The 208,110-nt window shown below is 31.8% G+C and overlaps 6 protein-coding genes and 2 long non-coding RNA genes across 20 annotated transcripts; 5 read left to right on the plus strand and 3 right to left on the minus strand.

Annotated features, from left to right (window-relative positions):
• The first annotated feature begins 37,936 nt into the window (after window positions 1-37,936).
• Window positions 37,937-50,037, plus strand: chn (zinc finger transcriptional factor charlatan). 2 transcript variants are annotated; one of them, XM_088190383.1, is made up of 4 exons: window positions 37,937-38,075; window positions 47,226-48,574; window positions 48,697-48,789; window positions 49,034-50,037. In XM_088190383.1, the coding sequence occupies exons 2-4, from the start codon at window positions 47,259-47,261 to the stop codon at window positions 50,034-50,036; spliced, it is 2,412 nt and encodes an 803-aa protein (XP_088046509.1). In that variant the 5' UTR covers window positions 37,937-38,075; window positions 47,226-47,258; the 3' UTR covers window position 50,037. The 2 variants fall into 2 exon arrangements, with proteins under 2 accessions (XP_088046509.1, XP_088046510.1); XM_088190384.1 differs by having other exon boundaries at window positions 37,966-38,075; window positions 49,017-50,037.
• Window positions 50,038-52,628: 2,591 nt separating this feature from the next.
• LOC148233059 (uncharacterized) lies at window positions 52,629-56,073 on the plus strand. The gene is made up of 3 exons (XM_088190548.1): window positions 52,629-53,936; window positions 55,434-55,649; window positions 55,735-56,073. Exons 1-3 carry the CDS (start codon window positions 52,776-52,778, stop codon window positions 56,005-56,007), a joined length of 1,650 nt encoding a protein of 549 aa, XP_088046674.1. The 5' UTR covers window positions 52,629-52,775; the 3' UTR covers window positions 56,008-56,073.
• Window positions 56,074-58,554: 2,481 nt separating this feature from the next.
• LOC148233060 (uncharacterized) lies at window positions 58,555-60,553 on the minus strand. 2 transcript variants are annotated; one of them, XR_015810460.1, is made up of 4 exons: window positions 59,569-60,553; window positions 59,265-59,365; window positions 59,020-59,160; window positions 58,555-58,938 (listed from the first exon to the last, which is right to left on the minus strand). It is a non-coding gene; the product is annotated as an uncharacterized LOC148233060 (long non-coding RNA). The 2 variants fall into 2 exon arrangements; XR_015810459.1 differs by having other exon boundaries at window positions 58,555-59,160.
• Window positions 60,554-63,832: 3,279 nt separating this feature from the next.
• LOC148233061 (uncharacterized) lies at window positions 63,833-68,494 on the plus strand. The gene is made up of 3 exons (XM_088190204.1): window positions 63,833-63,882; window positions 64,398-64,448; window positions 66,862-68,494. Exons 2-3 carry the CDS (start codon window positions 64,423-64,425, stop codon window positions 68,375-68,377), a joined length of 1,542 nt encoding a protein of 513 aa, XP_088046330.1. The 5' UTR covers window positions 63,833-63,882; window positions 64,398-64,422; the 3' UTR covers window positions 68,378-68,494.
• Window positions 68,495-71,346: 2,852 nt separating this feature from the next.
• LOC148233062 (ribosome biogenesis protein BOP1 homolog) lies at window positions 71,347-75,340 on the plus strand. Its single transcript, XM_088190205.1, has 16 exons — window positions 71,347-71,486; window positions 71,723-71,815; window positions 71,894-71,956; window positions 72,025-72,424; window positions 72,493-72,655; window positions 72,724-72,865; window positions 72,933-73,115; window positions 73,185-73,334; window positions 73,415-73,582; window positions 73,647-73,821; window positions 73,883-74,101; window positions 74,169-74,272; window positions 74,456-74,629; window positions 74,705-74,850; window positions 74,918-75,067; window positions 75,134-75,340. Exons 1-16 carry the CDS (start codon window positions 71,391-71,393, stop codon window positions 75,285-75,287), a joined length of 2,580 nt encoding a protein of 859 aa, XP_088046331.1. The 5' UTR covers window positions 71,347-71,390; the 3' UTR covers window positions 75,288-75,340.
• An 8,070-nt stretch (window positions 75,341-83,410) lies between these two features.
• On the plus strand, window positions 83,411-159,597 carry LOC148233063 (SLIT-ROBO Rho GTPase-activating protein 1-like). Of its 8 annotated transcripts, none has more exons than XM_088190207.1 (20): window positions 117,359-117,438; window positions 118,007-118,147; window positions 146,115-146,298; window positions 146,587-146,752; window positions 146,820-147,194; window positions 147,263-147,371; window positions 147,441-147,724; window positions 147,788-148,012; window positions 148,087-148,229; window positions 148,296-148,432; window positions 148,831-149,043; window positions 149,115-149,220; window positions 149,289-149,385; window positions 149,454-149,569; window positions 149,633-149,709; window positions 149,785-149,929; window positions 150,037-150,202; window positions 152,628-152,809; window positions 152,882-153,085; window positions 156,613-159,597. In XM_088190207.1, exons 2-20 carry the CDS (start codon window positions 118,072-118,074, stop codon window positions 156,860-156,862), a joined length of 3,255 nt encoding a protein of 1,084 aa, XP_088046333.1. In that variant the 5' UTR covers window positions 117,359-117,438; window positions 118,007-118,071; the 3' UTR covers window positions 156,863-159,597. The 8 variants fall into 8 exon arrangements, with proteins under 8 accessions (XP_088046332.1, XP_088046335.1, XP_088046339.1 ...); XM_088190210.1 differs by having other exon boundaries at window positions 149,121-149,220; XM_088190208.1 differs by having other exon boundaries at window positions 117,404-117,501.
• LOC148233064 (uncharacterized) lies at window positions 153,718-155,551 on the minus strand. The gene is made up of 2 exons (XR_015810464.1): window positions 155,423-155,551; window positions 153,718-155,371 (listed from the first exon to the last, which is right to left on the minus strand). It is a non-coding gene; the product is annotated as an uncharacterized LOC148233064 (long non-coding RNA).
• A 1,534-nt stretch (window positions 159,598-161,131) lies between the features above and the next one.
• Window positions 161,132-202,393, minus strand: LOC148233065 (uncharacterized). Of its 4 annotated transcripts, none has more exons than XM_088190053.1 (6): window positions 202,067-202,393; window positions 184,276-184,432; window positions 179,834-180,021; window positions 172,118-172,219; window positions 161,880-161,964; window positions 161,132-161,810 (listed from the first exon to the last, which is right to left on the minus strand). In XM_088190053.1, the coding sequence occupies exons 1-6, from the start codon at window positions 202,137-202,139 to the stop codon at window positions 161,750-161,752; spliced, it is 666 nt and encodes a 221-aa protein (XP_088046179.1). In that variant the 5' UTR covers window positions 202,140-202,393; the 3' UTR covers window positions 161,132-161,749. The 4 variants fall into 4 exon arrangements, with proteins under 4 accessions (XP_088046179.1, XP_088046176.1, XP_088046178.1 ...); XM_088190050.1 differs by having other exon boundaries at window positions 161,132-161,794; window positions 202,067-202,384; XM_088190052.1 differs by having other exon boundaries at window positions 161,132-161,794; window positions 179,846-180,021; window positions 202,067-202,381.
• Window positions 202,394-208,110: the final 5,717 nt, after the last annotated feature.

The raw sequence follows: 208,110 nt of genomic DNA on the forward strand, positions 1-208,110 counted from the left end.
AAAGCACATCTATCTAATTATAAACTTTGAATTAAGCCCACGTCGATCTATAATTAGGCCCACGGCGTATTTCGGTACACATTATTATAAATAGACTGTCAAGACATTCGCTTCGAGCTAGATAGTCCGGCGTGAGCTTACTAGCATTTATATTGAGTTAGTTAATCCTCTGCGAGCATCCCCGGCGGCCATTTTGATAAACGGTCCAAGCCCGACCTCTCATTAGAGAGGAACTAGGGTCCTTCGTTTGCTTCGCGTGTCACTCACTCCGATCCCATTAATCTTGACTCATTCTGAAGTTAAGCACTCCGGAAGGAAATGCTCTTCGTGCCTGAGATATTAAGTCGTGGAAAATTAAGACCGATTTTCAACTTAAGCTTTTCAAGGGTACAGTTGCCTTTAATTGTTGTATGAAAGCTTGTATTTGTTATTTAATTTTTTCGTTTTTCATTTTTAATTAATATAATAAGCGTCATTTTGTTCAGAAAAACTAATACTACTAAATCATTACATTTTCATTAAATATTATTAAATTAGATATTAGTTTTGAAAAGTGCAGTTATCTTGGTACTTTAATATTTGTATATTTGCTTGCACACTGCGATTAAAATAATCTACATTTTTAATTCGCATGCATTACTTTTTTACCAGAAAATATAATTCTAAATAATTTGTGCTACATAACCTATAGCAATGAAATAAGCAATGCGTAGCGCATTTTCTTGGATATCAAGGTGAATCTTCAAACTGATTTATTCTTCAAGTTTAACAAGCTTACTTGCCAAATAAATTCCATATTAGTATTCTTGCAATATCTTGCTAAAACTTATTTATTCGGCTTTAAAAATAACAACACTAAGAGTGTAACTATGTCTAACTTACTTAAAATAAATGATTTTTTCCAATAAATTACTGTACTAAGACAAACTTATATAGTTATTAATATAAATCAAAAGCTTAAGCAATCATTTATATTGATATGTAATACAAAGAGAAATATTAGATTAACCAAGACATATATCATGCACAATATTTATATTTAAGGTCAATGATCATATTCTTTGTTTTTATTTATTTAACCCTTTTTATGATTACTGTCTAAATATCAAAGTATTACATAATAATACATTTGAAAAAAGTTATTTACCACTGAAACAAATATCATACAACGTATGAAAAGTATATTGAATTCTTACTTCAATGCTGAAGTCAAAGTATGAATACGACTATTTATTTTAATTTTAACGATAACTTGTTATCGAATAAATATTCTTCTAATATAAACTAATGATATATTTGACAAAAATATTTAATGCAACGGTTACTTTTTAACACTAAAAAATGTTTACATGTTCCATCTAGCCGGCGAATAAATCTATGAATTCCTAATTTTATGTTCACTGGAAATTATTTTTACCGTTGGAACAAGGTTTTGTTTGCTTTTCGTAATTTCTAGATTCAGGTATAAAACCTATACTGTCAAACAATATTTTAGGTGTTAATCGAAATTCCTATTCCCTTTTCAATACACCGCTGTCACTACCAATTCTGTATGAAGCTGTGAATTAAGAATTAACCACTGTGTATTTGTTTTCGAAATTGCAGCAAATGTAAAACATTAGCAAAAAAAAATTATAATAATTTTTGAGTATTTTTAAAAGATACATTATTCAGTACAAATATTTGAAACACATTTTGACTTTAATATCATAATGTTACTAAAAGTTGTTTTTTACAAAACCATTAAATTCGTTATTATGCCTGGAGGTGCAAAATAAAAGTTTCATTACATTAACTTTTCTTTTTGTAAGAAAACACAACTGTCAATAAAAAAAATAATAAAATATAATCAAAATTATAAGTTTAAGTTTATATAAAGTATTTATATATATGGTAAATCCAATTTAACCTTCTTGATGCCGCAATCTGATATATCGGCTTTTTCTATTCTGGCGAGAATTATCAGATCCTACGTTATAAAGGAAAAAGGAATGAAATATATATATTTGAATAGGTCTGCAGTGTAAGCAGGCCTGCCGAGAGGGGGAAGGAGAGAAGGGACAAATTCCCGGGACCCGTTCCCGTAGAGAAATAATACATATATTATATGCAGGCCTGCTGAGAGAGGGAGGGATGGAATAAACTCCCGGAGTCTATTCTCCTTGAGGAGCTGGAATCTTATAAAAAATCATAGCAAGAATATATTTATAAAAAAAGTAAAAATCGACCTCAAATATTGAATCTGAACTAAACTACAGTTGTTTGAGATGTAAGATATAAGTTCCTTTCGCCTTTTTTATACATATTAAATAAGAAATAAAAAGAGCGGAACATTGCCTTCAAAAGCACCCACTTTCTAAATAGTACTTTCACAATAAACATTATTATTCAAAGGGACAGATTGACGTGGCTCCGTTTGTGTTAAAATTTGTTTGCAAATTATTATTGACTCTATTGCTTTTTGAACGATTAAAAAATATAAAATACACTTATAATTTAAATGTAATCAACTTAACACAAAAATTATTTTAAAATATATAATCATGCACCAAAAAAAGTTGTACTATTGGAATTTCAGATAAATATTAACTTTATTAAAAATACATTGTACTTTTTTTGAAATAACACACGTTTTAAAAAGGTTTGTAACTTTTCAAACCGCAAAATCAATATTTTAATTCTCAATACTTATTTTAACTTTACATGCAAATTATAATTATTAAAAACTTAAAAACAACATTATTTATGAACAATGGGAAATATAGGGATAACTAATAAATTATATAATCAATATTGTTTTCATATTTTAAATCTCAAAAAAGAATATAAAAATAATGTAAAATCACACATTAAAATTGGGAATTGAAAATAATAATAAAGTTTATTACAAAGATAAGCACATGCATTCATTTTGAAGATATATTATTTGGAAAAGTCATTTTAATATATTTATTAAAACTCAAATTATAATAATATATAAAAGTATACTAAACTATATAATTTTAATATAATCTATAAAAAACATATTTATTAGTTTTTGAGCATAGCATGTTGCTTATCTAAATTAGTTTTGACCAAAGTTTGAAAGAGTTACACATTAAATGCATAGTTAGCCACTCCTGTCCTAATTTGTAGTAGCCGATTCAACCATCCTATAGAGTAACTTTTATATTTGACGAATGTTGTCATCTGCATATAAATTAGAGGGCAAAACACTTAATATATACATAAACAAACAAGATATATTAAGATGTTCTAATTGAATACATTGTAAAATACCAAATGATTTGATCGTTTGCCACAGTGTCATCGGTATGCTTTTAATTAACGATGTACCCACGATAGTAAATACGCCCTATATAGATAATTATCAAAGCTCGTAATGCTACAGGTTCCATCCCGTGCAAACCCACAACCGTGTTTAGCTACCCAAGTTTTGTACAAGGTCCTATAGGTACGAGTGTCTTATGAAAGACACGAAGCTGCTTTACGATGTCCTCGGCCTATGTTTTGGGGTTTCCAGGAAACCTTAATTAGGCAGAATGGACACATTATCGTGACGCGCTTTCCCCATATCTGGCTGGAGCCAAACTATGACGCCAGTGTAACACAGTTTTTCATTCAATGAAAGAACAGTGGTGACGACATTAGTGAGGCAGAAGGATATGGTGCGTTAAATCATGCTGTGTCCCTTTCGACACTATCGCGGTTAGTATACGAGTGCCTTATAGTGATTAGAGTTTATTAAGTGGTTGTGGTGATGGCGTCGATAATTACGTCACGTCAAAATCGATAGTAGATAATGGCAATAATGCTTCGTTTCAGCAGCGGCTGCTGTTAGCGAAGTTTATTTGCAATTCAAACACCTTTAAAATTTCAATTACAAGGTTAAGTTTATGCAATAAAAGATAATACAGATAATAAAATAAAATATGTATGCGCAATAATAATAAATATAATCATTTATGATATAATCACGCTGTAAAAAGGGCACGATGTTGGTTAGAAAAGGCTCGCTTCACAAATTTTTACCTGAAAACTGCATATGTAACGGAAGGATAAATTAATTTGTATTTATTTGCCACCCTAATATTAGTGGGAAAATTCGTATATGTTGTTTACTTTCTAAAATACACAATATTGTTCACAAAGCACGCTTCTTATCCATGAATTGTAAAATCCTAATCCTAAAAAGATTTTGCGCAGCTGTTTACTTTTTGTATAATTGCTATGCCGGCAAGTGTTGTTTAACAAATACATTAAATAGAGTAAAATTGTATATGGGTGTATTTTTCTTTTTTGAATTCATACAAAGAAAAAAGGTAAAATCAGAAATGACATTTTAAAAGAAGTCTTTTGGAAGAACGAGGAATTATTTTATTTAAAGTTATATTACTTATATATAAACACAGGTAATTTATTTGTTTTAATTTTCCGAAATACCGGTAAAATACTATTTAGCACATTAGATATAATAACCAGATAAAAAGAAACCACTCTGCTTGGGAATCGGTAGATTGCAAAAATGTTAGGGGGGTTTCCACTTTCGAGTTACGCAGTAAAATGTATCTGTTAACGTTTTGAGTCTCGTTTTTTCAATAATCCAAGAAGGCTTTTTTCTAAATATAAAATCTTAAGTAGCAACTGCGATTATTGCTAATTTTCTATGATTCGGGGATAAATACGGAAGCCCGAAATTCTATAGTATGTCGAATCATTCTGGTCCTTGGATTATTCGAGTCAATCATAACAAATAATGTGTGTTATTTTCAAAATAATGTATCTACTAATATGTTTTAATAAATAATAAATTTATATTTGATATTTACATGCTTAACTATTGGTAAATAATTATTGAATGAATAAAAACAGTAAAGATATTTTACATGTATAAAGATATCTACAAGAATGTATTATTATAATCACATACTATATATAATATTATTTTATTTATTAAAATTTCTCGAGAAAATCGAGAAGTGAGTGATCATTTCTCGAGATATGATAAACATCTAGAAACCACCATTGTAATTCATTATATAGTAAATCATAATCTTAATGTATAGCTGAATTGTTACATATGAGACAGATTATGGCACATTGCGAATAAGAATAAGAAATTACGATAAGCAAATTTAGTATAGAAAAAAAACACATTGGCAAAATATTTTGTATAAAGAAAATACTGAGGCTAAGCCTAAAATAAGTATTTGATGACGTCACCTCTAGTTAAAGCATATTAAATAGATTACTGACAAAATACTAAAAGTTAACAAGTCTCCAAACACGGTTTTTTGCTTGTTTTTCCTTCGCCATTCAAACGACACCCCCCAAATCTCTAGACGCTTTTTAGCGAGCGTCGCTATTAAATTTTCCGTTTTGAGTGTGTCTTCCAGGAAAACCACCCCGGAGTTTACTCAGAGCTCAGTGTAAATATATGCAATGAAAGGGATGAGACTGATGAGTTACCATTGCGGTGTGTGTTGTGTAAATGGGGCAAACTATAGACGACGTACCTACTTCATGATGTGAATCAACGTCGGAGGGTACACAGACCCCGTAGCGCGATTCACCTGCTCCTTTACAAACATAACTCGGTTTACGAGGGACCACTGTAAAAAATATATCTTTCAAAAAGTCCGCAATGCAGATCTTGTCATACGTGGGTGAACCTGTTGCAAACGAAGGCTCGAATGTACGTAGGATATTTTTAGAAAATTATACCCTGGCATGATATACATATGTACATTAAGTTATTGCTTTTAGTTCAAATATTGTATTATCAATAAAATTTCTCAAGTACAAAATCGCTAATACATATTATTTTTAATGTATTAAAGTAGAAGGTGATACAACCCAATTATCAAAGTGGTATTCTTTCAATATCGGAATAACGAATACTAGTATTTCAACAAATTTTAATAATAAAGGATTTTATTAAACTGTTTTAATTAAACATTTTCATTCTTGAACCAGCAATATAAAAAATGTGACCCTTCACAGAAGGAGAGACGTGGCAGGGACGCGGTGAGAGACGCACCAGACATTGCATCAGCAGATCGTGAAGATGCTGAACGAGAACACATCATCTTTGTCATAAAATACAAAGGGTGACTAGAATATCTATAAGTTTTTCAATTCACATTACAAGCTCCAGCATTGTCGATTTCTCACTTATATATGAGAGTTAAAATTAAAGTACTTAATAAATCTTTTAAAGAATAATTCTTTAAAAATTATAGGGAACAATGTAATGTATTTTGATTATAAGTTTATATGAATCATAATTATGTAAACTAAGGTTTTATTTTTTTAATAATATTATATTAGACGCGTATTTTCGACTGTGATGATTGTTCAAAAATATAATTATATATTAAATTAATCATCACAGATTAAATTATCCTAGATTTTTCCAATCTCATGGATGAATAATTAAAAAATAAAATCTAAGTTGTCGTGCATAGTGATTTAAAGTTGTAATAACATTTTATAAATCATATAATATGATATATGTCATTAATTTATAGACTGGTTTAATAAGTATAAAGTCTTACTTATGAATTGTAGGCATTGATTGTGTTTACCGCGTTGTAACACATTGGAAGATTTACAATAAAAAAATAAATAAAAACATACATACTATATGCTTCCTACATATACATATACTACCAATCTGTCTGTGATAGTATATGATGTATTTCAAGTAATATACGCTAAATAATGTACATATATAGAATGTTATTATTTAATATAAAGTAAATCTGATTCATAATAATACATTCAATATCTTTATGAATGCACTTCCATCCAAACCTTCCAGATTTGTATTTTATTTCTGGATCACATCCGCCGTTATTGTGCAAAGTTGACCCAAAAAAGGCGAACTCGCTTACTATTATAGATCCGTAATACAATTTAACTTTGATGTAGTGTGGTGGTATAAAGACCTTCGTTGATGTGATACTTTATTCCTTTGATAGCTTTGCTATTATACTTTCAGACACTTTAAAATATATATATATATAGACTACACTGAGAATCCATTAGTATGATTATATTCTAAATCTACTGTTGTATTGCGATAATATAGTTTCATTTTAGTATTTAAAAACTATTTATAACAAAGTTGGGAACAAACCTTCGGGTTATAAGACTAGTACTTTTCGGATTACGTTATTCCGGTCCTTAAATCGCAATTCACATTCACACGCTAGTGTGAGAAGGTTATTTATCGATGCAAATAACCATAAAAATCCATTATATTGCCTTTTAATCAATTTTCCATGTCCATATTGTCCAGATTATGTCAATATTGATTTACTACTACTTCCATCTTCTCTCATCATTGGCAAATATTTAAGCCGAATAAAGAGTCTATTTATTTCTTGTAAATATTTCATTACAATATGATAGACGTTATCTTAATGCGTTACAACGGGGATATAATCAACAACTACGATGTAATTAAGTGACACCTATTGTATTAATTATAAACTATTATTACAGGTTAAAATCACTAAAATGCACGACCTAACTTTATTTTATTTTAATAGTTCATTCACGAGATAAATAAAATCTAGAAAAACATTATTTATAATGATTGATCAAAATTATAATTGCATAATAATTACTAATTCTGATCTTCCTGATACAATTGAAATTGATAAACTGTAGGGCCCACATGATTTTCAAACTATGATCTTCCAGGTATTAGTAACCGACTTATACCACTGGTCTATCGTGCTGAGTTATTAGTAGAAGTATGCTATTTTTCAAGAACTTGATAAAATACACTATTATACACCGGTATAATGGCATTCCTACTTTTGAATGAAATTAATTGAACTTACGGGAGATTAAAGAGTAAATTTAAAATAATATGTTATTAACCATTATTATATTTAGTTTTATTAACTTTTTGATATCCTTTGTTAATATAATTTATCGCCCACAGACAACAAATGCGGTATGCATAAACACATGTAGAATGCTTATTATTTAGAACGGGATGGAAATTCTGCGCGCATTGGGTGCTGAAAAATAGAGTAGACTTAATAATTTATGACGCTAGAATTGAGAAACTAATTTTTAGGCTCTTTAATTTTTTGATGTTGAACTGTACCCAATGCGTTACAACGGGGTGAATCTGTACCAACTGGATAAGTCAATCATACGTAATGCATATCTACCAGTAAGTTGCAATAATGATCAGACTGTAAGTCTATTTAATTAATTGTAAATTAATATTTTATTATAATTAATAGTAAATATATGTCATTTTGCACCCGGGGCGTATTTTTAATATATTTTTAACATTTGCCTATACTTAGCGGATTACGCGATTCCTCATTCTTACACTCACCCTTCGATTTACGTGAATCGTCATAGAGCGAATCGATGAAATGGTATTAACGTGTACTTTTTAACTCTTATTTAAATTTTAAAGTAAACGAGCAAAGTCTTCAGCGACACGCGTGCACCCTAAAAAGCAACTAAAGACACACTGCATGGGCAGTGGAAGAGGCTCCAGATGTAGGTTAAGTGTAAGAAGTGGGAGTTAGTCATTATTAACCTATGCATTTACATGATGTACATCGTCGCACAATTGTGATTTGGAGTATTTAAAAAAAAATTAGCTACGTAAAATGAGTACCGCACAAATCGAGGAATAATAAATAAGGAAATGTTTTAAAGGTATATATTTACTTTTGCGCGATATCGTTGCGTTAATAAAGACGTCAGCTACATGTTCAAATTTGTTTTAACTCGATAATTGATTCAGTGCTGTACTACTTCTATTTGTGTGTACGGTCGTGTTTTTGCATATCGTTACGTTTACAATGTACAAAATATCAAACATGAGTTTGCTTTCAAAACTTTCAATGGAAAACCTAGCTCCGAAAGGCTAACTTCGCGAAATGGAAAATGTAAAGGTATGAGAGCAGTTGAAAAAATACAATTTATAGACATTAATAGAAAATATACACAAAGCTGTGGTTAAAAATACAATTAGTTGAAAAATTGTCAGGAATAGCCGAAGAGCCAATTTTTTTGAATAAAGTAACAGGTCAATCTGAAGTCATTAAGACGACTGTCAAATAAGCTTTCCACAATATAAAGATGACTTAAAACGACTTCAAAAATGGATTCAACGAATACATAGGGATATTTCATATAAATAGATGCCTCACCACGAAAACGCATTTTTGATAATTTAAAAACACACTTCTACAGACTATCTACAGACTTTAAGCTATTTCTATATTTAAAATCCAAGCTGAAGATATATTATTACGAAACTGTGAAAATCATTGTAATCGACATTTGTGACATTTCAAGGCTCGTACTGAATAGGAGAGAACTAGTAAATTCATGCAAGATTTTATACTTTTAAGTCTAACATCATTATACGGGGCTCGTAAAAAGCTAGTAAAAATATTTTTACTTTCCGAATATTCCTTAGTGAATTAAAAAATCACCATAAACTTATAAATAATTTATACATATACCGAGTTAAAAACTTAACATTGTAATTAACAATACAATCGCTCAAGGAAAACTTTAACACGCATTCGACCCTCTTTGACATTTCAATCCCGAATTGAAAACGAATATTAAATTCCGTCCAGAACAAACACCGCAGCAAAAACACAAACAAAACTTTACACGTATTTATACGCGCAGGCTGCGCTAATTCGTTGGCCAATATTTGCCCAAGCGTTATGACTTCTGGTAATTCCAGCATTTAACTATCGTCTCGTGATTCTGTCAGACAAGGGGGTGCGATAATCTCCGGCGGTGGGGCGGGTGTCGAAAAGTCGTCTTCAAATCCCCGGCGCTAATCTCCCCTTTTGGGCGGAAGGCCTTAATAAACCGGCGCAAATTGTAGCCCAAAAAGGATTATTCGCAGTCGTGACCTAGACTGACGCTTTCGAGTCAATTTTGACCTCGTTAATTTGACGATAAAGACAATTTGAGATAAGTTTTGTGAACGAAACAACCACAAGGACCCTGTTACGGATTTCAGAGTGCTGGAATTCAAATTAAGGATCGGTATGGGCTTTTAACGTAATTTGTGCAGCGATTGGGATAATAAAAAATGCTTGAAATACTCATTTTAAAAAGCTGACCTCACACACGTCGCTCATGTTTTCGTCATTGCCGGCGATTTTTAGGTTACTGATTGACACGTAAAATAATAATTTCTACATTTTTGCTACAAATATTAAATTTAATATTTTTATGGAAAACTATACGTTACTCACAAGCATGCCATTATTATATTAATTCAATATCTACTATGTCTCATCGTATATCATTTAAGTGTAATAAAAAAATAATCCTCTAGTATTTTGAGTATTAAATGTTTTTCAAAAATAAAATCGATGATACATAAACAACCGTATAAATGCAAACTAAAAATACATCTGAAATCAGCGTGTAGTTTTACATTTAAACCAAATTATCACAGTCGTGCCAAATAGTACAACGGGTATCAAAGAAGATAGATCAGTTGTGTAAATTGATGTCTAGCACATGAAAGACCTGGATTCGAATTCCAGATAAACATTCATTTAGATCATGTCTGGGGGATCAAAATTAGTGAATATTCAAATTAATATATAATTAGGATCAATCATCACAAATTAGGTTTCTCTAGCTTTTTCCAGTCCCAATGCTAATTATCGTGGTGAATAATTAAAATCAAGCTACTTCATCTATGTGTTACAGTGAATATGTATACCAGGAAATTTATATTTCTACTGGCGTTTCAGAGAAATCAAATTTGAATACATTTTCTCCAGTAGATATATATTTATATAAGAGAAAATATAATTTAACTAATTAGCGCTAGTGAAATAATATGCTGCTCTAATCTGTTATTATCCAATACACCATTATTATATTCGTTTAAGTTTGGTTTGAGTTTAAACAGCAAATGGACGTTTCGTAACTGTCAAATTGAATTTTAACGACTGTTAGGTGACACTCCACCTGTTAAGGGCAAAAGGTTTCGAACGTACGTATAACAATATACTTACAGTGATATTGCTCAGTAAAAAATTAAATCGATTACTTGATACATTTTCATTGGCCTAGTTAGTGAAATTATTTTTCTGCTAGTGAAAATATTATTTCACTTTAAAATACATATTCAGTGTAACATATATATACACATATATATGGCAGCATACACTATCTAATAAAGAGCTTAATAAAAAGAAACGTGAATATCTAGTAATTGCGTATATATAAAGAATAAAAGAAGTAGTAAGATCTACCTTACTAACATACCTAATGAAAAATACTACAAAAAATAATAATTGAAGAACAATCATCAATTAATCGATCCATATAAAATATACGGATAAAAACATTTGACAGTAAAAAATATTATTAAAATCAATCTATCATTTCCAAAAATATTTTTTATCGTTACAAATCACTTATTGTATCGTATCATCAGACATAAAAAGTTTTTCATTATCGGATATTGCCTTTCCCCTTTCCTCTCACTGAAAATTGGCTTTCGGCGAACGACAAAGTGGTCCATCAATATTCCATACATCGGACACACAAAATAGGTTAAACAGTTTAAAATAGGAAGCGGTAAAATGGTTTCAAAATGGATGATCCCCAAACAGCAGGTAGATAAATTCTCTAAAAGATAAAGATCAGCAATTTGCGGTATTACTTTTTTGCAACATAGCTAGTAGCAATTTAGATAATATTGCAAATCTAATAATAATCAATAGAGAAATATCTGGGGGATAATTTGGTGCAACAATAACAATATATGAAACAAATTCAATAGAAAAATCGACATCCATTTATACCTGATAATATTTCTTGGAACTGTGAAAACTAAAAATAAAATATTATATTGTTAGCTATTATATAAAGCAAGGGAAGATTTTTGCTCAGCATACGGAAACAAAGTTAAATATATTCACCCCGTTCCATATTTCCTCAATCTATCGAAAAAGTGCTTTTTCTCCGTGAAAATCCTTGCGTGGCGAAACTCTTTAATCGTATTTATTGGACCGTGAATTTACTAGGCTCTCGAGTTTGCCCGAACATCAAAAAAGCATTTAGTGTACAAAAATCGCGCCGATACAATAGACGGTTCGATTTTTGATTAGTTCATCTCGAGAAGGCTGCATTTTATCCCGGCATTTTTTCTTCAATATTCTAATCAAATCGTAATTTGCTTACAGTGATTTGGGTTCCCTTCAAAACGTCAGAGGCGATCTCTTTGATGTGCTACGTCAAAGAGATATTACACATTTTTTCGCTGACGCGTGTACATGTTTACATATACAGAATGACCCAAAGAAAAAATATTTTTTTAATAGACATATCTTATGAAATGTTAAAAATAAAAGCACTATTAATTTTAATTACTAATATATATTTTATAATTGTAGGTTGTATGAATTTAAGATCACAACGACATAGCAATGGGCACTGTACATACGATTGAAAAATAGATTAAGATATCACAGAAAAGTAATCAAACGCTATCCTTTGACAGCAAATAATGAATTTACCTCCTTAAATTTTATGTATATAGCTTAAAAGGTTAAAAATAATTTAAAATAGTTATGAACTTTATAAATATTGTATTATTTTATAAATTTTAAGCTATATTGAGTGAGAATAATATTACTATATTTAATAAAATCAGACTAAAAAATCTTTAGTGAGACCAAAACAAATATTTTTAATTTATATATTTATTTATTTGATTATAAGTGAGTATTAACCACCAGACTGAAAGTGTGGGAATTGGTGACATCTATATTATTAATTATAAATTACTATGCGCTATAAAATTTATAATCAATAGATGGTTTTTTTAATAATAGCGCATTTTTATGAATAAAAATTTGAGTGCCGCTGCCTAGGTTCGAACCCGCAACCTCAGAGTTACTAGTCTGATACGTTGCGAACTAGGCTAATCTGTTCTTATAAAATATATCGTCCTTATAAAATATAAAATAATTATTATTTAACTCCCGATTTTTTTTTTATAATATTAATTGCAATTTTTCATAATAAATCTCATATGATATAATATTATATACTGCACTAAAAATATTATAATATATATATATACATATAAAACATCCAAATTTCACATTTACTCTCAGGAAATCTAGCATAGAGTGCAACTCAGAACTATTACACATATTTATTCACTCTTATTCAGTATATATTTATAATAAATAAGTCGCGAAAGACTCGCTAAAAAAAGATTATTAATTGCTTTATCATAAATTTTCTGTTGCAACTAAACATCCTGGTTTCTTTATGTTTTTTTTATTTATCGAGAAATGAGAATTTCGATTTTCACTTCAAGAATTTATCGAGAATTTTGATTAATAAAAAATAAATGTAATATATAGTATGTGAATATAATCATTCAGTATATTACTGTAAATATCTTTATATTATTGATGAACAGAGAATTGGACGATCGTTGAAGAGAACAAACTTCAATAGGATAATGATTTTTTTATAATAGACGCGAATAATCTAAGGATCAGAAAGGATTGATCTACTTCGATAGATTACAAAGCGTCGACTTCCGAAGGAATAAAAAAAGAACAAAATAAATATAAAAAAACCTCTTTGGATTATTAAAAAAACGAGAATTAAGTTCTCCGACAGGGAAATTAAATAGCGTAGCTCTGTGGAAAGCCGCAATATATTTTTTTAATCTGCCGATTCCTACCGCGTTATTTTTAATCTACATTAAAAACTACATTAATTATTATTAATTTAGTTTTTAGATTGCCAAAGCAAAGATAAAGTCGGTTACAGTATTTGAAGTCAATTTTTTTTACATTAAAATATTTCCGACCTCTATTAAAATCTTCAAAAAGAGAATAAGTATTTTCAAGCATCTGGCACGAGCCCACCCTTGCTTATGCACAAAATATATATTATATATATATATATATATATATATATATATATATATATATATATATATATATATATATATATATATATATATATATATATATATATATATATATATTGATCAAGGACCAGAGCGGCAGTTACAGATAATCCGTGATCATGGCTGGAAAATCGCAGCCGAAATATAGAATATAAAAGTAAGTGAAAATCGCGATGAATCCCGAGATTTCAAAAATAATTATATTCGCGAAACTTTTTTTTCAAAATTTATAATTGTTTTTTTTTTAATTATTAAAAAAAATATTATACTTTTTTTTATTTACGTGCGACACATTAAAAAAATCAAGTCGCAAAGTAATAAAATTTGCAGTGCGTTTGTTTGTTTGACTCGAAAGTAATCAGAAAAGCAAGCATTTTATACGCGAGCAAAATATAAATAAAACTGCTACCGAGAAACCCCACATAATACATTTACAGAATTCTGAACAATACCCATTCATTGACACATACGTTAACAATATAACATTATAACCAGCACAAAAGACCAGTGGTATAAGTCAGTAAATAATACTTGAAAGACATGGGTTCGAATTTCATATGAACCCTTCTGTATTTAAATTTTCATCGTGTCTGAGGGATCAGAATTAGTGATTATTGTAATTATAATACCTTACATTTATCACAGATTAGGATGAATAATGTGATAAATAATTAAAATAATATCGAGCTAGTTCATCAATCATAAATACAAGTAATACAAGAATTGATACTATTGTATTAACAATTGCGTCAAATATATATTTGTTGTACTAAAATGCGGGATCCATATCGTATTGTAAGTTTAAAATTCGAATATTTTTTCATAACTTAACATAAATTCTATATTTATACTTGTATATACATATATTGTTGATTAGTTAGGTCAGCTGTTTATTACTTATTTTATATATTAATTATTGCCATTTATTAGGATAGCTTTCTATTGATATTACAACAAGCAGAAAACCTACACAGTTATTCGCATACCAATCACATTCATAAAATATATTGTTTCACTGTTGATTTATAGCTTTCGATTAAAATCATTTATTAATAAAAATGCGTGTGGGTGGAATTAAAAGGTGACTATGCGTCCTATGATCGTCACGGCAAGCGCTAACGGCAAAAAATAACGAGCTCGCTTTGCCGCACAATTTCATTTCTTTAAGCCCCCGCCTTTGTGCGGCTGATAAAAGGCCGTCATTTTAACAGTGACACTTTTGAATACTGCGATAATTTAAGACGCCCAGAAAATATTATGTAAGGAGTCGCTGGGAGCATTTAACGCCATGATCAATTGGCCCACACGCTGCGAGACCGCTGAGATAAAAGCGAGGAGAAAATTTTCCAAGAAAATATATACATATACATATGCACTATATAAACATATAAAAAACGCTGCGAAATCGCATTTTGCGGGCATATTTGTCTTATTTAGTTTATCCCGGACGTGACAAAATGCATCCATCGGGAATTATGATTAAGAAAAAGCAAAGTGGTATTTTAGCACATTTCTGAAGACGAGGAATATACAGAAACTAAAGATATAAAAGTCCAGATAGTATTTTAAAGAATTTTAGTTTAGATTGGCCATTTATTTTATACGGTTATGGTTTCATTGAAAATTACAAGTATATGCCTCTTTTTCTGCCAATATTGATCCACTGTCACTAACGTAATGATGTATTCTAACTTTGTTTCGAAATCATTGGACTCTGGTATAAAACAAATTTGGAAAAGGTGTTTGATAATGTCAATCACGATTTACTTGTAAAAAGATGATCCAATTTCTGATTTTTTGAAGGGCAAACAAAGTTATTCTCAAATTATTTGACCGGTAGATATCAGTTCGTCAAGTATGAAAACTCATTTTCAGAACAAAATAAAACCTTTACTGCAGTACCGCAAGGATAAAATCTGCGTCCATTGCTATTTTTGTTGCTCATTAATGACAGAGACGGCAATGAATTGCTATTTTTTTATTATATGCGGATGACTTAAAAATGTTCAAGAGAGTACAATCGATTTCAGATTCCCTAGATCTTAATTCTTCGTGGAAATTGACTTTTGATAACTTATTGTCTTACAACAACTTCATGAAATGTCACACAACTTTATTCTCATGGTCCTAGATGCCGATGGAATACACTTACCATCTAGGAGGATATATTCTGGACAGGATCTTAGTGTGACGTTTGAGAAGCACTAAAAACGCGGCCTGCATATTTCAGACCGAAAAAGATACTCAGTTTTATCATTAAAAATGCGCGATACATTAAGAATACTTTAGTATTGCACATTCTTTATGAATAAGTTGGCTATGTATAGTTACTCCTTTTGCATTTTAAAAATTTGATTTCATTTTTTCAAACTTTATATTTACATTTGAAATACAATATTATAAAAGGATTGTATGTCAGTAAATTTCAAATCGAAATAGAAATGAACATGGAAACAACGTTTATTTTCACATTTAGACTGAAAACCAGCGACGTAGAATTATTTTGCCTGCTTTTAAAACCATGTCACGTCGGAAAACCGCTTCCTTGAAATAATTCCAAATAGAAATCGCTAAGAGCAAGGTCAGGGCTATACGAGGGATACATGTGATTTTTTCTACTAAAATGTTTAATAAACATTTTAGTTACGTTATATAAAAGATTATTATTTCCCCCCAGCATATTGGTAGATCGTAATGATTTTTATAGAAAGAAGTAGATCGCAACTATAAAAAAATTGGGCTGCTATATAGCTTATGTTTCCTTAATACAATAATTTGATCTAAACTGACTATTCCTCGTAATTAAAATGGAATTTAAATTTACCCCAAATAAGTAAACACTAGTTTAGTTAATAATTAAATTTCGCTAGCATACAATAAATAATAAAATTATTATTACATCTATTATATACGTGGAGAGGAATCGTCTATAGTATAAAATGTCGACCCAAGCAAAACCGATGCAAATATTCAATAAAACTGGGCTAATTGATGGTTTGCTAAATTGCGGATGTTCAAGCGAATGGGCTTAATAGACACACTGTTATAATATAAACAGGCTGTGATTCAGTCGATGTTTCAGTAAAAATTTGTTTTTAAAGAAAATGTAGAAGAAATTTTAATGCACTCAATATATGAGCCTTTTTTATATAATAATAAAATGCGTTAATTGTACTTTTAGTCAAATATATTTTTTTTTTTTATATTTTATTATCACAAAGTCAATGATGCACAATATCATCATAAATTAACAAAAAAAAATAAACTAAAATGTTATCGCAGGAATGTTTTTGTTGAAAGTGCATTAATGTTGTCAAGAATTCTTCAATCAGCTTAATATAACATAATCGTTTTTGACCATAAATTTATGTTGTCGGGTAATACAACAAAAGAGAACAGAACTAAGAAATATGGAGCATTTATTTACTACTCAAGACCATTATAATGTAATAAAGAATTTCCGGAAAAAAATACCTTATTTTTGAATGAAATGAAGGGAAAATATTTTGTCTTAACCAAATCTCTAGAAGAGGCAATATCAAATAGGGAGAAAAAGATATGCTGGATGAGGTTTAAAATAGATAAATTTAAAATTGCTATTGTTTATATTTTTATAAATTTTAATTATTGAAAGTGGTATAAGTCCATTTATAGCTAAAAAAACGTTCATTTTTATTAATTGTTATTGTATAAGAAAATTTAGCAAGTTTATAGTTTCAAAAACATTTTCCAAATTCTGCCAATATTTTTAAATTGATTCAAACCCTTAAATATCTCAATGTATGATTAAATGGACCTATATCATTTTCAAAAATAACTGCTAATATATATAATTACATTTTATCCACACCAATATTATATAAATATGCAATAGCGCGAGCAAGAGATTGCTCAATTGTCAGAAGTAAGTTTTTTTGGGGAGTAGCCTATTATGAATCTTATCGTTGAAAAGCATACGCAATTATATTTTTTGTTGAACTGTAGTACTTAAGTTTTACCATAGAAACCGAGATTCAAAATCCTTGATGCAAACAATTGTTTAGCACGAGTTTCAACCGAGCTCAAATGTCTAATCGTATTTAATTTCAAAAAAATCAGCAAAACCATTACCGTCATAAAATTCTAACTAATTTGCCTCATTCAATGTTTTCTAAAATATGCAATAACTGAAAAAGGAACACTTGAACCTGAACACAATAAATCTACGTTTTCACGTTGAAAACAAACGTTAATGACCCGCTTAGCTAAACCATTAAAAAATAAACGAAATTGAATAACGACCACAAAAACGACTGCGAAACACATTCGTTATCCAGTTTTGTTTTATTTCTTCTTTTACAACCAAAACCCATTTACTATATTTTTTGCGCTGACCCACACACACACACATGAACGATAGAAAATATATCTCTGACAAATTTTCTACGCAATCCCATTGTTACGTTGCAATAATATAGATCAAAGCGAGAACGATTCAATCAAATTGACCCTTTGATGATAGAAAAAAAATAGAGAAACGTCGAAGCCTTAGAATTATTTTCAAGGAAGAGTTTTTATATATGTTATCATTTTGATAAAAGTTGAGTTGCGTTCAGCACGAACGGAAGTAGTCGCGGTTTCTGACATCAAATTAGCAAACATATAATACGTTACAATACACATGTATGTATAGGTTAACCATGTGGTGTTTTAATGTATTTAATGTAGATGTTGATGTACGTAAACACAAAGAAAATACTTTGTCTGGCGCGAAGTGGTCACGCCCCTACGTACAGTTACATGTAACTATTGGAAAATCTACGTCTTTATTGCCTGGCTTATATTTTATTTTATTTTAAAAATAAAAATATACGATATTTATATTGAACAAAAATTAAATAATAAATAATCTTGCAAATATATTTTTTAATATTTTTAATAATAATTCAGCTCTAAACAAATAAACTATTACATAGAATCAGTACCAGGTTATTTTATTTATGATAAACAAATTTAAATATTTCATGTATGCGTAACGTCGTAGATGTCAAACAGCAGATACGACAATAAAGAATTGGGTCAATTCATTATTAGTTTGGCACGAAACCAAACAAGACTTATTTTTTGAAAATTGGATTTAATTTACCTCAAAATATTTAAGGTAATATATACATATAAGCTGTTTACTAAAGGAGCGCTAGTGACTTTTTTTGAGATGTCTTTACCAAACCGCTTTAATAAATTTTATAAAAATATTTTCAATTAAACGTTTGTAAATAAAGAAGATGATAAACATGAATATACGTTATTTTTTTATGTAACGGTTTCTTTGCTAATCTCTATAATATATAAAGGCAGAAAATGCAGAGTGGTTAAGAAGTCAAATAAATTATAAGATGTTTAATTTTGAATTTTTAATAATATTTTTATTCCTACATAAAATTAATAATAATGTTTAATAAAAAAATTAATTCCATTAATTTAAGACCTAATCCATATTAATATAAATTGAAATATGATAAAATATTGTCTTTAATTACTTTTAACAGATACGCTTATTTTCTATCTAGGTTAATCATTATATATTTAAAATATATAAAATGTGTATATATTTAGAAAAAAAATACTGTAGTAACGCAAAAAAATTACAAATTCGAATTTTCAAATATATTTTAAAAAAAAAACATAAATTATCAGGTTACTTTTTCTGAATTTTTTTAAAAAGTACGTCTAATGTTTCTCTTTGGAAATTATCCAAATATCTAAAAAAAAATAGATTATTATGACAAACGGTATTTTTAGTTTTTAAAAAGATATAATCGTACTTTGCTTTACTCGATTAATCAAAATGTGTCTCTTCAACTACGAAATTAAAATTTCAAGAATAATTAAAAGTCCACTAGAAAATGACTTTCTATAAATTACTTGGTGCCAAAGACGTATTTTTTATTCGAGTATTAAAATGTTTATTAAAACTGGGAAATTTCCAGTTCTATTATTCAAATACTATTCGAATATCTACTGAAATTTTCGAGTATCATATACACTTATCCCTAGTTTTCACGGTATTTGTTTTACGCTGATAAAAAGAAAAAATTGTAAATACTTGAAATCAAATATATTTTTTTCACACGTGTCGCGCAGCGGTATACAAACGCATGGGTTAATGACTTACTCCCACTTATTGCACTTGACCTACATCTGGAACCTCTCCCACTGCCCATGCAATGTCATGAGTTTTACTGAAGATTTTACTAGCTTACTGAATAAGTTGAATAAACGTTTAAAAGTAGAAGTGAATAGTATTCGATCGTTTTATTACAAATTTCGTTCTAATTTACGAATTTACCATATAAATCGAGGGATGAGTGTAGTAGAAAAACGTCGTAAAAAAGTATCTGAATATTTAGATTTGAACGTCCCAAAAAAACATTTTATTCATGATCTACCATTGCGTTAAAAAAGGCTTAATAATCATTTTTAAGTATAATTACAATCAGGCCGCCACAAGACAAAGTTTTAGATAATTATTATTAGTTTCAGATAAAAAAGTATTTGTGTTTAACACATAAATATTCATTATAAGTGTTGAACACATAATTATTCAATTAACATTTTAATATCTATTCTTTTACTGTGATGTACATCAAGTGCACAAAAAAATGTATTATGTAAATAACTCCATAATTGTGCTGAATACAATTTGTATATATTATATAGTTATTTTCGATACACTCATGTCTTAAATTAGATAATTACAACATATAAGTAATTATCAAAAATAATAAAAATAAATATTCTGTCAATAAAATTTGATATCAATTCATGAAACCAGTGAAACATATTTTTGCTTTGCACATGAATGATGTATAAGTGATTTTTAAATTTTTCTAATTTAATATTTGCTACGATTAATGTATGCATTCTTACAAATATATTTTCACGTTTTTAACATCGTGTCAACTTTGACTATTAGATTATTATAATAGTCTTGTATCTTTAATTTTATATAGCTATTTTTTACATGTAAACTACCGGTACATCACCGGAACGCGCATAATTTTTTGAACGATAAGAAAAAGGTCAATAAATTATTTTGTATTTTTTAATTTTAAAATAATTAAAATACTTAAAAGCAAAGTGACAATATTTAGTTATTTTACCCAAAAGAGAAGTCAATTTACAAAGTCTATCGATAAAATAATTTCTATGTCATACTCTTAGTTTGGGCTGGGTATAATGTTATAAACTGAAATATGATATAAACACAGATAAATAAAAACTTATTTAAAAAATGATACTTTAGTTAGATTTACTTTAGATAAATTTTGATTGAAATAATAATGTAAATCAAACTAAACTAGATATATACAACCTTTAATGTTAAAAAAACATCATAAATAATTTAAATTTATAACCTTACATGCACATAAAAAAATATATTTTAATTTACCTGTATTTTTATATTTATTATTTATAAAGTTTTTTTTCTGTGTAATTTTTAATGTATCAACAGGTACGATGTGATAAATATTTTAGCTCGGTTTTTTATTCTCTTAAAATGTTTTTTCTTTAAATAGCCCTACATAAATCTTTTTTTTTTAAAAAACTTTAAAAAAGATAATTGAAAATAATGACAAGGTGATTTAAATACCATAGTAAAATTTCATATTTATTTATATAAATATTATTTTAATTTTTCATTTAAAAAACGTTTATCTATTGTAAATATTCGGTTGCAATATGACAAATATTTAAAGCTGCTTCATTCACTTCAAATATGGCAAATCATGCAAGATACACTGAAAGTTAAATTTGGAAAAAAATAATATTAGCAATATTTATTATACATGTATTGTATTGTATCATGACATGCGTTTGTGTAATGCATTACAACGGGGAAAACTCAGTCAACAACTACTAAGTAAATAATGAGACACCAAACTGAAATCAAAGTCTGTAAGTAAGTGACATTTATTTTAATTGTTATAAACTATTATTACAGCAAACAAATAATATACGTCAATATGCACGACCTAGATCGACTATATTTTATTTTAAATATCCATCATAATATTATCCGTGAGGATAGAAAAATCCAGGAAAATGTGCTAGTTACAATATATCTGTTCTTTCGTAAATGCTTTATTCTTTGTGTATGTATACAAGAATAATTCAAAAGCATGATAAAATTTCTATATTATTTCATTAGCACTAGAAACTACGTCATCATTTAAATTTTTTTATAAAATAAATTAGATATTTCAGATGATATGTGATAAATGTGCATGGACTTTTATAATTGGTATAAGGGTTTATCCAAGGGTCTATCCAAGGCCTAGTGATCAATCAAAATTAAAACTCAATTTTATTTTTAATTCCCTTTCAAATCTATATTATAAATAACAATGACAATATTTAAATATAAATATTTAAATAAAAATGAACGTTAATAACATTCATTTTTATTTTTTATTTCAGTTTTCAAATTAAGTCAACATTATTATAATTTTTAATTGAAAATGCAAATATAAATTTATACAATAAACACTGCACGTGTCCAGTAATAATAATATTAACAATAATAGTAGTACAATATTCATAGCAATGATGAAGAAGAAAATGAAACAATCATCACTACCATTGCGATAGCGCTTGACAGTTTTGGCCGTAACGCGGCAAAGATCGTCCATCACCTCGTTATAATTAAAAGAAATAAATAAGCGCAAGCCTTTAGAACACACACGATCAGGTGACAATGAGGCTCCTGCGTTACCTGAGCGCACGTGTCGGGGCGTAGTCCTTCGCGCAGGGCCCGGCGCGGGGGCGTGTGCGTGCTACGCGTGCGGCCCCCTCGGCGGCCCGGGGCGCACTGTGGTGCCGGCGGCCATTGAGTGGCGGCGCGCCGGCCGCGGCCCGTGCCGCATTTCCGCGCTTTTCCGATGCCGATCGATACCCGGCCGCCGACGCCGAACGGAGAGAGCTTCCGCCGGAAGCCGGACCCCCACTCTCTCACGCGCGCTCATTTCTTCGCGGCCGCTCGCGAGGCATGGTCGTTTTTCCGCAAATAAGATATGACGCATGTGTGAACTCTTATTTTCTGTTTGTCGACAGGTTTTAGTGCACCTGCAACACGGATTTTGTCAATCTCGTTCTACAGTCAATAACCTGTATGCTTCTTAAAAATAAAATTCAGGTATAAATATACAAACACGATAGACCAGCGGTTTATGTCGGTGAATAATACCTGAAAGACCTGGGTTCGAATCTAGTTATTATTATATGATAATAATTCTTTTCGCTCATTAAGAATTACGCCTTCCTATATTTTACTAATCTCACAGATGAAAATCATTAAAAGTAAATTAAGTTTGGTCGTTCATAGTAACATCAATTGAATTTAAACTGTAATTGTAGTTTATAATTAATAAAATAGCTCACTGATTTACAAACTTTAATTTCAATCTGGTGTCTCACTACGTACATAGTAGTTGTTGATTGTGTTTACCCCGTTGTAATGCATTGCACAAACGCATGTCATGATACAACGGATACAATATAATAAATATTGCTAATATTATTTTTTTTCCAAATTTAACTTTCAGTGTATCTTGCATGATTTGCCATATTTGAGGTGAATGAAGCAGCTTTAAATATTTGTTTTGCTGTTTTAATTATTTGTAAATAAATGACTTCATGTTTCATTATTTTCTGCAGATTCACTTTATACATGTGTCACATATTGTCTCTATATTTTTACCTTACCAATATAATTTAGGTACCAATGAATGTGTGGATTGGATATAACCTACCAATTTTTAACCGTTACATTTGGATTATGTCATCAGTTGTCCGCAATGGATTTTTATCCAATTCCTTCTGTAGTCCCTAGAACGGAACTTCTAAAACACAGCTTACACTGACTTAAGCTATTGTTTTTCTCTACATAATTATATAACAAAATACGCAAAATATAATATTTAAATAAATTTTATACACTTATCATAACTTACTATATAACTGATAATATACTAGGTAGTGATTGTACAGGAATGAATAATTGCGCACGCGCAATTACAATTCCGTTCGATGGCATCAGATTATTTTTTCTTAATTCCACGGATAAATATCGAGGTGATTAAATTAAGCCAAGCTAGGTCGCTATGCCATTACTGCGATACAGTAATAAAAAATGCAAATTATTTAATGATGATGAAACTACATTTGCATAATAAAGATTAATCGCATTGTCGCTGTAAAATGATAATAATGGCCCAATAATTGCTATGTTTTAATAAAAGCCAAATTCAATATCCCATTTTTTTCTAAACTACAGCCGTGAATATATACAATATATATTATATATACAATATAAAACTAAACATAAAGATTAAAATTCTGAAGATGATACTACAAAAGTTCAGAAATAATTAGTCATTGCTTCCATCAACCGTTTGCACATAAGTGTCGTAAAGTACCATACTGTGTCATTTTCACGATTACGTTTGCCATCAGATTATTCTTACGATCTTAGTGGAAACTTTTTGACTAGAGAAACTGCAAATGGAAGTTCTCTCTATACGTAAAAGACATCTGCAATAAATCTTGCATTTTGCCGATCTATCAGTTATTTGTATCCTCTCTGTCCCTTTAGTTTGCCGCATTCTTAAATCAGGATCTGTAATTTGGAATCCCCAAATAAACTCACAATCAAAATGTTAAAAAAAGCTTATTGAGATTAGAGGATATTTGATTATAATCCGTTCTTGAGATATGAGAGTATTTGGATATTATCCGTTTTTTAGATAAGAGGTCCATAACGACTTTTATAATCACTATCGCGTCCTCTTTTGATGCCCGTTAGAGCCAAGATATCCGCACTAGCCGACTCGCCTATGACTTTCGCCATCCCGCTCTATAAGCTAGCATTGTAGATTGCTCTATTTAGATTCGTATTCTATAATTTTAATATTTTATGCTTTTTTGTTTTTAAATGTGTATTACTTTCTGTATGTATTATTTTTAATCTTACTTGTATTATATTATATATTTTTTGTGTATTGTAATTATTGTATTATTACAAGACACAAAAATATAATGATAATACTTATTATTATTGTGTTTTCCCCATCGTGGCGTATTAGGGTAGCTCCAGTAATAACGATGGTTCTAATTTAATTTAAATAAATAAATAGATAAATTATATTTTATTATGAAGAATATTTTTTTCAATCCCAAGTATACGCGTCGTTCAATATCGTAAACTTTATTAAAAGCAGACCTTTACAAAGTTTATATTTTCTTATCTTGTGCAACAAAATTGGATCTGAATATGACAACTTACTTTTGCTCACCGAAGTGAGATGGTTATCGCGTGGCAAAATGTTACGTCGTTTCTTTGAACTTAAGGATAAAATCCAGTTATATTTTATGAAACATAACGAAGCGCTCGTTGAACATTTCAACAATAAAAATTAGATGTTAATTGTCTGCTATCTTATTTTCGCTAAATTTATTGACCTCAATTTGAGTCTGCGAAGAAAATGGAATAACATTTTTATGTCAGAGGATAAAATTTCTAGTTTTATGCAAAAGTTTATTTTATGATAGAAAATGTATGAAGACGGATTCATATAAAATATTTCAATGCCTCTAGAATTTTATCGATGAATCTAATTTCTATGAAATAAAACTTAAAATATCATAGTCATTCATCTAATATCACTTCATAAACGTTGCTCTATGTGGTTTCAATATTCCTAAGTCCAAATTATAACTAGATACGTAATCCACCTAATTATGATATCAGGAAATTAAATTTAAGAATAATTGATGTAGAAATTTGATTGGCAATTAATTTCACAAAAGGAAAATAACAAAATAACTATAAAATTCCAAAGTAACATAGCGAAAATCAATTCAGAAAAATGTGATATGCAAACCTGTGCATTTACGACGTCCTATACGTTGACTCAAAATTATGCATATTCGCATACACATGAACATAAAGTCACACGTGTGATTCGTAAAATATACAAATCAGTGGTGAATAATCAGGCAATTAGTAAACCTACTGGAGATTGTGTAAAAAGGGAACGATGTATCTTTTTATCGAAAGTAATTAACCATTGTGGAAGCACAAATAACGAAAGAATGTGAATGCGCATGCGAATCGGACATCTATAAAACTTTGCAAAAAGAACCGGAACAAAAGACACAGTCGGTATCAAAATACAAAGCCGAAGAGTCAGTGACAATTTTGAATGTATTATTTTTGATTAACTGATTAGTAGAAAAAATAATGTAAACTTATTAAAAATAAATTCATATATTAAATTCTAAATCAATTATTATGTACCATTTTTTCAACCTATATTATTATTTCTAGTTTTTTAGAATTTTTACTAGATTTACCCCCGCGTTCATCTTAAAATGACATAGTGGTCTTTCAGAGCAATTAAGAAAATATATTATATAATGAACCATTACCAAATGATTATTTGTATATAAATAAAAAATCTACTAATAATATTATAATGAATTTTCATACGTTAAACCCGTATATGGTTATTATTAAGATATGATAAAAAAATCATAGCACTGCCAATATAAAATGGTATGTGTGCAATATACTAGCACGGTAACCATTTAAAAAGCATCAGATAGCAAAAACTAACCAACACGAATCCAATTAACTATGAATGTAAAAGAAATACAACATAAGAGCTGACCTAAATTACATTTTATTACTCTATTACTACTCTATATTGATTATCGTGTACCAATATGTACAAATATATATATATATATATATATATATATATATATATATATATATATATATATATATATATATATATATATATATATATATATATATATATATATATATATATATATTAGGTAATCCCGGAATTAATGTCGTTTTTTTAATAGGCAACTTTGGCTTAGTATTTTTGGGTCCGATGAGCAGTGAAGACGTGCGTTGTAATTTTTTTCTTCTCTGTGATCCTTTGCCTTTCTTTTAAACAAAAAAAAACTTTTCTACCCCATTTACAAACAATGGCAGAGACGTGTCCTTCGGAAACACATTTAAGAAACTGTATGCTGTTTTCGTTTCATTAAAAAAAAACTGCGACAGAAGCAACAGAATGCATTTATGACATTTACGATGATATACTGGACAAAAGAAAGTGCCAAAGTGGGTTCAAAAAATTTCCAACGGGCAATCTCGATTTGAAGGACGAGCTTCGAAGTGGACGGCCCAGTCTAGTGGATAGTCCAGCTCTAAAGGCGGAAATCGAAGCAAATCCGATTATGACCATTGATGAATTATCGAAGAAAGTCGGCACATCACGGTCGAACACCCATCGTTATCTTGAGAAACTGCGAAAAGTTAAAAAATAAGGTATCTCGGTTCCTCACGCGCTCTCCGACGCAACAAAGCTCAACGCCTCAACACATGCAAAATACTGCAAGAAAAGCAACATTTTACCCCGTTTCTCCATGACTTTATCACCAGAGACGAAAAATGGGTTCTTTATCATGATATAAAAAAATAGAAACAATGGTTAAATCGAGGTCAAACCCCAATTCCAACACCAAAACCAGGACTACATCCTCGGAAAGCATTATTGTGTGTGTGGTGGGATTCGAAAGGTGTAATTTATTATGATGTTTTAAAACAAGGGCAAACTGGTACTGCAGCCCTCTATTGTGAACAGATGGACAAATTAAATACGACGTTACAAAAAATTAGACCTGCTCTTGTAAATAAAAGTAATGTCATTCTTCAACATGATAACGCCCAGCCGTATGTTGCCGATATTACCCGTAAAAAAATCCAGGACCTTAGATGGGATGTTTTATTGCATCCACCCTATTCTCTGGACTTGGTACCGAGCAACTTTCACTTATTTCGCTTTTTAGAAACGCAATTAGGGAACAAAAAATTCGACAATTCGACAAAAACTGAAATCGGGTCTTTCGGAGTTCTTCGAATCTAAACCAAAAGCCTTTTATGAATAAGGAATTTTAGATCTAGTAACAAGATGGCAAAGAGTCGTAGATAACACTAGAAATTACTTTGTATTAAAAAAATATTAAATAATTGAAAAAAAAAATAAGTTTGAGTTTTAATAAAAAACGACATTAATTCCGGGATTACCTAATATATATATATATGAAATCCTATAAAATAGAAATAATGGTATTATTATTTTTCTAAACACTTTGTTAAAGATAAAAATACCTTGAATCTTGTCATTTGAAATGAGATGCTTATAATAAAGTTTAAAATTTTACTCGAGAAAATTTCGGTAACTTTCCACTATGTAAATGTCAGTCAAATATATAATATTTATGTTACAGTGTAAAACTAATATCGTTTTATTCATTATTTTTGCTAAAACTTATATATGGAAAAAGTTTAATAATATAGATTATAATATGTTACTTTACTTACTATAGATTATATTATGTTTCGTTACTTTACCATGTGCTCTCTATGTTTTAAAACCTTTTTCGAAAGGTATTCGGCGAAATCGAGAAAGGAATCGAAAAGAGCGGAAAATGCTACATCTCATTGGATTTCTAATCTTGAAAAAAAACTTTCACTAATAAAAAAGGAAATCTCTTTTGGAAGGCGACTTTTTTAATTAACTAAAGTTCCTCATAGAAATATATATAAAGCGATCGGTAGGCAGCTTAAAGTAATCATATTGAAAGGGCGTTTTTATTTTGATTGAGCTTTTAAAAATGGGATATTATTGTATTCTATAAAAGTAAGGGTGGTAATAATTAATTTTATGGAATGTTTTCATACCTAATTGCTTTTAATAGGCTCCGTGTTATTATATATATTTTTATTGTTAAGAAACAAACAATTTCGTTGCCTTTTATCATAAAAATATAGGGGGTAAAATATTTCTTAAATATACTGTGAAAACATTTATATTTTTGTATAAATGTGACTATTTTTATTTATAGTGGGCATTCTGCATATATTTTGACAACTGAGTCGTTTAATTGCAGAAGTTGTCGTGTGCCATATTTAATATAATTTTAATATATAATCAAAAAAAAGCATTATTTATCGCCTAACAGGTTACCTCAATGCATCACGGTGGTTAAAAAAGAATACAGGTAGTATATAAGAAAACAAATATATAAAAGTCATAAAATATTCAAATTAAATGATTGAATAAGCTCATCGTTGCTAACAACAAATAAATCAATACATAATGCCAGCGTACTTAGGAGTCGGATGGCGACAGCCACAGACGAGTCGGTCAGTGCGGACGTCCTGGCTTTATCGGGCATCAGAAGAGGACGCGATCGTTTGTATTGAAGACATTCTGCGACCCAAAACTGTAATTTATCGAAAATAATACATACATCGAATCCTATTCCAACACTCCTAAAAGAAAGGCGCTGGGATACAACGTATAATAACAAAACAAATCACTTGCTTACTCGATGATTTCAAATCATAGATTCCGATTCAAGAATGTTCCAAACTGTCATAGAAGACACGAATTTTTCACATCAAAATCATGTATCTTGCTCTTAAAAATCTTTAATGACAGTTTCTCTAGCTAGTTATATGTATCACCATAGAGAATCTAAATCACTATGTCTGCAAAAACGAATACATGTAAACAATTTAAATTCATCAGCAACCAAAATTAAAATGAAATTTTCACCTACCGTATTTATGTCATTAAAGAATAACAATAAGAGCAGAGGGTCCACATTAGACCCTTAAAGAAACTCTAAAGGGGTGAAATATTATTTCGAAAATTGTACACCAGAGGTTACGAACTGCCTACGATCGCTCAAATAACTTTAAAATACCCGAGTTAAATCACCCGAACAACCAAGGTCCGACTATTTTTTTAATAATAACTTTATCGAAGGCCTTTTAAAAATCGGTATATACGAGGTGATGTCTACTTAAAATCTCGCATCGAGAGATTTTATCACTGATTTGGTGAAAGACCAAAGGTTAGTAACAGTGCGGTACAAAACCTTTTTCTAAACATTGGTAACTTTAATATATTTCCGAAATAATGTCTTAAAAATCAGAATAAAAATATTATTCAGAAAAGCATTTTGTAAGCTTTCAAAATTAAATCAGAAAGCAAATCAGACTTAGAAAAACGTCCCGTTTTCAACTTCTTATAAGCTATATAATAAATGAGAACTTAAGTTTTCCGATTATCAATATTGAAAAGCGATTACAAGAAGAAGGAAGTGACTGATCTGAAGGTGAAAAATTATATTTGTTTCGTAATAAAAATTGCTCTTTAAAAACCAAAGTTAAAATTTAACTGAATTGCAAAGTAACTTTTTTTTTCCTTTCTTGAGTTAGAAAAACATCATGTTTTTAAGATTGGTCAATAAGAAGCAAGTTACAATGATTTTTGTTATTCCTGCTACAGAAAAACTTTTAGTTTATGTTTATGAAGGCCTAATTGTAGTTGAGTTTATAATACAATACAATACAACAATCTGAATACATTCTAATAAATAAGAGAGCATACAGCTGCATTACAATAATTCGAAAATATGACTGATTTCTGAAATTTCGGCAATTACAAAGTATTTCTCAAGTATTCACTCTTATAATATTAGTATGCCGCTGCTTGTTAGTATGATTTGGCTATTATTTCCATGGCTGTTATAAATAACATAAAGATAAAAAAAAATATTTTGAAAAACAAGAAATAGCTCGTAATGGACTGCAACGTCAAATCGGAGGGGGAAGGGAAAGAGTAGAAATTATTTTTTTCAAAATTCTGTTTCCCCTGTTTCCTCGACTCTTACTCTTTTGTAATTACTCTATACTTACGATCTATTGTTGGACTGAATGATTTTGCGATAAAATGAAAATGAAAAATACAAATCAGTAGATTAGAAATAAAATATAAGGCCAAGAAAACCGGGAGGGGGAAAATATGATTGTCAGTGTGGCCATGTGTGAAAATGGAAATTTTCCGCGCCGCCAATCCGCCCCTGCACATTTGTGCAATACATTTCACCCGGAGCGTCGCATGCAACGGGTTAATTACGGGTAATTGGTTGCTATGCCAGGGTGCATTTACTTCACCGGACGATTACTGGCAAAAAACATAAAAATACACTCAGCTGAACAGTTCGTACAAAATTATTATTTCTGTAAAACAAAAAAAAAATTGAACAATTTTAATGCGTTGCGCGGTAAGTGCGTTGTTGCAAACTAACATTTGACACTTTGAACGCACGTGATTATTGACAGCTGTCGGATTTACAGTGCTGCCAACATAGGAAACTCGAATTTGATCATTTTATATATTAGTATATACAGAAAAGAGCACACCATCACCGTTGTTGTGCTAGCCGTTTAGGAATGCGAATATGTTTACAATCTGATGGCACGCTTTTGGAATATATCTGATCAGATTTGATCTTAGACAGGCGTGCGAATTTTTATTTGGAAGAAATGGAAACATCTTAGAATAGGTCTTGTAATAATTTGACGTTATGATAACACTACACAATATTTTAGCCACATTCATAAAATAAATTTCTGGTTTTCAGTTGCTTGTCTTCGTGAAAGAGTATATATATTTTGCATTGTACTTTCTTTTGAAACTTACACAGAAAGTAAATATATAAAATATTAAAAGGTTTGTACTATAATGAACCAGCTATAATAAGGGCAGTCAGGATTTCATAAAAAAATAAAAGAGCAAGCAATGAGAATCCACTGCATGATTCACCGATAAGCTCTTCCAGCTCCTCTAAAATCATTCCAATCGATTATCAAATATTATATTTACTAGATTTTCTTTATCTTTAGAATGAATAACTATGATTAAATTGAGCTAAGACGTGCCTAATTGATTGTAAGTTCTAATAAAAAGTACAGTTAGTAAAATAGATGTCACTGATTTACATACTTTGATTTCAGTCTGATGTCTCACTACTTACTTAGTAGTTGTTGATTGTGTTTACCTTCATCTTTAATACGATCCTCAGGGTTGAGACACCAACTAAGAAGAAAGTCCAGGTTTGTCCTGGACTAAATTATATAAATTCCAAGTATTGAAAATAATGTAATTTGATTGATCGTTTCGAAATTGCAATTTGCTTGAGTAAAATTAATCAAATCTGATTGCAAACCGAACAGAATAAATCTGGGGATTATCGAAACGGTTTTAAATTGAAACGCGGCCGAATAAAATCGATCACGTCTGGCCCAGCTCTATTTCATTATTAATGGCTCTGTGTCTACATATACCTAAACTGTATTAATTTGTATATACATATAGAGATATGTATACAATGTATGTATTTAGTCTGCAACTATTAAATACTATTGATTTTTTTTATAAGTCTTGCTTAGTATTCGAATTTTACCTACTACTATACAGAATTACATTTTAATTCTATTTGGTCAATAAAAATGCTATAACAAAGCTGTTAAGTTGGAAAGACCGTTAATATTATGCGACATTGTGTCACAAAATTCATAGTTGAATCCGCAAGCCTATTGATTAATTATGGCAAAGTTTGTGTTCTCCATAAGCTAGGTATTATACTAAGTAACAAGGGGTTGAAACAAAGTTTGGTGCTAATGCCGGCTTCTATGTGTTTTATCGGGTTTTCTCGATTCCTACAACATAACTTTTTGAAATGTTTTATTCAATTTACATTAAAAATAATATTACAATTTTCGTGATATTTTTTTTAACATTTTCCATATTGGTGATGCATTTAAAATATATTTGATAAATAATGTTAAGCTGCATATTTAATTAACTTTATACATTTCAAATATATTTGATAAATATAGTTGAGCCAAATGATAGTGCGACGAAATTGGCCACAATGTTACATACCATCAAATTAGGCATGCATAAATTTCATGGTAGACTCTTCTCAATTAAATAGTCACTATTTAGAAGAAAAATCAAATGAATAAAAAAAAATTGGAAACAAAAATTTCAATAAAATCATTTATCTGTTTAAATGTCGATAATAGTTTTACATTTGTGATATCAAAACCAGTTAGATTACCTATTTTTATGAACCAAAGAATAACTGAAGGATATTCTGACCCGAGTACCCGGGTACCGCACGTTTTTAAAATAACCGAATACCCTGTTATTTTAACGGGTCCCAGTTATTTTACTTTCAATATAAACTTTGCTTTCTTCATATGAAATAAATATCTCACACAAGATGCAAAATTCTCCGGCTATTCATCTATTTTACAAAACCATTTAGAGATTAAGTGGGTAGTGAGAGCAGTGTATCAAAAAAGGACAAGAAATCCCTATTTAACAGTCCGAAAGTATTGTTTCACAATGTAAGTTTTATGACACGTTTCGTTTCGGTATCCTCAAACATTTGTCGCTTAACAAAAAAATTTAAATCCATGTACAGTCCGTCTAAGATATGAACGCTCATCGTCACAGTATTGGTGAGAATGTATAATAGGGTGACCATGTGAAATTACAAGTGCAATTAATTATTACTTTTTTAATTTAACTTGTTGAGGAAAGTGTAAAATATCACTTTCTTACTTATTTTGTTTATTTATATACGTATTTAACTCAAAAACATGAGAACAGTTTTGGTATCACTCTCCAAGTTGAATATCTGTTCAATATAATATTTTTTAAAATACCAATAGAATATTACAGGAATTGTTTTATTGATTACAAAATACCACAACATGACAATAATGTATAATAAAAATATAACACATTATAATTTTTAATTCAATTTCCAACGTATGGTTACCCTACCCTTAAAACAGCCCTGATTTAGTATTGATAACGTTCTCCTATCGGTGTAAACAAATTCGCGGAAAACTGTGTATGTATGCATGCATGCGTACACGCACCCTTATTTCCAACACAACGATGATGAGCGCTAACTATACATATTTGCAAAAATTATACACGGCATACTCGGAGGACGGCCGTACACAAAAAATAATATCTTATATTGTTGCGAGATTTTTCAGAGAAAATGATACAAATCTTGGCATTTCATTTTAATAAATTATCGTAGTTCGCTTAACTCAGCTCAGCGAGAAATTCTAAATTTTTTTTTAAATGTCATAATATTTCATTTCAAGAAAATGAAGCAAGTTATAAAAAAATAATTTGAAATTTTTAATATAATTGAATATGTACCTCAAGATCATAATCCATAAATAATGTGGGCAATTTACATATCAATGCGTTCTAAGCTTTCCAAATTTCTTGATTTTTTTTTCATATATGTATATTCGTCTGGTACCTGAGAGGCAGCTTATCTTTATGGCGAAACTTCTGTAATCAGCGAGTCACTTGTACGATTAGAATTTACAATTGTCCAAGAAAGGTATATAAAACTCATTTTTAATAATTAAAATACTTTATCAATTAATAAAAAATATGTAAAAATTTAAAAAAATATGGCATTATTTTAAGTTTATATCATGGTTTATTATATAAATTTAAAATTTATCAATACATACTATTAAACAATTAAAATTTGGATTCAATCAGAAAATTATTGTATTTTATTTTATCGACATCGTTTAAAAACATTGCTCGCATAAGTATGTGGTTGAAAATAGACTTAATTTTATGACTGCTTGTTTAATATACATAATATTAAACGTAGAAAGTATACCCATAAATACCTTTTATCAAAAGTAGGATCGATTAGGATAAAATCGATTATTGTCGTTCATAAAACAATTATAATAATTCTGTTGGGACTATTTTTGTTCTCATCATTAATTTTATCGGCTTTCAAGTTTCCTTAACAATACAAAAATAATAAAATCTTCTGATACGTATACTCCCAAAAAAATTGGAAGGCTTGGAAGATCCTACTCTAGATCTTGTAAAATTTATATATGATTTATAGTATTTTATAAACATATCGACTAATCACCCTTATACTTACATTTGTGTCGTACATATGTTGTATCTATGTTCTCTATCTCAAGGGGTGAATTAAAGTACTGTTGTAACAATAGCTTTTTGCTCGCTATACTAGATATTTATATATGTAAAAAATATAAATGTAGATAAGGAAGGGAGAAAAATGCTTAATTTATATCTGTATTACTAATTCATTGAGATATATTTTTTTTAATTAAACGGTGAAAATTTGAGATGGTAGTAGTCTACAAGACATATTTTAAAACTGTATTATATGGTAGTTTAAGCCGTTTATGGTGTTATAGATGATATAGAAAGCTTGGAATGGTGAAGCATAGGCCTTGAAGAGATCGGAGACATTGTTTGGGACGGTTCAAGTGTCGGGGTGTGCGGCGTTGGATCGATCCCCCGCCGGGGACGGGAAGGCCGCGCGGGGGGCGGGGGTGGGGCCGCCGGGGGTGGCGGCGAGGGTGGCAGAAAAGGACAGAAACCAAAAGACAGAGACGAACGAAGCGCTACACCAAAGGCATAACTTTGCAGATGCGTTTTACTTTTTTTTCCTCGTGTGGTGAAGGGAGTCTGCGCAGTTTAGTCTTAAAACTGAAAGTGAAAACTTCTGGTTTTATACACTATAATCGTTGTTATGATCATAGTTTCGATTTAAAATTATTTTATACATGTTCTATTTTCCTTGAAGTTAATTAACGATAGTGCGATTAATTTATTAATTAGTAATTTTTAATTCAACGCGCTATAATTATATATACCTCTTTGAGATGTGAGGGCTTTTATTTTTTTTAACGTTTTGAATACATATTCATAGTTCCTAAATTATTTCAAATTACTAGTTATGGATTGTTCATCTGTGTAGATATATTGTATTTATCTATACATCTACTGTTTTTTAGGTAATATTATGTGTATTAAAAAAACACATATTTCTTCATATTTTTTATTTAGTAATGAAATGAACATGAATAAACGCGTGAAAATAAATAATTTATGCAACTTAATATTTTTCTGAAGATCAAATTTGCTTAAATTTTTGATGTTTTTAAAAATTGTCAAAATCGACGTTATAATGTTTTTAAAAATTTCCAAAATCGCCATTAGTATTATCTCTACAAAATGCCACTATTTTTGATGTCAAATTATTTTCTGTCAATACGTTCATTACATAATTGACAATAACATCTGATGTTTCGCCCCGTTGGTCTTAAAATTCTAAAAGTTTAACTTGTGTGCCTTCGTATGATAAGCTACCTAAAAGCGCGATGGTTTCATTAAAAACGGGACACAACTTGTCAAATCACAATGATCAGATGTTTTAAATATAAATATATCATAGCATAGAAGAAAGCTAAAGCAAAATTGCCATCAACTTCCTCGTAAGCTTTCTTTTAATCAGCCATCGACAATAATTCACTATCATCAGTAATGTAAGTCTATAAAATACATGGATACGAATCCCACATCCACATCCGGTAGTTCGGAATAAGTGATTATTATAACTATAATTTCGATAGATTTACGCAAATTTTTCTAACTTTTACTGTTTTCACGTATGAATATAAAATCATGCATGTATAATACGAGGTATATTTATTTATTTATCAATATTAACACTTTCAAAGTGCTCCCCAATAGATATAATTCACATATGTTAGTGTTTTACCCTGCATTATTTGTAATAATATTTGCTTCACACCGGATGAATATTTTATATGCTCGCAAAAAATCAAGATGGTGAGTTAAGGCGGGCAAAATCTAAAAATTTTGCTCGTTTTTTTAAGATAATTTTTAAGTTGCTAGGTTAATAATACCCTGCCCTAGTTAAGCTTCCCTCCAGCACACTACGCGGACTGATGCTAGGTCCGACCCCCTACCTAGGCTATCGCAAGTGACAGCTGCAGTCGGATACACCAACGCAAAGTATATATTTTTTATATTTTCCCCGTAAGATAAAATCAATTAATCAACAAATAAAATCGTCCTACTTTCTATTGACAACACAAAAGCGCTTAAACGTCTTAAGATTTTCCTGGATGCCATAAGCTCCAACGCAAAAGGCATCTTCGCGTTTACCGCTCAAAAGCAGACACTCTTACAAAACATGTTTAGAATTCTGTCTTTCATTACAACATGGATAGCTCGGGTCATCCCCCAGACAAAATCTGACCAACAAAAAGAAGAAAAGGGTCAAGACCAATAAGAAGGAAACAATAATGCGAACCTTGACATTCGATCGAACTTGACGTGCTTTTTTGGTCTTGGCTCGCCGTATAAATTGCATTGAGATATAATGATATACCAACAGTATTTGTTGAAAATTTAAAGCTTTTGAAACAAATTTGGCTTCGAATTAACTGTACAAAATAGTAACTTCATTAGCCATCTCCCTAATAATAATTCCGCAGTTGTTAAGCACAACTATAGTGGATTTGTCAGGCCGCACATTTCCCCTAACAACTTGGAAACATGTGTACCATTCTTTAAATGCTAAACAATGATATATCGTTATTCGTCATTATATAAAATACTAACATAGATCGCTGCTGACGTCATGATGCTCGAAAATGTGAAGTAATATGTCAACTTATTACCCCGTTAGTATCAAAATGGCATGAAACAGTTTTTGAATGAATTTAATCATAATAATGTATAGGAAAAGTTGATAAATATGTAAAAAAATATATTTAAAAACACCGTAGTATCCAAAGGGTTAAATCGTTCGTCTATAGTTTAACTTTAAGTATAGCATTTTCGACAAAAGCCTTCTACTTTTTCACTTACTCATTACGCTTTATTACATTTTTAACGGATTTTGTGACGGTATGCACGCATCCCATATTCAGAGATAGATTACCAACGTGATAAAAAAGATAAGTTCAACCGATTTTGTTTATAAGTTTTATATGTTTATTAACCAAAATAAAAGAATAAAGCAAAAAAAGTTATTTCCCACTGTGCATCGCACGCCGCACGCGCGTACAAACCCATCCCCGAAACAGGTGCCGGGGGTAGCGACGCGCGTGCAAGGTTGCGCCTGCCGCTCGGTGGGGTGGGGGCGCGTGGGGTGGTGGGGCGGGGGGCCGCTCTCACGCTAGTGCGGCGCGACCCGCCGAGTGGGTGGCACGTCTGACTCCAGGGCCGGACACCGGACCAGCGCCCGAGCCGCGAGCCCCTCAGCCGAGGTAAGCAGCCCCCCTCGCACACCAGCCCCCACCGCCCAGCGCGCCCACTGCGCGCGCCGCTCTGTTTCTCTCTCACTCGCTCTCACCCCTGACCCGACCGCCCCCACCGCTAACCGCTCACGCATAGTGGGATAGTGAAATCGCGCGGTCTTCTTTTGTTTTTTTAATTTGCATTTTTGATTCAAATTTGACAGGTACCGTTTTTTGTTTTCGTATACAATTTGATAAGCGATAATAAGCTTTGGGCACACATGGCGCAAGGTCGATTATCGCTTGAGTTGACTGACATTTGATTATTTTGATTGCGTTTATCGAACGGCCTTTTTTATTTAATTATTCAAAAAATCGAACGAATGCGATTTTTCAATATTTTTTTAATAATAATAACCGCGCGTTATAAATTTAGTAAATTCAAGGTTAATCCTTCAGGTACTTGCCCCAAGATTAAGGTTGATTTCTGCGTGCAAAAATTAATTTTTATTTTAATGTAAAATCGTTTATTTATAGAATATAATTCAACTCCTTATATTTTTCTCTATGAATTTTATTTTAAGAGTTACGAATTATTTTTATACCTAATATCTTAAAACAAAATGGCGAAGTAAATAGGCTAATGAACTTAGCCGAGATATTTACAGCGACAATTTTTTCAATATGTAAATCTATGACAGTTATCGTGGGTGGTTTGATATCTCCTGGTGATTTACAATATATTGCAATCTATCTAATATTATATTATAACAATAAATGTTTAAAAGGGGAAATATATTTGTGATCTAAATATATAATTTGGTATGTAATAGACTAATTCATGTGATCTTTCACCGCAATTCATTTGGTGGATAAAATGACATTTATTATAATAAAATTCTTAATTTTGATCTTGATGTTAGTATATTTTTGTCGTATAATATATGGCAAAATAAAACATTCCAAAGCAAAGTATAGTTTTGATACATATTATCCTTAAAATATACATATATATTATTTACTCACTACCTCTTTTCACTCGGAGCATTTTCCATAGTTGGTAACCTAATCAATTCTGCTGGAATAATAATTCAGTATTTTTAATGCCATCAACAAATAGGTAGACTTGATTATTTATGTGTTTACTAGTATCGTTCGCGTTGAAAAATCAACAAATAATGTATATGTATAACCCATGGATGTTATAATTTATTTTTAATAATAATATTGTATTTAATAAAAACAGACTTAAGCAATTATAACAAATGATAATAATATTGTTGTATTTTATACAATATGTTACTTTATTTATATGTAGATCTAGACTAATTTATTATTAACTAGAATATTTTATAAAATTTAAAATACCACACTTCATTATAAATTTCTTAAAAATACGTATTTTTTGCAAAATATGATTTAGTAAAAATAAATTCATTTCTCACCAAATTCTTCCACAGATTCATGAATACAAACACTTTTATCCGCCTTATATTTTTATTTTTTTATCAAATAAAAATATCTATTAATTATATATTTATTTTCTTATAACAACATTTTCTATGCTTACTTGAAAAACACACGAAAATGTCAAAAACTTTGCATGTTACTTAGGGTTTAGTTTGTTAAAACAAAATTTCAAAATGACAAATCGACAATTCCAGGTCTTCGGCCACACTTTACTTTACAGCAGCAATATTCTCGGCTGAATGATGTTGCACTGGCCTTACCATATTTCCAACGCTTCCAGTCTCGTCAAATTGTTTTACTTCATTGTGAATTGTTCGCTCAGTAGGACCATCTTCCAGTTAATTTTGTAGAACAATTGAACAATTTTAACGCGGTGAGTGGTGGTTAAGCGATCCATTTCGTAAATGTGTTGTTGCAAACTAACATTTGACACTTCGAACACGCGTGATTATTGACAGCTGTCTGATTTACAGTGCTGCCAGCATAGGAAACACAAATTGGATCAACCTGTACAACTGTTTTTAGACCTGAGTTCCGCACTAAGTTTTCAATTTAGATATAAATATAATATATTGTTCTAGACCTCAACATATAGTCTAGTTGCCACTTTATCTTCTAATTATATTGAACTACATATTGTAAGTAGTCCTTTGTATGCCAATATACTATATATTTTTGCACAAAAGTTCAAGATTTTTATTTTCTGTACTTGTATTTTAGTGTGCTTTATCATTTATATTTAGTATTGTCAAGGATTTTACTTACGTTGAGGAATTTGTTTCAATTTGGGGTTTTTCAGGTACTTGCATTTCTAAGAACCATTGTGTGCCTGTGTGAGTTCCGTGACGCTTTATAAACAAGCGACGAATTTCTTTATGTGTAGTGGTTTTTTTAATTATTAATATATTTGCTTTATTACACTATACTTACAAAAAACAATGTGTGAGGTCGATACCAATAAGATATCTACATTTTTCAAATGCCTCCCTTTGTTATCGCGTAGCATTTTATTGAACGATCGTGAGCACCGTATACACAGATAAGGCTCTTTATCTGCGCGGCAGGTATTTTTGGCGTTTCGAAATCCGTTATCTCTTCATCGGAGTGACTGCTTCAAAACTCCACTTCCCTTAATCATATTTTTTACTCAGGGGTATAGTAATATTATAAAACAGTAAGCTTAATATAGAATGTGTATTTTTTATATTTTAGAATGGACATTGTGTAACGTTAGAAAAATGAGAAATTATTATTAAAATATTAAGGGTTAAATTACCCATTTGATTATTAAGAAAACAACCTAAAAATTTCATATTTGAGGAATGCATTGTATTTATTCGTCACCAGCTCGACTTTTACTGTTGCTCTAAATATAAGCAATCATTCTTCTCTTGATCTTTATCCTGTAACTTTGTATCATTGTATCTTTGTATTTGTATTTATCCATACTATTATTTATATAACTAAAGAAAAACACATCCATTCTTGTAGTCACATTTAAGTCAGGCGAAACACAAGAACTGAAGGAAATGGTATAAATGCTTTGTTTGTTTATCGTTATTAAGAAAATAACATTGACCTATATACTCTATGATTGCAATTTAGTAATTGAAACACATATTCCTGTAACTGCTCTTAAAAAAAGAAGTCTGTGTGACACCCCCTGCGTTTTTCTAAAATCCTACCAAAAACGTGCAGGATGTTTATGGAAGTGCATCGTAGAGAAAAGGCATCTGCCGGCGTGGGTCGGTTGTGGACCCAAAACGCCGAGGGGGTTGAGGGGAATGGCGGCAGGTGGGCGGCAGAGACCCCACAGCGACCCTCGCCAGCCCACCATCCCTACCTGCTTTCGAAACACCCAAAAAATATCCGACCGGCTCCGAAGTGAAAAAAATGCACCGGGAATAGTGTGACGTGCGTCAGAAACACTCCTAGTGTATATTATAACGTCGAGAAAAAAACGAAACATACACGAAGACTGTACTAATATTTAGAAATAAAATTATTTCTTATTTTAATCTATAACAGATATAGCGAACATATGACGAAGAGTTAGATATTTAGTAACACGCGAAGTTCTAATTTTTAAATGATTTAATAATTAATTTATACTTAGTTCATTACATCTAATCCAAGATGGGGATTGCAATTTGTCGAACTCTAGAATGAATATGCATACGTCAACCCCGACTATGAAATCCTCACTTGCCTTAAATCTCTCCCCTGCTATGAATATTTTCAGTAGTACAAAAAAAATAAACTTAGGGGTATTCAGGTCTGATGAATATACGGCATATAAAATAATTGGAGGCCAAGAGATTAGATTTTTGCGATTATTTGTATTGACGAATGTCGTGGTGGAACAGGATTTTTGCGCTGTATTCTAGGTCATTTTTCATCAAATTATTGAAGCATCTAAATAAACTAAAGCCATGACTTTGCCTGCCTGAAATTCTCATTATTTAAATTGCTTTATGGTCCCCGTCTGTTAATGCCAAATCAGGGGTCAGAAATTTATACCAAAAATATGTTTTATACGCATCTCGACGAAACTTCTTACATGCCTAAATTTTCAGTTAAAATGGAATGTACACATTTGATCAACGTGTTTTGTACGAGGACCATATTCGATGGATGTTCTGCTTCTTCTATATTTAGCAGTCCATTTTACTATTGTGGCATATGCAGAGAAGGAATATTTGTACACACTACGCATATTTAAAAATAAGCTGGGTGGTTGTTGCCATTCAAAACAAAATATCATAAACACAGCCAAACATGTCTTATAAATTGTGTTCAAATTTTTGCAAGGCGTTAAACTCCTACGCCATATATACAATATATCTCATCTCGACGAACTTCTTAAAACTCCCTCGTAATCTCCATTTTAAGCCCAAGGTTCTAAAAGCCATAAACATGTGTATCTAAATATCGATAATATCAGAGATTATGCAAATGGTCTCAATATACTTAAGCTTTCAAAATCAAATTGAATTAGCATATAATTTATATACATTTCTGCAGATTCCAATACTCATGTTATACAAGTACAAATAAAACACCGGGTGTTTGCACCAAAACGTAATTCGAGCGCAAGGTGGGGCTTACCAACTGTAGTAATTACCGGCGGTCAGTCTCACTTCTTGGAGGTGGAGGAGACCAGGTGGGCGGCAGGTGATGCGTTCAAGTCTCCCTCCCGGTGGGTGAGCCACCTGTCACCCGTCTCAGTGTTATTATTCGCAACGTACACAAAAGTCGACGCGGAGAAGATACAACAAGTATTAAAAAAATAAGGCGGTGACGTAACAGGATCGGCAATTCAATGGACAATTCAAGAACACGTGCATTTGAGGGGTATGACGCAACAGCATTATCCCGTGCTTTGGTCATGGAGAATGCTGATTTTGCTCATAGATCCAATCAACATCTTCTCTTTCTGTACAATTATTCCACCAAAAATTTTTAAAAACTAGCTACGCCGAGAATGCAATTTATTGTATCCCAACGCTCCTAGGCACTAAGATACAAATACGGATATTACTCTTATAGAAATATTTGAGAAATATTATTTTAATTATCTCCAACAACAAGGAATACTGGAATTCCAACCAATGGAGCTATAATCGAGGACGCTACGTACTAGTATCGTATCGTACAGAACGCGAATCGACAATATATTGTTAAAGTGACACGCGCTCCGCAAAACGAAGCTGAGCATCCTAGATGCTTACATATATTACGACTTAAAATAGGTGAGAATCGAATGAAGTATATCTCTACTGGTAAAAATATATATATATCTACCGTTGAAAATATATTCCGATATGATTTCACTTCAATGACATATTTAAAAAAATATTTTCGGGAATGATTCGAGACTGTTTTTTTTTTAGATTTTCTTTGAAGAATAACCCGTGAATTTCTGATTTAAAATCAGGGACCTTATTTCATTTTTTTTTAATATTTCAATTTTATTAAGTTTCATAGTATTTATTTAAATGATTTGCATTTTTATGGCCCCTGCCCTAAATGACGTCCCTCCCTACACACATTACAACTCGAAAATTTTCCATTATTGGCTCTTATACCAAAATAGTAATTTTTACTACTATTACAATTTTGTTCAATAAAAAGCTCGAGCCCAACTTGGCCGCGCAACGAGAAATTCTTAAATATTTTATTTAAAAACATTTTAAATGTTAAGCTTTATTTCTTCAAAATATTTTTTAACAGCAGTTTATTTAATTTATTATCAATACGAATATTTATTTCTCCCCGAATTTTTTTCACTGAATTTACTTTCCTCCTGAAATTCCTGAAAATGTGGTATTTCTAGATACATATTTATTATTTTAACATATTTATGGGAGAAATACAAAATCAAAGATGAAATAAACAGGGGAAATGTCTCGTTTCGGGAACTGGTCCCGGAAATAGATGACGAATGGTCACTCTAGTTGTCTAGTTAAAAGCACATTCATTCTTAAATAATGTTAATTCATCACAATCTTCAGCATTTCATAAAACTGTTTCTATATTTCTATTTAATAGCTCAAGTTTTTTTCGAAACCAAAACTATTTTAAAACTCAACCAACTCCATTTACAAATCTTACAATCCGATCATTTACATAAAATACTACAAAATATTAATAAAATAATGTCTTGAAAGTGCATATTATGTAGATTGAAAAGTGGATAGTTACATTTTTAAACCATATGAAAGTACATATTACCTTTCTTGGACAGTAACATCCGATTTTATTCTTCTCGCTTACATTTGTATACGCAGTACTACTACATATGTACCTATATTTTTTTCTATAATGCACATGTGGTGTTCGCTTCGCATCTCCGCCACTTGTTAACGTCCCAAGAATTCAGTTTAGGGGTGTCCTGGCGTGGGTAGGCAAAGGCGACCCCTTTTTAGTGGGACCCTCCCCGCCAGCGCAGTCTTTTCTGTTTGGGTTCGGTTGGGGTATACAATTAATACTCTAGGGGGAGAATACAGACGGACATAAAATCGCATCGTATATTACGGCGGTGGCGGCGTCTTGGAGCCGAGAATACCTGTTTCCTGACCTTCTATGAACTAAATAAAAAATGTACGCACGCTAAACTCTTCTAAATATATTTATATCTTATGCTTTATGCTAGTTGGGGTTGTTATTGTCGCGTTGAGTTTAACATCCGAAACAAAGACTCGAATAGGGTTTGAGCGCAAGATGCTCGGAGGGGGGAGTCGAAGGGTGAGGGTGGTTTGAATCAATATGTCCACGTGGGCGGTGGTGCCATAAGGGTTCGCCATCCGCTTTATACTCTATTTTTACCATTTGTTGAACAGGGGAATAAAAACAATTGTAATGCGCAAGGTTATGTATTTAAGGAATTAATGTAAAATATATTCAGTAAAGAGTGATAATTATTGTCATTATCCTGATGTCCACATTATATTGCCATAATTTAATCCGTTCAAAATAAGATTTATATTGAGTGACCTCAGAATTAAAAACGATTAAACATCGCAGAGCAATTATCAATACTATAAATCTATTTTGAAAACGTATTAGTATGTCGTATGTTTTTCTCATAAAGACCGGTAATTATTACATATTTATATTATTATATGTCAATCTATATTTTATAAATTTAGTACTAGATATAGAAATCACAGTCAGTGGAGCGCCAATATTCATAAAAATAGTACCTTGCAAGTCAAGACATGTATGTATATAATAATATTATACGCACTCAATACGATCATTCTCATTCTATTTTATATTTTTAATAATTTTATTAAATTTATGAATTTATTTGTTATCAGGCGCGTACGGTGAGATTCATTCCCTTTCGCTCGCTCGCGTGTTAAGTGACGAGAGTAAGTGAGAGATAAGGGCGTGCGTTACATGCGTTCCGCACGCCCACTTCTTCTCACTCACTCTTGTCACGTAACACACAAGCGAACGAAAGAGAATGTACTATCTCACCTTACGCGCCTGATAGTTATTCTTTATTTATAAAAAAAGGGTTTCAGTTAAACGTATGCGTATAGTTAAAAAATACTTTCTTAAAAAACCTTTCATCTTTAACATTTTGAAAGTGTATATATGAGTGAATTAGATCAACTCTGAACTATCTTCTAAAGAATTACTACTATTCTCAAATATGTACTACAACTTTTTTAAAATACGTTTATACTTTGTCATTATCGGTAAAACAATGTGGTAGTTTAAAGTATATTACGAGCTTATTCGTTGAAATCCGACTACTGATTGAGATTTCTGAAAAGAGTACAGAATTTTTAATAATAATTTAGATTATATTTGTTTAGCACTAAATTTAGATCAGACAACTAATATTTTATTTCGTGTACCTTTTAAAAATGTAATAAAAATTCAAAGCATAATAATTCCAGATTCTAAAATTAGCTCCTGATACTTCCTTAAACTAAACCAATGAATATAAAATTTATTAGTTTTACTACTATTACTAAAAATAATGGATTTAAAATAATAATGAACATAAAAGTTTTAATTATAAAAAATACATAAAAAAAATATCCAAAATTAACAAAAAATATGTGTTATGTGGTCAACAAAGTACATTTATTAATAAAACATTTAGTAGAATAATTCACACAAAAGCATGTAAAAAATATAGTAGGACATCGTGATTATTAAATACTGGTGTAAAAGTTTAAGCCAAAGTTTTCCAGGGACGTTATTTAAGCTTTTTTCGGGGGGGGGGGGGACAAAATTTGGCTATTCTGTGGTAGTTTTTTTAATATTTTGCTTTAATTTAGATTTATAGTATTTCATTAAATGACATGCATTTTTCCTACCAAATTCAATGCCAAGGGAATGCCCCCCGCCCTCTAAATAAATATGATAGCTATCTTTACCGAAATTGCTACGGACTTCTGATATAAAATTATTGGTCAAAGTATATTCAATTTTGCTCAATGGGAGGGCGCAAAAACAACTTCTCAGAAGTTAAAAATCTACATCAAAAGCAATAAAACCGTTCCTCTCCGTTGAAGTGGAAACGCTCGGTTATTTAGCGTTAATATTAAGACTTTTTATAACAATATTACGACTTAAAATAATTGAGAATCAAATGAAGCATATCTAAACCGAATTTTGACCAATAGGAAAGCGCAAAAAACAATTATCCCTTCTCAGAAGTCAAAAATCCACGTCAAAAAAAAATTTGACCAAAATTCACTTTGAATTCACTGAAGTCAGAAGTCTGTAGTGATGTCGGTAAGGATAGCTATCATATTCTTTAAACATATAAACCAATAAATCCAAGGAATCGTTTTCGGAGTCGGAAATTAGCTAAAAAATTCTCTGATTTCGATACCCAAAAAACATCCGATATTTCCGATACCGATTAATCATCCCATCATTAATAACATTAATAACAATAATAAATTTACGATTCGAAAATTACCATTGTGAACCTATTATTCTACACTACTGGTAGTGTTCGTCTCCAGTATCACAATTCTAGATAATCTATCTAACTGCCTTATTGTTTTATAATTTTAGTGTTAAATGTTTTAGAGGGGCTTATAAATATGTATATTTATAAACACCTCTGAAACATGTCTTCCAACATATAGTTAAGTCCGTTGCATACTCACTACAAACTGTATTATTCAATTCAATGTACCTTTTGTTTCCTAATTTTCATGTTTTTTGTACTTACAGATTTCAACCAGATGGAGATTCGACGCAGCTGACATGGAGGTGGCACTACCAGGGCCTCTGGCCCTAGATTGTGAGGATATGTTTAAGGAGATAACGAAAAAGCTATACGGCGAAGAAGGCGCCCTAGAGTTCCCCGATAGAGTCGATCAGGACGAAGGCTCCATGTTAAAACCAGAAGATCACATCACGGCATTTGGCTTGGCCGCGCTAATGCAGAACGGCTTTCCTCCACCAGGAATTCTACACGCCAATTTTCAACCCAAGACCAACCCTGCTGCTGAAGACAAATGGTCACCGAGCGAGGAGTCCCTCCAATGGACCAATTCCAGAATAGCCACATATAATCCGGCGCAGAAACTCTTCAAGTGCGTCGACTGCGAGTGCGTCGGCTTCCTTTCCAGAATAGCCGAACATTGGCTAGGTACTCATTCCAACGCCCGGGTGTTCCAATGCCCCCAGTGTGCTTACGGAAGCGCGTGGGCGAGATGCGTGAGGCTGCATCTCGTCCGAGAGCACAACATGCCCGACGACCGAGGGACGGACACTTTAGTCAAAAACAACCACATACTAGACGAAGTCACCAAATACCTGCAAAGGTTGAAATCAAAAGTAGATAGTATGTCGCCCCAACCGAATCAACAAGGACAGAACGTAGGTGCCAGAACGCAAACCACCTCACCTCCTGCTGCCCCCGGTACGGCGGCAAACAAACGCTATGGTTGTTCAGCCTGTCCCTATGCCACCGATCGTCGAGATCTATTCACCCGCCACGAAAACATACATAGAGACGAAAAACCGTTTGAATGCTACGTGTGCCAGAAGCAGTTCAACAGAGCCGATCATGTGAAGAAGCACTTTTTAAGAATGCATCGAGACCACCCGTACGATTTAAACAGAATAAGAAGGCAAATACCCAAAACTGTGCCTACAAACTATTATCCGAAGCAAAATAACGATGGCATGAACCAAGTGCAAGTGACCAGCGATCAAACTTATGGTGTGAGGCAACAACAGCAACAGCAGCAGCAACACATCAAACAAGATCACAACATGCATCAGATCAAATCCGAGCACGAGCCGAATCTCATGTCTAAGCACCCAAAGAAGAAGGGCGAAAAGCGATACACTTGTTGCTATTGTCCTTGGTCGGGAGTGGACAACTGGTGTTTGAAACGGCATCTAAACACTCATCTAAAACCCTTCGTTTGCGCTCTGTGCGATTATAAAGCGGCGCGATCGGAGAGACTCGCCACTCACGTTACCAAAGTTCATAACAAGAAAGCATGCGGGAAGTGTTCCTTTCTGGCCGAGGACCAAACACAGCTCACCATTCATCTACAAGAGCAACAGTGAGTTTATGCCATAATGTTTTTCTTAACAAATAATTTTTAAACATGTCTTAAATAATTATTAAATATATACATACATACTTTCGCTGTATCAATTCTGAAAGTTATTATTTTATTTTCAGTCATGTCGAAAACAGAAACATCAAGGTTCCGAATACCATGTTGCGTGCTGGATACAGTGGAGGACCTGCTGCTCCGGTGATGCCGTCGTTTGGGTAAAAAAGATCAATCCTTTTTTATAGAGCATGATATCTTAGTAAGGGACTTTCATGGTGGTGGTAATTTTAACAATTATAACAAACCTATCTTCCGTAGAGTACTAATTTAATCTATAAGATCAGGACACTAACTCTTTTATTAACAAACTAACCACTGATTTAGCTAGGGTCTTTTGTGGGCACCTCGTTGCCGAAGATAGAGTAAAATTAATTTTTTGATGAAGCTCTTTTCCGTTGGCAGGCCGGGCGATGGAAGCGGTGCCAGTGGCAGCGGTGTGGCCACTGTGAGGACCTGGCGCCCGCCTAAGCAACAGGGAGCCGCTCGCCTCTTCAACTACATGGAGGCCTCGGACGGCTCCGATCAAGACGACTACGAAGGAAAAGCATATCCGACCGACGAGCGGAGCGTTCAGGATTTTCCTGAAGCGGGGGATGTTGGCACCGCAGCCGAAAAGGTCGGCAATAGTGATTTCATCAAGGTACCTGCGGACAAAGCAGACATTGTCACATCTCCCGCTCAAATCGCCAAGCGGCCGGCTACGAAAAATGCAATACCAAAGAAGAAGAAATCGGGTAACAAGGAGAACAAGAAGTCTAAATTCCAGTGCAATATATGCTCATCGCAGTTCAAGACCGCCAAGGCGTTGAGCGAGCACGGACGTCAGCATTCGAAAGGCGCTCAACGTTCGCCCTTGCTGGCTGCCAACTCGGACCGTAACAAGTTCGAGTTTGACGAACAACTCGACGAGGAGTCGCAGTCCAGCGAGAGTCTTTGGAACTTGGACGAGAACGGAAAACACGTGAGGCGGTCTAGAAAACAAAGCCAGCCGAAGAAGATCATCCTAGACGAGAAGACCAAAAATACATTAAATACAACGGACCTAGAAAACTTAGAAAAAAACACAACCTCCGAAGAACTCGTATTAACAGCACCGAAAACTAATTCAATGACGCATATAGATCAAATAATATCAAAGATAGTGAAAAAGAAAGAGATAGATCTTCCTGCAGAGCCCATGGACTTGGTCGCGGAACTACCGAAGCAAACGGTCATCAAGGTCGAAAGCAGGAACAGAAAGATCGACCGAACCAAATCCAAAATGATTCTGAAGAAGCTCAAAGCGAAACGCAAGACCTCTGTGATTCTTAAATGTAAACGTTGCCAATTGAAATTCAAACCAAATTATGGATGTTACTTACATTACAGATATTGTAAGAGCAAAAGAAATAAAGTCACATCGTAAACTTTTGCGTTTTCTCGAAATCAGTGCCTACATTTACCTTAGTTTGTAGCTTTTTAGTGTACCTGCTGATTGTTTACATTTCCCGCACACTCGGAATCGTTCACGTGCACCCGTTCATATTTTTAAATTTAATCGAATAGCACCAAAAAACTTTTGTAAGTAATTTAGATTTTAATTTCACAAATATATAATTTTTATATGAATATTACATTATTTCTAAGGTTAATTCGAATTTATTTGTTGTATAAGGAAAAATAATTATCAATCGCAAACATGATAATTATTTGTATAGGAATGCGCATGAAATAAAACTTTGTAATGTTATATTACTTTTATTTTATGTTTTATAAAGATGCAATCATTTTTGTACATATGTTTCTTACAAAAATACGTGTTATATGAATTAGTTTTTATTCTTCATTCTAAAGACAGCATGAGCATGTTTCTTTCATTATACACGAATGTACAATAAGAATGTAAAAGTAAAGATATTGATTCTATTGATATTATGTAATTGTATAAATAAATATTATTTTAATTTGTTTAAATGGATTTATTTAATTAGCATTTTTATAAATGTTTATTTTGGTTATTAATTTTACTTGAGAGAAATCAAGGTAAGTATTCTATGTGATGATATTTATAGTCAATAATCAATCGTTAGATATTGTTAAATATTATATATATACAAAAAAAATTAAGAACAAAATATTTTATCATATTACCATTTTTACAAAGAGATAATATATAATCTTAATTAAATATTATAAGAAACATACAGATATGTGTATATCGCACAGAGTTACTCACGAACGAATTAATAAATATATTATTATTGCTTTTTTATTTATGCCATGTTAATTTATCAAATATTATTTTTTTATCCTTATATGCATATATAGTCTGTAAATATACAGGTTAATCCAACTTTAGTTTCCGAACTTAAAAAAACACAAATTTAGGAATATCTTCGGATCTTTATTTATTAATTGAACATTTGATGTATTTCATTATTTATGAAAAATATTATCAATTAAATGACTGCCTCTGGACCTTTTGCAGCAGCCAATCCTATCGATGACTTTTACAGATGGTATCTCAGCTATAACTAAGCGGATGTTGATTTTTTGGTACTCCAACGTTTCGGTTTTGTCAGCGTAGATACTTTTAGTATCTACGTAGTCTTAACGGCCAGTTGACGTTCCCAAAAGGTGAAATAATAGGACCTGTGCAAAACATCCAACGTTGTATCTGATGTGTCTTGTTTGAACAACATGTCTTCCGCATCAATATCTTCGATTTCGTAGCAAAAATAATCGGTTTTCATGCGCCTATAGCGCTCACCACCATTAACTGTTACAGTCCGACCTTCACCGTTTTCAAAAAAAATATAATATTACAAAATAATTTATAAATTTACAAATATTTTTTTTAAGTAGTACAAAAAATTATAATTAATATAGTTAGATATAAAGTTTAGGGACGGTTGATGGTGACGGGTGGCAATTAAGACACAGATTGAGCCGCTGCAGTAGTATTTTTATTGAACATATGAGCTGTTTACATTGTAAAAGGGCGGAAGCGAGAAGATGTGGCCGAACGCCAGGAAGGTTGCCAGTGTAGAGAGAGAATTGTCACGCCAGTGCTACTCGAATACCGACCAGTTTTGGCCATAACAAATTTATATTGGTACCCATAAAAGTGTGTTTTTTTAGAGGTATAGAACTTTAAAATGAAATAAAAAACATAAAATACATAAAGCTATGGTATTGGCTTTATTGGAAAGATAATTTTATACCATTAGTGTTTAAATATTATTTCCTGCATATGGGCGCCGCGACTTCCTCGAATAAAGCGCAATCTGGAAGTCCAATTTTCGACCACTTTTTCGAGCAGCTGGGGCCGTATAACAGCAATAACGCGGCGAATGTTGGCTTCCAAGTCTTCCATCGTTTTTGGTTTATCGGCGTAGACTAGCGGTTTCACTACAGAAAATAATCTAAAGATGTTAAGTCACTCGATCTTAAAAGCCAATTCACAGGTTCATTACGCGAAATTATGCGCTCATCGAATCCTTCAAAAAATTGCTTGTGGCGCGCGATGTTTTCTTTTCTCATTTTCGGCCCATTCACCGAACGTACGACGCACACGATGGTAAAACGGCTTCAATTCTAGCACGGGCTGGATCGTGTAAGCTCGTAAACCAAGATCTATCCGCAAATTCTTCCATAAAGTGGATGGACACGAATCAATTCATTCGAGTCCTCCTCAATACTATACTCCCCAGCAGAAACAACTTCTTTGGTGCGCACTGTACGACATCTCTGCGGATGCGTATTATCAACTAGAGTATGCATAGCTGTCAAATTGCCTGCCGCTGGAAAAAGTGTTGGCAATTCGAAAAAACTCTAAATAAGCACCTTTACTAAATTATATAACGCTTTTTGGATAGGGTATGTTTAATAAAAATATTTTTCATCATCCCCATTATAAATATAGTTCTATAGTACATTTATTATAATTTTATGTGTGTCAAGTCTTTGTTTTCTCCTAAAAGCAAATTACCAACGTTACCTAGCACCGAAAAATATTGATTTAATTCTGCAGAAAGTATCAAGTCACTGGTCAATATATGCGGCGTTATTTTTTAAACAATATGGCGTCGCTGCAAACGTCAAACTTTGTTGTGATTGAAATCTTTCGAATCATTGAGTGATTTCTCTTTAATTATAATCAAAAATGGATTTTAGCGCTTTAAATCCCAGCACGACAAACGCGTTAAACGTTGCTTGTCGCCTAAACAAGATAGACGTCGTTCGCAAACTTTTGCGAAACGGAAGAAACCCCAATTATGTGGACAATCGCGGCTGGACTGCGCTCCACGAAGCTGCAGCGTACGATTCATTCGAATGTCTTAAAGAACTATTGGCGCACGAAGCGACGAGACCGCTGGCAGAGTCGTTCGAAGGTCATACAGCTTTATTTTTGGCTTGCAAGCGCAACGTTTCCACTGAGACCATCATGTACCTATTAGAAAACGTCGAAGAAATAGCCGAGTTTTGCAGCAATGAAAACCTATCGCCGTTACACGTCGTGAGTGGCAACGGCAGAGTCGACATTGCCGAGGCTTTGATCAACGAAGACTCCAAATTAGATCTACAAGACTTTGACGGCGACACTGCTCTGCACGAAGCCGCTCGAAAAAATCATCCCGATATCGTATCGATGCTATTGCACGCCGGAGCCGATGCTGAAATACGCAATTCATATGGATTAACGCCATTCTTACTCGCTTGCTTCAAAGGAAACATAGAATGCGTCAAAGAACTGTTTCCGTTCATCGTCGACGTCAACGATTGCGCAACAGACGGGAACACATCGCTCATTTTAGCTTCGCAGAGCGGCTCGTTAGATTTAGTCAAATTCTTATTAGCGAACGGAGCAGATCCTAATTTGAAAAATAGCGACGATTGTCTAGCTTCTTATATGGCTTTAATCGTTGGACACACAAGTATCTTTAGACATTTGCTGCTCATCACAAAAGTCAATTTGATCACTAAAGATATAATCAACAGCGTTTGTAATCCGTTGTATTTTTCAACAAGCGCTCTCTTGGCTTTGTTCGAGTCTGATCTATCGCCTCAGTTCTTCAATCAGAATGAAGCTTTTCATGTAATAGCGGAGAAGACTTTTGGAATCAGACTCAACTATAAAGTCGGACCTCCGTTCGCTTCGTTGTTAAACGTGATCGAATATATTTATTACAAGTCCAATGAACTGAGCGAAAAGTTAATATTGTTAATGCTGACGAAAGGAGTCTCTGTGAATTCCTTAAGTAAAGACGAATGTCCACCACTAGTATATTTACATTTATGCAAATATAAGGCTTGTCATGAACAGGTAAGACCAATGTTAAAACACATTACACACAAACAGAATTAAGCCGGATAATGATATTAGCTGGTATATTATTATTATATAAATATTAGCTGGTTGTTTTCTGCAAAATATATCACTAAAGATTGTAACTAAGTTTCTAGCCTTTTTTTACCATTATTTTAATTATTCCTATAGTTTAATGTAATACCTTTTTGTACTTAGTTACTATCTTATTCGAGATAAAATTTCTTTTTTGAATTTTTTTTTTCTATTTTAAATATAAAAATATATAATTTATTTTAAGAAAATAATGAATTCAATTAAACTCATGACTCAAAAATAACTCTTTCGTACTTGTTCCAATATTTTACTGATGATGCTAACAATTTTGTATATACAATACAACAAACTCACGTATTGATTTTAGCTGCGTCATCAATTTTGTCTGACTGATGCCCGCAATTAAGATTAAGCGCTAATAATTCTGTGTTCAAGAGAATCCCATTCTTGTTATATTCATATACATGAACGGAAGGTGATTATTTTGAAAGAATAGTGAAAGCCATAATAGCTTATGTTTTCTCCTCATTGTATGCAAAATTTTGAATGTATGGAAAGGAAAATAAGGGAAAGTGAAAATGTTTTGCAGGGTCCTAGAGGATAACTAAGCAAAACTTTCAGAGCTTAGAATTGCAAAAAATTTTAAGTAGTTTTATTACTATATTGTAATATTTTAGTACTATATTGTAATATGGATTTTCAGTAGAAAAATGAAATTTTAGTTTAAATATTAAAATAATAGTATATTTTTTTGGAAAAATTTAACTTTTGTTATTTTGTTACAGCAGACAATATTGTGTATAGATTACTGCAGTAAGTACTTTTTATCTAAACTCCTTTTTGGTGTTGATTAAATAATTTTTGCGACATTTTTTATTTGATATTATCTTTTTGTCATAAAAAATATACTTTTCAAATATTTTTTTAGTAAAAATACAACAGAATATTTAACACCAAAACCAGTGTAAAATAAATAAGTAAAGGGTTTAATATAATACATACACAGATGATTAACAAATGTTAAGAATTGCATTGATAGATTTGCTGATAATTAAATTTCGTTTGTTAACAAAAATGACAATGCAGCACTTAAATTGATAATAAAACAATAATAATGAATTGCAGGATATAATCTCATTATTTAGTGACAAAGAAAATATAGAAATGTCATAGAATTATCCACTACCGATAAAATGAAAAAGTAAGATATACAGAATACTACTTCATTTCTTCGATGGGTTATAGAACTATGATCACAACTTAAATTACAATGAGATGAGTAATATAAGAAAAAATAATAATACAAGACATGACTTTTACAGAAAACAACCAGTTGTGGTTTATATTTGTAAAACACTTAAATAGTTCATAGATTTGAATTATTGCAAATTTTAATATTTATGTTCAATGTGCACTATCTGATTTATACATGAATATGAATGTTTTTATTTATTTCAGGTTATTAATATTTTAGTGGAACACGACTGTGATATAGATTATTCAACGACTCCATTAGTAGACGGCTTACAAATTCCCGATGTTGTTGTGATATCATCTTCAAATCATGGTCATTCATTACCAGTATTGATCCAGTTTATTCACAAATTAGACCCGGAAGATATTATATTATTGCTTATGAAGCACGATATGATAGGGAAAAAAGTTCGTTTAGAAGTCAGTCGTTTTTTATATTTTAATAATGCTATATATATATATATAATATAATATATAAACAATAAAAGTATATCTTCTTCCATAGATTTTTTCGATGCTCATGAATAATTGTTGGTTTCCGTCTAAAGTGCTAGAAGGATTGAGCAAACAAGTCTTAACAAACTGCTGTATTGACGGGGTTTTATCGGATAGCTTAAAATTTGCGCTCAAACCTCGTCCAGCAGTTTTGAAACACATGTGTAGAAGAGCTGTCCGTTCTACACTAAGGAAACACAATTTTACGACACAAAAGTTCATCAAAGCTTTAAAAGAATTGCCTATTCCGCACACAGTACAAAGCTACCTGCGATACCTATAATTTACTTAATGATAAAGCTGTACAGGGTTATAAATTAAATTCTCAAATAAAATTTATTGAAATTTATGCATCGTTTTAATTATACATTTTTATAATTACGTATTCGAAGCAGCATTCATTACAATAAGTATAACGTATAAGCTTGAATGTCATAAATTATAATACAGGAAACAAAACAATGGTGAGATCAATTAATACTATTTTTCATCTTTAGTTAGAGAATTAGAAATGTACAATCATAAATATAGTAATCGTTCTAGAACGTAATTGTACATTAAAGGCAACAAGAGTTAATCTTTGAAATTGTTTTGCAATAAAATAATTATTCGTTATATGAAAAGATGTTTTATTGATCTCAATCAATCAGTTCAAGAACAGCATCCAAACAAGAAGAAAAAAATGTAATGCAGAGTAGAACAAAAAGTAGTTAAACACGTTTTATATATATAATAATAAAAAAAACTAGCTTTCGTAAGTATCTTCGCCTGGGTTGTAATCTTGTAATCCAAATTGCATTGTATCATTAGCACTTACCCAAAATCAATGTTTTTGTTAAATTATTTTCCTCTACGTCAGGGCCGGCCCGAGGGACAGGCAGTACAGGCGGTCGCCTGGGGCGCTAGGACTTGTAGGGCGCCGTGATACCAAATGAAGGTGCAATATTCAATTAAAATTATCAAACAATATTGTTAAAGAATATAATCTGATCTTAGTTTTTTTGGTACACTCTACTACATTCTTTAGATTATTTTACGCGTAAAAAATTGCGATGAAAAAACCCCACAAATTCTTTAATACCCACAATCGAAAAAAATAATATGGTGTCAAATATAATATTAGTTTACTTTAATTTGAATTATATTATTGAGCTCATGTAACGAGCTAATTAAGTATTAGTAGGGGGGGGGGGGGGCGTAAATTTAATTTTTGCCTGGGGCGCCAAATAACCTAGGGCCGGCCCTGCTCTACGTGTATATATATGTAAATGAAATTACGACATAAATTGAACCACAAGAAAAGCATTTATCTCTCAAATTAATTCTGTGTGACTTATTTTGTTTTACTTAGTAATTTCAGCAATAATGCAAATCACTACGAATCAATAGGAATAAACACATTATTTTGTATAATTGTGTTAGTCTAGATCAGAGGTTCCCAAACTTTTTTGTGTCGTAGACCCCTTGCCATGTTTTTCGGTTTTTGGTAGACCCCCTGCTTGCTTGATATTGATTTTTTGCAAATTCATCAATTTGAAATGTGTTTTTGACAGCTGGTATCTTGCTACTCACTTTGAAAGATTTCTACTATCTGTGTATGTGGATTATTCCATTCATTGAAAGCCAAAAATAAAGCCACATTTACATCAGATGTAAATGTGGGTGTGGAATCCCCAATTTTATTTTTCACTGACATGGACCCCTTGCAGGTCGTCTTCAACCCCTAGGGGTCGATATAGACCACTTTGAGAATCACGGTGGTATATCATTATGTGCAGGTTTTTACAAGTTCAAAATGTATTGCGACCACAAAGCGAATGCCTACATCCTACAACTTACACAATTTTATAAACATATATAATAAATATTTTACTTCATAGGTACTTTTATAAATAATATATATGTCTTTATTTTATAAGATTATAATGTAAGTAGATAGGTACTATCAGTGGTTGTTGAGATCCACTTCAGTGGACCCCCATTTTTATTTCATGGACCCCCAAATTTTTTTTTGGCTGACGTAGACCCCTTGCAGGTTATCATAGACCCCTGGGGGTCGATATAGACCACTTTGGGAATCACTGGTCTAGATCGTCGCTTTAATTATATATGTGTATTTTATTGTAAGTCTTCCGTTGCAAGGTGAAATAAGTTAGCTCAATACGTTACAACGGGGTAAACACAATCAACAACTTTTAAATCAAAATCTGTAACTATTACCACAGCCTATAATCAATAGACGACACTATGAATGACCCAGCTCAATTATATATATATATATATATATATATATATATATATATATATATATATATATATATATATATATATATATATATATATATATATATATATATACATATATATTTAAATTATTTTTACCTAGCTAGCTAGAGTCTTAAGCAGTCCTAATAATATCAATATATTTGTGTATTGCTGCCACATTTATTTATGATTAATATACTTTATCGCTTTTTTGGTATTATATTTGACTTTTCAGAACTACTCTCCAATCTTTGTTCATTCTAAGAACAACTTATTTAAACTATAATTAGTATATGATTTGCAAGATTTTGTATCCTTATTAGTTTCATATGTATGCAGTTGCTCATAGTATATATTTATGTATTCTGCTACGTTGTCTTTATCATCGAACAAAAATAAGGAAAACTTTCATGGAAATATACATTGCCATTAATTTCTCAGAACTGAATTACAATCAAAGCATTATGGTGTTCATTTAGTTTCGAAATATAATATATTATTAGAATTTACTTTGTTCTTAACTAAATATTTTACAGCCTTGGCCATAATAATAGGGCGCTCCAATAAATGTGTTATACCATAAAAAATCTTGAAAATGAAAATAAAACCGATTAAGGTTGTTTAAATTGTTTATTTTAAGCTAATTTTTAATATTTAGTAGTCCCATCCTTGGCTATAATTACAGCTGTAACCCTTTTTGGAATACTGTCAACTAATACCTTGTATGTGGACATAGACATTTTTACCATTCCATTTGCAATTTTGGATATGCAATTGTGTTGGGCAACCTTTCCTTTTAATTTAGCCCATAAATACTCTATAGTATTTAGATCTGGTGCCTGTGTAGGACATTCTATAACAGACAAACCATCTGACGCAAACCAACCCCTGATTTTTAGCAAAGTATGGCACGGAGTGTTTACTTGCTGGAATCCAATTGTAGCGTGGTCTGTGCTTGGAAATATTTTTCAGTAGAAATACATTAAAGTGGATTACAACATCGAAATATAAATGTCATTATTCATACTACCCTCGCAAGTATACAGGTTTCCTACCCCTTCTGTTACCATGCAACCCCAGACCACAACGCTTCCGCCACATATTTGACAATCAGCTAGATAGTCTTCTCCGACTCCTCGACACACGTGTACTAACCAGGGATCCAAAAATGCTAAAAAAAAGTATAATTATTTTAAAGAATTATTGCTTTAGAAATTTTTAAATAAATTTAGTTTTTAATATTTAATTATTTTAATCAATTTTAGTTCAAATTACCTTAAAGTTGGATTCATTGGACCAAATGACTTTCGCCCAATCCTCAGATGTCCAATCTCGGTGTTTTCGGGCCCACTCTAACCTTCGAGTTTTATTTGTTTCTGAAAGCCATGGTAATTATTTATTTTAGAAATACAGTAGACCCCCAATATCACGGTAAATTGGGAACGTGCTATTTGGGTGCGTGTAGTTGGAGGACAAGAAAATACTAAATAGCACGTCCTCAATTTACCGTGCTATTGGGGGGCCTACTGTATACCATTTAAAATTTACTCTATTAATATAAATAGTTATTAAAATTTACTTTATTATTATTCGAATAGCAGTAATATTTTTTAATTAAAAAATGAAATATATAATAATAAAAAATAATAATTAAAACAGATGCGCTGATAACTATTTTGGCAAACGCATGTTGTTTTGCAGCGGTAGTCATAACAACATAAATAGCAATAATATCAATCTATGGGCTATCGAAAAGGTTAAATTGCGATAAATATATGCAATTAAAATTATGGTAATGGGAAATTACCGAATTCTGTTTTGTTTATGGTTATAAGAAACATTATCTGAATGATTATATATTAATAATAATGAACCAACTGTTCTAGATTAAAAGGAATGTTCCCGGAATTAAAAACAAGATTTTGCATATTGTGAAATTATTTTTACCGTATTTTGTTTATTGTGTAATTATATTATTCCAGCACGATATAAGTAAATAATAATCAGCGAGTATACTGATGTTAATTATTTATTAAGAATTCGGTTTAAAAAGACAGACATGTCGCAAAATATAAATTTTACAGTAATTAAAAAAAATATCTAGAATACTTCACTACATTTTATAGTCTATATATCTCGTGCACATAGATTATGGTTTTAAATGTTTTAGAGGGTGGTTTTTCTTGGGCTATTTTTAAGGGTCACGGTCATCAATTTTGCAACGAAGTTGACTTTATTAATCAATCGCTTCAGTTATTTTTTGTTTAATTGCTATACAAATGCACTCAATTAATTGATTAATTAAACGATGACAATTAGGTTGATCTACGTATTGAAGATGGTTACGGAAGATCGTCATTTATCTGAAATATAAATAAAACAGCAATTACATATTATGACAAATGTACTGAACTAGTTTTATGGTATTTTTTTATATTTTATAACGGTAAATCACGTCATTGTGCTATAAATATTTATAAAACATTTTTTAATGTCCATACGCATTCATTCCGTCATTTTTTATATATGATATGTTTTAGATTAAATAAATATATTATTTGCTTTAAGGTGTCTTTTAAAGCGCAAGATATCAATGATTCTGTGTCGTTCCCAGTTCAGCTTTGATAATAATATATATTATATAATATTTTTTCTTTATGAAGCCTAATTAAAACGTGATATATTTCTGTCAATAAACAACTAATATCATTAATCATTTCACGTATAAGGTACAAGGAAAATGTGTGTTTTATATACATATATGTATAAACATGTTTATTATTATGATTTATGCATAATAACCGGAAGAATTTTTCAGCTATTTACTATATTTTTCACGCACAGCACAGTTAATGAAACTAATTAATAATTAAACTAAACAATGATAATCTTAATATTCTTAGTATTCTATAAAAATTATTGCACATATGAATGGGATTTACTATCATGTAATTACCATCCCAGATCTGTCGAAAAATTTTGTAGAGCGTGCAGCTTTATATATCGCATATTAGATAATGCTGGTTGTGGTTGGCAAATATACTGAATGATATGGTTAATTATTTGGGGATCATGGTATTTATTCGAAATATTTATTTTGTGGGGGTCCGATTTAGTTGGCAAATCTGGAGCTACGCTGTATATTGACAAAACTGGTGAAGCGACGACAAGATGATAACCCATGTCGACTCCGTAACAAATTTTCTTATATAATTTATAATGTCCAACGGCTAACATGTGTCTCGTTGTCACCCCACATTCGCCGTCTTGTGTTCGATTCGGTACTATATCTTTGCTCAATTTTTGTTGTAGTGTTGAACTTTTAATTCAGGTTTTATCATTAATTGTATCAAAGTGAAAGTTATTTTGGACCCTGCGTACAATGGCGTAACTAACCCCCCGAAGACCCCACGACTGTGTGGGTCTAGAGGTGCCAAAAAAAATACAAGAACAATTGAAAAAGGTATCAAAGATAACTACGTTTTTACCAAATAACCTGCATTGATAGAAGAAAGTAGTGAGGATAGAGATAAAGCAGGGAAAGAAACTACTTCTCACAGTAATTAAGACAACCACGCACTACTCGGAACGACGAAGAACCAAGAGCTACTCGAAACAACGGCTATCATACCTCAAGCGAGTTCAGAATCAATTTCTGACAATACAATTTCAATTGTAACCGAAAAAGGGCAAATTTCGAATAAAATCTCATGAAAGATCCATTTCATTCGTATACTACAATAAAAACATTAAATCTGGAGTAACCATAGAAACGTTTTGGTTTTGTTAATCACCAAAGCTAGATTCTGTGTATTGCAAATCATGCTGGCTTTTTGGAAGGGATAATATTACCGTTACAAATTGGCGTTCAGGAACCGTGACTGGCAGGCATTAAGCAAAAAAAAAAGCTTCACGATAAAAGTGATGTTCACATTCAACCTTTTTGCAAAAGAGCAATGGATGCAGAATAAAGGTATAGATTCAGCTTTAAAAATATATTGTATATAATAACGCATTTTTTTAACGAAAAGTCTTAGAAAGTTTAATTAATATTACATTAAAATTAGCAACAAATGAAGTAGCTTTTAAAAGTCACCGAGAAATTTTTGAAGTAGTGTACATTGGATTTTTTTTTTTATTGTTATAATATTAGCAAAATATGATCCAATATTGAGTCATCTTCTAGCTTTACCCAATGGGAGTGTATCATATTCAAGTCCTGCCATACAAAACTTGGGATGAAAGTATTGAATACCAAAACAAAAAGCTATAAAAACAAAGAAATTTACATAAAACTAAAAGAAGATTATAGATTCATAAATCCGGAACATTATTTCAAAAGTATTGCTTATTATAAAATATTTGACTTGGTTATATTTCAGCTTTTGAATTAAAAGTATGGTGACTTTGTCGAAACAATTTTCTTTTCTTTTGCAAAAAAATTTAATAATCTCAGCAAATTCTGAAAAAAATTGGTTCCCCCGCAGAGCCCCTCCACCAAAAAAAAAATATTTTTGGGGAGGGATTCTGCGAAGGAACCAAAATTTCAGTCTTTTATACACATGGCCCCCTCCAAAGGGAGATTTAGGGCTCATCCGTATTTAATGCTACAATCAATCACTGGTATAGGTGCAACCGTAGCGTTTGTTAGTCACCACCTACGTTCGCTTAAACAATAGCGATTCAAATTCTCTCGAGATTTATAACTAAATCATGAAAAATATTGCAACTTGTCGGCGGGTTGTTTTTCAAGCATATTTTATTCGTATATTGTCATGTGCTAAACCCCTGTTTTATATCTGGTATGCCAAAAGAGACAACTGCCCTGCCGATGATTAAGACTTAATAGCGTAATATTTAGATTCTTACATGTGTAGATTTGACTAAAAACTTTTTTATCCTAAACATTTGGGACCTGGTATGTACATTTGGGACCTGCTATCTTTATTTTGCGACCTGTTTTTTCTCACGCTCAATAATTGCATTGTTTTGCGATTTGCATTGATGAATTACAGGGTGGCCCAACTGATGAACTTGACAACTTCATACTTGTGAATTGATGGCGCAATATTTTTGTTGTACTCGGATAAATTTTTTGGTGTAATCCTAGTGAAATATTATTTACTAATAATAATATTCTAACAATTCTATGCAAAAAATGTACGAAACATAATGCCCAACATTTATTATTATCTGTTTCTCATCTTATCATGGATCTTATATGATACATATTTATGATTTCTTAAAACGATAAGAAGAAAACAACAAAACAAAATAGTTTAGTTAAATAGTGAATTGAGAATTACACTCATAAAAAATCGCAGTTTCGAGAGCAAAGCACGGTATTGTTAAATTAAATTAAATATCTACACATGTAAACAAAAAAACTTTACTTCTTTTATTATATAGATTAAAATCTCGAATTTAAAATCTAACTTATATATGCAATAACAATTATGTAATAATAATAAGTTTAAAAATATGTGTAATTGTATAAATTCATTAATCTTGTAATCTATTTTTTGTAGCAAAAAAAGTTTCGATTTGAAGTTCAGTGTAATTTATTTTTTTAAATTATTAAAAAACAATGATATACCGGTAAGCATATGACCGCTATAGCAGTCATATGCTTAGATATACATATGTAGATGTATAATAGAATCTAGATCCAGATCAAATAACAAGATGAGTATTGAATTAATTATAACCATACCATAAAAAACATTACACCGTTATAATATCAACAACTCTCGGGGAAATTCCCTCCAACAATTTTTTTACGATCGTCGACACGTTTATCTATTAGCAATGAAACAGTATAAATACAGTAAGAAGTTTGAAAAGGATTCATTTAACGAGTGGCATCGTGGTTGATTGGTCTCTTTCAGTCGAGGTAAATTATTATTTTCCATGATTATTGTTCACTGTATCATTAATTCGCAATCAAACCTATTTAAATATCATTTTTTGATTATTTTACATTTACATTTTCAATTAAAAACATTTTTTCAAGTAAAACTTAGTGAGAAAATTCTGGTAGAATAATTCTAACTAAAATGTTCAGTCTTTACAAACAGAATTCAAAAAAATATTACATTTTTGGATTATATTTTTATTTGTATAAATATATCAATATTATTTATATTTACATTCTACATAACTAATATATTGATTTAATTCACAAAAAAATAGATTTTTAATTTTTTTTTTCTGATATGCCTCATTTTTTGTGATAGAAAAAAAGTGCAAATAAATAAAGAAGTAGTTTCTGATTAATAAAATTTAAAAATATAGCGGCCATCATCTTGTCATTGAACTTCATATAATAATTATTTATACTGATCGCTTTCGTATAAATCACGTACGCATATGTATTTTATCTATTAAATGTTTATTTTTGTTCAACAGTAAGCAAGCCACTATTCAACCAACCATGAAGTTTTTGGTGCAGCTAGCTTTGTAAGTAGTCTCATTTTTATTATTTTTTATCAAAATAATATACAATTCTATTTTTTGTGGGGCTTCTCTTTCTCTCTACACGTAAACGACGTCTACGAAAAAAATCCAAGATGCTCGGCTTTGTTATGAGAAACTCGTTTTACTTTAACAATCCGTCAGTTATTCGGGTCCTCTTCGACACTAATTTGCAACATTTTTTAATCTGGTTCTATAATTAGAATCCCCGAGTAGTCAAATACTTCTAAATCTAAAAATTTCAAAAAGGTTGAGATATCTTTATATGAGGATATTTGGTTATTACCCGTCTTTGTATCCCAGCTAGCGCCTTTCTTTTAAGAGCGTTACGCGTTAGAATACGATTCGCTGATCACGGGAAATTGCAAGTTGCTAAGCATTCTATTGACAATTCAACTATTCTCGAAGAATTCCAGTTTTGAGTATCGAAAAGTTTTCGCGCCACGATCGCGTTCTCTTCTAATCCCCGTTAGAACCAGGTCTAGCTCTGGTATTAAACATTGATCTATTTAATATCAGCTACGAAGAGCTGATCCGGTTCGTATCATTTAATTATGATATTTTATTATTGTGATTTTAGATTCTTATATACCATATATATTTTTGACCATCGGGGTGTAACCTGTTAGGTCATAATAGTCTTGAAAGTTAATCTATACAAATAAATAATGTTGTACTTTACCCCTTCTCGGTCATGCCCAAGTTAACTCGGATATTTGTATTTTGTGAATTCTCATCTCAAAAATCAGCAAATTTCTCGAGAAAATGACCATAGCCTTTTTTGTTGAAAATTAAATTTGTACGAATATTTTTAAATGTTTTAAAACGGCTGCATATTTTTATACCACTACATAAAAAGGGTGGGTCCGTGCAAAAAGTTTTTAAGTAATTTCTAAAAAAAGTACTGTGACCGAGAAGAAGTTAATATTGTATGCACATAAATATAAATATGTTCTCAAAAATTAATATTTTGATGTTAATATATTGGAAATTGAATAAAAAAAGTTACTATGTTGGTTATCATTTACTTATAAATAATAAATAAAACTATTTTTTCATATAAATAAGAGAGAAAAATTCCATGCCAATAGTTTATCAGCAAAATATCTGCTTTCTAAAAATATAGAGAAACTCGAAGCAATAATTGATTACAATAATTGTATTATATTTTGCAAAAACACTATAAAAAAATACTGTTTTTTTTTTAATTAACGTTGTGTCGTTAAGTAAGATAAAACAATTAATTATTAAAAATACTTTCTTACTGATTCTTAATCTTCTTAATGAAATTGTTTACATACCAATTATATAAATAAAATTATGTATCTATATTGCTGTACTTAACATTTAATAAGCATTTAATATTAATATATTTCAAATCTGGTCATCGTGATATAGATTATCCCAATGCTTAAAAATAATAAGTTTTTTTAGGGCTTTATTAGAAGTATATATGATACTTTTATATGGCAATATATTTAATTAATATATCGAACATGTTTCTTTTTAAACCCTATGACTACCACTCGAAAATCGCTGTTTGTAAAATAGATGAAATTTGCATAGTTTTTAAGTAAATAAAAAAATTACCTCCAAACGATTTAAATTTTCATGAATTTATTTAGTAGAAAAATATAAGAATTTCATTTTTTGTGATTTTGCTTGTTTCTCTTAACAATTCTTCATTAACAAGAAATTCTTAAAAAAAATTTGAAAGTTCATTTTAAATGATTTTTTCATTAGAAATTTCTTACTGTGATCCTTAACCTTCATGGAACACTTTTGATTACAAGAGAAAAATCTGGAACACCAAAATCACAAGTCTTAAAACTAATAGTATAAATATACATACATATATGCATTAACATTACTTTTTATAAAACATGTAGATTACATAACCGGAAAAAACAACAATTAAAAAACAGTTTGTTTAAATATTACTTACTTCAAATAATCGAGATATGAAATAATAAAAAGATATGATTGGAAATCAAAAGTCTAAATCTTACAATAGACTGATGTTAGATTTTGATTTATTTATTTATTAGATTTTATTTAAAATTATAATATTAATTGTTAATATATTTAATAAACATAATAGTTGTTAAAACTGTAATTAAAACTACTCTTTTATTAAAATGAAACTATTTTAAAAAAAATTAATGCAATAATTTGAGCTTTTCATCTTTTGCAGATTTCAGTAATATTAAGTCTTATAATATAAGACATATGCTATATATAGCTAGCCCCATTCATTCATCTATAATCTTTTGCGATTTTTTGTTATCAATAATTATTATCAATAATATAATAAATTCGGAAATTTTGTTTTCGACTGAATTAAAATCGGCTACTTTTAGAAACAATCTAATATATACTGTTATTGTTTTTGTTACAGTTGCTGTTTGCTGGGTTTAGGGTTGGCAGACCAACCTACTTACCAGGTTGAGAATCTCGATTCTTCATCCGGCCTCCTCTACGACTACCTAACTAAAGTGGTATTTGCAAATGGCGATTGGAAACTGGTCGTTCACGCCGACACCAGCGAACTAGCCCGCAAAGTCAACCTAATGCGCGACTCGTACAATATCCTCAAGGCTCTCTGCGCTGTTAAGGATTGTCCTAGCTTCGAACGCATGAACTTCTTGTACGGATCAGTCTTGAGCAAGGCTGATACATATGATAAAATGACCGCTAGCAGCGCCGACAACGTAGCGCATCAAATCTCTGGAATGCCAAGGAACGACATGGCCATCCAGATGGTCGAACAAGTCAAGAAACACGACCATGACGAAATCGTACCCAAAGATCGCGTCACTTTCCTCAAAGCGGCTATTTCGTATTATAACACTGATTCCAAGATGCAGAAGACTCAAGAGTATTACGAAAAGAACGTTCAATTGTACAATGATATTAAAAATCAACAAGAAAAGATTAAGACAGATAAGGATGTCGATAGGGACATCAACTATCACATTCAATCCCTTAGTCTTTTATCTTTGGACATGGAAAAGGAATACTCCTATTTAGTTGAAGCTTTGTATTACGGACAAAACAAAGTCTTGCATCCTGAAATCATCAAACCAGAAACTTTATTGGCTGAATTGTTGAAATCTAACCCGCACGTATCTAAACCGAGCATGTACCCTTATCCGTTGACTCCAGAAAATGTTCACAACATATTGCATTTGATCAGCTTGGATATCTTCAGACTCAAAAATAAATTGGTATTTGTAATCTCAGTACCGTTGGTAGAAGATACGGTATACAACCTTTACAATTTATTGCCTCTGCCGGTCCAATCTTCCGAAGGAACTTTCGTCTTTATCCAACCTGGCTCTGATAATATAGCCGTTTCAGAGAACAAGAAAAAGTACGCCGTTATGGATGTTCTAAGATACTGCTCCCATTTGAACCACAAGATGATGATGTGCAAACCAGAACCAGTTTATTCCATGATTGAAAGACCCATCTGCGAAACGGAACTCATGTCAGAAAAGAACACCATCCCGTCCAGCTGCAACACCAGAGTGGTGAGGAACAACATGGATGTGTGGTACAAGATGAAGAGCAGGAACGCTTGGGTGTTCGTCAAGTCAAAGCCTGAAGATATGACGGTCGAGTGCAAGAATGGTAATCCAACCCATGTCAAGATCTCCAAGACTGGAATCTTCACGATCGGTGATGGTTGCAGGGGTAACTCTAAAGGACAAATTCTAGAGTCTTGGGGACCCAGCTCGAAGAACCCTAACGATATCACTCCGTCAGTTAGTATTACTGGTGATCGCTGTTGTAGCAAGGAAATTATAGAAAATACTTACTATCATATCAAGCCTTCGACGTTGAAGGTGTCCAATACCAATCTTTACAACATTGGAAAGATCTCAAAAAAGATCAGGAATAAGGAAGAATAATTTTATATTCTCAAGTCAAAGTTGCACTTATTATACCGTATTTGTTTAATATTTGTATAATATGATTTGTTGTACATATTTTACTAAAACGATGCAAAAATACATGTTTATAGAATACTTACCTTTTTTATTTATCATATAATAAAAAATAATAGTTACAACTCAGTCAACATTATAGCCAATTCGCTGAACAGTAAAATGATTATAACATACTCATAAAAAACACAAATGGTAAAAACATACATATCAAAAAAATATATTTTAATTTATGCGTATAAAATCACAGTGCCGTCTAGCACAGTTTTATATTTTATTTAAATACAAAAACGTTAATTTAATGGCTCTGTACACGGCTAAAATCACAAAAATGTCTGTCCTCGCTATTTAATTCCCTCCAATCCTTTAAAAAGAATGACCATTTATAAAAAAAAGTAAATCTTGTGTAAAATTAGATCTTATTGTTTACATAAGTTTCACATTTGAAGCTCATGAATCTAAAAAGTTGTCATCTCAAAAATATGAAAGTTGATGCCAGATTTTTCGTAAGCATAGCTTTGCGAAAGGACGGAAAGGCAGTCGGTGCGTCGAACACATACAATAAAAACGTTAGACCCAGATCTTCAACTTTTTAACCAGTCCACAAATTCAATACTCAACAACGTAGCTATATTATATATTGTTGACAAATATAAGATTTAGAAGTAAATAATTATATTGATTATTTTGAAATATTCATTTTTAATAACATAAAAACATAAAATAATTAAATTCATATAATTAGTTTTAGTTTTTAGGGGGATTGATTTTTTTCAACGAGAAATTTTACGTGAAACTGAAAAGAAGATGCAATGATTTATTTCTCTTACTACCATTACGTTAATAATAAAATACATATAAAAATATCATTTTAATGTTGAACCAAACATCACAGTTTGATTTAATACTTTCATAATTTAATCGAATACTGATATTAGATTGAAATTAGAATCCCTTACTGTACTGCCCTTTGTGCCTAGTGGTGACGTAAGAAGTATATTTTTAAATCTGTATGAAGTATTGATATACTTTTTTCAACATATATATGTATAAGGTGCAATTGGAATATATTCTCAGTTTCCCTTAAGAGTGTGGAGTCACTATGAAGCTGCTGCTGAGAGGTCACCCAAAACGACCGATTTCACAATTCAATAAATTCTCTTTTTCACTGCAGAATTATTTTAAAAAATCTATAAATCTTATCGATTTTGTTAATTCATATTCAAGTAAGCATTCAGGAAAATCATATCCTAAATATAACATTATCCAAGTGTGCACCATCGCGTTGCAAACATTGTTTAAATCTGTGAAATTAAACATTAAATTTGTGAAAACTCGCTGGCACATTGTGAGTGGAATAGCGGCCATCAGTTCTTGAACATTCTTTTTCAATTGGACTATAGTAGCTAGTCTGTTGTTATAAACTCTTTAAATATGAGTTTTCCTACAAACATTTAATTAACTGTGTCCTGTTGTTGTAAGCTTCGAGTTCTTGCAATTCCAGGAAGAAAAAATCATGTAAAATTGTTGTGTATCGATTACATATATATAAGTACCCTCAAATTCGTTACCTTAAGCACCCACATCACAATACAATACGCAACACCGGTGGTTTGGTTTGGACGTTAGCATGCAGGATATAAGCGAGCAATTTATTAATTTTTTTATATTTAATAAAATAAACAGAATACAAGAATTATAAATTTAAAACATTTATTCCAGAATTGAAACACATACATAAAAAAAGAACCATAAAGACTATACAAAATGTTTTTAATATATAAACATAACATTAAAAATTACAAATAAAATAAATATTACAAAAATTCAAAACTAAATCTTAAAATGATAATGCAAACATACAACTTGGGAGGTTTGGTTACAATTTATATACTGTAGGATGTACAATGATAACGGTTTGTTGAAAAGCTTCGTGTACGAAAAGTTCCATTTTCAATATTCACATATTAAAAGGACGGAGGAAGTTGATCCATAACTGCTGATAGATAATGTAAATTTAACGCAACACACGATTGCATAAATACTTCCAGTCGACCACCACAACACCAACGGACAAAGGTTTGAACTGACATTTGACGTTTAATAGCGATAGCAGTGACATTAGCGGCGATAGGCCGAACTGAATTGGGATGTGGGCACTTGGGCAGGTTTGCCGAGACCCTAGAAAAATAAAAACCGACATCAAATAATGAATCTCAACTAAGCTAGTTGTTTGAGATGTATGTACTGATGTATTTCAGGTATAATTTCCTTTAGTCCTTTTTTTACATACAATAAATAAAAAGAGTGAAACATTGCCTTCTAAAGCACCAACTTTTTAAGAAGTACCTTAGCAAAAAACATTATTAACCAACGCAGCTCCGTTTGTGTTAAAATTTGTTTGCAAATTATTGTTACCTCTGTTGCTTTTTGAACCTTTAAAAATATTAGACATGGGAGAAAATATTCAACGAATGTAAATTAGTAGCAGACAATTTAAGTACTCGATCTGAATTTTCAGATCGACGAAAAAGGAAGAAGCAAAGAAATAATGAAGAATCAACAACAGCACCAGCTGAATTATATTAATATAATGTTTTTATAGATTGTATTATCGGTAATATGAGCTAAGTTAGATGACAACTAAATAATCCAAATAAATACATGCTTTATGATTTTTTTTATTTATAGCATTTTAGAATTTGTGCAATTGTCTCTGTGTTCAGTTGTCTGGTCACCATAAAATTCACAGTAATTCAAATTAAAAAAAATATCGAAACGATGAAGTCTAAATTTAAATAAAAAATAATGTAACCACACATTTTGCTTAATAATATGTTTTACTACTCTTTTGTCAAATAAACGATTAATATAATAACTTACAAATTTTATTTATTTAAATTAATGGCTAACGTCAAACATGTGTTACGACCAAAAGTACAGACTTCATCTTGACGTTTCGCACGTGCGTTCGAACATGCCTCCGTTGCGAGAAGGGTTAAAGAGAAAAACTATTAAAAATGAACCGCTTGTTAAAGAAAAAACCAAAACTGAAACAGAGAGCGACGAATCGGTAGGAATTATAGTCTTTTTTCATTCTTGTTGCATACTTTAAATATAGTTTTAGGTTATGTTTACTAAGAAGCATGCGATTTTAGCATTGTTTTCTAATTAAACAACAATTTAGATTGTTTACTTGTATTTAAAACCATAATATAAACGTTCGCTTATAACTTGAGATCTATATATTTGTTAAAAATCACTTTAATTGCATTGATAATTGATAATATACATATTCGTATTTTTTAGGGTGTCGATGATTTACTCGGTAAAATAAACGATGATAATGAGGATAGTACTGACTCGGAAGGTGAAGTGGAGCAATCGGATGAAGAATTAGATGTAATATTTAAGAACACCTTTATTATTATGTACATATGTCAAATATAGATAAAGAACTTATTTTTATTATTATTTTAGCAACCAATCTTTGCTTCGGACGATGAAGAAGTTGATTCAGCAGCAGAATCTAGCGATCTTGAAGTAGCTTACTGTTTCAATTAATAAAATATAATAAACTTATAATATTTGTTGAATTTTTATTTGTGTAGGATAGTGAAGATGATGATGACGATGATGGAGATGATGATGATGAAGAGGAATCTTCTGATGCTGTAACATCACCGAAAAAAGTTGTTGATAATAAAAGCAAAGTAGCAAAATCAAATAAAAAAGAAGTAGCTAAACCATTTGCTGATGAAAGTGACGATGAAGATGCTGATATCTCTGATCAAGATGATCTTCCATCTGATTCTCCAAATGTCAAATTAGCAATGAAGAAAACGCGAAGTCAAACTAAATCTGTTGAAATAAGTAAAAATTTAAGCTCGAATAATAGTGTAATTAATGATACGAAGAAAGCGAAGGCAAAAAAAAATAAAAAAGTAAAATCAACAGAAGTATCAAAGACGAATTCTGATGAAGTAAATTCTACTGATGTCAATAAAAAAGGTTGCTAAAAGTTATTTATATTTATGAAAGTTTGTTTGTGAATTTAATATATGTATATGTTTTGATAGATGAATATGAAGGTGGAGATACTTCCGACGAAGAAGATAGAAGAAACACTGTCGGGAAAATACCCATGGAATGGTATAATGAATACCCTCATATTGGATACGATTTAGATGGAAAACAGATTCTAAAACCTCTACAGCGGGATCAGATAGAAGAATTCTTAAAGTATTTATTATATTAAATGTTTTTATTAGAATTTTTAAATGAATATTGTATGATATTTATATAAACAGGCGATGTGAAGATCCTGATTTCTGGAGAACTGTACGCGATCCAATGACTGGTCAAGATGTCGTTTTGAGCAAAGGAGATTTGGAAATTCTCGCTAGAATGAGACAAGGAAAGACTCCAGATCCTTCGTTCAATGATTATCCAGTTAGTATATCTTAATATTGGAAATATAAATATAGATGTAATTAATGGGTTTAATTCATTTAAATAGGAATGGGTCGAGTGGTTCTCTAGTCAAGTGTTGCAAACTCCAGTGAGAGCTTTCCCTGAGCACAAAAGATCGTTTTTGCCATCAGCTCTTGAACAAAGACAGATAAATAAGTTGGTTCATGCTCTCAAAGCTGGTTGGATCAAGACTAGGAAGGAAGATTGGTTGGAAAGACAAAAGAAAAAGGTTTGCTTGTTAATTAAAGAATTAAAATTTAACGATGTAATATGTATTTAATGTTATTTTTTGTTATAGGAAAAACAATTTTATATGCTGTGGAGTAGTGACGATCGAGCTGAAGAAATGAGGCGGATAAGGAATCATATTCCAGCGCCAAAGCGGGCTCTTCCTGGACACGCCGAGAGCTATAATCCTCCTCCGGAATATTTATTAGATGATCGTGAGGTATAAATCTTAAAATGTCTTTTGTTTATGAAACTAAACTTATTGTTTTTTTATGACTTATTCTTACTATTTTATTATAGATGAAACAATGGAAGAAAATGGAGAACACACCGTGGAGAAGAAAATACTCATTTTTGCCTCAGAAATTCAGTTCTTTGAGAGAAGTACCTGCTTTCACTCGCTACACCAGAGAGCGTTTCTTGAGATGTCTTGATCTTTATCTGGCGCCGAGAGCCATTAAAATGAGAGTAAGTATCAATCATCAATTAGTTGTAGTATAATAAAACAATTACTAATTAGTATTTTGTTTAGTTAACGATAGATCCACATCAATTGGTTCCGAAACTACCGAATCCCCAAGATCTTCAACCATTCCCGACGCAAGAGAGTCTGGTGTATCGCGGCCACACTGACATGGTTAGATGTATCGACGTCGATCCAAGCGGACAATACTTGTTCTCTGGTTGTGAAGACGGAACTGTTAAAGGTATATTTTTGTATCATATGTTATTAATTTAATGTATATTAATTCGATTTGTATTGATTAGTATGGGAAATCAGCACCGGCCGTTGCCTGAAAACGATTAAATTAGACAATCCGATCAAATGCATTCAATCGGCTCCAGGTGTTGCTCTATCTTTGATAGCAGTGGCTTGCGGTAAAAGGTTATTGCTAATTTCACCCGGAAGCAGTATCGGAGATCATAAAATAGCCGAGAGGACCGATGAGTTATTGGCTGAAGGACCAGATAATTCAGACGTTATTAGTAAGTTATTTAATGGATAAAAACTAGAAGTTTTGAAAATTTGCATGATAATGATTTTCATTTTTAGCCGATAATCGTATAAATACTGCCGTTAAATGGGATACAGTTTCAAAAGAAGATTGGGAATTAGGCATAAGAATTAGTATTACTCATTTTAAAGAAGTTAAACAGGTAAATATTTATCATTCATTTTATTTGCACCTTTCACATGCTTGTCTCTAACATTACCAGGTTCTCTAAAAATATCAAGCAATAAAATAGTTTATATTAAAAAATTAATTTGTTCAAAAATATAGGTTTTTTTTTAAATCTGCAATTACTCCAGTAGTTTAAAAATAATATTTTTATTTCTAGGTTAACTGGCATGGACGTGGAGATTATGTTTGTGTCGTTTTACCAGACGGTCTAAATAGATCGGTAGTAGTACACCAGATTTCTCGAAGACGTTCACAACTACCGTTTTCAAAATCTAAAGGACTCGTACAGTGTGCACTATTCCATCCAATAAGACCGTATCTATTTGTTGCTGTTAGTATTATATTTTATTTATATTAAATATAAACTTTTATTCATATAATAAAAATTAATGATTTAATTTTATAGACACAACGTATAGTGAGAGTATATGATTTAGTAAAACAAGAATTGTTCAAAAAGTTACTCACATCCGCCCAATGGATTAGCTCAATGGCTATCCACCCGGCTGGTGATAATTTATTAGTCGCTACTTATGATAAGAAAATGATGTGGTTAGTATTATTTCAAATCAATCAAATATTATTATTGTATCAATCAAATAAATATTTTCGTTAATAGGTTTGACTTGGATCTATCTACAAAACCTTATCAAACATTGCGACTTCACGGCGCTGCAGTTAGAGGCGTAGCTTTCCATAAACGTTATCCATTGTTTGCGTCAGGATCTGACGATCGTAAATTAATTGTATCGCACGGAATGGTCTATAAGTAAGAATCGTATACATTTGTGATTTTTATTTTTTAGTCGTATTAATTTTATAAATTTTATTTTAGTGATCTATTACAAAATCCATTAATTGTTCCATTGAAACAATTACAAACTCATGAACCTTATGATGATTTTGGAATATTAGATGTGGTGTTCCATCCGTTGCAGCCTTGGGTGTTCTCAGCTGGTGCTGATTTCACTATCAGACTATATACATAATGTATTGTGTTTTTTATCCTTCGATTAAATGTAAATACAATATTTTAAATAATTGCTAGTTGTATTTTTTCCTAAAATAAAAAATAACCTCGCATGGACAAATTAAAATATTTATTGCAAATTAAAATTGTAAGCAATTAAATATAGATTATTTTTTATATATATGTCAATGATCATGGCTAAAAATTGTAGTAGCTAATAAAAAAATAATATACCAGTGGTTAGAGAATTAATGCAGTAGTAAACAGGCTTTAGTGCTGCCTCTGGTAAATAAGCCCAGCTAATGACGAAAGTCGATAAAAAAAAGCTAATTGTTCAATTCCTGTCAACCTTTGGGGTTTGGCTTTTACATTTCGCCTTAGGGTTTGAAAGTATCTGATGCAGCAATTTTTATTATTAGATATTATGGAGAACGCACATTTAATTTAAAAAAAGATTCTAATTTATTTAGTTGTACTGTGTGGGACGTATTTCACGATCTTGAATCAAATTTCTACAAAGGGCGCATTGTAATTTTGCACAAAAACAAGGATCAATGTGTCACGAATTGCAAAATTTTAAGATATTTTATTTTTAAAGCAAAATAGTTCATAGGGCCACAATTTTTTTTTTATTTTTCGTTATCTTCCCAGGAAAGTGTATAGTTACATTTGACAGAACATGCTATTAAAGCAAGTATCATATAATATAATGGGGAGGGGGGAACTTAGTTTTTGCTTGGGGCGGTAAATAAGCTCTGCCTAAAATGTACTTCTGTACTTTTTACACAGTAATATGAACCGAGCGAAGAACGGTCCAATTCGTTTGTACAAACACCGTTAAAGGCTCTCTGTCCCTTGCATCTGCAATTATACTGCGTTTAGGAAGTTCGCCCAAAAGGAATAAATGTCAATACAACACCGGCGATATCCACACTATTATGGACACAAATAACGAAAGAATGTACACTCATAAATATATCTGTACCTCAAATAATGGTCTCCTGTTCAAACAAGTATAAATTATCGAAAAACTTTCATAATATTTATATTTTACAATAATTATGTTACACACAGAGTTTTCTATTTATATATGTATGTGTAGAGTAGTAGTCGCTTGTAGTAGTCGGCTTGAGCTCCGGTCACACGTCTGTCTGGAATGGCGGGCGCCGTTGGATCTCCCACCCTCTAACCCACGATCGCAATGCACGCCCGCCAGTGTTGCCACTGCATTGCGGATTAAGGGTTTAACAATCGGCCATCCTGAAACAATTAATGTCCTCATTAACAGAATTCGCCTAGCCGTCGTTTTTTTTTTTTTTTTTTTTTTTTTTTTTTTTTTTTTTTTTTCAGTGAAGTTACTTAATACTTCACTCGTTCGAATGATCTTAGAGTTCACTCGTTCGAATGATCCTAGATTACCCACCAACTAAATCTGTCCCTAGATCGATAAAACTCACCCGCCTAATTGATAGATCCTAATTTCAGATTACCCACCAACTAAATCTGTCTATTGATCAACAATTTTAACCCAACTAATTGATAAATCTTTATTTATCTGATTCGTCACCTCCTAAACCCACCATGAGATTAAAACAAATCTCAGCCGCCTACCTGATAGATCTTAAGCCACCAGATCTGTCACAACATAAAACCTTTTAACTCTTACAGATCAATCAAATATTTAGGCATTAGATTCGTCACCCCCTAAACCTATCATAAAATTAAACAAATCAAATCCACCAACTTGATAGATCTTAAGTTATCAGATTTGTCACAACATAAACCATTTTAACCGTCAGACCAATCAAATCGCCAGTTATCAGACTTGTCACCTAAACCTGTTCTAAAATTAACCAAATCCAACAAATTAAATTCACCTATCTGATATAAATCTTTAGCTATTAGATTCATCACCCCCTAAACCTATTCTAAGATTGAACAAATCTCACCCACCCAAAAACCCGTTTGATACATCTTAACTTATTAAAATAAACCTATTCAACTTTCTAATAGATCAATCAAATCTTGTCGTCCGGCTCGGTTGTTTTCAGAGTCATCCGAGTCTCCACCTGACGAATCACCTGCATGAAATGCTCCGCTTTGATAACTCCGCAAGGCATCGACCGCTACGGTCGCTTTAAACCGTTTATATCCCCTAACACCCTTAAGCGAAATAATCTGATACCTATCATTACCTAGCTCTTTGAAAATTTTGTATGGACCATCGTATTTATTTGCCACCTTCCGATTAATACCTTTCTCACCAGGCGCTGTAGCAGCTTGGCGCCATAGGACTAGATCTCCGACCTTATGTTTAGTAGCTACCTTTCGTCGTTTATCAAACCTAGCCTTCATTCGTGCTGCTATGCGCTGTAGTGTTTCAGCTGCTTTCCTCCGTCTCGCCTGCAACCGATCTCGCCCCGCCTCGGCAGTATGATCCCCTGTGGACAACTCTGCCATCCGCCCGCTTTGATAAGAAAACATCAAATCCGCCGGTGAAAACCTAGTGCTAGAATTAGTGGTATGATTAATACCCCATACTATTTCAGGAAGTTGCTCGTCCCATCTCGCCTCAGCAACCGCACTTGCCGTAATTGCCTCGATTATTGTGCGATTCGGTCTTTCCACCTGACCGTTGGCTCTCGGTGTCGCTACTGCATTCATGACATGCTTAATCCCTTTGTCCTGTAAGAAAACAGTAAATGCCCTACTAGTGAATGCCAAACCTTGATCCGAAACTATACGCCGTGGATATCCAAATTCACCAAACACCCATCTAAGGTTTTCTATCGCTTCCATCGAGCTCAGCGTGCGAGTAGGTTTCACAATGGTATACTTAGTAAAGCCATCTACCACCATTAATAAATAGCTATTCCGTTTCACGCTTTTAACAAAAGGCCCTAAGTGATCTATATGCACCGTATCAAAAGGAACCGCTTGTTTCTCATAAGGATGTAGAAATCCTTCCCTGCGTCCATAGTCACCCTTAGCATACGCGCAGTTTAAACACGCCTTCGTATATTTATGTACGAATTTTCTCATCTTAGGGAACCAATAAGTTTTCCCAATCAGTGAAAGACACCTTTCGAACCCAGGGTGTCCGATCTCGTCGTGATGCTTACGCAGTAGATTAAATTTAGCCATCGCCGGAACATATAGACGATCTCCTAGCGCAGTCTTGCGATATAAGCGCCCCTCTTTCACTGCAAAATGTGCCCTAATATCTGCCTCAGCTTGTCGATTCTCTAACGCTCTAAGAATCCTTTGAGCTTTCTCATCCTGTAACTGCACTAACATAAACCAGTCCGCCTCGGTCCCGTCAATCAAATTGACTGTTACAGGGTTTCGACTTAAAGCATCCACATGCTGCATCTTTTCGCCAGGACGATATTCTACCTCCATATCGTACTCCTGTATGGTGAGCCACCACCGTGCTATACGAGGTACTAAATCTCGTTTCAGCAATGTTGCCCTAACTGCTGAGCAATCAGTTACAACTTTAAAATGAACTCCCAACAGATATACTCGAAATCTCTTCACCGATTCGACCACAGCTAATGTCTCTAACTCATAGCTATGATACATTGACTCCGCTTTTGTTGTCGCTCGGCTGAAATATGAAATTACTTTCAATTCGCCCGTTGCCTGCGCCTGTAGAAGAATACCGCCAAGACCCAATTTACTTGCATCTGTATGTAACTCAGTTACAGATGTACTGCAATATGACGCCAAAATTGGTCTGCCTGCTAACTGGCGTTTCAGCTCATCGAATGCATTCTGTTGAACTTCGCTCCATTGCCAGTCGACATCCTTGGCTGTGAGTTGAGTAAGAGGCCTCGCTATAATCGCAAAGTTCTTAACAAATTTGCGAAAGTAACTCGCCAAACCGATAAATTGTCTCACCGTATGAACATTGGTCGGGGTAGGAAAATCAGAAACTGCTTTGGTTTTCCTCTCGCCAGGTCTTATTCCCTCGCCGCTTATCTCATGTCCTAGATAAGAAATGGAATTTTTCAGGAAAGAACATTTTGCTATGTTCAGCTTAAAACCTGCTCGTTCTACCAGTGTCAACACCCGCTCCAACAAAATCAATCCTTCTGCTACTGTCGATGAAGGAATTAACAGATCATCCATATAAGCCAGAATCTCCTCATGCTGCATTCCACCAAGCATGTTATTCACAATCCTCTGAAACACCGCCGGCGAATTTGCCAAACCAAACGGAACACGCAAGTACTCATATTGCCCGTCCGGAGTGATAAATGCCGTTTTGTGGACCGAATCGGGATGCATCGGAACCTGATGATATCCCTGCGCCATGTCCAATGTTGTGAAATAGATCTTTCCACTTAATCTATCTAAATGATCCGAAATCAATGGCAATGGATACCTGTCCTTCACTGTTGCTGCATTTAACGCCCTATAGTCTACACATAACCTAATACCACCATCCTTTTTGTTAATCAATACAATCGGACTCGCGTAGTTTGACTGGGACTCCCTAATGACTCCACTATCTAATAATCCTTTAACCTTTTCTCTAACTCTCTGTCTTTCCACATAAGATAGACGGTATGGTCGATAATACACCGGCGTCTCGTTAGTGAGTTTAATTTCCATTTCGCCTAAGTGAGTCAAACCTAAATCACTCTCGCTGGAAGAGAAACAGCTCAGCTTATCCTTGAGAAGTTCGACTAGTTTCACCATGTCCTCATTCTCGATATTTCCCACATCCAAGTCCGAATTATTAAGTGATATGATGGTACTTACAGTTGTTGTGGTCTTAGCTAACAAAGGCTCCTTTAGTTGTATAGCTCTGCACCTGGTCGCCCTCGCCACCAATTTTCCTGCTTTCCAGTTAAGTTCTCCACTGCCCAGGTTGGTGACTTTCACTCCTATTCTCTCCGCCGCCTGTAGAATACCACTGGGGATGGCTACTGAGGATCTGCCGTCTTCGAACACTTTCGCGCTCATCTCGTAATCTTCGCCTGGCTGAGCCCCATCGATGATGACGTTTACTATTTCGGTCACTCCGTTCGGTATCGTCACATCTTCTGACAAGAGGACCCTGTGTCTCACGTCCTCGGGCTCCAACGAGATGTTCTTCAGCATGTTCGAGACGTCCTCCTTGAGCAGCAGCGCCTTGCCGCCCTGTACCACCAGTGATACTCCTTCTTCCCCTAGCGCCGGTTGACCTATAATCAGATCCGCATTAGAAATATTGCATTGCGTCACCAACGCCTCAATGCTCAAGTCTATATCGTCAATTGTTAAAGTAAACGTAGATACGCTGTCAGCTTTCCCAATTCCGCCACCAAATCCTCTGAGGAGAGTCAGCTGTGGTACCATTTGCAGCTTCAAGCGATTGGCACAATTTGCTGATAACAAATTATGCTGACATCCAGTATCTATATAAACTTTGATTTCATTCCCATTCACGCATCCCTTCTTTCTGTATATAAGGTCTAAATCAGTACTCACCAGTTTAACATCGACGGTGCGCCTCTCCTTAGGGTCTCGTCGCCGTTTAGTTAAAACGTTTCTTACCCTACATTGCCGATGGGTGTGTCCGCCTTTGCCGCACAGCATGCACCGTTGCATCCGAGGTTTCGGGCAGTCTCGGCTGAAGTGATTGCCATACTTCTGGCAATTGTAGCACCTGACCAGTCGCTTTTCAGTCGTCGCCTCGACTTCCTCAGCTGCGGGCTCCGCCCTCGCTCGCTTCGGCTTGGAGTGATAACTCCTCGCCCTGATGGTCTTCGCCTTAGTGAGTTTCCTCTCTCCGGAAGAACTGGACGACCGTGATGCATAAGTGGCCACGAACTTCGGCGACTTATAGTCGTCGAGACCACTCAGCAGCCTGTTATACAAATCTTCAGGGTCCTCGCTGACGCAGGCATAGGCGTTAGCGTGCAGCTCGTCAGGCAGTCCAAATATGATGCATGACACTGCTTTAGCGCCAGTCAAGTCGCAGCGCTTGCACATCGCCAGCTTCTCCCTATAATAAGTCGTCATCGACTCGTCATCCTTCTTTTTCGTCGTTATCATTTGAAACAACGTCGCCGCGAAGCCATCTCTCCTTGGGAAGGTACGCCGCAAGCTGGTCTTCCACTCTTCCCAAGTGAGGTTATACTTCGTAAGATGACTGTACCATTCTTCGGCCGCCCCTTTCAACTTCATCTGCATTAAGCAGGATTTTTCATAATCAGTCCAATTATGCGCCAGGGCCATCTGCTCGACCATCGCTATCCACTGGTCCACCTGCAGGCTTTTGTTGTCCGGGTCGAACGGCTTCACAATGTCGATAGGCGCTCGGAAACCTGCAATGCCGGGCCCCGCGATTGAGGAGGCCTGGATAACTTCCTGCGCCGGACCGCTAACGGGCACCGCCGGCTCGACATTTCCCTCTGCACCTGGGATTCCGGACCGCCGAATGATTGCTTCGAGGCGGCGCACTATCCGGTCTTCGAGCATCTGCAACGCGTCGACCTCATCTCCCGACATGCTTCCCGCCCGAATTTCCGCCGCGATGTCCGACTCCACGTCCATCTCGAGGATGTCTTCGCGGACGAACCTGCTAACCGCCCTATTCAACGATTTATTAGGACTTACTTGTACTCCGGGGCCACCCCTACCGCCAAGGTCACCGCTAGTTCCGGGGACGCCTCTCCCTGCATGGTCGCCCCTTTCAATAACATCGCCCCTCCTCGCATCGCCGCTAGTTCCGCTAGTTCCGGGAGCTTCTCTTCCTCCCAGGCCGCTACTTCCGTCGGCGGCGTTGTTTACGTTTTCTTTGTTGGCGGCCATCTTGTTTGTTGTGGCGTCGTTAGCAACAAAGCACGCGAGATTCAAAATGCGCCGTTAGACTTCTGCAGCCGGTTCTCAGCACACGCGAGTAGCACGATCAGCCCGATCCCACTTCTGAATTGTTACACACAGAGTTTTCTATTTATATATGTATGTGTAGAGTAGTAGTCGCTTGTAGTAGTCGGCTTGAGCTCCGGTCACACGTCTGTCTGGAATGGCGGGCGCCGTTGGATCTCCCACCCTCTAACCCACGATCGCAATGCACGCCCGCCAGTGTTGCCACTGCATTGCGGATTAAGGGTTTAACAATTAGGTAAATAAATATAACGTATTATAATTTTTTGTAATAAATACTGAATGAGTCATTTAAGTAATCAAAATTAGAATTATTTTAAATGGTAATCGTAAATTTTACATATTATCTATATAGTAAAAATCAAAAGTTATGTTTTTTAAACAAGTTTACGCAAAAGCCCAAAACGAAATATATGTATCGGACTTATTCCACTTTCATAATAACCGGTTCATGTACTATTTTTGCCCCCTTCCCCTAAAATCAATCGCCCCTGTGCTTGCTTGAGATGATATTTTTGATATTTGTGAACATGCTAATTAATTTTCTTATTTGTTCATTTAATATTTTACGTGTACATATTATATTTTTCTAAATTTATAATTGTAATACATCAAATTGTAACGGCAGAATGAGTTATTTCTTACTCATGCGGAATTACGTAAATTAATAAATTTAAAAAAATATTATCAGCGCCACGCTCAGAAACCAGATTGTTATGAACAGTTATTTTGATTCTTTGTGCTTTTGGCCCTAACGTCTGTGAAAGTAGCTAACAGCGTTTTGCTACGTAAATACGTTTTAAAATTTAAAACCTAGTTTTTTTGCTGTTAGTTTTATGTCGTCGATAGCACTGAATAACACACGATGACACTGATAAACGGTTTATTGCGATTTTTAACCAATGTTTGAAAAATAAACACGCGCACAGAGATAAAAAAGTAAGTTTTAAATTTTAAAACAAATTTATGTAGCAAAATATTGTTGCCCACTTTCGCATACGTTAAGGCCAAAAGCAAAACAAATGTTCATAACGATTTGTTTTTTTAACGTGACGCCGATAAAATTGAAGAGTACCATATTTTTTTAATAAAGTAATTTGTAATTTCAATTAGAAAATAATACATTATAAATTCGAGATAATATTACCATAATTAATCATAGACGCTGATCGCCTCGAAAATATACGGAGAGCACATTGTTTGACAAATGACAGCTCACAGTGTTCAGTTATGAAATTTTGAAAAGTGAACGTTAGCGTTCATAAACCGCTCCGCAGTCGCCGCGTATTCGTCGCAGGGTGAGGTTGTGTGTCTGCGCCGGTGTTGCATTCGAGTTGTTCGTGAACGCCGTCTCGCGATGTCTGAGTGAAGTGCGTCCACAATGAGTGCCGCCGACGAAGACCTCGACATAAAGTCGCCGATGAAGCGCATCGGATCCACCAGGAAGCTGCTAGCCGTCAGCAGTGAGTTTATTTTTTATTTTTCGCGGACACTATTTTCGTATCCACATTATGTGTATATGCGCTCAAAATATGTACAAACTCGCCTTCGCTGTCTTTCACAACACCGGAACGACTCGTGGATTATCTTAAAAGTGAATAAAAAAACATTCAAAAGTTGTGAATTTTTGTTCAGTGCTACCACCGTTGAAAACCGATAAATTAACTTTGATATTTTGACAGTTTAAGCCAATTTGTTATTTTTTCAAATAGTGTTGCCATCGTTTAAAATGATCGATTGATTTATAATGCATAAACTACAATTATATTGAATGAAAATCGCGCAATTTCATTTGCATTGTTGAGTATAACTTATCATAAAAATATATTTTAATTAGTTTTTTCTTGTTCGCGACTCATAGCAAAGAACAATGCGTCGATTTAATCTATTGTCTGTATTAAATTGAAAACGCCACTAGAGCGTTTCATATCTATTCATACACAGGCTATGGAGAGACATTCTATGTGCATCGCCTAGATGCGAGCATTTTAAGATTAAAGTTTCCAAATATGTATTCATTATTTTTAAATATTTTAAGATCAATAAACTATTCGAATATATTCGTAAATAAAGAAACAAAAAATACAGCATGAATAATGAATACATGTATTCAATACAGAAAATAATCACAAAGTTTATATTAATTATTCTTGCTGCAGAAAATACTCATTTAGTTGCTGTTGTTTGAAATAAATTATGTACTTTAAATATACTTTATTCTTATTGATTTTAAATATATAAAAAGTCGATACTAGCCATTAATAAAAAGTTATTTGTTTAATGTAATACTTGGGTTCAAATCCCATAAGGACCGTAGCGTCTTTCAATTTACATATATTATGTCTGAGATATGGAAACTAGTAGTTATATTATAATTATAATTCCGATCGATCATAATAGATTAGGTTTTCGTAGATTTACCTCATCTCGTGGATGAATATCGTGATTAATAATTAAAATAAAATTGAGCTAGGTCGTGCATCTATTGATTGTAAGCTGTAGTAATAGTTTATAAGTGATAAACTAAAAGTGATTTACAGACTTTAATTATTCTCATAATTTCAGTAGTTGTTGATTGTGTTTAGACCGTTCTAAGGAAGAGTGATTTTTTCTTTATTTTTTATTAAATTTGTTTCTATTTTTTATGGTGTCGACAAAAGATTTACTTATCTTTTTTACGAATATATGGTGAAACACAATGGTGCAGGTCGCGATAAATATCAATTTGGCGAAGGTACTATTAGTGATAGAACTGTTAGGCGTTGCTTTAAGAAGTTTTGTACTGGCGATATTAACCCTGAAAGGAGGAATGATGAAGCCCTACGTCTGCTGTCGATGAAAGAAAATTGAGTAACATTTTTGAAGCTAATCCACAAATAAATGTTTGGACAGTCGAAGCAGACTCAATGGTTTCCCATTTCACGATATCTGAATGCTATACAAAAAGTAAAAAAAATGTATAAAGGAATGGTATGGCTTTAGATATGTTTTTTTAAATGACACATTAGTTAGTCTAATGAGTAAATTTAGTGTACTAATACGTAGGAAGCTCTCAGTTATTATTATTATTATTATTAAGAAAGAGTTATAATTTAATGACATGAAAATGGTTAAATTATGTACATAAATTACATGAATATACATAATGTTTCAGTGCATTTTAACACATTCTTTATCTCAACAACTCCGGCATTTCATCTGTATTTTAATTATAAATGTAATACATACGCAATGCTTGCGATAACGTTTATCGCGGCTCATTTCGTGCACATAAATGTTGTTAAAATCTGTCGACGTACGTTTTATTTATGCTGCAAAATACCAAAACTAACTAGTCGAACGACAGGTAATCTAATTACGTATTATGAATCAGCGCCGAAGGGGACTTACCCTATATGCATGATGCATTTTTTCAGAGGGTACATGTTTTCACCTACCCTTGGGCATATTAATTTAACTTGTCTGCGAGGGCAGTGCAGCGAAAGGGGTGCAAGACAGTGCAAGTTTTGAGCGCCACTATTGAACAAGAACGCCAGTCCGTCGAATATGTAGTTAGCTTTTGAGTCGATGCACCTAGGAGACTGGAAAACGAAAGTTAATTGCTTGTGCAAAAGAGAATGATAGGGTGAATGATTGTCATTATTTGATCTGAAATCAACGCTAGAGATTGAACTAGTACAGGGAACTACATTTTAAATAAAAAAGTGTGCATATATTGATTAATTTTAATATTATTATGTCATAATAATTAATTTTTTAATGTTTTAACTTAATAAGATTGCGTAAATGAAAGGAGGTATCGTCTATAGTTCGGTAGATAGGGACAGGTTGCCTGTCTATATCTATACGGCTAGTAAAAATTGAATACATATTCACTTGATTGATATTTGAGCTAGCATTATAAAGATTTAAGATCTCAATTGCACATTCTTATGTGTGAAAGAAATATTTTATGAGATTTGTGTCTTTTCTTTTCGAATATCCTTCGTGTAGTACGTCATTAATGAATTGAAAGAATGTAATTTGAATACTGTAATGTGATTGGTTCTAAAAAACTAACATATTTCTATTCGTTTCCATTTTTATTTTCAATGAATACCGAAATATTCTAAAACCTTTGTTGAGTGCATCGACATTATAATAATGATGCTTGTATTATCTTACAAATCCATAAAATAAATATATTGCCAGTGGTTCTGGTTGAGTCATGCCCTAGTTAGATAGAGTTTTGCGGCGTCCATAACGTTTTGCGTATTAAATGTTCAATTAAACGTGTCACTCCATCATCCTTTGCTTCAGAATACCATAAATAATCTTAGTCATCTGAAGAAATTGTTCTTCTCACGTCGTCAATCATCTCTCTAACAGAAAAAAAACAACATTGAAAGCAAACACAATGCTTCTGAAGACTTTTTTTTAAACAACTCGCAGACAATGGTGAATTTTGATATGAGGTTGAGTTTCCCCAAAAAAAAGAAGGTTCTCAGTGAATCATTGTAAGCGAGCAGTATGTGCACTTTCTAGATTTATGATTGCGTTTATTAGAACCACTGCGTTCGCGGTATAAATCCTTTGCAATGGAATGATGAGGTGCATTTTTGCACGATTCTCAACCTCAAGGATAAGAGAAACAACCGTAAATGCTATTTTGTAACGGAATCAAGTCAGCAATGAGGTATTACTTTGAGAAACAAAGAAATAGTAGTTTGATCGATTCAGTCTGAATGATGAAAGTATGATATAACTTGATCATGAGTGCTATTAGATATTTAACATATTAAAAAAACGATTCCAATTGTTGTATTCATATATTTTTAGAGGGAGAGTAGACGCCCCTAGATTAATATATACATAATTTAACATACATATCTTGTTTACATTTACATACGTAGAATATAAATTGCCTATGTCCATTCATTCAAAGTGAACTGAATGCTTTAGTGCTATAATATTATAAATATATTGTTGAATGTTGATAGCATTTAAACAATCTTCCTTACATTCAGGTACTTCTAAAAATACTTTATACGCTGATCTTTTGTTGTGTTGTCTAAGAGTACCTTGTCGGAGTAAATTGTCGGAAATAATAATTTTGAAATACGGGCGCCAATTCTTTCTTTTTTTAGAATAATAAATCTAGAAAATCATTCGCCTTTGATCGTCCGCTTCTGGGTGCCTCCTCAATTTTTATATCAGGGGGCAGAGCAACGCTCGCCAATTTATTCCAATGAAATATATTCCTATATTACTCACTATTTTTTGTCAGTCGGCGTTGAAAATTGTAAATCTATTTGTTTAAAATGCGACATATTTTTTTAGTAGATAGAGAAATACAAAGACCGGTCGATTGTTTTTCATAATCAAGTTATTGTATTGTGCGCGTTCATTATACCTTCACTTAACCTATAAATAATAGTGACTTTCTTGTCACACCAACCTATGTATTATTGTTATAATATTTATTACTCGCAGCAGCCAAAGTCACTTTAAGATCATATCACTTTTTTTCCATTGTATGGATATGATGAATTCTAGTAATAAATGAGTTATTATATTTTTAATTAATACAGATCAGGTGCAGCTCGAAAGGGCAAAGTTTGCGAAGAACAGCTTTCTCCAAAAGTTAAAATTTCTGTCCATTCCAGTTCAGCTTACTTAAAAATTAATGCTTATCTTGTTGAAACGCGATACAACGGAAGTATCGCATATTTCAGCGCTTGTCAAACTGCTGTATTACCATTTGGGCAATTACAACGGTCCGCTCTACTATGAACGTAATCGAATAATAAGTTTGTTTAACTAATCTAATTATACTGTGCATATAGTAACCAACTTTTGTACTTTGTGTATATGTACAGCAACCACAGGACAAAAACCGGTCGCCAGGACCGTCGATTGTGTCTCTCGGTTCTTTGTCGACAAAGAAAACTAGTTTGGACAAGGATGCTCCACATTCGCCTCGTTTCGGAAGCTAGGTTGCTATATAGCACCAGTGCCATTAGGCAAAATTAATTATTTGCGACATAAATTCGGGAGGCAGTACCCGACGACAGCGACGGCGCGTGACGCAGTATTTTCCGTACTTAATTAATTAATCCGAATATAACTCGCGAGCACACGAGATCGCAGGCCCCTAGAGAGGATATTATAATTTTTAGGGCAAAGTTTGTACAAATTAATAGCTTAGCTTGAAATGTTTGCTATAAGGGAGGATTATGGTAATTTAATTAAATTTTTTATTACAAATCTGACCATCATGACTTGACAAATTTTTAAAAACCATTAAATAAACAATCATTTGTGGGAGCCTATTTACTAATATATGTATTATATTTATTTTATTATGGCCAAAACCTGGTGGTACTCTGGTAACACCGACGTGACAGCGGCACATTATTTGGTGGACGACGGATAAACAACGGCCAGTGTTGCCTCATCAGTATTTGAACATGTAAACAATATACTGCAGCAGCTCAATCCGTATATAATTGCCATCCGTCCATCAAAAAATACCATTAAATATTTAAATACAATAAAAAAGAATTATGGTGCACACCTAAAATAGATAAGCGTAGCTAAGTATATTCTACGCTGAGTATCTAATCAACTGTATCTCAACGTTCCTAGCAAAAAAGCACTAGAATACGGTTAAGACCCATACTCTAAATATATCTGATAAATTTTAATTGAATTTTCTTTAACAACAAAGAGTACTTCGCTTTACTTACATTCCAAATTGTCATTAAGGAAAATATAATTTTTAAAATATGGTAACTATCCTTACCAATATTACTATGGACTTCTAATATGAGAATTCTGATCAAAGTATATTCAAACCGAATTTTGGTCATTAGGAGAGCGCAAAAACGATTATCACTCCTCAGCAGGAAAAAAATCACGTCAAAAGCAATAAAATCGTGACGGCGATTTTTGACTTCTGAGAAGTGATACTTGCCATTTGCGCTTTCCTATTAAGCAAAATTTGGTTTAGATGTGATTTACTCGATTCTCACTCGTAATATTGTTATAAAAAGTTTTAATATAAAAGCTTGATAACTGAGCGTTTTCACCGCGTTGACACGATTTTATTGCTTTTGACCTGGACTGGAAATTCACTATATGGCAACACTGATTAGTAAAAAAAACACGACTAATTATCAAGTAAATATTATGAATAGATATTTTTATTAATTTTTAATGCCTAATTAAAATATTTCGCATAAAATAAGATTTCAAAAAATATGTCGCAACGGTGGCTAATTTTTATATTTATTTGTAGCATAGAAAGGGTTAACTCGTACCTATTATTATTTATTTAAGAAATTATATTACGATGGTAAAAAATATATATATAAAATTCCATTTTTGTCATGAGGCCCGGAATCATTGTTTTCCCAGGGCACGGGTTCGTTCTCAGCGGCCCTGCTCCCAAGTCATCGACGGTAGTATTTCTACACCTTCGCTTATACCCTATACTGTAAGAGAATTCCGCCGGCAAAGAGATCTGAAAAATTTGCCGATTCTGAAATGCAGTCGATTGTCGATCGACTACCTCCACAGTGACCTCAAATATTTTTGTAAAGAGAGTGATTCTGAATTTCTGCAACACTTTCATCGGCATATAATAAATATTGCGAGTTCTTAATTTTCCTATGTATGTCGTTAATAAAGAGCAAAATGGGCAAAGGACTAAAAGATTGGATCTTTATGGTACTGGCGATATACTCATCGGAGCGACAATTATCATAGCTCACTTATTTATAGCTTATATACATTTTTTTAAATTATATTCCATTTCTTATTATACAATTTGAATATTTGCCTTGAGGTATTCATATATAACGCGGATAAACGCGTTTCTAATAATAATCATGTATGTTTTTATGCCTTTGTCAGATAAGCATATTTCAGTTCAGAACCATAAATCATTCGTAATCAATTTAGATAGAGTTGTTTTCTCTCTACGCAACCAAAAATCTATAATAAGTTCCCACAGTCGCATTCAACGAAAGTTCAAAACAAGCTCAAAGAAGCGAAAAGCAATCGCTAACACTGTCAAATATGACGAATGCGTCGATAAAGCCAAGATACCCATCGTCGTGATTCCTGTCACGTGTATACAGTACCGCTGGCGAAAAAATGTTTACAATAATGTCGAAGCTTGAATAACAATCGCAATCTGTCTATCGCCTTCTGCATCTGGTTTCCGCAGGATTGCGAAACCGCGAAAAGTAGCCACTACCGAGTTCATGTTAATCTTGAAACTCGAACCAGGAAACATCAAGGATCGTTGACACAGTCGAACGGGTTTATTATTGCACATTTGACCGAGCTCGCAGAACCAAACCTAACGATTCGCCTGATTTGAGACGAGAAGCCATTTTTATATGTATATATTATGGCAGATGGTTTCGATTGTTAGCTATCGACGTTGGCAAATCTATAAATATGTATCTATATCGGAAAGATATTTCTAACAAGATACTTCAAAATTTCTTTCTCTTTCACACAGATGCTCTCATGGTTTAAGGCAGGGGTGACAAAATACCTTATTTGAAGAGAGTTGATTTTGGATATCGTGTTAATTAAATTTCGATAATATTTTTGCAGTTTGGTTAAACATATTATAAATCTACCACATTTGAAAAATTTTAAAATTCAGTTAGTAAAATCTGAAAAAATTGAGCAAGTCGCTATAGTACCAATCAACTTATTTAAAATTGTAGTTATGTATGTTTCTAAATAATGTAATATAAAAATACTGTAAGCAAAATCCTTTTATGGCCACCATGAACATTATATTAGGAATAAAAAGCCCAACGAAAGCTCTAACAAGGCAATATAAAATGTGTCCTATAAGAAGCGACATTAATGGTGTTGACTACAAGGTGTGGCATTTTACTTTATATAATAAAGAAGATTACTGCTTAATTTTTGCTGAAATTGTCTTACCTTTAAAAGCTGCACCCAGTAGGTGCTACTCTTTATGTTCCATAATAATTCTTTATGTAATCTACCTATATAATACATATTTAAGTGCTACTCAAATAATCCTTCATACGATGTTTATCCACAACTGAGTAAGCGAAATCTCGCAACGAATGCATTAAGCGAAGTGTTCTTGTTGTCATTTTAAGCGCCTTTGTGAGATTTAAATATGTCGAGTTGAGTTAAATCGATAAGCAGTGAAACATTTGCTGAAGTGTTGAGTCACTCTTCCACGACGACAATCCCATAAAAGCAAATCATGGGTTTCACTTTCATTCTCAGAACGAAACACACCATATGAGAATACAATACGAAATCTTTATTAACTTAGATACGTCGCGGTCCACATTTGCAGTTCATTTCTAATCCTAACTACTCTAATTATGTTCTAGTAAGAAATAAATACACCGTCTGTCCCAAATCCGCGAGAACTAATTAAAAAACAAATAGAAGACGTTTGTTATTCTGAAACATTATATTAATTTATTCGAAATACATATATTCATAGTCAATACAGCGCTATAGACGATCATAGAAAATTTTAAAATATTTTTTGTAGAAATTTACCTAGATCCACTTTATTGTTATATGTATATTATATATTACGTGAAAACCGAATTCATTCAATCGAGTTGATTTGCTTTAAAAATGGCTAAATATTTTTATTTAAGATAATTTTACTCAATAATACTGACAAATATTTTCCTAAAAATATTTTTTTAAACATTCAAAAATTTCATGATGCGCTGCAACATATACATCGCTTTTATTTTAATTGAAATTGACTGTATTCGCCTTTATGAGAGAATAAGCTATCAATATTGTTGTGTATAAGAGGACATATTTGGGTGATTTACTATTATGGAAATGCCCGGGGCGATATTCAACCTTAATCGAGGGATATCGGAAGGTCGGAAAGCCGTTTCTAAAAAAAAGTGATGGCATAGAAATTTGAAAATATGCTTTGTTGCCCTTGGTACTTAAATTTTACTGATTCTCAACATTGTCCTTTGAACTAGATTTGAAGGATATGTGCGTTCGAACGCACGCATTATTTACTACTTAATATTACTTTAAAAACACTAAAAAGTCAATAATATTTACATGAAGTAAAATATGACTTTTAGCTAAAATCAATTACTCATATGTACTCATAATATGCGTTTCATTTTCCGCAAAAGTAAGAGTTATAGTTTTATAATTATAATGTCTAGTATTCAATTCCTTGTGTATGGTTATGTATATTTTTCTTTAAATGCGAGTTGGCGTATGGTTTCTAGATTTTTAATGTTTTAGAATGTAATCCATCTTCAGAATACAGTTTAAAATGAGCGTTTGCTAAAAAATATTCATGATATTATAAAATTTATTCATTTTAGCTATAATTAAAAGTGGATTTTGCATTCTCCGTTCTTGATTTTTTTTATAAAGGTCTTCTAGTTAGGCAAAAAGTAAAAAAAAACACGTTAAAATTGCACAACATTCGCGATAAATATCAATGTTAAACAGTTTACGTGTAAATACAGCGTATACGTTTTCTGAACCCTACTGTATTGACAAGTATTTATCCGTAATCATTGATTGCATTTCTCAGTACTTTTCATCACTAATTTAGGGGTATGCTTATATTGTTTTTGAAAGATTGTCTAGTCAATTGATCTTCAACATTCGTGGTAAAAGTATTTTTAGAAATTATAATTCCAAGTCGTCCACCATTTAATTTCGATTAAAAAATTCGTTAATACTGTGTATTCCTCAATTAGGTTATCGGGAATATAATTTTTTCAATCTTCCAGCTATAACCAATCGTCAGTTCAACTGAAATGGGTGCAATAAATCACTACTCTTGGTGAAGATCAAGAGTTGATGAGTATTCTCATTTTCATTTCTCGATTTTCACGAGAAATTGTGATAAATAAAAAATATATGTAATACATAGTAAATGATTATAATAATACATCATATTATTGTAGATATATCTATATTATCGATGAACAGAGAACTGGATGATCGTTGAAAATAACAAGCGAATAATCGAAGCCAGAACCGATCAATCCATTCCTATTGATTACAGAGCATAAAGTTATGAAGGAATCTCAGGTTTCGGTACTTATACTCGAATTTCTCTACTTTACATTTTTCATATTTGGAACAAGATAAATTTAACAAACTCTTCGGACTATTGAAAAAATTATAATTAAATTCGCTAACAGGTAAATTTCATGAAAAGCCCCCATACATTCTTGAAATCTGCCGATTCCCACTCGGAGCGGTTTCTTCTTATCTCATTATTAACGTAGTTCTTAGATTACAAAAGAAAATATATTTGAGAAAATCGTAAACAATTTTTGCTATTCAAATATTTCCCTCCTCTAGATAAAGTATAAAAAAAAATGCAACAGTTGTAAAAAAATAGTTTTTACCAAAAAAAAAAGTTCTGAATATTGTTAACGCAAATATAGTATAGTTGTTTGAGATGTATTTCAGGTATAAGATTCAAAAATACCCACTTTGTAGGAAGTACTTTCCCAATAAAAATTATTATTCAAAGTTACTGATTGTAGTTTTTTGTCGCGGCTCGACTTTATTGCCTTTTGAACCTTTAAAAAGTATTAGACATGGGAGGAAATATTCAACAAATATAAATTAGTAGCAGTAAATTTAGGTATTCTATCTGAATTTTCAGATCGACGAATTAGGAAGAAGCAAAGAAATAACGAAAAATCAACAACAGCACCAGCTAAATTAAATAAATTTAATGTTTTTTTTATATTATATAATATTATTTGTAATTTGACAACTAGATTTAATGTAGCAAAATAAATAAATAATACATTTATTTTCATGTGGTTAGTCATAAAAGAAAATCTAGAAAAAAACAGTCTTGAATCTTGAAAATATTAGTCAATAGGGTATACGCGCCTATATCTTTTCTCCTTCTCATATGCGTGTATATAATACATTCGCAAAACGGAATCCTATTCCCAAGCGTACTCTACCATTTAATATCCCTGAAGGACCCAGTTTTCAGTGCAGCAGACAGATATTTGTGAGTAAAGTGAATCTCTACCCTCAGCTTCAATTTCCGTATTCCTTAGTTACTCAATTTTGTGTTTTGTGAATATCGTGTGCATCTACTCGCATAATTAGGTGAAAGTTCTCATAATGCGTCCATTGCTCAATAGCAGCGATTTTTGCACTGAAGCCTTCGTTGCGACTGGAACGAGATTAGCAATTTAACCGCCAGCCGTGAGCTGATTTAAGAGCTGCAGTTGCGCTTAGATTTGCCGTGGAGAAACGTATTATCTCTGTACATCGGATCTGGGCTGTCCCAACGCATACCGAAAAATCGACGGTGGGCAGACTGGCAGCAAAGTGGTTAAGTGGCCGCCGGAATAAATTAATGTCCGCGATTTGTCTTGGATCGGTAATTCAGCTCGTTATGAGTGACAAATCAAAATAAAGATAAAAGGAAGTGCGCTCTCCGGGCGACCCACTTCTGTATGATTTCAGAAGCCAATTCGCCTCTGGAATTACTACCAAAAGTAATGTGGCATAATGTATTACAATATTTTAGAATCGACCCAGATCACATGACGTTGCCGTTTCTACTGTATTGCTACTAGTGTTACTATTGTGCTATTGTATTTGGGAAGAGAGATTAATTAAATAAAAAATTGAATTGTACTCCGATTCTGATTCTATCTTGATCTGTTCCACTTTTGCGTAGTCGAGCGGCGTTTTGCGGGATAGGAGATTTTCGCACGAGTTCCATTGACGCTGCGCTTCTTCTCTATTGTTGCTAAAATGCTTGTAAAAGAGAGATTATAATAATAAGATAAAAATATTACATTATATGTTAATTATGCTTGAATAAAATAACTTGAAGTATGCAGTTTAACCCTTCAACCAAGAAACTACTTTATTACACTTGCTTACATAATGAGAATAAACATATTTAATATTTTCAGCAATGTTCTTTAATGTGGTTTTTAAGTTACATTATACTAAATAAACTTAAAGTAGATCAAGGTGTTAATTAAATAGATTTATGATACAAATTCTGTGTCAATTTGAACTATATACTATGTACATAGCTCATTTTGGGCGTTGCCGTAAAATCTGACACGTATGGGTATTATATTACATTATATTAGATATAGGGCATTTTTGTAGGGTTGGAACGAGCACATTCCGTGTGCCAAACACATAGTTCACACCCTGAGATGCCAATCGCGGACGACCGCCAAGCTTCCCAAACATTCCTGTTCTACCTGTCGTTGGTTAATATAATCAACGTGGCTCACGTAAACCACCAGCGCCACTCAAATTGGCATCGTTCAACGGACAATCCCAGGAATGCGCGATAAATTTGGAAATCACGAGTTCTGGATAGGTGTGCGAGTGTGAATGCGTGTTTTCTTTGGCGGTCACCAAAACTTGTACAATTTCCTTGAAATGGAAAACCGCGACCAAGACGACCGATAAGGCCTCCTAGAAATTTGGATTTTAAGTATTGATGACAAAGTTTCTAGATCAAAATGTTTAACACTTTTGGGTATATGATAATTCATGAACGTTCTTGGCGGTGGAGAGACCAACCATGTTGTCCACGTAATTGAGCAATTAAATTGGGAATCCTTCTCATCGATCACTCGATGTTTTGTTTCATTTTGTTTTCTAACTCAATTCGAGTTTTTTCGATATTCAAAAAAAGTTTCCCATAGAAGATAATCGTCAAGAAAATTTACACTCTATTAGTTTAAAACAAGTTTGTGTGGGACATGCACCTGTACCAGTCACGCAAGATTCAAAGGCATGATATGGAAGTTTTCCTTTGAAGTGCATCTTTTAATTTTGTTGACCATTTGTTGTTGATTCAGGCGTTTGTGTTACTACAATTGAATCTTCTAACTTCCTGTTGAACTAAAACAGAAGTATTCAACCTGTATTTTCAACGAAAAATAGATACTGTTGTTGAATCTAAAAGCGGAAGAGAGTAAGAGTCCAAATATTTATGTTATACTAGTTATGATATTCCATATGTCAATCAATCAATCCTTTATCGTTTAACATTTACACCAGATCAATAGATTCTTTTGGAAGCATCTCCTTTGCCTAATTAATAAAGTATTTTTAGAGATTTTGCTTTAAAACGTTCTTGACCCGTTTCCAGTCAATCGCAGTTTGACATCCTTATAAATAATCTGACCGATACGTTTATTCTTTGTGCTAAACATGTCCTCGTTTTGAATACGCGACCTTCCGAAAGCTTTGTGTGTTTATGATAAACACATTGATCGATAGCCACAGCTCAAGATCAAACCGAAGCATTAACTAAAAGTCTGTATTTAATGCGCTCATGAGCTGTAATTGGTGTTAATTCGCGGCGATTCAGTCACCATCGGATTTATCACATGGTCTAAAAGATGCGTCTTTTTTGTGGTTTATGGCTCAAGCTTATGGTTGCAGCGGTGCAAGCGTTTCGAAAAACAAAAACAAAGCCCAAACCAATCTTGGAATAGACTGTCCAAGAATAGAACGGTCCCCCGATCAATTCTGTGTGGGTAGAGCACTGTCACACTGGCGTCTGGAGAGGAAGAGACTGTCGGTCGGTAGAGGAGGCGGCTTCGGCGACTTTTGATCTTTCGGAAGGAAAGCTGAAAATAAAAGCGCTGGAACAACACCAGTTTACCAAATCGCGCTGGAAGCACGCGGAAGCGAGATTTACGATCGCCTTGCTTTGGAAAGACTAGACGATAACTAAAAATAGTGATTGATTGGTGTATGAAAAACTTCAAACTGAAATCTATCAGAATATTTTCCAATCATCCGGTGTCTCAAAAATTTTTATTGTGTCAATCATGACATTGTTTATATTATATTAAAACCTCGAGGTAGGTTCGAAAACATCAGATACAATCAAATTATATATTTTTTACGTTTCTTAACAAAAAACTGAGCTGAATCATATTTTGTTCAATTGTAGATTAGGTTGAACTCTTTGGATTCCAGTGACTTAGCTGAACCTGGTAGAAGTTGAAAATGTCTGCTTTTTGCGGTCTTCTAATTGTTTTAATGCGTTCATTTTTATAATATAAATAATTTTACAGGCATACTAATTATGAATAATATTAATGTTATAACCATTTTCATGTTTACAATTTATTATTGGCTACAATTTGATAAAAAATAAGAATATAAAACAAAACGTTTGTGGTTATAATTTAAGGAAAAAAATAAAAAATGTTAGGCGTAGCTCATCTTCTCTATTCCAAGTCGAAACCAAGTGTTAAAAGTTTCTGATGGAAGTGAATTCAATATGGACGTGTATGGGCTTATATGTATACAAAGTACACGTTCTTTCCAGTTCTTCATCATTTACGAAACAGACTATCTGTTATTGTCTAAAAAATATCTAGTTAAAAAACTAAAATATCTAGTTAGTTTTGTTCAGGTATCTGTTCGACAAAGCTTTTTGCGCATCGGCCGTAACCTTTGTATTTGGCACCGACCATCACATTGCGATGTCTGTCTGTACTTATTTTTTTTAAATCACAGCAATAAGTTCTGTATAAAAATTAATTCATATCTAGAGCTTTTACTGTAGAACAAACTTTGAGCATTTTAATATATATTATGTTTTATATTACCACGCATATATCATAAAGCACTGTAATTTTACGGTTATTTGAGCGATACGAATCTTGAACCAATCACTTTTTCTTTACTCGGACGGATCAACTGTCAAATTTAATAATGATACATTGGCGGATGTCATTTTAAATTTATAATAAGTTTTGAATCAGTTTTTAAGTCACTTTATAAGTTAGTTGTCGACATATCTAAAGAATTATGATTTATAAATTCGATCGACAATATTTTCATGAGTAACCCTTAGAAATGCGACAGATAAACCAATAAGCTAAAAGTCGATAAACGTTACTTCACAGTTCTGCACGTTTGTCCTCATATCACTGATACAATAAATATGCGACCTTTAAATGTATCGATACTAATAATTATAATTATTAAAGATTAGACACGGCCTTATACCGTCGCCAATTGATTAATATTAAATTAAAAGTTGTTAATTTTTAATTAAAACCCAAGTGTGAAATTGATAATTAACGTATTTATTTATTAATAACGTCATTGTACAAAATTCATTCGTATATAGAAAGGTATTGCAATCCAAGTATTTTCTTTAAATAGAAGCTCGTTGAAATCGTTTATGTGTGCATTATATATTATTTATAATGCGATTAATGTACTCCGTATGCATAAGTACAGGCGTTTTCTTCCTATTCTACAAAATCGATTTCATAAAATCGACAAATATCGAGTCGTACGGCCAAAGAAAGTGTTTTTCATATTCAGAATATCTATTAAACAGGAGCGGGCGGTGAAATACTTTCCCTCTCGATTGCTCGCGTGTTAAGTGACGAGAGTGAATGAGAGATAAGGGCATGCGGATCGCATGCTCTTTGAACAACATTTTCCGAAATTACTCTTTTTAGCTCATACAGCAATTTGTCCTGCTCGAATAAAAATGTTTGAGATGACATTTTTATTTTCAGTGTTCTTTTATATTTTAAAAATCTGACTACCTTACTTAAGGTCATATAGAAAATCTAATTATTTTATAACTCGAACAAATGTTGGTGTTGGGGTCACCGGTTTGAGAGCCAGGTGCTAGAGAATGACATTACAAATAGTGTTAACTACGTTTTAGTTGCGTTGTCAACAACAATCGCTCATCAATCCTCGCTAATACGTATTTGAAAAGCGCTGATTTGCGAGTTAAATTAACGTGTGTCACTAAGCACCGATAAGAATATTTAAGGGTGATTATCGTGTCGGGCGATATTCGTCGTTAATTGACACATCTGTTTAATGGCGGCTCTGTTCAACGACACCGAGCCAGTGCTACTCAACTTGTTTGATAATTAGCAAAATGCTTATAGTACAATTTTGTTGTTAAATACAATACGCTTCTCAAATATGAATGAGTAATGTCGGTCACATGCACACGCTACATAATGAATGTTTCGGTGTTCGTTGTTTGAATTTTTGGCCACTTGACAAATTATAGGCGCCAAACCGATTATGCTCAGAGCTTGCGACGCCCACGTTGACCGATGAATAACTTTGGTTAAAGTTGCGTTAATAAATTGAACCACTTTCATATTGGTTTTACATTAACATAGTAAACTGGCTTTGAAGTGCATTTCTAGTTGTAAATTTTTATGATTACACCTATCAAGATCTTCTTGATAATACGACATGAGACGACACTCATTTATGTTTATTATAATTTATAAGTTTCAACTTATTTATCTTTCTCCTACCTGACGTAATCTTCTTCGTGCTTTTGTTGTATTGTGTTTGTATTTTTTTCTGCTTAACCCACAACAAGGGACTGGAATCCAGGTGTTCAAATTCAAAGACTATTCTTGCCATCGTGGACGATCATCGTTTCGAAATTACGACATTGTTGAGCCCATCAATAGATATTTTATCATGAATAGGGCTATACTTCATGGATAATGTGTACGCGCAAGAATTCATATATCATTTTTTTTGCATTGAAATAATTAAAAACAGTGAGTGCCACATGTGATATTGGATATGATCATCCAAACGCCATGTGTCTACTGATAGCGATGACAAACATTTCCATGTGGTTATTAAGTCCTTACAAAGTTGTCTGTCTACCCTCTCAAACAGACCGTGAAAAATACACGGCCTCCAAAATATGCAGCACATGTCAGACCCAATTATTAGTTGTTTTGGCTGTGTTTTTTTATGGATTATGTATACAAATGGAATGATTGATGGTATACTTTTGCTCTTGACATAAGAGATAAACTAGGGAATGTGTCGCAAGGCGGTTTTCATGGAAACCGTATAAAGACATCGATTTTGGTTTATTTAGGCAATCAAACTGTTACTGTGTTCATAATTAATTTATATAAAAAAGCGCATTTTCAATTATATGCACCCAGGTGTTTATTTCTGTGACATCTGCAAGTTCCAGGAATACGTTGAATGTTCTTTATTGCATTCTACAATCTAATTTACATTATCATTAAATAGCTTTTCATGCGCTAAATTGTTATTTCATAGTTAAAATATAGTTTTTTTTTTATTTATAAACAAGACTTGATTGAATGCTTTCTCAATGTCAAAGAAAAACAATGAAGAATATCGCCGGTAATTTCTGTCGTTGTCAAGTGCACAGATTAACAAGTAGCGAGCCTTTAATCAATGCCCTTTTTGTTTTTACGGCGAAGATCGCTTTACTGTATATATTTAATATTATTCTTTAACTCGCTACTCGTTGATATGTTGTGGTTCATATTGTGGGAAATCTCCTCTTGGTCTTAATTTTTTTACTTTCCCAAAAACTAAAAGTTGCAAAAAAAGTTTCTATTACATCAAATTCTTTAGTTAAAAATAAAATTTTCTACATAACATATAATTTATCCCATACGTAAATATTTTGGCTTGTTCCAAAGAGTGATTAATATTTCTTTTGCTATTGTTATATACATATGTATATGGACTTACGTGAAGATTACTAGTTCATTGCTTAGGCAGCAAATACTACATAGTTCGACTAGAAATGATGTCTTACATATGTGCATTATAATATAGCAATCTGTACCATACGGTCCGTCAGGACTCTGATAATATCAATATTCAACTCAGTCGCAGCGAGCTCGTAGCGTTAACAATTATTTTATGACATGCCAATGAGTTTTATCAATAAATTTGATAGCTGGAGCTATCAAGAGTTTAAATAAAATACCTCAAACTCCCCTCGAAGCTGAGAATGGTCGCTGAGGTTCATTTTAAAGACTTCAGACAGTCTTCCTATACTCACACTCAAAACTTAGAATATATTTGATCAAAAACAAAATATTTTTTAACAAAAGCTTGTAAATGGTACAATATTGTATATTTTCATTGAAAAATTAATTAATTTTGCAGATAGATTTTTTTATGTTTATTCTGAAGTTTTGAGTGTTTGAACAGGTGTTTACTTAGTTGGCGCGTGGTGATTTTAGAGCTTTGTAGACGAGACACTTATTGTGTACGGTGTATGTGCATATCTGCACCATGTTAGGACAGGTTTTATTCAATTATTGTCTTCGGCGCCAGTCGCCCTGATCTCCCACGCCGCTTCGTTGGGAGCGGTCATGACCACTTGGAGATGCACGCCCCCTTTTGTGTTATTATCGTCTGGGAGTGCTACAAGTAGATGCCTCAACATACTATGCTAGACTAAACTTTTCCGGTATTTATGCAAGAATCTTACCAAGTCGATTAGCACTTTATTAGTCCTTAAATTCCCGTTCTGATAAAGGTTATTTGCACCGGCAATGTGGTTTTGCAGTCGCTGACACTTATGTGCTTTATCTCGGAAACAAACCGCACTGCCATTTTGTTTGTCGTTATTCTGAGTTTTACATAGTTCAAAAAATGCTCCTGGAAACGATCCAAGTAAGTTGTTTTTTGGAGGTACTCCAAACATACTATTACGCCAACCTGACTGGGAGATGCTGATTGTACAAATTCAGTGTTGAGTTCTAAAGCGTAAAACGCACGTTTTAATCATGTTCATCATTTATTAAGAGTTACTAATGAATTGTATACTCTTTGAATTGTTATTCAAATCTTTTGCATGTATATGTATTATATATTATAATGAATTATGATACATATTGCAATATTTAAATATAGATTTATTTAATGTAGAACCAAAACATTTTGATTTTTCTGTAAGTTTGTACGGCAAAGTTATCGAATAGTGCATTATCGTACTGTCTATCGTCGTCGTCGTTCAATAGAAAATATTTTATTAAATTATTTTTTCAACAATTAATGATGTATATATAAAAATAATACTTTATTGAAAAAAAAATGTATTATAATATGTGTCCATAAACAGATGGAAGAGTCACTATTTATTCTTACACATATACATGCAAGAAGTCGAAAGAAGAATTGGAAAACTAAGATTTTCCTTGAGATGGATAGGTATGAAGAATGCCAATCACAGCCAGTGTCTGGAGAGTTTGGAAATACATAATCATAAATAAATCTAGCCAAGCAGTGCTTGTGAGTCATAATTCTCATAAACGAAGAAATGGCCTTGATTTCAGTAATTTTGCTGTAGTACATCTTACAAGTCTTCCACCATAGTCGTCTTTCTTGGGTTTCCCCTTATTAAATCATCCCGTTATTTATACACATCGGCGGAAATTCGTCTTCTCCTTTTCTTCTTTTTTACTACATACATCTTGCGCGTGTAGCACACAAACCAAAATCCGTCGTGCTCGGTGCGAAATCGTGATGTTCGATATCGAATCATCTTGAAGCAGATGCAACAGCTGCATGGTGAGGTTGGTTTGGATATTCCTTTGTACGCCCTCCGGCGAAACGATCGCATTGTTCTCTTACGACTTGAAAAAGTGTCTAAAATCTTGATATGCTCCTCTGCTTCTACTTTTTTTTCGATGATTATCTTTAATACTGATTTATTTTTCACTATATTGAGATACTAATTTATATAAATATGAGTATTTACTATTTTCAAATGTTTAGTATGACTTCATTTTTTTCCAGGAATAGTATCCATGACACCGCTGTCATTTCTCGTTAAAATTTAGAGCTGTACCAAATGTTCATTGAAATAATTAATTCCTTTGAGTTCATCCCACGAGAGCGCGTGTTTTTAATTCGAGTGTTTTATGAAAGAACTTCATTTGTGTTTTTTATTCAGAAAGCATAGAAGCAAAAGTAACTCTAAAAAGCTTCTCAGAATTGTTTTTATGCATTTTTTACATCGAAGCTGGAGCCTTTCCTTTGAAACTTGCGGTTATATGCGTCTCATTCTAAAATCGTACCCATAGTACAGTGTGAATGTAAATTTAAATTTGCCTTGACCTTCGCAAAACGCAATTGTTACATTAACTTCTTCGCTCTGTTATACTTTTCCTACTTGATCTTGATTAGCGTAGGAAGTTATTGTGTTGGTACTATTTTACTTTACATACTAGTTGCAATTTATAATGTTTCATAAATCAAATTTAAAAATTGAACACTGGAAACGAGAATAAAGAAAAACGAGTTTATCAATTTGCAAAGCTGTTTGCATAACTACAATTGCATGATTCATTAACTGAGTGTTTATTGCAGCTGATTGTATCAGTTGGAATTAATTTACAATCCACTTGTGTAACAGTTGGGTTATTATTAATAAAAAAAACTGACATTACATACATTTAACATTCCTAGTTTCAGAAAAGTTAATAATCGTCCCAATTATATACGTAGTGACTGGAATATTTCAGTCGTTAATTTATTTAAAATTCATATATAAAAAATTCTGATAAACTGACTAAAATATGTAATGCATGTTTAATTATCTCACTCTTCATCACATGATAATTTTTCTCGTATTTTGCGAAAAATGACCACAACTTATCGCTTTGTTTATACAGCATTTACTTGAAACTATTGACTCATTTAGCTTCATTTAACTGACGAACGAATCCTTGCCAAAGATTTATTCAATTATATATTAATTTTTAAGTCATTTAACCTTGCATTTTTTTTTTGTTGATCGGAAAGTGTTCAAGCAAGTCGAAACGAGTTATTTGCTAATCGTAATAATCGATCATGAAACAATATTTTCAGATTGTTAATCGGAAATCCCTGTCTCTTTTCTTACTACCTGCTATGAATTAAGCCGATTTAAACCACTGCTATTTTCATATATTTTTTTCATTAATCATTGAGCCAGCATAGATATTTTAATTTTAGTTGAAAACAACTTCTCGAATATTTCGAATAATCTCTCCTATCATTATCGTACATTAATCGCTCAAAGCGACCCTAATATTTCTGTAATCACAGTCGTGACGACACTACTGACACTACGAAACGATCCTAACACGCCCTCGCTTATTTCGGTTCACCCGGTGTTATTTTGGTTTCAAATATAATTTAGAAGCAAAACCAAACTATTTATATATAATATACATTTCGACGATTGATTTATACGCAATGTGAGCGCTTCCAATACGCGTTTTTTGTTTTCCTATCTATATTTCGCACAGTACCGCCGCCGGGTAAACATTGGTTTCCGCTTGGGAACTTCTGGAATGATAATAACAGTAAATTCATAACTGTTCCAGGAAAACACTACGCGGTATACGCTAATTTCTGGCGAACTATTTCAGTACGAGGTCAGCTCTAGCGATTCTATTGTAATGTGCTGTGTACCACATTGTTATAAGATCTTGACATTGGACCGTTTATTTTCTGGATTCTTAAACGAATTCGTGTAATATGGCGTGGATGCATTTAATGTGTTAATTGATAAGATTGAAAATAGTGCAAAAGCTTTGATAAGGGAGCCTGTAATCTAACGGTTATTAAAGTACGTGTAACAAGCTGTAATGCTTATCTCATCAGATAAGATTAGATGTACCACAATCTGTATTTTAATGTAAATCGAAATAAGATTTTTTTAATATTATAGCTTCAGATCGCCCCCTATCAACCGTGACCAATCAACGCCGCGCGTGAATGGTTCTGATTGGTGACGATCGATTAAAACCTATTGGGTAGAAACGAAATAATTTTGCTTGGAAGGTCTTCGAGACCCTCGAGATAATTTGTTCAATGAATGTATAATATACCAACACGATAGACCTGAAAGATCTGGGCTCGAATCCCATATGGACCCTAATGTATATGTATTTACAATAATAAATAAATAAATAATATTATTGTAAATCTGCTGTTCAAACATGTCAGGCGTTAACCTAAATATAATCTGATTTTTATTGTTTTTTCAAGTGTTTAAAGACACTTAAGACTATCTGCCTATTGTTTTATGCAACAGGGACGTCATTTCAGCTTTTTCCAGTGAAGGTAAAAGTTGGCTAGTCAGTGCAGTAGACGTTTTTTAAAAAGTCCGTTTCATTCATATTCATAGTATTTCATTAAATGACATGCATTTTTATTGATAAATTCAAGAGTGTAGAATTCCGAGTGAATCCTCGTTACCGAGCCTTCCCACTGCGACGGCGCCATCACGATTTTATTGCTTTTGACGTGAATTTGACTTCTGAGAAGTGATAATTGTTTTTGCGTCTTCCTATTGACCAAAATTCGATTTGATTACACTTTTACGAATACTCTCATATCAGAAATCCGTATTAATATCGGTAAGAGCAGCTTTTTTAAAAAACATAATGTCTCGTTATTTTTGGGTCTTCCTCGTATAGGGATAAAGTTGAATCTTCAAATTAAGAAAGAACTTTACAAAGTACTGTATATAATCTGGTTAATCTAATAATATATTATAACCGACATAGTGACTCGTAAATTTATTTCAGTGTTATTTGCTACAAAATGTTGCAAAGTATTTTGTTTAAAAGAGTTGATACTATTATTGTATTTAAATTTTTTATCACGATACAGGGTTTTTTATTTTTTTGTTAGGATTATTTTTAATAACAGTTTTTGCAAGATTCAATACTCTGACTTACACAATAAAATCAAAAGTAACATAATTTTGCTAAAATGCCTTTTTGTTGGACAACAATAACATATTTGGTCCGTATTTTAGTGTTGGTCGCTGCTTTAACACATTATGGAGAGAGACTGTTTACACTTTACAGTCTTTAGTGAGCTAATCATCGAATGCGGGAGGTTGTAGTCTTTGTCGGTTCGGGAAACAGGATTTTCCTCTTACGCCATCTGTTGGCAAGGAAATTAAATAAAATAAGATAATTTCGTTTCGATTCAAAGTTGAGAAAAATTGATTTTGAGACTCACCAAACAATTTCGACCTGTCATCACTATCGATATTCTTGGACTATCTAAATATTTCAATCGATTCAGCGTTGAATGATTTGCTTTCGGTATTCGGCGTATTATTAGAAAAGGTTATTTTAAATTATACTTCGGTATCAAGCTTCAAATTATTCTAAAACTAAGTACCAGAGTTAGATAAAAATGTTTATGTATATATCTAACATTAGTTATATCGCCCAAATTGTGTAACGTCAAAAGCATTTTAGACAATTTTGGCGGTCACATGTGCGATACACATCCACAACATCTAAAATAATACTCGCCCGATATTACACAGCCATCTGTGTAAATATGAAATTTATTTGTTTTCAAAATCATCTCAGACATGTCCATTAGCGCCACATATTTTTAAATCAGAGCATAAATCAGAGAGATTGTTATTTTTCTTCAGTACTGTAATACTACCGGTGGATGATTCACGGCTCGATTCTAAGCTCAAGTCCAAAAAAATTATCTTACGGATGGAAGGATCAACACCATCGTAACAACGTCCTTATAAAACATGTAATTCGGAGCACTCCTCCGTCCTCCTGACTCACCGGAACAGACTCTTCTTTATTCTTCTTCCCACTTTCGTTTTAATATCAATGATTCATGTAGTCAACCCCGGAACGACTGCTCTCGGATCTTGTATGATTTTTATGCATCTACTTTCTTTGTTAGTAAGGATGAGGCTTTATTAGTCACGATGCCAAAATTGCATTATTGACCAATATCTGGAACTGAGACGCAACTTGATACTTCCTGTTGGCAATCGGCCAAGGTGGTGCAACAATGTGTTTTATCTATGAGTCTACCATCAATCAAATTGTTTTGGTTACTTGAATGGATTCTAAATACTCCTATAATAATTAGCTTTGCGTCTAGAAGGGAATTTTCTGGTTAACAATGATTTGTGGACGTCTACTGCACGGATATAATCTTCCTTGTCCAAATGAACCGTTTAACCATACCGAATGACCGCCCACGATTCTTTAAACACTGATTTATCGCGTGGCAGCGATGCTTAAAATGAGATCGGGAGTAGAAAAAGAATCGTTGTTGTCAGCGGTCGGCACTGCTTAAGAATTGTATAAATCAGAGCCGATCCGATAGGAGGCGCAAGACTAAATTTAATGGCTGATAAAGATAAAAGACGAGTTAATTTCGAACTTAGTTCATAAATTACGCTGGAAGTAAATCATTTTGGTTGTTGTCTGTGTTGCATTCGAGTTAAAAATGAAGTTTTAGTGCTTCTTTCCATTTTGGATTGTATTAAAAGTTCAAACCAACGGTAACTCTATGGAGATTGATTGCTTCCTCGAGTACTACTTATGTTCTAGTTCAATTCTTCGTGATGAAATGTTGCAATCCTCGTGGCATTTCATTCAAATCTTAGCGATTCTTAGTATCGTTAACTGCAGCTTGTTTTTAGTTAATATTAAGTTTATAATAGCTTTAAGTATCATTTCTCAAGAGATTCAAAAATAATATCTGTATATATAACAGACGTTAATATGATCAAAATATCGTGTTTTACAGGTATTTTACAATTATTTTAGTAATTCACATTAGTATGATCAACTTACATTTCTTATAATTACACAATTTTTTTACTTATAAATAAAAAAATATAAAGGATTTGGAATTCAAAGTAAAATATATTTTACAATCAACCTATATTCAGAATTTTTGTTTGCGCAATAATCTAATCACCATGTGGTGTACCTCAATACAGTGAAAGATTGACCATACATTGACCGTACATGTACGGCGATACCGCCAATCCAGCCAATCGATACGAACCATCCGACAAATGGTTAAAAAGTCAGATATCTATGCTTCTTGGGGAGTTGTCCTGTTATTGAATGCGGTACTTTAAACAATATTAGGCGCATAAAAACGATGTTCTTCCGGCATCTCGGGATTGTGTTTATTTCCTACCAGCAGCTTGAATAAGTGCTTTCAGAAGCACACTCGTCAACGCGACTCGAGGGAATCATATCCCAGCATACATTGTAGAAATTTTGTTGAAAATAAAAATGAATAATATTATTATATTTGAAAAATCTTTTCCATTAAAAGTGAGTCAATTGCATTATTTAGCAACCAGACCAGAGAAGCGTACCAGAAGATACTGTGTACTATGTGATTATACAAATTACAAAAAGCCTTCGAGCTTCTCAATCAATGCACGTATCACAAGACAAATCCCATAATCTTAGAGGCTTTATTGCATATGTTTTATGAAGCACTCGTCCTTTTGAAATACAACTCAATCAGTTACTACATATGTGCGATATAGCACATTGTTATTAAAATCAAATTTAAGTAGTATTTTTTTCTTTAAAATACGTCATGGAATAACATTTTTTTCTTGCTATAAGGTGAACACGCACATCGATTTTTAAATAAAAAAGTATATGTATCATATGTATGTGTATGAAATGTTGCATAAAACTATTTTGTATTAAGTTATCATGACGCATTGGGGAAAACGGTCACGGTATATTATTCAGATTTTTAATAAATATATAAAAATGAGTATTTTATCAAAATAAAAGTGTTTTTAAAGTTAAAAAATATTAATAAAAGTTAAAATCGACAAACGACATATTCATAATTTTACATTTAAATCGAGTTATTACATCTTTGCAAAAACATATTTTTGTAGTGTAATTATTATGCAAGTCGTATCGGCGATTTAAGATTAATTTTGAACCACACCTCAACATCAATAATAATCATGACTTTTCGTTTGTTTGCAGTAAGGTCGAGTTCAAGGCAAACGTGGCTTTTATTACCTCATGTGCATATCACACGTGTTATTATCATAAATCATATATACATACAAATTGTCGTCATAATCACTGATTTGTATGGCCAGCTATCTGGCATACGATGTGCAATCACTATCATTAAGCAGTCGTCAAATTGAAACATGCATCTTTATGGGTACAGTTAAAATGTGGCAAGTAATTCGGGTACGTGGTCAGATGCTACTTTACATTCCAAGGCCTATTTGGCTTGGATGCAACGACACCCCTACCTACCTCTCTGGTATTGGGCAGGTGTTGTTTGGGTGTCGTCTGTCTTCCAAAGCACCTGGCTTCCGTGACATCCGCTTACCTGACCATCGGATAGATGCATCATGCGAATCTCAGAGTTATGGGTGAAAGTACCCTTGAACTCCCTTTCTCTACTGAGAAGGCCTTGATACGAGTTGCATTGTTATTTCCATTGTTCTCTCAATGATCGACGGTAGATAGATTTTTTACTTCGCGTCTCAAGCTAACCTTGATTCTGAGATAAGTCAAATTAATTCGGTTGTCAACCTCTCTCGGACATCCTTAACAATGACCGATGAATTTTAATTTTTAAGCAATAGTACAGAAATCCTATAAAACCGGTTTTGTCATTTTGGTCAAAGAATCGATCCTATCATTTTTTATTGTCGTTGGTTGAATATTTTTGCAACGCAAGGTCTGTTGTGGGGCTGCTACTTGCGCATGTTGAGTATTTCCGGTTTTTGTTAAATTTCTACATGTTTAACATGATAATTTAAAGAGATTTTATCACTAGAGTGCTGGCGTTAATAATTATTATGCTTCTTCCATTGCCGCCGCACTTTACGAGCACATATTGGAATTTTTATCACTTTCACCATAATGCTCTTGAATATTTATTATATGTATCTTACAAAGGAGAGAATGTTCACATTGGAAAGATTTTTAATTGTAGATATTCCCACATTTACATCCAAATCATTTGACATTTGACTGATAAGGACATTATAAGCTGACTTTGCCATGTAAGATTTAAATGTGAAAACTGCTAGGTCGTAGATTATTTTTATTTTTACTATAGCAAAATATTAAAAAAAAAAATATTTATAAAATTATATGATTGTATATACTTAATTCGTTCTAAGCAAATTTTTATTTTATATACTATTATAATTATAGATTTAAAATTTTAAAATGTTGTTAAAAATATACGATATATATTTTTTTTACAAAATGTTTGTTGTAATTGAAGTTATTGATTTTTGGACAATGTTGTTTAATATTTGTGAAAAAGTCCTATAAAGTATTGTGAACGCGTCATTCTACATTAATCACAAAAACAGGATATTTTTATTCGTAAATAACCTAATTGAACATTAAAATAGAAATACATTTTCATAAGATAAAACGAAAACAAATATATGCTACTGCCGACAAATCAATCAGCGAGTGAGTAGTTTTCAATCCACATGTGTAATACCAATCGATTTCCATAATTATGCCATCAATTTCCTTCACTTTGACGTATGTATCGTACGTGTCATATAAAAAAACGTACCACGTGTTTTAAGCGTATTAAATATACATACATTTTTATAGAACATATGTATTTTCAAAAATTAGTTTGTTAATTGGGAATTAAGTAAATGTCGTAAGCTTTCAGTGAACTTTCGCTTTCACTAATGAAAATATAACTGAAAAATACACATTTATACATCGTATGTAAATAAATATTGATAATTATGTAAATGTATATGTTACTACATATGGAAAAGTTGAAATCATATAATTTTAATAGCACATATTTCCACTAGTAAAAATATGTATCAACTGGTAATGATAACTCGAGAATTTTTAGAATCAAGGACGTTATTTAGCTTTTTCCAGGGAGGGGGGGCAAAAGTTCGCCAATCAGTTGTAGTTTTTTTAATATATCGATTTCATTCAGTTTTGTAGTATTGAATTAGATGGCCCATATTTGTAGCTAAATTCAAGGGGGGGCTGATACCTCGTGCCCCCCTCCTTAAATAACGTCCCTGCATCGCGACATTTATCAGAGTGCATTTATTAGTGACGAGAAAGAGACGAAAGAGTCGTTCTCTCTATTGTACGATTCTAACTTGTCGTGGTTACCGTTTGTTTTGCCGCCGAATCAAACGCGACTCTTCGGGTCGTTTTCTCTTGCGATTAAATAATTATTAAATTAAATCCTTTAACCCTTTCCGGTCCTATGTCGAATGTCATTCGACATCGACTTTATTCCAGTGAGTCCTATGTCGAATGTCATTCGACATTTTTTCTTCATCAGTTTATTGTCAAAATACAAGCAAACATATTTTTTTCTCACTTGTATTTAGTGTAGCGGTATACTGGGATGAGGATTCAATGGTTTTTATGAGCATTTGAATGTATAACTTTCTACCTGAGAAGGATACAAAAGGTTTGTTTTAGTGGCTAGATCGGTATGCGTCACTCGGATCAGTTACGTTCGACCCATGCACGTGAAAACAATTTGATAATTATTATTACCGATACTTATAATTGTATTATTATTTTAATAATTCGAACCCCTCAAAAATGACTAGAATTCCAAAAAATAACGCGATAACATTGAAAGAAGTGAAGAATATATGAATGAAGTGAACAGTGACTGAACTATTTGTTGAAAGTGAAAATGAAGACGTTTATGGGGTAATAAAACAAACAAAACCGAAGAAGAAGATTATCTATAACTGATCCTGGACCATCTGTTTCCCCCGAGTGCTTGGAGTTCTAATTCTAGTAAAGAAATAAATAGTCGTACAACACCACGAGTCTACAGAGTCTTGAGCAGCAGTGATAACGATTCCGAATTTCGATCAATATTATTAGTTCCTGATTTTATATTTAGGCGATAGGGAGCAAAGACTGGACAAAAAGGGTCATTTCTTATACCTCAACCTTCAAGGGAAGCATAAAGATTGCCTGGTATGCTGCAACAAAAAAAATCCTGGGAGTAGGAAAGAAACGCGACACATTTGTGTAACTTGTGAGAGAAAGCCCGCCCTTTGCATCGGTGAATGTTTTCACCGATATCATACTTTGGATGTGTATAAAATGTAATAATTAGAGCATTATCCTTACCTTCAAAAAAAAAAATTGTAAACATAAATATAGTTTTATTAAAAAAAAAAAACTAGATGTATTGTGTTTTACCCTGTAATTCTCTAAATCTTTTGTGGACCTGGTAGAAAATTTTTTTTTTTTTTGTGGACCGGAAAGGGTTAATTCAAATTTTACTTAATTTGAATTAAAGTACAATTAAAATCCATTTAAAATAATAATAAAAATAAGTCCGTCATCTCAAAAAAATTTACAGTTGAATAATATATTATTTTATAATATTAATATATCATGGCATTAAACCAATGCGATACAACAGGGTAAACACAATCAACACTTGTAAGTAGTAAGGCCCCAGACTAAAATAAAAATATGCTATTATTATACGCAACCTAGCTCGATTTTATTTTAAATATTCATCACAATATTAATTCGTAAGATTAAAAAATCTAAAATAAACTCATTAGTGATTATCGATTAGAATTATAATTATTTTTAGCGTTAATAAAATATAATTAAATTACACAAAATTTGAACGTGAGAGTAATTAAATTCGCAATATAAAAGTCTATAAATTTTATAGGACTATAGTGTCGTATCCACAAATTTTAAGAAATAATGAATCAGTTTATATTTATTTATAGTTTATTTTTATGTTATGCGGTTTATATTTAATGCAAATTCTAAAAAAAATGTTTGATTTTACATAAAGTTTATTTTATACTTATATTTTTAGAATTGGAAAGATAAATGAAGCAGAAAGCTTTCGATTTTAAGTTTCATTGATTGTCGACAGTGCACCAACGCACAACATTTGAATGTGCAGATAGTGTTTTTTTCACACAATACATTTAAGCATTATTCAGATATTATTGATAATTCAAAAAAATAATATGATAAACACATCAATGTACTGTAGATATACTAAAAAAATGAGGCATTAATAATAACTGACCCTTATTATTTTTTACACTGTTTAAATCGTGTTTCATCTGCTCCCGGTGAAACTTTCAATTCTGGCTGGAAACCAGTATAGCTTGGATGTGTTTAGATCAGTGAAACTATTAAAGCATATTTTGATAACTAGCATAAATGATATCTACAAATTACTTTCGAATAATCCCTTAATTAACGAAAATAATATTGATATAACTAGATAACGCCAGAAAACAATAATGTGTTGGATGAAAATCTAGTCCCTTGCACATGACATTCTAAAATAACTTTAAGTTCTGAACGAGCTTTCAAGTTCTAACGCGAGCTTAAGAATTGTATGCACGGGTATTAGAAAATTGTAGAAAATTGCCATGTAGATAGAATTGTAATAGATAGTGCCACAACATATGGTTATTTGTAGTTCACTAGATCAATAATATCGAACTTTTTTGCTGGTAGGCCAGAATGAAATTTACAAATTGCAATTATATACATGCGGGTCAGGTGTTAGCACTGAGTAATTTAATAATAAAAACAAATATTTATTTAGTTTATTGTAGTAAATGAAAAATTACCATAAAAACATGCCCGAATGAAAAAGGTTCTTAAGCTTACTTTAACGAATGAAAAGTGTAAGGTATTTTTTAGCTTCAAATGTAGATTCTTGTAGCTAAATTTTGTACCTAAAGTACTAATAGAGTACGTACATAGCTGCTTTTGAAAGGCGAAAGTCATCCAATATTTCTTACGAACAGTTAATTCATGCAATTTTATTTTATTATGTATTTAAAATATAAGTTCTTCTCTATTAACATGACATGTTTTATGAAATTATTCGTATTATATAAAAAATATTTTATATGCCTGTTTTCTGTGCAATTTGTTTTTATCAAGTTGTTTTCATCAAGGCATGCAATTAATTATCACCCTTAGTAAAATAACCGATATATTTAATTTATTGTTTTCAAGTGTGATAAAACAGCGTTATGATACAGCCACGAAGCGGCAAAGCATCAAGAACAGCCCGTGTTTATGTCGAGTTTGCTTGTTACGTTTGCCAGTTTGCCGTAAACGCACGACAATCGACGAGTATTGCCGAACCGATATTATTTTCTCGGTATTTTTCGATATTTGCGCATGCGCGTTTGTTTGGCCGGCGCTAATAATCTCGCGTGGGCTTTTGTTTACAATTTTACGCTCGACACTCGATCGTAGTAAGCACATCTAGAGATTGTCGAGTGATGACAAACAACGGATTAACTCTGAATAGATATGACGATTAACTAAATTAATTAATAAAACATGAACGGAAAACACCTACACCTAATTAATTTCCCAAGAAAACACATGTTTGATTTACCGTTATCAACATTTGAGAAAAATAATAAAAGTATATATTAATATAAATCGATCCACAATGCTACAACATCATAAGGTTTTACAAAATGACCTCTGAACATCTATTTAAAAAATTGTTTAATTTCCTTGCTGTTCTGAAAAAGAAGATCAATCAGAACTTCGTTGCTCATTTTCATTGAAAATAAAATCCTATTCTTTCAGATTTAGAATCAGTTCTTTAATCATATCGACTTGTGAGCTAATTACATCTTCAACTTCTTTAGCATACAATCCCCGATCAACTGAGGAATGAGTTTTTTTCACACGGTACTCATTCTGAATATTGAAATTTCACTCCAGGCATTACCAATATTTTAAACAGTTTTACAAATGTTATACTCCTTCCAGAATCGCGTTAAATATTTGATTCCTTTCATAAATAGTTCTAACTGCCTGTCTAAATGTGATTCGTATGTAATACTTTTTAAATGTTTTTTTATACAGTAAGTCGAGGACTTACTGCATTGACATTATTACACCCACTTATCAGATTTACAAGCCAATAAAAATTCTTCAGATCAGTAATTTTGAGTAGCAGAATGCATTTCTTCCGATAACATCACAAATAATTTTGGTTGCAATGGTAACATTACTGCCTTTGAAAAATCGTTATATATACACTTGTAAATTCACTTATCCACAGACATTTAAAATATTTAGGAGTTTTCTACTGTTCGCTGTCTAAGGACAAATCTTTTGACTTGGCCAGGTAGGAAAGATCTGACCTAAGACTATGAAGATTCTTTGTACTTTTGCGGCCGAAAAAATATATAGAATCTTCATAGTCTAAAAAAATGTTTTTTGCGTGTATCCATTTGTTATACTCTTTGATATATTGCTTGTGGATCTTAACACGCGTTGCGCAAATTTTACGTGTAACCATATGCGTCTCAGCCTAACCGAGCGTTCACACTACTACGGCAACGGCACGGTTTTATTCTTTTTTGACGTAGTTGTTTGACTTCTACGTCAAAAAGACTTGTAGAAAATGATCGTTGTGTCTCGGATCGCGGATATTTTTTCTAGAAACGTGGATGCTTGTTGAGTTTTCCCTTTCAATCGAGAGATTTTTGTACTGGGTGTAAAAATGAAAACGTACATTTTTTTTTATTAAATGATAAAAAATTGTAGTTTTCTCGCGTACCGCTGGTTGACGATTAGTAGCAGAACTAATACATTTAGATGACCACTTCTTTTAAGATATTTATGACTCGACAAAATATTTATACCCAATGACAAGAAAATATATAAAGGACGCGTCCTTTCATACAAATCTGCGTGACGATTATATACCTGCACTGTAACGACTTCTACTTGTAATACGGTGGGATAGTCAAGGTATTTGTTCAAATATTTCTTAAAAATCTAAATTAGTGTATCGGTATTTTGATTGTACCTTCAAATTTTACAACCGATTCGTCAATTACGATATTAGAACCAGGCACATAATATTTACGAAAGTTTTGACACAAATATTTAAAATATTGGTTGACTTTAAATTCTGTTCCACGGATTATTAATTGATTTATTTGTATTAAGATGCAACATCCAACTTATTTAGAAATAATTAGAAACATATTTCAAAGGAATGGCGAGTGGACCACAATAATCATGCATACATTTTAAAATTATTTCAAGAAACGCTTTCACCTCATTCAACATACTTTCCAGCTATTCCACACATGCTTTTGACGTGAAATTTTGACTTCTGAGAAGTGATAATTGTTTTTGTGTTCTTCTATTGACCAAAATTCGGTTTGAATATACATTGAGCATTTTTAATATTGATGGCTGTGCTTGATTTCTTTGTATATTTGGTTTCTGTTAATATTTGTCTTAAACACAAATTTAAATTGATTTCTGATTTATATTTGTTTATTATTTAACATTTTTAATATATGATAGCTGTGTTTAATTCATTTTTATGTTTGATTTCTTGTTAATAATAATATTATTTATATTTTTATAAAATTTTACATATAAATAGATATATTTATTTATTGCTAAATATTTTTTCACACACATATTTTTAACCTTTTCGATTCTACAGACGTTAGTTGACGTCAACATAAGATCTTCCACCAGTGCTATGGACGTCTATTGACGTCAACCGTTTTTTGCCCATTTATGAGACTTGGGAAGGTCATATTTAAAAAAGAATTTAATTAAACATATTGTCTTATTAAGTGAAAGTCAAAAAAAAATTAAATATAAGATTTCGGTTTTATATAATATATTGGTTTTTATTTTCGTCATGATACAAACTTCGCGCATCAGTGTTGCCATATGTGAAAATACTCCCAAATGGCGAGAAATATCCGAATTTTTTTTATCACTTTACCTCAATGAATAAATTAGTTTTAATCACATGTGTTTGTTATAGAGTTTCAATGAAAATATAAATAGATTCAGTTCGTTTGTGTTTTTCCTTTGTCATGATCGCTTTGTTTCTGTTTTTTGATAGCTTTCGATTTTTGTGTACAGTGTTTTGTAACAATGTGCTTGTGTTTTTTTTAATTGTTTTAACTTATATTTATATATATTTTTATGAGTGATTTTTTTATATTATTGAATTTTTTTCTAATAATAAAAGCCGGTTTTGAAAAATAGATAGATTTATATGTGAGGATAAAGAGATAATTTCTTTGAGAATGCACACTATATTATCACTTATTTTAAACTTGGGACCCCAAGTACAATAGTGATAAGTTATTTTTTTATTTGTAACAACTCGTACCTATTAATATCTATTCAAGAAATTATATTACGATTTTAAAAATATATAAAATGCTATTTTTGTCATGAGGCCCGGAATCAATGTTTTCCCAGGGCCCGGGCTCACTTTCGGCGGCCCTGACTACCATAAAACATCCGAAATCCAACCCTATAGGTGTATTTAAAAAAAAACGTAAATATATTTAAAACGTTCTGTTTATTTTCTAGAAATACTTTATAAACTCCCCCCTTTATAATGTTGGCAATTGGAGGCGGAAAGGTTCAAGCAAAACGCCACCCGACCGGAAGTCTGAAAGGGGAGCATAGGGTGTTTTGTGCGCATGCGGGGATGCTGCGCGCTCCGCCCCCCGCACCTCTACCCCCTCTCCTGTCATCTCGCCATTGAACAGTTAGTGATTTACCGTCGTGTCCGCCGGTTGCGTCGCTGGCGCTGCTCCGCCATTTTTCAATAATTGCGGTTCATACGTGTGTATCTTTTGTGTTTTTTTGTACCACATAAATAATAACAATGGCGAACTGAGTCGACCGGTATATATTTTTTCCAAATTTAAAAATAAGCAATCAAAATTGTTTTTATCTTACAATATAAATGACGGATATAATAATTATATATTTTTTATCATGATTATTGTCAATCAAGTAAATTGTAGTGTATATTTGTGACGAGACGCAGTTGTCTTTTGATAATATAAATATAATAAAAATGCACGATTCAGTTAAATCGATAGAAAGTCTAGATGTACAGATCTATAATAGAAAATATCAATCTCTCTCATTGAAAATCAATTTCTAACTCAAACACGCAGTCGACTTTATGTAATCATTCTTTTTTTGTACTCCCCTTTTTAGTATAAATATAAATTCAAGGGTCGCTTTCAATACATTTGATTACCCCCATATCATATATTCTAACCCCACGATATTTAATATCTTTTATCTATACATTTGACTCGAAATGAACCAAATTATGTATAATAGTTAGTAGAATATATACCGTCGCTCTCATAATTTACCAAAACCGTGTAATTCACAGTTAAAAATCAGTGAAGTGTTAGTTGAAGATTGATGGATTAAGTGCATCCGCCACCATCTTCCACCATGTTCCAGTGCATCATCCAGCCGAGGAACGGCTGGATCCATGCGCCCAGTCCGGACATGAAGGACGTGTTTCCAGGTATAAAAAATGTTATATACATACCCGGTTTTGCCTCGGCAGGTGTTCATTCGACTCAGGAGGATCCGGAAGCCTCTTGCAGTTTTTTAAAAGCCAACCAATACGGTCAAACCGGTCATCTCTGGTCGCTCGATCTCGATTCTCCTTTTAAGTACAAAATGGGAAACGCCGATCTAGCAGCGACACTGTCCTATAAACCGATTATGATGTATATGGTTTCTTACGTAAGATTATAATGGTTCATAGGATAACTACTGATTATTGAATTTCCGCTGTTCAATTAGAGTTATCCAACTATCTGTCTTTAAATGGACGATATGCACCCTATTCAAATACATAGGCATTGTATCACAAATTGCTTTGTGTTTACATTATGGATATTTATGATATATTTCGGTTTACCCCTGCACTTTCACCCTCTAATGGCATTTTTAGGTACGGCTTTCAACCGGAAATGGATGCATTCATGGCTTTGTATTCTCGTATAAACATCATTAATTAAAGTACACACGTTGCTAGTATCAACTTTTCATAGATTGTGGAAATATAAAGGACATACATTTTCCCTATTTTTAGTGTAATTGCTTGAACCAACAACACAGAACAGATGTTGATTGTTTCCGATTCCGAAGATTTTTCCTATTTTTTGTTTCAATATTAAGTTTTTTTAATTGTTCTCTTGTTAAGAATTTTAGTTAAGTTGTACTTATAATTTGAACACGTAGATTAATACATTTTAAGATAGAAATTATTCCTGATACCAATGTGATTTTTGATTTTCAAAGCCTAGTAGAATTAAAAATTGAATTACTTTTAAGGCTATGAACGCCTCTTTGGATTTTGTCAGAGAGACCAGAATTTAACGATAAACTTCGGAACTATGAAGGTTCCACTGTTACCCACTCTCCCTTACTTTGCCTCAGATAACCCATCACGTGTTAAAATTATACGCGAAGAAGACGTTTATATGTTTTTCACATGTGTTTCAAAACAATGTTGTGCCGAGTCCTTTTTATTTCCTTAGTCATCGTGTAGGATAGTATTCCATCTGTACGCCCCTCCACACTTCAGGGTATTGACCACGAAAGCGTAGTAGTCTTTTTGGGTAGGGTGAATCAGGAGGGAGTACATGTCTGAAAGTGCGACACTGACTCACGTGGCGTGGGTTGTGAACTTCCCCGTGCACATGTGTTACTGAAAAAGTGTTTTTAACGGAACAAAGCTTGACAGGTGTCACGTTGCAAGACCAAAAAAGCTACACACTGGTCCTTTTTTTGGGGGGAGTCCGGTCTGCTTCGGCCTTATTAGGGATCTATTATATGTCAGACCATATAATTCTTCGGTATCCATCTATCTACCTATATGATATATCAAATTACACCCTACCGTGAGGTTGTTGGCGAAGTCTTATGTTACTCCAGGAGCGGCTTAGTTGGTAAGATTGTCTGTGTGATTTGAGCGGATTGGACGTGATATGTTTTTGTGACCGGTTAACACTTCTCATGCGTGTGCCGGATGCTAGATCGTTCCTAACGACCTTCGCACAAAATGGATAAGTTCTGGGCATTAGCGGCGGTGTCTTTTGGAAAGTTAGTAATCGATATACGACCGTGTGAAAAGGTAGAGAAAAAAGCTAGAGCTGCATCATTGTCTGAGTGACTGTTCTGCTTAAGAAATCATACTGATATTCAATCAATAAAAGTATCTATTATATTAAGTATTTAAGAACGCTTTTGTAACTAACTAATCAAGACACCTATGTGAAATTATTGTAGATACGATCTAATATAACCGGAATTCTTAATCTAATGTTAATCGACGAACTATAGAGCCTTTTCCGGTCACAATATAGAATTTATTCTGGTGCATATACTAGTAGCAATTAATTTTCTTGATGACTAGCGATCCAATTAGCAAAACTGTTAATCCGAAATATATTTATCACAAGTAATAATAATAAAACATTGATGCACATGTATATTACTATGTATACTGAATATTTACAATTTGTGGTGAAGAAACCAGTCTCGAAAAGATAATATGAGGCGATTGGAAACTGAGTTATAAGTGCAATTTCATACTGCTCTGTGTACTCTATTTTCACTTTGATGCGAGAAGAGACAAGCGGAGTTAATTTCAAAATATTTTTAACTCTTGATTAGCAGCCGAGTCACATACATGAAGTATAGATGGGATTGAGTCTTTTTCGACTCCTAACAGTTTTGATTTTTTATTTTCTTTAATAAATGTCATTTTTGTGTAAATTTGCTTTGAAATTACACTCAACCAAAATTATCGATACGCTATCGAATTCCAAATCTTATCTCGTCGATTGCCAACAGATTGCTAGCGGAACTAAAACATGTGTGGTCGTTACGTTTTACAACAGGTCATCGGTATAACTGAACACTGCGTAGATGTTCCAAATTTAGTTGTAATTAAGCTTAACAGAAGACACTTGAGAGCGCCCACGATAGTCGAACGCCCCAGTTCACTACTGCTTGGAAGTTCATTAGCAGAATAGCATTGGTCATGGTCATATATGGCACTCGAAATATGGAATTACATCCGTCGTCTGCACGTGCGAATTCAATCGCGCGCTTGGAATTCTAGATGGAAGTCTTTCGATGCGTACTTCTTAGCTTCAATGTAGTGAAAAAAGTAATGGAGGGGCGATTAATAATGAGCGGCTTTTGTGCTTTGCCAATGTAGCGTATATAATATACTCGTTTCTATGCTTCTTTGATGTGAGTTTTGCCCCTTTGTTGTGTTTGACGTAGTTTTTTTTCAACTAATAATAAAGGCACATTTAAAGTTTACAATTCCTGTGGAGATTTAATCTCAGATGCAACTTTACAGTCACGCCTTATCGTCAGATCTTGTGTCCTGAAGCCAGATAACCGTGACGCGTGTACAGCAATAGCATTCTGATTTATGTCTGCTGCTTACACTATGAACTATTTCTGAACGACCGGTGTTATTATATCTAATACCTATATCATCGATTAAATGTACTTGTTTTTAATAACACTACCACAAGATCTCTGCTACAAATATATGTATAATTCCTCCGAAACATGTCGTCGATTTTTTTTCAAAGCATTTTGGTAATTTGTAATCAGATTGTGTTAAATAGTACGGTTTGAATGTAGGATTGACAATCATTTTTTAAATATCATAGTAATATTATAATCTTGAAACGAGCGGAGAAGATATTCTAATAATTCATCAGTTTGACACTTCGTCTACGCGCGCACCTGCTCTGATGTGACTCATTTGTTAAGGACCGGGAAGAGGAATCGACTTGTTAAATGAGTAGACTTATGTATTGGCTCTGACATTCACTCTCTCTCTCTTTTCGAGTTCAAGTTCAAGTTCCGTCTCTTTATTTCCTTCATATATTTATATACATTCAACCTGTGACGAATCCCAACGGACAACAACAAGTTAACATTACAGTATTGTTTTCCGTATCAAGTACATTATCGATTCATCGCTTTGTTCAAACGAATGATACAAAAATATTGTTTGCTCTAATTGCTTTACTACAAACAAACGTTTATATAACTCGATTCTTGCGATTAGCAATTTACACTAGTGTCTCGAAGCTCATGAAAAAACAGTATTTGTGGCAATTGATGATTTTTAAAAGTAGTATTGTGCAATTTATGGGTGCTTCGAAATGGTAAACCATTTTCGTTATGCTGATTTATAATAATTTTAAATCATAATTATGAACTCATAGAATAATATAAAACGTTATTTAATCAATCAAGTAATCGCTACTATTTTCTTACGAAATGCTTAATTTGATTACTACAGCAATAAACCATAATAAGCTGTTATTGTTATATTTTTTGCATGGAGTTGCGAAAATATAATAAACATTTAAAATTATGCATTGATCATTGGTTTTTGCTAACACGTATTGTTTTTTTTTACATAATTAAAAATAGCAACATTTTTTTGTAGTATTTATACTGAATTTTTTTAAGAGCCATAAAAATAGTTATCAACTTAAAAATGATATTCAGCTAATAATAATTTCTCACAATTATTATAATAAAGTAGTAATACAGCTAAAACAGTGTAATTTTAAAAGTGAGTGTAGTTATCTTATCTTTATAGCAAAAATATTTTTGTATACTATTGTCAATGCCTAACTTTAAGATAAGTGGGATTAAGGCAATGAAATTATTTTATTACTTTGGAACTCAGATTCATTCGTGCCCTACAACCATAAATCGCCCATCACGCTTTCCTCCACACGAATCTCTATTGATTTTGGCAATTGCGTACTACTGTTTAGTCAATAGGTTCTAACTTGGTTACCCATTGGTCGTTAACACTGCCCTTAATTCCGTGCGACTCTCACGCGTTTTTCAACATACCATATCACATGAATAAATTGCGATGATATATAATTGAATTATAGCCCTATTGTCGATTATAACCACACATTATTGCCATGTCGCTGAGACTCCGAGGGACTCACAATAATTGACTTCCTGCGAGTCGCACCATCGGAGAATAACCGATTATCTGGTCATCCGTCGGCAGTGTGTCATCGCGCCTTACTTGGTCGCTTCTGCGGATGTCACTGTTTACACGCAGCGTAAACTAGCCGGCGGAAGTTTACACCTTATTCTCGGTGGCATCCCGAGGAAGGACTATAAACTATTTTTGGTGCAAGTCGCAGACTTCCTGCTGTCTGAAGGCGCCGAAATCCGATCTGGGATTTCTCGGTGACAGGACGCCCAAGTCGTGACTTCGGTTCTTGATAATTTTTAAGAAGTGAAATCGAAAGTTGGCGTTTTCGATCGAGATAAGATCAGATCGGTTCTTTTTTGTGCTGAAAGTTTGCTTTCTTTTTTTAGTGAATTGTATAATTTTGAACAAATGTTCCTTTCCTTCTTTGCCTTATCCAATGTCTGAATCGCTCCAGTGACAGTTATTTTGAGTGATATTTAGAATCTAGTGTATATTTATTGATATACATATGTACACAATGTTATCTCACTACCTAATAAAATAATATAACTTGAAACCTAATATGTTTTTGCTACTTCTCCTTTAGTCCTTTGCTCTTAGAAGCCGAGTAGAATAAAGTGAATAGAGAGATTAGAAGATCACGCGACGAGTCATTTTATGCAAATGTCTGCAACGGTCACTCTTATAACAACTACTATTGACCCACCGAATGCCATTTATACTCCAAAACCAGGGATGGCAAATATTTTCGCACACTTGTATCAAAATGTATATCCAATCCTTAAAATATTTAATACAATTTTGCGATATTTTTGTTTAATACAAATTTGCTTATTCACGATATGAAATTGACGATTTCTGTCTTTTGGTTTGATAACATGTTTTAATTATAATAATATGTGCACAATCTAACACTGACTAAATAGCGGTTGCTAATTTAAATACGAAACATTTAATGCAATATTATTTAAAAAATACTGTAGCGATTATTCGAAACGATATAAAAAACGCCATACATATAGTGATCTCGTCGTGATATTAATACATACGATATTGCATACCATGTGAAGGTCGTAATAAAGTCGACTTAACACCAAGTGCATACGGTGAGATACATTTCCTTTCGCTCGACGAGAGTGAGTGAAAGATAAGGTGCGTTACATGCGTTCCGCACGCCCAATTCTTCTCACTCACTCGCGCCAATACGCGAGCGAGCGAAAGAGAATGTTTCTCACCGTACGCACCTACTCAACATGTGAATTTCCGCCCGATTTTAGTCTTCGCGTAAATGTGTATGTTTCGCGATACATTTATAACGCCAAACCGTTTCTTGGAACGAGATAAAAATATTCTAAAAATACATATTTTAAAAATTGCATTAAATGTTTAGTCTTAATCATTCCTACTGTAGGAAATACCCATTCAGTTTATGTTGATATCGGCAATGTTTTATATAATATGTTAAATTTTTTAAGCACAATCTTCAAAATATTTCTTGATTTTTTTTTTGTTTGAATTTTTGCATATATGTATGGATTCCACAATTGATGACATTGTGTTTTATAATTCTTGCTGTAATCCTATTCCTGTTGATAAACTTGACTCTTATAAGCCTAAATCGTATAAAGAAATAAAAATTATTTCAGAAAATTAATTTATAATGTTTATTAAATACTTAAATACAGAAACATTTTCAGTTTGTAATTACATTAGTACTATTATTTATTTTTTATTTCGGCGTTCATTCAATACATTCTTACTTTTACTGCCAGTAATAATTTTCTGCTCATTCAAGTCTCAATTTAATATTTTGTTTTAAATAAAATTTATATACCCCTTTCAGAAGAGCTATTTTTATCATTTCCACATTTTTCTACGTACACGACATAATCATATCTTGTTGAATTTATATAATAGCAGAGAAGCAGTTCTTTATCTCGTCACAAGAAGCGGTTAGACATTGCACCTCAAATGTATTATAGTTTGATTCATTTTCATATTTTTTATAAAAAATGACTATTCATTTTCATATTTTTTAATAAATTGTTATTATACAAATACATATTTTCGTTATTCAAATAATCCTAATATCTAAAAAATTGTAAATGTGATTTAAAAAAAATTGAGAAAAAAATAAATAAGTAGTTCCTTAGCCTGTCTGATCTGCCGTAGCTTTACTAAAAAAATAATTAAGAAAAAAATACAAAGGTATAAAGTATAAAAAAAATGTTTTTCTCTCTATTTTTTGGTCACTTATGTTGGTTTTTGACGACACGGTAACTGTCGTAGTTTTAACGATATCTTCATAATACTTATTCTAAAAATATATCTTGTAAATATCTTACTTAAAGCTTGTTAAACAGTCTGGTCCGCCATTTTTATCAAAAGACGGGTTTTCAAAATATAAAAAAATCATAACTACTTTATTCTACTACATTGTCATAAGGCTTATTCTTAAAATAGCTCTCATAAATATCTTGGCTATGTTCCTTGGTCCAATCTAATCCTATATCTTATTTTAAAATACCGGCTATTAGAAAAATTAAAAAAATCATAATTTTGATAAGAAATCTTTAAAAATAAAAAAGAAAGCTAAAATTACCTTCTATTAAAAATAGGTTCATAAATAAAAAAAATGTCATTTTGTTTTAAAAAAAAATCCTAAAAACTGTTTTTTTTATGGTAATAAAAATTACAGAAATCTTCAAAATTCTTTGGGCCTTTGCCGTACGGTAATTTTTAAATTTATACACCAAAACTTCTTACTTAAAGTACGTTTTTTAATTTTACACGTTTCAAAATTTTAAATATTATTTAAGCTAAATTTGGCTGTGCATTGCAATTTTTTTTCGATATTTTGGCTACACTTGAAGGTTTATTTAGCCGCGCAGCTTTTATTCGAGTATTTTTTTTACAGGTTTTAAAATCTTCCAATTTATTATCAACCGGTTTTTAGAATCTGACCGACTCCTATCAATATACACTAATTTGTAAAATACGGTATGAATATTCGATGGAATTTTTTCGCTAAAAATTTCATCGTTGTATTGAAATGAAACAGCATTTTTAATGAACTTGCTTATAATTAGTTAACTCATATATAGAAGAAATGCAAAAGCAAAGACAAAATAAGTATTGTTTCAGTGATCGCCCTCCATACTACACTCTTAAAAAAGTGTAGTATGGAGGGCGCTTAATTTTTCCCATGTAAGGTTCATATTTTAAGTTATTAAGAGATTGCTGGTTGTAGGTCTATATAGCTCATTAATTGAAAGGAATTATATATTATCATAGGATAAGATTATTCAGTTCATCAATTAACGTTAGATAAGATGTTCCAGTTTCAGTAGATCTCATCTACCATAATGTCCATTTTGTCAATTGTTAGCCATCCCTATTCCTATTTCGCATTCGTCAAAAATACATTTCGGCCATGACCGTCGATGTTCAGTGCTAAGTTTACTCAACATTCGCTCAGCTTGAGTGGTGTGTGTATAAGCAAAGTGCGAATTGATTGCCGTCTATTATCTGCAAACCCTCAAGCGTCGGGAGAATCACTTGTGGTTATGAACCGTTCGACGCTCTCTGATCACCATACGTCTTCATTTCCATACAATTACACAATCAGCCCGAGCTGTCAGCGCTCGTCCGTCCGTCTGTCTTCGATCAAGTTTTGATTGTTGCATCCGTGTGTTTCAGCCGAGATTTTATTGGTCTGGTCAGCCACCTTCCTGTGTGTGCCTTCACTTTCCATACCATTAATATTCATCGGTGCATCGCACGCAGGTCGTTGATATGATCGAATTGATCGCTGATACCCTTACAAGGAGAAGGGATTATCTACGAGTTGTTTGACTCGATGTGTCAAGGCGAAGCATAATTGAGTGCTGTAATTACACTACAATATTCTTGCTATAAAACATAAAATTTCATCTACTAAGCAAGTAGAGAGGCATTAGAAATCAATGCTGATATATTTTTTGAAAATTTAATTTGTGATTTTCTATAGGAATTGTAAGTATATGATATCACCTTTCTCTCAGATATTGAAATTGAAAAACATTTTTTGTCAAGACTGGATCCAAATGGGATTAGAACCCAAGTCTTTCATGTATTATGTTGCTAATTCACTTTTACTACTGGTGTATCGTGTTGGTTATGAATACTATTGCTTAAGATGTATTGTGTAATTTGGTACATTTTGAGCTCATGTAAGTTAAAAAACTGATTTTTTGTATCAAATACTGTAACAAAAAAAAACTGTATGCAAAAAAATTAATTATTGTCCTTTTATATATAAATCAAGTTGTTTTATCTTTGCACAAAAAATCAAAATTGTTATTCAATGACGTTTGATGATGTTACATTTACATACGTATATGGCTTCATGATATTTTTCTTCACTTTCATATGCGTGTCTTGAATTTCAATCTTTAATCTACTTTTAAGTATTTTTAACGTGCATTCACAAGCCGAAAATCCCATAAGCATCGACACCAAATGTTGTTTTTGGGTGTACCGGCGGAAAACTGCATCGAAAATAGCCGCTGCTCGGTTCAACATCTTTTCGAGGGCGACGTACTACATACAACAAACTGCACCATCTCCGTGATTGAAGCCGATGCTGTTTAAGAGGATAATGAGAGGATGTGGAGCCGGTCTCGTAACTGCGTAACCAACAACCCTCGTTTTTATCGGTGCCCGCGCATTTTTATCAATCGTTTAGTGTGTGACAAGCGATTATTATTGGCGAGATAAGCCAAGAAGGTCGTGCCATTTCGAGTCGGGAGCGTGGCATGGAGCGGTTTTGCTTGCCAGCTACACCACTCAAGCTAGAAGGAAAACTCAGAGGTATGGCTGTGGTTGTGCGACCGTTGTTCTTATTCTTGCGAACGTTTTGCGTCAAAAAACTGGTTCTGTCGTCGCGGTCGCTTCGCGTGACGTCGGGTTGGAATTGTTTCTCGAAATGCTTTTTGTTCTCGCTACTACTATTTTTTTAAATAACTGTTGTAAAGCGTACTTTTTGGTACAAAAGAGTGTGTCCATCGAGTGAAATTGAAGCTTGTCGTTCATGTGAACGAAGATTGATTTATTTCGTGAGAAAGAACTTCATGGACATATGTATAATAGGCATTACAGTGTGTATTTAATCATTAAGCTATGTATATTAAATATGCATAGACGATTCACACATTATAATAAGCAAAATGCTTACTGCAGTATTTTTTTAGTATGCAAATATACATAACATTCAGCTATAAAACGCTACAACTTTATTTATATTTATATATTTCGATTTTATACGAGAAAACTGTATTTAATTCTTAAACTATAGCTGAAATATTCAGTAATGTATTATATTCAATAGTTGGTAAAGGCATTTGAACAATTTCTCAAATTGAAAATGCAGCCTTTTTCATATCGTTAGTAATAATTCCCATCTGTTGTTAAAATCGTTGCGAAAAATGTTTCAATTGGTTATCAATTGCAATGCGTACGTACGAATGCATTTGTATGTACAGGCCCGTTTTTCGCTCGCTCGCGTGTTAATTCACAAGAGCGAGTGAGAGATAAGAGCGTGCAGTCGCAGCTCTTATCTCTCACTTCCTTTGTCGTGTATTTATATGAATTAAACGATTTTCAATGACACTGTAATTGCCGTAGTTCAAGTCATATTCACATCAATTTTTTTCTAAAACTAGATATTGTACATATCTTAGTTGAGCTCGTTTATCAGTCTTGTTTCGAATTGGCGGCTATTAAAAAATTGAAAAATCGTTACTCTGTTAAAAAGAAAAAAAGAGATTAAATGCGTTCCATAATATAAACTAAAATAAAAATTTTTTTTTAAGAGATATGTTTTTGAGGACGCGACAACCAGAAAAAAATAAAAATGTGAAAAACAATTTTAAAAATAAATAATTAAATTCTAAAAAAATCTTATTTCTATTTAATTTTTTTTACATTTTTTTGACATTTATTTGGTATTTTGAGGATATGATAAATACCGTATTTGTAATAATATTGCCTTAAAACGCGCCCTAAAAATATATTTTTTTTGTATCTGCTAATCTCACTAAATGAATAATTTTTTTTGCATATTTTTAACTTTTGAAATTAATATATAATATAACACTACACGTGCTTTCAGATTAAAACCTTGCAAATTCAAATATCGTATTTACTAATCCACGCTCGAAATGTTAAAATTGCAATTGTTATCTTATCCGAAAACAAAAGTGAAAAGGTATGATTTTTATATTCGTCGTTTTATTTTGTAAGTTAGATTTGAGAGGATTTGTTGTCTTCTCAAGTAACAGTTTCAGATGTTTCCTTAAGTGGCCCTTATGAGCTAACAAACATAACTTGAACCGAACTCCTCTCTGTGATACCTGTCAAGGCAATGTATTATACATCCATCACAAGGTACTCCCTCGACGCATTTGCATGCTTCCCGCGCCATCTTGGATATTTCCATCTGTATTCCGATTCCCAAACAATTTGAGGCACTCGAGCGTACGCACTTGGAGAGTCATTAGCGCGAGCCGATTTCCTCATCATAAACAGTTCTTTATTTATGTACTCTTTTGACGTTTACAAATTTCGCGTTTGTTTTTGTGGCCGTCATGGTCTGACGCTCTCAGTTGAATGTTACCGTTATATCATTCGACCAGGTTAATTGGCACTGGAACATCACAAACAAATGTTTGATCTTTTCTCGCGAGAGTCTGCTCGGTATCAAAATAATCAGCACATGCTACCCGAATGTTCATCAAAAAGATGCTACGTCCATTGATCGTTCATCAGGATAACTCATAAAATCTCAATAAATAATAAACCAAAGAACTGAAATAGAAATGTTTCCACAAACCGAATTCGCTCTACCAAAAAAAATTCAATCGCTCTTCAGTCAGTCGAACAAAGCGTCTACCGCATTATACCACTCCCCTTATATGAGCTCCCCTTTCACAAGAATCACGGTTAGTTATGATTGCTATAATTCATATCCAGGGACCATTTTAATTGAGGGGGGTCATAATCCGCATGTAATCTTACCATTCGATGTGATATATTCGAAAGATTAGGAACCTGTCGCGCTCACTTCGCCTATAGCTACTGATGAAAAACTTATTTGCATAATTGTGCTGCTTATCGCAGACTTCCGTGCCAGTTCTTCAATGCAGTTGCGGCGTACGAGTTTTACCAAACGAGTGATAACCTCGCTTGTGAACCGACTGAATCATGTCACTGATATGTATAATTATAATAAATTAATTACCGGAACTCGCCTTTACAATTTTTGGAATAATGTGTAAGTAAACAATTTATTTGAGATCTAAATATGCCATGACGTATATCGGTATGTAAAATTTGTTTTCCTATACATGAAACTAATACCCGTGACTCTCGATTTCATCTGCACAAATACTATCTCGTTCAATGACATTTCTCCACAAAGATTGTTCTTTAACTCACGAAGAGATTGAGTCTTACAGACAAACAAACGCTTTAGAAAATATTACCATAAAAATAATCGTAAATCGTGAGATCAGGGGAACGCGCTGATCAATGAACATTTTGAAACATGATTTATGGAAATTACTTCTTCTCCTGGTTGTTTATCTTACTACTAACATATTCAGCAAGAAGCATAAAATGCGAATGTCACTTTTGCGTGTGATCACGTTTTCAAAGGAGAACTTCATTGATAAAAATAAGGCACGTTTGCTCTCTGTGTAAGAACAAAAAAGAGCAAAGCAAAAATTGTTACGTTGTAAATGTTTCTATCATATATTTCCCGAGCTTCTTCTTTCATAATGTAATTAATATGTAACCTCAGAAAAGTTATTTAATTTTTAAATATGAAAGTGACTTTTGCCCCAAAAATTCAAAACGATGACTTCTCCTTTCTCAAAAATTCTCATAAAATATTCTTTGCTAAAAAATATATTTTAAATACTAGCTATAATATATCTTTTATGACCGGCTATATGAATTACGAGTCACTAGTCAAATAACAGGAATACGCAGTACCCTTGATTGAATTATTTAGAAACCAGCAATAACAGATTAAGACAGATTTTATAAGCAAAATAAGATAATTTGATTTATACAGGCTGAATTTTGAACTTTAGATTATATTTATGGATTTTAAAGCGAAAAAGGATTTTTTTATTATAACCGAACTTAAGTTTAATCCACGTGCTATTTTTATAAGCAAATACTCGAGAGCTTGAGTTTTCTTTTGATTGAACTCAAATAGTTCAATCAAAAGAAAACAGCACATAGTGCACCTCGCATACAAAATCAAAATAAAACTTATGGAAAAGGCACTTAGTGCCTTTCGTACTCGACCGCCCTGCGGCTTCACACGTTGAATCTGACAAAGGCGGATCTATTAAAATATACACGTTAAAAGGTCCGGCGTGGGAGAGGGTCCTGTTTCATTGCATTACACACAAAAAAATCATATTTGTTCATCCTTTGTGGGCACATTCAATCAATCCTCAATTTCCCTTTTAGATTCACCACACGAGCGCTCACATAGGGTCGCTGTAATATTTATGCTGAGCACAACAAAACCGCACATTAGTCGACGGGGGTCCTGAAATATGTACACATAAACCAACGGAACCAGACGAAAGTGATGCAAGGCTTTTAAAAATGCTCTATATTATACTCCTCCGAAGTGGAGAGTTCTTTGAACTAGCATCGGTAAGATGCCTATCACGAAAAAACATTTTAGATACACGTCACGCTCTACAATGGTCTTGAGGTCGAGGGTTCGAATCGAGATAGACTCGTGATGGACACACGGAATGAAATCAAGCTGATCTGCATCTAGATCTAGATATATTATACTATGCACGAGACCTTCCTGTGTTGTTGTTTGTGTTATATAATCTGTACACAAAGCACCGTTGTGAATTCGGGTATTTATTGGGGTTATAGCCTTTTTTTAATCGAATTTATTCGTTCATGACCCACAATTTTGATTTGCGCTATTTTATTAGTAATAGGACTGAAGCATTTTTTACTTAATCGATCTTATATTTTTGGTTTGCCATGTCTATGTTCTTTATGCAAATTGTCGACAGCAGTTCTTAGATACCCAGCTCTTCTATTATGGAAAAGTCATTTCTCTTTTCTCTACAAAATACATCAAACATTCAGTACCACATTTCAAATTTGTCTATAATTTTATTTTAATCATAAATGTGTTGTTTTATTTTAATCATAAATGTTTTGTTATATCCGTGTTTATAACAATGAAAGGAACAACTAATTATTTGAAATTCAGGTTCAGGCTTTTCTTGGGAAATATTGAATCGGAAAACTTCAATGTTGTTTTGTGTGCATATTATTAGGTATATTAAACTGCAAAAATGCACCCAGTAAATACTAAATACTTTTGTGCTGACCTAGCGGTCACGCATTTGCTTTTATATATACAGAAAAGTTATCTGTGTTATAGATTATTATTTGCAACAACTTTGAATAGCGTACAATTTGTGTAATTACTTATAAATAGCCTCTGAAGATCGGGTTGAACTTTGGGACAGCGTAACAAGGGTTAACGTGAAGAGAGATGCGGCTGCTTTGTCAGTCTTCTATGTCTCGACATATTATAAACTCTTGTGCGTCTTTTTTGCGAATTTTTTGATAAAGTTTCCGACAGAAGCGTATTCCGAATATACCAAATCCGCGAGACTAGTTATATTAGTCATATCACCGGTTCTAGTAACGCCATCTCCTAATTGTGGCATGCGTTTTGTGGGTCTAGGTTCTGGCATTCACCACAGATTATTTTGCTGCTAGATTTTCTGATTCGACCAGATTACTAAATAATGCATCAGCGCACAAAGCGAATATTATACGCGAATTCTTGAGCAATAGAAAAGGCATCGCAGTGCTCAGCCACCCTTTGTATATACCTGATTTGGTTCCCCGTGACTTCTGACTAATCCCAAAAATTAAGTTGGCGTTGAAAGAAAAACGTTTTGACACCTCTGATGACGACCAAAAGGGTTCGACCGAGGCATTAAAACCACTTCCGGAAAATTTCTACAAAATATGTTTCAAAATTTTCATCTCCAGCGCTGTATTCACTTAGAAGGTGTAAATTTTAAATACATGAATATAATATTGCATAATACATGAATAGAATACTACAAACTATTTGTTTTTTGATCAGTCCTCGCAGACTTGAGACAGACATTCTCTGCTTACTCTCAACTTCTGCACAAATTGTGATGATTGGGGACGAAAATAGATTTGTTATTTTTCATTAAATTGGAACAGCTGGAGACTCTGCAACACTAATGGGGCATTTGTAATCCTTGTAAGTCTTATTGACATTTGGGCATCTAGGGAAGAATTTACATAATCTGTCCGAATTTATAATCGTGACGTACGTCACCATAAAAAACACTTGTTCGGCAAGTCGTAGTAAATGTTATTTATTACGCTTTTAACACGTATTTCTCATAATTGTAGTATTTTTTATAAAGTGTTATATATAATCAAAATAACACAAAGTCGACAAAACTTGTGAAAACCCCCCCAAAAAAACATGCATTTTGTCTTAAAAATGTTGTTGAAATACCTCTTTTAAATTACGTCATTGCTTATAGAATTAGGTTTATTTTAATTGATGTTTTGGATAAATTCACGGAGGAACTCAAGAAAGTGACTGTCTTCCTGATATTTCTGAATTATACATTCATATGTGTGTTAAAAATAGTGAATTTTCTACGAAGTACTGCTTTCTACCAGTCTCACAAGAAAACTTGATGATGTTTATATTTTCATTTTTTTTAGTGTCAATTGAATTTAGTGAAAAGTGTCTTATTAAATTAATCTTTATTGGAATTAGAAACTTCAATCCAATTATTCGAATATTTTAATATCGAATATATTCGCCCGTTTTTTTTAACTATTCGTTATTCAAATATTTCTCTGACTATTCGCTAACTTTGGAATTTTAAATTGATGTTAATATTGTAAACTTCAAAAACAGTTAAATAATGCAGATATTTAATTCCCTTCCTCCTCCTCCGATGTACCGCTGCAATATCTAGAAGCCAACATATAAACAGTCGCACTTAAAATAATAAAGAAAAAACACAATATGTAATTGCTGAAATTTAAGAAATAAGTAATATATTCAAGCTATTATTAGGATTTTTTAATGACTAGTATTTTTTTAATCTTTTTAAAATAATAATATTTTTTGCACAAAATAAAGCCCACAGCAACATCAATTAAATGAGTCTTTTTGGTAGCAGGATTAATTGAAATGAAATGTCGACTTAAATCAGTCATGTTTGCAATACGATCCCAAATATATTTCCAAAAATTTGGAGCCATATATGAAGTTTTACTGAATCCCACGCCACTGCTTTGTTCCTTATGGAAATATAAAATAAACCAAGGATTTGATAATATACATTTTTACTTTTGGAGCAGTTTATTACATGCATATACATATGTCTACAATAATTATATTTCACCGACCATTGTTGGTAAAATATTATTATTGTATCTATAAAATCAATAGCATTACGCTCATGGTTATTCGTGTGCGATGTAATAAAAATTGATTGCGCCCAAGTCCAAATTTAGATTTTTCAAGAAAAAATGCTTCTCCGATTCAAGGTTACAAACGTCATAAATAATAATTAGCAACAAGCTCGTGTGACTGTTTGCCCTTTTTGGTTATCAGCAATGCGGTTTTGCTGACTCCCTGCGAGTTGTGGCTAATGTGGCAGTCAGCTCGCGTGCTCGTGTCAGTCATCGCCTGTTGTTCCAATTTAAAAGTCGTTTTGTAGTCCTTTTTCTGGAAGTGTTAGTAAATAAGCAGTATGAGCAAAGAACAAAGCAGTTGAGTACAGTGTTTTTTGCAAAATCAAATATTGATACGAATTGATTGGTTTGTTTTATAAAAATGCTTAGCATGCCTAGTTGTATAACATGCAATAAAATTTTTATGATACAGTTGTCGTGTTACAATGTCAGCAATTTGGTCACAATTACAATCAAATCAACAGCACCCGTGCCTTTACCACGTACGAATCACGGATCCCATTGCGTTTTAATAGTGTGACCATTTTAAACAGCTTTTTATGATGTTTGATGATTGTGATCCTATGGTGATTACACTAATTATAACAGTTTATGATCTATGTATATTTAAATGCGTCATCATTCACTACTAACCCTGAGTAATCTTAAGAAACGCTAAAGGCGAAGCTTTTTGTTGAATGACACGCATTCAAGCAGCATAATATACCTACCAACCTTAATTTGTACTGTTTAATTGATTTCAATACTCAATTAGGTATCTGGTAACTGTTTCTTCGTTAATTTTCTTATAAATTGAATGTGCTACATCTAGCATAATCTTTTGAATCTAAGAATTTATTTTATCGACTAAAAATAATTGGTATATGCTAAAGTATCGATGTATTTCAGTCCCTATTTAAGATTTTACAATACCCTATCTCAAAAACAAACTTTCCGATTTATATATTATACAAAGCCTAGGGACGATCATCCACTGGAAAACAAAAACTTTTCCATCGCTGGACTTTATCTGGATTCAATTATGTGCGTGCCCCAAACTCTCGCCAGGGCCGGATTAAGCGTCCTTAATTTGGCTTCTGCGGAATGTGATTTACGATGAAATCCGCGGACAAAAGCGGCGGCGACTTTCAACTTTTAACGATCCCTCGGCGGAGGGCCGCTCTTAGGGTTAACCCTCTCGGCTCCGGGGTCAAAAAAGGGGTAAAAAAACAGGCGAGCGCATGTAATTGCGCTCGATAACAACACTACAATTTACGGCGAATGAATGGTGTATGATTACACGAGCGAAGGTCGTTCGTTTGCTATGCGGCAATAATTCCGCGAGGCTTAACGACCGCAAAAACTTTCGGCGGTGTGAGGGTTATTTTCTTTCTTAACCGTTTACTGCCGTTCGTTACAAAGTGGAACTAAATGCCAAAACGCGTGACTTGTTCGAGGGAACAATACTGTGCTTGTTTAATCGAAGTGTAAATTGACCAACACAATTGTAATTTTTTCTCTTTGTCAAAAGTTTTTTACAGTGAAATTGAACATATGCAAACACACTGGACATAGTTTATTTTCATATATAAGTGATTTAATAGGATTTTTCCTAAACTTTGCATTTAACTGAATGTGCCGAATATAAATTATATATGTAAATATATAATCAATAACCTCGGACGTAATTATCACGACGATTGCTTATCTTTCACTAACTACAATTAGTTATAATAATAATGAACAATGTGAAATACAATATGACGTTTTTATGATAAAATATAATTAATTAAAAGGCGTTTGCACGCGACGACCCCCCAACGCGAGATTATGTATTTTTTAGAATAACATTGTTTTTTTGAATATTATTTAATGGTTGAGCCTCGAGGCTCTGGAGAATTACCGTTAACGTTGTGATTATTACGTTGTTTTTTTATCTGATGCATATCGTAATTGAATACTTATAATACTGAATAGATCCTGCGGAAGTCAGTTTTAAAAGTATAAATTATAAACATGACTAGGTATATCATGTACATATATTATACATATGTTCAATTATTTTATAAAAAAAATCTGTAGTCACATAATGAGTCAGTTTCCTTTCGTAACTGATTAGGTCAACATGTTGTGATTTTGAATTGTGTCAATTTAATGCTGATTTGCTTATTCGCTTTATTTGAGCAATTTTTATTGTAATCATATATTAAAAATATTTTGCATTTATTAAAAATATTTGTCTAATTCATTTTCTAACTTATATAAATTTTTATATAAATATGTAATATAAAGACATTTATAATTTACATACCTCCATTACTAATTATTTAATTAAAATAAAATTTATATCTAGAATCAAAGTAAAAGTATATTATAAATGCAGTGTGATAATTTCGTATCCATTACATAAACCGATTTCTCCACTCTTTGTTCGCGAGATGAAAATAAAAATCTCTAAAGCATTGCAGTAACACTTCGATATATAATTACACTGAAAAGCACTATAGTTTCAGCTTCTAATGGTCGCCAGCGTCATAAAACGACACATCTGCATATCTACAGTTATGCGCTCGTGCCAAAATGCCAAAACTAACGGACTCATTTATGGTTTTACGACCGTTCAGAGTTCAGCTGTCGCACCTGGTCATCCGTTCCATCTATTGTTCTCTCTGTATATGTCCAATTTCACGGTGTTTCATCCCAACAATTAATCCTTTTGTCCGATGACCGCAAATGGTAAAGCGCAGAGATTCGCACAGTTCTAAAAAAAAGGAAGAGTTATATTTATATCTGAACTTATCCGAACCGCAATCGAAATTGACCGCGTCCCTTTATCAATCAGGGCTGCCTAACACCCCCGAGGGATTACAGAAAGCGATTCTGCACTAATCCAATCTGCACCCCTCCGCTACCCATAGCGTTATCACGTTCCGGATAGATTTTATGTCAAATATATCAAGAGCTGCATTTTCGTTAAAAGGGACCTCTTATTGATCTTGGCTATTCATGAGAAAGGTTGAAAGAAATCTTTTCACAACCCTTTCAGACGATCAACCCTTTCAGACGCTTCAATTGGATTGAAAAAAATGAAAGAAATTCATAATTTTGAATTCATCTTGAGCTTTTCCACAATACAGAACTCTTCGTATTTTTTACACGGTGAGCTATCAGAACGTTTTAAGAATCATTTACTTTTTAAGTTGTAAGAAATGTAAGATGAACAGAAGTATAACTAATTTAGCATCCGTTGTGTGCGCCACTGCCGTTACCAATACTTGGTCCCTACGAATTCAACCCTATGGACGGGCACCCAGCTTTTGACGGCCGGATAAACGGGACCCACCCCCCGTAGTACTACATTAGTATTTCTCTCGAGCGCACGAGATTTGCTCTCGTTGGTTGGCCTGCATTGCGTGTCATCCTTGTTACAACACCACCCCCCTGATCTTCGAGGGATGTATATGTTGCCTCAATCGCAGCCTTGGCCCTCGGTTCCTCTAAGGGCCGAGCCCTTTGGCCCTGCTTGTGTTACTCTGCTATGCTTTGTTCGTCATTAGTAGTGCCTCGCGCGCTACCTCAGACGGCTAGCTCGAGAGTTCACTTCCCCTCAAGGGTTTGGGTTTTAACCTCAAGAGCTCTTCCACACAGTTATCGGCGAACTCCAGCGTGTGGTTGACTGGCGCCGTGTAAGATGAACAATGTAGTTTTCTGTTTCACGGCACTCCGCTTCGACATCTCGCAAACTGATTCAGTGTTATTAATTAACTGTTATGCGTATTCCACTTTACTTTACATGAAAGAAAACTTAAAAAGTTCAACTGCAACCCAATTACTGTAGTTACTGCAGTATTTTATAATCTGAAATGAATAGGGTTAATAACACAATTAAAAATAATACTTAAATTAAAATGTGGGGCCGATAGTGTGGGTGCACTTGAAGCTACACTGGTAACACCAAGGCGGGGCATGCTAAATTGGAGACGCGACGGAAGGACGCCTATATATTTCATGTACTTTATACTGAAATAAAACATATTTATTTTAAAAATTAAAAGCAAAAATTTGATCCACAAAAGTACCTGTTTATTTAATTTAACAGTTTTTTTGTAGAAAATAATACATCAAAACTTAAATTAGTCAATAGAGTTTTTTGCGATATAATCAAGAGCAACCGAAAATTGCGTTAATTTTGCGCGGGCGTAAGTTTAATTGTTTAATGTCTTTCTGTTATTGACAAATTTAGTTGATCTTGATAATGGAATTTGTTGAACATTTTCTTCGTCTTCGACAGAATCAGTATTATTTTAACTGCTTCCAATGTTTCTGTTTAACATTTATTTTTCTATTATGCGTATTTATTTTTTCGAAGCCAGCTTAATTAACATATTTTTCCCTGATATTTGGATTAATTGACAGTTATTCTAGGTCAAGTCACCGAAGGCTATTTTTACTCGTTCAATCATTATCTTAATTTTATTCTATCTTGTAACTTTAATTGTTTTTTTCTTATTTTAATATCCGCAATCACAATAATTTTAAAAGTATTATTAAGTTGCTAATTGTGTTTACCCCACTGTAACGCATTGGGTTAAAACCAAACACAATAATTAAATATTATTTTTTCACATCTTAATATTATGATAATTTATCTTAAGACGTCTCATCATTATATTTTAATTATTCAATACAATTTTGCGAATAAATATTTAAATAATTTAATTATATATTTTTTATAATATTAAATAAAATTCTTGATACATATGTACTTCTAATCTTGATCATATCTACGTTTTAATTATCCTTTCATATATTTTTATAAATATTTTTATAGTAAGAGATAATTATCTGACGCCTAAATTCCATCTGAGTACGATATCAGCTTCCATCTTTATCTCTTGCCTCCATCGGAATGAGAACCAAGTCTTACACAACTATTTGTTTAACGATCCTCACCGCATTTTGGCTGCAGCCTCAGACGCTTCCCATTTCCCATAGGCTTTGCCAGATTCTCGACCGATGCACCACCCGATTATGGTGTCTCTCCCCCCGCTGGAAGCCCAGTTACATCAGTGCTGGTGGTATCGGACTGATACTTGTTGCTGTATCGGAGGTCTCCAGCTGTTGAAGGACTGGTTGCCAGGGTTACGCAGCCTCCCGCCCTCTACTCTGGCCGCCCAACCCGTTTATCGATTCCGCCTCCGCCCTCTCGCCCCTGCCTCTCTTCCAGACTCCAGACGGATCACATCTCCGTCTAAAATGCATTAAGCTTCCTCTCGGATGCACCGGCTCGCCCCCTTGCCAAAGCTCGAATTGTGATGCAACCAAACAGTCGAGTGACTTAGGAAATGTTGCATAATGGTATTTTAAGTATTATTGTAATGTTGCGGAAGCTCGATGTATATTATAAAAAAGTTAAATATATAAACAGCGGAAAAAGAAATATTGAGGTAATTTTTTTACAATTACGGTTTATTTATTAACAACCATTATTTTAAGACTATCGTAATTTAATTAAATGATATCCTTACAAAGGACCATATACGCTACACCAAAGGACCGTCGTTCAACGTAATCACTAATTGAAGCATCTCTCTGCGATGATCTTGGGACCTTAAACTCGCCAGGAATTTATATTGCTTTAGTGTTCTCCTCAGATCCGCCGCTATTGGATCTCATTCGTGCGCTTGCATATTTTAGTTTTAATTACTTTAAAATAGAGAATCAGATTTTTGATGTTTTAGACAGTTTTGCAAACTGTGGAAGCAGACCAGGAAGGATGCTGATAGAGACGAGTCTGTTTAGTCACAATTACATAATAGAATGCGGTGTTGATATAATCAACACAATGCGTAGGATGTTCCCATGCTGTTATGTGGATAGTTAACAAGATGTTTTATGGTGGTAAATGTAACCCAATTGAGTTTGGAATCTCATTTTTTGCTTTTACTGGCAGATCGCGTGCTTGAACGATTGTCTCAATTTACTTTCAATTATTTTCAATAGCTATAGTTGCAATGTTGGTATTGTACATGGATAACACAATTCTGTAGAAAAATGTCTTTGCTTGCAATATTATTTATAAAATTTAACTGTACTGTGAGGTCTTTATTTCAAGTTTGTGACTAGAAATATGCCACATGTGTCCTCAAAAGTATCAATTTATCTGACATCCGGAACACGTGACATCCGACTTGAATTCTTATTAGAAATCAACAATAATAGTTAAATATCACTATATAATATTTTGCTACAAAGATAATATATCATATTTTATAAATAAATTTGCACACATATTAAAAAAAAAAAACAAAAAAACGTAACTTGTATTTTAGTTAAATTAAGAGAAAATTAATGAAAAAAATTCCGCTGCGTCCTTTCCCTTATAGTTTATTTGCTCTCAAGATTCAGTATCATCGTTTATCGCATGATGATCACGTGCTCGTAAATTTCTGCCCTGTGATAATGTGCCGATACGTGTAAGTACACAGGGCATTATCTTATCGTTCCTTTCACTTTATTTTTAAAACATAAAAATATCTTCTGCTATGGGCTTTTAAATTTAATTGTATTCTGGCGATTTTCACTAAAAAATAAATGGGAATACTGGTTTTCAAAGTTGTTATGTTGTTAATATTGCTTTTATTTAGTATAACCCTTGCCTTACTCTACGTGTTTATAATTTGACTTGTTTCTTGTTAAATTATTATTATTTATTTGTTATAATTTAGCCCTGTTCTCAGCGATCACGTGAATTTTGTATGAAATCTGTGTTTTTATCCACCAATAGTTTAGTAGTACTCATGTAAAAGTTTGATGGCTCAATACATTTAAATTGTGTCATTTTGTGTTATTGCAATTCAATATTAAGACATTTTCTTTGTCCCTGTCTCATTTAATGCCATTAAACATACCTATATAATTAAAAATTAAAATTCAATTTATTGAAAAAAACAAACAATGCATTCTGCAGATGTGCAACATGTGGATACCGGCCTTAAGAATACGCAAATGCTTTTAAGCTGTTCAGGAACAAGTGCTTTTTTTGGACATTAGAGGTTGATAGTATTAAAAGGCAATAAATGCAAGTTCATTGTGTTTGAGATTATGTGGCAATAAACGCTTGGGGTCTAATCACCGTCATATTGTAGCTGCGAATCTGTTTCTCTTATTTTATAAGGCTTTATGTTATATTCTGGAATCAACTTTTTACTATGTACAAAATTTATAGTTTGTCGGTTGCTATTATTCTCAACTTCTAATATTCGCTATGGTTGATTTGTACTGCATTATTGAAACGCTAATTTTACGCCATATTTTTTATGTAACGCACAAAATCAACATCAATCGAAAGATATCGTACAACGGTGGTTAGCAATTTCGCTTGCGGTTTTAGAAAACGCCTACTGGGCGAGTAACCCTACAAAACCCGACAAAATTGCTTTTTGAGTAAAAAAAACAAAAAATTTGCCGGACCGATGAATAAACGTTTCATAATAAGTAGATTCGCTCTGTTGCTTCTGCGAGTGCTTTTCGACCGTAAAATGTGATTTTAGATTATTTTTTATGCGTTGCTTCACCATAATTTTGGACAAGAACTTAAACTCAATTATTGCGAAGAGCAGGTACCCCGCAAACCTGATTTCGCAGGGTCGATTTGTTTATTGGAAGCAACAACAACAAAAAAGAAGACCAAAATTGGTCGTGCGTGTTAACATCGCAACACTCTGGAAGCGATCCAAAAACGACGCTCGTCTGCCATAAACAACTGGCTGTCGATTCTTTGATCGAATCAATTGATGGTGTTGTGTATGAATGGAATGGCGACGAGAGTGGAATTAAATTACGGTTCCGAAAAAACATTATGACGCTGTAGTGTTTCTTGGAAATTCAATTGAGATATTAGTGTTGCTATTCTATCAATAAACTCGAAGGATGCTTAAGAAAAGTAGTGAGAAGCGTTTTATATCTACGTACGAGATACGAGCTAGGTCAGGATCGTGCGGGATAGGATTTATAAGTGTCTAATTCATAGGACACGACTGGATCTAACAGGGGCTTATTCTTATGAAGGCTGAATAAACTGAACAGGGAAACGTGATTGAGCCATTATTTATATAGAACAGAAGGCTTGCATCCATAATCTATCAGGCTTTAAAGTAGCAAGATACTGCCAAAACAATGTGATGATTCATTTATGGATATTCTTTAGGTACTTATAAACTAAACGCAATACAGCATCTCAGATAAAAGTAAAAAGTTTGAGAATGACGATTCGCACATAAAAACAGAAATTTCTGTTTCATGAATAGTTGTAAAATTTATCTATGAAGTTCATTGTTCCGTGAAACTCTTATGTTCGCAAATTTGTGATTACACTTTGCAATGAAAAATGTTCCATCACCAAGTGTTGTCATCTATTCAGATATCCACTTTGTTGAAAATATGCAGGAAGGTGTCATATTTGAAAATACTTTTGGCTCCCTGAACTAATGATGTCATTCTGTGTTTACATTCGTTCGAATGTAGATGATGACGTCATCAAAGCGTATACGATTCATATATTGAATTATGCACATATAACTTGGCTTTTGTTGTTTTTTTTACACGGACGCTACTGATCATCCGACTTTCTAAGAATGTGACATCTTGTACACTCACCGTCTTGTGCGTTGAATTTATTACTTCCAAAAAGTATTTTTACTTCACCAGAAATAAAAAATACACCGCCGCCCAAAGCGGACTTATTTACATATTTATCCCATATTTTGCCCCCTCTCCTGTCACATTGTCAACGTCGAAATTCGATACTGTTTTTCACTTCTTTTCAAAAGGACCCATTAGTATTCTTTCTAAACGAGGGCTATCACATTTGCATACTTCTCCGTAAAAAAATTACACAAAGAAATAATAACCACTCGACTCGTCGCATTCAAGGGGTAGCGTTTACCCCTTAAATAAAAACAATACGACGCTCTTGATGATCAAATTCCTCCCCCCAAGTCGATTGGCGATCTCCTTTGAATTTTAATGTTTATTTTATTTCATTTTTAACCTAGTTGTTGGGGTGGGGGCTGGGACGCTAATGGCGTTTTAAATTTTAACGCCTTTTGAATATTCAACTCCGTCGCTTGGTTTTATTTTTTATTTTCCTCTGGGATTTGGGAAAGGGGAGCGATTAATTGGAGGCGAGTGCGTGCTTGGTGTTGCCATAATTATAAATTAACGCGCCGGCGGCTATGGCCGCCGCTTTTCAATTTAAGGCTGCAGACATAATTTAGTCCTTATGTGGATTTTTAATTTGGAAACAACTTTATTTTATTGTTGGAGGATCAATTGCGGTTAACGCCTCTTTTTGACCATGGAAAACAAAGAGCAAATTACAATATATTTTTGCGGCAGAGATAAGATTTATATGTAAAATTACACGATTTTTGTCGATATTAATTTTCTTAGAAAAAATCAATGCTTTGACAAAATACTAAAAATTAATTTTTATGATTTATATACTATGATACAAAGTAAATTTAGAAATCATTTAAACTATAATTTTGCACCCTACATTAAAATTAAGAAACAATATTTTTGAAATTATCTGTCCATAAATATACAACATACATTATTTTGCTGGGACTAAACTTGTTTATGTGTGTGGCCACAAATATTAAATATCATGATTAACGTTTCTTTTACTGTGATGTACACCGAGTGTACATATCATATAATATATGAACAACGCAGCGCGTGGGTCGCGTACGCCGACGAAATCCGAGGCAACCGACGAAAACCGAGATAATTTTTTGTGGAAAAAATCGACAAAATCCGAAACTGACGATAAACGAAGTCAACGAAAACCTAGGTACCACTGTATCTCACTATATACATATGTATGTTTATATTTAAATATTCCTCTGCGATAAACTTACTTAGTTTACAATCATTGCCACGTTACTTTGGATATTATTATAACAATTATTTTGTAATAATATTCGTGTTTTCCTATTTGCAGACAAAAGAATAAAGTTTTACAATTAGTAACCTATCGGTCTAATGTCATGTTGCAACAAAATATTTACAATGAATATATAAGGATTTATTAGCATCAAAGATGCAATATGAAGTTGGCTAATGTGTTACATACACAATGTTTAAGAAACACTACGTTCGTTCAAAAATGCAACGAGCAATTCGCTCATATAAATAAATATGCCGCATTCATTCATTTGATTCACAATGTTTTATATTATAGCCGTTGGCATACTGACCACCCCTGATTTAATTGATTCAAAAAATTTTTTACTTTTATTACTCAAGTGAACTTGAACGTTCCAGGTGTGCGGCTAAAGCACGTATAAAAGCGGCTAAGGGCTAAACTCGCCCCATTAGGCTCAGCTGATTCCAGCGCACGTCTGGAGGTAAATGTTATTCTATCACGAGGTTCTTCGCCCCCGACCGGCCCCAACAAAGAGGGGATCACGGTTGTCGAGTGCATGTGCAATTCTGCAACCCTCGCCACATATACAACGGGTGGGTGTGAGTCTCCCTAAATTATTACGCATCACGTCAGCAGTCAAAATGACCGATGGCGCCAACGCCCGCTTGCGAGTGAATATAATTTTAGGTAATAATATTACATAAAGCATTAATGATGCATTTCCGGTTGAAATCTCACATATTTTTAACAAAACATATTGCGCCACAGTCAGCGCATTCGCCTATTTACAAGTAATTGTACGTAATATTGAACCTATACTAATATAGTACTCGTTAAAAAATCAATTGATATAACTCGCTACATTTTATTTAATTTATTAAAATTCTATAAGGCAGTATATGACTCCCCCTCACGATTTGCGAAGCGATATATAAATATCTCGCCTGAATCGCGCACGTCTCTTCTTCGTTTTAGTTTTTATATATACAAGATATAGCACAGAGTACATACACGCGCCTACATTCGGTCTTGTGAGTCATTTCATCGTAGGCCTTTAATCCCCCTCTGGGTTTTCTTCCCATTCTTTCCCCCATCCCTCGTTTTCTGCTCCTTTTCTTTTATTTATGTACGCGGAGCAGCGGCAGGGCTGTAATGTCGCCTTTACTGTCCGTATAATAAAATTGTATACATGCTATAATATAAAAGCGCGTTTTACAACAAGCATGTGTCGTGTTTTCACGTCATATATCATTTGCGATTGTTTTGGACGTAAATGTATTTATACGCGGGGGTCACCAATTCAAAAATAGGTTATTTTCTTTACAATATTATTCTCTTTACAGTTTATTAAACATTATTTCGAAGGCTTTACAACACAATTATTAAACACGATAAATGGTGGCTGCGCAGATAGATATTTTCCCTTAAAATCAAATAGTCACATGTGGCAAAAACATAATCTAATGCTGATATTTCATGCTTAATTTAAAATCATTTTGATTAATGTTTTATATTATATAATCGTTGCAATGGGAACGACAGCCACTTAAAATAATTGGCCTTTTGAATTGTTTTGTGTATAAAATATAAATCAAGCAAGGCAGCCATTTAAACCATTAAAAAAAGGGTGGACTCAAGTTGTTTATGGGTGTGATACATAAATTAAAGGAAGTTGAAAGAAGTTTTATATAAATATTTTTATTTTATTTAGACAACCCTGAAACGCTTTCTCAGAAAGCAAGAAAGATTGTTAGGGGATCTTTTGCTCTCTAGCTGTATCCGCTAACACACAACAAATGTGCCGGCCAATCGTTTTTAGCCCTCCTCTAATTAATAAGACCCACAACAAGAATACCCTCTTTCGTCTCCCGTCACCATCCATCTAAAAAGCATTCAGACTTATATAAATGACCGTAATAATTCATCAGATTATAATCTTGAATATTATAAATATTAATTTTTGTATTGTTCTTGTTTCAGACATCCGTGCACAGTTGAACGATCAACTAAAAGCGCTCGACAATCGTGTCGAAGCTCAGGTGGCTCTAGCAGCCGAGCTTCAAGAGTTCTTCCGTCGTCGTGCCGAAGTTGAGTTGGACTACAGCAGAGGATTAGACAAATTGGTGCGAGCCCTGCACTTAAGACACAAGGAACAACGCAATAAGTAAGAATATGTGTTATTTTGTACACGAGTAGAATGCATCTTATACCACATTAGGGACACCCTCATTTTATCCCATGAAGCTCTTGATTGCCATCATTTTTCAAGTTGAATATTCCACTTCCTTGAGTTCTTGCAACTTAATGCTTCATTAATCATAGATTTGTGTTCCCATGTGTATATTTTAAATGAAACCTATTAGACTAATAGATTTATTGTCTAAGCTATTCCGAGCATTTTCACAACATGAGTAATAAAATTAAACTTTATATATATTTTTCAATATTTCAGGAGAGACCAATGGCCGTTATTTTCATCGTACACTTGCTGGCAACAACTGGTCTCCAGCACACGTTCTTTAGCTCGCGATCATGCCGTGCTCGCAGATCTACATTCAACTCATCTGGTGGCTCGCCTGGCTAACGTCATGGAAGATGTCCAACGCGTCTATAGAAGAGTATGTATTATTGTTTATCATTATTATTATTTTTTCAATATATTCATTATATTCAAATGCATTTCAGTGCCGAGAAATAGCTTACGAGAGCCATGAAGAAATTTTACGTGTCTTGCATGAACTTCACGCGGCAATGAAGACTTTCCAGCAATACGGAGCTGAATGGCGTGCCGCTGAAGCCAAACTACGAGCCGCTGAAGCGCAGAGAGCACGACTCCAACCGCCGCCGCCAACTCCGTCGGCCACACCCGCTAATGCACCCGCTAAACCAGCATCGAAGAAAGCTAGAGCTCTTGAGAAAGAGGTTGATAAGCGCAAAATCAAATACACGGATGCCAAATTAAAAGCTTTGAAAGCTAGGAACGAGTACCTTTTATGCTTGGAAGCTTCGAATACAACGATTCAGAAGTATTTCGTTGACGATCTGTCGGATCTGATAGACGTGAGTATTTATATATTATATATATTGAAGAAGATTAATGTGATATAAAATATTAAATCATTTTACAGTGCATGGATTTAGGCTTCCACAATTGCATATCAAGAGCGCTGCGTATGCAAGTTTCGGCTGATGAAGGAAGAGCAAGAGCTTTACAACAAGGAGCAGATGCTCTCTCTAGTGAGAATCATACTTATATGATGAATACTTTTAATTTAAATATTTTTAATGATATATCGTTTCTTATAGATTGTATAAGCGCACTAGACTCTAGACTGGATAAGCAAAAATTCTTAGAAACTCATCATCAAGCATTCGTCGCACCAAAGAGGCTAACGTTCCAAGGACAACAGCCCAACGATGATGAGAGTGAAATAGACGCAGACGGGGTCGAAGATAGTGTATCGCGAGCTCTTCGCGGTGAGATGGAAGCGCGACTCGCACAATTAGATACGCGAGTGAGACATTTGCGTACAGAATCTGATGAAGTATGGAAGACGTTTGAGACTGCCGAAGCATCTTTACTGCAGATGGTATGCTTCGATCTTGATTATAATATAAGTTATAGAGCTTTATTAATTGAATCGTACTTTAAGGTTGATGCAAAAGACTGGGAGACTAGCTGGATGTTTGGTGAACAGAACGGATCCACGGGCATGGGGGCTAGCAGTAGCGGAAATTCTTTACAAAACGGCAGTTCAATACCAGTATCGGGATTATCGACGCCGGTTGTTACGTTGCCTCCGATGGCTAAACAACCTGAGCCTGTGACGATGAAAGCTAGAGCTGATAGACATGAAACTGAAGATTTTTACCTTACGGTATTTGCTTTGTAATTTACAATGAAAACAATATTTGGGTATGTATAATAATATTTTTTTATTTTTATAAATAGAAATTTAGAGAATATCTTCTTGGCGGAAGTCGCATTGCTCGGTTAGAGGCAAAGAGCGGTTTCTTAAGAAGCCGGATTGGAAGCGCGGCGAGAGCTGGAGCTCCTCCGGCTCCTTCTCATATGCATCCAGCTCCTAGACACAGGTATGTTCATATATGATATACATAATTGCTTAAATATTATTTATTAACATGATTTTTTATTTATAGAAAACGTATTGGCCGTGGAAGCTCTTGCCAGTCAGTTCCTAGACTGTTCGCTGGGTCTTTAGAAGAATATTTAGAAGCCACCGGTCAGGAGTTACCGTTGATTGTGACTTCTTGCATACGAGTGATAAATCTATATGGTACATTTCAATTTATCTTCAATACTTATATTTCAGTTTTGTGTATATAATCTTGCCATTAACTTATTTTAGACGTAATACTCCAATAGTGTGTAATATATAATACTTTACCTTCTTGATCGCTGTAATTATGGTTGAGTCGTGTTTTAGATTGCATCCACCATTTGTCTCATATCTATCGATCCTGGACCATATTTATTATGTCTTTCAAAAATTATTCTATCAATTTCTTGATCTAATGAGATTTGTTCCCAAATTATCTATTAAATATTGATGGGTTAGTTTCTAAGAAGCATTTATTCTACTAATAAGAATTCAGGAAGAATAAAGATTTACATAATCGTTCCTCTCTTTTAGTAAATATGTATTATTTATAACCCAATTTTATTCTTTTATAGGCTTGCATCATCAAGGAATCTTCCGTGTCTCTGGATCACAAGTAGAAATCGGCGCACTGCGGGAATGGTTTGAACGGGGTGCCGATCCTCTAGCGACCACCAGCGACGCCTCTGACATCAATTCGGTGGCTGGAGTGCTCAAATTATACCTACGCGAACTGCGAGAGCCGCTCTTCCCCATCGTGTACTTTGAGCACTACATGGACCTTGCACGTAAGAACAATTTCATTTAGGCGCCTCAAGATTGCTCTAAATGTCCATATTGATCTATTCACGTTTTGCAGAACTAGAATCTAAAACTGAGTTCATCCAAAAGATGCGTGAATTTGTGAGAGGCATGCCTAGGTGCAACATGGTCTTGTTGAGATATCTATTCGCTTTCTTAAATCAGTGAGTTTATATCTTAGAAATTTATATTTATATTATGAATGATTATTAATATATAATTCATGCTATAGTTTATCGGAGTTCTCCGAAGAAAACATGATGGATCCGTGGAATTTAGCCATATGCTTCGGACCTACTTTGATTCCAGTTCCAGAGGATAAAGATCAAGTTCGTAGTTATAAGATTATATTATGTGAATATTTATTGTTATATCTAAATGTTTTATAATATTTTAGGTACAATACCAAAACCAAATCAACGATCTGATCAAAAATGTTATTATCTTGCATGATGAGATATTCCCTAATGATGGAGGACCAGTGTATGAAAAATATCAAACACATCCTGGACAGTTAGTACATTGATCGAAATTGTAAGTGTATGTTTATAAATATTAATTGATTATCATTTTTAGGGATGTGGATGAAAGTCCGTTAGAGCCCGGTACTGATGATTTGGATTCTGAAGCGTCTCTTTATCAGTCTGAAGATGGTATGTTTTTTGTTTGCATTTAATATTAAAATGTATGTTGTGTGTATTAATATTTTATATTTTTATGTGTAATAGAAGGCGATGGTGCAGATAGCTTAGGCGGAATTAGTGGAGGAGTATGGGAACAAAGTGGTTTACCGGTAACCAGTGAAAGACCGGCGCATTGTTGGAGACGTGAAGCACCACATACTCCTGATTCTTATGCGGACATTCATATCAAGTAATCTTAATACTAAAACTTTAGTATACACTACTCACCGCCCTTTCAACATATTCATTTATTGTCATGGCTTAATCGGTAACTAAATGACACCTTTGTGTATACAGAGACGAAGACGCCATCCACGATCCGCGCAGACGACCGTTGCCATCCGTGACCGATAGCGCCGACAGCGGAGTTTCCATCGGAGGCGTTGGCGCTGGCTCTGGCTTCAGGCGTTCCAGATCTCCGCCGCCGTCTTTGCCAGCGACTCACACGTGGCCACGTCAAGAGGTACTTCTAGAAACCACTGTGTAATACAATAGATAGGAGTGTTTTTATTTGGTCGATTTTGCGCCTGAGCTTAACATGATTAATTCAACTCATCATTTGGTTACAAATCCATATATATTTTCAAAAGTAAGATGAGTGTTGAAAAAAATAAAAATCTTGCCTTATCAAATTTTTCAAAAGTTATAGCAATTGATCTCCACAAAGCAAATTGTACAATATTTATATTCTAAATATATATTTACGGTACAAGTAGTACAATTATATATTAAGTATTATATAATCCGATATTTTTGACAAATGTGTAATGTCACAATTTTATATATGCTTATATATACCTATATTGTTCATTAGTTATAGTTGATTAATTATATTTAATAAATGCCATTTGATTAAATGATTCATATATTCAGTATACATATCTTATACTCAGTTAATTTTAATTATCAATAATTTAAAACAATTTATAATCAATTTAATTGAATTGAAATTATGTTAAAGTTCAGAATTAAGCTGGGCGCTCACTAGGCAATTTGACTGCCGCAGCCAGAAAAGACAGAGACAGTGCATAGAAATGTATTGGGTGCGTGAGATATGACACGTACGCGGCAGCCACGGCTGCTTTGGCCGCAACCGTAGCGTCCGTTTGTAACTGTTATTTTCTGGTTACGAGCAGCCACTGATGGATGCTACGGTTGCGGCCAGAGCAGCCGTGATTGCCGCGTAAGCAGCATATCTTACCAATACATTTCTATGCGTTGTCTCTGTCTTTTCTGGCTGCAGCAGCCAAGTTGCCTAGTGCGCATCCAGCCTTAGAGATTACTAAGAATCAAAGAAAACCTGAAGAATTATGGATAGTCTTTATATTTTGGAAGCAATATATAACCAATTTTCAGTATTCATACACTTAATCTTTATATATATAATTATTATAGCAATCTATTTTAAATGGAATATTGGAATGAGTTGCAGTATTAGCATGTTAGGGTGGTCCAGTGAATCACTATGCATAAAAAATGTTTTTCACCCATCTGGTTCGTTTAGGGTTATAAAATTATTTTATGACTTATCTACACACAAATTATCATCAATCATTGCTTTTTGTGTTTATGTTTAATTAATTGATTTAAGGATGTTTTTTAATCAAATATATATATATAAAGTGTGCCTTAATTTGTATATGTTTCGGTCATTGTTATATAAATAATAATATATCCAGCATGGCCATTATGATTTTATGTTTTGTTCTGTAAACGCATGTTTTCATATATATATAATAAATATTTTTAAAAAATATATATTCTATATAAAAAAATATTTTTGTTGATTATTTCATTATATATATAATAGTATGTAATATAAACATTCTTCGCTTATTTATTAATATTTTTGTGTGAAATATTATACACGCCATTTTTGTTGTTTATTACTAACGTTTGTGAATAGTGGATATATCATTTTGTAACACATGTTCGTCGCTTATTTGTGTTTTATCATCACGAAGAAGACCATTCTGCCGTTAGTCTGCTCGAAAAACCAGGTGAGAATTGCCCGGACATAAAAAAACACTAAGCTATTAACTTCTCATGAATCTATAAACATACCATGACAAAAATATGAGAACACTTTGTAAATAGCCGACATTATACATTTTGCATCCATCACGTTTCATATCTGTCTTTTCTGCGTTACTAAATCCTGTGAATACCGATGTTTATATATTCTTAATCAATCTATATTTTTATTATTTTAATATTACCTCAAATGTAATTTTGTCACCGGCAAATATATTCTTCAAAATATGTTTGCATTCAAATATAATATAATATGTATGTTTTAAATTCATCTATACTAGAAATCATATAGGAAGCGAATTATAATACTTAATTAAATATATGTATATGAAAAAATATAACTGTTCAAATTGTTAAATACATAGTAATGTAGCTTTAAATTAAAAAAATATTTGATGTACATACATGTCATTGATTTTAAAATTTGTGTTTGTTTAGAAGGCTATTATAAATTTTTAATATTGTTATTTAATATATTTATAATATTAATCATTAAGTTTTAATAATATATATATAAAATAACTAGCACAAAATTAATATATTTTTAATAAGATGTCGGAGGTGATCTCATCTGGTTTCTCACACAATTATAAATTTAATCATTATTTTAACCTAAATATCAACAATGCATGTTCTAATCATTAATCACTAACTCACTGTGTGGTCTATCTACAATGCAATAATCATGAGGTGTTACAGGATTTTTCCGTTCTATTATGTCAGCATTTTCTATACTTGTGTTCAATTAATAAAATTCATTATAAATTATATAAATATAAATGTGAATGGATATATATATATATATATATTTTATTATAAAAAAGTTTAATTCTAATTACTTTTTAATTATATAGCAAAAATCAGTGGGCGAAGAGAATGGAATAATAACTCAATCCGAACAATCGACGATCAACTCAACTAACAATTCTGTGCCAATTTTGAGTACGTTTGCACCAAAACAACACGGAAAGTCGCACAGCGTTGGCGAAAATAGTGGCGTACCGTTTTCAGTCAATAGAGAAATATGGCAACAAAGGTATTTTGATTGCTATATATTTTTTTATGATCGATTAATGGTTTATAAATATTTATTTTTAATAAATTATAGAGCATCTACTCAACTAAAGCATACGCCGGATTTAGTGATGGATCTTCCTGGTGATGGATCCGAAGGAGAAAGCGAATCGGAGACAACGTCTACAACTCCTAGTGAAGAATGTGGAACGTCACCGACGACTGCAGCCGAATGCTTTGCTCACAATCAGCATACATTGAAGAAGAGACCCACTAAAGATTCTATTTCAAACGAAAAGTAAGATTCATTTTAGAGGATTGAAAGCTTCTGTATCTTCTGTGTGCTTATGAAGAAGTTTCTTCGACATATTATTTTGTCGATTTCACTTTGTGAGATATACTCATCAATTTCTTGCAATATTAAATTGCATACACAATTTTTTTTAATTTATTTGTTTCAATTGGCTTTTAATTTCGAAACGTTGTAAGGATTGTTTATTTTCTAGATCCATATTATATACTAATAGTATTTGCTGATCCAATTGCTTGATGGCATTTGCTCTTGACGCTCATTATGCGCCTATATGACTTTTCAAAATTGTTTTTAGTACAGACATTAGTTTATCCCAAAAGTCGTCGAATTCACAAAAAATGTATAGATTCTAGAAATTAAGGCTATGAGCCACATTTCCATCAGACATATTCGCCTCATTGTCATATCCTTGACCTCTGATATTTGAAATATCTAGTCCATCTTTTTCTAATTTATCGATAATTTCATTGGGTAAACCGCTACATATTTTTTTCTTTAATTTCTATGAAATCTATAAAGCTTTCTTCAATTGTAATATACTTGTTATTAACAACTACATATCGAATAATTTGGCACATTTGTTCACAATGCAATACATCAGGTCAGGGCTGGCCCGAGGGGTAGGCAGTATATGCGATCGCCTGGAGCGCTAGATCTCGTAGGGCACCGTGATACCAAATAAAGGCGCAATATTCACTTGAAATTATCAAACAATATTGTTAAAGAATATAATTTGATATTATTTGTCGCACTGATGCGCTGAAGCAATAAAAACATGCATATATTATTTTTATTTGATGCGAATTCAAGAGGGTGGAAGCCCCGAAGTCGGGATGTTGAAAGATTAACAGTATGGAGATGAGAACACCGACGGCGATTAAACGACTAAACTTCATATATACCAGTCATTGATTAGCTAGGTACACTGTTCCACATTTTTTAACTTTATATAAATCGAGCATCATCAACCATTCGCCTCTTAAGTTCGCTAACCCATTTTTTAAACTTCATATAATCTGAACATACACCGGCTATAATCATATTTTTCTTCCAACTTCCTTCCTGGTGTCTTCCAATTTTGATGAAGGTGGAGACTCTCTTCTTAGAAGAGGTTGTAGAGCTCCCGATTGTTTCGTATACGCTGCTCATTGCTCTCGTATATAGCGCCATATATCCTGCGAAGCACTTTTCTTTCGAATATGTCAAGCAGCCTTTCGTCGGCCCTGGTAAATGTCCAGCTCTCTGAATCGTATGTCAGAATTGGTCTGATCAGCGATTTGTAAAGCAATATTTTTGTATGACGAGATAGTGTCCGCGATTTGATTTGTTTTATTAGGCTGAAATAGTATTTATTTACTGACACTACTCGTCCCTTGATCTCCTTGCTAACATAATATGAATTATACATATAGTGACAAATCATAGTAAGTTTTTAATAAAGACAGATACTGAAAAAACAGGGATATAGACAAGACTAAGAGAATAAATGATGTATAAGTCCAGAAATAAATACAAAATACAGTTAAAGTATAAAATAATAATAATAAAAAAATACTAGGAGATTTATCTGAGAAACGTTACCATTTGTAATTTGATTAAAGACATTTTATTGTTTTTAAACTCACTACTTTTTTTATGCAATAATGTAAATGAAATATAATAGACATAAAAAATGTTTTAGACCACTAAAACACTGCTCGTGATAGATCCAAATTCATTATGTATTCATTACAATTGCTCTTATTCATCCTGTTATTACAAATTTATTTTATTACAATATTTTTAGTCTCTTGTCTTCACATATTGCAGTAGCACGTTGCTGTTTAACTTAACTTTCAAGTTAAAATATTACTTTTACGTTAAATTGATTTTATGATAAATTAATTATTTTATTGTGTAGAGCAATTTATTCATTATGCCAAAAATTAGGTGGCACTCTGGTAACATTGAGGTGACGGCGGCGAATGGCAACACCTTAGCGGATCTCTCATGAAGCAGACAATTAATTTATTGTTTTAATTATTGCAAAAAGTGTTTTTCCTTAAATTTTTGCAATCACAAAAGTAACGTCGAAGCATATGCTAAAAAATTATCGCCTCAAGCTAGCATTTTGTGATGCACGAAACGGTTTTGTACGGGTTTTTTGTCATAATCTACCAGGAGTGCATATGAGTGAGAAGGTAGCTAACAATTAATTTATTATTTTAATTATTAGGAAAACTGTTTTTTTTTCAATGTCTGCAAATTATGCTTAGATTGCTAATTATGCACCTCAAGCATAGAGTAAAGAATATATATATATAACATTCTTTACTCTATGACCTCAAGAGTAACGTCAAAGCATATTCAGAAAGAAAAAACGCTTCAAACTACCGTTTTCGTACAGGTTTTTTGTCATAATCTACCAGGAGTATAGAATATGTGAGGAGGTAGTGGAGCTAATAATTTAATTATTATTTATAAAAAATTAAAAATAGCTATCTGCTATGGAATAATAGTATCTATTTACATAGACATAAAGCCTATTATTGCATAACCGTAGTTCTCATTTGTTCCGACCAATCAGAAAAAAGAATTTAATTATTTTGAATTTCCTTGGAGACGCATAATGTTAGAAAATGGTTACTATGTACATAAATAAACAAAATACACAAGGCTCACTATCGAATGCATGTATAATGTTATTTTTTAAGTTTAAGAGCTTACAATGAGTAATCATAAAATATAATTGAAATAATTCATATAAAACAAAAAAAGATGGTCGATAACGCAATAACATCTGTTGATTTACCGATTTAATATAATTATTTGAATTAACGAACCAGGTACGTGTTACTCGTAAACATGTTATATTGTACATATTTAGTATTATTATGTATGAGGATTGAAAGTTAATATGGATCAAACTACCTAAACGCTAATAAAACCTATTTTGTATCTTGTGATATTCTGGGATTTGTCATGGCGATTACGTAACAATGATTATGATGCAACCGGTAATTTAACTAAATAAGTTTTGTTCCATTTTGGCGTAAAGTCATCTTATTAATCGCTCATGGCTTCTGTAAAATAATAATGAACAATAAAAACTATGCACAATAATTAGAATCTAAGCACAATATTACCACAGAGAACTGATATTGATATATCATTTTAAAATTAATTTTATAATCGTCCGAAAATATCAGTCGTGGGCGCTTGACTTCTTTATTCTTACATTTATTGTGCCATATAGCGATAATCAGTGACAGCTGGTGAAAATAGAAACAGGTGAGGCCAGGGGCCAAAAACTATATTTATTTTTTATTTTACAAATCATAATAAGTTTTTAATAAAGACAGATACCGAAAAAACAAAGACCAAGTGAATAAATGATATATGAATCCAGAAAAATATAAAATACAGTTAGAGACAAAAATAAATAGTTTAACTCTTTAGTCACTATCTTAGATTGTTGCGATCATTTGGCCGAGAATTGTGTTTTATTAATAAAAAAAATATTTTATTTACAGGGACTTATCATCGAACCACGAATCTCAAAATGATGAGTCTGCTAAGGATCACTCCGCAACTGAATCAAGCAAACTCATAACTCCCGGAATAAAAGAAGAATGTCAAAAGAGCCCTGTGCCGCCTCGGAACACCCAGAGAGTCGCCGCCAAGTTTGCCGACTTGACTCTGACGGGCGGATCGCTCAAACCGCAAATAGCAGCCAAGCCGATGATTTTAAGAAAGCCCTCGTCGACTCCTTCAGAAGATTGACATTCAGCAAACACCAGTGATGGTAAGCCGGCGATTAAGCCGAAGCCCGTGCTTGGGTCGTCCTTTAAATAATGAGTGGCCTGGGATATATAATACATAGTTGGCTTAGTTTTAATCACTTAAACAAATCTCTCACACAAAATATTGAGATATATAAAAAATACGAACGAGATTGAATGATGAATAACTGAGCCTATGATTATATAAAAATATAGTATTAATCGATCCATATTTTTAATTGCAACTTATCACTAGTGTTTTAGTGATCATTATACGCTAACGTTAAAAATGACGCTTTAATCGTTTGTAACACAATTTCATTATAAAATATGGTATATTAAAAAAAAATGATGTTCATTGTCATGGTAAAAAAAATTGGAAAAATATATTTTTTTAATTTAACGATGGAAATTAGACGACGGTATCTAGTCTCGACGAGATTCAATACTTAATAGTTAGCGTTTTGCATTTCTTTTTTTAGGCTAGGTTTAGTGACAAGTGATGTGACGACATCGGCCATCTTATATTATAAAATATATATTTTATGACAGTTTATTTTATATATATACATACATTGCATCTCTTTCATGTTAGTCAATCCATGTACTCCTCATTATATAACCCTACTCTTAAGATAGCGTTTCATTTCTTATTTTGTACCAATACAAATAATTTGTAGTTTGCTATATATGTATAACATAATTATGACTATAGTACGAAAGTATATATTTTTATTATTCTAAAAAATTAAGTACGAGTGGTTTTTTGAATGAACAGCAGCGACGGTTGTGACGGCGAAATACAGACTGAAGTTAATCGAAAATTAAATTTATTCTTTTCCTATTTTGTATGTTTATGCTTGTTTTTTTACATGTGTACATAAACTGTACGATTATGATTAAATTAAGGTTATTTGTATTATATTTTAAACGAAAAATGTCTTATTATATATTTTTTAATTATATATTTAGCACATAGTTTCATATGCATGTACCCTCGTACTATTGGCAACTTTTCGACGTATCTTGAACGAAACTCGTTGCTGGTGGTACTCGATTGAAACTGAACGAATCCGACAATATTTTAACTTAAACGTTACTCGTTTTGGTTGATTTAGTCTTCGACTGAGTAGGATCCATCTCATTTTAATATCTTCCTATTACTATGTATAATTTGTTGATGTTACTTAATAATTATATAATTTAATATTTTTGAACGTGTATTTGTTGACTTTCTTTGATCTATTATATAAACAGAAATGGCCTGGAGAATTTTGAGATGCTTTTGAAAAATTACACATCTTAAATTGATACAGCTAATAATAATTATACAACAATAAACACAAAATAAAATCTAACAGCTTGATAAGATTCATAGTGGCTAAAAACAATTTTTTAAAGGATTTTATTTTATGTATCGTTAATGCTATAGAAACTAACTTTAAGGTCATGGTATCATTTTAATAGATACAGCAGTTGAAAAATGAGATACTTTAAAAATTGTAAATTCAACAAAAAAGGATCGACTTAAATTTTCATCAATGTATTACACCTAAAAAATGAAAAGAATGATCTTTCTTTGAAAGTTATATTTTCCATAGCATCAATGGTATGTGAAATAACTGGATCTAGGATTTAATACTGTAATTAAATATATGGTATTTTAAAGTCAATTATATTATGGTTCTGTTCTGTGACAATTGAATTGTGTAGCCATCATGCATCACTGTGATTTGTATTAATGTTTCTTAATATATAAAGGATAAAATGAGTAAGCTTTCAAGTATTATTTTATCTTGATTATTACTTTTCATTATATCTCAGTAAACCATGCATAGCTTGTACCATCTCCAGGTCGTCTCCGATTATAAATATGCTAAATAAATCAGATTTTGAATGACGGTGATGGGCCACGATGAAGCAGGGTTTGTTGGTGAACAATAATACGGACGAGAATATAAGAAAATTCTTCAAAAGTAGTCGTTCAAAACGAATTAAAGACCATTTACTTATGTATAGCATAGTTTGCTACACATACACATACATATTATAAATTAATATACATATAAATGTAAGTTTTAAATCAACTTCGTAACCATATGATATATGATTAATTTATTAACATAATATTTACTTAAAGGTGCTTAATGTCTAAACTATACCTATAATCTGAATGTGTGTGTTTTCATTTTTAATTGTTGTAACTCTATAATCATATTTGAATCGTATGTGATAATTAAAATCTCACTTATAATCAAATATTTATTTTGTGATAAACTTTTACAATAGTCAACAAACAATTAACCACTTTGATAATCGAATACAACGATAAAACAATATTTTTTGCAAATTTTATATCTCACGGCGGGTTATATCACAAATTCTGCGGTTCTAAACCTAAACTATCTGTTAGCGTCGTGGGTTACTTGAATTTAATGTACCGTTTATTGTAATATGTATGTATACATTTGTATAATAATAGTGTCAGAATGTGACCAAATAGTTATTATAAATATAGGCGTAGACGTTGAATAAAGTTGACTTTATTCTCATATAATCTGAATAGAGGAAAATGTAGTTTTTATTTTGTGGCTACCTGATGCTGATCGTGTAATCGAGCTCTCTCTTTCTCTCTATATGAACGAGGCTGTATAGTGCATATGAAAAGGTTTAATGAATACTTCATTTGTATCCTATTTGTGTTGAATGAGCGAAATAAAATTTTGTCAAATAAAATTATCTATTATTTATGCATGGTTTTCTAAACACTTTCTTACTTCCAAATGAATATAAGAAGCACACAATTGTATAAAAGTATGACAATATCATTTTATAAGAGTAAATGATATTTAAAATAATAATTATAGATTAATTCTTAACATTTACCGGACAAAAACATTGCTGCGCTCCAATTTATTTAATCACAAAAATTAAACTTCTTACATATTATTTATATATTCTTTATTTAGGGTAAACTCTGTGCCCGTCACAGATGTTGGGACCACTACCTGAAAAATATGCTCGTTACCGAGCGTTCCCACTGCAACGGCGCTGACAAATTTTTGACTTCTGAATAGTGATACATATTTTTGTGCCCTCCTATTGACCAACGTTTGGTTTGAATATACTTTGACCAATGCTCTCATATCAGAAGTTCGTTATAATATCGATAAGGATAGCTATAATATTTTTTAAAGGTAGTGTAATATCAACTGCTTTAGAAAAGGCAGACAAAGGCTTTAGAAAATAGAAAATATATTGGGCATGACATACATACATGTCTTTGGACTTCTAAAGGTTAACAAGTAACTAGTATATAAAACGGCATAATACTTGTATGTACTCTTTATTTATTTTATTATTGGTACAATACTAATAATATGTTAATTATTCTTCTTTATTACAATACATATTTAGTTAGAATGTAACGGCTCTCACTTTCCCTTTGTGAAGTTTTCTAGTGCAAATTAAAATAATAAGGTTTGTGTTCACCAGATGTTGCAGTCAGCTCTGTTTTATACAAAAAACAGTAAGAGACACATCCGTACATTTTATTCGTGGAAATTCTATCGCAAGTTTCACTAATGACCAAATATAATATGTATTTTTCTCTTTGAAAATACCCACACAAAATTAAATATTACTTGGAATGAATTAAAAATACCTCTCATAATTAGAAACTTGAAAATATTATATTATGATGACAATCTGTTCGAGTTAAATCAATAAAACACAAAATGACATGCAAAATATGGGCCGGTATCTATTGTTACTACCGAATTTTTCAAAATTTTATTCAACAACAATTAATAATAATAATTACGCTAAAGTTTTAGCCAATGTCTCAGGTAGAACCTTTAATTAAATTATAATATTTCTAGCAAAGTATAAAAAAATACTTACGAAGTTGCAAACGGAAGTAAAAGTTCAAGTGATTTTATTACGGCAGTGTTCCGACTTCGACTACAATTCTTACATTAATTAATATTATTAGTATTTGAGACTATTTCTTCATAGACTATTTCTATATTAAAATGTCTGCTTTACATCTCTCTTCTATTTCGTTTATTAAGAAATCTCTTATTTCAGCTAAAGTTTTTGCGAAATACAACCGCAGCAGAAAAACATTGTTGTCTTATACGCCATGTCGTTGGACCCCTAATATTGCCGTCTTTTTCTGAACGATCAACCTATTTTGTAACAAGTTTATTCACTATTATGTAAATGTTTCTCTTACAATGCGAGGTTATGAAAAGAACGAGTCATTGCAGAAAGTTGAAATAATTTATTTTTATTATATATATAATAAATATTAACAATTATATACGTAGAACAACTTTAACACACAGCTTAAATATTACACATACATTTGTATTTATTATAATTTTTTGATTAAATTATTGTTATACATACATAATTATAATAATATACATTACATTGAAATGTAATAATATTATAAAACGATGTTGAAATTGACACAAAGAATATGAATCGTTTGATTAAATCAAAGCAAATAGACAATCACACAGGTACTCGATCGGGTCAACGTTGTGAGATATCATATACGTGCTTCTCAAAGTTTACAACTAGCATTATATTAGTTTAAATATGTTTGTATGATGTATATGTATATAATTTTGGCAAATTTTTATTATTAATCATCCATTTATATACATGATGTATGTCATATAAATGCAATCCGGTATGTGTAATCATATGATGCGCCTCTTAATGTATATTGTATTGAATATGCTGCTCGTTTTTATACACACGTTGTTTAATACTCGTGGATGTGCAAACCCGGCGGGCACATATCGGAGGTGGTTGTTCCGGTCCAGACGCCTACCGGCGTCCCAACCCAGCCCACAGCAGCGCCGGATCATGGCTGTTAGCCCCGCGCAGCTCCACTGGGCCAGGATCCTCGACGAATGATCTGCAAAGGGAGCGGTCTGTTAAGAGTAAGATATCCCAGAAAGCGGTCGATAAAGCGTGCGATTATTTTTACTAGTGATTTTTACCTTACGCGGTGCGACGGTCGGTGGGAGCGCAGGGCGTGTAGGTAGGCAGCTGTGGCTGATGGTCGAGGTCCTTCTCTTAGAATACCTGCAATGAAATATTAAAAATATTCAATTTCTTAATTTCTTGATAAAATATTAATTTTAAAAAATATCTACTTAGGAGTTATTTTTATTATAAATCTTTTGAAGGAAATCAACTCCAGAGTTTCACACGGAAGTGTATTGGGACCGGTATTCTATCTAATATATACAGCTGATCTGTTAAAGATAGGATCTGCAACAGTAGCGATACAGCTGTGATCGCTTCTCATCATGATGACCCATTGAAAGCGTCAGATAACCTCCAGAGAAACCTTCACGGAATCGAACAATGGTTGAAAAGTTGAAGAATGGAAGCAACGTAATGTTCACATTGAATAAAAGACTTGCCCAAATGTTTCGCTAAATGGTAAAATATTACAACAAAAAAAAGAGGTAAAATACTAAAGGCTCAAATGGCTCAAATTCCACTATCGCCATCATCCAGCGATTCCAAAACAAGGTTTTACGAGTGCTAATCGACGCTCCACGGTATATTTCTAATGATGTAATACATAACGACCTTATCAAAGAATTCATTAAAGATGAAATAACGAACAAATAAATGACATACAGGGACAGATTATTTTGAAATTTCTGGATAATGCCGAAACAAATATTTCTTGTGTGTGTTGCGATAGACCGTTGGCGTTCCGCGTTGCAATATGTAGTAAGACGGACATTTTGCAATTTAAAAAAACTACTGTTATTAGGTTGAGCATACTCATATTCATTTGTTCCATTAGCTCTTTTATAATTATTAACAATAATAAAAACATCTGATTATCATGACTTGACAGGTTTCCCCAATGCGTCACGATGACCATTAATTAAAAAAACAATTATGATGCACACCTAAAATAAATGAGCAACATTCCACATAATATTTTCCAGCTCCTCATAGCAGTCACTGAAAATATCATTGTCTTTTCCGAGCTCATTGGACGTCATTTCAGCTTTTATCAGGGGGGGTTTTAGTGGGTGAAAATCATTCACTGCTACCAATCAGCAATGCTGGTTGGAGTGTCTTTTGAAGATTTCCCCCTAAGAAAAGGGGAGGACACAAACTTTGGCCAGTCAATATTTTTTAATATTTCGATTTCAATAAAATCGTGTCGTCACCATCACAGTTGTAACGTTTAGTTATCTAACTTTCATATTAAGACTTTACGACCTACAATAAGTGAGAATCGAATGAAGCATATCTAAACCGAATTTTGACAAAAAACAATTATTTTTACTCAGAAGCTAAAAATTCACGTCAAAAGCAATAAAATCGTGTCGGCGCCGATAATTGTGATAATGTGATAATTGTTTTTGCACCCTCCTATTAACCAAAATACGGTTTGAATATACTTTGATCAGCCCTATTATATTAGAACTCCATAGTAATATTGCGAAGGATAGCCATCATATTTTTAAGGCGTAATATCGAAGTGCAGACAAACTATGTAGCATTATGCGAGATGCAACCGATTATTTTCCCCGAAGGGATGAGTTCGCTTAGTTTGTATTTTGGACTTAACTCAATAAGAGTTCTAAAATTATAATTAGTTTTAGAACTTTCATTAGGTTAGGCTTGTGTTTGAACAGTAAATGGGCGTTTTGCAATCGAGTTTCATAGACATTTTCAATCATATTTTCGCTAGTAGAAATATATATCTATTAGTAAAAATATATTTGAACTTTACTAGTGAAAATATAACTTTACCAAAAAATACAAATTCACTGTAACATTTATACATCGCATGTAAATTAAAATGACATATTTAAAAATTATTTTCGAGATAAATTCGAGACTGTTTTTTAGATTTTCTTTGAGGGATAACGTGAGAATTTCTGGTTTAGAATCAGGGATGTCATTTCAGATTTTCTTAAGGGAGTGGGGATTTTTTTTTTTAAAATCATTAAAATTCATAGTATTTCTCTAAATGACATGCATTTTTTTTAATGCAAAAGAAGCGTTCTCAAATGCTCCCAAACGTTCTAGCCGCAATGTGTAATAATTACGGACGTGATGGCGGCTCTCTAGGGCGTGTTACCCTAAGTGTGGTCCGAGGAACATTTGTCAAAAAACAAATTAAAATTTTCTCGTTTGACTATGGTTGCGAATTATTTTTAAAGAAATTAAATTATCTTGCGCTCAAAACATTAGTATTTGTATCTATTTGTATCTATTGAAACTCTCTTATTAATTTTAATGAATTAATTAAAATTAGCGCCAACTATTGTGGTGTAATTAATTATTTTGTCAGATTCTACTTTGAGATTATACATGACAACACATTTTTCGCAAGTGGAATGAATTGTATTACTGAGTCACATAGAACTATCAAATATTTCATTCTAGGGTTGGCATTTCAGTGCTGGCTTGCTAACTTAACAAGGCGTATATAAGGACCTCTTATAGATGCTTTGTTAGGTTGCATGCAGTAGATTTAAATTGAGATGTGCAATTTTTTCCTACTTCATATATATAGAAAAATCAACATTAATAATTTATTAGCCATTTTTCACGACGATATTTATACTTGATATATATTTATACACTAAGGTGTTTTACTGAAATTAAATGAATAATAGTAATTATTAACTATAGATATCTTAGACAAAAATGTAAATTAAAAAAAATAGCTTTGAACCCATGATCTATCAACTAATAACTAGCAACGAAAAAAATATCAATAAATAAAACGATTATTTTTATAGAAGAATCTCACACATTTTAATGATTAGGTTAGTACTATTAATTGGTTAATTTTATCCTTCGTTGTTTTTTAATAAGAAAACGATGTCAGTAATATTTTAATATTGTTCGCAAATCATCATAATTGTTTGATTTTAAAGCCTAGTATACACCATGAGACATTTTTGTGACACAATGTTTAAAATAATGCCCTGAAACTATAAAAGACCGCCAGAGATAGACACCCAAAACAATGATTGTCAAGAAAAATCTTATCAGTCGGGAGCTTTTTATACAGTGAGTGTCTTTTTTGGAAGATGGTTCTGATGTTGAGGTTGCAAGGTATTAAAAAGATTTTGAAAATCGTCGTAAGTAGTAAATTATTTTGTCCTCAATCAGACTAGCTGTAACTTTGTGGTTCCTTTCCAGTGTATATTATTATACAGGTTTATAGTATACATTTAGAATTTATAAGCAATTGGTGTTAAACTTAATTGAAAAGTATGTGAAGCATACATATGCTTGTCTAGATTCTAAAGGATTATGCTACATTACGCAAATAAAATTGTCAAGATGAACATACTGTTATGCTTTCTGAAGCTGTGTACCATAGTGTAGTATTTACATAACACATAATTAAACCGGTTTTCATTTGTGAATTATGTCTATAGTGTAGCACATAAATGCTCAATCAAAATGGCATATTATTTAATTAGTGCATTATCATTTTTTTAGTAATGTAATTGAACTATAGCTCATAACAATATATAAAATATAAATTGTGCATCAAATATATCAACTAGAATTACAGTTGATTAGACTTTGCCTATTACTTGATGCGGAAATAATTTCCTATAAATTTCATCTTGAGAGATTGCGTCAATTTTCCTAACAAAGCGATCCATGATAGTTTAAAATATGGAGCCACAAGTATAGTATATGTATACATATTTAAAACTTGTTATTATATATTATATACATAGATATGACTGTTCTGTTTTTTTTGTGAATGTAAGCAAATCCAAATGATATGTGCACATGTGCACATGTGCACAGGACAAAGAGGTGTTCAGATGACAATATCAAAGGTATGATACAATAGTAATGAGATATCGCGTAGCATTCGGTAAAGCGTGTTATCCTATGTCGCAGTACGATTTAGTCCTGTTTGTTTCGTACAATAATAAATAGGTCGCTGCGCATCGTGTGGGTCGTCATTAGGTCGTCATGGTAACAAAGTTTTCCTTTGGATTTTCCACCACTCGCCCAATTTGTACAAACTCACATCTGGACTTACATTTAAGTAAAATCTTAATAAATTGAGATCCAGCATCTTTTTGAATAAACAAAAATAGATACCGATACTCTAGCTCTAGGATAAGGATTTAATTAGACGCATTTTAATTCATCGCTATACTAGTAGATAGAGTCTCCAATTACTCGAACCAACAACTACTCGAGTATCAAATATTAAAATTTTAAAATACTCGAGTACTCGAGTACTTTCGAGTATTTACCAAATGTATCAAAATAGCTATTATTCAAATTCGTGCAAATATAAATAAATAAATAAAATACTTAGTATGTTAATTTTTACAATTATTTTAACTTCACGAACATACTTTTTAAAAACAATAATGCAAAAAGTGTCTCGAATTTAATATTACTGCTAACCTTTGGTTTTATTATTCCCGTTATGGAAAAAACCCTTTCCGTTGCTGTTGATGTTGGTCTTATTGTCATTAACGCGTTGGATAAGGCTTCTAATTTATATCTGTTCGCTTTTTATAGATATAAAATTTTTTGAACTCTCTTTTTATGTTCTCTTCTTTCATTCCCTTCTCTGCTTTTCTCTTATTTATTTCGACTATTGACAAAATAGCATTTTGTAATTCTTCTTGAATAGATTTTTTTTCTTAACAATATAGAATATTCTACTCCTTCTGATTAATGCGTGGAATTTAAATCTATATCCTTCGAAGATGTATTTGGGTGAATCCCTTTCACTCTAGAGCTAAACGGTTTGCAAAGAACTGACTTTACTTTAAATACCTTTAAAACACATAATTGTTTTGATTTATATTTTAAGCTGAGGGATCAGTATAAACAATTTACAACACTTTACGCTACAACTGCATAGTCATAAAACCTAAAAAAAAATTTTGTTGATATTTCATATTGTTCATTGCCATAAATTAGATAAGTCGGGACTGTCGAACAGAAAACACAATATCTAGGTGGTGTTGGTCGTACCCACTAACATAGCCGACGACCGGAACTATGCAACTATGGAACTATGAAAAAATTATACCTGATAGTAACCGCTGTAACTCGGGACTTCGGGCATAAACGCCAAATAAAAGCAAGACGTTAACTTTTACCGGACCGAGTTAAAGTTATTTTTGTTTCTGAAATATTTTAAATTTTTTTAATTTCGAGTATTAATCGAGTAATTTTCAAAATACTCGATTATCAAGTACTTGAAAAATAGACAAAAATACTCGAGTATCGAGTACTCGATTACTCGAATTGGAGACTCTACTAGTAGATAGTGAGAGTTAAAAAAAAGTTATTAATGAGTTATTATTGAGCATAGATATATACAGTCTCTAGATCCTTATTATGTGTATTTATATACACAATGTACTTGTGTATATAAATATCCATTGTAAAGCAAATTATGTTTAAATTGCTCCTTGCAATAGCTCCCTTGACAATATTTTAACTACGCCCCTGACCTCAACGGTTGACCCGTAAATGCGTAGTGTTCGCGAAAATTGGCACTCACAGGTTGTCGTTTCACGTGGTTTAAGTTGGCGTAAGTTTCACGCGGACGAACCAGATTCGAGTCGTAGCCAACTTTATAATCCAGACATTACGGAAAATTTCTAGGGGAAACTGCCAATATAGCGTGGAGGGGGCTGCTGAAATTATGTACCTGGACAAGTCGGTGTGTCTGTTTAGTTGGGTCCGTCCGCCACTGAATACGTTTTATTATAACAGTGTCAGTTTTAATCAACGGGGTTAGTTCAAAATTTCGTAATTAAGGTTATCAAATTCCATTAGCACGTACGACACGTCAGAGTAATCCTTTGTTAAACGTAGTGATAGGCGTCTCTTGGTTGAATAATATTTTTTTAATTTGATAGATGAAATTAGGCTATCATCGCCTGGCAGATTACTCTATTACATCATGACGTTCCAACAATATATTATACATACATATATGTAGTACTAAAATATTGATTATTTCACGCGATTAATTTCATACTCTGTACAAGTATCCAGGGTCCATTAGAGTAATTCAATATGTTGGAAAAACTAGATCCCGTGTGAAATTCAATCACATTTATTTATATCATCTCACAAAGATTCTCTTACACATAAAGATAATTATGTTTTATGGAAAAAAAATACATTAAAGAGTATTAGCTGATAGAGGAATGGAAAATTTGCTTCTATATTAAATTTATGACTATATTAGAAGTTCACATAACGGTTCTTTTTCTGGATCAGCTGAACTGTTAAGTAATTAGCATGTTTCGAAAGTTCGAGCTGCATAAGAAAACAATAGGAGAATGCTTAAAACGAGAACATAAACCGAGTTGATTAATATTTGCGGTTCGTTTGTTTGAAGTGCTACCATTGAGTAAATTAAGAAAGCTATTATCACTGATGTGCCTCCAGAATCATCTCATAAGTATCAAACGATATTAATTATTCGTTACGTTTAGTGAATTGGAATTTAATTAAAGAACGTTATTTTTATAAGCTTTTATTTTATTTGTAAATAAATTGTTAGCCGTCTTTTAAATGTGTTACAAGAATCAAAATTGAAGTTTAAAAACTGTGTGGTACAAGGCTACGGATAATGGAGTCAATATGTAATGACAGTATATTGGTATGTAAGCATTTGCTTTGCGTGAAAATAGCAATTGTATATTTTCTGATCGTGGAAACTATACATGTTTAAATATTGTAGGAGTGGATTCACCAGAATCTTGCAAACAAGCAATAACTTTCTTTGGTAGTGTCCAGAAAATTTATAAATTTTTTAGTGAAAGTCCAAAAACATAGTAGATTTAGTATACTAATCCTTATACAACATTTTAATAAATTTAAAATCTTTGCGATCTGCTTAAAGTGAAATTGATTTAAAAAGCCTTTACGTTAATTCCTTCTTTTGCACAAAAACAGATTCCTGCTTTTGAAAAATATTTGGCTGAATTTGAATGTGTTTTTATGCCTACAGTTTGTCTGAAAATTCCAGCAAAAAAATCTCAATATTTATGTATTATATGTATTATAGAAAAAGATTATATTGCGAACTTAATTAGTGATATAGAAAAAAATTAAAAAAGTGCAATTAAAAATAAAATTACTATTGAATTTGAAATAAATCGTCGATTAAAAGACCAAAAATCTTCTGAAGAATATTTTCATTTAAACATTTTTGAGAAAATTATCAATTTCTTTACTTTGCAATTTTTTGATGCTATTTTGAAGACAATTTTATTGTTATAGAAATATGATAAATCAATATATAGATGTACCTATATACTGATTTATTTCAGGTATAAGTTCCGTTAGCCCTATGTTATACATATTATACAAGAAATAAAAAGAGTGGAACATTGCCTTCAAAAGCACCCATTTTCTAGGTAATACTTTCACTATAAGCATTATTATTCAAAGGGACAGATTGTAGTGTTTTGATGCGGTTCCATTTGTGTTAAAATTTGTTTACAAATTATTGTTGACTACTGCTTTTGAACGTTTAAAAAATATTAGACATGAGAGAAAATATTCAACGAATGTAAATTAGTAGCAGTAAATTAAATGATTTTATAGATTGTATTATCGGTAATTTGACAACTAGATTTAATGCAGCAAAATATAAAAATAATACATCAGTTTCACGTGCTTATTCCTAAAAGAAAATCAAGAAAAAAGTCTCGAATTTATCCCGAAAATATTTTTTTAAATATGTCATTTCAGTAAAATCATATCGAAATACATTTTCACCAGCAGATACATATTTTGACTAGTGAAAATATAAATTATCTGGCAGGTGCTAGTAAAATTATATGATTTCAACTTTTCTATATGTAGTAAAATATATATATTTTTATTTGGTGTATAAATGTTATAGTGAATGTGTATTTTTTGGTGAAGTTATATTTTTACTAGTAAAGACCAAATGCATTTTCACCAGTAAATATATATTTCTACTAGCGAAAATATAATTTAACTCATAGGTGGTAATATGCTACTCTAAAATGTCTATGAAACTCAAATAGACAGTTGCGAAACGTCCATTTGCTGTTCAAACCTAAACCTTACCCAATGATAGTTTTAGAACTTAAAACTAAATATATTTTTAGAGCTTTTATTAGTTCAAGTTCAAAATACAAACTAAGCCAACTCATCTCTCAGAAGAAAATAAGTGGAAGTATAAGTATAGACATCGTATCTCACATATATGTGGATCAATCCACAGTTGGTCTACATTTCGATATAACACTATGTTTTAAAAATATGATAGCTATCCTTACCGATATTACTATGGACTTCTAATATAAGAGGGCTGATTAAAGTATATTCAAACCAAAATTTGGTCAATAGGAGAGCGCAAAAACAATTATTACTTCTCAGAAGGCAAAAATTCACGTCAAAAGCAATAAAATCGTGTCGCAGTGGGAACGCTTGGTAACGAATTTTGAAGGGCCTCGAAAATATTGCTTCGGGCTTCGCATTTTCTGTGAAAAGCCCTGCACGTGTGCAGGGCTTTTCACAGAATCACTGTGATTTTTTTTTAATCATTACCTTAAGGAATCTTAACAACAGATATTGGCGAAATTTGCTAGTCTGCAAATGCGAATAATCAAATTTAATTTATACGGTTGAGGTAAATTTTAATGAATTATTTCTAATTCTAAACATTCAATTCGCTTTTCACGTGACTAACGTAACGTGATTCGGCCGCACAGGAAGTTCCGAAAGTCGCCGGAAACGTCACGGGGCGTATCTCCACTTTTTACACATTAGCGATGGAACTAGGTCTCGACCGTAATTGGGTACCGAAAATGGATTCTATGTATATCATTTTTATACTAAATTATCGGTTTTTTGTGTGTGTATATTATAGCACACTATTATTATGTATAGAGTGTGCAGTGATACAGTTTTAATTATGATATATACCCTTTCGGACGATAAATTATTCTAAATATAACCATAATTACGTAGTTTTCTATTTATATTTGGCTATCAAAATATCTGATTAGATGTTTTTATTTATACATAGCTAATATTTTTTTTTCAAATTTGGAAACATAAACTAAAATCGTGTAATATATTTTTATTTAATTATTTTTTAGTTATCTATGTAAAGTATACATAAGATATTACAAATTGTATCAGTTAAAAAAATTCGCCCTAAAACGGACACAAAAGCTTCATTATTCAATGTTTACTTGGAATCGAAAAAAATATAAGAACAACGGTTCGATTTTCGCATTGGCAGCTTTCATGGAAATATAGTATTGTTATTTTATAATAAAACATGTAATCAATATTAAAAAATCAAACGTTTGTAATTTATTACATTTTTTAGTCCATGCTTGATTTAGGCAAATTGTATAATGAATATATTTTTATGTTGCTGATATTTTGTGAGCTTATATATTTTTAGTTAAATAATCATTATAAAATAAACACAGATTTGTGTGTTATATAATAAGTTTTGTCTCGAATGGAATTAATTTATTATCAATAATTTTTATATTTCATTTTAATTGCAAATGTAGTATGTATGAGATACAGATCATGAGTTTTAGAAGATTAAAACTTTTATTAGCAATTTTAGTGAAGAAAAAATTATTGATAATAAAATGCTGTTTATATAGATTAACTCTTTGCGCGGTATCGCCGTACATGTACGGCGATCGATCTTTCACGGCGTTTTGATGTATCCCATATAGTTATATATTTACATATATAACTGAAGAAATAAAAAATATTATATTTATATATTATTTTTTTAAATTTGATTTGATGTAATCGATTTTTATAGAAAATAAATGGACATAACATAAAATATTGATATAAAAAAAATCCAATACGTAAAATAAATTCACGAAATAACACTAAAACTGCTTCCCATCTGATCTCGCCTCTATGTTATTTATTTAATATCACCAATGAAGCAGCAGATTAAAGAAAAATAGTGATATATGTATGTGCTTTGATATGGATGCATTGAATTACATTGTGAATTAGTTCCAAAATTAGTTTCAGTAAGAACTGTAAACTTTTGGCTACTCCCACGTATATACTATGTCTCTCGTAATTTATCTTTTTGTCGGTATTTAGTTAACGCTTTTCATAATTGAAACTCACTGGCTATTAATTAAACGAAAATATTTCCTCGGCAAATATCGTATTCGTATTACGCTTCAGTTCTTTGACTCACCGTGATGAGAGTGGGTGTTCTGAATCACTGAGGGCTGATCAGCCATTGACTCCAGTTGCTCTCTTAATCCGTTGAAGTATTGTTCTACGTTGCTCAGGACTCCTGTAAAAAATAATTAAAAACAAGATCAATATCAATTACATTATTAAGAAAACAATTTAAATTTTGCATAATATTGATATTACTATTATACATATTGTCGATTTCGAAGAAGACAATCATAATTTAATAATAAAAAATAATAAAACAACTTAAAAATCAATAAAAAGATGCGTAGCGTTTGTTACTTAATATTATATTTTTTCCGAAAAAGGGTCAATACTATACTAAGTGATTTATATATACGAAAATTAAAATGTTATGATTAGGATAAAAGGTATTATAAGAAAATATTTTCACTATTCACATAATTTTATTCTAAATCTTTTTTAAAAATAAATAATTACAAATAAATATATTCTAATAACTGATAATTTAAACCATATTGACATACAAATTATATCAATATTTTTATGAAGATATTTAAATATATATAAATATAAAAAATGTCGATTGTATGTAGATATAAATATAATATACGTGTATCGACTTGCGAGGTAAATAAAGAGTAATATCTGATATATCTTATATTGCTAGTAGTTGTATATATAAATATCAAAAAACGATTTCATAAAATACAACAATATTATTTTTTAATGTCATAAAACGACACCTGAAACGAGTTCACAATTTTAATTAAAAATCATATTTGTTTGAGTCTGTGAAAATGTATTGTATATTTAACGCGAAACGTCTATGAATGAATAATGTACTTCATAATTATTTTTTCTTTATGTTCAAACACGCAATCGGACGTAACGATACATTTAACGACCATTATCGTTGATATGATGAATGATAATATTATAAGTAAGCCATTTGGGTGCGTCAATTTAAATGTAATTTAAATATTTTAATAATCGTCAAATTCTCAGTAAAAGGATGTACATATTACATTTTAATATTTAAAAAGTACTTAAATAATTATATTTCCCACATATGTACGTATGTATAATATGTATAAAATGGAATATGAAATAATGTCGCTAAGTCGGATTGAATAATTTTTTTTAATTTGTACAATAAAAAAAGTTAGACATTTATCTCATAGCTTATAGTTCATGGCCTAGTAGATTAGAAGGATGAGGTAAAATATAGTGCAGAGCGTGTCTTAGGGCAAAAAACTAAAGTTCAACAAGCATAATAAAAATTGATAGAAATTAATAAACAAACTTAATTGGTTATTCAGACAAAAATAATGTATACATAAAAAAATCAGATTAAAACCCACGTTGTTTATGTGTTTTTTTATATTATTTATTAAAAATAGAGCTCTAAATTTAAACAAATTCGCATTAAATTGCATACATTTACGTATTACCCTAACTGTGACAAATAAACTGCACGGTTTGTTTTTTCTGGTTCTTTGTGGGTTTATATGCTTTTTTATTTACATAATGGAATGTATGTATGAATGTAAATTGAAAGTGAGAGTAAACACCACAAATTGAAATTAATAGGGTTCTTTCGTGTGTTCATAAAGATACGTTTGCATATCTGCATATAAAATAAGGTGGAATAATAAAGTTTGGAAGCAAATTTAACAACACTTATGATAAATTCAGATGCAATATTATGTTGATATTTCAGTGTGAAATAAATCCATTCAAATATATAATGGTGTTCATTATAATTAAGTGAGTTCAATTTTGACTATTATCACGTGTGATTAATATCTTAACACATTGAATACCTTGTGCACAAATTTATGCGTTGAAACCTTGCGTTGCGTCGGTGTGCACAAATCAATATCATATAATAAAATCACACGCCAAACTGCATACTAACCGTAAAGTATTCATTTAGTGCTCTAGCCAAATGTCACTAAATAATTTTAAAAAATCGATATCCAAAATTCCAGAGGCGCAAAACTAGGGTAAAAAAAAATCGTTTCAAAGAGATGGAGCACAGCTAACTATGTGAATCAATATATTGTCAGCTGTTGCTACCTTACATTTTTCATATTTTGAACAAAATAAATTTAAAATCCTTTTTGGATTATTGAAAATCGAGATTTAAGTTCGCCGATAGGCAAATTTTATGACCAACTCTGTGGAAAGCCCCCATACATTTTTGCAATATCCTGATTCTCACGCCTCTGCGTGGGAATCGGCAGATAGCAAAAATGTTTTTTCAGTTTTTTCTTATCTGATTATCAATGTAGTTCTTAGATATCCAGAACAAAGATAAGTTTGATTAGAGTGGTTGACAATTTGCTGCTTTTCAAATACTTCCCATCTCTATTAAAAGTCTCCAAGAAAGCATGTATATTTTTAAACATACGGCACAGACCCACACGTACATGCAGTGGTTGTAAAATATTTAAAATATTCATATAAATATAAATTTTATTTTTAATAAAAAAGAGCTTTATGAAAATTTTCGATGAATCAACAAATTTATCGAAAACTGAGAATCTCGATTTCTCTAAAAAAATTCTATTGTCACTGAAAGCTACACTGAACAATGTTTAATTTCACTATTTTTTCGCGGACATATCAGAGAATAAATGCGGATAGTTCAATGCTATTTTAATCGGAAAAGGAGAGATGTATATTTATAAGATAAAGTAAAGTAAACAATTGTGGAATTTGGAAAAATATATACAGCTATACACGTCGATGCAGTTGTATAGATTTATATTGAGGCATAGATTAAACAAATTGTGGTATAGTACTTGTATTGGCTGTGTACTATTTTTCAACTAGAAAAGAAATACATATTTGAGGATAAAAAAAAACACTAAATGATGCAATGCAAACAGTATCTCAAGTTTTTAGTAAATGTAAATAGTAGCTTACAGAACACAGTATCTTGCTGGTTTAAATGCAATATGTTTATAACTAACATAAAATCTCGGATGTTTTTATGATTATATATTTTCATCAATTGAGTGGCAATTTAGTCTTTATTTACTACTATTTTTCTCCCACACACAATACATAATTACTTTCTTTTCCATCAACGTCATAAAATATAAATAAATCTCATCTATCCGAAAACGAACTCAAACACACGCGGTCTTAATGCTTAAATGATAGTATGTGGACATATAAATTTATGGCATCTTTCTCTTATAGACTATATAAATTCAATCTAACCGTTTGCCGCAGAGATAGTTAAATTATCGGTACAAAGGCCAGGGTTAAATAGATGATAAGTATGCACAAAATGTGTTTTTTTATTCAGGAATTAAATTGAACTGACAAGTGACATAAAAATATTTCGATAGCTCAAAGAATACATTTAGGCAATCAAAGAAAAAGTTAAGATTTCGATAATATAAAGCATAAATTGATAAAATCATTACAAAAAATATTTAATAATATTAGTTTTTTCACTTTTATGGTGTAATACAAATTAATTATTTTACTGGGTTTGAAAAAATAGAATTTATTGTTCTATGGCAAATAAATCAGTTTTTAATTTTACACATGAATATAATTATCTTATCTTTATGGAAAAAATCGCGTTTTATTGTAGTTAAGTTCCTGTTATAATATTCACATTTCAAATCGAAATGGAACAGGAAAAAAAAATACTTAAAATAATTATTATCTAAATATTATAGTATGAGTTGTAAAAAAGCTTTCTATTTTAATGAATTATCACATTACACGCCACTAGGAATGAAACACATTACTTAGAAACTAAAAAAAACACCTTCTCCCTTTATAAGAGTAAGTAAAATTTCTATTTTTTGTATGATATTTATGCGCGTTTTGCATTATATTGTATTTTGATCCGAAAAGGTTAGTAGCTACAATGTAATAGTTATTTTATTATAATTTAATTTAAATTTTTTTGGAAAATTCTGCACAGGTAAAAGTGCGTTGAAAAAGTATATATCGTTGATTATATGTAATTCAGGTCAATTCTCTATTTCGTATATTATTTATTTGTATTATATTACATATACTGCGTTTGATTCAATGGATGTAATATTTACTAAATCGTTTAAATGATCGCAATGACTGATATTAAAACATGAAATGTATAGCATTAGCGTATCATCAGTACGCATCGGTAATTATCGTTGGCAACCCCTGCTTTTTTCTCAGTAAACCTCGACCCGACATTCATATTTCGGCTTAACTGCCAATTATCGCGATTTCGGCTTAACTCCGCACTATTTCGCGGAAAAGCGGTTAATTTCCGACCCACCACGCAATCGATGTCGGTTCAACGGAGAGTGACCTAGACTAGACTATGATATACAATGTTTTCCCAGACGCCGTTGGTAATTCATAATACGATCTCGTAAATATCGCATTTGCCTGATGAAATTGTCTCATAGCTTCATAAGTAAAACCGCCGGTTCCGAAGGCTTTGTTACGGTGGAAAATTGACACTTATGACTCGACGGGAAACCCAGTTATATTGTTCATAAAACATTATTTGTAATTTTAACACATTGCCCATCCGTGACCCCGACAATATTAAAAATAAATCGCCAGATATTTCTTTGTATTTTTTTACTACTGTATAACATGCTAGTTATAAAAGATCATGTAAATAATGCGATTTACAATAATTAGTGCTTGGGCCACTGATTCTACAAGATTGCACTGCTGAAAATATGTAACGCTGATTTCTTGGACCATAAACTGCTAATTTAGATTCTAATCCGATTATTCGTATATCCGAATATTGATTATATGATTCGAAAATTTAGTGTTCGTTCGCTAGCTGCGGTAGCTCACGGTAGTGAGGAACCGACGAGTAGTTCATTCATAATTATATTGGAACAATTTGATTTTTTTAAATTAATGTTACACTCAAACACACTTGCGCATTTTACTAACGGAAGTTACAGATTTCTTCAAAAAAGATAAAATAAATTTATATAAATTATTATTCTAGATTATGAAAATCTAGAAAAAACTTATCTGAGATGATCGGTTGCGATTATAATTATATAATAATAACAAATTCTGATCTCATAGGCATGATATAAATTTAAAAACACTAGGGTTCATATAGGATTCGAATCCAGGTCTTTCAGGTAATAGTCGCCGACTTATACCACACGATTACTGTGCTGGTTATTCAAATATTTTATCGTTAAATATTCGATACACGAATTGTTAAAAATTAAAAATACTAAGATTTTTTTGAACTTATATAGGTAAAAGCAATTGTATACTTATTGGAGTCAGAAGCAATAATAAAATAAATAACATGTCCGCATGCAACGGATGAAGTTAATCGCGACTAAAACCATAAATATTTTATTGATGATTTGAAAGTTTGTTTAACTTGTATAAATATGTACATACATATGTATGTAAAAGTAATAAAATATCTTTATCTGATATTGATAGAATATATATGTAGTATATTTTTATATCATCTTTTTTATAGAAATATAAAATATATAACATTATTTATTAATATATTATGTTTTCCATGTGTACTAAATATAGTTCGTTAAAGCATATTATTCTTAGCGTCATATATGTCAATACAATATTATTTATATATGACGCTTTGAATAACATATATTTAAATATAATCTACATCTTTGGTTTTAACATACATATTTATATGTAAATATTATTTAGTTAAAATACAATGATGACAAAACGAATTAGATGAGGCTTTGTGAATATTAAAGACGAACTCAACAAACGTGATTTTTTGAAATAATAGACTAAAGTATTTTAAAATATTACCAGTAATATATACATGTGGCTAACAACTATCATTAACATGTAAGCTATTGAGTAGTTAAATAACGTGAGACTTTAAAGTAAATTTAGCATTTTTCCTCTTTAAATATTTTTTATTTTCCATATTATTATAAGTTGTTGATAAGTTGCTTATTTATAAGTTGTTGATTGTGTTTACCTGGTTGTAAAAGCTTAGACTAATGTCTCTTACGTAGTAACAAATGATTTACGATAAATAAAATATTTTTAGTAAAAAATATATAATATATTTCAAAAAATATTTTACTTACTAAAACTGTAGACCAATTTTTGAGCGAATTTCTTATATATTTTTTTAAAGAACTACTATTTCACCCATATTATTTTTATCAGACCGCAAAGTCCAGATTTTTCTTTATAAAATAAGCTATTATCGAAACCTATTAAACCACGCTGAGTCATTTAACCAAATACGATACTTCGCGTACTCTTTAATCTCCACGACGAGAGCTTGCGAAAAAATAAATCTATGCAATTAACACATAATGAGCGCAAAAACAAAATATTGTCGCCAAGGGAGTCACCATTAAAGCAACTTAAAGTGTTCCTTTCATATTAATAAAATTCCATTTTTGTTCAAGTATACACTAAAACATCTGATGTTAAAATCAATTAGATACCTGGCATCTTTATATTGATTTTGCTATAGTATATACGTATTTAATTATTAAGAATATTTGAAAAACATCGTGACTTTACAGGTTGCCCCAATGCGTCACGATACTCGTAAAAATAAATAATACATTGTATTATTAAAATACCTAAAAAGGGATTAAAAATAATAATTAAATAATTAAATGATACGAACTAGACCAGCTCCTCGTAGCTGACATTAAATAGCAATATGCAATGTAGCGTATTAAGGAGCCGGATAGGCGAGCCGGCTAGTGCGACTTCCTGGCTAACGGCCATCAGAAAAGGATGCGATCGTGATTCTCGAAAACGTTCCGAAATTCCTAGAGATTAGTGTGATTGTCGACAGCACTCTTCAATAGTTTTAAGAAATACTTAGCGACATACCACTTTTTACGAAAACTCATTGAATCGTATCCCAACGCTCCTAAAAGGAAAGCGCTGGAATACAAGAACGGATATAAACCAAAAATATTTATATAAAGGTATCTCAAATACCTTTTCTAAACTTTTTAGATTGAGAGGGAGAATTTGTTTTATGGGGAATTCAAATTATAAATCCTGATTTAAGAATAGTGTCATAGAGTTCCTCATAGTGAAGCTGAGCATCTTGGAAGATTTATCAAAAGTGATTCTAAGATTCTTAGTGAAAGTTTCGCAAACCAAAATGTTCCCACGAATAATCTAATAGTGAACGGAAAGAGAAAATGACACAGAATTGGACTTTCTGACATTAGAGGACAGAGGCCATCTCTACACAGAATCTAAGGAGCCCGCAACAGATCGAATGCATTAAAAAAAATTTAAATCATCTGCATACATAATAAGACTTGAATTTATTTATATTTATTTTATTAATAAATGATTAGCAAAGGGCCAGGTTGGACCCCTGAGGAACCTCCGAAGGATTTAAATACTTTTTCGACAATTGGCCGCCATAGTTAACAGCGTTCAAGCAATCGAAGTCCGACAATTTTTTTTAATAATAACCCATGCCAAACCTTGTTAAAATATTAGATGCCATTGAAACATTAAGTTTCTGCATATTTTTATTATTTTTTTATCAGCAAAGTAAAATATATTTTACAAATTTAAAAAAAGGGTTTATTTTTTATTTCTTTTTTGTGCAGCGGTGCAAAAAGGTGCATAAATATATTAAATTTAAGTATCATTTTTTCACGAATTTGTAACATCATATATATAAATAATTTATTTCGCAACTAGTAACTAGTTTATCATATAAAGAATGAAGTAATAAAAAGAGTGTATGTACCTAAGTACTCACCGACACTGAGGTATGGGGAAGCCGCCGGTTGGGATCTGCGCGAAATGAGCCCTCCCATATTTTCGGACTCTGCCATCATGGGGTCACCGCCGATTTGCCATCCGGGTCTCATCAGCACCCCTCTGCCACCCTTAGCCACCATCGCCGCACGCAAACCAGACCTCTTGCTCTCCGACCTGTTGATATTAGCACGAACATTTTAAGTCCGACAAAGCATACATAATTCCGAGAATTACAACGTTGGTCTCTAATACTTAGATTTATAAAGCGTTTACCCAGAAACGTTGCTTTTAGATAAACGAATTATTATTTGCGGTGCTTTTATATGTAGACAAAACGCAGACCTTAAAATGGTTGTTTTTATCTCGGCGAGACAATGTTTTGCAAAGAGGTATTCACCACAAATTAGATTGATGACGCTTTCTCACGCCTTCTAGTCTTACTTTGGTTAAAAGCGAGGATTGCTAGTAGTATCATACATTTTCATTCCAAGCTTTTAAATAGTATTTTTACTTTGTAAAAAAAAAAGACTTGTGATCGATTGATTTGTGATTCTAATGAAATATTATGTTCCAGGCATTCTAATTTATCGAGAAATGAGAATTATTATTTTCACTTCTCAATAAGTTTTGATAAATAAAAAAATACGTGTAACATATAATATGTGATTATAATAATTATGTATATGATTGTTGATATCTATGTATTATTGATAATCAGAGAACTGGATGATCGTTAAAGAGAGCAAATTTTATTCATAAATAATATCAATAGTATGATGATTTGATATTTATAATAATCGAAGGACCAGAACGGATCGATTTACTTCAATTACTATATTATATGAAAAAAATTCGGGCTCTCGTATTGATACCCAAATTGTAGATAAAATTTTCAATAACGACTGTTATTACAATAAATTTTCAATATTTCGAGCAAGATAAAAAAAGCCCTTTGGATTAAGTTCTTTGATTATCAAAGCAAAGATAAGAAAATTAGAGTAGTTGAGAAAATCGTAAACTTTTTTGCCATTTCAATAATTTCCACCTCTAAAAAATGCTTTCAAAAAATCAAGCATATTTAAAAAAATCTGGCATGCACCTACTCTTTCTTATGCAAATGCAGTGACTTTGAAACATTTAAAAATATTCGTAAAAAAATATTTTTCGACAAAAAAATACTCGAGAAATAAGAATTAAAAAATAATTTATGGAAACAAACACTTGCCATGATTTATTGGTACAATTTTAATAATTTTCTGAATTTTATTCCTTAACTCATTGCGTACGGTGTGCACAAATTTGTGCGTTTCAGAAACCTGCCGTTGCGTCGGTGTGCACAAATTTGTGCGTTTCGTCATTTTAACTTCATACGAAAAAAACCCACGTAAACTGCGTATTTACTGTAACTTATTTATTTAGGGATTTACCTACAGATGTTACTAATATCATATTAACTAATAATAGTTCAAAAAAGTAGAAATTCTAAATTCCAGAGGCTCAAAACTCGGGTAAAATAAATTCGTTTCAAGATGTATGTTTACATATATATATACAATTTTTTTCTATGGAATTATCTCACATATTATTTATTAGAAATAGTGAAATCACTCAATACCAAATTGCGAATCACGTATCAATAATATATAAATATATTTAAATAATTTTTAACACTTAACGGTCGATTTACGCGGCGATATTCGAAAGACACCCAACCGTCCAATTTCGAACAAATGTAACGTTTCCGTTAGGCTAAGCGCACGCTGTTATAAAAATGTTAACGAAAAACCCCACCTTATCGGTTTGATTCAGGTAAAGATGGTAATTTTTTTAGAGATATGTTTCTTGAAATTCTTATCTACAAAATTACAAAAAACCCAAAATATTCAAAGGTAACCGCATAAAAAAAAAGAAATGTTGAGCTAGACCTAATATCTAAGTACATATTATCAACCCGAAGCATTATAACAAAATAATCAGTGATTCTCAACTTTTAATTGCGTTAATTTATTTTACAACTTTTTGCATTATTATATTTTATTAGGTTTACAATATATTTTTGTAATGCTTATTTATTTCGTACTCCTTCATTTATTGATACTATTTTCTAAGAAATAAATTACAGTAAATCAAATTCATATTTTTATAATATAAAATATAACGTTTTTTATTTATCATTATTTTCTGTTATATTATTTATATATATGTATGTAGAGGTATCGTGGGCATTTAAATGCAGATTCATCAATCCCAAATGTGATATTTTATAATATTTAGACCTGAAATGATCCCGATCTGTTCAAATTAAATAAACTGTTCTCAACATGTTTTCAATTACCAACACATTGAATACCGGGCATTATTCCTAAAAATGGAGCGTGCGGCGGGGATTATTTGCAAAAATTAGGACTTTAATTTGTGTAACTATCCAAGCACATTGGTGGTTCGAATCTATATTGGATGCGAAGTATACAGTAAGTGCGCGTTTTTCATTATTTTAACACATTGCGTACCGTGTGGTAAAAATACAAAAAGTGGTAAATATATAATATTAAAGCAATAAAATGTTTAGAATCACTGATAATTTTTAATTATATTAAATATACTATATAAAATAATAATACATAAATTATAACAGAAATATAAAATAATAATACATAAACAATAAAAGATTACATTTAGCCATAGGCAAACGTTACGTTTGTTCGAAATTGGACAATTGGGTGTCGTGCAAATATCGCTGCGTAACTTGACCGTCAAGTGTTAAAAATTTTGAATTGATTGTATAGGTCACAAAATTAGATATTTTCGGTTTCTATTATATACAACAGTATTTTATCATCATTTTATTATTATCTTTATGGTTTTTATTCAAAAATATATATATTTGGTTATTCTAAACTAAAAATTATATTTTATTTTATTGGTACGCGATCCACAGTTTGACGTTTACTGATTTTATCATTGCGAATACAAAAAAACGATCATCATAAATCTGTTTTTAAAATTTGACGTTAAAACGTTGACTAATTAAAGAGTTACGATGTTTTAAAAAAAATAAGTTTGTATCCTAATTTTCGCAAATAATCCCCGCCGCACGGCTCCATTTTTAGGAATAATGCCCAGTATTCAATGTGTTAAGAGGAAGTATTTGTTACTCAGAGATTCCAAATTATATATCTTGATTTAATAATGCTGGGAACTAAAGTGTCATGGAGGACACAAATAACTGACTGATCATCAAAATGAAGCACCTTTCACTTATCAAATCAAATATCTTATAAGATTTTTAGTAAACGTCGTTTACGTGTACTTGTTCTCAAAAGTGAAAGTTTTTACCCAGATTATATTAATATTCTAAAGGTTAATGATATCGGAAAATTACATAATATATAATTATTTTACATTAAAGGGCAGAGAGTTAAAGCTCATTTCCATTGATAATCTTAAGACTATATAGAGAAAAAGTGTCCGCAACAGATCGATTGCATCTAAACAATTTTAACCTTCAGGTTTTCAGTAAACTAAATATTGATAAATAGTCTTAAGCTTAATAATTTAAATAATTTATTTTTGTATTTTTTTCATTTACTTTGAAAAACGGTTTTTGTAATTTTCTTTGAGTTATGTTATGTTTTTATTACTTTTAGTCAGTTCTTTTTTTATTTTATTTTTTACATGTAAGCCAGAAAATGTTTATAAACCAGAATTTTGTACTAAATGTATTTTTCCATAATTTTAAATATTGTAATGATCGTTTATATACCGTGTATATACAAAAATATGAAATATTTAATATTAGAACCAATAGTTTTAGATGAAAAATTAAAAATAAAAGATTTCGCAATCAAGGCTTAGTATGAAAAAATAATAGATAGAATTAAACAAATATCTAAATAAAGATATTTAAAAAAGACTGGAAAAACTAATCATTTACATTCACATGTGTATATAATTTCAGAATTACTTTATTTAGTGTATAATAATCTTTGAATATTGCATTATATTTTTTCAGGGCGTCACAAGCCTTAAAAGCCGATTCCCTAAAGGGCAGATTCGACGAAAATTTTGATGAAAACACACACATAGTATGGTATAAAATAGAGAAAAAGTCCTAATAAATAACTTAACAACTTTGCGAACCACCCACGAATATCTTATGTCGTCGATGGTCAGGGGTATTATTAATAGATAAATATTTATTACGAATAACGGCAAGTATTTTTGCGCTCTTTAGACGTTAACCCAAGTGCCTAAAAATAATATATTTTGCTCAATATTAAAAAAATCTAATATGTATTAATAAATATATAAATACTAAAATTACTCATTTTACATATATAATATATTTAAATAATAAAAAAACTATTTTATATCCATATTATAAATTACATTCTTATGAATATATTATTAAGAATACAAAAATCTCACCTTATATCGTCATAGTCCTCGTGATAGTCCAAAGGTAAATCTGCCAGATCTATAAATTTGTAATCTTCCGGCATTATCAGGTGTTTAGAAGCTTTCGCGAAGGTTTTCGTCGGCGTGCCATCGTCGAATAATTCCTGCAGAGCAGGATCGGCATCTGCTAAACGAAAAATACAATATAAGAAGTAACAAATACACACAATTTATAAGAGGAGCAAATTGCTTCTTGGGAAGACGCTAATTCGCAGACGAAGCGTGACCGCGCAGGATATTAAAAAAGTGGACAAACTAAATGGTTTGTTTAAGTCTTTGGCTAAACACGAAACTCACTGTGTGGTCCGGAAAGTTTTTTAATAAGCAAAGATGATCCTGTTTGCAACCTTCTAAATTTGAGATATTTAACCACGTAAATTTGCGAGAGATGTTTCATGTCAGATATATTTATATACAGCCGGAGATAAAATAAACAAAAAAGTTTATGAATAAAAATAGAAGTTGCCGTTCTGGGAATGATAATAAATACATTATATTTAAAAATAGTGCTAGAAAGATAAATTTAGCAATAGATACAATAATAATAGTAAATACAAACTGTTTTAAAGATGAATTATTTAGGTATCATCTCAACAAAAGTTTCTTGCCTTATCACTGATTTTGATTGATATTTATATAATTAGAAATGTTTAGAAATATATGTAAATGATAATACCAACACAATAGAGCAATGTAATAAATCAGCGACTAATACCAGAAAATCTGGGTTCAAATCTCATATGAACCCTAATGTTTTTTTATTTTCTGTCCTTTATGGGAAATCGGAATTACTGATTATTATATAATTAAAATTCCGATCGTAATCACACATTTTTCATAGATTTTCCTATTCTCGCGGAGGAATATCGTAATGAATAATTAAAATTATATTGAACTAAGTCGTAATCTATTGATTGTAAATAAAAAATATTAAATTTGTAAAAAAATCAAAAGTTAAAAAATGCGGTATAAAAGAAAACTAATTCGACACAACATTGCATCAACCTATATTTGTTATGTGCACCCTCACTAATGACAACATAGAAAGTAGGGAGTTAATTCATAGTATTACTAATTAAATGCTGATAATGAAACAAACTATTCGGTATCTATAATTTCGAATTTCCTCTTAATTGAAAAAGTTCAGAAAATGTTCTTGAGATACCTTTATATGAAAATGTTTGGTTATTATCGGTTCTTGTATCCCAGCGCCTTTCTTTTAGAACCTTTGTGATATGATTCACAGAGTTCCCGAAAAAAGGTAAATATCGCTAAGCATTTCCTCAAACTACTGATAGGTACTGTCAACAATAAAATTGTTCTCGATAAATTCCAGTTTAGGTTCCGGAACGTCTTTGAGAATTACGATCGCGTCCTCTTTTGATGGCAGTTAAATCCAGGACGTCCGCACATCCTTTCGCCATCCGGCTCTTTGATACGCTGGCATTGTACATTATTCAATGTCAGCAACGAGGAGCTGGTCCGATTCATATCGTTTAATTACAGTACTTTATGATTATTTTTTCTTACTTTTTAGTGAATTATTTTTAATCCTACTTTTATTTTATTTTTTGTGTATTGTACAATAATAATACTGTGTATTATTTTGCATCCATTGTGACGCATTAAGTACCAGTTAGGTCACGATGCTCTTAATTTAATTTAAATAAATAAATAAAAATATGTTTAATATATAATACTAAAATTGTAGCTACGGACTATTGTTGTAAATAAGCAGCATTTTGAGAAATAAATTTAATACGTATTTAATTATAGATTTTCGCTAATGTCTTAGAAGACCATAACTACGCTAGAGTAAAAAAGTGACCCAGATGGAAAATTGAGCGATTTTATGCTTTTTAATCAAGTAAAAAATCTGATATTTTTTGTTATATGTTAATTAAATATCATATTTAGATTTTATCAAAGTAATCATTGAAAGCACGAGAATTTTTAATTACTATAATGGAAAAGTTATTACCATAACTATGAAATTAAATAATTAAATAATTAATTATACTAAATATATATAATATATAATCTATTTCAATTTTTTACAGATTCAATTAAAAAAAGTAGTATAATTTAAATTTATCTCAGATTCACATATCATTGTTGGAAGGAACTGTGACGTAATATTTCATATCGAAAAAAATGTTGTACAACTTCTAGTATTTTTTAAGTTAAAAATCATATATTATAATATATCCGTAAGAAGAAATGTTGTTCATTTTTTATGAATCGTTGGGTTTTTTAAGAAATCGGATTTAATAAAAATATAATGATAAACAAAAAACATAGATAGCCAAGAAAAATCTTTATGACAGTGATATATTTTTTTTTTATTTTATACAGTTTTCTGGATTGTATTTATTTCCACGTTAGGAAAAATCTTTCTTCACGACCGAACAAGCGTTACTGACTCTACTTTTAACCAAGATTATGCTATTCTAAATAATATTTATTTAAATATACCATCCAATATTGTCAATTTATCCCAAGCAAGAGTTTTGAAATGATTAGCACATTAAAGGCGTTTCATTGATAATGTAACACAATGGTTGAATTAAACTTGTAACTTTAGGTATTAAAAATTTGCAACCATAAGACTGTCGTTCGTTTTCAAAATACTCTCTTACTTCAGGAAACCATCTGGTTTTGAATAAATATTTGAACATCTCTCTATTCATCCATACTTCTTTTTGGTTACAATAATTGACAGGAATAGTTTTTATTTTCATATGATATCTGTACCATATACAAATAAAGAATTTCAATAATTCAAAACGGTTGTTTTTAAATGTTAAAAACTTAAATGTAAAAATAGATTATATACGTATTAATATAAAATCTGTTCAACCAAAAATAAAACGTGCAATAAGCCGAAAAAACCACAATATAAATTATTACGCACAAAAACAAAACAATAACCGTGCGCTCCCAGGGGTTGCGAAAGGATCGTGGGCGAACTTCTATACCTCACGTTTACCACCACTGACCGTGACGTCACACTGCTTAAAAACGAATAAAGATCTTTAGCACTGAGAAACTTTGAGTTTATTAAGATCGAGCTACGTGCGTTTTTATTAATGCTTTCATTAATATTTTTTGCATAATTAAACTATCGACCTACTTTGCTTTCCATTTAATCAACTTTTCGTTCCACTTTTATATAATTTTAGTCATATTTTTAATAGTTTATTTTATGATACGTGTTTTTAAGAGCGTACACGAACATTCAAGGGGGTAAGGTGTCGAATTAATCCCCGCTTTCGCATTTACGCAAAACTTTCCGTTTTATTAAGATAGAGCTACGTGCATTTTCACATGCGTGACGTCATGGGCGGGGTGAAATTTTCGCACATTCTGAGAAATACGACCCGAGCGGTCCGTTTTCATGTGTTGTGATGTGTTATGAAAATCCCTTAAATTCCTAAACTTTTTATCAGCGCAATGCAAGAGAAAAAAATATTTTTTCTGCGAGGTTTGCTGAAAATATAAATATCTATTCTACGCAGTGTATATATAATACAATAAATATAGTAATAATAATATATAACAAGAGAAAATCGTCATAGGAATAAAAAAAATAGGCACAGCTGCTTTAAATGGATAAGAAAATCGAACATTTTTCTAAAAATGCAGTCTTAGACGTTATAAATAATAGATAGTGGTCAAGCCATAACAATGCATATTGCCAATCGAGACTCTAGAAATAAATAATAATTAATAGGCGCTTAACTATTATTACTGACAAGTACTCAAGAGTTAAATAATTGCATGACAAAATTTTGACGCCAGGGGCGTGCCAAAAAAAAGGAACTTCCCATTTAGCCTGATTGGTCAACGTAAATCCGAATGTTGAAGTTTATGAAAGCTGTTTAAAATCAAACATATACAATAGTCAATTTATTTAAAGTATTTTGAAACTTCAGACTAGAATTCGGATTATTCGCTGCTACGAATCGCTACAACTCAAAACTAACTCGGTAAACCAAAACCCTAAAATACTTTAAATCATAAGTCTGAAACCTACAGCCCGCCAGTCTTAATTATTTGTACTGCAGTCTCCATGTGAAGTATCTTATTATTTACTTGCCCGTAGTGTCGAGAACATAATTCTGTTACGTTTCAAATGCGATAATTATTGTATATTAAATAGTTACTAATATGTACACGTATCAACATAGCTACATAGTAGCAATTAGAGTTCAAATAATGCATCAGAAAGAATTTACAATTTTGCTACTAGTTTCTAGATAAAAATATATTTATATGTATCAAAATAATATTGCGCTTTGAAAAATCGTGATCTTTGAAAAATATTCATAGCGTATTTTATGACACCATGAAACAATGTAGCACATTGTTAAACTAATGCTGTTAATATAGTTAGCGCTTTACGCATTAAAAATTTCACTGCTGTGGGTTGTGTGGCACATACTTTTAACTGCCGATATGTACAGAATAGTGCGCTTTAATCCCTATTTTAAGATATTGAAATTAAATAGTATGAACATAAGTTCATACTATTTAATTTCAACCTTTCTTTAATAATAAAGAAAGGTTGCATGAATAAAAATACAGTGAATGAAAATAATTTATGATAAAATAGCAACGAATCTGTTTTGTGGCGTAAAATATCAATATAGGCAATCAAGTATATGTTATATACAATAATTTTGATTAGGCATAAAAGAATAATATGTTTCGGTTTTTCCTTTTTTTTAATCATACTTTTCAATATGTTCAATATGGATAACACAAGTCGTCATAAATATATGCTCAACAATATTCCTATACTTTTATCTAAATCATATTTATGCGGTAGATAAGTTCCACAAAAAAGTCGGGAAAAACTATGTAGTTCAACGTAATAAAATATGTATTATGCAAACAGATTTTGATAAGGCTTTTGATAAATTTTATCATGCCTTTATTCTAAAAAATCGATTAAGGTTTTCATAATACGTGTTTAATAAAAGCTACAGAAATCGTCAAAAAAAATTTGGTACATCGGGAATTCCTCAAGGTTCTATTCTCGGCCCATTAATGTTTCATCAATATGGCCCAATAATGTTTCAAGTGATCTTAATATATTCCTTAAAAAGATTCCATTGAAGATTATAAATTACTTCAATCTTTAATAGATTACAATTTAGCATAAACATATCATTCCAATACATATTCAAGAGCAAAAACACCACTTAAATATGATTATAATATGCGCTGTATCGTACAGAAGTGGTAACCCATGGGTGTCCTATTTCAATAGGACAACAGTTACTATCATCATATAGAAAACATATGCACTAAAGCCTCAAATATGTTGGGATTTATCTTGAAGAGCTCGAAGGAACTGTGTGCCTTGTATATTCACCTAACACGCAGTACTCTCAATCATTATTTTCACTTCTGGTTGAAAAATAATACAACTAACTCTCTTTTAATAGAAAAAGTTGCAATAAATATATTTCAGATACAGAACATAAATAGTATAAGAAAATTTCTACAAAATATGCTGGGTTATGATTCCTTCGAGTCGCATCGACAAGTGTACTTGGGAATGCACTTTTTCAAGCTGCTGATAGGAAATATTTACAATTGAGAGATTATGGAAGAACTTCGTGTTTGTGAGCCACTTAATACATTTTTAACCATCTGATGGACAGTACTGATTTGTTCTCATCTAGGTACTTACAGTTGCCGACGCATTGTGGTCAATGTAAATTGTTATATAATTAAATTTATTTGTTTCTGAGAGTATAGTTTTTATATTTTTTTCTGCTCTAAAATGTTGCGAAACGTACATTTTCTGTTCAAACCCAAATCTGAGTTAATGAAAATTCTAAAAATAAAAATAGTTATTGTTGGTTCAAGTCCAATATACAAACTAAGCCGTACAAACGTACAGACGGATGTTGCATCTCACATATTGCTCAATAGTTTGTCTGCATTTGAATATTACACTGCTTTAAAAATATGAAAGCTATCCTTATCGATATTATTACGGACTTTTGATATGAGTGTTGATCAAAGTGTATTCAAACCGAATTTTGGTCAATAAGAGAGGGCAAAAACAATTATCACTTCTCAGAAGTCAAAAATTCACGTCAAAAGCAATAAAATCGTGACTGCGCTGACACGTTTTTATTGCTTTTGACGAAGATTTTTTACTTCTGAGAAGAGATAATTGTTTTTTGCGCCCTCTTATTGGTAAAAATTCGGTTTAGATATGCTTCATTTGATTCTTACTTATTGTAAGTCGTAATTTTGTTATAAAAGTCTCACTATAAACGCTAGATAATTGAGCGTTTCCACTGCTCGATTTTATTGCTTTTGACGTGGATTTTGGCTAGAAAAATGTATGTCTTTTAATAAAATACAATGAAATTTGATGAAATGGAAATATTAAAAAATGACAAATCCTATTATATAAATTCCTATTAATATATATTAAAATTCACGACAATAAAAAATACATAAAATGTTTTTTTTTCATGGGGGGTCCAGAACCATTATTTTTACAGGGTCCGGTTCGCTTTCGGCAGCCTTGACAGTAACCAATCTTGAAAAATACTCAATACGATACTATTCTCGAAATAATTAAAGATATGCAGACACAAGAGAAACTCTATTAAGTTTAACAGCGAAGTGCAAACATATACAATAAAATTTATTTTCACACAAAATAATAACATACATTTAAACAATACTAAGATGTGGTGAATGGTAAGCAAATAATAAAATATTCAACATACGTATTAGTAATTCGCTTTGTTAAATAGTATTGTTTTTAGACGAGGGAAATTTACCATTATATAATAATATTTATTATTACACATTTATTCATAACGCTGAAGCTTAGTTAGATTAAAATTGTGAAAGCTTCTATAACACAGCAGAAATGATACGCTATCCTTTCGTTTCATTTTAAAGCATTTTTTAAACAATTTTTTGGACGCTTTCTAAGAACATCCGTCAATTTAGCAACCCTTTTGCGCGCCTTTGCCTCTTTGCCTATAATGATCAACAAGGCAAAAGGCTTTATCTCTCCTCCGTACAGAATGTTTTATAAAGAATCCGGATTTAACGACGTTGCGGGGCAAAAGGCGAAGAAACGCGACACTCAGTGTTGTTTGCAGGAAGTCGCCTGAGAATCACAAAGAAGCCAAGAGATCCGCGAAATTATCACTTTAAACAAATACGCGGAGAAGAAAAAGAGAGACCGACACTCTCTGTGCCATAGGGTATAGGAAAACGCGGTTAAGTTATATAACATCCTAATTGATTTTACCATAATTCGAATAATGGCGACGTCATATAGACGAGTCGTTTCAATGTTTAGTAGTTTCGTATAATATAGTTTTATACGTATATATCATGGTATAATTGAGGACATGAAGAATGAGACACGATTTGAGGTTTTTCTTATATTAGCTGTTTGTGGGAGTGTTATTGATGTCTGATGTTTTATATAAAACATTACTGAAATAATCACAATTGATTTTACTGACAAGGCATTGCAAAATCGATAGAGACGATTTGATTTATTTGATTAATAAGGTTTTATATTTGTCTTCTTTTGCAACATAATTGATTACCTCTGATGTTATTTGTTATACTAGATACAACAATGCATTTCATGGACGAAAAAAGTATTATTAAACATATTAATGTAATATATCTTAATCAAATAATAAAACTAGAAAAACACTTCTTAAGAATGTAATAAAAAAATTCGAGAGAATTGCGAAAGAGTTGTTCCTAACAAATAAAAATAGCTTAATTTAAACAGAAAATTAAGACAAATTTACTCCACGATGGTCTGCAAATTGAACCATATACTTTTTATATAACCTCATATATTCAACGAAATAGTAATAATATAATATGTAAGAATTATTTTTTAAATATTATACGGTTCTTATGAAATATATATATATATATAATATATAATTAAAACATAATGGTATGTGTATAATAAAAATATATAGTAGTAAGAAAAATAAATGTGTTTAGATAAATTTTAAAGAAAAAGCCTATCTACGTTAGATTTTAAACAAAAGTGATATTCAATGTAAAAAATAAGATATTTTTTTACTATTTTAAAGCAGTAATATATTTTTAAGACTATGATTAACAAATTAATTTATGAATTTATTTTGTAAATTACTTACCACAATTAGCGCTGCGTAAGAAAAATTACGTAACTATTGTATAAAACAAAAGAATAAAAATATACATATTAACAAAAACTAACAAAAAAATAACAGTACACTTAATTTTTAAATATATAAAATCAATAAAAGTAAATGTGAAATGTACTTTTTTAGATAAAACATTAACGTTATATAAAATTGGATGTTATAATTTTAAAGTCCTAATAATAACAAAATGACGTATCAGTAGCACAGTGGCGTAACTAAAATAATTCTGACTTAATAGTCATAGTACTAGTGTTTTAGCGAAAACTTTAGCTGCTTTATTTATTTATATATAATACTATTTTATTTTAATTATATTTTTTTTTTGAAGAACTTCTGCCTTAAGTTAATATAATACAATAAAAGCTTGCACGATCTATTTCTAAAACTTAGTTGAAGTTCTCTATTTGGGATAATATACATGTTTGCCAACATAATAAAAATCTCATCAAAAGAGTTAAATAAATCACCTTTTCAATTCAATTATTGTGCAATTTATTATTAACGACATTTGTGCATTCTCCTATCAAATATCAATCTGTCATCTATTGCAATAGGTAAACCTTATTCTTGATTGGTCGCCTAGTTGTTTGCGTTTTAAGCGTTTACAAAAGCGCACTTGAGTCTCGCTACCTCGGTAACAAATATGAATTAGAAACTACGGCAAAACCTCTCATTGAAAATTTATGACTTTTGTCGAACGCTCAACAGTTGGTCCCTGGGGATGGCCTGGTAATTTTATTTCTACATTTTTTAGCACATAAAATACCATCTCGCGCAAATATGGATACATCATATTAATGGCAAAAAGGGGGTGAAGGGCAATTTGACGCTTGCGAATTTTCATATATAGCAACACTCATAACTCCGCGGTGGGGTTATTGGTGTCGTAAATATTTTTTCCGTTTCGCTTGAAAGAATTTACGCATGAAGTAATATAATAACGGACGATCGTTTTTTGATTTATAGATTTCGATATTAAAGCGTCTTTGAGTCCTGCGAATGCGCTTTCAGAATTAATAACGCTTTGATTTATTCGCAAATGAAAATTTAATTGCTCCACCATATTGAAAAGGTTTTTTTATAGTTTGTCGGTTTGAAAAAATACAGTTACAATTCAAAACATTAATTTTTACGATTGTAAATGTTTTTATGTTGCACAGAGTTGCAAGTTGTAGCTCATATATAAATCGTTTGTGACATCTGTGTAGAGTTTCTGGAAAAGAGCGTCACATGTTATTTGTGACTCAAAGCGTAGCTCCTTCTTGTCATAGTGCTACTCAATATTGCATTATTTTAGTCAGAAAAAATATCAATGCGATCTTTATATTGTGTACTGGGAAAAGATTCAGCTGCAGAAAAATTACAATTTACACAAAGGATAAAACTTGAAACAACATTTATGCCATTTTCTATATAAAGTTTTAAAAACGAACTTAGGATAAAGAAAAGGATTGGGGAAGAAATTATTAAAGCAAACAGGGAAAATGTTTTTACAATAGTCATAGCCATATCGACTAATAACCGGCAAATAAGCAGTCGCATAAAAAACAATGATAAAAAATACTTTGTAATTGCTGAAATTTCAAAAAATACTCATTTTTCGATTTACTATTTTGCAATCGTGGTCTTTTTTAATGGCTGGTATTGAATTAGAATTATAGAGTACGGCACAACGAAAATAAAGTCTGCATCAAGAGCAGTTGACAGTCTTTTCGGCAGCAGGAATAATTAAAATGACTCTTGATCGTTAAAAAGAACAAACTTTGGATGATGATTTATTATAATGGACTCGAAGGACCAGAACGAATTGATTTACTTCAGTTCATTACAAAGCGTCTTATGGGCTCTTTCATTATATTTATACACGAATCGTAGAGAAAATTGTCAATGGCAGTTTTATTACATTTTGCATATTTCAAACAAGATAAAAATAATAAACGTTTATTTAAAAGACGAGATTAAGTTTGCCGACAAGCAAATTTTACGGCGTAAATCCCCCATACATTTTTGCAATTTTCTGATTTCCTCTTGGAGTAGTTGACAAAATCATTATTTTTTTATATTAAAATATTTTGACCTCTATTAAATGCTTCCAAGAATACAGCATATTTTCAAGTATCTGGCACGGACCCATACTTTTTATGCAGTAATATAAAAAATGCAACACTTAACAATATTCATACAATTTTAATTTTTAATGAAATGTTTTATTTTTCGAAAAATGAGATTAATGGATTTACCCAAATACTTTATTTTTTATACTATTTTATTGATTAGAGTTCGATGGTGCTGTGATACTTGTATAATTACAAATTGTTTGTTTTAATAAACATATATGTTACGATTCTTGTTTATTTTTTATTGTTTTGTCTTATGTATTATTTTTTTATGAAACAGACGCATTAGCCTCAAAGTTTTTAAATGAGTCAGAAAAAAATCAGATTAACAGTTGTAAAATCTGTGAATAAATCGTAGATATATGCTAATAATTGTCAGGACCACTCGTAATTGTTACAATAATAATTTTATTGTATAGAAGATTTATTGACTTGTATCCCTTGGATCTTATAAGAAACGATATTTTCGACATCTCTTTGGGGGTAAATTACTACTACACCCTATTTGCGTTAACACAGTCAGTTTGAAAAATATAAATTTCATCATTATTCATAATTGAGAAAGAGTTTGGGTACGGATATACGTTCGATATACTTATCATTAATCCTGTTTATATTTTGAACAAATTAAAATCGTTAATATATTTATTATATTTATCAACTATCGTGTGTTTTATAGCTAATATTTGAGGCGTTAACATAAATTTGCCATCTCTTTCTCAATTATGAATAATGATGAAATGTATAGCTCTCGAACTGACTGTGTTATCACAAATAAATCGGTGTCTAACGTCAAAAGAACTAGTGTTTTTTTCATATTTTTATTGTATCTGGAAGAGCAAAATTAGTGATTAAATAAATATAATTCCAAGCGATTGTCAAAAATTTGGTTTTACTAAATTTTACTGAATTCACTGATGAATGTTTTAATGATTAATTAAAATCAAACTAGGTCGTACATATAAAGTATTAAAAAATATGTAATACAAACTACAGAATATCATTTAAAAAAAAATCAAGCAAATAATATTTTGTATCTAAGCGAACATCCAATTAACGGTGTCAATTAACAGTTTCAAACCACTTGCTGTGAAACTAGAATCTTTGTTATTTTCTAATACATATATTAATATACTTTTTGTTCCATTCTAAATTGTATTAATGTTTAATCTGTTTATTTAATTTTAAACTCTGGAATATTGTAAATCGAAAACGCTCCGATTATTATTGAATTCGAGGGACACTATTGATTCCGTGACACTTCAGATATTGAATTACTAATTTCGATGCTAAGATATATGTCAAAATGTATAATAAAAACATTAAATATGTTCTTCATTATTACCGTTATAATAAAACTTTTATTTTGAAGCCCAGATTAGCGTAGAACTATGTTGGTTTGCTGTTTCGCTGTTTCTATTTTAAGCTGAGTTTAAGCATCTTAAGAAATCATATAAGAATCAGCATCGTATTTCGTATATTTTTAAATATTATTAATATATATATAAAATAACCATAAAAATATTCTTTATCTAAAATGTGTCTCTGAGTCTTTGAATAGAACAGTGAAATTAATTTATATATAAGCGGTTTTATTAACTGTCAAGTTGTAGTAAGGAGTCGTAGTACGATGTTGCAATTAGTTCAAGAAATAAAATATAAAAGATGCAAATATTGATTATATATATATAATATTATAATTAATAAAAAACGAGTATTTCAAAGCTTTGAGATTGATTTATGTAGCATCATTACGCATGAAAATGGTTTCGGTCATTACTTATTCACCGCTCGTAGATTGTTTACCAGTCGAGATTTGATTAAAGGATAGCTCCGTTATATCTGACAAAATGGAGGTATTGAAAGGCGAATTAACTACGTCAATTTCGACGGGTCTTTATCAAAACTCTACTAACAATGAAAACTTTATTGAACCCTGGGTGTTGGATAGATGCTGAATAATTTGCTATATAATTCCTTCGTAAAAGTGGCGTTGTGTGTTACTTTTCTGACTTTTCTTTTTATCTAGTTTTTAGTATATATAAGAGAAACTTTGTACGTTGATAAGATCTTGTCTATAACTACTAGAATATATTAGCAGGAGATTATTTTTTTTTGAATTTGCTATTTCACAATTTAAAAACACATTTACAATAGTTTAACATATATTTAATTCATTCCACATTACAACTTCATTCATACAAATTTTAAATAAAAAAAAAACATAAAAAGGATAATTATAATGCGTTGTAAATTTTTCGCATTCCCTCCATATGTTAACTTTAAAGCGTTTGAAATTTCTATATTTAGCCTTAACAACGAAATTGTTACATAATAATTCGTTTATATATATGTAACATTAAAAATAATATTATTTAGAATCAATCATTTAAAAGCAAAATATAATACCTAATAAAAAAATATTAATTCTTAGCTTTGCTATATTTCATGTATTGATTATTTTGAGCTTTTAGCTTATGCCAATTTTAACAGCTAGCCGCCGCCATTTTATGATCCTGTATCATTGATCTATTTAATCCATTTTATTTTTTATTTGTAATAATTTGTAGATAGCCCCCGCATTTGATAATCATTAACCACATATAAAAAAATATTACATATAATCTAAAGAGCAATCAATTAGTGAAACGAGTATATAATTTATGAAACGTAATGTGCAAAAATTTTATTTATAAAACTGATTTATGTAAAATTTAATATAATTAATGAAACGCCCAGATTAATTATTAAATTAGTATGCGTGAAAGCATGCGTTTAGTGATATTATCATAGAACAGCAAACTTTAATATAATACATATTTAATTTATGTATGCATATATAATAATACTATTATGGTAATAAAATTGACATTTTTAAATTAGTAAAAAAGTTTTTATTCTCCACTTTGAAAAGAAAATTATCTATTAAAATTCAACCACGAGTAAACACGTTTTAAATGAAACGCGAACGATGTTTTCACATTTGACATTTTTGCAGTCTATTACGAAGCTCCTGTGAGGAATTATAAAAGAGGTAGGGCAATTAGTGTAAATAAACCTACAAAATTGAAACCATTCTGTTGTGTTGACATTCGCTTTATACAAGTCAAATAAAATCAGAAGAACTCGCAAAACCCTGGAACTAAGTGCTTTGATGAATGAGTTTTGACATTTGACGCTTTCATCCAATTGCCTCTGGGTGTAAAATAAGATTTACAACTTTATATTTTGAGTCGCAATTGAATGATATTTGTTGGGTTTTTCATCTGACCAACAGGTGATTTACTTTATAACAGTCACAATCAGATAATAATAAGTGTATTAGCAAATTAATACAGCTTGGTTGTGAAATATTCAATAGATAATCGTTCATATTCAATTGCAGGCATATAACATTCAAACTAATTACAGACATTGCTCATGCATGCAACTCAAACGGCTCCTATCAAAACTATTAATTAAGATATTTGATCTTATATGATTATATATTATATTAAACTTCATGACAATCTAATAAAATTGAATAACGTCTTGTCATTCTTGTCCATAAAATGCCCCATAGAAGAACATAACGTGGGTGTAAAGATTTTGACATAACCTAACAATAAGCACAGTTTTTGTATGTAAGGGATGTTTTTTGTGGTAATATGGTAAATGTACGAGAAAATTATACTACCATAACAGTGATAAAAACATCTCATCGGGGTTGGGAGTATAATTTGGAATATTACATCCACAATTCGATCAAATTGTTATTTTTATGTACACATATGGACTGCGTTCGAATAATAATTATTATATTATGCAAAAATAATAATAATCATATAAAAAGAGAATTACCTATAAAGAAATATACTTACTATTTACTAATGTATCAATTTAAATAAGCATTTTCTTTTCAGTTCAATCTGTACATTAAAATACATATTATTCACCCTTCTAGGTCGTTATTTAATTAAAAACAGCGATTAACTTTCTATGAATATTTGCATTTTAATATATTTGACTGTTATCTTTCTCGAATTGGATGGATATTATTGTACAAACAAGAAATCGGGATTAAATATATATTTATATTAGAAATTGCTTTATATTTTTTAATTACTTAATATTCATTTACATTAACATGTAGTTCTCAAATTATTATATATAATGGTTAATTTCATACATTCGTATATATTTAATGAAAAACTTTCAACCTTTTTTTTAATATTATAATTTTAATGGTATTGTGTCAAAGTAAGATATTCAATATATGTTTTTGGTATTCAGTAAAAGTTTATCAAGCGATTAACCATATTATGCGGTTATTATGAAAGTGCAATAAGTACATATTTTGCTTAAATTTATATTGAAAAATATTTTAATATTGTATCAAAAAAATAAACATTATAATTTTCACGATAATATTTTCTGTATGGGCATAATTTTACGACTACTGAATAAAATAATAGTTATTAATACCATAAATAATTTTTACTTTCATAATAAGCGAATTATCTCGTGATTGACTTAAACAATTAAAGAAGATAAACAATATAAAAATATATGTATTATTAGATTACAGTATGATGTATTTATTTACAGAACTTTAATACGTAACTTTTTTGCTATTTTCTGATTTTTTAAGTTTAATTTTTAATGGATTACTGTGATGTACACTAATATTAAAAAATTAAATTAAAATTAATATTAAAATATATTAAAAAAATATTGACTTTTTTGCACAAAACTAAACATTAATATATATGCAGTAATTAAAATATATTAAATTTGCTCAGAAAGATATGACATGTTCCTCTTACAAGATTTACAATTATTCAATTTTATTTAATACTAAAATTTAAGACGAAAAATACAATAAATTACTTTTTTACTTTTGTAACAAACGGCACATAGTTATTTATTTAAATTATATTACAATCATCGTGGCCTAACAAGTTACCCTTAAGTGTTACGATATAATATTATCAAAATACACAAAAATATAATACAAGTAAGATTAAAAAAATACTCAAAAAATAATATATAGTAAAAAAAATATATATAAAATATTAAAATTGAATGATACGAACTGGACCAGCTCCTCGTATCTGATATTGAATAAATCATTGTGCAATTCCAGCGTATAAAGGAGCCGGATGGTGATAGCCATAGGCGAGTCAGATAGTACGGAGGTTCTGGCTCTAATGGGCATCATAAGAGGACGCGATCGTGATTCTCGTTCAGGAACCCAAAACTGGAATTCCTCGAGAATAGTTTACTTGTCGACAGCAACCTTTAGTAGTTTGAAGAAATGCTTAGCGACATACAACTTCAAATCATATCTCAACGCTCTTAAAAAGGCGCTGATAACCAAATATCCTCATATAAAGGTATATCAAAAGACGGAATATTAGGTTAATATATGTTATGTTATAAGAAAAATAAACATTTGGCAAATATACATTATATAAAAATATCCTGTATATATTAGGTCAATTATGTTTTATAATTAAATATATGCGCATAAGAAATGGCTTTATTAAATCGGATGTAAAATATTTGTATACAAAACTTGTAAATAATCCTTATTCTTAGTATGTGTGTAATGTACAAATAAATTGATTTTACTGATCGTTTGTCAAAAAGTTATTGCCCATTTATAATTATTAAATTAGCATGTATATATTTGTATTTGTAATAAAATTGAGCATTTATTTATTAAAAAATAGCTATTTAATTTGTATGAAAATTAATATGAGGATAAATTATTATAAATATCATGTTACTTTTTAACTAAACATTTTTTTAAATATATATACATATGTATAATTGTTTATGGTTTTAGGTCTTACTAATTATAAAAATCGTTTGGGCAATTAGCAGTAAAGGCTACATTTTATAAAGCTTTCTAATCAACGGCGCCCCGATTTTCTTTAGATTGATTTATCTCATCTCAGATGTACTAAAACGAGGGGCGCCAAAAATTGATAATTAGTGAGTGGACATTTTTTGCATAAAATTAAAGACAATTAGCAATCTTAAAGCGTCATTCGAGCTACCTTTGAGAGGTATTTTTTTTCCCTGAATTTTGATCTTATTAATGAAACTCGAGTTTTTCATCAGACGATCCTAATAATGTCATTAAGATCGGATTTAACTAAAAGAGGGGATGAGAAAAAATTATCGAAAATTTATGCAAGTACATACATATAAATTATCTCGTCGAAATGTCAAGGAATATACAATATGTATAATATAAAATTTGTATAAGAATGGAATTTTATGATGATTTTATTTTGATCGCGTGTGTAAATAAAATATTTTAAGACGATCGGATATATTATTAAATACATACAATCTGCTTTATACAAATAATATGTTTTTATACTAATTCCTATTTAAAATGAGTAATATTTAATTTATATTAAAGATTAAAAATAAGTAAATAGCTTTTATATGATAATTATTTATTATATTAATATATTTTCCTTAAATTATAAAGAGTAACATCATGACTTTAAATTTTGTTAAGATTAACTTATTTAAAAAAATAATATCAGATTATTTATTGATAGTTTCTTAAAAAAATATTATAATTTATATATTTAGTTCATGTGTATATAACTCATAACAATAACAGCATTATTTAAATTAATATTAAAATTATTTAAATTAATAATAAAATATGAAAAAACCATGAAAAATATAATAATTATAATATACATTTATTTTTTGTAACTGTATGCGATTTATAAATACAGTGCTATAAAGTTATGAAAAGGTTAACACTAGATTTATGTGTCGCTAAGTTTATTATAATCACTTTGATATTTTTTTATTATATTTCAAGTATTTTTTATAGATTTTGATATTTTAAAAAATTAATACAAAAGGTCAAAAATGTATATTTAAATTACAAAATCATCTTTATACGAAAAAACAGTTATTTTAAGAATAATAATAAAAATTTAGTATTATATCAAATAAATATTTTGACACCAATCTATAAAAAAATCATTAAAATTCATCAAATTAACTATATTATGAATTTAAAAAAATCTCTTTACAAGGCTCAGAAGGTTTTTTTTTTTATTTAATTATATATGTTGTAAAAAAATCAATTGTAAAAAATATTTAATTTTATTTAATATTTTTTATCATATATATGCAATATTTATAACATTTCAGTTATTTTTTATATGTATCATATTATATTGTATAATATTTATATCACACATTATTTGAACAACATTAGCTTTAAAATGCATGTAAAGATTTTAATCTAACTTTACTTTAAAAATCATAAGAATCGATAAAAATTATTTGTTATTTAGATGTTATTTATATAAAAATCAAACCAGTGAGTGGTTCTTATTTTTTTGTTTTAAAATAATTTAAGTAGAAATTTGGTCAAAATCGGACCAGTGGCATTAAACTGTTTTCACTTACCAGAAATGATGAGCGGCGATGCGGCCAAGAGCACCGGCGCCAGCAGCACGAGCAAGGGCACCCGGGCACGCATGTCCTCTGCACACTGAACTGGCACGCGCGTGCAACTCGTCGGTCCCTCTACCGGTGTTCAACCCGTTGGCGTCCAATGCACCACTGTGGCCGCGCACTTCCCGCCCTTGCCTTATAACGGACGCGCCGCCCACCGAAAGCCGCCCACTCGGGCACCCCCGTCGCCACCTTTTGCAGCGGCGGACTCAACAGGTGCTTTTCAGCGGAAAAGATGCTTGTGGAGTCGCAACGGTGCTACGTGGAATTGAAGGGGTTAAATGAAACCATTTCTATAAGAAAATTAAAAAATGTGGATTAAACTAAATGCATCGTTTACACTTGCCAAGTATAACTCATGTATTGTGTATCATGACTAGAAATGATTCCCCAATGCGTCATGCTTGTCCATACATCAACACACAAACTGTGTAAAATAGGAAAGATAAATAAATAAATCATCCTAATTGCACTATTTAAACTCCTCGTAGCAATCGCTGAAAACATCATTGCTATTTACAAGCTAGCTTTATTCACTTCTGGCCGTAATGATCAAGAATAAAGGATGTAATCGCAACTCTATGATTGTCGACATCACTTTATTAACAACTACATTGAATTATATTTTAACGCTCTTAACAAAAAGGCGTTAGGACACAAATATCGATACGATCCATATTTCTCTGAATTCAGTCCATCAACAAGTATTTTCCAGACAACGAAAGCATTTCTGATTAAAAACAGAATTTAAATCAATTTAAAGTAAATTACGCAATTTGGCAAAGTTGAAAAGGTGCTGGCTGTCGATAGACAACTTTCACAGCAATTCGTGTATAACATATTCGTAAAGGCAGTGAATCAGCATTTGTGAGAATACTTTCAATGTATCAATTTATAATGAATATTTTAAATCCTCAATTGTGGTGTGTAAGTCGTTGATAAAGAGAAGAAAAAGCAAGTGACCCAAATTAGGTCCCTATGGTACTTCATAATAAGCAAAATACGCATCGAAGCACAAAAATATTTTGAGTTCTCAAAATATTAATTAAGAGAAGAAAGAGCATTGGATGCATATTAAAACTCATTAGAATTAAATAAATACACGTAAATTACGCTATAAAAGTTTCCAAAAACCTTGGAGAAATACAAGTTACTTAATTTCCATACACATACTTGACAAATATTGTCGAACGCTTGTAGTACTCGGCCGAGTAAAATGGCTAGTTGAATTGGCATTGAGTGGCTCGGCCCAGTGAGAAATAAGTAGGCTAATCTGAAAAGTATAAAGGTAAATCAAGAACTATTAAAACTATTGTATTTCTACTATTAACTATTTTTAAATTATACGAGTGCTACAATTAAAATAATTTACCAAAAAAAGTTATTTTATTTAAACAAATAACGTCGAATACTTAGGAACGCAGTGAAAAATTATGTAATTTTTTGCAATGCCTGATATTGTAAAAAAAAACAATAAATTATTTGATTATTTTATTTTATTGAGATTATTAATAAATCCAGATGCAGCAACAGGCGCAACATTTTTAATTATAAGAATGCACTATTGATAAAAAAAAACTGGCCTAAAAACTGCAATTATTGATTGTAAATAATACAAAATATGTCACCGATTTACAAAAATTTAATTTAAATATTAAATAATAATCATGACATATTTGTTTGTTTAACAAGCAATTAGTTATTATACATGTATCACAGAGCCATTAATCTATTTAATCGATAAAATAGTTGAGAAAATTGTCAAAATATTTTAAATTGTATATTTTTGTTATATTCTAATAAAATCTTTAGTCAAATTATATTATATAGTATAGTGTGGAATAACATTTAAATAGCTACCATTTTTTACTTAAGCAACTGATTTACCAACTGTCAGGATTACCTAGTAAACTAAAAAACATAGGTACATTTTAATTGAACTTAAAGTACGTTTACTTACAAAAATATTTTCGATCCATCTAATGATAGTGCGTATGACGTTTAAGAAGCACCGTATAATAAAAGCAAAAGACGAAGTCTATAATTAATGTTAATATATAAATATATACACATGTATAAACTGTTCTTTTAAACTAAAAACAAATGTAATACATAGGTTAACATATCTTTAATGTATGATTTTTTTATATGTTACCCGACGCTTTTATCATACAAGATTTACATCGTTAAATTTATGAGAAATCAGTCGCTATGACGTCACAAAAAAAACATTGCATGCGTTATTCATAACACAAATTCCCCAACAGGCTGTTTGGTACTTTTCTTTTCAGAATCGAAAACTGAGACAAGTCACGTTCGAGCGATATCAAGATTGAATATCGTGGCAAAAGGCACAAAGGCCGTCTATGGACCTATGATAGCGCTAGGGTTCGCAACTTTCCGGAGTCTATACACTACCCCACAAATCCATCAGCCCGTTGCATAGCGACATAAAACAAACAAATGATTCAATAAAACAATATATTTATATACTACTATCGCAAACATGTTTTCGAAATAAATATATATTTATAAATCAACGAATTTCTTTTATTTATATTAAGGTATTTAAAAAAAAATGTGAAAATATAATATTTTTTGATTTAAGCAAAATGCCACCGTAGCCGGTAAAAATCAAGGCAAGTTATTTGATAAGCAGACCGAAGATTTTATAAGATAAAGTTGTTATAAGATAACATCCGTAATATTTCAACGTCAATATTGTAGATGTTAAATATACATATTTTTTATTATTTAATTTTTTATAGAATTATATTTTTTTGAATATTAAGGGTTAAAGAATTACTTTCAAATAATTTTATTTCTGCGATCTCAAAATGTGTATTGTCATTCAATGACGAGAGATATCTACTGATCTGTCCCTATCTACCATTAACATTCTCGCGAAAAAATTGGTTTTAATTAGTAGATTTACATAGGTTTTTTAACAGCTACTATTATAGTATGAAAAAGATTTTTTTTATTTAACATATTCCGCAAAAGTTTTCTAAAAAGTTGGCAGCCCTACATATCACAGGTGCGCCATACATTTTCTAATCACATACCGCGCACATCAGACGCTCGACAGACACAAAGTGCGTTCGGCTAAATTAAATATTCATACACGACAGTGATCTGAGCTCTCAGAAAATATCTGTTTTATAATTTAATATATTACAGAGAAGCAATTCACAAAGTTATGGGTCGCTACTTGAGATTTGTTTGGTATTGCAAATTCTTGAAATGTAACAAAAGTTGAGTCAGATAGTATATATGCTAGAATCTTTGGTTATTATTATTATTATTTTTAGATATTTGCATACAAGATGTAGTTAAAAGTAGGAATATAAGTTTTCTAAGACCATTACTATATATTTTAATTATTTAAACGATATTTATCACTAAGATTAGGAAAATCTAAGAAAACCTAACATACAAGTATCTAATAATCATATAGGATTCGTCATAGGGATTCATATAGGATTCGAAACCAAGTTTTTCCAGTATTAGTTATTGTCATCGAAATTATTAGTGACATATTTAAACTTAAAAATTGTTGTTAATAGTTAATTAAAATTTGAATAATAAAATGTGGCATTATGGCAGCCCCGTTCTTAGACGTCATCCGTGAAATGTCAAATCCATAAACAAAATGGCTCGCGATTAGTGATGTTCCAATAATCGATCGCCTCAGTAGGGATGTTCCATCGTTGATCATACCAATTTAATAGCTCTTTCTGCGAAATACACAAGCGTATATCATACACTGTATTATAATATAAAAAATATACTACGTCACCGCTGTCAAGAGACTCTAAAGTGTCATTCGCTCCATTTATGACCCAATAACGCGATGAGTACCAATTGGGCTGAAGGCTTTTTCGAACAAGCCGCCACTCCGGAAAACCGCTTCCGATTCCTAGAATCCGGAATGTAAGAAACGTGGGCGAATACTTAACTACTCACCGATTAGCACATCGCGATTAATGCATTTTTGACAAAAACCGCAAGTCTTTCCTAGTTGACTTTTGGTATTTGCTTAAGGAGAATTATTGATTTTGTGGTTTATGTATTATTATAGTTGATATAAAAATAGCACGATGGCCACATGTTATGTATTTTTATCTAAATATATTACAAGCTACAATAGGTATGATTTTTGCCAAGCAGATATTAATAGTACAAACAACCTAATAATATGACAAAAAGAATACGGAATTTTTTTAATCGAATTTTATTTTGATATATCTCGGAGTTCCCAGGATTAAATTAGAATTAACTAAAGTTATTATTTACTTCTGCTTTAAGCACGTAACTTGTTTTTTTATATATTCATATCGCATAGTTAGCAAATTAGGCTTTCTAGCTGTAATTCCATCACCTCTTCATTTGGATCCAATATTTTGATGTCTCGTATATTATGAATAGAGTATCTGTGATCAAGGGCGCCGAGAGCGAAAACAATGATTACGACTTCATGACAATAATGGCATTTTATATATTTTTTAACATCGTAGTATAATTTCTTAAATAAGCAATGATAGGTACGAGCTAATCATTTCTATGCTACAAATAAATATAAAAACTAGCCACCGTTGCGATATTTTTCTGAAATCATATTTTATGCGAAATATTTTGATGGGTTATAAAAAATTATTAAAAATATTTACTTGATAATTAGTCGTGATTTTTTTGCTGCTCAGTGTTGCCATATAGTAAATTTTCAGTCCAGGTCAAAAGCAATACAATCGTGCCATCGCTTTTTAAAAAAATTACGAATGAGAATCAAATAAAGTTCATTTCTTATTGACCAAAATTTGGTTTGAATATACATTGATTAGCCCTCTTATATTAAAAGTTCATAGTGGGTGGTTATAATATTTTTAAAACACAGTGAAATATCGAAAGTTCTAAAACTATAATTAGCTTTAGAACTTGCATAAGGTTAGGTTTGGGTTTGAACAGCAAATGGACGTTTCGCAGCTGTCAAATTAAATTTTTCTTGAATAGATTTTATTTTAGGAATATCCACATGAAACTGAATGTATTATTTATTTATTTTGCTGCATTAAATCAAGTTGTTGAATTACCGATAATACAACTTATAAAAACAATAAATTTATATAATTCAGCTGGTGCTGTTGTTGATTCTCTTCCTTATTATTTACTTATAATTCAGATCGATCATCACAAATTGGGTTTTTCTACATTTTATTAATCTCACAGAGGAATATCATACTGAAAATCGAGCTAATAGGTACATAATAGGCAATAAAAATGATTTAATAATGAGCTATTTTAGCTCTTAGAAAATATTATATGTGTATGAAAAAATACTAATAATCCCTAGCTACAATTTTATGGAAAAACACAGTTTTTTAATGCTATACTTCAACTGGGATATTTTTAATATCAAATAATTAATATATTTAAGCATGGAGAACCTCAAAAAAAGTACTACTAATATTATCAAAAGTTTTTGATAGATGACTCTCTAATAGAGTGAAACCATTACCGCATGAAAATATTCAGCAAATATTTTCACAGCCGTATACCAAAATAACTATTATTGATGAAATTTATGTGATATATATATACACATTTGAAAGATGAAACGAAAACGAAAAGAAGCGCTTAAAAGCAAAATATGCAGTATGTATGTACATCTGACCTGTTCTCATATTAGTGAACATATCGCTTTTGATATTTAATACTTCAATTATTACAACATACTACCGACGCGACGTATGAAAAATACTAATCCTTTCACTTCCTTTGGCATGAAAGGACATTATGTCATAATCAATCATCGCTTTCAAACCTTTATCCCTCGCATTATCGACACCCGTTTTCCAATAGAGCTTTCACTTGTTGCTCTGGCCGCATTCCATATTTTAATCATAAATTCACACACTCACATAATGTTTTGGAAACAAGTGGGCGTTTTCGAGCTTTTGCTAACCATGACTAAATAACAAAAGGAGTTTCCCAGAAAA

This window comes from Plectrocnemia conspersa, unplaced genomic scaffold, assembly GCF_051122295.1.
Source record: "Plectrocnemia conspersa isolate PC_06_02 unplaced genomic scaffold, ASM5112229v1 ptg000008l, whole genome shotgun sequence".
Taxonomy (NCBI): domain Eukaryota; kingdom Metazoa; phylum Arthropoda; class Insecta; order Trichoptera; family Polycentropodidae; genus Plectrocnemia; species Plectrocnemia conspersa.

Excerpts from the sequence above, each read along its gene's own strand:
- LOC148233061 (XM_088190204.1), top strand. The coding sequence starts at position 64,423 with ATGAAGTTTTTGGTGCAGCTAGCTTT. Across the intron at positions 64,449-66,861 it reads TTTTTGGTGCAGCTAGCTTT|TTGCTGTTTGCTGGGTTTAG; the intron begins GTAAGTAGTCTC and ends TTTTTGTTACAG.
- LOC148233063 (XM_088190206.1), top strand. The coding sequence starts at position 83,532 with ATGAGTGCCGCCGACGAAGACCTCGACATAAAGTCGCCGATGAAGCGC. Across the intron at positions 148,013-148,086 it reads CTGAAGATTTTTACCTTACG|AAATTTAGAGAATATCTTCT; the intron begins GTATTTGCTTTG and ends TTTTATAAATAG. Across the intron at positions 149,710-149,784 it reads TCTTTATCAGTCTGAAGATG|AAGGCGATGGTGCAGATAGC; the intron begins GTATGTTTTTTG and ends TATGTGTAATAG.
- LOC148233059 (XM_088190548.1), top strand. The coding sequence starts at position 52,776 with ATGGATTTTAGCGCTTTAAATCCCAGCACGACAAACGCGTTAAACGTT. Across the intron at positions 53,937-55,433 it reads ATAAGGCTTGTCATGAACAG|GTTATTAATATTTTAGTGGA; the intron begins GTAAGACCAATG and ends TATTTATTTCAG. Across the intron at positions 55,650-55,734 it reads GGAAAAAAGTTCGTTTAGAA|ATTTTTTCGATGCTCATGAA; the intron begins GTCAGTCGTTTT and ends CTTCTTCCATAG.
- chn (XM_088190383.1), top strand. The coding sequence starts at position 47,259 with ATGGAGGTGGCACTACCAGGGCCTCTGGCCCTAGATTGTGAGGATATG. Across the intron at positions 48,575-48,696 it reads ATTCATCTACAAGAGCAACA|TCATGTCGAAAACAGAAACA; the intron begins GTGAGTTTATGC and ends TTTTATTTTCAG. Across the intron at positions 48,790-49,033 it reads CCGGTGATGCCGTCGTTTGG|GCCGGGCGATGGAAGCGGTG; the intron begins GTAAAAAAGATC and ends TTCCGTTGGCAG.
- LOC148233062 (XM_088190205.1), top strand. The coding sequence starts at position 71,391 with ATGCCTCCGTTGCGAGAAGGGTTAAAGAGAAAAACTATTAAAAATGAA. Across the intron at positions 71,816-71,893 it reads AATCGGATGAAGAATTAGAT|CAACCAATCTTTGCTTCGGA; the intron begins GTAATATTTAAG and ends TTATTATTTTAG. Across the intron at positions 75,068-75,133 it reads TCGCACGGAATGGTCTATAA|TGATCTATTACAAAATCCAT; the intron begins GTAAGAATCGTA and ends ATTTTATTTTAG.
- LOC148233065 (XM_088190050.1), bottom strand. The coding sequence starts at position 202,139 with ATGCGTGCCCGGGTGCCCTTGCTCGTGCTGCTGGCGCCGGTGCTCTTG. Across the intron at positions 180,022-184,275 it reads GAGGACTATGACGATATAAG|GTCGGAGAGCAAGAGGTCTG; the intron begins GTGAGATTTTTG and ends TAATATCAACAG. Across the intron at positions 161,795-161,879 it reads CGACCGTCGCACCGCGTAAG|ATCATTCGTCGAGGATCCTG; the intron begins GTAAAAATCACT and ends CTCCCTTTGCAG.